This window comes from Puma concolor, chromosome E2 (assembly GCF_028749965.1).
Source record: "Puma concolor isolate L17-30 chromosome E2, mPumCon1.1.hap2, whole genome shotgun sequence".
Classification (NCBI taxonomy): Eukaryota; Metazoa; Chordata; class Mammalia; order Carnivora; family Felidae; genus Puma; species Puma concolor.
In genome coordinates, this window is record NC_141681.1 from 29,494,967 (window position 1) to 29,720,602 (window position 225,636).

General features: G+C 48.0%; 3 protein-coding genes and 1 long non-coding RNA gene across 8 annotated transcripts; 3 read left to right on the forward strand and 1 right to left on the reverse strand.

Moving 5' to 3' along the window:
• Positions 1-55,388: 55,388 nt before the first annotated feature.
• CES5A (carboxylesterase 5A) lies at positions 55,389-85,006 on the forward strand. The gene is made up of 13 exons (XM_025920513.2): positions 55,389-55,628; positions 56,755-56,959; positions 59,008-59,146; positions 60,497-60,630; positions 61,100-61,253; positions 63,003-63,110; positions 64,882-64,986; positions 66,049-66,189; positions 69,192-69,257; positions 71,852-71,999; positions 81,927-82,076; positions 84,389-84,461; positions 84,552-85,006. The coding sequence occupies exons 1-13, from the start codon at positions 55,526-55,528 to the stop codon at positions 84,688-84,690; spliced, it is 1,665 nt and encodes a 554-aa protein (XP_025776298.2). The 5' UTR covers positions 55,389-55,525; the 3' UTR covers positions 84,691-85,006.
• Positions 85,007-97,338: 12,332 nt separating this feature from the next.
• CES1 (carboxylesterase 1) lies at positions 97,339-128,610 on the forward strand. 2 transcript variants are annotated; one of them, XM_025920511.2, is made up of 14 exons: positions 97,339-97,497; positions 100,585-100,792; positions 104,415-104,559; positions 107,386-107,519; positions 109,907-110,060; positions 111,807-111,911; positions 112,890-112,994; positions 115,584-115,622; positions 119,808-119,948; positions 121,535-121,615; positions 121,861-122,008; positions 126,562-126,693; positions 127,910-127,982; positions 128,246-128,610. In XM_025920511.2, exons 1-14 carry the CDS (start codon positions 97,443-97,445, stop codon positions 128,427-128,429), a joined length of 1,704 nt encoding a protein of 567 aa, XP_025776296.1. In that variant the 5' UTR covers positions 97,339-97,442; the 3' UTR covers positions 128,430-128,610. The 2 variants fall into 2 exon arrangements, with proteins under 2 accessions (XP_025776296.1, XP_025776297.2); XM_025920512.2 differs by having other exon boundaries at positions 97,340-97,497; positions 100,588-100,792.
• Positions 128,611-133,283: 4,673 nt separating this feature from the next.
• Positions 133,284-142,435, forward strand: LOC147573450 (uncharacterized). The gene is made up of 3 exons (XR_015244789.1): positions 133,284-133,584; positions 134,306-134,436; positions 138,875-142,435. It is a non-coding gene; the product is annotated as an uncharacterized LOC147573450 (long non-coding RNA).
• Positions 138,256-192,154, reverse strand: SLC6A2 (solute carrier family 6 member 2). Of its 4 annotated transcripts, XM_086689406.1 has the most exons (16): positions 192,086-192,154; positions 189,617-189,619; positions 187,370-187,694; positions 174,664-174,795; positions 172,503-172,740; positions 160,694-160,832; positions 152,852-152,986; positions 151,061-151,164; positions 149,150-149,274; positions 148,288-148,400; positions 147,038-147,166; positions 146,445-146,544; positions 144,775-144,875; positions 144,160-144,327; positions 142,666-142,737; positions 138,256-142,067 (listed from the first exon to the last, which is right to left on the reverse strand). In XM_086689406.1, the coding sequence occupies exons 1-16, from the start codon at positions 192,152-192,154 to the stop codon at positions 142,044-142,046; spliced, it is 1,977 nt and encodes a 658-aa protein (XP_086545532.1). In that variant the 3' UTR covers positions 138,256-142,043. The 4 variants fall into 4 exon arrangements, with proteins under 4 accessions (XP_086545532.1, XP_086545529.1, XP_086545531.1 ...); XM_086689403.1 differs by lacking the exons at positions 189,617-189,619; positions 192,086-192,154 and adding an exon at positions 188,110-188,378; XM_086689405.1 differs by lacking the exons at positions 138,256-142,067; positions 189,617-189,619; positions 192,086-192,154 and adding an exon at positions 188,110-188,476 and having other exon boundaries at positions 142,667-144,327.
• Positions 192,155-225,636: the final 33,482 nt, after the last annotated feature.

The window sequence follows — 225,636 nt, forward strand, 5'->3', positions numbered from 1 at the left end:
TCATGGCACTTACTGCCATATGATTAATTCACTTGTTTACTTATTTATCATCTAACCCTTTCCTCAATAGAATGGAAACTTCATGAGGGGTGTTTGTTCACTTCTTTATCCCCAACATCTACAACAGTGCTTGGCATGGAGTAAATGCTTAATAAGTACTTGTTGAATAAATGAAATCTTAATTACCTGGCTGTTTGGAGATGTCTCTAGTGGGAAAACTGCATAAGCACGGGTTATATTCCTTGTTCTGCTGCTTACTTGTCTAATGACCTTCCCCAAGCCCCTTTTCCTCTCTGAAAGCTGAGGAGGCAGGATAAGAGGGTCATCCAGAATCCCTTCCCAAGTCTGATCTTTTTTAAAGCTGTGATTTTTTTTTTAAAGCAAACAACCAGCTGTGGCAAAGAAGAGATCAGAATCCTCTCATGTGGTTTTTCTCACTTGGAGATGGGGAGAGGGAGCATTGAGAAAGTTGGGGTTCAGGCCGTGGTGTGCTGTGTAGTTGGAGATAGTTATGTTTTTTTTTTTTTTTTTTCTGATTTACACTTTCTCCTTCCCTATAACCCTCCTCCCCAAGGAGATATTGTTGCAGCTATGCTTCTGTTGCTTGAGTGATTTCCACATGAAGCCTGGCTCCAGGATCCCTCTCTGTGACATCCTACCTGAAGGAGTAGCTCCAAGGTGCTTGACTCCTTTTTTTCATCTTAAACTTTCTGCCCCTCATGTGTGTTCTGTGACTTGTTTTGGCCTCATGTCAGGCGGAGTGAGTGTCCTTGCCTTTTGATCTGGTCAATGGGATGTGAGCAGGTGTGGCACCATCAGTGGCTTGAAATAAGCTTGGACTATGGACTTGTCTTTGTGAGCTTCTTCCACCAACATAAGAGAAACACACCCTGGCTAGCCCAGCGGTCCAGGAAGAATGGAGGGATACCCAGAGCAGACCTGAACCAAACCCAAGGCTGAGACCAAACTCAGCTGAGCCGACCAACCCACACATGCGTGAGTGAGCATAAATTATTGTTGTAAACCACTGAGTAGTGGGGTGGTTTCTTACATGGCATTATTGTGGTAATAGCTGACTGATACCAGTCTTAACAAAACCCAGCCCAGGGTACTCACTCTTCCAGAAAATATTCCCTTAACGCAGATTTGGCCAACAGTAAGAATTTCAGGTGTGTTTCAAGTCAGTGGGGTCACTCGTTTGTGGGGAATGAGAGAGGGACTGTAGCAGAAAGAAGGGAATGGGAGCAGCCAATATTGCTCAGTTGTACCATCTGATGAGTCTGAAAACAGGAAGAGCAAGGATGGAAAGGATTTATAGAGAAGCTGGTATGATGAGGCTGGTATTGGCGTTGTGTCTTGGGGCTTCTTCCTCAAGGCCTCCCTCCAGGTCATGGGGCTATTAACCCTGTCCATGGCCTGAAAGGTAGTCTGACCTAGGGCTCCTGGGTATTTCACACTGGAGCAGCAGGGCACTGCTATTCTGGCAGCGGAGATTATGCCTTCCACGTGGACACTGTGGACATTTAGAATCAAGTCTTGTTAAAATATCCTGATTTGCATATTAAGAAAGTCAATGGAGAAGCTACTTTTTTTTTTTCTTCTTATCCATTGAAAAGATGAGCCTTAAGGAGACTTTACTGCAACTACATTTTTAGGGCTTAAGTGAATTCCAAATGCTACTGTAAATTGCATTTATTATTTATACAGCTTCAGCTCCCTTGCGAAGCTGAGTGCCTTACAGGAAGGAAGGAGAGATCAAATCCATGTGGAATGGAGAGGTCTTAGGGGGTCAGACTGTGTGGCAAAGGGACAGGACAGGGTCTGTGGTGTTGATGGAGGTGTCTGTAGGGAGATGGGTCAGGAACCTGGTTGAGTAGCAGTGGGATCAAGATGGACAGAGCTAGGAGAGTCTCTAAGATCATCTGGGCCTAGGATGTTTTGCTAACTTTTCTGGTCCTGAGAATCATGAGTTACTTTTTAAAAATACAGATGTCCAGATCCTTCCCTTGGAGATTCCATTTTAGCAGTTCAGAAGTAGGGTCCAAACATACATACTCTTAAGAAGGAGACCGGGTGATTTTGACAACTAAGCACGTGTGGAAAATAGCGATCTATCAAGATGCCTGTTTCATAAATGAGTAAGTTGAGGCTCAAGTAGGGGTCTTGCTCCAGATCCCAAAGGCCCAGTGAATGCTAGAGTTGATGTAGGACAAGGTCTCTGAGACTTGAATGGCATGGTTTAGTATGGCCAATTTACAGCCAGTCTGAGACTGACAGTATAGTCTGCAGGTTTGCTAATCTTTTGATTCTCTGACTTTTGCTGCTCATTTTCTCTTTAAGAGTAGCTGAAGGCAGGAGTCATGGAGCCAGAACCCAGTTCAAATCCTATCTTTACTTCTAACTGCTGTGCCACCTTGGGCACATTGTTTAACTTCTCTGAGCCACTGGTATGATCATTAAATAAGATAATGTACCTATGCATAGCAGATGCTCAATAAATATTATTGCCTACAGAGTGCCAGGCCCTATTCCAAGCACCATAATAACCAGCATAACTCATTTAATAATTTTTTTAAATTTTTTTTAACACTTTATTTATTTTTGAGACAGGGAGAGACAGAGCATGAACAGGGGAGGGTCAGAGAGAGGGAGACACACAATCTGAAACAGGCTCCAGGCTCTGAGCTGGCGGCACAGAGCCCGACGCGGGGCTCAAACTCACGGACCGTGAGATCATGACCTGAGCCGAAGTCGGCCGCTTAACCGACTGAGCCACCCAGGCGCCCCTAATAATTTTTTTATTAATCCCATTATAAAATTAAGTGATGAACACAGAATGAGACTGGCTTGTTTAAAATCATGCATATAGCAGGTGAGGGGCAGGAGAAGATTCGAACTCAAGCAGTCTGTAGTTGTCCTTTCCTCTGAGGGCTGGCCCAAGTCACTCTTACTCAGTATGCCCCTGGTGTAAATAGACAGAAGTGCCTGATGAACTCATTTGAGATTTAAAAGGCAGGACAAGAAATGCACTTCAAATGTGCTTGAGGGTGGGGCAGTTGGAGAGGGACGTCCAGAGGCCTTGGGGGAGAAAGGCCTGTACTCCCAGAAGGTTGGGCAGGGGCTCCAGAACCAATTCCTGGGTGATAAAGACTGATCTCAGGCCAAGTAATTAGTATTGAAATGCGCAGAAGCCAGGAAGTTTCCTCGCATTGTCGTCCGCAATAGAGAAAAATCCAGACTGAACTGGCTGCTTCCATTAGAAGTGATGTAACGAGCCGGCTTTGGCCTAGTTTTCTTAAAGCAGGCGGCCCCCTGGCTCTCCCACACCCTTCTTTCTGGATCTGCAAGTGACAGCTACCGTCATCTAGCGGTGTAAGGGGCACTGCACAGGCACCAGGAAAGAACGGTTGGTTCTGGATCGCAAGGATTTAAGATGCCTCTGGCCTGACTTAAAGATAAGAGCCCCTGATCTTGGTAGGGAGCTTTATTCTGCTCAGAGCACGTTGGTGATTTTTACTTCGTTAAGTCTTCTCAACAATCCAGGGAAGTAGGCAGGGACCATTGACTCCATTTTATGGACGAGGCAGCAAGTCCCTACAGGGGAGGGGTCTTTCTTAACAGCTGCATTGCCAGCTATTAATGGAACTAGGACTGGGACCCACGTCTTCACGACTCCAGTTTATTGGATGAGAAGTGACACATAGAGGCTGTCAGGTCCCTTGAAGTCACTTTGGACAGGGGAACAGAAGATGATTCTTCCTGGAGGTCTCAGGTACTTCTCAACATGGAGGGGGGGGGGCGGGAGGCAGGGGGATCCTCTTCATCTCAGTGACTTATGAGAATTTTCTCTGGAATGAACATTAAGGTGGATATCTGGGCTGATAGTTTTCACACGGGAGGTTTTGAGAAGAGATGAAAACTACCTTTCCAGCTCTAGACCCTAGTGCAAGACCCCTGGATCTTATCTAGTCCGGGGCCCTTGTAGTAAAGATGGGGAAACCAACGCACTGAGAGGGGGAGTGACTAGGCTGACATCACACAGTGGCAACACCGTGATTAAGGACTTCCTCTCCAGCTGTTCTTTCGGGTTTACCTTCTCTGATGTAACAGCTGGAAATGCACCATTCCAGGCAGATATAACTGTTTTAGCCCAGAGTGAAAATCAGATTCCAGCGTCTTGCATGTCCTGCCACAGAGGGTGCAAAGGAAGAGAGGAGCCCCTGGACGTTTATGTTTGTTTCATCATCTGTAACGTCAGCAGTTCTCAGACTTTTCATATTAAAGCATAGGCAGGACTTGAGTAGGTGGAGGGCTTAAAAGTGGAGAGAGTGGTGGAAGCAGACAATCACCCTGCCCCAGGCAGCTCTGCAATGCCCAGGGGTACAGGAGAACACAGGTTGAGAGTCGAGGAAGGAATGTGTAAGGAGCACTGTGGAGTCCCAACACCTGGGCTCTGGTCCTTGCTCTGACACAGGCTGTGTGGTCTTGGGAGTCCCTTTCTCACTCTGCTCCTCTGCCGGTTTCCTCATTCATAAAATAGTCCAATCTTCCCACTTCCCAGGAGTGCTGAGAAGATCGAATGGAGGGAACAGGGGAATGGGTGTGAAATGTTTTATAGAAAGTCAAGTGCTATATTCATCAAGGATTTCTTTTCTTTGTACTAAATTGAGGTAAAAAGTGTATACAATAGAAATGCACAGGTCTTAAAATGTTCAGTTCTATGAGCTTGGACAGTTGTAATCAGCTGCGAAAACATTACCCAAAACAAGATAGAAAACATTTACACCAACCCAGAAAGTTCCCTTGGGCCCGTTTCCAGACAACCTTTCCCTCAGGCAAGTACTGTTGTGATTTCTATCATCTTAGCTCAGTTGTGCCTGTTCTAGAACTTGGCATGGATGAAATCACACAGGATGTAATCTTTTATGCCTGACTTCTTTTCCCCACCATAATGTTTTTCAGTTTCATCCAAGTCGTTCTTTCCTTCAGTGCTAAATAGTATTCCTTCTGTATGGATGTACCTTTGTTTTTCTCTTTTCCCGTGGAAAACATTTGAGTTACTTCTAGCTTGGGGGTATTATGATTACACCCACAATGAGCAGTCTCGTACATATCTTAAGTGCACATATGTATGCATTTCTGTTGAAATGGGAGTGGAATGTTGGAGCATATTATAAATGTTTAACTTTATTAGAAATTGCCACACAGATATCTAAGGTAGTGGCACCATTTCACATTCCCAACAGCAGCACTTGAGACTTCCAGTTAGTTCATAAACTCCACCTTGGTATTGTCAGTCTTTTTGACGATAACCATTCCGATGGGCATCCATACCTGTTCCCAATCTAAGCGGAAAGCATGCAGTCCTTCACCATAAAGTATAATGTCAGCTGTAGGTTTTTTATAGCTACCTTTTTTTTTTTTTTCAACGTTTATTTATTTTTGGGACAGAGAGAGACAGAGCATGAACGGGGGAGGGGCAGAGAGAGAGGGAGACACAGAATCGGAAACAGGCTCCAGGCTCTGAGCCATCAGCCCAGAGCCTGACGCGGGGCTCGAACTCACGGACCGCGAGATCGTGACCTGGCTGAAGTCGGACGCTTAACCGACTGCGCCACCCAGGCGCCCCTATAGCTACCTTTTATTACATTGAAGAAGATTCCTTCTATTCCAGTTTCACTGAGACTTCATTATGAATTGGTTTTGAATTTTATCAAATACTTTTCCTGCATTAATTGATATACTCATGTGGAGTTTTTTTTCCCATTTTAAAGTTTGACTATGGGAATTAACTACATTGATGGATTTTTCTAATATTTAACCAGCCTTGTATTTCTGCCTTGAATGTAACTTGGTTGTGTTTTTTCTTCTTTTATGTATTGCTGGATTTGGTGGCTATCATTTTGTCAAGAAATTTTGCTTCTATGTCCATGAAAGATACTAGTCTGTAGTTTTCTTTCTGTCACTATCTTTGTAAGTTCTTGGTCCCACGGTATTGCTGGCTTCATAAAATGCGTGGGGGATATGTTCCCTTCACTTCATTTTTTCTGGAAGAGATTGTGTAGAATTAGTGTTATTTCTTTTTTATTTTGTAGAATTTGTCAGTGAAACCACGGAGCCTGGAAATTTTTTTCTTGAAAGATTTTAAACTACAAATTCAATTTCTCTAATATTTGTAGGGCAATTTAGGTTGTCTTTTTCACCTTGAGTGATTTTGTTTTTTTGTGCTTTTCTAGGAAATGTTTGATTTAATCTAAGTTATGGAATGTACATGTATTGGTGTGTTTGTGGTATTTCCTTATTTTTCTTTTTAATGACTACAGGATCTGTGATGATATTCCCTTTTTCATTTTTGATGATAATTTGTGTCTTTTTTTGTGATTCTTGCTACACACATTTCTATTTTATTGATTATTTAAGAAAAGAACAACTTTTGGCTTGATTTATTTTCTCTGTTATCTTTCTGTTTTCAATTTTCTTCACTCTGTATTAACTTTATTGTTTTCTTTCTTCTGGTTGCTTTGGTTTTATTTTGTTCTTCTTTTAATAGTTTCTTGTGGAAGTTTAAACTACTGATTTGAGACCTTTCTTCTTTACTAATGTAAGAACTCAATAGAGATCTTCCTTGACTTACAATGGGGTTATGTCCCAGTAAACCCATTGTAAGTTGAAAATATCATGTCAAAAATTCATTCAATACATCTAACTTACCAAACATCATAGTTTAGCCCAGTCTACCTTAAATGTGAACAGAGCATTTACATTAGCCTATAGTTGGGAAAGATTATCTCATCCAAAACCTATTTTATAACAAAGTTTTGAATATTTAATGTAATTTATTGAATAACATACTAAAAATTAAAAGCAGAATGGCCATATGGATACAGAATGGTTGTAAGCATATCGGTTGATCACCCTCATGATCATGTGGCTGACTGGGAGCTGTGGCTTACAAGAGAGTGTTGCCAGCCCTGGCAAAGATCAAAATTCAAAACTGAAAGTAAAGTTTTTGTTGAATGCATATCTCTTTTCCACCATTGTAAAGCTGAAAAATCATAAGTCAAACCATTATAAGCTGGGGACTGTATGTACTATAAATTTCCCTCTAAGCACTGCTTTAGATGCGTCCCACACATTTTGATATGTTGTATTTTCATTTTCATTTGGTTCAAATATTTTCTAATTTCCTCTGAGACTTCCTTTTGGACCCATGAGTTACATAGAAGCATGTTGTTTAATATGCTAGTGTTTGAGATTTTTCTCTTCTCTTTCTCTCATTCATTTCCAGCTTAATTCCATTATTGTTTGAGGGCACACTTTGTATGACTTCGATTATTTTAAATTTGTTAAAGTTTATTATTTTAAATGTTCATTTGTTTTTGAGAAAGAGGGGGGAGGGGCAGAGAGAGAGGGAGACAGAGAATCCAAAACAGGCTCTGTGCTGTCAGCACAAAGCCCAGCATGGGGCTCGAACCTACAAACCGTGAGATCATAACCTGAGCTGAAGTTGGACACTCAACTGACTGAGCCATCCAGGCACCTCAAAGTTTATTTTATGGTCCGGGATATGGTCTATCTTGGTAAATATTTAATGTGCACTTGAAAAAGATGCGTATGATGCTTCTCTTTGAAAAGACAAGAAATCTGTAAATGTCAGTAAGATCTAATTTGTTGGTGGTGGTGTTCAATTCATCTGTATTTCCTTCTCATTCCCTGAGCCAGAACCCAAGAGTCTCTCCTAGAGCTCTGTAGGAGCTAATGCCTACTTCAGGGTTTGGCTGTGTTACGTTCATCAGGTCCAGGGATACGAGAGTGGGGAAAGGTGTCAGTGGTACTTTGAATCCTTGTCTTATTCCCCTTTCCACCTGTTATTACTTATTTCACAGAGTCCTCAGAATGCTCCATGCATTCTGTCTAGGTTTTAAAACGGACTTTTAGTGGGGGGATCTGAACTACCCCTGTACACTCTCAGTTCATCAGGCAAGAATGGGGGGCCCTCATTCTCAGTTCCATGTGCCCTACTCTAGCCAGTTAATGTATTCTACCCTAAGGCTACAACAATTAGTTGAGGAATGGCCATGTGACTCAAATTATGCAACAAGAGTTATTTCTGAGACTTTCGTTGAAACCAGTGGGAACCAGAATCTCTTTCCACTGGAGTTAACTGCTAGGAGAGAATCTTGTCAAGCTTGGGCAAAGTTTGCCTGAGAGTGAAAGAGCACATAGAGAGGGAGAGAGACAAATCCCCAATGAGCTTACTTAAGTACCTAGATTCAGCCATTCCTGAAGCTAGTTGGGATCCCCATGTTCTGGACTTTTCAGGTATATGAGCCACAAGAAAAAGTTACCTTCTCTGTATTAATCTATATTAGTGTTCCTATCACTTAATACTAAAAGAATCTCAATACATATGTTAAGTTTCCTTTCAAACCACTTAAGTTCCTTAATCAAGATTCTAGGGACTCATTGTCCCCTTCAGCCCTCGGGTAGCATTCCCTTCCTTGAGCAAGCAAATAGCTGATTTCATAGTTGTCCAAACAGAAATGGTTGTCCTTAGAGAATCTCAGCATGAAAACTGGCCAGAGAAGCTGGGTCTCAGCACGGAGCCAGAGAGTGTGTGTGCATCTGTTGGCAAGATTAATGTGCAAGGCAGGCTGTGGGCCAGGGTTTATTTTTAATAATCAGAAGCCCTTCTTTCTTTTGCAAAATGCTACAGCTTCCTGTGACGAAAGGGAAAAGATCATTCACCCCTCCTTCTCTTTCACTCCCATGGAATCTAAATTTCTGAACATTTGGAGATGGCATAACTTATTCACCCCTGAGACTCAATATTTAAAAAGGAAAAAAAAAATGTGTGAGGGTGGAAAAAGACAGACGTTTTAAAGATGGGAAAAGGAATATTTGTTTCTCTATAGTGGTTTGCTGCATTTGCTAAGATACATCAGACACCCAAGTAATGGGGTAGGTAACATTTTTGGCATGTCGGTGAGCCAGGCTTGGCTGACAGGATCATACAACTTTAGAACCACAGAGACCATGAACTTATAGCCCAAGATTTTCCTGGTGGAGGAAAAGAGAACCATTGAGGGAAAAGGATGTGCCCAAAATCACGTGGAAAATTAACAGTAGAATTGGCATTATGTGCCCGTGTGGATTCCTCCGTGTGTCCCCAAACCTTCCCTTTGTAGCCTGCACAACACAGACCTCACTTACAACTTTCCCACATTACTGGAAGTGTCCCTTGTCGGGGGATTCCCAAGATGTGAATACGCTGAATTGGCTTGGTTACCTTCTGCCTGTCTGTCACTGATCCATCTAGCAGTCCCCATAGGGGTCTGTCTGACATAGCTGAGTTTTATCAGGCAAGGTCTGAGGTGTGAAAAGTGCAACCAGAAGCATGTAACTTGCTTTGGGCAATGGAATGTGAGTAGAAGTGACGTGCGTCACTTCAGGATGGAGGCCTTCAAGTAAGCCTGACTTACTGCTGTGTCATTCAGCCAGGGGTTATTGAGGACCTAGTGTGTGCCATGCTCTGTGCTGGGAAGGCCCTGGGTGCACTGTCTGCCTCTGCTCTCCAGGAGCTCACAGCCCAGTGAGGGGGGGGGCAGGCACGGAAGCCGTTGTTACACTGGGTGATCAGGCTGGGTCAGTGCTATGCCCCAGTCAAGTGGGTCAGCAAAGAGAGCGGCCATTTCTGCTGGGAGGTGGGGGTCACAGAGGCTTTTCCAGAAAACGCAGACCCTGAGTTGGATCTTGAAGGATGCGTACGATTCTTGAGGTAGGCAAGGCAGGTAAGGGAATTGCAGAGAGGGACCTAGCCTCTCCACTTTCCTCTTTTGTGGCATATATGTTACTCTGTCCTTGATATCACCTGTGTGTAGGCCTGGTGACCATTTGCTGCTGTACTTAACATCTTTGTGCCTCAGTTTCTTCATCTGTAAAGTGAGTGTAATAACAAATGCTCCTGATTAGAGTTGTTTTGATGATTAAATTGTTTAATATGTATGGATATGTATGAAGCATACTGGGGGAGTACCCTATGCACAGGAAGCACTCGGTAAAAGTTAAAGCACCATACTTTATATATAATATATGCTCAAAAGATATTTTCTTCCTTAAAGTTTACTTAACTTCCATAATACCTCATCTAAACTAAAAACCTGACTCTGGCTGTTGGGACCTTCGGTAGCCTCATGCCTATCCTCAAAGGGCATGCCTTCCTTGAATGAGCTAATTCTCTGATCTGAATTTGTGTCACTCAGTGGTCAGCCAGGACTGAAGTAATATCTACTTCTAAAAGTCAAGGAGACACAAAGGAAAAATTCTCCAGCCTGGCTCTAAGACTTAAGGGCCAGCTGGAGAAACACAACATATAGGTGGACCCGACCGCAAAAAGATACCATAGAACCAGCCGGATTTCCAGCTTGTACATACTTTCACATCAGTGCATTATCACCAGGAAGGTGGGCATGGGGAGTTATCAGATTGGGCAGAGAGATCCCAGTGGATTCTCAAATGGATTCTTCAGCGAGCACTCTGAACAGACCCACTAAGAAAGGGAAGACATTGGCCTATGGAGCTGCAAAGACGGCATTGTGAAGAGTAAATACCAGGTCTCTCTTTTCTTGTTCTCTCCCATTAATTCTTTGAGGCATGGGAAATAGATTTCCAAATATGACAGGAAGTCAGGAGTGCTGCTGAGGATGATCCAGAAACAACAGCACAGTTACTGGGGTCCTGGGTGGACTGGAGATGGCAAAGGCCTTGCGGAGATAGGAGAGTTGAGATGCCGCCTCAGGGAATGCCGAACTGAAGTCCTGAGAACATGGGCTCTCCTTTTTGGTGACAGTGAAGGACCCATCTACAGATTGGAATTTTGGCAGCAAAGGCAATTTCAGCTTTTGTGTGTCATTTCTCTGACTCAGTGTTTTTATATGTTGCTTCCTGTTTATTAAATTCTATTCCTGATAATTTTTGATGAGAGTGTTGGCAAGCACGCCTGTCTCATAGTTTATGTGGTCCCAGGAGGACTGGGTGGAATGTGTGTGGAAGTGAGGATACGCCAAAAAAGGCATTAATCATTGAAAAAGATCACCAGGAGAGTTGATGGAAAGGTACACTGACAGAGCAGTTACACGCAAATATCTACCAAGAGAGAACCTGAGGTTGCCTGAGTTTACCGCCCCCCCCAAAAAAAAGATGTAGAGTTTAGAGCTGGGAGAGAATAAGCTGGATGGTTCTGACTGGGCCTTGAAGGATGGGTGGAATTAGGTCATTTGAAGGAGAAGGGATGATATTCTAAGATGGGGAACAGAATTTGTGAAGCAAAGTTGTCCTAAACGAATGCTTACTGAGACTGTAATATGGCTCAAGCGCTGTGCTTGTCATTTTCTGTGATCTCATTTCACCCCTAGGCTCATGTTGTGGGAAACATTTCAAAATCTGGCCTGTGGATCAATCTTGTACCAGTATTTATTGAGCATCTACTATCGGCAAGAGTTTTCTCCATCCCACCCGGTGGGAATTTCACATATTTGTTTATTTGATCAACAATTATTTACTTAGTGTCCACTAAGTGCTTGTAATGCATCAGAGGACAAAATAATGGTTCCTGTCCTCTTGACGTTTACAGTTGAGCTGGGAGAGACAGAACGATCAACAACAGATACAGCAAATAAGTTGACTAGATAGTATGTGAGAAGGTGACAAATGCCATAAAAATGCTGAGTATAGTAAAGGATTAAACATATTGAGGTAGGGTTACAATTTTAAATAGGTTAGTCAGTGAGGCCTTACTATGAAGGTAAAATTTGAGCAAAGAAGGGAGAAGGAGGTGAGGGAGTGAGCCATGCAGATGTCTGGGGGACCACAGACCAGGCTGAAGGAACAGCAAGTGCAAAGGTCCTAAGATGAGAACATGTCTGGTACATTTGGGGAATGGTAAGGAGACTGGTGTGACTGGCCAAGAGTTTGTGAGGAGGACCCAGAGTAGGAGGTCAGGCCAAAGGTGAAAAAGGAGAGGTCAGAGTGTGTAGGGCTTTGTGCTCCATTGTAAGGAATGTGATTGTAACGCTGAGACAGGAGCCCTTGGAGGGTTTTTAGCAGAAAGATGACTTAATCTGCTTTACATCGTAACAGAATCACTCTGACCCCCATGTGGTCATGGTCCAGGGGAAAGATGGTGGGGAGATGGGCCAAAGTAGCAGCAGTGGAGGTAAAGGAAGTGATCAGATTCTGGATATGTCTGTCTTTCTGTCTATCTACCTACCTACCTACCTACCTACCTACCTACCTACAGCTTTATTGTGATATAGCATACCATATAATTCACCCACTTAAAGTGTACATATTCAAGAAAGATGCCAAGGTATTTGAGCTGGGCAACCAGAAGCACGAACTTGCCAACAACTAAGATGGAAGAAGAAATTAGGTTCATGGTAGGGGAAGAGCAGTTTCTTTTTGGATGTGTTAGCTCTATACCCGGTTGCCAAGTCCAGAAACTTGGGAATTATCCCTGACTCTTCCCATTGCCTCCCCACCACCACCTCCCACCCCCACACCTGGTCCATCACGTCAGATCACCTCTGTCTCCAATAATAAATACATTTCTGTGGTCCACAAAGTGCTCATTGGATAGCTCACATCCCCATTTGCCATTTTGCAGATGGAGTCATGTGACTGGTTCTGGCCAATGAATTATGAGCAGAGGTGACACAAGGCACTTCTTGGGCAAGGCAGTAAAGAACGGTGTGCCTCCTTTGCCTCTCTCTTTCCCTGACACAATACATTGGAGGCCACATGTTCCAGGCTCCAAGATGAAGGGCTGCCCTACCCACATTGATCTTTTGTGTGGGCAAGAAATAAACTATATGTACATGTGCTGAGTGTTAATTAACCACTGAGATTTCAGATCTTTCCCTAATACAATTTTACTTCTCTACTTCTACCTGAACATCCACCATTGTTACTGCATTTAGTGGAATGGCCACCTAGTGTCCCTACTTCTGCACTTACATCCCTGAAATCCATTTCTCACATAGCAGCCAGAGGGATTAGAAGTCAGAGCTCTTCAGTGGCATCCCATTACAGTTGTGTTTGCCCTCCAGTCAATATGTGATCCTGATCACAAAGGCTTTGCCCTCATCATTTCCTTTGCCTGGCTCACTCACAGCTGGCTTCTCACCCTTCAGGTCTCACCTAAGATGCCGCTTCCTCAGAGAGGCCTCCTTGATGACTCTATCTACAGCTGCCCACCTATTCTCTATTTATTTGAAACACTAATAACAATCCATCCTTTAATGAACTAATTAAAACATCTACTCTGTCTCTCCCATTTGAAGTAAACTCTACAAGAACAGGGACATCTATTCATCACTATACTGCCTGGGTCTGATACGTATTTCACAAGTAGTAGATACTCCGTTGCTATCCTATGATTCAGCATCAGAGATCAGAGGTGCCCAGGGCAAGGTCTCTGTCCTCCAGAAGCCCATGGCGGAGTAAGGAAGCAGGCCATTAAGGGCTCTGAGTGAGAGGCCAGGGCACCTCCCAATCTAAGGGGAAGTTGGAAGGGTTTCCTGGAGGAAGGAATGCCTGAGGCAGGCCCTGAAGGACTGGGGACTACTGTCCTGATGAAAATTAAGAAAAGGGCATTTTAGAGGATAGGGGTGGAATGCATGAGGTGGAATATGGTGGGCTCAGTCCAGAAATGGCCGTGATGTGGAATATGAGTTGGAGCAATAGGGAATGAAGGGAGAGAGAGAGAGCAAGGACTGGTATGTCATACTAAGGAGCTGGGACTTGACCTAGAAGCAGTGAGCAGTTATCGACTGACCCAAGTGTCTTGTAGTCTTGGGCTAGCTCATTTTGGGCATCACGGTGAGGTAAAAGACCTCTGATTGAAGACTTTGTGTTTGCTACCCATTAGCATCCTGGGCTTTTCTTCCCCCATGGCTCTCTGATCTTTTCTTTATGGGGTATCCACATTGGTGATCATGGCCTTGCCCCCTCTCCAGGGCTAAGGGAATTTATAGATAGGATAAGAACACAGCGAGTGTTCCCCTTAAATATTGCCAAATTATCCCTTCAAAAAATTTTTTACATCACTTTTACTCCCCAACAGAGTACTTGTTTCACTACATCCTTATTTGCCAATGCTGAGTAGTCACAATTTTTTACATTTTTGGTGACTGAGTTACAATGATCTCATTGTTATTTTAATTATATTCCTTGAGTTCTGGCAAAATTAAACAACTTTACTTGTGTTTATTGACCGTCTTTATTTCCTCTTCTGTGTATTGCCCATTCATATGCTTTGCCCATTTTTTGAGGGGGGGGGGGTTCTTTGTCATGTCATTGATTGATAGGAGCTCTTTACATATTATGGTGTTATCTGTCATTTCTTGCAAACACTTTCTCCCAGTTTTCCAATATGGCATTGTATTTTGCTCAGGAAGCCTTTTCCCAGCCCAGATTTTTAAAAACTTCCTAAATGTACTTGCAAAAGCTTTTAGGGTCAGTTTTTGTTTAGGTGTATATTTAAGTCTTTACTTTGGCTGGAATGCATGTTTGTGTGTAGTGTGAGGAGGGCACTGTAATTTGAATAATTGTCCCCACTAGGTTTATTAAACATGGCATAGGATGAGGCCAGACAGGTGGCTATTGAGAATATTGCTTGGGCAAGATCTGGAGGTCCTAAGTTGGTCAGGCATTGATCCTTTGGTTGCTGGATTGTGGGAGGTTCTGACAGGATCCTGTGAGAGGAGCTAGGATGACAGGGGACCCTTGGAGTGAGGTGCTGGTGCTTCGGATTAGGAAGTATTCCAATATTTTAACAACCCCTATGGCCATATGGGTGTGTTCCAGCTGGCTACCAGTGGTTAGGATGGAACAGTGGGCAGAGATCCAATCATGAGGACCTAGAAGAGTTTTGTTTGTATCTTGACAATATTGGGAAGGCACTGCTAAGACTGAGGAGAGTGAGTGACCACATTTGGGTTTGTAGGACCAGGACCAAGATGAGGAAGGTGAGGTGCTTGCCTTGGATGAAGAATTTAAGGGGCATCTGGGTGGTGCAATCATTTGAGCATCTGACTCTTGATTTCGGCTCAGTTCATGATCCCAGGGTCATGGGATCAAGCCCTGTGTTGGGCTCTGCACTGAGTGTGGAGTCTGCTTAAGATTTTCTCTCTCTTTCCTCTGCCCCTTTCCCTCACTCACATGCTGTCTCTCAAAAAAAAAAAAAAAAGAATTTAAATGGGGGCCAAAAATCAGTAATTAGAATAAATATTTTAATGCAGTATTTAAAATTTTTTTAATAATGCAAAAAAATCCATTATGGACGAAATACCAAAAATTTTTTAATGAAGGCATCTACCCCTGTACTTGTAGGATGAGGCCTTAATTTGCCTTAACCCAAACCCCACCTGTCCAAAACTGTCTTTTGTATAAATTTTTGATATTTGCTTATCATGCATATTTTTTGCATTAATTTTGATTTTAAAAAATATTGCGTGAAAATATTACTTATCTTGTTTGCTGAGTAATTTTGGCACCTACCTAAATTTTGTGCCTCGCCCACCTCACCCTAGTCCCAGCCCTGATTTTGAGGTGGTAACTGAGGCTAGTTGGGGCTGGGGACCTGCAGGGCCAGCGTGGTCGGGAGAGATCAGTGGGGGGGGGGGGGTTCACGTGAGAGATGCTACCAGATTGTGTGAATGTGGTGTGGAAGGAGATGGTGCGGGCAGGCCTGCGGCTCACTCCCCCTTTGGAGTTGTCTGAGGAGGGGGCAAGAGGGGGATGCTGTCAGCAGCCCATCTGCGCTGCATCCCTGCCAACCAGGCCTGTGAGCCAAGCGCCCACTTCCCTCAGCAAGGCTGCTGGAGAACCATTTTCTCTGAAAGTAGGAAGCGCCTTACAGTTGGACTTGGCCTTGCATTGGGGTTGATCCCAGGTGGTCCTCAGGAGCAGATGGGTCCCTCTCTGCTCCTTTCCAATGTCCACTCTGACCCACTCTCCTCCCCAGTACAGCACATGTGAGCCCTGTTCCTGGCTATGACTTCTCTCATGTGGTCTGTGTGAAACCCTCCAGCCACAGGCCCTGAGACCCCATGGGCAGGTGGACCTGCTTGTATCACTGAGATCTGAGATTGTACCCAGACCTTGAACATAACCTACTTCTGTGGTCCTGCAGGCTGTGGCTGGAAAGCAGAGCTTGGACATCCACAGAGGGCCTTGAGTGCATGGGCCTTCAAAAGTCATTCCCTGATGCAAGGCCAGAGTCACGTGGGACCTCTGAGTCTTGAGGTCATGCTTGTCAGGACAGTGCAGGTCACAAGAATGTTTTCCGAGGCTCTGAATAAAGAAATAAGAGGGGCAGGGGGGATAGGGGAAAGGCACTGGCTCAGAAGTCAGCAGGCTATTCTACTTCTGCCTGCTGGCCTACCTACTCAGTGTGATCTTAAACAAAGCTCTTGTTTCTCTGAGCTTCAGTTTCCCGATCTGTCATATTGAGAAATTAGAATGGAGGAGTCTTGTTGTTTTTCTACCTGAGTGGACACGAGGTACTGCTTGGGGAGCTCAAAAGGAAAAGAATTTATTGTCCCATTTTTGAGGGTGAATTATTAAGCTGGTGTATTAGCTACTGCCACCGTGATGCTGTGTGACAAAACAACCCCAACTCAGTCTCAGTGACTTGACACAGCAATCATTTATTCTCTTGCTCACAGTCTTGCAGATCAGCTGCCTCTCAGCTGGGCTAGGCTGGGCCCTAGGCTCTAGGCTGCAGATTGGGTACAGGCTCATTCCACATGTCTCGTCTTCCATAGGCCAGCAGCCACTGGGGACACGCTCAGGATGTGTGCTCTACTCCATGGCCACCGTGGCACAAGACAGTAAGCCAAACTAGGCAAGCAGGTTTCCAGCCTCTGCAGGTTTCACCCCACCCACTATGGAGCTATGGCAAAGATGTAGATATATAACATTGCTGCAGGGGAATGAAGAATTGGGACCAAATTGCCACAGTTAAGGAAGAATAGAATAACCCAGGGAATTTGAAAATGTACTACAACACATCAGGGTGTGGTCACTTCATCTCTATTCGCTCCTTAGCAAATCCGCCTGGTGGCATTGGCATCACGAGCCCGCTCAGACTTTAAGGACACCCAGGTCGGGCGTGGGGTGATGAGACACTTGGAGCCTGCCATGTAGGAGAAAGTTCCAGCTTGTCAGGACCATCCCACCGTGTCTTCATTCCTCTGGCAGCCTTCGTATCACTATGTAGAGCCTGGGAATGAAGCCAACACGAAGTGCAAACTGAGCAGTTTTGAAAAACCGGGTCCTCATACATCATCAGAGCATCTAGATACAGCCTTGCCTGAAGCCAGGACTTCCAGCTACATTAACCAATAAATTCCTTTTTTGTCTTAAACCAATGTTTGAATTGGGTTTTCAGTTACTTGCAATGGCAAGGGTGGTCTGTGCTCAATACAAGAACTTACCTACCCAGGAGGATCTGACGTCAGTGAGTGGGTGGCAGGTACTTTCCAGATGCAGCGTGGTATAGAACCTCACCACACTCAGTGTTAGCATTGCTTGGGGGCTTGTTAGAGATGCAGAATCTTGGGCCCTTCCCAGACCTACAGAATCAAAATCTTCATTTTAATACATTTTAGCTAGACCCCCAGGTGATTTCCATGCATATTAAAATTTAAGAAGTATTTGTATGAAAGAGCAGGACGAGTCTCTTCACCTCCCTGGGTCTTCCTTTGTGACTGGGTGTGACTGAGCAATTGACTGGAGTTGGTGACCAGGGTTCAAATTCTGGCTTTGCTACTTAATATGTTGAGGGGCAATGAATAGGGGTGTTTTAAAATATCTCTGAGCCTCAGTTTTCTCTTCCGGAGAATGAGGATAATAGCAATAGCTACCTCCCAGGACTTTTGAAAGAAGTCAGTGTATTCAACTCACAGAAAGCATTTGGCACACCTCTAGGCAAAAAGGAAGAGCTCAAAATTTGCCAGGTATGGTTATTTCCACAACTCTACAGTGGAGCTGCTTTATGTTCAGCCCACCTAATATCTTTTGATCAATCAACAGCAGATGGGAAAACATTTTTGGAAAGTATAAATTGATTAAAAAGTAGTGATTTTTCTAAATCTTAAAAGAAGATAATTCATGGGGCACCTGGGTGGCTCAGTTGGTTAAGTGTCCAACTTCAGTTCAGGTCATGATCTCACGGTTCATGAGTTCGAGCTCTGCCATTGGGCTGTGTACTGACAAATCGGAGCCTGGAGCCTGCTTCAGATTCCGTATCTCCCCCTCTCTCTGCCCCTCCCCTGCTTGTGCTCTCTCTCTGTCTCAAAAATAAACATTAAAAAATTAAAAAAAAAAAGAAGATAATGCACAAATGTTGCTTAACCGTTATGTGGTTAATGGTTGTTTTTGACCTGTACCTCTGGGCAAGGGTATGAGGCAGTAAAGGGGTAAGGAGAGGTCACCAGGAAGGGGGACAGTGCTCTGAGCTGAGTCAAAGGGGCAAAAGGGCCCATGTCTTCCAGGGAGAGGGAGGATCAGAGCATTTGTACAGTGAGTCCTGGCTGAAGACAGACCTCAGAGAGCTCTGACAGTAGGCGAGGATGTTGGGCTTTACCCAGCAGGCGCTGGAGATGAAACTAATCATAGTGACACTGGCTTCTCTGTGGTCCTTTGACTTGCTGGATTACAAGTCTGTTTCTCCGACTGCATAGCTTCTGAGTTGCATAAACCTCAGAAGAGTTCCAAATGACGCTCCTTGAAGGCCTGACGCAGCCCAGCCCTACTGCAGGCGAACACAAGATATAGTTGCCTGCAAGCAGGTGAGGGCCATGAAGAGGGGAGGCCTGCTGCCTGGGAGTCGCCTGGCCTCTGTGATAAACACGGCCCAGCTGCAGGTTTGGTCTGTGGCCTGGTGCCTTGTGTTGTTGATTTTGTGTGGGGTTGAGAGATGGGCCACCAGCCCACCGGAGACTGTGAGCTGAGAGAGGAGTGGGGTAGAAAGAGGCCCCGGCAGGGCACTGCTCAGGGTCCAGAATGAAATCTGCCACCTAGTCTTGGAGAGGACACATGGATCCTCGGCTCAAAAGAATCCTGAGCATCCTCGATTCTACTCCAGATCCTCCCCAGGGGAGATGGCTCTTGAGATCTGTTGGGGCAGGCACGTCACAGTACTGAGTAAACGCTCAGTGCTCACAACCAGTGTGAGGTACTAGTGATAAAGACACTGAGCCAGATGTAGAGAAGCTCTCCCAATGCCAGCTTCAGGCACAGGGAGGTGTTATATGTGATGAAGAGAATGGAGTAGAAGTCAGGCAGCACTGGGTTCTGATCCCCCTTTTACCATCTGTTTCATAGCTTACTCTGTGGGATCACGGGAAGATCACATCACCTCTTTGTGCTTTCCTTTCCCCGTCAAAAAAGTAGGTATAAATATGCCCTTTTTGCGGGAGTATCCATGGCAGCACAATTACACAATATTGTGCAGATGAGACATAGTAAAGTGGTAAGGTTGGCTAATAATGATCTCATTCAGAATCTGATGGTCTGAGAAATTAGAACATGGACAGGGTGGTGAATTTAGGAAAGGCCTGTCTGAGGAGGTGACACTTCAACTGAGAGCAAAAGGAGACAGCAGTATGGGATAAAGCATTCATTATAAGAATTCATTGTCTTATAACGGGAGATCCTGGGGCAGTGAAGTTTGGAAGGGGAAGGGTGAATTGAAGGGTCAGAGAAAGAGCCAACAACAGTCCTGAAGCCCCTGTGTAGGTGAATACATTGGAGCAGTGGGACATCCAAGAACTCAAGCATATCCAGCTAGCAAGATGAGGCCATGAGGAGACTCATGGAGAGGGCTCTGGGGTGCTGTTGCCTCTGGGAATCTACCACCTCCCTGGGGCCACAGCCACACATCTAGACGTGGGCCTGGAGTAGCTGTTGGTCAGTTGTTGGCCAGCAGTTAGGAAGATAAGCTGGACACAAAGCAGAGGAGATATGGACAAACTGCAAGGCTCCAGGTACCTCTGTCTGCTCAGCAGTATATGTGACTTACACGATCTTTCAATAATAATGACTGATGCTTCACTTCCTTCCTCCAAATCCTGTGCTGGTTCCCTCTTTGGCCAACTCTATCCCAGAACCATGCACTAAGGAGATTCTGGGAGATGTAGTTCCAGCTTATCCAAATTGATAGTACACTCCATTCCGATGCTAGTGCACTAGTTACTAAGATAGAGAAAATACGGAGAGGAGCAAGTTTGGGGTGGGAAATGTTAGGAGTTCTTTCATGGGCACGTTTAATTAGAGATGCCTATTTAAGATGGCCATCAGTGATCCTGCTCTTCATGCCCTGTGTGATCTTCTCCCCTTGGGGTGGGCTGGATTTAGTGACTCACTTCCAACAAACAGAATTGGGCAAAGAGGATGGAATGTCACCCCTGTGATCAGGTTACAAAAAGACCCTGGCTTCTGTCTTGGGTACTCCTCCTTCTCCTCTTGCTCACTTTCTCTGAAACAAGGCAGCTGCCATGTTGTGAGTTTATGGGGAGACTCCCATGGAACAGCCATGTGAGTGAACTTGGAAGCAGAACCTCCTGCATCACACCTTCTGATGAGACTGCAGCCCCCACTGGCAGCTTGAGAACATCAGCCAGAAGCACCCAGGTAAGTGGCATCCAGATTCCTGACTCACAGAAACTTGAGATAACACGTTTATTTTTTCAAACAGTTACATTTGGGGGTAGTTTGTTACGCAGCAATACATAGCTATAGACACCAAAGTGGATATTTATGCTTGAAGCTTAAGGGGAAGGTCAAGGATGGATGTGTTTGTTTAGGAACCATTAGTGTTTGATGGCATTTAAAGCCACGGAACGGAATAATGTTAAGTAGAAACAGTAGTCAGAGAAGAGCAGAGGTCTGAGGAGTGAGCCTTGGGGATTCCCACCATTCCGTGGTCAGACAAATGCGGGAGATTCAGCAAAGCAAGTGGACACCAAGTGGCTAACGTGGAAGGAGGAAAAACAGAAGGGTGTGGTATCAGGAATCAAGAGAAGGTCATGCATCAAGGAAGTGGGGGAGCTCAATGCTGCTACAGGTCAGTCAAGGTGAAGGCAGAGAAGTGCTTGTTGGCTTTGACCACATGGATTTGGTTAGCAACCTGGACAAGGCCATTTGAGTGGAGCAGGAGCTCACGTGGACAGGACTGAGGAAGGTGGGGGTGTTCCGTGCTTAGCTGTGTAGCATGAGGCATGCCCAAACAAATGGGGACTCCCCCTTTCGGTTCTACTATCGCTGTGTTTGCTTCCCTCTCTGGTTCTTGGCTTTGGGAGATGATGACAGAAGATGACAGGGGTTGGGCAGAATGGATGGTGACTTTGAGGAACAGGAGCAAGTTTGGTAGCACAGCTGGGGAGCTCCAGTGGACATGTTCGTTCGCTAAGATCATTTCTTTGTTTGGCCTGAGCTAGAAATTTGAGTGAAAATCAGTCATTTGACAGACCCTTACTGTGTGCAGAGTCTGCCAGGCAGGAGTGATCTGTCATCGAGTGAGACATTACCCCGAAAGGAGCGGATTCAAGGTCCAGGGGGAGGCACATGTTTAAATAAACATTATAGGACCTTATTATTAGTCATGCATGACAGAGGTACATCCTGTGCTGTGGGAGAGTAAGAGAAGGAGGGCCTGAGCTTGCTACAGGGGGTTGGGAGTGGGTGGGTAAAGAATGAAGGCTTTCTGGAGGAGGTGGCCCTGGGGCAGAGGCTTAGAGAGTGCCCACTGAGTTTTTAAACTTAAAGTCTGGGAAGATTATTCCAGGTCCCTTCTCTCATCTCCCCTCCAACCCACCCGCTTGCCCTCCTTTTCCAACTCATACCCCTCCCTGCCCCTCTCTCCCTCCTTCTCCTCTTCTCCTTCTCTCCCTCCTCCTTCCCTGGCCCATGATGAAAGGCTTTAGTGGCCTCCCAGTTAATGAATTATGCATGCCCTTCAGCGGGTGTGCCTGGCATCCAATTAGGGCCTTGGCCAGGTTGATAACATAGATTAAAATGTAATTCATTGAGGTTGACATTTAAGCCCCAGTGTGAGTGGCAGGAAAGAGAAGCAATGCTTCCCCAGAACCTGGTGTTTTGGGTGGGGGATGGGGAGGCTCTCAGCTACCAGCATTTGCTTAACTAATGCTGGTTTAGAGTCCAGCCAGCCTGTGGGCTGGGCCTTCTGATGCACCTTTGTGCCGGGGAAAGGTGCAAGGCAGGCTTTGAGTCAAAATAAGCTTTTTTAAAAAAATTTTTTATTTAGAAATAATTTGAGGGGCACCTGGGTGGCGCAGTCGGTTAAGCGTCCGACTTCAGCCAGGTCACGATCTCGCGGTCCGTGAGTTCGAGCCCCGCGTCGGGCTCTGGGCTGATGGCTCAGAGCCTGGAGCCTGCTTCCGATTCTGTGTCTCCATCTCTCTCTGCCCCTCCCCCGTTCATGCTCTGTCTCTCTCTGTCTCAAAAATAAATAAAAATGTTAAAAAAAAAAAAAGAAAGAATTTGAGATTTACACAAGAGTTGTGATGACAGTACAGAGAGTTCCCATATACCCTTCACTGAGTTTTCCCTCATGTTAACATCTTATGTTACTATGGTACAGTGATCAAAACCAAGAAATTAACATGGGTACAATACCCATTAACTAAACTACTAATGTTTCTTCAGATTTCACCCAGTTTCCCACTAATGTCCCTTTTCAGTTCCAGGACCCAGGATTGCCAGGACCCCATATGTCAGTGCAGGCTTTGGTGACTGCGTCTCAGCATGGACAGCAGTCCGTCTCCACGTGCCAAGCCAGGGGTTCTCAAACTCTTGAGTTCAGGGAGTTTCTGGGGATTTTGTTGAAAGGCACATTCTTCCCTAGACATTCTGATTCATTAAATCTTGCAGAGAGCCCTGACATCTATATTTTTAACAAGCACCCCAGGCAATGGAGAACTGTTGACCCTGACCAGCACTCCAAGCAAAGTTGGTTTGATTCCTAGTTCCTTTGGCAACCCAGTTGTCAACCTGCAGATTTCCCTCATCCCCCAACTGAGCCTTTGGGCCTCGCAGGGTTATCCTCACCCAGACCCTGGGGGGAGGACGACTAACACGCTGGGCAGGGCAAAATCCCAGGTAAGTCTTATGAGAGAGAAGAAGGAAGAATATTTATCTGCCAGTCATTAATATACAAGTTTTCTCGTTTAATCCACACAACAACCCCTATGAGTAGATACTACTTTCCCCATTTTATAGATGAGGAAACCAAACAATCATGATATTAAGTGTGAGGTTGCCAGATTTAACAAATAAAAAAATCGGAGGTCCAGTTAAACTTGAACCTGAGATAAGGCAACGTTGGGGTTATACTTATAATTTTGAAAACATTGTAGTCCATCTGACATGCAAATTTAACTGGGCCTCCTGTATTTTATCTTGCGGCCCTACTAATATCCTTTGGTTGCAGAGCTCACTAGTAGGCTTCAACCAGATCTGGCTTCAATGTGTGTAGCATGGGGCACCCTGTGCTTACCTGTTTAGTGCCCATCTCACCTGTTGGACCACAAGCAACAGGAAGTGGGGACCATATGTAATTATCCCCTGCTGTATCTTCAAAGCTTGGCGGTGTGGCAGTAGGTGCCTAGTAAATATTTATTGAATAAATGAATGGCTAAATGCATGCACGAGTAGAATCTCTACTTCCTTTGTACCATCATGGTGGTTGACAGAGAGCTAAGCTGGTTAGGTGTCATGTGATCAACTTGCTGATAGAGATGTGGGAGGAGTTAGAGGGTCCCAGGTGCCATGCCCACATCTGGAACCCTAGCCCTTGCACCCTGAACAAGGACAAAGTGCCAGCTCTTCTCATCTCATCCTCTCAGGGCCTCTGCTCTCCCAACTGGGAAATGAGATTGGGTCCCTTCCAGCTCTAGGTTTCTGCCATTCTGTGATTCCTAACCCCACCCTCCCATGGAGATAAAAAAAATATGGCCAAATAAGAGGATGTGCTGCCGACTATATTTACTTCCCAGCTCATTCTTATCTCTCCTCTTCTTCCTCTCCTCCCTCCTCCTCCATAATGATTTTCTCCACACCCTGTGGTGCCTGGCTTTGGGTTCCTTTCCTCGAATGCTCCCTTCCGCCCTGTCAGACGAAATCAGAACCCCAGAGAGACCCGGCACAGCACAGTTCTTCACATTCAAGGGAGACATTGGGAGCGCATTGTATCTTTTAAAATAGACCCGTTGTCGTCGGAATGTATTTTTAGCTGTGGGAGAGATTGGCATGCTCTCCGTGCCACCATCTGCCAAAGGCAGTTGCTAGGCAACTGACACTGACGACAGCAAGGGGATGACTTCATGGAGGATCTGGGGACCCTGATGGCCCCATCCCTCTCCACTGTCTAACTCCTGCATGCGAACAGCCAGGCCCAAGGGAATAAGCACTCCTTGCTTTCTGGGAGAGGCCAGGGAGCTGGTTCAAGGCCTGTGGGCAAAGTACGGGAGATGCTATACAGGTAACAAGAGACAACGGGCCATCACTGCCACCCTGACTGGTGGATTTTCTATTTAGAAATTTAGATGCTATTGTGATTTAGGGCTGGGATCTGGACTCAGTGAATCCAAAGGATACATATCCTTCTTCTCAGCAGCCCCACAGGCACTGGTCTGAGTCACAGCAGGAGCTGTTTGGAGGTCATCAGCCCAGAGCAGGATTCATGGATGAAGTAGCCAACTGGTGGCCAGAACCCCTAGGTTTTTGCTCTCTGAGTGATTTGGGGTGAGTCTCTGCCCTTCTGTGTCCCCCAGTTTTGTTATCTTCAAAGTAAGGATATTGAGCCAGATTATAATTCACGGATAGGGATAAAAAGCAGAAGAACCACAGAGTAGAAAAACCCACGAGCCAGACGTCGGTTTGGAGCGCAACTTTGCCCCTTAAAGCTCATGTGTGACTTAGGTGAGATGCTGAACTTGTCAGTACAGTCTCAATCTGAGAACGACGGCAGTAATGGGCTCATTTTGTGTTGTGGGCATTCAGCAAAGCAGAGCAGGGAAGGTACGCAGCAGGACGCCTTCACTTTGGGGCCCGGTAAATGGGCAGGTAGATTCCATTTCTGCAGCAGAGCCTGTAAAGCATCTGCTGCAATTATTTCCCTTCATGCATATTAACACTTCATGCTGGGCACATTTCCAGCCTCCCTTGCAGCTAAGTTCTCAACAAGGACACGTGAAAGGAAGGGACAGCTGCAATTTCTACCTCCCTCACTTAGAAGAAATTGCTTCCCTGGATGTCCTTTCTCCTTTCCTTTCTGGAATCCAGGGCATGGATAGGCCCGTGACACCACTTTGACCCTGCGGAGCAGGACGATCTGCTTGGGGTAGGGGAGCAAGGAGAGCAACAAGATGAAAGGACCCTGGGTCTGCTGTTCTAAGAAGAGGACTGAGCACGTGTGGTTTGTTTGCTTGGGGGAGGGCAAGAGCACTGGCAGGTGAGTGGGGAGGCGACAAAAGGAAGAGAAGGTAGCCAATAAAGGCCAGCCACCTCAGCAGCTGACAAGAGCTTAATTCCCTGGGGAAGCTCTGCAAAACAGAGTCGGCCAGGAGCTTCAGAGATAACCGAGGGTGAAGGAACTGGGCCATGTTGCCCCCCACCCCCTTGATCCCTGGACCACTCCTCCAGTCTCCTGTGTGCCCGTGGGCAGAGTGAACGCCTCCAGCCCGAGGGCAGCCCTTTGCCATCAGAAGCCAGGCTGGTGGGCATGGCAATGATAAGGGGATCTGAGCGGATGTGGCACAGCAAGAGAGCAGCAGCTGAAAGAGAAATAAACTTCTGTGTTCTTCAGGCCACGTAGTGAGGATTGTTTTTTTGCAGCTCGACTTTTACCCTAGCCAATTCAATTTCCAAATGCTATGCATATTAGGAAGTCTCAGTTTTATGTAATCCCTCTAAGCTCCTAGACTCCATGCGACATTCGTGGAGGTTACGTCACGGTCGGGAAAGCAAGGTTAATGCTAAGGAGCACAAGTATCTCAACGGAGCGTGCGTCACATGGCACCGCTGGGATTTGGGGAGAAAATGACGTAGGTCCTCAGAGAAGGGCAGATGAGTATAGACCAGCACAGTCACAGGAGTCTTCTTGGCGGAGGTGAACTGAAGCTGAGCACTGTCGGCTGGGGTGGAGGGCACCCTGGCTGAGCCCTGGGTAGCTCTTCCGTGAGGTATGGGGCAAGCAGGTACCTGGCTCACAGCACCGCTGTGTGGTCTCCACCAGTGGACGTTGGGTTAAGCTGCACTGTGCGTGTAAGGAGTGGGCTGCTTGGTGCCTGTTAGCTGGGAGTTCTTCCTGGTGTCTGACTGCAGTCCGTCCTGCTTTACTTCAGGTTTTATTTTAACCTCTAAGCATGGGTTGGATTTGACGATGACTGCGAGGAGTGTGTTAAAATTAGCATGCCCATGTCACCCCCATTCTCTGTGGGAAAGGGGGTGTAGAGAAGAGTCCAGCCCTCCCCCCCTACCCCCATGGATTGGGGACAAATAGGAAAGAATGAGGCAGTCCACCCAGGCTCCCAGAGCCCCAGTCATCCCCAAGGCTGGGAGAAAGAGCAGAGGGCAGCGTCTCTTAGGCGAGTGGACTGTACGGCCTTGATCCAAATGCAGGTAACTCAAACTCACCCTTGCCTGCTTGTTGCCAATGCCACCACCAACTCATGTCTGTGAACATGGGGCATTTCCACCCCATTCTAGGTTTTCCTGGCATTTTATTCTCTTTGAGAAAATAAGAGCAGCTTTCTTTGTTCTCTTTGGGAAATATGTGTGGAATGGGGAGAAAAGAAGTGGTGCAGCCTTTAGAACTGAGGGCAAAAGGAGGATCTCTCTGTAGCTAGTACTAATTCCCTGTGCCCAGGGAAGATGGGGACATAGGAGGCTCCGTGAAGCATCCTGTCTCTGGAGAGTAAGAGCCACAGGCCAGGGTACTTATGGCCAATACAAGACATAAGATGGACTAAACTGCGGGGCTTGGGGCCCTTCTGAATATACCAGAAGCAAGAAAGGAAAGATCGGGGACACCTGGGTGGCTCAGTGGGTTAAGCGTCTGACTTCGGCTCAGGTCATGATCTCACGGTTTGTGAGCCCCACATCGGGCTCTCTGCTGTCGGCACGGAGCCTGCTTCAGATCCTCTGTCCCCATCTCTCTCTGCCCCTCCCCCACTGGTTCTGTCTGTCTGTCTGTCTGTCTCAAAAATAAATTATTTTTTTTTTTAAAAAAAGAAAGGAAAAATCAGTGTGGACTATAATAGAGAGGGCACTATGAACAAGAAATGTTCATGGGATGCTGACCCAGAGGATTTGGGCAGGAACAAGACGCTGGAGTGTTTAGGGGGAGCAGTGAACACAGCAGAGGCCCCCTGCTCTGAAGGAGTAGGAATGGAGCAGGAGAGTTAAGCTAATTCCGGGGGTGAATGCAGGGTGCTGAGGGAGGAGGAAAATTGGCAAGGAACCAGGCAGGGAAGGGAAGGGAGGGGACGGTTACCCAATGCCCAGGCCAGACAGGAGGCCATTCGGTCAACACTTCATGGGCTGGGAGTATCCATATTCACGTCCCAGGAGCTTTGGGGAGTGAGTGCGGATGGAGAAGCCCAGTGAGTGGGGCATAAAGAAGAGATACGGACTGTCCCTGGTGGATTACCACGTGCCTCAAATCCCAGGAGGCCTGGAGATGTCTTCGCAAGTCCCACACAGCATGCACATGACGGACAGTGACAGGGGCTGGATGGCAGGGAGGTCTCCTCCTGCCAGGTTGAGCTCATGTCTCTCCACCCTGCTCCAAGAATCCCTGCAGTGAGTGAGCTGGCCTTGCCATGTCTCAGAGCAATACCTTCACCAAGGCTGTGTGTGTGTGTGTGGGGGGGGGGGGCTTACCTGAAAGTAATAGGCGTGGAATCACTGTGCTGAGTCTAAAACTCTTCTGTCTGCTGCAGTGTCATTCTGGAGCTGGAGAATGGAATTGTCCATTCTTTCCCATACATAGCATTTGAAGCTGTCAATAACTTGGATCTCACCTCATTTTTCATTACTGTCTTCCATCGTCATCGTCATCATCACCATCATCATCATCATCATCATGTTAATAACAAAATTAAAATTAACTAGCTTTTGTTGAGTATCTGTATGTGCCAGGAACTCTTTTAAGCATTACACATATAATAGCATTTAATCTTTGTGGCAACCCTATGGGTAGGAACTATTTTTTCTCCCCATCTCACAAGAGGCAACTGAGGCACAAAGAAAAGAACCGGCCTAAGGTCTGTACACCAGCATGTGACAGGACGGTGGATGTATCAGATGCCAGAAATTATTGCATATGGCGCACATTCGTGCCCCCAGCCTTTCTGCAGGCTGCCCACCATGCCTGGACCGCCTCCCCACTTCTCAGCTTCTCATTCACCTGATGGACAACCATGCAAACCCTAGCCAGCAAGACCTAGCTTAAAAGTCACCTCTTCTAGAAAGTCTTCCCTACCTCCTGGGGAGCAACTTTCTTTAAGCTCCCCCAGCACACCCTGATTATGGTGTCAGTCACATCACGTTGCTGGGTTTTGTTCGTGTGCTTGTTATTTCCCACAAAGGAAGAAACCACTCTTTTTTTTTTTTTTTTTAATTTTTGCATTTTGTAAGTAAACAATTGATATATAAAGAAGCTGCATTTTTGTTCAAGTTCATGCTTTCCCTCTCCCTTCCCCACCCAGGTCTGGTGTAGAGCAAGGCTGCAATAAATATTCATTGAATGGAGATGTCTTTCTGCCCCCAGTCAGCTCCTTTCCTGACCACCCTGTTCCCAACTCTTTGCTGTGTGGGAGAATCCAGACATCTTGTACAGCTGCAGCTCAGTGTGGCCCATTTTGGCTGGGATTCAAGGAGTAATTGCAGACAAATAAGTATTATTACAACCCGCATCAATCAACATCCCTCTCCTCAAATGCTCTTGCCAGGAAACGGGGGATCTCAGTAAGAATCTTTCTTGTTTAAGCTTAAGCATCTTTCTGGTGCCCATGGAGTATGTGATACTCAGAGGGTCACCAGCACTGACCATCTGCAGCCGAGTTTGTAAAACATCCTGCCCATATTATTTGAGATTCCAGGCCCCTAGAGGCAGACATACTTGGATTCAAATCCTGTCAGTCACTGTATCTCTCTGTGAACTTCACAAGGGGCTTGCCTTTTCTGGGTTTCAGTGTTCTCACAGGTAACATGGAATCACTAATACTTCCTGGGTATATGTTGCAATGATTAAATGAGATAGCATGTTTGAAGCATCAGGAGATTTTCTGGGCAATTAATAATTAAAAAATTTCTTTTTCTCTCACTTCTTAGTTAATAATTTCATTCTTTGTACTTTATTGGAGGTAGGGCTTTGTGTCAGCAGCTAAAACGTTAAGTTCCAACCCTATCTACATTCCAGAACTTGCAGAGCCCAGAGTAACCAGTGTAGAGAAGCTGTCCTGGAGAAATAGGGGCTTGATCTGGGCATGGGAGGAAGAATCATGTTTAAAATAAAATTTATAGGGGCACCTGGGGGCTTAGTTGGTTAAGTGTATGACTCTTGATTTCGGCCCAGGTGATGATATCACAGTTTCATAGATTCGAGGCCCATATCGGGCTCTGCACTCAGCACAGAGCCTGCTTGGGATTCTCTCTCCCTCTCTCTCTGCCCCTCCCTCACTCATGCTGTCTCTGTCTCTCTCAAACTAAATTAATAAACTTAAAAAAGGTTTGAAAAATAAATAAAATTTATAGATCTTTTGTGGGGTGCTAGAGTATTCTGGAGACAAGGAAAACAGGGAATTAGAAGACCCCAACCACAAAACTCCCCTCCCTTGACAACACCTTCAGAACCATCCATGATATTTCTGCAGAGGAAGTTGCCTGTATGATGAGGCCTGGAAAGTGGGTCTGGGGGCACTGTGGATGTCCAGGGCAACACTCTGAAGCTAAAGGAGAAAGAGCTTTCCCAGGGTCACTGGCTCATCTAGCAACCTGTTTTGCAAAATAAGGTTTTAAAACTTAACATTCAAGTGGCCAAGTGGCTCTGTTTGCATGGATGGTGCTTGTGTGTGGTAGAATTTGGCTTCTTTTTGCCAGTCGTTGAATAACCACCATTTTGCTCTATGCCTTTTATGGGTTTGACTTTTTTAGACGCCAAAATAAGTGGTATCATACAGCACTTGTCTTTTTCTGTCTGACTTATCTCACTTAGCATAATGTCTCAAGGTCCATCCATGTTATTGCAAATGGCAAGATATCCTTCTTTCTCATGGCTGAATATTCCATTGTATTACATATGCAAACATATATGTCACTAACATTTTTTAATGACCTCTGACTTTTAATAAGTGAGTTTAAGCCATTTACATCTATTGTGATTACCATTATATTTGGTTTTATTTTTGCAATCTTGTATTTACCTCACCTGCTTTCCTTTTTTCTTCTTTTACTTCCTTTTGTTTGTTAATGTTTTCTTTGTTTTCTCCTTTTTCCTTCCTCTGCTAGTATAAATTCTCTTGTTTCTTGCCTACCTTTTCATGATATTGTTTTGTGAGTTCACATTTGTTGGTGAGAGTTTTTGTTTTCTTTTTTTCTTTCTGTGCTCATCACTGTCTGGTGTGTGTGTGTGTGTGTGTGTGTGTGTGTGTGTGTGTGTGTGTGCATACGTGTGTGTGTGTTGCTTCCATTCAGCTCTCTTGGCCTTTAGATTCAGGCCTTATATAATCAGTTATGTGTGTAGGTGTCTTATTCTATATGAATATTACAAACTAAGTGACTGAGCCAGCAAATCACTTAGATAAGTCCATGTTGCCAGGGTTTCTATGCCTGTCCAGCCCCATTTCAGTCAAATAGCTTAGAATGGGGCATAGCCCTAGGCAGGAAGAATACCTTTCCCTAGCTCAGATATAGGTCTGAGAGCCTGGCTTTGGCCTCCCAGACTTCATTGCCCCTCTTAGGCTTCAGTAGTTGAACTTTTTGCTTATTTCAGGTCTGGGAGTACAGCAGGTCTGCAACTTCTCTTCATACCTTTATTCTCTCTCTCTCTCTCTCTCTCTCTCTCTCTCTCTCTCTCTCTCCCCGCAAACCTTTAAAACAGGTCCAGCTTAGGGATCTATATCCAAAGGAGTCTCAATTAAGACTGATGAGTAGAAGGAGTAAAATGACCTTCCCCAGGCTGACCTTTTGTCAGAATTGTGAAAGAAGCAGTTATTCTTTGTTACCTCCTGTTTCTTATATCTTTATTTCATCTTTCCTCTCTCAATTCCCTTCTTTCACTACTTCTATATTGACCTGGATTCTTCTGGTCTGAAAAACTCATCCCCCTCATCTGGGGGCTTTGAGCTTCACCACCACTCATTCTCCCCCAAGGTATTTGTGTTGTAAAGAAATGACCAATGGTAACATTTGAAGTAACAGGTGGAGATGGAAATTTGGATGATACTCTCCATGTTTTATTATAAATGCAGGGGCATGAGGTTGTATCTGGTGGGGACTACTCTTTTGTATCCTTTGAGTCCCCTTCAAAGGCACTGGGCTAAGGACTCTGACAGCTGTGGATGATGCCTCTGATAACCCTATATATTGTGACTATCTTCTTGGGAATGTCTGAATAGACAATGATTTCACAGAATGTTGGTCAGGACTGAGAGAAGAAACCAAAGTGATCTCTTCTTTCATTTGCTTCATGTCTTCTATTGAGCAGGTCTCTAGGAGGCCAGTCCGTGTCTTCTGTGGGCAGGTTTCTAGGAGGTCAGTCCTAATGGTCAGTGAAGAAGTTGTGCCATCTCATTCTGCCTGAGGGTGGAGGACAGCCCTCCTGCTTAACCAAACTGGACATAAGGCAGCATGTAAGAAAATTTCTACTGTCCATTCCAGGCCCCATTGATCATAGCCTCCCCAAATGTCCAGTCACTGTTAGAAAGTAGATGTTCATGTTTCTCATTCCCTACCACTGGCTGTCCTGACCTGCCAGGTGGCAAAGTTTCTGTTTCATTCTAAATGGAGCAGAGGATGTGGAAAATCTTTGGTGGCTTCTGGCAGGCAAAGGATCAAAGCAGTGTTTAGCAGCCAAAGGCACAATCAGAAAGGCCAAGATCAAAGGGGAAGGGCTTCATTTGAGAGTAAACTCTTCTGTTCCTCATTACAGTCCTTGCCAAGGCTTCTATCATTCTGTGTTGAAAGGAACAAGGATGAGGAATTTGGGCTGCGGCTGGCTGCTGAAGCCACGTGCTGACAGACAGTCCTGGAACAGCTACAATTTAATTGTAAACCTTAAAATTAAAATAAAATCCACTGACTTATAAGAGGGAAAGAGGGTCACCACTAGTGGGGTCAGAAAAACCATTTTCAAGAGCCCTTGGGTTGGCCTAAATTCTATATATAAAATGGAAGGTGAAAGTGTTTGCCATGGAAACCATCAGAAGGAAGATGAGGGAATTCAGGTCTTGGTAAGTGATTCCAGTTTTTGTTGTGGGCACTCAGTGCACCAGGGGAAATAATTGAGGCCTTGATAAATAGGAAATCTGGAGAGGCTATACCTGAGGCTCAATGCATTTTGTAAGGGGAAGGATTCCTCACTAAGGATGGGGAATCTGCTTCCCAAACTCTGTGGTGGGTAGCTTAGGATATTTTGTGTTTGTAGGGGTTTATTTTAACTTTATAGGGTAGCTCTCTCTCTTTTTTTTTTTACAACTATGACCAAAAACACTTTGAATAGGATGCCCACAGGTATCTGCCTGCTGGCTTTTTTTCCTTTCCTGTCTGAGAAAGGACCCTAGCTTGGGTAGGGGTGAGGTGAGAAGCTCTTCTCCTGACTCAGGCAAACCTCTCCCCTCTTTGTGCCTCAGTTTCCCTATCATCCAATGGGGATGTGAGATGAGATGAGTGCTTCCTGGATGCACTTTTTAGAAAAGTGAACAAAACTTGGGCATGGCAGTGGGTGGATGGGGTTTAAGTGTCAAAGTACTAAAACGAGGATGTGCAGGTTAAGTTGGCACACAAAATGCCACAGAGCTCCCCAGCTTTTGGTTGCAGGGTGAGGGAAAGCTTGACTCTTGTTCCTCATCCCAAATCTGCTTCACGCAGACCATCTCCCAGGTTCTTCCCAGCTCTGGAAAGCAAAGCTCTTTGACAGGCTGTGTGTCCTCAGCCTCTGGAAGTGGCTGTGGCATCACAATTGCATTTTTCCTGGAGGACAACTTCCCCTGCACTCCTGCAGGCCCCTGCACAGGCCTTATTATGGGATGGCACCGAGCTCATTCTTTCAGAGTGAAAGGTTCCCTGTCCATCTGAAGCAAAGCTATTATTCCTTGATAGGAAAGCCTTGTCATTCTCAATGTGCTTCTCATATGCCTTTTCTCTCTTCATCAATGTGAGCGGGTATTAATCTCACTTAATTCCCTGCAGCTGGCCTCACTTTGCATGGCTGTTTGGGAATAAGGTTCTTTTGTCCCCTCTTCTTTTTTCTTAGGCAAACAGATTTTCTTTTGAGTTCTGGATGAATGTCACTCCAAGTTTTTGGTGGGAAGCAGCCCTCTCAGAAACAACTTCTCCTGGGGCAGAGCATTAGAGCAGCAAATAGGGAAGAAGCATTTCCTGTGGTTGTCCTGCAGTGGAGGCCAGGCTTCTGTGGTGACAGAAAGGGTTAACAGAGGTGAAGGGGGCCCATGTTCAGGTCTGGATCCATGCTTGTTTGCTGTGTGACCTTGGGAAATCCCCTTATTCCCTCTGAGCTACATTCTGACTGTCTTGCAACAGAGATTTGGATTTAATCATTGGCAATGTTTAAGACTACTTTAGAACCCTCTTTTAATGAAAGCTATAGAAAGCCAATATGAATCATGTGAAATCACTGCTTTTGTAAGTCAAAAATGTCAAGTGTATCATATGGTTTATCCCAGGGTTTCTTAACCTCAGCGCTATTGACTATGGGGGTGGATAATTGTGGAAGTCTGTTCTAAGTAGAGTGGTCAGTAGCATCCTTGGCCCCTACTCACTGGATGCCAGTAGCACTCCCCAAGTTTTAATAATAAAAAATGTCGTTAGACATTGCCAAATGTTTCCTGCAATGGGGAGGGGTACAAAATCACTCCTGGTTGAGATCCATTTTTTTGTTTTGTTTTGTTTTTGTTTTGAGAGAGAGAGAAGGAGGAGGAGGAGGAAGGGCAGAGAGAGAGGGGGACAGAAGATCTGAAGTGGGCTCTGTGCTGACAGCAGCGAGCCCGATGTGGGGTTCGAACTCACAAACCACGAGATCATGATCTGAGCTGAAGTCAGATGCTCCACCGACTGAGCCACCCACGTGCCCCAAGACCCACTGTTTGATCTAATAAAATAAAATAAAATCTAATAATTGAGAGGTGAGAGTGTCCTTGGAAGTCGGGGTGGGAAGGAGCATTACCTCGATCGGTTCTCTGTGGCTCCAGAGGCTGTTCTGATATACCAGTGTTTTAGAAGACACAGTTTAAAAACTGATAGACTCAAAGCCCAGAGTGTCTCTCAGCTCAAAACTGCCAGATGAATCCGGGGTCCTCTTTCCAAGTTAGAAATTTAATGTGAAAGGCAGGGGAGGTAGCTCCTGAGGGATAGCCGGCAGCATCCTTAGTGCTCCCAGCTTCCATTTTGGAAGGATGTATAACAGTATAAGCTGCTTTTTCTAGGCATCCTCACTTGGACACCTTCTCCAGGAAGCCTTCCATCATAACAATGAGAGAACGTGCTCTTGACTTCTGTATCTGTTCTGAAAGGGACCTGTCCATTCTGTTCCACCAAACCAAGCCTTCTCTTCCTGCAGGCCCAACCACTGAGGCTCTTTGGGACCTAGGGCAGGTACTTGAGCATGAGGATCTCTAGAAAGGCAGGTCAGGCACTTGGTGTGCTTGCCCAGGCTTGGGGCTTGGCAGGAAACAAATCCATGGTTGTATTTGGATCCATGCTGAGTCATAGGCAGTGCCTCTAAAGCCCTTACGGCAGGACCTCTGTCCCAGCCTCCACCTCATTTTGCCAGACCAGCTGTGGGACCTTGGATGAACCTTGCTTCCTCATCTGCAAAATGCAGCCATCAAGATTTCTTTTACATGACGATTGAGAAGAGTAAATTTAGATTACCTACTTAAATACCTACACAGTGCCAGGCACGCAGCAGTCTCTTTGAAAACAATCACGAGTGTGATGATTCCTCTGAAGATTTTGGTGTTGGCAGCCCAGCCCGGGCACCTGGGTCAGGTTATCATCCCAGGAAGCCCCTATCCCCCCTCTCATGGTGAGAGAGAGCTGGCCAGACTAGGACAGAGATTCCTGGGCTCTGGGTGCCCCCCAGGGACACATCCCTTCATGAAGACTAACCTTTTCTTCCATAATTGGAGATGAGGTTTCAATTCTTACTTGTACTCACTGGATCTCAATTTCCTGGTTTAATGAAACAACCTTATGGGGTCAAACATCTATTCTACAGGTAATTACAGAGTGTCCATGATATAGCACTATACTTTACTTGGAGCCTTCCTCCTTTGTTCTTAAGGATTATTTGCTCTATGTTGCCTTAATTCTCTCATTCCTCAAATAAAAATAGCCATTTTTTCTGATTATAAAAATAGTACATGCTCATAATAAATACAGTTGCAAACAATACAGAAAAGTATGAAAAAAGTAAAAAAAAAATCACTCCAATTTTTGTCTCAAGATTTTCTCTCTCTTGATATCTTGTGGTGGGCCTTTTAGAGTTTCTGGAAGCACCTACACATGATTTCACATGCACACACTCAAGGAATATTCACTATTTGCTTTTATGTTTTAATTTAAGTATAATGTGTAACATGCATATAGAAAAGTGCACAGATACTTAGTGTACAAATCAAATCGTCACAAAATTTTGCTCATGCAACCATACCACCACATCAAAATACAGAGCATTTCCCAGAACCCCCGAAGTCTTGCAGTCATTACCCATGTCCCCACTATTCTGACTTCTGTCACCATAGGTTAGCCTGACTAATTTTGAACTTTACACTATGGGAATTATGCAGTATATACTCTTTTGTGTCTGGCTTTTTAACTTTGACATTGGGAGATTCATTCAATCCATGGCCTATAGTAGCACTTTGTTCTTTTTCTTCGCTGTAAACTATTCCACATATATTGTGGATATACCACATTTATTCATCCTACTCATACACTTATTTTTTCTACTAATGCTGGACTTTTGAGTTGATTCCAGTTTTTGACGATTAGCAAATAATGCTGCTATGCCTGGTAAGTTAATTGTCTAAACCCTGATGGTAAAGACACCTTGTCATCTCTGAGTACCTCTTAAGCAAAAAGGAAATGTGGAAATACCTGCCCTATGCAGGATCTTGGCTTCTCTGTGGTACATTTAGAATCTTACAGGATCTTCCATCAGGAACATGAGGGGTTTAGGGATTGCATCTTTATATTCAGACACATGCTTGATCCTGCTCTACTCGAAGGTAGGTGTATTATTAGTCAGGGTTCTCCAGAAGAACAAACTCAATAGTATATATGGAGATATGGAGATCTATATCTATATCTGTATCTATATCTATATCTATCTATGGAGAATGATTGCAGGTCAGTAGTTGTAGAGGTGAAGAAGGCCCATGATCTGCTGTCTGCAAGCCGGAGAACCAGGAAAGCCAGTGGTGTAATTCAGTATGGGTCTGAAGGCCTGAGAGCTGGGGTGGCTAATGGCTTAAGTCCCAGTCGGAGTCCAAAGGCTAGGAGGTCAGGAAAAGCTGCGTGTCTCAGCTCAAGCAAAAAGCAAAGTGCCCATCCTCCATTTTCTTTGTTCTATTCAGGCCCTCAACAGATTGGATGATGCCCACCCACATTGGTGAGGGCAATCTTTTTACACAGTCTACTCATTAAAATGCTAATCTCTTTCAGAAACACCCTCACAGACACTCAGAAATAATGTCTTACTAGCTATCTGGGCACCCTTTCATCCCTTCAAGTTGACATATAAAATTAACCATTGCAGCAGGCTTCCTTAGGACCTGCCCCTTCTATTTGGGTATTGACCGACATCTTCTAAGTGAAACAAAGTAACTCTTTATCTTGCCCCCCACTCTAACCCTGGGTCACTTAAAGGGTCCCAGCACCATTTCTTCCCCTTGCAGAAAACCTCTGCCCCTGGCCCCCAGCCCTGGAGGTGCCTTGGCCTTTTGGCCAGAGGAATGAATAGATCATGACCCCTATCCCCCTCCTCCCCGTTGTGTGCTGGTTCTCCCCTCCCCCCTCCAAGTGCTTTGTTTCCCATTGAGGATAGCAGGCAGTGCTCCCTGGCAGTTAGATGCTCTTGGCATGGGCCTGGGCAAGCAGAACACTTAGCAGTCCCCTGGAGACACAAGCTGGAGAAGAGCTTTTTGCACACAAGTGAGCAGGAGGGCCTTAGGCAGGCCCCTGAGGTGGGGCCTGGAGAGGTGGGGGCTACTGTAGGCATGTGAGAAAGCTCCTGGGGCCCCAACTAATAGAAAATCTTCCCTTGCGAATTCATTCCCTGGGATGATTGCCACTCCCCAGGCAGGCAGAGTAGGAGTTAAAAAAACAGGCTTCCCTAATAGAGTGTTACTTTCTTTTTTTTTTTTTTTTTTCAACGTATTTATTTATTTTTGGGACAGAGAGAGACAGAGCATGAGCGGGGGAGGGGCAGAGAGAGAGAGAGAGACACAGAATCGGAAACAGGCTCCAGGCTCCGAGCCATCAGCCCAGAGCCTGACGCGGGGCTCGAACTCACGGACCGCGAGATCGTGACCTGGCTGAAGTCGGACGCTTAACCGACTGCGCCACCCAGGCGCCCCTAGAGTGTTACTTTCAAATGCTGACTCTGCCATTCAGCATCCAGGACCTTGGGCAAGACAATAACTTTTTGAAACCAGTTTTGTCATATTTAAAATATCTCCCAGTGTTGTCATCAGGATGAAATGAGACAGTGCATACCACCCTTTTGCTCCACGGTGCTTGCACATTGTAAGGTCAGCACCGTCAGGGAGGAAAGTGAGAACCCTCTGTGTAGAGAAGAGTGGTCAGGAGTCAGGAGCCATGGTCCTGGTGTGAGCCCTGACCCCTCTAACCCTCAGCGTCCACATCATTCTGATGAGGAGGCTGGCTTTGGTCATCTCTGAATCCCTCCTAACTGTAACTTTCTTGACATCTGTGTAGCCATGATTGCTGCTTCTAAAGACAAATTTGCAACATAGGGGAATGGGTTAAACAGACTTAGAAGTCTGGGAACTAAATACTTAGTTCCCCTAAGCCTTAATTCTCTCATCTATAAAATGGAGTAGTAATACCCACTTCATACAGTTGTAGGAAGATTAAATAAAGTAACTTATGTAAAGCACTTAGCACTGCAGAAGTCATGATAATAATAATGAAACAGTCAATATTACATAATAATTATATAATATTAATATAACCCATAAATAATTTAAATATTTCCTCCAGTCGCAAGGAGTTGAACTTTTAAAGCTTGACTCCCATGGCCATCATTGAGAGCAAAGGAGTGTGTTGTAATGTAACTACCCCAAAGTAAGTCCAAAAGTATAATGTTTATAATTATAGTTCATAATTCATAATTATTCTTTATAATGCTGTTAGGATGTAGAGCTCTCACTCCACACAAGTGGTGGGAAAGCTTAGCCTGACCTTTTTCTGGATTCCCTAGCCCCCTCCCTAGTTCTGCAGATTGGGTCCTAATCCCTGGACCATCAGCCCACGCCATGGCATGGTTTAGGGGCAAGAGGTTTGTAGGACCACCTACTTCTCAATCATTGGTCCACAAAGGGTCCACCATCCATCATCCAGAAGACCTATGCCTTTTGTGAGTTACATTTGGGGCAGGGGACTTGGCCATTTGTGTGATGGCTTCTAAGATCTTGTGCCTGGGTACATGTTACCATTCTGGCTTGGGGTCCAGGACTCATCTCCTCTCTAGCCAGGAAGCATGACGCAGATCAAGTTTCTCCTTCTCTCCACTCTCCTCCACCGTTCTCTGTTCCTTCTCGCGCATGACCTTTTGGAAACAACAGTGTGGAACTGAAATGTTTGCCAGACATTGATTCTTTTTCCGCCTTGCTACATGCTTTTTATCTTATCGTAAGCAGCTAAGAGCACACTAAAGATACAACATTCTGTCTCAGGAGTTTTAGGGAGTTTTTTTAGGCAGCATCTAACATCTACATACCAACTTCTGTCTCAGTTATATATTGCTGTGCAACAAACCAACCCAGAACATAGTGGCTTTAAAAAAATAACCATTTATTCAGCTCAAGTTTCTGTGGGTCTGGGCACAGCAATTTGGTCTGGGCTTACTCAAGAAGTTCTGTTGGTTTTAGCTAACCTCACTCATGCATCAGGTCTGCTGTCAGTCAGCTAGGAGACCCCACGATCAGCTGGAGCGATGGGGACACTGGTGCCCTGACTTCCATCATCCAGTAGGCTAGCCAGACTGGTTCACACATGGTAATTGCAGGGTTCTGAAGGGCCGAAAGAGAAGCCAAACCCATATAAGCACTTTTCAATTCTTTGCTTGTATGATATTTGCTGTTGTTTCACTGTCCAAAGCAAGTCACATGATGAAGCTCAGCGTCAATGTAGAAGAAGAGTCAATGCCAAGAGTGTAGATATAGATAGGTGTGGACAAATTTGAGCCTTTCCTGCAATAATCTTCCAGAACACCTTCCCACTCCTTACCCGCTCCTTAAAAAAAAAATTTTTTTTAACTGTTCATTTATTTTTGAGAAGCAGAGAGAGACAGAGCACGAGCAGGGGAAGGGCAGAGAGAGAGGGAAACACAGAGTCTGAAGCAGGCTCCAGGCTCTGAGCTGTCAGCACAGAGCCCGATGCGTGACCCGAACTCACAAACTGCAAGATCATGACCTGAGCCGAAGTCAGACGCTTAACTGACTGAGCCACCCAGGCGCCCCACGCCCTCTTTTTGGTAAGTGTTGAAACACTATTTCTTCCTTGACACAGCCCCACAATCTTCTGGGGTTAGGTATCACAGTTTTAAGGTCAAAGAGGAAGGATACTGTATGAGCTACCCTCAAAGCTGTGGAGAGGACTAGGCTAGGAGCAGGGAGCTCCCTGATGAGGAGCCCTGAAGCCATTGGTCAACAGCTCTAGGTGCAAGGGTGAAAAATAACTGGGTGTCTGCCGTGTTGCCTCGGATTAATCATCTTCCTTCTTTGCACACCATCTCGGTCCAAAATGCAGTTGGGGCAATTACCACATTCTGTCTTCTGTTAGAGTTACCTACATTCACACAGTAACTCCCTCTAAGGTGAAATTTATGCCTTATTTTCCTCCTGCCCTTGTGCCCTCCTGCCCATAGACTCTTGCACATATTAGTTTCTCAGCGAAGTTCACAGGAGGTCCCAACACTCTCCAAGGATGTGTGGAGGGATAATATTTTGAAGTGTCACATTCTCCTGCATTCCTTGTACCTATTTGGCCCTTTCCCCATTCAGTTCGTGAGGCCATTCTGCATTCTTCTCCTCAAGGAAGGATGGCATGGCATAAGGCAGCCCAATGGGAATCAGTTCTGAACTTCTGAGGTTCAAAAGCCTTAGCCTTCAGTAGCTGGAGAAGGCGTGTGCTCATGAACATTATTAAGTTTGAAATTTCTGGGTCAGCATATGCTGGGAATTTGTTTGTGCCTCGACATCCTCCTCTGGTCCAAATCCACTGCAATAACAGACAACACAGAAAGGGAACCTTGGGAAGGTGGAGCTCTGCTCAAACTCCAGACCAGAAAAGGAGCAGAAACAAAGAGCAGTGAGCCAGGAGGGAGCTGCCGGCTTGCATCTGAAAACAGCAATAGTGGCAGGTGACTCCACTCTACAGGGTGGTGACGGGCACGCAGTATAGAAATTCAGTTCACTTGGAGAAAAATAGAGTCTCATTTATTGTGCTGCCAAGTTTGGAGAGTGGGATTCACACACACACACACACACACACACACACACACACACACACCTACATGCAGACGGTATAGTACACCTGGACACTTACTGATTCTTTCCTAGTGGAAATCAGAGACCTCACCTGCACTGGTGAATGGGCTTGTGCTGTTGACAGAGAGCTGAGCCATTCCAGGAAGTGCCCGGTGTGTTTTCAGGGCTGTGGCCTGAGCTCAGGGTTTAGCCACAGGATGTGAGGATGAAAAACTGACTAAATCCAGGGGTTGGCTTTTAGAGCACGTCCAGGGCGGAGGGCAGATGTGGAAGTCAGCAAAGTATCCTGTCTAGCTGGGGTACCAGCATACAAGCTATAATAACAGTGACCCAGGCTTGACAGTGAGTGAATCTAGAAATGGCCTTGACTTCTGACCCTCAGCAAAATCCTTAGAAATGAGACCTTGCTGATTTATCTTTCAGCCAGTTGTTGAAATATAATTTACCTAGAGACAAAGCGTCAGTGTTCAGCTTCATACATCTTTACGTAGGTTGACACCCATGTGATCACCAGATTAAGACACAAAACATTTGCATAACCCCCCAAAGTTCCCGTGCCCCTTTCTGCTCAATTCTCCCCACTGGCATGACCACCATTCTGACTTCTGTTACCAGAGGTTAGTTTTGCCTGTTGGTGTCTGGCGTCTTTCAATCAAAAGAATATTTCTGAGATTCACTCATATTGTACATTTCAGGAGTTTTGTTTATTTTATGGCTGAGTGGAAGTATTCAGTTGTATGAACACACCACAGTTTATCCATTCTCTTGTCGATGAACATTGGTCTCTAGTTTGGGGCTATTATGAATAAAGCTTCTGTAAACATTCTTGCACAAGTCTTTTTGTGGACACATACATTTATTTCTCTTTGGAGTGTAAGTGCTCAGTCACAGGGTTGGTGAATGTTTACCTTATTAGAAACTGACGTACAGTTTTACAAAGTGGTTTTTACCATTTTAACCTTTCTCTCCTAGCAATGGACTCTGCATCCTTGCCAATACATGATATAGTTAGTTTTTTTATTTTTTATTTTTTATTGTTATCCCTTTTAGTGATGTATAATGGTACTCACTGTGTTTTTAATCACATTACCTTGATGGCTAATGATATGGAATACCCGTTCATTTGCTTATTAACTGTTAGGCTAAGTTCTTTTGTACAATGCTTGCTCAAGTCTTTTGCCCAATTTTTAAAATTGAAGTATGATTAACATAGAGCATTATACTAGTTTTAGGTGTACAATAGAGTGATTCAGTTTGTACACAGTGTGAAACGATCATCGCAGTAAGTTGAGATACCATCCGTCACTGCCCATAGTTATAAAAATTTTTTTCTTGTGATGAGAACTTTTCAGATTTACTCTGTTAGCATCTTTCAAATATGCAGTACATATGGTTAACTATAGTCACCATGATGTACATTAAATTCTTAGGACTTATTTATCTGATAACTGGAAGTTTGTATCTTTTGACCTTCTTCATCCATTTTGCCCAGCCCTCCCCCACTGTTTTTGCCCATTTTTAATTAGGTTATTTGTGGGAAATCTTACCTATTCCAGGTATGATTCCTTTGTCAAGTATATGTATTGTGAATGTTTTCACTCAATCTGTGTCTCATCTTTTCACATTCTTAATGATGTCTCTTGACGAGCAGAAGTTTTAAATTTTAATAAAATACAATTTATAAATGTTTTTCTTTTCTGATTAATGCCTTTTGTTTCTCTCAGAAACCTTTGCCTATTGTAATATTATAAAAATGTTCTCCTATGTTTTCACATTTAGGTTTTGGTATGTCTAAATTAATTTCAGTGTATGATGAGGTAAGGGTCAAGTTACTTTTATAGTAAGTCTTGATGCCTGGTAGTGTAAGTCCTCCAAAATTTTTTAAGGTTTTACATTTTAGAATCAGTTTTTCAATTTATTTTTGAAAAAAAAGAAAGGCCTGCTGGAGTTTTTATTTGGGTTGAATTCATTCTATAGATCAATTTGGTTGAAATGACATCTTAATAATACTGAGTCCTTGAATCCATGAACATGGTTTATCTTCCCCATTTACTTATTCATTTATTCCTCTTAGCATTGTTTTGTAGTTTTGAGTCAGAGGTCTTTCAAATCTTCCATTAAATGTATCACTGAGCATTTGATGTTTATCATACCATTATAATTTCATTTTCTAGTTTTTTTAAGTAGAAAAAATAGATTTTTCATATTGAAAATAAGCATGTTCTCTCAAATTTAATAACAAATGGATTGTTCTATAGCTATGGTAGCAAGTAGCCACCAGAATTGGTTTTAAACTTGTTCAATTGATCAATGACAACTGGCTTCAGTGAACATGCTATTGAAAATCACAAATCATCATTATTTGCTTGCTTTTGAAAATCAGCCATCAGGGACACACTCACTTCAGTAAACACACTTCTGAGGGGCAATCAGTCAACAATAGTCTCACCTGAGTAAGGATGCTTCCAAAGATGATGTCAGTCCACTTATGGTATCTGAAAGTCCTCCAGTCCCTGAACTCCAGTGTCTAATTTACTTTGTTATGTGACGGCGTGTTGCTTAATTTACAAGCGTTTGGAATTTTCTAATTATCTTTTGTTATCAACTTTGGCATTGTGCATATATCAGAGAATATACTTAATTTAATTTTAATTACTTTAATACTTTGCAATTTATTAAAACTTGATTTAGGGCCCAGAATATGGTTCCTGTTAGTAAATGTTCTATGTGCCCCTGAAAAGAAAGTGTAATCTGCAGTTGTTAGTCTAGCATATATCAGTTAGATCAAATTGATTATTAATACGTTGTTCAAGTCTCTCTCTTAACTGAAATTTTCCTGCTTATTCTACTAATTGTATGGAGAGAGCTGTATTAAAATTTCTAACTATGATTGTAATATTTTCCATTTCTTCGTATACTTCAATTTTTTTCTTCATTTCTTTTGGCTCATTGTTAGGTGCATCACAATTAGGATTATTTTATTTTGGGGCGCCTGGGTGATTCAGTCGGTTGAGCATCCGACTTCAGCTCAGGTGATGATCTCATGGTTTGTGAGTTTGAGCTCCGCGTTGGGCTATATTCGGACAGCTCAGAGCCTGGAGCCTGCTTCAGATTCTGTGTCTCTGTCTCTCTCTGCCCCTCCCCCGCTCATGCTCTGTCTCTTCTCTCTCTCTGTCTCAAAAATAAATAAACATTAAAAAAAAAGGATTGTTTTATTTTTCTGGTCGCTGTATTTTCTTTTTGTCACTAAAAAAAATGCTTCTGTTTGTCTTTGATAAGATTTCTTATCTTGAAATCTCCTATATTGAATGCACTGAAAAACCACAGTCTTAACTTGTAGTGTTTAATCCGTTTTTATTAAAAGTGTTTACTAAAGTGGGTAGGCTGAAGTCTATCACTTGGCTGTTATTTCTTTCCACCAGTTCTTTTGTAGTTTCCCTTATTCCTCTTTTCCTATTTTCTTTTAGATTAATAGAGTACTTTCTGTGATTCTTCCTTTGGTCTCTGCTGTTGAATTTTTTAGCTACATAATATAAGGAATTTAATATAATATTATCCCTTTTACCCCCTCCTCTCATGCTTTGTTTTGTCATACATATTACTTCTGTGTGTCTTAGAGCTCCGTCATACATTTGCATTCTATTTGATTTATCATTTCCTTTCAGCCTGAAAAACATCCCATAAGATTGGTAGTAATGTTCCCACTTTCATTACTGACCTTAGTATTTTGAATCTTTTCTCTTTGTGTTTTGGTCTATCTAGGAAAAAGTGTTGTTGTTATATTCCCCCAATTTTGTTAATCTTCCCAAAGAACCAGTTTTTGTTTCATTGATTCTTATTTTTCTACTCTTTTATCTGCACTCTAACATTTGTTGCTTCTTTCCTTCCACTTGCTTTGGAATTAGTCTGCTCTTCTGTATCTAGTCCCTTAAAGTGGAAGTTTAGATTAGTTTTTTAACATTTATTTATTTATTTTGAGAGAGAGAGAGAGAGAGAGAGAGAGAGAGAGAGAGAACGTGAGTGGAGGAGGGGCAGAGAGAGAGAAGGCCGGGTGGGGGGTGGGGGAGAATCCCAACAGCCCCATGCAGGGCTTGGCCTCATAACCATGAGCTGATGAGCTGAGCCGAAATCAAGAGTCAGTTGCTCAACTGGCTGAGCCACCCAGGTGCTCCAGAAGTTTAGATTATTTATTCCAGATCTTCTTCTTTTTTCAACGTAGGCATTTAGAGCACTGCTTTCACAGCACCTCATAAGTTGTGCTGTGATGTGCCTCTATCTCATTCATCTCAAAGTATTATTTTTTAAGTCACAAGTGTATACTTTCAGAGAACATCTCAAAGTATTTTTTAATTCCCTGGTGATTTTTTCTTTGACCTGTTGGTTGTTTGAGTGTCTTTCTTAGATTTCACATATTTGTGAATTGTCTGAATTTTCTGTTGTCATTGATTTCTGTTTTAATTCCATTGTGGTAGAAGATACTTTGTATGATTTAAAACTTTTAAAAATTTATTGAGACTTGTTTTGTGGTCTAACATATGGTATACTTTGGAGAATGTTCTATGTGCACTGGAGCAGAATGTGTATTCTGCTGTTGTTGGATATAGCATGCTATGCGTGTCTGTTAGGTCTAGTTGGTGTTGGTTTGCAAACTGGCTCCTGTACATGGAAGGCAAGGAAAAGACCAAACAAAGAGGCAGAGCACTCCAGATTGGTGGCAGGTTTCATAAGCAAGGGAACTTACTTTTCAGTCTTGTCTTGGGTGGCAACAACATGAGTAGATCTTGGCATCCCCTCACCAGAATCTTACAAGTTTATATGTAGGTCTTAACTGGATTCAGTCATGTATACCATCCAGATGGTCTCCACAATGTCTTACTCTGTCAAGGTTCTGTCCTTCAAAATGGCACCCACTGTGGGAACGGTGGGCAGAGTGTATATTTCAAGGACAGGGGAGGGGGTGACGAGCCTCCAATTGCCCAAGTCCAGTTCCAGGGTTAACTGGTGGTCACATCCTCTCAATGACCTCCTCTAGTATTCCATACCTTGGGACAGGCTCTTACACTCTTACACACCCCCCACTTCCTCAGTGTGCCTTGAGATGTCAACAAAGGATTTCACTTGCATGTAGGCTGTTGGTTTGGTGGCTATCTGGCTATATGGGAGGCAGATACCACAACAACAATAGAGGCATATGCAAGAGAAAACACAAATCAAGATAATTACCAAAATAAGTACCTTTTTTTTTTTTTCTCCAAGAGCCCAACCACTGATTTATTTAAGTCCCCTAGACTGGGGGTTGATCACTCAGGGCATTTCACTTGTGTCTTCGTGTGATTTAATAAAGATGATACATTAGCAGCCTCATCAGGTATGGACACACAACATTCTATTTGGATAACAGTACAGGTGCCTCCTTGGAAGACAATAATAAGGTCCAAGGCCATCCTATCTTGGAGGACAGCTTTTCTTATTATAGACATTTCAGTGTTCAGTAAAGAAATATTTAGTTGGCTATCATTTAAGGCTTGTTGGATGAATTTAGTAAGGGCTTTTACGTGTGTTATAATGTCTTCCAGGCCAATGGAGAAAAAAAGATGGTGGCCAAATGATCGTGCCAGTGGAAAACAGAACTTGCCTACCTGGCCTTGAGGAGTGTGGAGTTGACAGCTTTGGGAACTTAGCCTGGCTGTATATACCATACATGTTGACTGAGAGAGACAGCACTGTCAGGCATGAAGAGATGGACTGGGGTCAGGATATGCCAGATCAGGACTACCACCCTCTCCCCTTTCAATGGTGCATGTTCTATTGCAGGCCTAGTACTTTTCAACAGATCTGGCTTGCATCAGGAGAATAGGATCCCAGTGGAGACTGAGTAGTTCCCCTTCACCTAGGGGGTGAAGTAACTTGTCCATCCCAATGGGACGTCTTATTGCAAGTTCTAGTGATGATACCTTTCTCTGGCGTGGTGGGACTTGGTGTTCTTAGCAGCATATAGCACATTGATCCATGGTGAGAGCCAAGGCAATGGCTGCCCCCATAGCTTCCATACCTTTACAGTGTTGGGTGTCTGAGCAGGAGTCCCTAGTGTGGCGTATGGGGCAACAAGCCCTACTGGTTGATCACTTAAATGTATTAAAGCCTGGGACAGTACTTTAGTCCATCTGACCAATGTGTTTTACCTGTTAGTAATTTAACTTGCATCTTTAATGTTCCATTCTTTCTATCAACCCTGCTGCTTGCAGGTGATAGGGGGGAATGAAACCTCCATTCAATGGCATATTCTTTTGTCCAGTCTTATATATCACGACCTTTGAAATGTGACCCCCAATCACTGTCTAGTTGACAAGGGTATTTGTATATGGTATTCAGCTGGCCCAAGTCCTGAGTGACATGAAAGGGTGCCAGCTTTGAGTGGGGTCTGGAGAGGAAGTGGCACCATGGACCAATCATCCCAGCTATTAAATGATAGGACCTGGCAGGCCTTAGGATATTGGAGATGTTGGAGATGGGAAAAGATGCAGTGTAGAGTTTATGGAAAACTCCAGTGGGAGACTCATGATATAGGTCCCTGGAATTCTGGAGTAAGTCCTTGCTAACTGCAGCAGAGAATTATATGCCCTTTGAGAAGCATCTATTGGAGTCTTACTGACTGGGTCCTGGTTGAGAAGAAAGACTAGATCATGGGCATCAAATGACCATGCATCTGGAATTTCCCATGATGAGGTGGGTCCTGGCTACAAATTCCTTTAGAGAAGGATTGAGGGAATTAATATATATATATATATATATATATATATATATATATATATATATACATTTGTAGTGGCATTACACAGTTTTTCTTTAAGAAGACCCAGAATCCTTTAATCAATGGATTCAGTAAGTTTGAGAGGTGGTTTATTTATTTACATTTTTTCTCAACGTTTATTTTTAAAAAATTTTTTTAAATGTTTATTTGTTTTTGAGAGAGGGAAAGAGACAGAATGTGAGCAAGGGAGGGGCAGAGAGATAGAGGGAGACACAGAATCTGAAGCAGGCTCCAGGCTCCGAGCTGTCAGCACAGAGCCCAATGCGGGGCTCGAACTCAACGAACTGTGAGATCATGACCTGAGTGGAAGTCGGATGCTTAACCAACTGAGCCACCCAGGCGCCCCAACGTTTATTTATTTTTGAGAGAGAGAGAGAGGGAGCAAGAGAGCATGCGCAAGCAGGGGAGGGGCAGAAAGAGAAGGAGACACAGAATCCGAAGCAGGCTCCAGGCTCCGAGCTGTCAGCAAAGAGCCTGACACAGGGCTCAAACTCATGAACCCTGAGATCATGACCTGAGCTAGTTAGATGCTTAGCTGAGCCACCCAGAGAAGTGGTTTAGATCTGGAAACATCTGGTAAGGCATTGTGATCTTTCACTGTTATGGCTGGCATGCAATTTCTGCTCACCAGCTCTTGGCTTTTTCTGGTTTTACAACTGAAGCAACATTCAAGTTGGCTGCCTACTTATTTCTAGGAATACCATGGTCTATTAATCACTGTCATAGATCTCAGTGGGACAAGGCACCCTGGTTGCCACTGCCTTTGCTGTCCATTGAGGTAGCTATTTCCACGTTATCTCTGGTGGTTAAGTAGCACTACCTGGCTTCTGCTATTCCAGATTCACTCACATTGACTGAATCGGAACGAAGCCTATTTTCATGGTAGCATTGCCTACTGTCAACCTTTACTTACCAAGAACTGTCACCATTGGGCTTCTCAAAGATATAGGTGCCCTCTACACTGGTACATTCCTCACTACCCTAGTGAAGAGAGTCCCTGGGCACTCCTAGTAAATATCACCAGGTGGTGAGTTCCCTCATTCTAGGAAATAAATTTATTCTAATAGACCCATATTCCAAACCTTCTGATCACTTTATCAATACTTGGCCATGGCAATTCTAGCATTTCCATCTCATTTTTTTGTAGGCTGTCATCGTGTTCAAGCTTCAAGAAGCCATTCCTGAAGCATATTAGACCAGCTCGAGACATTCTTTCAGGACAATAAATCCTGAGTCCTGAGAATGTGCTCTTGTGTTAAATTCTCTCCTATCCAGTCTTATCTTCTGCTCCACCCTTCAGGTCCACCACCCTCAGGATTCACTCCCACACGTGTTTTTCTCAGTTTTTACCAGGACATATTGGCCATGTTACGCAATTAATTCAGTGAGAAAGCCATTTCCTCCCAGAGAAGGGGCTACATTCCCTTGTTCAAGCTCTGCTGAAACCTGGCTTTCATGACTGGCCAGGGGCAATGCATGAAATCGGGTGATCTTGAAGTAGAAAAGCATTTTCATGTGAGACACACATCACAAATCAAGTCTGTCCTCCTCTAGTAAGAAGGAGAGGTTGGTTTCTACTCGTTTGGAGAGTTTAGGAGAACCTGGATGTTCATGGTTCTCAAACACATCCATCCACATGTCTCCACCCCAGGTCTTGGGGTCCTAATCATCTTACCTGGGCCCTGGCTTTAGTATAAGAGATCTTCCACAGCTACGCATTGAACCTTCTTTGCAGCTCTCTCACTCTTATGTTGAAATCTTGGGCCTCACAGCATGGCCTGTGGGTCAAGGAGATAAGGTTATCTTTAAAAGCTGCCAGGAAGCCTAACAATTTTCACTCTGTATTGATAGCAGATTGACCAGAGCCTGTATTTTTTTTTTTCAGGGTTTCCAAGGCAGTTAATGAAATCCAGCCAACACCACAACCCTTGTAATTAGCATCACCTCTATACCTTAGAGATGCTAGGGTTAAGGCATACATCAATGGTCCCCTCCAGCTGGACCGCATCCCAACCCATCCCTGAGAGTCTTTATGACATGATGCTGTCTGAATGGTGAGGGATCCACTCACATATTCCCACTGATAATCTACTTCATAGGTCTCCTTCTGGTGCCCACTGACTTAGTTTTGTTCCCTGAGAGCAGAGCTTGGGTCTGGGAGAAGAGAGAGAAAAGACAAGAAAGGATGTGTTACTGAGACTGCTGCTGTGAGCAATGAGAACTCAATTTTTCTGGAACCCTCTGCCTCCTGAGCAGCACACAGAATGCCTTCAGAGGCTGGAGTGTGTATCTCCCAGGCCTCGTTCTCCCTTCCTTGAGAGTGTTACTCCTGGGTTATTCTAGTTTCAATCTCACTTAGACAAAGTCAGAGGGGATATTTGTGACAAGGGAGAAGGCCCTGGGGCAGAAAATAGAAAGTCACATGGCCCACCCGTGCTTCAAGTGGTGTGCAGTCAGTGCAAGGTGAGACTGAGCCTGCACAGAACTGTCCACTGCAGCTGTGACTTAAAGCAGAGTGGCCTGAGGTTATGTGACCAGGAGACAAGTGATATCGGCATCATCATCCTCAGCCTCATCATCATTTGTGGCTAAACAGCCACAGAACGAGGACGGAGCATTGTAAATCATATAATAGAAACATTGACAAAGCACACAGGAGGAAAGGAGAAAACGGTTGTAGCACTTGAGAATAAGGGGCTCTGCGTGGAGGAGATGGTGTTGCTGTGGGAGCTTGAAAGACAAATAGGATTTTGCCAGGTGAAGAAGTCAAGGCAAAACATTCCAGGAGAGGAAAATGTAATTAACAAAGGATGGTTGCCAATGGGGTGCAGTGATGGGACCCACAGTGATGGGAATAAATGATGGTAGTATGATGATGAGGTTGTAGGGATGGGGTGAGGTGATGGGGGTGCAGGGATGGGGTAAAGTGATGAGGCTATAGGGATGGGGGTGAGGTGATGGAAGCACAGTTATGGGGGTGCAGCAATGGGGTGCAGTGAGGCATCCATCTGGAATGGCAGGATGAAGCCAGATGGGAAAGGATTTGAACATCCTGTTGAAGCATTTGCATTGAGCAGCAATGTGAAGTGGGATTGAAGAAAGGCTGTGGGAAGGAAGCCCCAGGGTACCCAGCTCTGGGCCCATGTTGGGTGACAGGGGGATTGCCCCCTGTGACCCGAGTCCATCCCAGAGCACCCTCCCTTTGTTTTGTCCACCTGCAGTCCAGTCTGCACCCGAGGCCATTGGTAGCAGGGTCGATTAGCATATGTTTTAAGCCAAAGCTGAGCCTCACACTGAGGTCCTCTCTCATTCCGGTTTCTCCCACAGGGTTTCAGCAGAGCAGTCTGGGAGGACAGAGAGAGCCCATCAAAGGTCTGTGTCTCAGGGGCCATCCAGGCCACTGGTCTGTACTACTGATGGGAACATCAAGGTCCAAGGAGGTGACGTCAGGGGGTTACTCAGCTTCCTAGAAGATTAAATGATTTTTAACAGCCCAAGAACTGCAGGAGTCAGTCATGCTCCCTGACCTTCATTCCTCCTCCTTTCTCTTCTCTAAATGGCTAAGCCTGCAGTTTGGAAGCAGGAAGTCTGAGATCAAGTCCCAGCTGTGCTGGTTTGTCAGCCTTGTGATATTTCGCAATTCCTTCTACCTTGCAGAGCCTCAGTTTTCTCATCTGCAAAGTGGGAATAATGGCATTAAATAAGGTAAGGGTTGCAAAACGTTTAGCCCAGGTTCTGATAGCCTAGAAAGCATTCCGTAAATGAAAACTAGTATCATTATTACCGGCCGTATTAGTTTCCCAGAGTGCAGGCCCTGTCCATTAGCGGGCGCCTGAGATAATCAGAGGTGGCACCTTGACAGAAGAGCAAATATAAGATACGTAGTTAGGAAGTCATGCCCTCCACAGTTCTCTTTCAGCGCTGGGTTTGTAGAAAAGATAGCATCAGTTTGCCCACAGTGTGTTTCTTTTTTTAATCTTTTTTTCAGTTTATGTATTTATTTTGAGAGACAGAACGTGAGCCGGGGAGGGAACAGAGAGAGGGAGAGAGAATCCCAAGCAGGCTCCACACTGACAGATGGAGCCCAATGCGGGGCTTGATCTCACTAACCATGAGATCATGATCTGAGCCACTAGTTTTTCTTTCTAACAAAGAGAGAACACCTCATCCCTCGTGGTTAATGGTACATATTTACATTGAACTCTCTCTGGTAAATTCAGTCCTATTCAATAATTTAAACAATCTCTTTAAGTAACATAAGCTTTTTCAAATAAATGCATGACCTCAGATTTGCTTCCCATCCTCCCCGCTCCTCTCCAAGATGGCATCTGGATGCATGAATTGGGGGAAGCTTATGTGACCACACAAATAGAAGCGTGGAGGGAGCCTGGCCCTACTTGCAATAGTCCTAGAATTATTGGGCTGTCCACAGCAACTTCCCTGTGCACCAAATTCCTGGGAAGATAATTCTAACATGGCGAGCTTGTGGTCTATCCTGTTGTCTTGGTCAAAGCCCATGGATCCTCAATGACTCAGTGCCCCACCTCAGCTCTGACCAGCACTCAGCACTGTGCTCCACCTAAGTCAGGCTGTGGTTCACTTTGTCCTCAAGCCCAGGAAGCACCTCTGTGGGTCCCCTGATCTCCTTCCTATCCAGCTCCCAACCATATTCCAAGTACCTCTGAGTTCCCTTCAAGGCCATGTTTGGGGCCCTTCCAAGGACTAACTGATCCAGGATAAGCAGGAGCATCACCTGAGGTCTCTCTTTGCCCATCCTCTTCTACTCGGTTTTGGCTGCCACAGTCTGGCTTAAGGATTTGGGGCGCCTCTGTGGCAGTCTTCTCCTGGAGAAACAAGTCTGCCTTCAACTTCCCTGTCTAGCACATCTCCCACTTTTGGACTTAAGTCTAAGAGGGGCTCAGGGCACCTGGTATCACTCCTTGTTTTCCCTACCATTGTTCCATTCTCTTTCCCAAGATCCATGGTGCAGGAGGGGCAGAGTCTCCACTCTGTCTTTTTGGGGTCCTCTACACGATACCCTACAGCTTTACTATAATGGTTACCAGAGGTGGGGGGATGATTTTTCAGTATAGAAATGCAAAATATACTGATTTACTCCTTTCAAAACACTATTTCCATTGCATTAGCTATATACAAATTTCTTGATAATAAATCATTTTTTAAGTCAATTTAAAGAAAACTTCTGAGTGAATCGATAGTCAAGTTAGTAGTGGGAATGGTACCAACTGTGAAGTTACAAGGCCAATGGCTAAGTTGAGGGAAACACCAGGACCCACGGAAGAAGCTGTGATGGATACATAAATGGAAAAGACCTTTTGTCTAGGAGGAAGGCAATCCTATTCGCAGGTAATTAGGAAGCAAGAGGGACCAGAAAAGCAAAGTTCTAAGGAGTTCAGGAGAATCTAAGAAAGGTTCTTGAAAGAGGTGGGTGTTGAATTGAGCTTTATTTTTTTTTTTTTTAATTTTCTTTTTTTTTTTTAACGTTTATTTATTTTTGGGACAGAGAGAGACAGAGCATGAACGGGGGAGGGGCAGAGAGAGAGGGAGACACAGAATCGGAAACAGGCTCCAGGCTCTGAGCCATCAGCCCAGAGCCTGACGCGGGGCTCGAACTCCCGGACCGCGAGATCGTGACCTGGCTGAAGTCGGACGCTTAACCGACTGCGCCACCCAGGCGCCCCTGAATTGAGCTTTAAAGGGTAAGAAGCTAGAGAAGAAAGGCATCAGCGTGTGTGTGTGTGTGTGTGTGTGTGTGTGTGTGTGTGTGTCTTAATAAGCTAGGGTTAGATTCCAGTCTAGCAAATACCACTGACGACCTACTCTATGGCCCGGACCCAAGCTAAGGGCTTTGATGCCTAAAACACTGTAAGTACCTGAACCTAGCAGCAACCAGCATGTCTATACATAGGATTTTGGTATGCTTAATCTTGAGCCTAAACCAGTAAACTCTGCAAGGCACATCAGAAACATTTTAGAAATTCCCACCCCATCCCCCATTTATCTCCCAGGATTTGTGATCACTTCAAAGGTGGGCAGTTTGAATATCCAGACGTCTGGTATAGGCAGTCTCTTTCTTCCTTACTCCTCAACAGCATATGTAGGGCCTGTTCACTGGATTTCAGGGGCAATTTGAGGGATTTTCAAGATTTATTTGAACCATAAGTGATTTTTGCTGAATTAAGAATCAAACCTTCAGAAAGGACTGCGCTCAAGTCCTGTTTCTGTAATTCCTGGTGCTGTCATAGGCGTATCAGAAATGGAGCTGGAATTGAGGTGAAAGATATTATTTGCTGGAAGGCTTCTATTCTGCAGAGGTTTACAGAGCACCTCCCTTTAGCCAAATGCATCAGGCAGCCCCTTGCTCTGAGCTCGAGGAAGCCTTTCCTTGCCTATTATGCAGAGTTCTGTAGCCAGCAGACTCCTAATATGTGCTTGTGACAATCCAGCGTTTCTAGGAGGTGACCACTCTGGGAAACCTGTGCATTAGGTTGATGCTTCCCAAACCCACTATGGATACTGTCCTGCCCCCATATCTCCAGGGGGAGTGGAGCAGAAGGACACAATATCAACAAGTACCCCAGATAATTCTGATTCTACCCATCCAGCCCCAAGCATTTGGAAAACCCCATCCTAGGCCCTTTACCCTGAGGGCAGCGTGGACCCTGTTGGGAGCAGGATGGTGATGCTCCTGGGTCCTGAGCCGGATCTTCTATGACCCACCAGCAGCGCAGCGAGAACCCAGAATGCTAAGGACATGCTCCAGCAGAACCACGTATGGTAACTTCACCTCTTTGGGCTTGTCTCCTCATATTTACACAGGGGTGCCGGGTCTAGATCAGAATTGTAGCCAGTAGAAATACTGCATTGTGTTCATATCAGGACTTTTAAAAAGTGAGGCTGCATATAAAAATTGAGAGAGATCATAGACTTCTGGTTTGGTGTACCTACATTGTCATAAGCCAAATGTTTACTGGCGTTGAGAAGCCATTGCCCCTTTAAGACAGGGCATGTGCTATCCAGTTTTCCACAGTCCCCACTGCTTCCAATTGATCTCTCTTGGCCAGCTTCATTCACTGCTTGTTTGCTGCTTTCCTGACCTTTGCAGGCATCAGAGCTGAGGTCTTTGACTTACCTGATCCCAAATGTCTTTTCTTTTTTTTTTTAAATTTTTTTTTCAACGTTTATTTATTTTTGGGACAGAGAGAGACAGAGCATGAACGGGGGAGGGGCAGAGAGAGAGGGAGACACAGAATCGGAAACAGGCTCCAGGCTCTGAGCCGTCAGCCCAGAGCCCGACGCGGGGCTCGAACTCACGGACCGCGAGATCGTGACCTGGCTGAAGTCGGACGCTTAACCGACTGCGCCACCCAGGCGCCCCTCAAATGTCTTTTCTATTTGTGTCATCCCATGAGCCCAGAACCTACCACATTATCCTTCACCAGCTCACTAGTTAATCATCAGCTTCTCTTTATATAAACCAGAACAGGAAAGTCTTGCTTGGCCAATTCCTCTGCAGATCTTGGTCTGATGCCTTTCTCCACCAACCCTGCATCCTGTGTCTGCCTGCTCAACATTTGTTGAGCCCTTTCTTTCTTTGACTGAAGCTCTCTGAGACCAGCGGAGGCCGCGGATGTGCAAGGAGTTCAGGCGGTTCAGCCGGATGAGTGGGATGTGGGTGCACCCAGGCCAGACCCTGATCTGGGCTCTTTGGGTCCTTGCAGCTGTCATTAAGGGTGAGACACCCAGTGGGAGAGGAGGGCCCTCAGAAGATAGGGTAGGGGGATTTCCTTATCTTGGATGTTTTTTTCTACTAGTGCAAACAAACTTATTTCTCAGAGGTCTCATGGTGCATGGAAAGCCATGTAGTAACCTCAGGGCACCTGACCAATGTCCTGGTGTCACTGAAAGCCCCCCAACAGAGTGTCCTTTGTGGGTGTGGGTATTGCACAGAAGATCCAGGTCCTATCCTTGGGTGCTCATACCTTGTCGAGGCTTGCAGAGCCCTCTGTCCTGGGTACTGGGGAGGGGCAAAGGATAGAGCCCATGCTTTGTGGTACTGGCTCTGCCCGGATAGGACTTTCACTGTCACAGTGACGTTAGAGCAGGTAGCACCAAGACACCTGAGTCCTGCCAAGCAAGTAGCTGGGCAGTGAACTTCTCAATGCTCTATATTCTATGTGGAAACCAAGAAGCTTGCACTCTTGGTTTTCCAAAATGTCCTCCTCATATCCTGGAGGTGGATGAGCTGATGTCAGGTGGCATCTGTATGAGAACTTTTTATTTTCATTGACATCTACTTATTTTCATGCGTATTCAAAAGCGTATACTTAACTCATCAGAAGCACAGTTCCGTAGACGTTAATGCTTAGGAATCCTCTAGGTAAGATTTTTTAAGTTTATTAAAATTTAATTTTAAGAAAAATTAAAAAGCTAGTAGTCAGACAGGGGATGCACAGACATGCCAGCAAATGTGATGGTGAGTATGAAAATGACCCGCATGTGGGGACTCTGGGTTAGATGACTTTGTGGGATCCTAGGATCTGCAGCCCTGGCATGTATCAGTTCCAGAGTAAGAGAAATCTGTGCTGCAGAAGGGAGAGGCTACTTGTGCCCTAAGGTGACCTGAAACTTTTGTGGGTCGGTGCTATACTCCTAGTAGAAACTAAGTCGGTGTTCTTATGCAGGTGGCAATCTTGAAGGAAGCAGTGGACCTGGGTTCATTGCCGGGGAGTCTAGATACTTCCTGTTGCACCGCGTCTGGGCCAACAAAGAGTGCCCCCACCGAGGGGAGCTCCTAGTTGAGCTTATTCTGGTTCTCTACCCGGCCAGCATCTGATTCCTCCCTGTGTGTCCCCTCAGGGCCAGCTGCTGATGCACCAGTGAGGAGCACCAGGCTGGGATGGGTCCGGGGGAAGCAAACCACTGTACTGGGAAGCACCGTGCCTGTGAACATGTTCCTCGGGATCCCCTATGCTGCACCTCCTCTAGGGCCCCTGCGATTTAAGCAACCAAAGCCTGCTCTGCCCTGGAATGACTTCCGAAATGCCACATCCTACCCTAAATTGTAAGAGCAGGCTCGGTCCCATGGGTGGAATGTGAACTGGGAGTGGGGACAGAGCACTGAGGGGGAATAAAGGTCATGCAGCCCCCCTGGGAAAGGTGGGGAACAAGGAGGAGGAGGAGGGGACAGAGGAGGACGAGGAAGACGAGGAGGAGGGTGGGTACGGGAGTAGACAAGACCTTCGGTAATCTCATGGCTCCCCAGCTGGCTGACCAGCAGAATCAGTGGTGGTGGTGTTCAGAGCATGCAGATTTCTTGGGCTCCCTTCTTGAACTTCCTAAATTGGAATCTCCAGAGCTGGGCCCAAAAAACTAGAGTCACTGAAAGCTCTCTAGGGATTTGTGGACCAATCAGGTTTGGGAACCACGACGACGGACTTACCGAGTCTTTGTCCGCGTGATTCCATGTCACCTCTCACCCAGGCTGAGGGCTTTAGGGTGAAGAACCACCTTGCAAGAGATTTCAGCTCTAGCACTCTGTGCCCAGCGCAGGGAAATCCATAGACACCTATGGAGTACGTGAGTGTGTTCTGGGCCGGGAGCTCCCAGTCACTGCAAATTTTCAAGCTGAGTGAGGTGGGTGAATCCTTAGAACTTGAGCATAGGTTGAGATGGGAGACCTGAAAATCCTCAAGAATCTTCTGACACTCAGATTTTGTGAAGTCCTCACATTGGGCCACGCTGGTTCCTTGCCTTGGCAGTCCCAGGCAGAAGGAGTACCCTGGTTTTAGGAAGTGCCCTAAGCCACAAAAGAGACCCCATGTGGCCCAGGGACTGAGGACACTAAGCTGAAACTCATCTGTTCATTCATTCAGTTATTCATTCAACTAATATCCATTAAGAGCCAGCTCAGTAACTTCCTCTCCATTAAGCTCTGGCAGATACCACAGTGGGCTGGTCACAGCTTCCCTGAAGGAACCTGGGGGCTGGTGGGGGTGGCAGGGGTGGAAATAACAGCAATAATTAAAATATAGAGTGTCAAGGGCAACCTTAGGGGATCAGAAAAGGGTGCTGAGAAGGAACCACCTAGCCTCACCTTGTGGGGAGGTCAGGGATGGCTGTGTTGAAAGCAGCGAGGGCTTGATTTCTGATAAACAACATACGAAAGGGCAAAAAGGCATAAGCACTTGTCTGGGGGTAAATTTGCAGCGATGGTTTCCCACCGCCTAATCTGTACACTGTTTTATTAAAAAAACAATTAACATTCATGGAGCACTGAAGTATAGTAGAAATCACATATGTAGACTCCTTCAATCTTATTGCATAGCAAGCAGGCTCAGTGCTAGGGGCTATGAAGTACTGAGGTGACCAAAACAGAGTCCTAAGCTGTAAGCTGCTCCCGTTTGAGTGGGAAAGCTGGTAACACCCATGTACAAGCCCAGGAGAACTTCTAGGAAAGAACGCAACATGTACAGCGGTCTCTAAAGAAGAGCTGTGGTCTAACTGGAGAAATCTCAGAAGGCTTCTTGAAGGAGGTGGCACTTGCACTGAATCTGAAAGAAAGGAAAGAACACGAGCAAACAAACATGAGGAGAGAACAGTCTGGGCATAGGGACCAGCTTGAGCAAAGGTTTGAATGCAGGAATCTCCTTGTACATATACCTCTATTGGTCCCTGGTAGAAAAGCCTAGAGATGTCCTTTTGTTCCTCTGGGTGCAGAAAAGGGAGCTACTATAGCAATACCTTTGATTTGCAACCCAGGGTCTTGCCCTCTAGTTTGGGGAATTGTTGAGTCATCTTGAATCTCTATGTGTGTGTCTGGGGTTATGGTAGTGGGTGTAGGCATGGGTGGGTACTGGAGGTTAATGGCACAATTATTCTGCACAACATACTTTCCTACCCCTAAACCAGATCAAAGAGAATCATAGTTTGTTTCTTTGTCTGTGCCACTATGGCGGGGGCCAGGGAGACGATTAGACTCTGTACCAATAGCTCCCATATGCCTCTTCTGCTCAGACATAGGACACCAGGCCTCCCTGCCATCACGGGACCTGGCCCCTCCCAGGCAAGTGTGACAGCAACTCTGAGGAGTTTTCCTTTTTTTCCTCCAAGATGCTTCCAGGACTTAGAGTGGCTGGTCTCCTATCAACACGTTCTCAAAGTGCATTACCCCAAATTGGAAGTGTCCGAAGACTGCCTGTACCTTAACATCTATGCGCCAGCCCATGCGGACAATGGCTCCAATCTCCCTGTAAGGCTGCCTGCCATGCGGGGGGCTCCAGCTAGCAGGTTCTCAGCCAGGGACCCAGGAGGAGTGGCTGGGTGTCTAGAATCCAACCTACCCCCTGTTGGGTAAAAGAGAAATGTAATCACTTGCACATCAATAATTTTCTTAAAAAGTCATTTAATGACAGATTCCCTCTATCTTCCTTTCTGATTGCTTCTTTATTGGCAGCAACTTGACCTTCAATTTTTATTTTGTTTTGTTTTTCCCCTCTGTTGAGTATTTAATGGTCTGTAAACATTTAGAAAGACTGCTTACAAGGACTCTGTTTGGGAAATCCTTTAAAGAGGATATACACCTTCCAATTTTTCTGTTTGCAACAAGGACAGGTAATAATACTAAGTATTTCATTTAGGATGTAAAATATCTCTGTATTAGTGAGTAGGAAAGCCATCATCTCTCCCCCATGCCACTGCAATGAGAGACTCACTCTATTGGATCATAACAACAACATATATTGAGCAGTTGACTGTGTGCCAGGCACAGTACATTATCTCATTTAACCCCCACAGTAATCATGGGTAAAGATTACTGGACCCATAGTACAGATTAAGAAGATGAGGCACATGGATGGCATAAATGCCTTGTACACACAACGAGTAGAAATTCCTGTGTCAAAGCCAGTGCTTTGTCTGGTTCTCCCTTATCCCCCATGGCTGGCCCAAGACTTGTAGTCCCTAATATGACCTTAAAAAAAGAATGAAAAAGATATATTTGTAAGTATATGAATCATGATAGTACCATGTGAATGTTTTATGTTGCCCAGTCCCAATTTTTCTAATTGATATAGTAAAGTTTTCACACTTCTCTTCCCTTTTTTTTTTTCTCTCCTCGCTTCGCTTCTCTCTGTAGGTAGTGGAAAGAGTAAAGTTAAAACAGTTTAAGTGGATTTTGCTCTCCACAGGGCTTATGATGATTTCTGTCTTCGTGTGGGTCACAAGTTCAGTGATATTTGGTTAATACTTTCTGAGCACTTGAAATTGTTCTAAGAACTTAAATGCAGAATCTTGTTGAAATCTCATGATAGCCCATAAAATGAGATACTTTCATTCTTCACATCTTATAGATGAGAAAAATGAGCCTCAGAGCGGTTAAGTAATCTGCCCAGCATCACACAGTTTGTCAGTGGCAGAGCTGGGAATCAAACTCAGGCCTCCATGCTCACCCCTTGGCCTTCTTCAAAAGACATAATCTCTCATGCTTTTAGAAAGGAAAGTGAGACACCTATATTTCCCTAAAGAAGGAAGGTCCCAAATGTATAGGGAGGGGGTGTGAATGCCTGGCAGGCCAACTGGAGAGCTCCTCTCCCTTCTACAGGTCATGGTGTGGTTCCCCGGGGGTGCCTTCAAGATTGGCTCAGCCTCCTCCTTCGATGGGTCCGCCTTGGCTGCCTACGAGGACGTGCTGATCGTGACTACCCAGTACCGGCTAGGAATATTTGGTTTTTTCAAGTAAGTGTCCCTGAGAGCTTGACACCCCAGGTCCCTGAGGCACAGCTGTATGGCAGCCACAGGGGATTCAGTGCCCAGCTGCGTAAGGAAGAATGAGCCTTCAGTGACACTGAATAACTGTGACCCGAATTAGTGAGGTAATCTTTGCAGCTATAACAGATAAACTCCCAAGTCTTGGTGGCTTAAAACAATAAAAATCTCTTTCTCACTCAAGTAAGGTCCAACTGAGTGATCCTGACTGACAGACATCTTTTCACATGGCCAGTCAAGGACCTGGCTCCTTCCCGTCTTGTGACTCTGCCCTCCTTTCCGGGCCTAGACCCTCTGCGTCTGGCCAGCAGATGGACGAACAGCAGGGAAGATCCTGCAAAGGAGTGGCCACCCACCCACAGCCTCCACCTTGAACTCCTTGAGCGGCAGGAAGCAGATTGCAGCCCACTGAGTATCCTCACCCCACTTCTTGCCCCAGCACAGGGGATGAGCATGCCCGGGGGAACTGGGCCTTCCTGGACCAGGTGGCTGCCCTAACCTGGGTCCAGGACAACATCAAGTTCTTCGGTGGTGACCCACGCTCCGTGACCATCTTCGGAGAGTCAGCGGGAGCCATCAGTGTTTCCAGCCTCGTGAGTTCTTCTCTTTGGGATTTGAACAGACCTTGGTGGGGGAGGTTACAGAAATGAGGACCATGAATCACTTATAGCTGACCGGTGCTTTCCTGTGAAACAAACACTTTTATACACATTGTCTCCCTCAAACCTCACAGAGAGAGTTAGGGGCTCTCTGTCATTTTGTGGACAAGAGCTGTCATCAGGAAAAGTTTACATGAATTACCCAAGATCACATCCTGAGTAATAGTTTGAAGAAAAATCCCTTATATTTATAGGGTGGAAGCCCTGGTGTCCAGGACTGGTAATTACTTGTTTAATAGAAAAGTTCAGCTAAAACTTAAAAAAAAAAGGATGCATATAACATTTAATTTTTTTTTTAACATTTTTTATTTATTTTTGAGACAGAGAGAGACAGAGCATGAACGGGGGAGGGGGGGGCAGAGAGAGAGGGAGACACAGAATCAGAAGCAGTCTCCAGGCTCTGAGCCATCAGCCCAGAGCCCGACGCGGGGCTCGAACTCACGGACCGCGAGATCATGACCTGAGCTGAAGTCAGACGCTTAACTGACTGAGCCACCCAGGCGCCCCTATAACATTTTATTTTAACTTCAAAGAGAAAGTGTACATTTCTCTATCAGTGGTTTGGTATATAGTGTGGTATCTTTTCAAGGTTGGTCTGCTGGCTAGAGGTCCAACGTGGTTCTCTGGCATAAACCACCCATTGGAATCATGGTCTTCTAATTACAGTTTCAGCTTCTTTACAGTGAGCATGAATTTTAAAAGATGCGTGCTTTGTTGTCTGTGAATGAGGTGCATTTATGGAATTTTCCGCTCCCCCCCCCCCGCCCCTGCCGCACCCAACGTATTTTACTCTTATCTTTTTCACACCTAATTTGCCGGCAGTATTTTTCAGCTACTTGTCTTTATCACAGGTTTCTTTCCCCCAAACGTAGTTTTGTTTTCTTTTCTTACACACATACTTCACTGGTTCCCACAGTATTTCATTGATTATGTAATTTCAGTAGCAAGTATAACTGACCAAACAAGTGAGGAAGCAAACACACCTGCCTCTTGGCCAGAAACTTGTGGGAATAGAAACCTGTGGTGGTGCTAGAAAATAGCCCACTGGCTCTGAGTGCTTGGCATCTCCAGGGTCACATGTTCATCACAAAAGTCTGTTACATAGAAGTGGGTTAAGAGAGCTTCCATGGTGTAGCACTTGACAATACACAAGATATTTTTGTATCTTCAAAATAATTCAGTAAGGTGAATTATAATAACTCAACTTTGCATATATGATGACAACCCCCATTTCGTGGGTGCATGCTGTCTGACCAGGCGTTGTGCAAAGCCTTCTATATTTGTTACTTCTGCTCTATGCCACAATTCTGTGATATGTGCTCCATTTTTCCTTCCAGTTTTGGACGAATTAAATTGATGCTCGGAAATATGAAACAATTTGCCTGAGATTCCCCCAGCTAGGAAATGAAGGAGCTAGCAAGCAATCACACACCAGGATGTTTGACCTCAAAGTTCCTGAGGCACCTGGGGCTCAGACAGGTTAAATAATTTGTCCATATATCCATGGCTAGTCCTTGAGTCCCCAAACCAGGGCTTTTTTTTTTTTTTTTTTTTTTTTCTGTAAGCACAAAGCTTTTAAGGAGGCTTCCTGGGAAGGTTTCTTTAAGGAAAGGTGGATGGTGTATGTGCTGGATGGAGAGTCCCCTGCATAACTTTTCCTGGTCTCCTGTGTTCTCTCTCCAGATTCTGTCCCCCATGGCCAATGGCTTATTCCACAAAGCCATCATGGAGAGTGGGGTGGCCATCCTGCCTTTACTGATGAGATCCCTTGGTGATGGGAGGAAGAAGGATGTAGGTATCTCGGTAACATCTCTCCTCTACTTGGTCAGGGGAGAATGTGGTCAGGTGTCGATAGACCATGTGCTTGGCGGTCCTACTGACCATGGTCAAAAGAATCTGATGCTGGCCGAAGTGAACCTTATTGCTCTATGGGAGGCCTGGTTTGACAGAAGATAGGTCCCCAGTGAAATACTGTTGGTGTGTGTGAATGTGTGTGTGTGTGTGTGTGTGTGTGTACATGAGTGTCTATGTAATTGTTCTGACATCTTATTCATTAGTCTTCACTTAGGATATATAACTCAGTCCCCTGTGTTATATACGGCTCATCTCCTATATTGACTCCACTGTATCTAGAGTACTCTGTTAAGAAAGATTCTTAGGCTGTTTCCAATTCAGTGGGAAATAACACTGTGACTGATTCTTGTTGCCTGGCATGAGATTGTGAGGGGGCGGTGAGGCATATGCCCCAGACTTTTGTCATCTGTCATCTTGGTTAGTGCTCTAGCAGACAGTGAGGACCTGGAGACCAAGGTCTCTGTATCTTTCATGTCCCGGCATGATTCCTGGTGCATATTAGGTGACTATTGCTGTTTGCTGAATGAATGAGTTAACAAATGAGCTTATTCGGTCAATGAAGATTAAGCACGGGGCTGTGGAGCCACCTCCTGGGGACTATGCATTTTCGTGGTGCATTTGCTTGAACACGTGATAGAAAATGACAGTGCACACCACAAGCAGAGACATGGAGTCATAATATTGTAAAAATACTCTCAATGCATCGGGAATATTGATTTGGGGAACATGACATACCAACTTTCAGTTTGTGCCTCTGTTTGTTCATTTAGCACACGTATGCTGAGTGTCCATAGTCCTCCCAGCTCTATGCTAGGACCTGTGGGTTTGTAAATGGGAAGGGCTACACTGACTTCAGAAGACCATAATCATTTTATGACAAAGGTTTTTAACCTGAAATCCATGGGTAGTTGGGAGATGGTCCTTGCGCTCCTACAGTTGTACGTTGTGTGTAGATTCTATATGTTTGTGCATTTTCCCAGGGAGCGGGTTTGTAGCTTTCGTTGGATTCTCAGAGCATTCATGACTCCCAGACACTTGGGGGGGGGCCACCACTTTCAAGGGATGAGCTCCCATGGAAAGTTCGACGACTGCGCAAGGCAGTGTTTGTGAAAAGGCTAGGTAGAGAAGGTGGGAATCCTTGAGGTAACAGGAAATCAGAGGAGGAAGGGGTTCATGGGAGCTGCAGTGGTCTGAAAGGTCATCTCGGAGGAGCTAGGGATGAGTGGAATTGATGCGAGACAGGAAAAGCTGTTCAGGGTATTCTAGGCTGTGGTGGCGGTGAGGCTTAACAGAGCTGACAAGCTGACACTGAGCCAGAGTCATGCCTCAACTGACCGTTAAGTCATGCTTGCAAAGCTGCTCCTCACGCTTGGGGCTCCTGGCTCCACTCAGCATCCCAGAGTTGGGCGTCTGGACTGAGGCCTACTGCCAATGGAGCCAACACCATCGGACTGGTCTCTCCATGGCCAGGAATCTTGACTCTGTTCCACAGCCACAGGCTGACATACCACCTCCCCCTACTCCAGCGGTTGCTAAAGATGACAAGGAGAGTCAGGCAAGAGAACAAAGAGGTACAGTGCCCGCCTGTCCTCAGGGGGTGGGGAGGGGCAGCAGGCTTCATGTATGAAGGATCTAGGACTCTTTTCACTTTGCATTTTCTTGGCGACTTTCCATGCTGTGCTCTGACCTGGTCCTTCTCTGGCAACAGTTGCAGGTGCTTGCGCATATCTGTGGTTGCCAGGCGTCTGACTCTGCTGCCCTGCTGCAGTGCCTGAGGGCAAAACCCTCCGAGGAGTTGTTGGACATCAGCAAGGTGAAGAGGGGCGGGAGGGTTTGGGGGCAGGGTTGTGCTTGGAATGGAATGGCAGACAAACCCCACCACTCTCTTACTTACTTTGATGTGGGATTTGGAAAGACGGAGGTTGGGATTCATAGTAATGGCTGTAGAATGTACAGAACCATGATAGGTAATTTAAAGAACTTGATGGGCCAGGGATGCTGCTTAGCCAGGAGAAGATCCAGGAAAACACAAATGTTGTCTTTAAGTCACTGGGAAGAGGGACTTCCCCTGTTCCACATGCTGCCAGAAGCTAAAATCAGTGTCAAGAGTGTGAGTTCTGTTAGGAAGCCATTTTGGCTTGGTATAACCAGGAAATTTCTAAAAACTCTGAAAAAGGGCCAGCACCTTTAGAAGATAGTGAGACACCCACCTCTGTAGGTATGCAAGCAGAGTCTAGATGACCACTGACAAATTTCAGTCACTGGACTGAATGAGCTCTTTGTGCCCCTTCCACTCGTGAGAGCTTCCGATGGTCCTTGGAAGAGCAAGGCCATTATCTGTCAGATTCTAACAATTGTGAAATACTTTGTTGGCATGGATGAAGAGTCCTCTGTGAGTTGTGCTGGAGTCTGGGAGCTGGATAACAAGTCCTTGACCCGATGGAGTGTGAAAGGTCTTCTGTGTGCTCCCCGCCATCCCCACTCCCAGAGACCCCCCAAAAACGTGGATAAAGCCAGGTGTTTCCTCCTGAGACCCAAGACTCAGCCAGATCAAAGGCACAGTGCTGAGGAGGACTTCTCGGGAAGATGCGCATACTAATCCCCACTACTGTGGCCACTCCCCTGTCCCCTGCTCACCACTCTGCCTGCTGCATTTGGTCAGTGGTTCTCAAAGAATTTGAGCCCCTTTGCCTAAGCAAGTGCAGGGCCGGCCAAGCAGAACTGATACATCAGGATGGGCCAACTGTGGCTTTTTCCTTTCTTAATGTAGTTTGACCACTGCTCGGCGGGTTGGGTCTCCTTGGCTGGGGGCTTGGGGACAGCAGATTTTGTGAACAGAAGCAGATGCTGATTTTTCTCTTCTTCCTTATTCCAGAAAATCACGTTTTCCATTCCAGTCGTTGATGAGTTTCTCCTTCCTGATGAGCCTCTAGCCCTATTGACTCAAAAAGCATTTAATTCAGTTCCTTCTATCATCGGAGTCAATAACCACGAGTGTGCCTTCCTGCTGTCCACGGTAAGGATCCCAGCTGTCCTTCCTGTCGCTTCCTCAGCGGTGTGGCAGCTGTATATGCTTCCACAGCTCAGCACTGCCAGCAAGGACGCCAAGTGTTATGCAGGAGCCTGGAAGCCAAGGACACGGTGATGCCCCTTCCCCTCTCTGAAGGAGGGTAGCTGAGGACTGAGGGCAGCCAGAGTCAGCATCTGCCCGGCTCCTTATACAAGGTTCATGGAGAAAGAAACAACTCTATGAAAAAAGTAAGAGAGGATGGATCCATTTGAGCTTTGTTCAAAACATCACAAATGATTGTTTCAAATGAGCACAGTTACTACTTCAAAGATGAATTTCATGCAGGTTTGGAAAATGTTCAGGCCTTTACATTTCGTGTGCGGTTATGAAATTTTGACTTCCAAGAATGCTCTCTGGGTTTGTACGAGTTGCGAAATCACTGAATTGTCTTATTCATTCAACAAGTATGAAGGGAACATTTACTTTACGCTCTACACCCTGGTAAAAAGCAAGCATTCAACAGTGAACAAGTCACGCAGTCCCAGCTTTCTGTAGGCTCACATCCTACTGGGGAGGCCCAGATGAAATGGACAGTTGGAAAGATAGTTTCCGAAAGTGTAAGTGCTAGGAAGGACATAAACTGGTGGGAGAAGATCTTTAGGGAGGAGAAGGGGTGGTCAAGAAAGGCTTCTCCAAGGAGGGATTATTTGTGCTCAGGCTGAGTCCTGAGAAGGAGCCATGATTTCTTGACCCTGCCATTTAAAGAAGACCTTCTTGATTTGAAATAAATTTTTCATCTGTCCTCAGAAGGGTAGGAATGCTCAAACCCATAACATCATCACAGCGTAATCATGGAGACCAACCTTCTCCTTTTAAGCTGAGGGAAATGTGGTTATGAAATCCAGAGGCTTGTCAAGGTTCAAGGCTAGTTGGTGGCTGGTTAGAACCAGAACCCTGAGTTCATCAGGCTATTAAAGCCCTGTTCTACCATTATTAATGTGACTTACAGAGCAATGTTTTGGAGTAAGTGGGAGTGAGGATCTTTCTGTTCGTGTTGCAGATGAGGCATCTGAGTCACAGACTGTGGCTTCAGCAAGGCCTTTCGATGCTACCAGGTTTGTGCTAGAAAGAAAAAGGCAGGCGCTACCGATGACACCACCACCATAACCACTGCAGCCAGTCCCGAGTTCTTCCACGTGCCCAGTGTGTACCATCTGTCCAACAACTTGCAAATGGGCATTGTTATTCCTGTTTTTCAGTTAAAGAAACTTAGTCTCAGAAAGGCTAAAATTCCTTCCCCAAAGTCTCCCAGCTGGGAGAGGAGACAGTGTTGTGTAATTTCTTCATGCATTTAGGCTCTGCCATTAAATGTTGGGTTCTCTGGTAACCTGCTGTGTGACCTTAAGTGAACTGCCCAACCTCTCTGAACCTTCGTTCCTTAATCCGTGGTATAGGATGATCTTAACTACCTGCTTCACAAGCACACGTCAGTAAATGTTAGCTATTGGAATTATTCAAGTGGCAGGATGGGAATTGGTGCCTGGGTCTGCATAGCTCAAGAGCCTGCATCAGTGTGGATAGTTCATGTGACCTCGCAGTGACATCCACTGCTGACCATTGGAGACCATAGGAAATCCTCCAAAATTCCCTCCAAATCCTTCAGCTGCTGAACATATAGAGAGGTTCTTAGTGGTTGAAATACACGTGTAGATAAATTGAATGATTCAGGAGTTTCCCTCAGATTCCAGGAGACAGAGATGTTTAAATATTTACCCTCGTGATTTATTATCTCAAGATTTTCAGCAGAAAATGTCAAAGCGAAATTCATTTGACAAGTGGAGAGTATTTCTACCCTCTCATGTTTTTAAGCTGTAATACTGGCCAGGGAGGGGTCTTTTAACAAGTAATTACTCCTAGCCCTTACTATGTACCAAGCATAGCATATGTTCTTTTTAAAAAATATTTATTTATTTATTTACTTAGAGCACGCGTGCACGACCAGGGGAGGGGCAGAGAGAGAGGGAGAGAGAGACTGGGCCCAAGCAGCCTCAGCACTGTTAGTTAGCAAAGAGCACGACGTGGGACTCGATCTCACGAGCTGGGAGATCATGACCTGAGCTGAAATCAAAAGTCAGACGCTTAACCGACTGAGCCAGCCAGGCACCCAAGCAAAGCCTCTGCTCTTCACCACCAGTCTTGCCACCTCACTGGCTCTCTGCAAACTGCTGGCATCTCAGAGGCCCTAATTGTAAAGATCTCTAGAAAGAGAACAATAAACCACTAGTTTGAGATTTTTCTGGCCTCTCTTTGAATGTGGTGTCAAAGCCAAGCTGTAGCCTGTATTAGTTTGCCCGGGCTGCCACAGCAAAGCACCACAGACCAGGTGGCTTAAACAACAGAAACTTATTTTCTCACAATCCCAGGGGCTGGAGGTCCAAGATCAAAGTGTCAGCAGGCTTAATTTCTTGTGGGGCCTCCCTCCTTGGCTTGCACGAAGCCATCTTCTCCCTGTGTCCCCATATGGTCTTTCTTCTGTATGCACACGCCCCTGGTGTCTCTGTGTGTCAGAATTTCCTCTTCCTATAAGGACACCAGTCAGGTTGGATTAGGGCCCAACTAAAGTCCTCCCTTTCATTTCATCACTTCTTGAAAAACGTGGTCTCCACTCCATCACATTCTGGAGTACTGGGGGTTAGGTCTTCAACGTGGGAATGGGGGTTGGGGGGCACATTTCAGCTCGTAACACGGTCTTTCCACAGGGCAGCCACTCGGGCCCCACAAGGCCACAGGTATGGCAGGGAATGGCTGCCTTTTAGCAAGTGTGAGAAGAGACTGTCATTGCTCCGACCCACTGAGGCCACTCCTGCATGTCGCCCCTTGGGGACTAAATGGGTTCCTGCTCTTCCCAGCCTCCCCTCTAAAAGGCAGGCCCCTCAGCCCTCAGCAAGACCACTTTCCCTTCTGGTGTCTTGAGGTGCTCACGGAGGATGCCCTACTTCTCTCCACAGGAGCTTCCTGAGATCCTCGGGGGCTCCAACAGGTCTCTGGCCCTCTACTTCGTACACACGTTCCTGGTAAGTGAGCCTGGGCAACTGTGACTCGTCAGAGATTCACCTATTTAACAGACCTCCTTGGGGCACACTCAGCAGTACGGGCTGGGGCTGCAGTCGTTCCTCATTCACTCATTCAGTGAATCTTTGCCAAATACAGTACCACAGTCCCTTATTCACAATCTCAAAATCCAAGGAGCTCTGAAAAACAGCCTGTAGGACAACAGAACCTTCCTTAGCTGATAGGTGGCCCTCGGTATTTATTGTTCTCATCCACTTCATTCATCCCCCTATTCATGTGCTTCTCTGATGACATAAGTAGTGTGGGGGTTGGGGCAGCCGCCCCCAGAGCACGTGACATGACACACAGCCTATATACTGAATTATTTATGCACAGTCAGCAAAGTTCTGAATTCTGAAACACACCCGGAACTAAGGACCTGTATTCACTCCACGCCAGCCGGGCACTGTATTAGGTTCCAGCGAGGCCCAGGATCCTGACTCAACTGTTTATTCATTCACTCCCTGAACAGATGTGTCAGTATCAGGTCTTAAGCCAGACACTAGATGTAGGAATGGATTCCTTTCTCTTCTTCCCTCCTTCTTGCCGTAAACATCCGGTGTGAACTCTGTACCAGGTTCCCTTCGTGCACTTATTCATTGACTGGCTGCTTCTTGAGAGCCCAGCGCTTCCCTAGGCACTGAGGTACAGTGATGAGCAGGCACTCCTTCTACACTTGCGGAACCTGGAGAGCGTGTGGTGGATGAAGTGAAGGAGGCACTTCAGTAGTGTCTGCAAACCAGAGCAGAGGAATGTTCGAGGCCCCGTGTGGCCCACAGGAGGAAGCAGGTGGCTGCCTCAAGGAGAAGAGCCTTGAAGGATGAGTTAGGTTTGTCTGGCTGGTAGAGGAACAGGGGCCAGGGGAGCTGAAGGTCCAGGCCGGAGGACCCAAGATTAGAAGCAGAGGAGTGTGATGAGGTCAGCTGCAGGGTAGGCTGCAGTAGAGGAGGGTGCTTGCAGCTGTTATACGCTCTGAAAGGAAGGTGAAGTTCATCCCAGGGGCTGGGAACAGAGGAAGAGTGGCATGATTTGATTTCCATTTTGGAAAGAGCCTTCTGGCCACAGAGTGAGCCAGACCAGAGGCAGCGGATCCTTCGGGCCCCAAGGCCCAGAGGTAATGTTTGATGAGTCTTGGCTATCTAGTGGTCCAAACTGGGATTGGGGTTTGAGAGATACTTAAAATATATATACACCAGACAGTGAGACCTCGCAGGCTGGATTGGAGATGGCCTCATGGAGGAGGCCATCTGGTTTAGGAAAGGGAAACATTTGAGCAGAGGGCATTTCAAGAGGAGTAGGTATGTTGAACCAGGTCCTAGGAGTGGGAAGTGGGCTTTGTGGGGAGATGCAGGAGGACTGGAAGGGCACACAGTCTCTCCTAGGTGGCAGAGCAAGTACTTTTCAAATGGTTAAGTTGTTCTCTGATGCAGATGGCATAGCCTTGCTCTGGAACCCCAGGGGTCTGCACTATGAGTATCCCACTGGGGCTCACCAGAGGGTCCACAGAGCATCCGGACCCTCCTTGGGTACCGTGAGCACCTAGGGGTCTGCTGCTCACATGGTCCAAGTCAGAGGCACTTGCACCAGAGCCTGGACTTGCTCTGGGCCTGATTAAAAACACTCAGCCTTCAGAGGACCTGATGAACAAGTCTGAGTGTGCTGTATACTGCCTCCAAATTCCAGAGAAACATCTGCAGGACCATGCTTGTTTTCATGTTGGGGGGTGGGGATGGTGGTTGAGGTGCCATAACTTATCCCAGCATTCCCTAGACCCCCCAGATCCCCAAGAACATCATTGATGTGGCAGACCCTGAATCTTCATGAAGTTTACGTTGCATCCTCTGGCATTTGCGCTGGGGGCAAGTTGAGGGATCGAAGACTGGGAGGCAGCCCAGTGTCGGGTCAAGAAGTCACGGAATGCCCCGTTAAGGGTTTTGGCAATAGGTCTTGAGGGAAACCAATAGAGCAGAAGACCTGCTCTGTGCCAGACAGCATGTTTCTTTCTTCATATCTCATGTGATTCCCAGCACAGCCTGTTTTTTATAGATGAGGGAACTCCAAGAGAGCAACTAGCTCGAACCAGCAAAGGACTGGAGGCAGTGCTACTACCTGAAGCCGGCCTCCTGGGTGTGGGACCTGTGTTGGCACAAAGGTCTACACTCAGAAGAGTTCTACACTTGACTGAATGCTATGTTGTCACCATCTTGAAATTGGTATCATTTTTGAACAACGTTGCCCTGCAAACCATGTTGCCAGTTCTGGCCAGGGGTGGCCGTTTCTGGAGCATCTCAGAGGCATGTGCACGGTGATTAGTAGCATGAAATTTGGCTGCAAGTGAAAGAATGGTTGTACCAGTTTGGACAACCCCTTAACCTCTCTAAACTTCAGTGCCCTCATCTGTGAAATGGGGCTAATTTTGATATTTACATCATGGGAACACTGTGTGCATTAAATGAGGCGATGCATGTAAAGACCTCAGAATCATGTCTGCCCAGGCAAACGCTTGGCGTGTTGGATGTTGCTGACCTGGATCTTCTGTGGCCATGATTTCTTACAGAATATTCCCACCCAGTATTTGCACCTTGTGGCTGATCATTACTTCTACAACAAGCACTCCCCGGTTGAAATACGAGATAGTTTTCTGGACTTGCTTGGAGATGCGCTCTTTGTGGTCCCTGGGGTGGTCACAGCTCGATATCATAGAGGTGAGTCTCTCAGCACTACCCCCGCTCCCGACACAGCAGGGTCACAGCTCAGCAAGGCCAGTGGCCGCAGGAATTCTTGTTGCCTGATGACTGGCCCTGCTCCACCCTTCTGTTCCCTCAGTTAGAGGGAGTTCCCAAGGATGTCTGGGATACAACCCTGCAGGCTGACCTTTGCAATTGCCGTGCCTTTCAGAGTTCAGGGATGTTGATCAGTTTTTGTTGTTTCTGTTTCTCCTCCTTTGTCAGGACCATCCAGAAAATTCCCACCTCCCCATAATTTTATTTCCCACATTCCTTTCTCTGAAAGTGTCTTCCCAAACATTTTAAGTATCAGCAGTAGTGGAGCAATCAGAAAGGGAGTATAACTTGTGGCGACACAAACCTTGTTTCCCTCCTTCCCCTGCCCTGCCCTTATTCTCTCTCTCTCTCTCTTCCATTCCCCTTTCCTTCTGTTTCCACAATTTTTTATCAAGAGCCTACTATGTTCCTGACAGTATTCTGGGCCCTGAGGACACATCAGTGAACAAAACAAAGACACCATGTAACTCACATTCTAGTTGGGGAGACTAACAAACAAGTCAAGATAGAATATATATGTGTTAGATGGTAATATAAGTAAAAAAAACACAGGGCAGGGGATAGCAGTGGCAGGGCACTATAAGATTCTGTATCAAAAGGTCTGCAAAGGTGACAAGGGAATGAGGACCAAGAACGGACTCTTGAATTTGGGAACACAGAGGTCACTGGTGACCTTGACAGGAACTACTGTGATAGGATGATGGGAGTAAAAGCCTGGTTAAAACGGATTCAAGAGAAAATGAGCAAACTGATCTCCAGAGAATACAATCCCAATCTCAAACTTTCACCAGTGGTTTTGATTCTGATGAACTGATTCAAAAAATTTACATGGAAATGCAAGGGTAGCCAAAACAATCTTGAACAAGAACACCAAAGTTAGTGGACTTACAAGTTATCTGATTTCAAGTGTTATTTTTGAGTACAGTCATTAAGAAAGTCTGTTACTGGCTGAAGAATAGACACATTGAACAGAGTGGAGAGTCCAGAAAATCGACAGTTAACCAGTTTTTGACAGAGGTGCCAAGATAATTCAATGGAGAAAGGAAATTCTGTTCAAAAAACAGAGCTGAAATGACTGGATATCTATGTAGAAAAAGTGAGCCTCAACCCTCTTACTCACACTATACACAAAAATCAACGTGAGTTGAGCTGTAGACCCAAATGCAAAAGCTTAACTTGTACTTAAGCAAAATAAACTTTTTTCTCATCAAAAAACACTATTAACAATGTTAGCAAAAGTGGTGGAGGCGGAAACTCCAAAATCTGTCCCACCACAAAAGCAGTGAATAAATTGGCAAGTACTGTCAGAATCAATTTTACCAGAACTCTGGAAATAAGTCAAGGGTGTATAGCAAGCAAATGAGCATTTCATCAAAATATAGACCCTGGAGTCTCAGTGAGAGTGTTTGTGGCATGTTAACTTACTCTGCACCATTTCCTGCCACCAGCTAGGCAATGGCCTTAAAGACAGCAGCCCATATTTATAGTCTAGGCTGCTAGTACTGGAGGGAGAAAAAAGAACCTATTCTCAAAGACTTGTGGTTGTTTGCTTTGACCTATCTGGTGGCTCCCTAAACAACTAAGCTAAAAGGGCTTGCTTTTATTTCCCCTAACATAGAGCTTTCTCAGGGATTAGACACCTACCTGGAGGGCATTTTTCATAAACATTTAAAGGTAAATGCATTTGCTGATACCACTAGGGGCAAGGGATAACAGTTGGAATAAATAAGAGACAACACTTAGGAGGAAAAGCTGGGCAATGAGCTGCTCTGGGAATAAAGGATTGAGAAGCTCTCCATATACCTGGGAATTTAGAAGGCCTTGTGCATATTCAGAGTAGGGAGCATGCTCATAAAAGCCCTGAGATGGCCCTAAGCTGTTATATCTGGCTGACCTGGAGGCTATCCTCAAACAGAAAGTGAAAACTAAGTAAGAGTTGTAAACTGTCTGGCTGAGTGTTGAGGGATGTTCCAACACACACACAATGCCCATCTTCAAAGACTGGGAGATTTTGTTTGTTTGTTTTAGGCTTTTATGAAAACCTCAGCTGACCCATAAGATTATTAGTTGACCACTAAGAAAACAGGAGAAAGACTTTGGTGGCTACACATGACCAAGAAACATTTATCTTTTTAATTTTTGTAATGTTTTATTTTATTTTTGAGAGAGAGAGAGAGAGAGAGCAGGGGAGAGGCAGAGAGAGAGGGAGACACAGAATCCAAAGCAGGCTCCAGGCTCTGAGCTGTCAGCACGGAGCCCAACGCAGGGCTCAAACCCACAAACTGTGAGATCATGACCTGAGCTGAAGTCGGACGCTTAACCGACTGAGCCACCCAGGCATCCCAGTACAGAAACATTTCTAAACAAACAAACGACCACAACCACAACAAGCAGTAACAACAAACCATGGAAAGGAGGTAGAATCTGATGTTCAGAGTTGCCACATTATAATATTCAAAATCTCCAGTTTTCAACAAAATATTACAAGGCATGCAAAGAAATGGGAAAGTATGGCCCACGGACAGGAAAATAATTAATAGAAACTGTCCCTGAAGAACCCCAGACATTAGATTTACTGAAGGCTTTAAACCAACTATTAAACATGCTCAAATAGCTGAAGGAAACCACATATAAAAAATTAAAGGAAACCATGAGAATGATGTTTCACCACATACAGAAGCAATAAAGAGAGAATTTATAAAATTATAAAAAGGACCAAATAGATATTCTGGCATTGAAAAATACAACTGGAATGGAAAATTCACTAGAGGGTCTCCACAGCAGATTTGAACATAGAGAAGAAAGAAACAGAGAACTTGGACACAAATCCATTGATCTTACCCAATGTGAGGATCAGAAAGAAAAAGGAATGAAGGAAAGTGAACAGAGCTCAAGAGGCCTGTGGAACACCATTAAACATCTCAACATATGCATGATAGGACTTCCAGAAGGAGAGGAGAGAAAAAGAGGTAAAAATAATATTAAAAAAGTAATTATCAAAATGTCTCAAATTTGATGAAAGATGTAAATATTCATGTACATGAATTTCAGTGACTCCCAAGTAGGAGGAAACTCAAAGAGATGTATATAGAGACATATTACAATCAATCAAAAACCAAAACCAGAAATTCCTGAAAAAGGTAAGAGAGAATAGACTGATCATGTACAAAGTAGTTTCAATAAGATTAACAGCTGATTTCTCAACAGAAACCACAGAGGCCAGAATGGTATATTCAAAGTGCTGAACTAATAATAATAATAATAATAATAATAATAATAAAGTGCCTGCCAACCAAGATTTCCATATGTCAAAACTATCTTGAAAAATGAAGGAGTAATGAAGACATTGCCAGATAAACAAAACCTGAGAGATTTTGTCACTAGTAAACCTGCCTGATAAGAAATGATAAAGGGAGTCCCTAAGGCTGAAATGAAAGGACACTAGACAGTATCTCAAACCCACAAGAAGAAAAAAGAGCACCACTAAAGGTACTCACATTACTTATGTTTACTTGTAGAAGTCAGTATTAATTCATTTTTGGTTCTCTAATGTCTCTTTTCTTCCTATATGATTTATTATTTTTTTTCAACGTTTTTATTTATTTTTGGGACAGAGAGAGACAGAGCATGAATGGGGGAGGGGCAGAGAGAGAGGGAGACACAGAATCGGAAACAGGCTCCAGGCTCTGAGCCATCAGCCCAGAGCCTGACGCGGGGCTCGAACTCACGGACCGCGAGATCGTGACCTGGCTGAAGTCGGACGCCCAACCGACTGCGCCACCCAGGCGCCCCGGTCTTCCTATATGATTTAAAAGACAAGTGTAAAGAACAATAATTTTAAATCTATGTTTTGACATACAGTGCATCAAGGTGCAATTTGTGACAACAACAACATAAAGGCACAGAGCTACAAAGGGGGAAAGTTTTTGTATACCATTGAGACAAAGTTGGTATTCATTGGAAATACATTATTTTAAATTAGGATGTTAATTATAATCCTCAGAACAACCACTTAGAAAATAACTACAAATATGTAGAGTAAAAGAAACGAGGGGAATCAAACTGGTACACTAGAAAATATTATCTAACACAAAAGAAAGTAGTAATGGAAGAATTGAAGAATAAAAAATATATGACATATTGAGGAGCAAATAGTAAAATGGCAGAAATAAACCCTTCCTAATCAGTAATTACACTAAATATAAATGGATTCTCTCAAAAGGCAGAGATTGCAGAATGAATGGATTATAAAAACAGAGTCCAACTGTATGCTGTTCTAAAAGAGACTCACTTTAGAAATAAAGATACAAATAGCTTGGAAGTAACAATGGATTCTTGGATATAATGCCAAAAGCGTAATGAAAAGAGAAAAAATAGATAAATTGGACTTCATAAAAATTAAAAATTATTGTGCATCAAAGCACAATATAAAGGAAGTGAAAAGACAACCCACAGAATGGGAGAAGATATTTACAAATCATATACAGTAAAACCTTGGATTGAGAGCAACTTGTTCTGTGAGTGTTCCACAAGACAAGCAAACATTTCTAATAAAATTTAGCTTGATAAATGAGCAATGTCTTGCAATACAAATAGTACATGACACCAAACATCACATGATCACAGCTGAGCCATTGATTCTTCTCTCTCTCTCTCTTGCTGTGGGATTGTGGGTGATCGTCTCCCATGCTCAGATGCTCAGTCTCAGGCCAGAGTGTTTGGCAGAAATCAGTGATTTTTCAAAACATTGGAAGGTGCCTACAACTGGCACTAGTATATTTTTTGTCACTTCAAAGCACCTATGGATAGTCCTTTGCTTTTCCATACAAGAGTAAGCTTAGGAATGCTTTGCTTCATTCTAGGTCAGGCTGCCTGAGATATAGACCCTTTCCTCTGCTGCCTTGCCAGTTACATTAAATACAGTATATGACAAGAGTTTATTAATATTGTGCTGTAGTCAACATCTGTGTGAACATAGACAATGGTCCCCATGCAGAAAAATGTTGAAAGGGAAGGCAGTAAGAAGGAGATGATTATGGTGGAAGTTAAGGAAATCATTGAGAGGTCAGAATGAGGTATGTGGGTGGCCAAAATTGCAAGGTTTTATAGGAAATCTACATTGAGCATTTGCACAATATTAAAGCAGAAACAAGAAATAAGGGGGCTAGATGCAGCAAAAGGAGTCAGGAGAATATCAAAGCAATGGCCACATGTTCTGGAAGATGTAGAAAAGTTGCTTCTGGTTTGGATAAATGGGAAGCAACTAGCAGGTGATACTGTGACCAAGAACTTTATCTATGAGATGGCAAATGCCTTGTACGCTGACCTCATAAGTAAACTGCCAGGTACATCAACAGAAAATGAAAAAGTCTTCAAGGCAGGCAGGGGTTGGTTTGATAACTTTAAGAGGACAAGTGGCATCCATAGTGTTGTGAGGCATGGAGAGACTTTGAGTTCGGATGCTAAAGCAGCTGACGCGTTCACTACCAAGTTCAAGAAGCTCATGGTTTCCGAGTGTTACCTGCCGGAGTAAGTTTTTAACTGTGATGAGATGGGGCTGTTTTGGAAAAAGATGCCAAAGAGGACCTACATTACAGAAGAAGGGAATGCAATGCACAGTCACAAGCCGGTGAAAGACCATCTCCCCCTCTTGTTTTGTAATAATGCAGGCGAGAGTTTTAAAGTCAAACACCTGCTTGTGTATCATTCCACGAGTTCACAAACCTTCAAGAAATGCAAGGTGCAGACACGCCAGTTAAACGTTGTATGGAGGTCCAACAGCAAGGCTTGGGTCACTCATAGCTTGTTCATTGAGTAGCTCAACGAGGGCTTCAGTCCTGCAGTGAAGAAATACCTTTTTAAAATAATCTGCCACTCGAAGCTTTGCTGATTATGGATAACACTCCTGCTCATCCTCCAGGCTTTGAGGATGACTTACTGGAGGAATTCGAGTTCCTTAAGGTCAAGTTCCTTCCTCCCAACACCACTCCAATCCTCCAGCTCATGGATCAGCAGGGCATTTCAAACTTTGAAAGGCTTTACACCAAAGCACTATTTCAGCAATGCTTTGAGGTAACCGAAGGAACAAACCTTACCCTCTGAGCATTTTGGAAAAATCATTTCCACATCGTGAGCTGCCTCAAGATCATCGATAAAGCCTGGGATGGGGTCACCAAGAGAACCCTCAGTTCTGCTTGGAGAAAACTGTGGCCTAACTGCATTCTTGGACATGACTTGGAGGGGCTTGCTCGTGAACAGGAGCCGTCAGTTGGCCATGTTTGTGGGGAAGTCCATGGGACTGGAGGTGAATGAGGACAATATTCAAGAGCTGGTGGAGACACATGGCCAGGAGCTGACCACCGACGAACTGAAGGATCTGCATCACGAGCAACAGCAAGAGGTTATGGAGGGGATCTCGTTGGCAGAGGAGGAGAAAAAGGCAGAGGGATCCCTCACTTCCAATGAGATTAGGGAGACATGTAAAATGTGGGAAACAGTGAAACATTTTGTAGAAAAGCACCATCCAAATAAGGCTGCAGCGGTGCGAGTGATGGATCTATTTAATGACAATGCAATGTCATATTTCTGTGAAGTCCTCAAAAGGAGGCAAAAGCAAGTGTCATTGGATGGGTTCCTTATTGAAGCTGCATGAAAAGAAAACGATTCCACTGAGCCAATGGATAGCAGTGATTCTAATAGCGATAGTGAAATTCTTCCTACACAATAACCCTCCTCTAGTCTCCCTCACATCAGCCGTGAAGGTTTTCAAAGGTAAGTGCAGGTTACTTTGCTTATTTTTCTATTTCGTATTTTCTTTATTATTTTGTATTATATTATAGTATTGTAATCATTTTTATGTGAGTATTTTTGGGTTGTGGAATGAATCATCTGAGTTTCCATTATTTTTTATGGGGAAATTTACTTTGATATACAAGTGCTTTGGATTACAAGCATGTTCCAGGACAAATTATGCTCACCAACCAAGGTTTTACTGTATATGATAAGGGTCTGTTATTCGGAATATATGAAGGACTCAACAAAAAGCCAAATAACTCAATTCAAAAATGGGCAAAGAACTGAATGGACATCTCTCTAAAATAGATATACAAATGACTAATGAGCACATGAAAGGGTGATCAACATTATTAGCCATCAGGGAAGGCAAATCAGATCAAGTCACAGTAACATACCACTTCATAACCACCAGAGTTGCTGCAATAAAAGAACAAATAAACAAACAAAACCCAGAAAACCACAATGTTATTGAGAATGTGGAGAAACTGGAACTCTCATATACAGCTGGTGGGAACGGTAAATGGTACATGCAAATGTGGAAAGAGGGTTTGGCTGGTCCTCAAAAACTTAAACATAAAATTACCTTATAACTCAGCAATTCCACTCTAGGGATATACCCAAGATAACTGAAAACAATAGTTTGACATGAATGTTCACAGCAGCCTTCTTTAGAGAGATCAAACAGTGGTAACAAAGCCAAAGGTCCATCAGCCCATGAAAGGATAAACAAAATGTGGTGTCTATATACAATGGATTATTATGTGGCCATAGTGAGCAATGAAATGCTGATACATGCTACAACATTGTTGAATTATGAAAACATGCTAAGTGAAAGAAGCCAGACACAAAAGGCCACATGTGTGATTCCATTTATATAAAATGTCCATAATTGGCAAATCCATAGAGACAGAAAGTAGTCTCCGAACGAAGGGCAAATGGGGAGTGACTGCATAAAGGCTTCTGTTTGGGGTGCTGAAAATGTTCTGGACCTAGATAGTGGTGATGGTTGCACAACATTCCGAACCTACTAAAAGCCACTGATTTGCACACTTAGAAATGGTTACAGTGGTGAATTTTACATTACGTGTATTTTACATTAAAAGAAAAAACAAACAAACAAACAAACAAAAAAAAACCAGAGCGCTGTTACAAAAATGAAGAGGCAAGCCACAGACTGGACCAAAATATTCACAACATAATTGTCTGACAAAAAATTCGTATCCAGAATGTGAGAACTCTTACAATTCAATAACGAAGAGACAAACAATCCAATTACAAATGGATAAAAGGCTTGAAGGGATACTTCACAAAACAAGATATCTGAACACTGAAAAGGTGCTCAACGTTATTAGTCATCAGGAAAATGCAAAATAAACTTCAAATGAGGAAACCATTTACACATCTGGAACGGCTAATATTAAAAACACAGAGGCGCCTGGGTGGCTCAGTCGGTTTAGCCTCTGACTCTTGGTTTTGGCTCAGGTCATGATCTCACAGTTTGTGAGTTTGAGCCCCACATTGGGCTTGCACTAACAGTGTGGAGCCTGCTTGGGATTTTCTTTCTCTCTCTTTCTCTGCCCCTCTGTGCTCTCTCTCTCTCTTAAAATAAAATTTTTAAAAACTGAAAAAAAAAAAAACCTACAAACTATATACCCAGAAGTATTCCACATCCAAGGATGTGGAATATTCAGAAGTGTCATATACTTCTGGAGAGAATGTAAAATGATATAACCATTCTGGAAAGCTGTCAAGTTTCTTACACAGTTTAATGTACACCTACCCTGTTACTCAACCATTGTACTCTTAGATATTCACCGAAGAAAAGTGAAAGCATATGTCCTTACAAAAGACTTGTATATGGATATCCCTAGCGGCTTTAATCATAATACCACCAAACTAGAAAGAACCTAAAAGTCTATCAGACAAATGGATAAATACATTGTGATATATTAATGCAGTAGCATACTACTTGGTGATGAAAAAACAATCAACTACTGATGCATGGAATAACATGCATGAATCTCAAAAACATTACACTGAAGAAAAGAAGCCAGACACAAAAAAGTCTATATAATTCCATTTACACGGAGGTCAAGCACAGGCGAAATTAATCTGTGGTGGCAGGAATAAAAACATTGCTTGTTTCTTGGTAGAGTGACTACAAAGACACCAAAGGGAATTTTCCAGGCTGATAGAAACGGTCTGTATACCTGGGCATGGTGATGTCATGTCGTGAATGTCAGTGCATTTGTAAAATCTCATCAAACTGTACAATTAAAATCTGCGTTTTTTATTGCCCCTAAATGATACTTCAGTTAATGGAGAGAAAGAGAGAGACAATGAGAGGAGAGGAAGCAGAGATGATGAGTAATGTCAGGTCTTGCTAGAAGGGATTTAGAGAGATAAGGCAGTAACCAGAGGGGAAACGGAGACCAAGAGTACGTATGTTTGTGTGTGCCTGTGTGTGTGCATGTGTATGTGTGCGCATGTGTGTGTCGGTGCGTGTGTACGTTGCACATGTGTGTATGCATGTTAACGAGAGACTCTGGAAGCCTGTTGGCTACTGATGGCAGTGGTCCAGTAGAGAAAAATTGATGATGCAGGGAAGGAAGGGGAGATTACAAAGCAAAGGCCTTCAGCTGAAGAGAGATGAAACAATGTTGAAAGCAGGGAGTAACTTTGTTCGCTTTGTCTCCAGACAGCCGAACCAGAGTTAGTGACAAGAAGTCACAGGGAGGTAGGTCTTGGCTCAGTAAGAAAGGCTTTTAGAGAAGTAAAAAACTATTGCCCTCTCAGACTGCCCCGAGGGGTGCTGAGCTCTTGCCACCAGGGGCGTAGGGGCTGCTGTGGCAGGAAGTGCTGGCCTCCGACAAAGAAGAAGGAAATTAGCATGGTTCGAGTCACCTGTCTTCTCCCAGACATCCCACCCGTGGGTCTGTGGAGCCAGGACCAGCCCGGGTGGGGACCCAGGACCAGCCCAGGTGGGGACGCAGGGCCGCCCCTGCTCCGCTGCGCATGCGCACCGGCCGCAGGCCCTTTCCTGCCTCTCCACAGATGCTGGCGCACCTGTCTACTTCTATGAGTTTCAACACCGGCCCCAGTGTTTAAACGACACAAGGCCAGCTTTCGTGAAAGCCGATCACTCTGATGAAATCCGCTTCATCTTTGGAGGTGCCTTCCTGAAAGGCGACATTGTCATGTTCGGTAAGAAACGGCTTCGGGGGCTTCTCCTCTCGCAGGGACTGGAGCTTGGGATGAGCTGGGGAGAAGGCACTGTTAGCACGAAGTCCCTCAACCGCCCAATACTATGCAAGAGTCCAGAAGACTGGTGGGTTAGGATTTAATCTATGGTTTACAGACATAGCCATTCCCTGGAAAATGCCCCCCTCTTATTTTTAGGAAAAGGAGTTGCCAGCGTTTGCTTGATAAGTGTTTCTCTTCATACTAAAGCCTAAAGGCGTGGGCCCTTGAGGGCACTCATGCAATCTAATTTTTTTGTTTTTAGTTAGAACCTCTTTCTTCCTTCTCTCTGACCACTAGTCTCAACCCTCCTTGCCCTTTCTAGAATCACTGATGCTACCCAGGGCTTTAAAAGGAAAACAAACAAACAAACAAACAAACAAACATGTTTTTCATAATTCCAGCCCAAAGTAGTGGGACCCAGGTGATCTAATGTAGATGCTTGCAAACTGTTGCTAGCAAGTTTCGCTCATTCATTCCTGAATTTATGACCTGTGCAGTGCCTAAAATAAGAAGCCAGTCATATGAGGTTATCAATAGAGAAAATATAGGGACTACACACTATAGATATCACTAAAATATTTTGTTTAAGAAATTACACAATACAGGCTCTTAAGCAGTTCGCGCTGGCTTCTTGACAATGAGGACAGAGCCTCCGCCTAAATATGCGCTCTGTTTATTCATTATGTGATTTATTCATTCCCATCCTCGTAATACAGGTAATGACACAACTACCTCCTACGTTGTCTTAAGGATTAAATGAAACAATTCTCATAAGGTATACAGTGAGTGCTTAATAAATGTCCCTGTTACTATTACTCAGCAGCCATCACTGAGCATATAACTGTGTGATGGGCACAGGAATCTCCAAATGGGAAAAAATGAACCGCATGTGTATCAAAGGCTAAATTCTTTAATATCTAAGGAGCTCTTGGGGCGCCTGGGTGGCTCAGTTAACCGTCCGACTCTTGATCTCAGCTCAGGTCTTGATCTCAGGGTCATGAGTTCAGGCCTCTCATTGGGCTCCACACTGGGCATGAAGCCTACTTAAAAAATATAGATAGATAGAGATAGAGAGATATATGGTATGTATATCTATAAATATATATGGTACATAATATATATAAAGAACTCCTAAAATCAATGGGAAAATAACAACCCAGTCAAACACTGGGCAATATATAAATAGTTTATGGAAGAAGAAACATGTGACTTTTAAGCATGAAAATCCACTCGACCTCACCCATATCAAGAGGATTGAACATTAACCTTGACTGAGGAATTCTCTCTCAACTATCAAGGTTGGGGAGAGCAATACTTTTTACATAATATATTTCAGCAGGTGTGGGGAGACCGACAACCTCATATATTAATGGAAAATTTAAAATGCAGATAGTCTTTACCCTAGCAGTTCAACTTCTAGAATTTTTTGCACAATTATATATAGGCGAAGGTTTAGGCACACACTGAAGCATTGCTTCCACCAGCAAAAGACTGGAAACGATGCTAAGATCCACCAAGAGAATATTGGATGCCTGAATTATATATTCATAGATAACTGAATATATACATACTTATGTGTTATACATTTATAGAACAATAAATGGCAATGAATGGAAGGTTTATAGACAACAGTGTGGGCCTATCTCCTGGATACAGTTTTAGTACAAAGAGAAAGACGCAGGATATATGTTCGTATTACACCGAGTATGTAAAAAGGCATCTGCCAAAAACCCTTGCACGAGGCTAGCCTGCCTTCGGAGGACACTCAAGAAGCCGGTAGCTATGGTTGCCTCTGAGGCTGGTAACTAACTGGGTGTCTGGAGGGAAGAGACAGGAGGGAAACTTACTTTCGTTAGATACCCTGCCTGCATTTTGGATTTGTCCTTTGAGCAAGTATTACTTTCTCAAATAGAGAAATGCCATAATTAATTAATTGTTTGAGGGGGAGTGGTAGAAGGAGAGAGAGAGAGGTGGCCTCTGACCCGAGGAAACCTGCAGCCTCATGGGAATTTCTGGAAGAGCACTGGTTAGACAGGGAAGCTGTGTGATCCGCCTCCTCCATTTGGAAGCCAGGATCCCTCGGGCGAACCCTGGTGGCTCTAGGCCTCAGTATGTGCAGACACAAAATGAGCCCAACGATTGAGGATTGAGCGGTGGGCCAGTGAGAGGATCCCGGTGGGAAGGGAGGTGTGAACGAGATTCAGCAGGCCCGAAGCACCTTGGGCTTCTGGCAAATCCGTGTGAGAGCCGGATTTTGTGATTGTCTCCTTCAGAAGGAGCCACCGAGGAGGAGAAATTGCTGAGCAGGAAGATGATGAGGTACTGGGCCAACTTTGCTCGGACCGGGTAAGTGAGCACTGCCTTGGTGCGGGCTTTCCCCACAGCCGGGTGTCTGGGGGGTAGCAATCTCACCCCCACCTCTGCCCTCACTTCCAGGGACCCTAACGGGGAAGGTGTGCCTCTGTGGCCAGCCTACACCCAGAGCGAGCAGTACCTGAAGCTGGATCTGAATGTGAGCGTGGGACAGAAACTGAAGGAGCAAGAGGTGGAGTTTTGGATGAATACCATCCCCTGATACCCTCCACTTCCACAGCCCTCCCCAGTCCTCCTTCTCCCTTACTCTCCCTTTCTCTGCTCCTGTCTGGCTTCTTCTCTTCTGCTCCATGGGAAGTTCTCTCTGTGTGATTTGGTTTTCCTTCTTCCACAATTTCACCCGCGATCCTTAGCTCCGTTTCTGTGTTTAGCTACTTCGTGGAATCAGCTGCTTTCACCGATGTTTTATGGTCTTGAGGGTGATTCTTAGGGGAATTCTTTTCAACATCAAACAATGCTACCGGCCTTGGAAGGCTACCAGATTTCTTCAATAAATCACCGTGATGGCTGGCATATTACTTGGTATCATAATGACCTTGTTAGTCAGATGAAACACAATCAGAATGTAAAATATGTACAAGGAACAGAATTTAATTCTGTGTTCAGAACATTCTCACAACCCCCAGCATTCAAGATGATGTGGACTTCCTATGAGAGAAGGTGTCTGTGTGTGTTAAGTGAAACGTGAGTGCTTCAGCTCTGATCCACGCGAGTTTCAGCCACAAGCCAAACATGGATGTCCTGAACACCGATGGTCTGAACCGGATCTTTCCTCCAGCTCAGGAGATATGTGGGGGAGGGGTGGGGGAGGCCGGAGAGCCTCCTTCTCAGCAATGGAAACCAGACATCCTCCAAGGTCAGGGGCCCAGAAGTCAGATGCCAGGCAGTAAGGTGAGGTCAGGGAGATACTGAGGAGAAAAGATGTTTGATGGGACTGAGACTAATCCATCCTTCCATAAACCTATAATGGGTGCCTGATGTGTACCAGACATATCCCCACTGGAGCTACAGTGGCAAGCAAGACACGTTCGCCACCAGTGGTAAGCAAACAAACAGTAAGCAAACATTCACACAGACGAATATCTGATGATAGAAATTTGATAAGTTCACCTAGGGAGAGTAAGGTGTTTTATTAAAGTGTAACGGGGGACCTAATTTAGATGGAAGTCTTAGGAGGTTCCCTCTGGAGAAATAATATTTATCTTAAGAAAGGGTGAATTAGAGTTAGCCAGTTGATAGGTAGAGATGCACTTGTACCCTTGATATCCATATAATTCATATTAAAACCACATAATCCCTATTCTATTCATGTCATTTACCAGGGTAGTTAGTTTTTCCTTGTGATTGCTCCAAGAGTACGTATGTGCATAGAATAGGAGGGTTCCCGAAATGTCAGTAATGTAGAGTTCCTCTGGGTCAGAGATCTCCTAATCCTAGCCTGAGTTTGGCCCCAAGAAATGCTTTGTTTAGTCCACACATGTCAAAAACATTTTGGAATTAATTTCCAGTTAATATGAAGTTAGGGGAATTTCACTTTGGAAGCCATGTGTCCAGCTTCTCCAGAGTAGAAGAAGAAGGTAAAAAAAAAAAAAAAAAAAAAGGAGGTGGAGGTGGAAGAGGAGGAGCAAGAAGAAGAAATCTGGCATCAGCGGAGCTGAATTCCCACCTGGTAACCAGGGTTTCTGACAGCCCACACATCACCTTTGAGCCAATTAGAAGACACTCTTTCTTCAAAACCCTCCACAGACAGACTTCCTCCAGGAAATCATCATTGATAAATAACTATGTCTATGATGTGAAAAATATCTCCTCTGAAGTAGTGCCCCTGTGCAGTGCACAACCTGCACAACTGTTCTCAATGACCCTGATAGAATAAATCTTCAGAACTGAGTAGAGTCTACCCCTTTACCAAGGCATGAGCTCTCAACTTTCTACAGTCCTCACCATTCCCCTTTGTCTTATGCCTGGTCCATTTCACTCATTGATATTACCTGGCCCCAGAAGGTGTTTAAGCCTGGGCCCCTGGCCTCTCATTTTACAGAAATCTATGGAGAAGTAAAGGAATTCATCCAAGATCATTCAGTGAATTAGCAGCAAGTAAAAACCAGGCCTTGAGTCTCTTGTCTTTCCAGATCAGGACACTCTGCCATGCTGCCTGCCTCCCTCAGCATATGGTTCAAATCTGTTGGATTGTTTCTTGCCTAGGTGGTTGTGGAAGGGGTAGATCAACAATCCTTGGGGCATTTTATGGTTCTAGGAAGAGGAACCAAGCCACACACAAGCAAGCTGGAAATTCAATTGCCTGTGCAGCTGCAGAAGGCTAATTTCTACATTGATATTTGGCTTAACTAACAGCTAGAAAACACCACTCAACTCATTTTTTAAAATACTATCATATTAAATGACATTACACTTATTTATATACTGCACACAGTCCCAGTATCCTCAAATATGATTCTAATTTTGGTAGGTGTCTTGCAAGAGGGAGCATATTTCCAACTCATCCAGATACAGGGCCCTCTTTCCTCCTTATTCCTGTCCACATGTGATCAGATGTTGTATTGAGTTAAAGTTGAAATATGAGTGTCAGTTGGCATCCTGCTTTTTTCATTTAATTCAGGATTTTCTATCAGAAGTGTAAGTAGAAGAATCACCCAGGGAGCTCTTCCAAAATTCCAGTGCCCAACCTACTCCCCAGTCCAACCAAACCAGAAACCTGTATTTTCATTTGTTGGGCATTTGACGCACACCCCTGGTTAAGAGCTGCTGAGTTCTCACAGTGTGGTGGATGAATTCCAGGTTGCTAGAGGATCTTCAAAAACTCAGCTTACATATCTGCCTAATGTGGCTACATCACAATCTCTAGCTGTTAGTCTGCTCCTGGACATTTATGGATATAATTTGATAAGGAACTGTGGGAAGGAGTGCTTTTCCTTTTTTTTTTTTTTTAATTTATTTTGAGAGAGAGAGAGAGAGAGAGAGAGAGAGCAAGCAGGGGAGGGGCACAGAGAGAGGAAGACAGAAATCCAAGCAGGCTCCACACTGTCAGTTCAGAACCCCATGTGGGGCTCGAATCCATGAACCGTAAGGTCATGACCTGGGCCTAAATCAAGAGTCAGATGCTTAACTGACCAAGCCACCCAGGCACCCCCGAGTACTTTTGCTTTTTAAAGTTATGTCTGGCATCTGGATTTGCAGCAGATGGACCCGGGAAAAGGCCCTGTCCTTTTTCAATTGCTCTTATGGTCTACAAATGCACTTCCCCCAAAGGGTCCTTTCACTTCCTCCTCATCAACAGCACAGATACATGTATTTTGCAATCACCTCTGCTTTTCCATCAACATAAAAACAGAAAATTTAATTACTTATTGTAAATTAAACAACTTACTTTTTTACAGAAAATATATACTTTTTTCGAACAATCTTGGATCTGAATCACTAAATCAAATCAAATCAAATCGAACAAAACTCTGGAGACAAACCAAATATTTGCCTGTGAATTTCCTAATGTGCAGCAGAGGGCAGCATTATAAAAAGGGAAAAAAAGTGCTTTCCTCCTCTGAGGCTCCTGGGGTGCTAGTGAGGTGATATTGCAGAACTTGGAAGAAAAAGAAAACCAAACGAAATAGTTAAGTTATAAACCAATACCATTTATCATTGTCCCTTTCCTCTGTAACACTTGGAAAGGGGAAAATTCCAACCCATTGCCTCAAAAGTCTAATTTCAATGACTGCACTCACAGGCAGAGCAGAGATTGGGGCCAGCAGGGTTTCTTCTTTCCTAAGTTTTATACTTTCCCATCAAGACCCCAGGAGCCTGCCTTAGATGGGCAGAAAGGTGTCCCTTTCCTAGTGTCTCCCTGTCCCTGCTCCTCTTCCCTCAAAGACCCTTTAGATTCCAGACCTTTCTGCCCAACCCCAAGGCCCAACTCTCAGCCCTGTGGCCCTGGCTACAGGTCACAAACAGGCAGAGGTGGGAGGGGGGGTGTGTTCTCATATCATGTATGACATTTATCCACATAGCATATGATTATAGTTTTTTATCACTGCTGTAGAGTCATTATTTGTGTGAATATGCCATAATTTACCCATTCTGCTAGTGATGGACATTTGGATAATTCCTAGTTTCAGGTTATTATGAAAAGAGTTGCCATAAATACTTCAGGACACGCCTTTTAGTAACTACACCCATGCATTGCCCTTGGATATTTACCTAATAATGGCTTTGCTGGGTCACCAGGGTTGCATATGTCAACTTTAGTAGATACTCCTGTCATAAACCCTAAGTCTAACATTCTCTTTAGGACATCAAAGAGCAGGACGTGGGATGAAAAGCGAGAGATGGCTAATATCCAGGAAAAGACAAGAGCCCTGAATAAGGGTCCTTGCCCCATATTTATTAAGATTAGAAGGCTTACAAATGTGATGGGCGTGCACAAAGAGACAAAGAAACTGGGAACATTAACTTGGGGACGTGAGGGAAAAGGGGGGTTTTGAAGATATACGGTGTTTGGGGTTTGGGTCCATATAAAACAAAATCTTGGTGCCAGCAGATGAGCAGATGTTTGTTTATGGCAGACAGGAGTCGCCATGTCTGTTTATCTTAGCTAGACTAGGGGATAAGACAGATAGGGCAAATTACCTCAGGGTTAACAAGGCACCTTTTCTTATGTGAACCATCTATACTCTAGGCTGCTTCCCCTGCAGTGCAGCGGTCCATAGTCCAATTCACCTGTTTACTTAACTTTGCCCTTTCCTCCTGTGAAAGCAGCTTTTCTGTTATAGTACTAAATTGGGGGGCATTTTTGCCCTGCATGCCTAATTTTGTTTACCTCATATACCTTTGTATTGGGAGCCTTTGCGCCCATTCCTATTTTGGGGCCTTTGCCCCTCCCTCTCTATTCTGGGAGCTTTGCACCCCTCTCTATTCTGGGGTGCCTTTGCACCTCCCTATTTTGGGGGTGCCAATCTTGTTTATCCAAACTTGGGTGTGAGCATTCTATGGCTTTGTATTTCTTTATGCCTTGTTAACCCATTGGTGTAAGCCCGGGAGATTCCTAAACTTATTCCCCACAACTCCAAAAAGCTTTCCAGAGTGGGTGTGCCCTCATACCAGCAGAGTAAAAAATTTCTAGCTGCTCCATATTGTCAATACTTGGTATTTTCTCAAGGATTCTTTCACTTTTATTCTTATTCATTACTGTATTTCCTTGCTTAGCTTTGCTGTAATGCAACAATTGATTTACAAAATTGCATTCCTGAAAATAAGTTACTCAATGGGAAAAGTGGACCACTGATGGTCAGTTAGTAATATAAAGGAAAGGACAACTTTGTCCACTACCATGGCCACTAGTTAGGTGACCAGGCATTGACTTCATCAAGGGTCGTTTTTACTGCAGCCATTACCTTGAAACCTCGGGGAATGTCTTTTGACACTCAGATCTCTGGATGGAAACCACACTATGTTGATGTTGCCAAGGCTCTTTTGATTCTGTCTTATAAGCAAGTGATTGGATTCCCCAGATTCAACCCATTCTGGAACTGGCAGAGGCAGAGCACAGTAGGAACTTTGGTCTGGAGGTGGATCTCAGAGGGGACAGCCGCACCTCTATGTGTGTGTGTGTGTGGGGGGGGGGGGGGTGTATCTGCATTTCCGCTCTCACAGATACACAGTAGCTCTAAATCCAGAGGGTTTATCTACTGCTACATTTTAAATGTGTTTGTCCAGCTGGGGGGAGGGTTCCTCCTCATGCATCGGTTTTCCCTTTCTCTTCTCTAAAAGCAGTCGTCACTCCTCTGTCTACCTTTCTACTTCTAAAATGCTGACTGATGTCATTGTCTCTCCTCTTCCATTCTGTTTGTACACATGCTTGTGGACGTTATTTTTTGACCTTTTAGAAGAATGTGGGGAGGGAGTGGAAATAAATGCAGCCACTGATCCTTCTTTAATAGGAAGTGGCAAAATGCTTTAAAAATTTTTTTTTAATGTTTTTATTTATTTTTGAGAGACAGAGAGACAGACAGAACATGAGTGGGAAAGAGGCAGAGAGAGAGGAGACAGAGAATCTGAAGCAGGCTCCAGGCTCTGAGCTGTCAGCACAGATCCTGACATGGGACTTGAACCTAGAACCATGAGATCGTGACCTGAGCAGAAGTCGGATGCTTAACAGACTGAGCCACCCAGGCACCCTGGCAAGATGCTTTTTTATTAAACAATTAAAAATAGATATGTTTCTACATTTTTGACAGCCACACAGCATCCCATAATAGGAATACTTGATAAATTATTTAACCACTCACTATAATTGGTCATTCAAGTTATTTCACAGGTTTTACTACTGTTAGTATTACAGAGGTGAACAATTTAATGCATTCTCCTTTGGGCTCATTCATAATTATTCCTTGTTAGAGAATAACAAGAACGTGGAGATGCCCCTTTGAAGTGTTTGGATGGATTTTTCCAAATTGCCCCGAATAAAGCTTGTACTAGTTTATCACTCATAACAATGGTTCCTGCTTTTCCACACTTTTGTCAATATTTGGCACAAGCACTAACATAGTAGTGGTAGAAATCCTTGCCAGTTTGATAGTGGCAATTTGAGTGTCTGCTTTTAATTTGCATGTCTTTTTTTAAGTTTATTTATTTATTTGGAGCAAGACAGAGACAGTGCAAGTGGGGGAGGAGCAGAGAGAGAAGGATAGAGAGAATCCCAAGCAGGCTCCATGCTGCCAGTGCAGAACCCGACAGGGGTGTTGAACTCATGAAACTGCGAGATCATGACCTGAGCTGAAACTGAGAGCTGGACACTCAACCGACTGAGCCACCCAGGTGCCAATTTTCATGTCTTGATGTTTGTGTTTATTGGTATGTTGAAATGACATTTTATAGGTGTATAGCTTCAAAGGCCTTTGGAATGTAGGTGATAGGATGAAGGGGGTTGACTCACTCATCCTTCCCTCCACCACAACCTTATGTTCACACCTGATGTGCTCCTGACCTGCTTCCACACAAAAACAAGTAGGCACAGAGCAGACAATGATTTGGGGATGGGGTTACATCTCCCCACCCCCAGCTGCCAACCAGCCCATTGGGCATTCTAAAGATTTCATGGCTCCCTGGACCTTCTAAAGTGAGTGCTGAAGGCCAGCCTTGGTAGATCCTGAGATTTGGGCAAACCATTGTGCAGTCCAGCATTTTGAAGAAGCTTATGTCACTCTTCTTGCTGAGGCCTGTGGGAGCCCAAAGGCCAAGCTTTCTCAAGCATGCAGAGAACTTAGCCTTCTCTGGAGAGCAGAACTCGCCTCCAGCCCCTCCAGTGAATATTTAGGAGGAACCCTCTTGACCTCTCCAGTGGTTTGCCTGCTTCTGCCAGATTCTACTTTCAGAAACACCTTTTATTTCTTGTCACTCCCAGAATTAAAGACTTTTGGTGGCTTCCTGTCATTCAAGGTGAAACCCAGTTCTCCTTAGCTTGCCATTCAAGCCCTCTGACCTCCATTCACCCTTCTGGCCCAAATGTTCTCCTCAAGAGGCCCCCAAATCTACCTTGCACCAGTGACCACGTGCTCTCTTCTCTGATACAACAAATCCTGTTCACCTCTTAATGCCCTCTACAATCAGAAAATCGTGGATGGCTTGGGCATTAATATATATAAACTCTAACAGAGCTCAGAGTAAGAAAACACACAAAACCCTTCTCTCATTCAAGGTCACTGTATCACCCCGATGTCTATTAATACAATCTATAATAATTTGAGTTTGCTGTGCCCTTTCCAGAAGAACTTAATTCAATCTTAACTTTCTGGGGCCTCAATTTTTATGTCTTTCTGATTCACCCTTTTTCCTTTTTTACTCTTAGAAGGCTGAAGGAAACCTTTATAGCATAGCCCTAGCAAGCAAGGACTAGGTTTGCAATCTTTTATTTAGAATTTGAATAAAAGAAATACACAAGCTCCTTGTTTACCAAAGTATAGTACACTTATTCCTGGAGTTATGCAAGATTACTTCAGATGGTGCACAAACTTCAAAGCATTATCAAAATTCTTTTAATGTTTATTCATTTTTGAGAGACAGAGAGACAGAGTGCAAGTGGGGGTTGGGCAGAGAGAGAGGGAGACACAGAGTCTGAAGCAGGTTCCAGGCTGTGAGCTGTCAGCACAGAGACCAACGTGGGGCTTGAACTCACAAACCGTGAGCTCATGACCTGAACTGAAGTTGGACGCTTAACCGACTGAGCCACCCAGACATCCCCAAAGCATTATATAATGGTTATGTATCTATTTTGCTATATATTAGAAAAAAGCTCTAATATCAAATCTGTGGTTTAATGGATATTAGTATCTGGCAGGAACTACCATTAAAATCTGTCTGACCTTCTTTGGCACACAACCAGACCATATTTCCTAGACTTCCTTGCAATTAGTTTGGCTGTGTGGCTAAATTATTTCCGGTGGGATGTGAGTGACAGTGAGGTATGCCACATTCAGGCCTGGCCTACCCACCCTGTTCACTCCTCTGTGCTTGCTGTCCTTCCAGCTGCCTAGAATTGGCACCCATAACAACATTAGAAACTATGAATTAAAGGTGGTAAAGCTGCCATGTTCTAGGTCAGGAGTTAGCAAGCTGCCCATGGGCCAAATCTAGCTGGCTACCTGTTTTTTCAATAAAGTTTTATTAAAACCCAACCATGCCCATTTGCCTAGGTATTATCTATGGCTGCTTTGGCTACAATGGCAGATTGGACAGTTGCCACAGAGACCACATGACCCTCAATGACAAAAGTATTTACTATCTGACCCTTTACAGAGAAACTTTGCCGACCCCCCTGGTTAGATCACTGGAGGGCAGCCACCTTGTTGACCTAAACAGCACCACATTTCTTCACATAAACATTAAATAAGCCACTGAAGTTCTAGGACGGTCTGCTACCATAGTTTACCCTGCTCTCAGTATATTCTTACAACCGCCAAGCTAGGCAGTCCCATGAGATTGCCTGATGGAGACAGCATGAATGTCAGTTGCTTGTGCCTTGTGGGATGACCATTTATGTCCGTGGTGAGTGAAGCACTCCCCTCCAGACCCCACCCCCAGGCCAAAACTTCCCACAGGTGCTCTGCCTCAGTCTACCCTAGGACATCGCTCATATTTCTTCTGGTGTTTGTTCTAGTAGGTGCTCTCCATATGTCTGTTGAGTAATTTGATGGAGAGAATGAGGGGGGGATAATGTGGAGGCCTCAGAGTTGTCTTCCCTCCTAAGACCTGCCTAAATGCTTGAGAGTTAAGGCCAGTTTCTAGGACTTTACTCTTTAGACCATCTCGCTCAACAAGAGAAACCTTAGGGAGTTTCCCACAGGAAAAGCAATAATCCCAGTCAAATGCCAATGAAACAAGAAGAACTGTATTATTTACAGGCTAATGTGGTGCAAGGAGAGCGTAAACATTAAGCAAAATTGAGTTCTGGCATGAGGCTTTGTGAACTCCAGCCTCACTTGTGCAGAATCATCATGAGCCAGAAATGGGCTTCCAGACTGCAGCCAGACATGGCAAGGTCTGGGAATGGCTTTCTCTGTTTGTAGAATTGGCCAGTGTCACAAGCAGGCATGTGATTAAGTGGGACTGGGAGAATAATTCATCCCCACCTTTTGTATTTTGCTAAGACAGCATCCTAGAATTTTTTTATGCTAAAAACCAGGGCTGTGTTCCAGGCTGCAAAGACCAGCTGGCCAGGTCAAAAGGCATAATGACTATGCCTTAACTGGTGTGTGTGTGTGTGTACGTGTGTGTGTGTGTGTGTGTGTGTGTGTGTGTTCTGCTGATTAGAAAGAGGCTTATTGTCTGCTTAGGAAGACAACCCAGATTGTCCCATGTGGATAGAGATGGGGTCCTCTTTCTTAGGGTGGTCTTTAGGACTCAGGTTTCTTTCCTGGATGAAAGGGAGGAACCCCAGCCCAGGTCAGTCTTCAGAGAAGCAATCACCTCTGGGGACTGACTCTATTGCTGTCACAATATTCTCACCCCTATCACAGAGCTCCCCACACTGTCCTGCCACGGTGACTAGAATGAGTGAAAATTAACATCCTTTTTTGAATTTGAGTCTCCTGAAACTTCATTTCAGCTATAACCTGTGGCCTTGGCCAAGAACACATGAGCTTCCCTGAGTGTCATGTGCTTTATGGCTGCTGGTTGCCCAATTTTCTCAGATGTCAATACTGGTCTGGCCTGGACAAGGGCAGCCTTGCCAGATGACACCAGGAAAATAGTGTCAGCGTAGAGAAGGCACGGCTGCCTGTTCAAGGCACCAGCTGGAAGACAACTGTCCGCCACATCTGTTTCCTGTCCATTGACATCTCATGTCTCCAGTTCAATGCAGGGGGATCGGGACATGCGATTTCTGGCTGGACAGCGACTTCTCAACAGCAAGTCAGAGCCAGCAGCAAACGCCTCCGCTGCCGGGCTACCTGTCCCAAGAGCCTGTTTCCACCTGTTTCAACCTGCCATCCCTCCAGGCAGCCTAAGGGCCCAGGAGGTGTCAGTAGGGAGTCATGGGTGCTTTGAAGGGTGGAGGTAGAGATGGTTCCAGGAGAGAGAAGCTACCGGAGCTTACCCACAGGCGAGTCAAGCATGTGCTTAGGGCACCAACACAGTCAGTCTGTCAACAAGGTTTTGACACCACAGCAGAATGGTTAAGAATAGGGGTTGTAACAGGGGCGCCTGGGTGGCTCAGTCCGCTGGGCATCCAACTTCAGCTCAGGTCATGATCTCATGGTTCGTGGGGTCGAGCCCTGCGTAGGGTTCTGTGCTGACAGCTCAGAGCCTGGAGCCTGCTTCAGATTCTGTGTCTCCCTCTCTGTCTGCCCTCCCCTACTCGTGCTCTGTCTCTCTCTGTCTCAAGAATAAATAAATGTTTTAAAAAAAATTTTTTTAAATGAATATGGGCTGTAACATTATGCAGCTTTTGTTCAACCCTCAGCTCTTCCTGTACTTGATGTTCCTTGCCCTGCTGAGCCCTGGGATATCGTAGAATCAATTCACGGGGTTAATTTTGAGAACTAAGTGAGGCACAGAATACAAAACGCTCAGCACCTCGTTTGCCACACAGAGAGCTCTCAATAAATCTCTGTCGAATGAAGTCCTGAAAGAATAGAAGTGGAAAATATGAAGTAAAAACACGATACTGCAGCCAGGAAAATGGCTGTGGTAATACAAATTAGATGTATAACCTTCCAGAACTTTTCCCACGCAAAGATCTGTTTTTACTAAAATGGGATATTAGTATGGAAATAGAATTCATAGACCATACAATTCACCTTTTCCAAAGTGTGCAGTTCAGTGTTCTTTTAGTATATTCACACAGTTGTGTAACGATCCCCATCGCCCCCCCCCCCATCTAAACCCAGAACATTTCGTCACTCCACAAAAAAGCCTCCTACCCATTCTGAGTCAGTCCTTATGCCCTCCCTCCTCTGCCCCTAGCACCCTCTAATCTACCTTTTGTCTCAATGGATTTACTTATTCTGGACTTTTCCTATAAATAGAATTCTATAATATGTGGCCTACTGCTGTCCAGTTCTTATTGTCAGCAAGAATCGTGGTTCCTTTCTTTTCATGGCTGAATAATATTCCATTGTATGGAGAGATCAGACTTGGTTTATCCATTCATCAGTTGAATGGTCACTTGGGTTGTTCCCGCTTTGGGGTATTACAAATAATGCTTTTCTTTGTGTCTCATTTTGTATGGATATGTTTTCAATGATCTTGGGTATACCTAGGAGTGGAATCGCTGGGGGTATGGTAACTCTACGTTCGATTTCTGAGGAACTACTCAGTTATATCCTAAAGCAGCCGCAGCTATTTCATAACCTGATTTTGCCCCTTTTGCAATAGATCATGACTGTCTGTCCTTGCCAATACAAGGGGTGTGCCTCCCTAGTTTGAGTGAATGCATGCATAATATTTCCTTAGCCAGCTGTACCAGACTGTATTTAACGAATTCCCTTTTGTTGAACATTTAATAATCTTGTGAAAGAGGCATTGAGCATCTAACCTGTGTCCCCAGCAGATACATGACACCTTCCCAGGTATATTCAGGGCACTTTGTATCCCCCTGTTGTAGTGCTTTCACAATGTGCAGTAATCCACTCTTCCCAACACCACGGTGTCTTATCTACTCCATGGTGAGGTCCTTGAGAAGGAACATCCCTTGAATTCATCTCTGTATCCGTATCACCTGGCATAGCACCAGGCTTTTGGTAAATGGAGAAAAAATGAATAGATGGAATAATGACTAAATGGAAGGAAGGATGAATGCATGATTAGAGCCAGGGACTAGGGAGAGAAAGAGTTCACTTGTGGTAAGAGCTGTCTGCCCAAAGATCCCCCCTGGAGATGTAGTGAGTTCCCTGACCCTGGAGGTATGTGATAGGAAGCTGAGTCACTTGGAGAGAATATTGTAAAGTCAATTTAGACATCAGAAGGGAAACCGGATGAAGTTAAGGTAGGTGCTTCCAAACTTGACAGCATAGAACTCCATAGAAAAGAAGCCCAGGCAGCTAAGAGATTTGTCGCGAGTTCCTTAGCTGAGCGGCTGTGAGGCTGGCAGTTGCTCTAGAAGTTTTCAAGTTTGTTCTGAGGACTTTGGACTAAAGCCTCTCCCTCTCTAAAGGCATCCAACTGTTCATGCCTGCTTGTGAAACCCAGAGTACGCTGAGGTTAGAGTCCTGCAAGGCAGAAACCCTTATATAACAGGCTGCTGGACGAGTCCGTGGCTATCTGTAATCGGAGAGGCAGTCCTGGCAGTTTGGATGAAGAGGGTAAACTGAGCGGGTGTGGCTTAGAGGCCCTGCCACTTGTGGAGCCACAGAGCGGTGGGGGGTGGGAGTGGGACCAAGGGGTGGGACCCGCACAGCCTCTATAAGCGTCGTGGACAACTTGAGGCTCTGCAGCTGCAGTCCTTCCATGATGTGGCTCTTAGCTCTGGTCTTGACCTCCCTCACCACTTCCATGACTTGGGGTGAGTCCTTCTGAAACAAAATAGCGAGGGGCGTTTGGAAATTCTTGTCCAGGCACGAGGTGGGGGAGATGCATGAGGGCAAGGGTGTGTGTGGCAGGACTGGTTCCGCAGCAGCGCATGCCCTCCAGACTTGGCACGCTTGGGACCCAGCGGGTCCCCGCCGACCCGAGACGCAGGGGAGCATGAGCACCCTGAGACTGCAGCTGTGTGCACAGGAGGGCACCCAGCTAACCTCATGCCTCATGGATGAGGGTTTCAGAGACTCCGTTTATTTTCCGCTTGATCATTTGCCTGAGTATGGCTGAATCATAGAGGGTGGCTTGGAAGAGTAGTAAGAGTACCCCTGGCTTTCTGCAAGTTGCATTAAGCCACTTTGCTTTTAGGAAAGACCTATATTGGTACCTGTTATCGTAACCCAGAGAAATCCGAAGAGGCTCTTCACTGTTCTGTTACTGTACTCACATAGGTCTTTTCTAAAAAGAAAGAGGCCTAATGCAACTTGCAGAAAAAGAGGGGGGCGGGGGGCGGGGCGGGGGGTTGCTCTTCACTTCATGCCATTTCGACTTCGGAAAGATTTCATAGGAATGCTCTACCCTTGGCCGGCACACAGAGAGCCTGGATGGACTGTATATCCAGAGTGCATGGGTTTGAATTACTAGCTGGGTGTCCTTAGACGCCCTGCTTTAGTTTTCTGTGGCTCGGTTTCCCCCTCTCTAAAATGGGAATGACAGTACCTACCTCATTATGCTGTTGTGAAAGGTAAAACAGGTTGTTTCTAAAAAGTGCCTGCTATGGAGAGTGCAAATAAAGGATTCCTAAATAAAGAAGTAGTTTTCAAATGTAGTGCGGTTGTAGAAAACTTGAGGTATGTTAAGGCCAACAGATCAGGAAACAGGCGCAATAGCTCGCTACTCACAGTTCCCAGGAGGGGGAGGCATGCCACCAGCATGTCGCAGGGCAAGGTGATGCTCAGGGGGGGTGGGAGGAAGAGGGAGGAGGCAGGAATTTCGGGAATTACCTGTAGTTGCCAGGGGAAGGAAGAGGTAAGACAGGATAAGCAAGTTTAGGATTGGGAAACTAACCAATTTCAGGGAGTTCTCAGGCACAAGAGCGGCTGGCTGTTGTTGGGTACCTGGCCCTGGAGTGATTAGGGCAGGACGGTAGTGGCTTGGCCTGGGAGAGCCCCATAAGAAGGTGGTAGGGATACGGGTTCTGCTTGCCCAAAGGGAAGTTGACTCCTGTCTCTAGAATTGGCTCCCTCTGAGAGGGGCAGTGCCTCCGGGGTCAGCAAGGCCCCAGATGTCAAGCATCAGCATACACAAAATAAAACACGAGATAACACAAGAGTGTAGCACGGGACCCCGAATGCATCTGTGCCCGTTTACAGGCAGAGAAACAGACTCGAGAGAGGGAAACGTATTTGCTCCAGGTCAACTGGAAAATCACGCTCTGGAATCTGCCTGTGGTTCATGAACGGAGAGCCAGGGCTGTGACCATCAGAACTGTGAGGGTCCAGACCTCATCTGCATTTTATCTTCGTTCTGATGGGGACACGGTGAGAAACCTGGAACTGCATATAAGGGCAGAGTAAGAACCTAATTAGGAATGGGTCTATCCCCTCCTGCTGGTTACCCGCTGGCAAGGCCATCCCATTTCCATCCTCAGAAAGTCCATACTGGCTGCTCCCATTTCCTCAGCTTCCTCATCTGTAAAATGGGCATATTGTAAAGATAAATGGGAAATGGACCGGAATGCACATGTGGCACATAGTGAGCGCTCAGCATACAAACATTACATCTATGCTTACGTCGTACATCGAGTGCGCACTGCTCCTGTTACCATAACCCTTATGCCTCTCGCCCCATCCACCCGCTTTTTCACCCTCGCCGATTGGCTTCTGTCCACTTCATCTGTCTTGAGGATTATCACTGGATATTCTCCTATAAGACCAAACCTGGATTCTCCTTTTCTGTTCTGCCCTCACATTTTGAGGGAGAAGTTGGCCTTTTGTCTATGCCTAAAAGGGAGCAATTGGAAGGATGCCAGGCTAGAAATGGTTTCAGATGAGAAATTTACACACACAGGCTGCTTGGGGGATGGGCCGTGATCAAGAGTCTGAGCAGCCACTTGCACATGCAAATCCAGAAAGAAACCAGGACTGGGGTGGAAGCTTCAGGGAGACGGGTGCAGCTGGGTGGGGAAGAACTGCCTGCCCAACAAGGGTGGAACAGGTAGGAATCGGACCCCCAGTCTCCCCTCTGGACGACCCTGTGCAGAGCCACCAGAAGAACCCCCTTCAAGCTGATTGGGTCACTCTGGCATACTCCTGGACTGTTCACTGCCTCTCATTTACCCACTAAATAAAGGCCCAACTGTTAGGCTGGCGCTGAGGCCCTCCCAGGACTGAACCTGACTCATTACAGGCTGCCACCCGCTCCCCAGCGACTCCCTTCGCTCTTCCTCAGGCTGGCCTTGCATTTTGCTCTCAGAGCCTCACCTAGGCACGTTCTCTTCTCTGCTTTATACCTTTATCCCCACTCTCTCCTCTGCTGCTTGTTGGGTCCCCCTCTCCCACTGCCAGTCTCAGCTCCAAGTTCACTGTCCCCATGATGCCACCGATCAGAAGGTCCCCCTGCCTCTTCTGACTCCTGTAGGGCCTCACTGGGACCTCTCTCAGGACACCAACCCCCTTGCTTCCCTCTGAGTGGAGTCAGGTGTGTTTATGACTCATTCTCCCTACAAGGTTCAGAGACACTGAGAGGAGGGAGTGCCTCTTGTTCATCCTCTCGGCCAGCATGCAGCTCAGCGCCTGGGTCCTAATGGATACCTGTTTCTAGAGTCTTCTAAGGGTGGAATCAAAAGGCTTGATCCTCTCAGCAGCTCTTTTTCTTGCATTTCCTTTTTACTTGATGGTATCATACCTCCAATACCAATACCAATCCAGATAGCCCCGAGTAAGGGGCTGTTTACAAAGAAGAAACCGAGGCCCAGAGGGTTTCAGTGACTCATTCAAGGTCACACGCTGAAAGCGGAAAACCCACCTGCAGTCCAGGTCAAACTTTTCCTCTCTTTCCTCTGGATGTCCAGCAGGGCACCCGTCCTCACCTCCTGTGGTGGACACCTCTCAAGGCAAAGTCCTGGGCAAGCACGTCAGCGTAGAAGGATTTGCACAGCCTGTGGCCGTCTTCCTGGGAATCCCTTTTGCCAGGCCTCCTCTTGGATCCCTGAGGTTTGCTCCACCACAGCCTGCAGAGCCATGGAACTTCGTGAAGAATACCACCTCCTACCCTCCTATGTAAGCTGGCATCTTTTCAATGGGAATGTTTGTCTCAAAGTGATACAGGAAGGAGCCAAGGCAACACCCTGAGTGGCTTTGCTCTGAAATCTCTGAGCTGTTGTAGATCCTTAAAAACCTTGCAGAACTCACAGCATTCTAGAGCCCTTTATTCAACAAACGTTTATTGAGCATGTTCTGGGTTCCTAAGATCCATGCATGAAAATTATCCCTATGTTCGTGGTGCTTGCATTCGAGCAGGGAGAGTTAGATAACAAACAAAAAATATGCAAATTAATAAATTATGTACTATGTTAGAATATGATAAATGTCTTGGGAAAGAATTAGAAGTTGAGTCAGTGAGGGAGATCAGCTGTAATGATTCTGTTTATTCTCTTATCTTGAACTTTGCTAAAATGGGGGAGCAGGGTGGGTGAAGGAGGTTTGTGGGTGGGGAGTCCTGAGGGGAGTTGACTGGGAAAGTTCTCAACTCCCAGGTGTGTCTAAGTACCTAGTCATGAGCAGAGCAGTGGTTGGTATGTCCCAATCACCCTGACCAAAGGGGCGCCTGGGTGGCTCAGTCGGTTGAGCATCTGACTTTGGCTCAGGTCATGATCTCGAGGTTCATGAATTCAAGTCCGGCGTCGGGCTCTGTGCTAACAGCTCAGAGCCTGGAGCCTGCTTTGGATTCTGTATCTCCATGTCTCTCTGCCCCTTCCCTGCTCATGTTCTCTCTCTCTCTCTCTCTCTCAAAGATAAATAAGCATTAAAGTATTTTTAAAATGTATGTATGTTTATTTCCTGATTGCAAAGGTAATAACATACTTAGTACAGAAAATGGAGGAAGCACAGGTAAGTAAAGGTAAGACAATGAAAATCATACACAATTCCCCCATAGAGAGAACTGCTGTTCACATTCTAGATTCTGCTTTTCTGGTCTTTTATCTATTGCATATTTTCTCCATTAAAAATAGAATCCATAAGATTCTGCACTGAATTCCAATGAGTGGGTTTCTTTTCCCCCACATCAAGAAACAATTCTCTGACACCAGCTGTGTGTCCTACAATTCAACTCATTCTTACACTGTTCTGCCCGGAGATAGTGTCAGATCCCACAGGTTAAAGACTCAACCCCACAAGACTGCTGTCTGCTTCTGATGCCAATCACAAGTAGTCCAAGCTGTCAACTGTGCTTGTGACCTTGGCTCTAAATCACAGGTTCCCATGACCCCCTTCTTGGGTTCTATTAATTTGCTAGAGTGGTCACAGATCTCGGGAAACTGGTTTATTCACTAGATTACCAGTTTATTACAAGGTTTTTAAAGAGTATGTATCAACAGTTAAACGAAGAGATCTGTGGGGTGAGGTCCCGAACAAAGGAGATTCTGTGTCCTTCTAGAGTTTGGGTTCTGGCACAGTGGCCCTAAAACATTCTGATTCAACAACTTGGGAACTCTCTGAACCCTGTCCTGTGGGTATTTTGGGGAAGGCTTTGTTACATAGGCATGATTGATGAAACCAGTGGCCACTGGCCAGGATTCCACCTCCAGCCTTCCTGCCTCCCCAGAGGCCAGGGGGCAGGACTGAAAGTTCCAGGTCTTTAATAAGTGTTTCATTTACCTGACAACCAGCTCCCATCTGAAGTGTGATCAAAAGTCACCTTATTAACACAACAAAAATATCTTTGCTGTTTTCTTCACAGAGGAAATGCCAGAGGTTTTAGGGAGTCTGTTCCAGAATTAGGATGGAGGCCAGATAGATATTTCTTATGATAAAAAACAATATCACCTCACACGATAAAGGTAGTTTAGATGCCTGCTTTGCTCATTTATAAATATATCCTGAACATTGTTCTATGTCATTAAATATCATAGACTGACATAGAATCATTAAGTTGTTTTTGATAGTATAAATAACACTCTGATGAATATCCTGCAGCTAAATCTTTATGCCCACCAATGAATATTTTTGGATAAGTTCGAAGAAATGACATTTCTGAGTAAAAGAGTATGCACCTCCTGTTAAATTCCTTTCCAGAAATGTTCCAACCACACTCTTCCTATTAATATATGAACACCTCCATTCACCAGAACTTTGGCAATGCGTGGGGTTATTAAAAAATACCTTTGGGCTGTTGGATAGGCAAAATAATAATAATTATTATTATCATTATAGTTATACATAATTTTGCTATTTATTCCCCATTAATTTGAACACTAGTGACGTTGAACTCTTTTCTCTCTTTTGACGTTTGATTTTCTTCTTTTATGACTATTAAGCTCCTTGTTCTGGTGATCAGGAGAAAGTTCCCTTACGGTGGAAATTAAGAAGTCACCGTTGGGGGCCCTGATTCTGCCACTTGATAGCTATGTCATCCAAGTGCCTCACGTACCTAATTTACATACGGGGGGCAGTGATACCTGCCTTCTGGTACCTTGAGATCGAGAAGCGTTGCTTATTATGTCCTTAGAAATATAATGCACTACATAGTATAGATCTTTCCGGCTGCGTGACCTTGGGTAGTTCTCTAACCTCTCTGTGCTTCAGGTTTCTCAACTGTAAAATGGGGATAGTAATAGAATCTATGTTATAGGCTTGTCATGGGAGGATTAAAGGGGTTAGTACATAAGGAGTACTTAAAACAGCACCTGGCATGCTGGGAGGGCCATGAATATTACCAGTTTTAATCTATGTTGGAGCTTTAAGATCTGTTATTAGGGAAACCAATAGTGCTTGTCTGGGTTGGATAGATTCTTAGCATGTCAGGGCTGCAAGACCTTTTTTTTTTCTTTTTTTTTTTTTAATGTGTATTTTACTTATTTTGAGAGACAGACAGCACAAGCAGGGGAGGGGCAGAGAGAGAGGGAGAGAGGGAATCCCAAGCAGGCTCCGTGCTGTCAGTGCAGAGCCTTAACGCGGGGCTCCAACTCACGAAGAGCGAGATCGTGACCTGATCTGAAATCAAGAGTCAGACAAGCTTAACCGACTGAACCCCCCAGGCGCCCCTGCAAGGCCCTTATAGAAATCCCTTCCCTCACAGAGACCTGGCAGAGTCAAGCCAAAGCAGGCAAGGGATTCACCCTGGGTCTCCCAGAAAATTAGTGAGGGAGGCAGGACCAGAATACAGTTCTCCTGATATGGCCCCACACACATTTCACCCCTGACCTGTTGTGGTCCTTAAACGCCTGCCATGTGAGTGACTTTGCAGGGATTATGGAAGTCTACCATGAACTAGAACATGCTCACCTGGTGGAGGACACGTTTACCTGGAACACGGAGAGCTGGGATGCTTCAGGGACTGTTTCCTCTGGCATTGAAACAGTCCTCTCCCAGGCAGTCAGCATACTGGCAGCCTCCTCTCCTTGACCCAGGGCCCCTCAAAGCCTCCAGGAAGGGGAGAGGTGCTTCTCACCGTACCTGGTCCCAGGAGACCTTAGTGAGTGAGCCTCAGGCCCCCTACCCAGACTCTCCCTCACCGCCTCTCCTGAGAGAGTCTCTGAACCATTCCAATGTCTCCAGCCTAGTAAGAACAGCTTTACTTACCAGCCTAAACCCACCAGCCCAAGGCCTGGCCTGACCGCAGAAGGCATTTGTTCAGCTCCGAGTGAACCTCAAAAGCTCCTCTTTCTTGTCCCCTCCCTAGGTGCTCCCAGGATGCAGTGGGAGGGCAGGTGCTCTCCGACCTCCTTACCAACAGGAAGGAAAGCATTCCTCTCAAGTTTTCCGAAGACTGCCTGTACCTAAATATTTACACTCCTGCTGACTTGAGGAAGAAGAACAGGCTGCCGGTAAGCAGAAGCTTCCAGCACTGCGGGTCTTCTGGTGTAGACCAGAAGAGCGAGAAGGCAGCTTGAGTGGGGGCTGTTTCAGGGACCCCCTGCTTCCCTTACTTCCCACGGTCAGACCCCATGACCCCAAGAAACACAAGCTCTCCACACCTCAGTCTCCCTTAGTGACAGACACAGGGCCTTTGGGCAAGTTTGCTGTGCCTCTGTCATGCACATTGTGATTTTTGACAAATTGTTTCTTGCTGATAGAAGGACAAGAATGATTACTCTTAGAGTTAAGCCACCAGTCCAATCCTTCCTTTACAAGTAGAGAAACTGAGGTCCGGAATGGGGGAGGGGAGATCACGCTGTGGGATTGGCAGGATGAGAGCATAGGCCTTCTGAGTCTCAAACCAGTGCTCAGACTGAGAAAGTGAGCCTGTGGGTGGCCTTTCCTCAGCACTTAAGATGCTCCTCTGTCAACTTCCGGGGTCCCCTGAGAGATGTTAGGGGAAGAGCCTGGGGCAACCCATGAAGCTCTTTCTTTTGCCTCTGGCCAAATTTCTGGGATTTTATTGTAGCTAATCTCCTTCCTTGATTGTCTTTGACACCGACCTATGACCCCATGAGTCAGCATTTCCACAATAAAAGAGGCCTAGAGGTGGGGCAGCTTCCAAACTCAAGCTGAAGCTTGGAGGAAGGTCTCCTGGAAAAGGAGGTATTCTCTGGGGTGGAGAGGCGTGGGGATGTTAGCACCCAGCCATCTCCCAGAAGCACACCTGGCATGATGCCCTGGAGTGGGGGGAGGGCATCTGTGGACTTGTGAGCAGAAACTAGCACTGTATATGCTCAGCTCAGTGAGATGGGACAACGTTTCACTCACTCATTCATTCATCCATTCTTCTGTTACGTGCCCTCCCATGCATAGCTACACCTGGGGGTTAGGACATAGGAGGGACAAAAAAGCCATCACCAGACAGCCATTACTGTGGAGGATGGCTCCATCTGCAATGCTCAAACATTGACCAGCTTCTTCAGTGAATCACTGCTGACCAGCCCTTGCCTCAGCCATCAGGCAGATGACTGCAAACTCAGTCCCTCTCCGCAGAGGCGGGCAGGGATCAGAGGTGTGGGAGGAACAGAGGGAGGACCCCTACTTACGGACACAGGACTACAGGGTCTGGTCTTAGGCCTTGGTTCTGCCTTTTACTAGCAGAGAGACCTGGCTCTGTTTCCTTAGAATAGCTTTAGTCACACATTCGATGACGCATGTCAAGCTTTGTCTCAGTGGCTGGTGAGTGTGCAAGGCAAGTACTCCTGAAGCATTAGTTAGAGTTGAAGGGAAGATCTTACTCCTGTCCTAACGGCCAGCCCACTGCACCAGGCTGGGGGCCACACTGCGCTGGGTGGCTCAACGGATGGACTCCAGAGCCAGACTGGGTGGGTCAAGTCCTGCTTCTGCTGCTTATGAGTTGTGTGACTTCAGGCGGGTTAAATGCCTCAGTTTTCCTGTCTGTTAACGGGACAGCATTAGTCCCTACTTCATGGAATGGTACTTGGCACTTAGTATTACAAATTCTTTTTTTTTTTTTAAGTTTATTATTTTTGGGGACACCTGGGTGGCTTGGTCGGTTAAGCGTCCGACTTTGGCTCAGGCCATGATCTCCCAGTCCGTGGGTTCGAGCCCCACGTCGGGCTCCGTGCTGACAGCTCAGAGCCTGGAGCCTGCTTCGGATTCCGTGTCTCCCTCTCTCTCTGACCCTCCCCCACTCATACTTTGTCTGTCTCTCTCTCTCAAAAATAAATAATCATTAAAAAAATTTTAAGCTTATTATTTATTTTAAGAAAGACAGAGAGAGAGAGAGACAGTGGGGGAGGGGCAGAGAGAGAGAGAGAGAGAGAGAGAGAGAGAGAGACAGTGGGGGAGGGGCAGAGAGAGAGACAGAGAGGGAGAGAGAGAATCCCAAGCAGGCTCTGTGCTGCCAGTGCAGAGCCCAATGCGAGCCTCCATCTCACCAACTGTGAGATCATGACCTGAGCTGAAGTTGGATGCTTGACTGACTGAGCCACCCAGGTGCCCACCCCCAATTTTTTTTATTAATAAAACTATTGCAATATTATTTTTCAAGCACTCTTATTCCCTGGCTGTATGAGCGCCTACATGCCAGAGCCGAGCATTATGAAGTGCCGTGTCTACCCTCATCCGCAAGGCTTATCGTGGTCCCTGGCACATAGTAGGTTCTCACATCATATCGGTCCAATGAATGACGACTTACTGGAGGAGGTGGCTTTTAGGCTGGGCTTTGGAAGACGGGTGGGATTTGGGGTTGCAGAGGAGGCAGAAGGAAGGTGTATTTGAAAGAAACCCCACTGGGGGCACGTGTGCTTCTCGAGACAGTCATTCATGTGCCAGAGCCGTTTAATTCACCGCACACGAGGTAAGATGAGGCTGAAATACAGGGCTGCGGCAGGCAGGGCGTGCAGGGCTGTGGGAACAGTCCGAGCACGAGGACAATGGGAGTGTTGGGTGTTGGGGAGAACGTGGTACTCTCAACCTCGGCTGCTCCCATGATGAAGTTGTCAGCATGAAGAGCCTGGTGACATTGGAGCTGGGGACCCAGGAAGGGACAGCCAGGGTGTACCGAGTAGGGTGGTGGCCCAGGCCCTGGTTGGGAGCACAGAGGAAAGGAGCACCTGCCTGCTCCCACTTTGCTGGGGACTAGTGGACTTCAGGGATCGGCCCCCTTGGGTCACGGTCAAGAGGGAGGCGACCAAACCAGATAACCTGTTGAGGCCCTTCCCGGCTTTGCTTCCTCTAACCAGGACGGTTGCTTCCCTCCTGTCCAGGTGATGGTGTGGATCCACGGAGGGGGTCTGATGGTGGGCGGAGCATCAACCTATAGTGGACTGGTCCTCTCTGCCCATGAAAATGTGGTGGTGGTGACCATTCAGTACCGCCTGGGCATCTGGGGATACTTCAGGTAAGATACATTGGCCCCCAAAGCAAGGATGCAAGGATTCAGCTCTGATCATGTCAGCCCTCAAGGGGATCTTGGCCAGGTTCCCTAGTGAAGCATCCAAGTCCCTTCATATTTGGGCTCTACCTATCTTCTCCTTCCCCAGCCACACGGGTCCACTTGCTTCTGAGCTTTTTGTAGGTGTATCCTCTCTACCTAGAATGCCCGTTCTACCTGATGGACTTCTTCCTTTTTTTTTTTTTAATGTTTGTTTATTTTTGGGGGGGAGGGGCAGAAAGACGGGGACAGAGGATCTGAAGCAGGCTCTGTGCTGACAGCAGAGCCTGACGTGGGGCTCGAACTCACGAACCGTGAGATCATGACCTGACCCGAAGTTGGACACCTCAACTGACTGAGCCACCCAGGCGCCGGTACCTGATGAACTTCTATTCATCCTGCAAGGCCCAACCCAAATGTTACACCCTCTGAAATACTCTTCTCTTTCTCACTTGTGCTGTCCCAGCACATTGCACACATCTATCGAGACAGCATGCAGCAGGGCACTTAGAGGCTACCACATGAGAAAAGAAGGAAGGAACGTGGTCCGGGCAGGAACGTGGTCCGGGCATCCTTGTGGGTGAAGGAAAAGGAACGGGTGTCTGGAGCTGAAGGTTGTCGGTGCATCTGACTCCAGTGGACAGCCCCCCTGGGAGGAATGTCAGACCCACTCCTCCCGTTTCCTTTTTTGGAATTTGGCCCAAATGAGTGAAGGCAAGTGTCTTCCCGATTGAGTCTCCATGGGGCAGGGACCAGTTTCCCTGCAGGACACAGTTACCTCTGTGTTACACAGTCCCGCTGACCCTGAGATGGCTGAAGGGTGGGCCGGGGGTGGGCTGCTCCCAAGAAAGACCCCCAGGGCTGGAGGAGGGCTACCCCAGGTGAGTGCTGCCTCGGGATGAATCGCCACCATTGAGACTCCTCTCCTCTCTCAGCCGTGGCCCGTCTCTCTGCTCCCCGTTACAGTCAAACTGCTATATTAGCTATTTCTGCTGCTGCTGCCCCTCCCGGTCCACCCCACCCCAGTCAGGGTTCCTCTCCAAACACACCACTGCGTTCTGGCCGAGGTCACCAGTGACCCAACAGCTCTTGGGCCAACCTCGGCAGCATCCGCACACGACTCTTCACACGAGACCCTCTGACCTCCATGTGTATCTCTCTCTCCGTCTCCACTGGCCCCCTGGGTGACCTCAGGGGCCGCATTCAAAGCTCCCCGTTTCAGTCCCTGCCTCTCCTTGGAAATCCAGATGTGTAAGGCATTAACTGGTACCTGCACCTGCTGCCATCTCCACTGGACGCCTGAAGGGCCCCACACTCCACGGGACAAACTTAACCCTTGACCCCCACCGCTCCTCGCTCCGCACTTTCCTACTCTCCTGACAGTGCCTCCTGTTGGCTCCTGGAAGCCCCTCCTTCCACCTGCTCCAGATAGAAGACTAGCGGGCACCCTTGACTTGTCTTCTTCTTACTCCTCACATCCAGTCGGGTCAGCAAATCCTCTCGGTTCCACCTTCAGAATATATTCAGGATCCAACCACTTCTCGCCTCCGCCCTTATGGCCCCTAACCAGCCCTCTGTGTCTCTCTCTTAGATGATTGTAATAACCACCTACTTTTATAACCCTGCTGCTTGGATGCTTACGTCTAATCCAGACAGTAGCCAGGGCGATCATTGAAGACATAAATGGAACCTCGTTGTTGCCCTGAAATGGATTCCCACATTGCTAACAATGACATCAAAGGTCTTACCAAGGCCCACAGAGCCCTCTAGCTGCATGTCCGACACTCCTACTTTTGTCCACTGGGCCCCAGGGCCTTTGCACTGTCTGTTTTTTCAGCCTGGCATTCCCTTCTTTCGATATGTGCAAGGCTCACGCGCTCATCCATTCAAGTCTCTACTCAAACGCTACCACCTCAAAGAGGCCTTTCTTGGTCATGTGATCTGAGATAGGACCCAGCTGCTCCACTCCTGCCTTTTCCCTCACCCTGTTTTATTTTTCCTGAGAATACTTTTATTATCTGACATCATATTCTGTATTTATCTGTTTGTGTGTGATCTGTAGTGTGAGCTCTGTATATCAGAGATTTTGCCTGCTTCGTTGTCAGATGTGCTCCTAGCTCTTAGAACAGTGTTTTGTATAAAGTAGACACTCAGTAAATAGATCCCAGTTGAATGACTATAGAGCCCTACAACAGAACAAGGCTACAGAAATGAAGACGGAAGACGACCCTTGTGTCAGGTTGTGGAAGCCCAGTCTTTTACTAGAAGACTCACCTAGGGCCCCCAGCCCCATTCATGGTCCTGAGAGCCCTGCCATGAAGTCTGTGCTCCCGCCTCCACCCTGTTCTTAACAGCACAGGGGACGAACACAGCCGGGGAAACTGGGGTCAGTTGGACCAGGTGGCCGCACTTCGCTGGGTCCAGGAGAACATTGCCAACTTTGGAGGAAACCCGGGTTCTGTCACTATCTTCGGGGAGTCAGCAGGAGGTATCAGCGTCTCTATTCTTGTAAGTGTTCCTGGCCTTGGTACGGCTACTGATGAGACTCCTTGGAGCCTTTTGCCCTGTTGGCACCTTTTCCTACGAGATCTGGATCTAGGGCTGCCCCTACTCTGCACGGCATTAGATGGGGGGGAGGGCTAATGGTCAAACTCTCCTTGGCCCCCGGGAGGCTCAGAGCCCAGGCTAGTGTCCTGGGTCCTCGAGAGTCTCCAGCCCCAGCCACAGCGGCGACATTCCTCCTCTTCTAACGTGGCTGAGCTCCAGCTCTCTCTCTCCTTCCTACTCATCTTAACATTAGGATTCACTGCATTTCTCCTGGAAGGTAGGGGTGAGCATGGATTATGAATAAGAGTTGGACAGCGTCACTGTTCGGCCTGAAGCCAGGTCTGCCTGTCGGGGGATGTGAGCGCTCAGAGCAGGGCAGAGGTGGAGCTAGGATGGGGGGAGTGTGTGACCAGGGGAGGGTGGTGGAAGTGGGGTCGGGAAGGGATGGGGGAGCCGTGTGGGCTCCTGGGGCCCCTGGGGACCAGGTGTGGGGAATGAGGCTGGGGAGCCGCTGAGAGAAGCAGGGATGGAAACCAGCTGACAAAGTGCTGGGAGCCATAGAACACCCTCCAGCCCCTTCACTGTTGAGGGTCAGCACCATTACTGTATTTTGAATGTATGTATTGGTTTCCTTGTGGAACACTCAGAAGGAAATGTTTTTATATCTTATTAAGTGGAGAAATAGGAAAAGTACAGACAAACCCAAAGAAAAAGAAGTCATCCATAGCCCCATTACCCAGGGAAGCTCACCATGGACATTTTGACACTTTTCTAGTTTTTTCCTCCATGATTCGCTTACCCTGTTTCTCTCTCTCTCTCTCTCTCTCTCTCTCTCTCATCTATCTATCTATTTATCTATCATCTATCTCTGATTGATCTATCATTTATCTACCTAAGATTTTTTAAACAAAACCCTTCCTTAGCATATCTTATAATGGAAACATTTCCCTGAACATTAAACACTCTTCCACTAATATCATTTTGTTGTAGATTCCATGGTATTCCATGGTATAGTATTCCACGGTAAGAACGGAAAATGGTTTATTCACTCAACTGCATGATTTTGGAAGCTTAGGTTATTCCCAATTATATTATAAACGTTATGATCACTTTTCTTAGGATAAATCCTGAGTAATGGAAATGGGGAATCGGAACTGTGTCTTTAAAGTGTGGCCAGGAGGGGCGCCTGGGTGGCGCAGTCGGTTAAGCGTCCGACTTCAGCCAGGTCACGATCTCGCGGTCCGTGAGTTCGAGCCCCGCGTCGGGCTCTGGTCTGATGGCTCAGAGCCTGGAGCCTGCTGCCGATTCTGTGTCTCCCTCTCTCTCTGCCCCTCCCCCGTTCATGCTCTGTCTCTCTCTCTGTCTCAGAAATAAATAAATGTTAAAAAAAAAAATTAAAAAAAAAATAAAGTGTGGCCAGGAGTTGCCACACTGTGTTTAGATAGTTCTGATTGTTAGGATCAGTGCGATCATAACACTTCCTCTTCTCCCCTCTTTCTGTGCTGCTGCCTCTCTCCAGCTAAGGTTCTCTTGGAGAAACCAGTCCCAGGATCGGCCTGGGACCAGGCCAGGCCAGGCAAGGACCTGCTGTGTCTACTGAGTCCAGGGTCTTCAGGGGAATGGGCCAGGGTAGAGCTGTGGATGGGATAGCTCTTGAAAAGCCCTCCACACCAGCAGAAACTCTCTTTCCGTCCACTCTCCTGCCAGGTGTTATCTCCACTGGCCAAGAACCTCTTCCACCGGGCCATCTCCGAGAGTGGCGTGGCCCTCACTACCGCCCTGGTCAAGAAAGACATGAAGGATGCAGCTCAGGTGGGTCACACTGGGTCACCTGACACCCTTTGCTCCGCTCCCCTGGAGTCTTCAGGGGACTTTCCTGCCAGGGCATCCAGAGTCATGAAACTGGAAGGGCAAGGAGACGTGGCAGCCAGCCTCCCAGTTTTACCACTGAGCAAACTGGGCGGACAGTGGAAGCAGCTTGCCAGGGACCACGAGGGATCAGGGCAGAGCTGGGATTCGAGCACGTGGCTCTGGACCGCCAGCATGGTGCTCTGTCCACCGAACACTCTTCCCAAAGTGTGCCAAGGCGGACTGCCAGGCCACACAGTGGGCAGCGGACTGTCCCCACATCTCGTCTCTCAGGGTCTCAGTTCTGGTGAACCCACTAGCAGGATGTGGGCCTGGAGTGGCTCCTCCTTAAGTGCCTCATGGCTGGGGGGGTGGGTTCCTGGAGAATTCATTCATTCACTCGTTCATTCATTCAACACATAATTTGGGGATAGCCAGACATCTAACAGCCTCGTGAATTTTGCATTGTAATGGAGGAGGCAGATTAATGATTACATAATCACACAGATTATAAAGTCTCAGCTGATAAGAGCAATAAAACAGAGGTGTCTGATGTCATAACGTAATCCAAAAGAAGCACCTAAGCTAGTGTGTAGGGTGTAAGGCTTCCTGAAAAGACATCTGAAACCAGGCAGTGTGGTTCTGGATTCCATGCTCTTACAGCACCCCCCCCCCCACCCGCCCCGATCCCCCGCCCTGCGCTCCCTCCCTCTAGACGCTCAGCTTGGAGATCGTTACACCCATTTTAACAGAGACAGGGGAATAAGGACAAAGCTTGTCTAATTGGCACGACGGGACCCAGGACCCCCACCTGCTGGTCTCGAGTATTCTCTGCTCCCCCACCGCTGTCTTTAAAAACGAAGGTCGGGGTAGAACAGCTCTTTATTGATGGAGGGAAAGGACATGGCTCTTGAATTCTGCTGTTGCTTGTGATCTCTGCAGCAAATTGCCCTCTTTGCTGGGTGTAAAACCACCACCTCGGCTGTCACTGTTCGCTGCCTGCGCCAGAAGACAGAAGAGGAGCTCTTGGAGATATCGCGGAAGATGGTAGGTGTACCCACTCTCGTGGCCACGCGAGCACCCCACCCAGGCTTCATTATTTCAGCAGTCCCCTTGACCTAGAAACCTGCCTGGGACAGTGTCTCTCCCCTGGGGAACAGTGTCAGCCTCTGGATCTGAATGGGAATTTCTTTCTTTTTTTTTTTTCTTTATTTAATTTGAGAGACAGAGAGAGAGAGGGAGCATGCAAGCTGGGGAGAGGGGCAGAGGCAGAGAGAGAGAATCTTAAGCAGACCCCATGCTCATGCCGAGCCCAACTTGGGCTTGATCCCATGACCCTGGGATCATAACCTGAGCCAAAATCTAGAGTCAGATGCTCCCCGGCTGAGCCACCCAGGCGCCCCTCTTTTTTTCTTTTTTATTGTAAAATATCTCAAACATTTGTAAAGTTGAAAAACAGCGTAACGAACAAATTGTATCATAATCTCTCACCTCTATCAAAACTTACTGTTTTCCCATTCTTGTTTCCAAATGTATTTTTAAGAAATGAAGCATTACATACTCCCAGAGATAACTACTGTTCTGAATTTTGAGGATGGGATAGTAAGAACAAAGATTTTAAGGAAGGTTGTCACAATTTATCTTGCTTAATTTAGAAACTACCTCAATTATATCCCAGTGGTGGCCCAATTTTCTGGCTTTTCTGAGACTCTGCCTCCATCGTGATTCTGGAACAACCATCCATCCATCAATTCATTCATCATCGTATTTGTCTACTCATCCACCAGTCTGCCCAACTCATCAATGTTCTTTTATCAGTTTAATATCAATCCATCCCTAACTTTCGTTCATTTCAGTCATCTCTACATTATCCAACCACCATGTATCTTCACTTACCATTCACTTGTCATCCAAAATCAGTGATCCATCCCTCACCTAGTTATTGTTGATCTGTCTACCAATCCGTCCGATTCACCCTTACGCCATTTTATTGACCAACTCTTTCCATCATCTACATCCATCCATCCATCTATCTGTCCATCCATCCGTCCCTCCCTCCGTCCATCCTAGGTGTATGGAGAAGGGTAACTGGGTGGGTGATGCAGACATTAATCAGATACAGTCCTTGCTTATGAGGATCTGTCCAAGGAGAAACACACTCATATACTTCATGGGTTAAGGGTGGTGGGGGTAAACAGAGAGGAAACATTCATAATAGTCAGTAGGGATGCTTCACAGAGGAGGGACATTTGAGGACTGATGGATGGCTATGACAGTGTCATCACAAGGACGCCCAGAAAATACAACTTGTAAGCCCAATGGGAACTATTCCCTCTGTGGGAGAAGGGTATGAATGTGAGCTAAGGTGTAGCCTAAGCCCCTGGACTCTCAGCTGAACCCTCAGCCTCTAAGGATATTCCCGGACCCTCTAAGGCTAGGCCTCTGGCCCTGGACTCTGTTTTATTTCCTGGCTTAACTCCAACGTCCAAAGCCTTGGGGCTTGGATCTTGGTTTCTCAGTCTCAAATAAGGTGATCAGTGCGTTCAAAGAATAAAAACACAATTATTTCTGATTCCTGGAAAGAGGTAGGTTTATTTCAGCAATTCTCCATTGACTTAAGAAGACTCAGTTTATAAGGAGAGACTTGGTGATTTTGAGAAAACCCAGAGAAATTAACAGCCCATGTTATGTTTCTGAGTTGATATAGAGTGTCTCCCCAAAACACACCCACACACTCCTCCCCCCCCCCCCCACACAGGCACACAGACATACAACTCACTGACTGGTAGGGCTACAGCCCTAATAAAGAATACCTTACTTGTCACTTGCTACATTCTAGTGAGACCTGTTAGCTACAGTGTAACAAATATACAGCAAAAAGGAGCATGGGTTGGGGTGAATTTCAGTGAGTTTTCTTAAGTCAGGACTTTCTTATACAAGAGGAGACTCCTCTCAAAATTCCTTGAGTGGAAAAAGAAATGTGTTGTAACAAAATCTTCATGAAACTAACCGAAAACTAAACCACAGTTGAGGAATACATGGCTTCAGGCATGGCTGGATCCAGATGCACATATGATATTATTAAGAATATACCTGCCCTATCTTTCAGCTTTTTTTTTTTTCTCTCAGGCAAGTTTGTTCCCTGGGGAGGTTAAAGATAGCAACAGCATCTAGACTTACATTCCTATCCATTTAGAAACTTTCACAATAATTCCAGCAAAAACTTGAGGGGTAAAGCCTATTGGAGTAACATGGGCCTGTGCCCATACCTGAACTAATCTCTATGGTCAGGGAGATGGGGCACCCCAGGTCACATACAGATGCCTGGATTTATGGAGTGAGAGTGGGGAAGAGGGAGGTCCCCCAAAGGAATGCTGGGGTCATGTTGCCTGGGGAAACAAGTAGGGGAAATGGATGGAGGGCAGGCACAAACAACAGACATTTTCTCCAGCGCCTCCCTCCCCCATCCCACGCCTACACCTGTGCCCCTGCCCAGGGGAGCCAGTGTCCTGCCCACTTCCTCTCAGTCCAGCCAGGGTGGCACCAGGAGGGAGAACCTGACACCTTTGGCTCACCTCTCATGGCTTTTGTCCCTGGAAGCCTTCTCACCCACACCCTCTGCCTTTGTCTTCACAGAAATTTTTCACTATTGATTTATATGGAGACCCCAGAGAGGTAAGGACTTTTGGTTTCTTGATTACAGGTTTCTTGACACCTTTAAGCTCTAGTCAAATAGGAATGAATGAACCCTCCCTTGTGGGCTCTTGGTAACTCCTTGTGTTTACGTTGCCGAGGCTCAGAGAGGGGCAGTGACCTGCCTGGATAACGCAGCCAGGTGGACTAGTCATGGGACTGGAACAGGTTTCCCTGATTCCCAATCCAGTTACCAACTCTGTGTCCCTTGGCCCCAGCCTACCGCCCACTTCTTGTTTACATTTCCTGCTCCCAGAAATTCCCCTCAGGAGAGGGCTGGGACTAGAAACTTCCACCATGGGGTCGTGGAGCTAGCTGGATGAAGCGTTTCTTAAGGAGCCTTCACTGAGGAGCTCACGCCTTTCCCAGGAGGCTGCTGGGTTGATTAGCTGTCCAAGCTACACTGTTGGAGGGGCCGTCCGGAAGGGGCTGAGAATCTCAGTCCTGAGGATATACCACCTTCCTCCCAGCCACACCAGAACCCCATAGCAGCCTCCCCATCTCCTTCCTCCTCCCCTCTTACTTTCCAGCACGTTGACAGGTTCTGAGACATTATCTCGGCAACATTTACAGTCCTGTGCTCTCTGCTCTCTCTTGGGGATGGACACCAGCACCTGCCTTCAAAGGTGTTGTGAGCATTCAGGGAGATTCATTCATTCATTCAGCAAAGATTTAAGTAGCACTTACTGTGTGAAAGGACCTGATTTAGGAGCTGGGGAAACAGCAATAAAACAGGCAAAGCAGATACAATGCCCTTGGAGTGAGGGAAGCGTACAGTAACAGAAAAGGGTCCTTGTTATGGGGGGAAAGAAAGTGAGAAATGGGTGTAGAGTTTGCTGTGGTTTGAATCTGCATAGCAGAGTTAGGGAAGTCTCAAGAAGAAGGTGACATCTGGGCCAAGTTCTGGAGGCAGAGAGGAAGGCAGCTGTCAGGTAAACTGGAGGAAGAGTATCCTAGGCAGAGAGAACAGCAGCTGCAAAGGTCCTGAGGCAGGAGGCCTGTGTGGCTGGTGTGGAGGGGGTCAGAGGAGAGAACAGGCTTGAAGCTAGAAAGGAAAGGGAGGTGGGGGCGGTCCCTTTAAAGGAATTGGATTTTGATTTCAAGTGAGATGAGGAAGTGTTGGGAGTGGTTTGAACAGAGGAGTGAGTTGACCTTGGGTTTTACAAAAGGGCTCTTTGATTGCTGCATTGAAATTGAAGGTAGGGAAGGGTAGGCAGCCCCGGGAGACCATCTGGAAGGCCCCTGAGCTGCAGTAGTCAAGGCCAGAGGTCATGGCAGCCTGGGCTGAGCCCGTAGCAGAGGGGGTGGTGAGACAGTGGGGTGGCATCTGGGTATTTTTGAAGTCGTGGCTGGTGGGATTTGCTAATGGACAGGATATGGGGCAGAAGAGAAAGAGGGTGGTGAAGCAAGCCCCTGGGATTTTGACCCCAGCCTGGGAATGCCCGAGGCCCACACAAGGCAGCCACTGGGAAGCGATCGTGTTGTTCTTGGTGTCACTTGTCAGCCTCCGTGGGACGCCACCTCGGTCAGATCATGGCCCTCTGTCCCTCTTCTGGACTTTGATTATCTTCCACGTTTACTTCCCCCCACCCTCGTCCCCCGGTGCCGCAGACTGACCCTTGTAAACACAGGTCAGGGCATGTCACTTCCTTCTTAAAAGGCTGACCTTTCTTACAAGACAAACGCCCTCGCCCCCATGGAGTTATCCCTTCAGGACACGTCCATGTGACTGCTGTGTGCCAGGCATTGTGCAAAAAGTATGCCGCAACATCCGACCCTCCCAGGCCGTGCCTGTTCTGGATTAGGCTTTGGGCGCCGGTCCCGCTGAGCCCCTTCTGTGGCTGCCAGAAATGGCCTGTCATCTCTTCATTGGCCCTTGCAGGGCAGATGCAGTTTCCTGGAGCCACAGGGGGCTGTCCAACGCCGCCTGCCATCCGGTGGGGGGGATCAGGCGCATGGCGTGTGGAGCTGGAAATACGGCTCATGGAGCTGGCGAGGGCTCCGGAGCACTGCCAGCGAGTTTTAGGAGTGATCTCTAACGTGTATCGAGCTGCCTCCGGGACCAGGTACTGTGCCGAGCATTCTGCACCGGTTCGGTCACTTAATCCCTATTTCAACCCGTCTCACAGATGACACAACTAAAGCACAAACAGATGAAATAACTTTCCCAAGTTACCAGCCAGTAGGTGGCAGAGCCAGAATTCAAGTCCAGATAATCTGGCTCCAAAACCCACATTCTTAATAACGACTGTGGCCAAATATGCGTTATAACCATGCCCAGAGCCGGCTCCCCGGATGGTGACATGGGGGTCAGGTGCTGCTGAATCTGTGCCCACGTAACTGATCTTCATCAAAGGTAAAACCTCAAATGGAGACATTTTTTTCAATACAATGCGAGCCCATCCCTGATGATTTTATTCATGCTTTTTCTCTCTAAGAAGGAATCGGGTCTCTGTTTAGGCACCTTAAGTGATGGGGGGCTCACTACCTCCTCGAAGCGAACTGTTTATCAATAGCAGCTTGTGTTTAATTAAATATAGACCAATAAGCACAATTGGTTCTGATTAATTGTGAATTCTGTGTTTGTGAATTCATCTACTCTCTAAAATTAATGTGTGACCCCAAAACTGATACTCCTGACACTGCTTTTTTTAATGTTTATTTATTTTTGAGAGAGAGAGAGACAGAGCATGAACAGGGGAGGGGCAGAGAGAGAGGGAGACACAGAATCTGAAGCAGGCTCCAGACTCTGAGCTGTCAGCACAGAGCCTGACGTAGGGCTTGAACCCACGAACTGTGAGGTCATGACCCGAGCCAAAGTTGGACGCTTAACCAACGGAGCCACCCAGGCGCCCTGATACTCCTGACACTTTTTACTGTCATTCGTGGACATGGAGTGGCGAGAAGGCTGAGAGACCGTGTGTAGGCTCCCGTTCGAGATGCAGCAAAGCCTGTGGCTTCTTGTCTCATGTCTCATACTCTTAACACGTGTCCTTTCCACTGTCTACTCAGTGCCACGTTTTCCGCATTTTTGTGCTTTCTGTTGATGGTTTCACTGTGGCAAGTGGCCCCTCAGGCACTGTCCCGTGCCCCGGAGGGAGGGCTTGTTCCAGGCTGTGATGGGCCTTTGTGTGTTAGTTAGATCAGCTTCTTCCAGGGCGGCTGACTGTGCTGTGGGCTGTGAGTTCAGCAGCAAGGGATCAATAAGGCAGCCCATCCAGGAACAGGAAGGGGCAACTTGCCGATCTGTCTTTGAGGCGGCTTGGGAAAGCGCTAAAATACCATCTAGTATGTGATGAAAGCTGTGGGAAATCGGGCACATTCGTGGTTTTGTGAGATGACCATGGATACGAAAGCATAACAACCCTGCCGTGAGGCTGAAGGCGAGGAAGTTCCAGGCATGTTCCCGAGGGCCCAGGAAGATGGTGAGGCCTCAGCTGGTGTTTTATTATAAATAAATACTACATATAATTAGTTATTTGTAGGCAACGCATATTCCATCAAGGTGTCGTTAAGCACACGGAAAACGGAGTTGATGAAAATGTGACCAGATAGTTGCAGGAACCTGACGTCGTATTTCCCCATGAGCAGTGGCCCCGCATTTGCTAATTCAGAGCCCACGGTGCCTTTAGAGAACCGAACAGCCACGGATAACAGAATTGACTCTAGAGACCCACATAGGCAAATGTAAACTGCAAATCGAGACATATAAATTTTTACATATACGTGCGGTATATATATATGTGTGTGTGTGTATATATATACGTATATATTTTATGTATTTATATAAAGTTATATAAAATGTATATGTTTATAGATTTTAATACTAAAATATATTTGCATATTTATATATTTATATATTTAATATATTTATATTTAATAAATTTAATGTATGCTTATATGTACATAAATGTATGGAAATATGTAGAGATATGTATACATGTATTTCAGTTTGAGTGAGTTTTGCCCCCCTCAGACTTCCCACTGCTAGTTCTGCCTCTGGGGTCACATGCACTTGGCCCTGTTTGGAAGAGCCTGAGTTCTGTGGCCACCGCCTGTGGCCGTGCAGGTGTGGGGTGCTGGCCCCCTGCCCTGACAGGTGGAGAGGGGGATATGCGTGTGGCCTTGAGAGCAGAAGCCCAGACACCATGATGCCCTCCTTCCCAGAGCCATCCCTTCCTGCCCATCGTGGTGGATGGAGTACTGTTACCAAAGATGCCTGAAGAGATTCTGGCAGAAAAGAAATTCAACTTTGTTCCCTATATCATCGGAATCAACAAGCATGAGTTTGGTTGGCTTCTTCCAAAGGTGAGAATGTGGGGTCCCCTTAGGCTCCCCTCCCCCACCCATCACATCACGCCTCCCATCTCTGCTCACAGAGGCTCCTCCTTCTCGAGGCCCCCCTCTGAATCCAGGGCAGCTGTCCCCTTCACATTTCCATGAGGAGGGGCATTGACATTTCCGTGGGGAAACTTCTCCAGGATGGCCCCACTGCCACCTGGGGACCCCTCTCCCCAAGCACTCTGACTGTCTTCCAATCTAAGAATCCCACAACGTGGGTGCCGGGGGAGTCTGTAAGGATAATCACTGGGCAGATGGGCAGACCGAGACTGGGAGAGGGACGGACTCCCAGTTAAGGAGTGACGCCTGAGCCCCTGCGGCCCGTCCACCTGGGCTGGTGCTCTCCCTGTCCCTCCATAAATCCCGCACCTGCTCTTTCTTGGTCATCTAACTGGGGGAGTCAGAGGAGCTTTCTCCCTCTGGGGTGAAAGTTCGAAAAGTCAGAAGTGCTCTCCCTCTGTCAGAAATAAACACAGCCAATGCCAGGTAAAGCGGTGAGGACAGTCTTATTTAGTTCTACCCCCACAGCAGGGAGGAGAGACCAGTGTGAGCTGAACTCAGGTCCCTGCAACAAAAGGCTGGAGCCTGGTTAAAGGCCTGAATGTGCCAAGGAAAGACACTGTGGGGGTGTGACAGGGGCACGGAGGGCGGGGGAGTCTGTCCGCGGGACTAGTCCACCTCGATTTGTTAAGTGCTGTTTTTCCAGAAACAAATTTCTGTCTCTTTGTCCAGAGGCAGTGGTGTGCAGGTGGCAGCAGGGTGCCCACCAGAGTCACAGGGACTGAGAGGGAGAAAGGAGACTTAGGGGCTGAATGTCTGCATTTCAAAAGGTGGCCCTAAGGTCCTGGAGGAAACAGTTTTGGGTGGTAGATTTACATCTCAAAGGGCAGAGAAAGAATTGTAATTGCAAGCTTTCTAAAGTAGCTGCTCTAAAGGGGGTTCAGGGACCTATCAACCTATCACCAGGTTTGGGCCAGAATAAATAATACATTCCCTTGGTGTCCGGGAGCTCGTTAAGGGGAACTGGGATAATCTTAGGGACAAAATCTTAAGCTCTGGCAGTCAAGCTAGAGTTTGGTCAAGTTCTACAGTGCAGAGGTTTGGATGGAGCACAGAAATTTCAGAGGTCACTGACGGACCAAAGCCACAATGGCAGGATTTGATGCTTCCTTGGTCATCTGAGACAGTGGGGGTATTTGTGAGGTCGGTGTTCTTTGTCTCAGAGCCCTCTACTTCAACACTAGCCAGGCATAAATCTCTCCTGTGTGTCTCCATGTCCAGGGTGGGGATTCTTGCCTATGATTCATACACACACACACACACACACACACACACACACACAGTGCAAGGCCCTGGGGCAGCTTCTCTTCACATTTACTTTATCCTTTTGCACCTGCTTGGATATAATAAGCTTGTTTGTCTCACTGATTTTACCCAACTCATCAGGAACCCATGTCTGTCAAGTCATGACAAAGTGACCTTTGGTTGGTTGGTAAGTGTGGTTCTTTGTGCTAATTCTTGATGATTCACACTTGTGTCACTTGTTTTAACAGCTAATGGGTTACCCGCTCTCTGAAGGCAAGCTGGACCAGAAGACAGCCATGTCACTCCTGTGGAAGTCTTACCCGCTTATTGTAAGAGTCTGGGGAACCATGGGAACTGGCTGAGACCCAAGGAGGGGCAGAGGCTTGCCCCAAATAGCTGAACAATTCGATGGCAGAATGCAGACTGGGGCCGGAGCGTTCTGCCCCCACTTTTCTGCCTTTCCCACCTCACCACGCAGGGCAGTGCTGGAGAGATTTACCACTAATGCAAGCCATTCTCTATGTCATTCACTGGGGTGGGGGCCGGGGCCACTTTTACTTGTGCTCCATTTCAGGGCATCCCTGAGGAATTGATTCCACTGGCTGCTGAGAAGTATTTAGAAGGGACAGATGACCCTGTCAAAAAGAAAGACCTGTTCTTGGAAGCACTTGGAGATGTGATGTTTGGTGTCCCATCTGTGACTGTGGCCCGTTACCACAGAGGTGAGTCCCACAGGTTGGGCAGGAGAGGGACACTGAACCCACCAGCTTCACTGTCGGTCCTACTCACTTCTCAGCATAGACAGATATGTGGAAACCACCAATGGTCAAGCCTCCAAGGCCAATTCCATATGGCCAGGGGTGGAACACTGTCTAACTTTGGGTCTGCCAGAAGCCAACTCTGAGAAAAGAATCTGAATGCAAGTAGCTTATTTGGGAGGTGACCCCAGAAAACACCAGCAGAAGAATGGAGACGTGCCCCGAAAGGAGAAGGAAACCAATCAGACTTCCCTGGACACCTGGAGCTATCGTGTCTCCAGTCGCGTCTCGGGGCTATTCCGTGTGAGTGGCACGGGGCAAAGGTATTTATTCTTTCACTCTCATGAGCCATGAGTTGAAGGCTGTTCCCAAGGGGCTGGTAATTCCCTGGAGCTCTCACCTGCCTCACATACGGGCAGTGTGGTCTCTTGGTGGCCAAAGGGACGCCGGAGGTGGAAGTCAGGCTGGCACGTCCAGAAGTTGGATATGTGGTGAGGCACCAGCAGCACCTGCCACAGGGACCCCTCCCCTGAAGTTACAGTGGTCTGTGGGGCCAGATGGCAGGTCTTAGAAGATATGCCTTGGCAGGTGTCCAAGGTCAGAGCTAGCTGCAAACTGGTTTGTTAACTGGTAAAGCTGGGGGTAAGACTGAAGCCAAGCATATAATCAGGAAACAAACAAACAAACAAAAACAAACAAAGCAAAACCAAAAACCAAAAACCAAACAAACCCAAAACAACAACAACAACAACAACAACAACAACAACACAAAAGAAAACCAAACCAAAATAAAACAAAAGAAATGAGCAGTGGGAGGCGTGGGGGCAGGTGTTCCAGAGACTGTCCAGGTACACAGCTGGCTTCTGTCCATCCCGATGTGTGCTGACTCTACCACAGGACCTTCCTGCACTGATTCAAGGCTGTGAGGTGGATCCAGGGTTGGATAAGCTCATCTAGAAAGGATGCATCCCTTCTGGGCGTCTTTACGAGGTCCTCACAGGACCCTTCCTTCACCTAGTCTGCAAGCCAGGAAATGGTTCTCTATCTAACCATGCCAGAGGGGTTTTAAAATTCAGGACTTTCTGGGGCGCCTGGGTGGCGCAGTCGGTTAAGCGTCCGACTTCAGCCAGGTCACGATCTCGCGGTCCGTGAGTTCGAGCCCCGCGTCGGGCTCTGGGCTGATGGCTCAGAGCCTGGAGCCTGTTTCCGATTCTGTGTCTCCCTCTCTCTCTGCCCCTCCCCCGTTCATGCTCTGTCTCTCTGTCCCACAAATAAATAAACGTTGAAAAAAAAATTTTTTTTTAAAATTCAGGACTTTCTGTGCATGATAAAAAAGCAGCTAGAGCTGACCTACCCTGTCCCCAAGCCCTCCGTATAGTGATGTGCAGGAGCCAGTTACTGTCTCTTCCTCCCGGGGGTCCTGATGAAACGCTTCAGCCAGGAGCCGCCTGGGGTCAAATTTGCCCTTTCATAACCTTGGTCTTGCCTCTGGATACATGCCTGGCTTGTGGCATCTTCTTCTGCTTTGTCTGCTGGTCCCAGCTATACTGGACTTGTGTTTTTTTATCTGGTATCTTATGACTTTGAATTCGGGGTCTTCTTGCCAGGACCACACAGATTTTTGTCAATGTTATTCTTTCATTTTGTATTTGCCTCGATCTCTTTTTGATAAACAGAAAGTTTTCCGAATATAAAATTAATATCCTACATGTGTGGAAAATTTTTAAGATATGGAAACACATGAAGAAGGAAATTAGATATCACTCTAAATTCCTCCACCTAGAAACATCTGCTATACGTTCTCTTTTAAATTTTTTTTTAACATTTATTTTTATTTTGAGACAGAGAGAGACAGAGCAGAGCAGGGAGGGGCAGAGAGAGGGAGACACAGAATCTGAAGCAGGCTCCAGGCTCTGAGCTACTAGCACAGAGCCCGACACAGGGCTCGAACTCACAGACCTCGAGATCATGACCTGAGCCAACGTCGGACACCCAACTGACTGAGCCACCTAGGCTCCCCTGCTATACATTTTTGATATATCTTCTTTGAATAATCTTTCCATGTCTTACATATAATTTAGAAATTAATTTGATATCGTATGTCATATTTTTGTTCATAGAACACTATTTTGTGTTCAAAAACAACCACTATTTCATGGAATGATGCATCAAAATTTACTTTAGTATCCCTGTCCCATTGGATATTTAGTCTGGCTGCTTATATTTCGATGCAAGAAAAATATATTATGCTCAGCCTTTAAAGTCAGACTTTAACCAAGTCTCTAATAATTTTCTTAGGATTGGTTATTAGAAGTGAAGTTGCAAGTGGGGCCGTTAGAGCATTTTAAAGTTCTTGATACATGGTGTGAAATTGCCTTCCAGTGCATGCCTGGGATTTCTTAATTCTCTCACTTGCAAAACTCAGATTAAAAAATAAAGACAATGCTGCCAATTTCACAAGCTCTTCCTTAAAAAAAAAGGGGGGGGCCATCCCCATGCTTTAATGGCAAACTTAGATAACAAAGTCTGTCCTTTCTGCTTCTCCTATTCTTCTTCTGCTATTGCCCTATTATCCTAATCTGTGCCCTACTTTCCTTTGAAAACATGTGTTGTGCTTGTAGGAATTTTATACCTCCTCTTGGTTTTAGGCAGAAAGTTAAGAGAGAGAGAGAGAGAGAGAGAGAGAGAGAGAATTCTCTTTTGTGCCGCATGCTGGCTGCCCCAAAGGAGTTCTCTCATTCACAGAAGGTCTTCCCTCTGTGGCAAAGAGCTCCTTTCTAAAACTCCCGAGTGGTGGAGGGACGTTACAGCCCCTTCCGTCAGTGAGTTCTGCTTGACCTTGAAGCAGCTGTTTAACATGTGGATTTATTTTTTTTTTTCAACGTTTATTTATTTTTTTAATTTTTGGGACAGAGAGAGACAGAGCATGAACGGGGGAGGGGCAGAGAGAGAGGGAGACACAGAATCGGAAACAGGCTCCAGGCTCTGAGCCATCAGCCCAGAGCCCGACGCGGGGCTCGAACTCACGGACCGCGAGATCGTGACCTGGCTGAAGTCGGACGCTTAACCGACTGCGCCACCCAGGCGCCCCAACATGTGGATTTAAAAACCACAGAAGGGTTGCTTCTTCCAGACAGCACCTCTGGCTAAATCAAGGGTGCACTGTTGGGGGGTCGGGGAGGCATTCCAATAAATTATTCTACCTCCTCATGTGGGGATGGCATATAACGTTAAATCATTTGGGGACAAATATTTAATATGGAGAAATGATTTTAGTATATTACAAAATGACATATACACTATCATCCCATTTGTATATGCATAGAAAGATATATGCTAAAATATTAACAGAGGTGTCTTCAAGTGGTGCTAGGATTATAAGTGATCTTTTTGGTCATTTGCCTTTTTTCTGCACTTTCCAAGTTTGTTATGGCACCCAAAGGGGAAAAAAGCTGTATCATTTCTCCTCCAGCCAGACTAGGGACCCAACCCTTCCCCATCAGCCATTCTGCTGTGGGCATTGGGGTCCATGCAAAGTGCCAGTTCCATGTACCACCCTAGACTGGTGGCCCCCAACTTGGCGCTGAAGGGGCAGGCAGAGTGGACAGCTCTGGATAAAGCTATCTGAGGAAAAATCGACACCTTCTGGGGGCTTGGAGAGGGGGTGCTGAGAGTGGGGGCTGGGAAAGCAGGAGAAAGGCACCGTTGTCCTCCCTCAGAGCCCTCTTTCTCTCTTCTGTCACCACCCCAGGCCCAGCAGGAAGCAAGATATGAGGTGACAAGGTGATGGAGCAATAGAAAATGCTGAGTTTTCGGCTTCCCCAGATACAAGAGACAGATTATGCCCTTCCCCCATGTTTGTATAAATATCTGAGCTGTCAAGCCAGCAACTAGGATTTCGTCCCTCTTCCCTAGGAATTAGCTGACAAGCACACTGGAAACTCTCCAAAATGGGTAGAATAAAAGGCACCTGTTGGGCTGCAGATAGTCTCCAAAGGAATCAAAACGAGCCCGTTTTTCAATGAAATACAGTAGCGTAAACAGTGTGTATAGAGATGTTCTTGGGTGTGAACCCATCAGTAGGCAACAGGATCTGTGTGTAATTGGCCCAAGGCCCCTATATTGATACTATTTTGAATGGATTTACTCAGAATTTCAACATTTCATTCATTCAATCTTCATTCATTGATTCATTCAACAAATATCTGACGTAAAGCCAGTTGATCACTGGTTTATCATCAGTTTATCACCGCCAATATCACCTCCTCCAACTGTGCATCTTTAAGCAAATCGCAGAGCTTTCCCAAAGCTTTGTTTCTGTGTTATGCTGGTAACCAAGGGTTTTCTGTAGGGCCACACAATGTCTAGTACACAGTTGGCTCTCACGATGGGCAGCTATTAATGTTGCTGCTGTTGTGTACCTAGGACCTAGGTGTGCCACCAATTCCCGGAGCGTTCAGGGCCCCCTTGGTGCGCATCTGGGGAAATGAACTGTGCATGAATCCATGTCTTTACAGATGCCGGAGCCCCCACGTACATGTATGAGTTCCAGTATCATCCAAGCTTCTCATCAGACATGAAACCCAAGACGTTGATAGGGGACCATGGCGATGAGCTGTTCTCAGTCTTCGGGGCACCATTTTTAAAAGGTGATGGCCCTTCGGTGACGACAAATTTGGAGTTAGAAGATATGGGTTTAAGTCTCAGTTTGGTGGCCATGGGTCAAGTTCCCCCTTCTCTCTTGACCTTACTTACCCAAATACATCGGAGCAGGGCTGAATTATGAAAATTTCCAACCTTTCTCCTACCCCGACACATCTGGTGGAGAAGGTATATCCAAGTGCCCCCGTTCATACTCTAAGAATTCAGGCCTGGGTATCAATAAGCCACATGGCAGGTCACCTGCTCAAGCGCTAGAGGGCCCTGCTCTAGCCCTCACCATGCAGGGCCCTGCTCAAGCGCTAGAATGTCACCACTCACTTCCCACTGTGAGTGAGGGTAAGGTTAGAATTGGTGTTGACCTTGAATCGGGGCTAATGTGCACGTGTGTGTCTGTCTGTCCAACCATCTACCCACCTAAAATTCCTAACTTTCTCAACTTAATATATTTAATAATATATATAATACTTTATTATTTTTTAATGTTTATTTTTCAGAGAGAGAGAGAGAGAGAGAGAGAGAGAGAGCGCAAGTGAGTGAGGGAGGGGCAGACAGAGAGGGAGACACAGAATTCGAAGCAGGCTCCAGGCTCTGAGCTGTCAGCACAGACAAGCTGAGAGATCATGACCCGAGCCACAGTTGGACGCTTAACCGACTGAGCTCCCCAGGCACCTAGATAATATAATACTTTAAAGAAGACCTTTCACAAATATCTCCAATGCCTTCACTATCACCAGTTACAGATGACTTGCGTGTGACCCACCTCAGGCTGTTTGTGGCCGACACAGCAGTGCCTCTGGGCATTTCCTGCTTGGCTGACGCATTAGGGCCACTGCACATCAATGATATTTCAGGTTTTATGAGAACATGGGTGGGTGAAAGAGAGCGCGCAAAGGCCCAGACGGGAGCAATCCCAAGGTGGGGTCTCTGTAGTGAACATTCTGGGTGTAGCCCTGGAGACCTTGATAGGTGCGGGGAGGCGTGGCTGTCTAGGCACTGAGGAGACTGCAGCCACCCCCGAGTCCCCCATCAGCAATGCCCAAGCTTAGAGTGCACACAAATTACCCAGATCTTCTTGACATGCAGATTTTGACACAGTCGGTCTGGAGCAAGGGCTCAAATTCTGAGTTTCTAACAAGCAGTCCCGTGCTGCTGGCCATAAACCACACTTTGAGTAGCAAAGGCTTTTTTTCTTCTTCCCCACAGGAGGTGCTTCAGAAGAGGAGATCAGACTCAGCAAGATGATGATGAAATTTTGGGCCAATTTTGCTCGGAGTGGGTGAGGCTGGTGACAGAGATGGAGCAGGGTTGGGACAGGTGGGGGTGTTTACTGGGAAAGGTAGTTCCCAGCCCTGTAACACTGACAAGGAGCCGCAAGAGTTCTCTAAAAGTGGACAGGCTGCCTAGGATTCGGTGAGCTCCCTGCCTCTGGAGGTGAAGGAGCCTCCTGGGGGAAATGAAACCAAGAAGTCCTGCAAATCTCAAAGTGTTGTTGGGTCCCCACAGTCACTTTGGGCAATTCTCGTTTGATTCTGTTCCTAGGAACCCCAATGGGGAAGGACTGCCCTCTTGGCCGGCATATGACCAGAAGGAAGCGTATCTGCAGATTGGAGCCACCACTCAGCCAGCCCAGAAGCTGAAAGACAAGGAAGTGGCTTTCTGGACCGAGCTCCTGGCCAAGGGGGCAGCAAAAAAGCCACCCCACAAAGAGCACGTTGAGCTGTGAATGGGTGGCCTGGCTGGCCATGGGCCCTGGGGGAGCCCAGACTGGGGTAGTCTATGAAGGTGTTTATGAGCCAAAGAGGGATCTTATGGAGGAGGCTGGGAATATGTCTGGTGGGGGAGGGCAGAGGCCGGGGAAGAGGAATTGTGGCCAATTTAGGGAATAAATGTTCTCTCGGAGACCATGTCAGTGTCTGTGTCTTGGGCTCAGGGAGAGGAGATGAATAGGATGGGCATGATTGTCTGGAAGGTGCCTCCGGTGGGGATGGCTTGGCCCCAGGAGCTGCCAAGGATAATTGTGCATCCGCCCCATGTCTCTGGGCCCTCAACAACTTCCAGCAACAGGATGTGGGGTGGCCAGAATGTAATGTCTCTCTTGTCCATGTGGAGCTACCAGTCTACATATGTACCTGCAGTGGTGGAGAAAGGAGGTGTCGTGACCCTGTGGCACCATCATGTGGCCCTTACTGACCCTTCCAGAGATCCGCAGTTTTTCTCCAATGTACACAGCATCCTCCCGGGCCCTTCCCTGAGGTCATCTCATCCAGCAACTTGTCTGAACCCCTCCTATAGCCTGGATCACTTCAGGATTTATCGTTAGCATATCTGTGCTGGCTGCCCATTAGAATCACCTGAACAACTTTTTAAAAAATGCCGTTGCCCAGGCCCCATCCTGATTCTAATTCCTTTGTCCGGGGGAGGGTCCTGGACAACAGGATTTTTTTTTTTTTTTAACTCCCTATGTTTAGCTGGTGTGTGGCTAGAGTTGAGAACCACTGACCTGGTCCATGAGTTCTTCAAGGCAGGACTCTTTGTACGAGTCTCTATGTCTCCTGGGCCCTGCACAGTGTGTGTGCTGAATATGTGCATGGATGGATGGTTGAATGCATAAGCCAGCGAATAAAGGAGAGTTCCCAGGTTCCTGAAGATTGCGAAATAAATAAATAAATTATATATATATATAGATGGCGGTCAGATGGAACTTTACAAGGTGAAGGTGGGCATCAGCCTTCAGGTATCCGATGATTATACCTTTGAATCCTATAATAATAACAGTAACTAGAAGTTATTGGATATTTATTATGTGCCTTCATAATAAAGTAGTTTTTATATTAATTCAGATAATCTTCACAGACACCCTTTGAGGTGAATGCTTGCTATCAACCCCATGGAAGTTAACACAAGGCCCAAGAAAACTCAACTAGTAAGCGACAGACAAAACCACGTACATAATTTGCTGTGCAATTTTATTAACAATAAAAATAACTATTTATTTAAAAATTGTTAAGAATTTCAAGATGGCGACTGCAGAGTTTTAAAGCCACCGTGAGCCTAGAGTCCTGAGTGAACGCACAGGTCTCGCACCTATGAAGCCCATCCTGGTGACGCAGCTGGAATGTGGCCCTTAGCAGTCTGGCTCTAGAGCTGGAGCCCGTAAGTGTGAAGCAATCCTTCCTTTGTAAGCAGGACACTTCAAAACTCCTATTCTGGGCTTGTCCTGACCTCTCCAGTTCATCGGATTCGGCCAAAGGCACCCATTTGACTGGCGGTTCTTTGCTGCCCTCTAGTGGGAAGCGTCCAGATAGCCACAGTTGCTTCCGGGAGGGATCCAGGACTGTAAGGGGGCTGAGACTCCCAACTCTGTCCCCACCGCGGTGACTACTCCTGAGCTGACACGGTCAGGGGCAGCATTCAGATTGGTCTCTTGGCGCCTCCAGAGTCCTAACCACGCAGGGGCAGCTTGGGTAGGAGCTCCTCAAGTCTTATTCCTACTTCAAACTGAGATGAAATGTTTCCTGGCCCTGGTGGTCTCCCCAGCCTCCAACAGAACGAATCCAGTTCCGGGCACCTCAGAAGTGCTCGGAAAACTGCACTCGCACAGCACTTCTCTGCAAAGCGTCTGTCCTTTGCCTCTCATCCGGGCTGATGAAAGTCCTAACTAGCCTCCCTGCCATTTTTTCTCTGTGCTATAGCGCCAGGGTGATCCATGTGAACGGCCACCCTGGTTTTCCCTTGCTATGCACATCCTTTGCCGTCTGATTTTGCAGCTCCACTCATAAAGAGTCTGGGTTGGCCTCTTCACTGGCTTTGACAATAAAATATGGCAGAAGTGATGCTGTGCCTCAAGAGGTCTTGCACGTGTTCACACACTGTCTTGAACCCGCATGACTGCCGTGTGAACGAGCCCAGGCCAGCCTGCCAGGAATGAGGCAGCACACAGAGGGGAGGCATCCCAGGAGAGGCTATCCAAGACCAGTCGGCCTCCAGCCGACCCACAGCTTCAGACGCTTGGGTGAGCCCAGTCAGGATCAGCTGAGGCCGGCCAGATCCGCAGACCTTCCTGGGTGGTCCACAGACCCCTCGGCCGAATACACGGCTGTTGTTTTAAGCTTTGGGCCAGTTTGTTCCACAGCAGTCACTTCCTGATACACTATGTGACACCCAAGTATGGACATCTGCTCCACTCCTATCGAAAACTTATTAATGACTCCTCATTGCCCTCTGGAAAAAAGTTCCATCTCCCTATTGCAAGTTGGGAAGGCTCTCATCTTCTAGATCTTACTTGCCTCTGCAGCCCTTCTATTTGGAAATTTCCACTGCAAATTTCTTCAGATCCTTGTGTCCCCTGTAGTCCTGCGTGCATCTGTGCTGTCACTTTTGCTATTCTCATGACCTGGAATTTTCCTCCTGACTCAGATCAAGTATCACCTGTTGCAGGGCACTCTATGATCTCCCCAGGTGGGGTTCTGTGCACGATTTCTCTGCCAGGTTTTGAGATGGCCTTGTCTCCCTCATCTCTGTAAACCCCACCATCTACTGAGGGCCCACCATGTGCCAGATACTCGTCTCGACACTGGAGAGATAAATATCGGTGGTTGCTGTCTTCTGTCCCCAAAGTTGCTGGCCCCCTGAAAATTCATTTCAACAAATTGTGGTAAATTTGGTGAGAGGGGTGGGTTAGGAAAGGCTTTCTAGGGGCGATACCATGAGGGACAGGTAAGAGTTGGCCAGTTTCAGAGAGATGGGGAAAGGCCCCGGGATGAGGCCCAGGGGGACAGGGTGTCCTTGGGTACACATCTGCAGCTAGTGTAGGGTGACCAGAATAGAGAGGGGGAATGAAATGAGGATAGTCTGGGTTTACTTTGAAGGCACTGGGGAGACACCAGCGGGCTACAAATAAGCATGCAGTAGGTGCTTAATATACGTTTCCTGATCAGCACACCATCTGCCTCCTCTATCAGACTGAGAGTTTCTCAGTGACAGGGTTATTCCTTCTTTCTATAGTCCAGTTCCTCCCTGGTATGCACTAGGACCAGGTAGGGTTTTCATCAGTGAATAAGTGAATGAAAGAGTAAATAAATCCACCCGAGAGATAACAATACAAAACCAAATGGATCTTTTCATCCAGACAAAAACTACTCTCTGCTCCCCTGGTTCAGGGAAGTGTGGAAGGTTCGGATGGGCTCTGAGGGGGGTCTAGAGAACAAAGACCCCCATCCTCCTGGCTTCTCTCAGCCTCTGCTCTGCAGGAGGAATGTGCATTGGCGCCATCTGGCGGCCACAGCGCCCATATTCTATTTTAATCCGCTTCCTCTGTTGCTAAGGTGTGGTCAGGCCAGAGAAGGTAAGCGGGAACCTGGGATGGGCAGAAACCTTCTGTCAGCAGACACACATCCCCACCTGCTCAGCCAGCCCCAGGTCTGCCTGTCTTCGCCCTGCAAGACCTGAGCCCTGAGTCCAAGAGAGTAATTGATTTCAGCCCATGGGACAGAGAAGCCCTTATCTACGGCCACTCAGACCCTGGTGCTTTCCACAAGGGCCCCCACAGTTCTCAGCAGATGATGGATTCCAGGGGTGAAGAAGCCATGGGAAAGGAGGCAATGACCAGTGTTTTCCCAATATCCTTCGTGTCTTCTTCCTGAGAGAACCCTGATTTTGTCCAGAGCAGCAATGTACCCAGTTACAAATTCCAGACACCCTGATAGCTAGAAATTGCCGTGATGCATGGATCTGGCCCATGAGATACAGGCAGACATCCAGGTAGGGTTCTAGGAGACCCACCCTTCTGAGTAAAGAATCACAGACACAGCTGGCCTCTGCCTTTTGCCCCTTCTCTTTATTTCCCCTCCTCCTGCCTGAAAGGTGGGCAAGATGTCTGCAGGTGAATTTGCCTGCCCCCCTCCCCCACCAACCATGAGCATGAGGACCACATGCTATGGATGTGGATGGTGAAATGGAAAGCTACAAATAGTCCACATCCTTGACGACTTTTCTTAAGTGTCTCCACAGTCATCCCAGGCTACTGGGCACGTCTGGGCAGAGACCCTCACTAAAGTTCTTCTCCGAGAGCAGACACTTCTCTTCTTCCTCCTGAAGAACATGTCTCTCCCTGACCCATTGCCTATCTGTCACAAGAGCATGAGAAAAATCTCATTTGTTAAGGGACCATACGTAGATTCCTGTTATATTGTCATCCTAACATATAGAGGATAAGGATAGGGATCCCAAGTGGAACCTGTATTCGACATAAAGAGCCAGACAGCATGGGATTAGGGTGTGTTCAGAGAAAGCATAGGTATTTTCTCCAGGAGCCAGGAAATATTTGTTCAAGATGAACTCTCTTGGGGCGCCTGGGTGGTGCAGTCGGTTAAGCGTCCGACTTCAGCCAGGTCACGATCTCGCAGTCCGTGAGTTCGAGCCCCGCGTCGGGCTCTGGGCTGATGGCTCAGAGCCTGGAGCCTGTTTCCGATTCTGTGTCTCCCTCTCTCTCTGCTCCTCCCCCGTTCATGCTCTGTCTCTCTCTGTCCCAAAAATAAATAAACGTTGAAAAAAAAATTAAAAAAAAAAAAAGAGATGAACTCTCTTACTGTAGTGACTTTGGGCAAGTCTTTTGCTTCCTAGCACACTGGAGGCACTTAAATGCATACATATTTAAATATGTTTGTGTGTATATATACATATATAATGTGTGTATATAAATTACATATGTGTGTACAGATTACAGATTGTTTGTAATGAAGAGTGTGTTGGAACTCGTTGAGGACCATGCCCCTACCGGCTGAATCATGTTATGCCTGTATGGCCAGGGCCCAGAGACAATGACATACCGGGGTGATTAAGAACACAAGACTCCCAGGGTGCCTGAGTGGCCCAGTCAGGTAAGCGTCTGACTTCAGCTCAGGTCATGATCTCACGGTTCGTGGGTTTGAGCCCCACATCGGGCTCTGTGCTGACAGCTCAGAGCCTGGAGCCTCCTTAGGATTCTGTGTCTCCCTCTCTCTCTGTCCCTGCCCCTCCTTGTGCTCTGTCCCTCAAAATAAATAAACATTAAAAAAAATTAAAAAAAAAAAAACAAACACAAGACTCCCTGGGTTCAAACCCCAGTTTCACCAACTGGTAAGTTATTTCATCTCTTTGTGTCTCAGTTTCCCCCATTTGCAAATGGAGATAATCATACTACCTCCTGGCCTCATCAGGAGAATTCAATGAGATGAAATTTGCAAAGCACCTGGAACAGTAACTGGCACTGGATAAGCCAATGTTTGGCTAATTAAATGTCAACTCGGTGCATTGGCCTTGTCCAAGGTGCTGATGTTCCTAAGGTCACAGCACCTCAGGGGATCCATGGCTGTGAGACCAGGAGGGCTCCATTCTCTCTTTAACAAACCCAGGGACTCCTTGTGCCCTGTTTCCCTTCTAATTCCATAACTTCAGTGGGGCCGCTCCAAATGTAACTGTCTAATTAACAATTCTAATCTTCGCTGTGATGCTCCCTGATCTGACTCTGCGGCTCATTTGAAATGTCGGAGTTGCCTTGCCCTTCCTGACCTGTGAGCATGCCTCAGATACCACCCACCACCCACTCTTCTCTCCTGATAGGGTGTCATTACTGTCATGTGACTGCAGATGGCGGATCAGGGCTTAATGGCAACTACCGGGGAGCCTGAGGGGCTGTGACGCAAGAAAAGAAGTTTAGCACGGACCTGGGAATATGCTCGGGTGGACAGCAGGTAGGTGCCCCAATGTTGGGCTGGCCATGGCCTTCAAGTCTGCACCAGGCTTCCTGTGGCCAGGGGCTGGGCGTGTGTCAGGCCTCTCCTCTTCTGATTCTGAGTCTGCCCATTCTCAGCTGGTACTCTGGACTGGGGCCCGAAGCTGCAGGGTGTGTGGGGTCATTCTTGGCTACAGAAACGATCCATTTGTGGCCCCTGGGTATGTCCAGGCAATGGACTTTGCTTGGGCCTTCTCAGGGGACAGAGATGGTCTTCCTTGATTTCCTGCAGCCCACCCCCTTACCTCCATGCCCTGCTGGTCTGGCCCAGCTCAGCCCCTCCCAGGCCTGAGGCCGACAGAGCCAGGAGCTGAGAAGCAGGACGCCAGAAGTCACTTAGTTGCCAGCTCTTCCAGGAGTCTCTGGTCACCACACCTCTGTCTGCTCCTCCTCTGGGCTGGAGTTGAGGTCAAGGCTGCCCGAGCTGATGCCCGGCTGGGGGAGCCTCTCCCGTGCTATCAGTCTAATGGAGGCTGACAGCAGAGGGCTTGTGGGGCAGGCGGGTCCTGCAGAAGGCTGGCTGTTGGACGCTGGCATTTCCCGAAGCTTGAACTTCCTGCCGGGGGGGGTCACATGCACCGGGGCCCAGGGAGAGAGACTTGGGTTTGGCTACCCAGACCCAGTTCAAACCTCAGAGGCAGCATCTGAAGGAGGGGACAAAGGAACAGAGACCCTGTTTTGGCTGCAGAAAAACCCAACAGTAACTGGGCTGCCTTTGAAATGGGCAGAGGTGGGGGAGGGGGAGGAGATAGACGCTCATCATGGAGCTGATCTGCCCTGAACACAAGCTATGGAGCAGACACTATCCTGAACATAATACTAACGTCTAGTCCTCCCCACGGCCCCACCAAGTGGCCACTCAGGCAGAAATCACAAACCGAAGCAGAGGAGGCTAAGGAGACTCACTCTAGCTTTTGCCCTATTGAGTGATGGGACCAGGGTTTGGATCCAGCCACTGCGGCTCCCGGGATGTCACTCCTAAGTGCACACTGTCTTGTCTGATCCTCCCGGCATAGCTCTCTTATGCACACTTATTCCTGCCCTTCAGGTACAAGAAAGCCTCACATATCTTATTTAACTTTCTGCAGGATTCCACGGCAGGAAGTAGTAGAGATGGGATTCAAACCCAGGTCCAGTTTGCTAAAGAAACCTTTTGTTCTTTCCACCAGACCCAAGCAGACTATAAACTGCAGGCCAAATCCAACCCCCCAGATGTTTCATCAATAAAGCTACTGTTATGCTATAATAGCAATTCAATAGTTGTGACACAGACTTTTGCAGAAAATGTTTGCTGACCCCTGCACTAAATCTGTAGGGTGAATGAAAGGCAGCAGCAAACACCTCTGTTTATTAGTGTGTGCCTAGAAAGGTAGTCATTCACATCTTAGTGTGAATTAGTCCATAGGCCCTGTGACAGCTTATGGAGATATCTCATAGAGTCAAAAACAGAAAGGACCTCAAAGTATCACCTAACCCAACCCTTTCTCTCTATTGATGGGGAAACCAATGCTTAATGTTGACTTTTCTAATGTGACTCGGTCCTAACAACAGAGTAGCTGGTTGGTCCCAAGTGGGCTCTGAAACTTTTCCATAGCCTTGACTCCTGACAATACTGACCCATCCAGACACACCTTGACTACCCTACTAGAGACTGTGTGACAAAAAATCCTCTTCAGTCCCCTGCAACGTATCCTCAACCTGAATTTCAAGTCCTCATAGTCCCACTGTCTTTTCCCACAGCTCAAGGCACCTGTTGGAACTGATCCCCCCCCACCTCAATTTCAGAGGACACCCCATAATGCAGAGAGCAAACACTCACCCTTCAGTGGCTGTGTGTCCCTGGGTGGGTCACTTCTCAACCCGAGCCCTCAGTTTCCTCATCTGTCCAGTGGGTACATTGTTCTTTTTGCCCCTTACCTCACCTCACAGGGTCATTGTCAGGAAAACAAATGACATGTTGGATGGTGGGATGGATTATGTCATGTTCGCTTGGTTGGGGGTGGTGACCAGAGACCAACGCCGTGTATCATCAGAAGAGGGAGGCCCCCAAAGCTTATATGCACATATACCCATGAGTCTCAAACATCCGAGACTCTGAAGGACACGTGCATTCTGTCTCCCAGAAGAGTAGACACAAACTCATCAAAGACAAAATTTGCGTTTCATTTCAAAAGGTTCTGACATTTTTCAAGTCCATCCATAAACAGTTTTAATAACTCCTGACCCATTATACAGATGGACAAATTGAGTCCCTGAGAGAGAGATGACACATATCAGTGCTTTTGGAAAGAGATAAAAATGAAGCTACGTCCCTCCAAAAGGCTGTGATTAAATTGGGGAAAATTTAAAAGACTAGCAGTTGCCCAAAGTGAGGCTCACCGGTGAGTCTTCTCCTACCACATTTGCCAGCCTAGGGCACAGGGTGGCAGCCAGGGTCGCCAGGTGCCCCACCGTCCCCAGAAGAGCTGCCCTTTCAGCTTCTGACCCAACCTCCCTCCGCTCCACCCGCAGGGCTGCAGACACTCGTTAAATGTCAGCATGCACAAAGGGAAGGCTGGAAGCATGCCTGCCTTTTGTTTGATTCACTATAATAAACCCCAACTCTGATTTTGGAGTCAAAACCAAATGGTCAGAATCATAAAACCCTCCCTGGGATGTCCGCCCAGCTGCAATTCAACAGGGCAAACCAGTCCTCACCTCAAGACCCTTGGTATGTGTGTTTACCTGTCCTACCGCCGCTGCGTGAGGTTGGGCTCGTGATTCTCCTAAAAGAAGCTCCACGGAGGGGCCTTTAGAGTTTGTGCACCCTCTCTCCCCCGCCCCTATGTGACACCGAGTCCCCTCCATAACCTACCCAAGAGACATTGCCTGCTTGCATGTCTCCAGTGATGGGGAGCTCACCACTTCCAGCAACAGCCCATTCTCCGTTCTGGTCTAATCTTCTTGTAAGTTGTTTACCACCCATCCCTGACTGCCTTTTACATATTTAAAGACATAGACTGGATTTTTTTTTTTTTTTGTCAATACCTCATTTATATTGATGTCACTGTGTCTGCTTGTTGACTTGCATTGAAAATCATAATGTGAGCTCACACCTTCCCCAATAATGACAGTACTTAGCAATGAGGACCTACGCGTTAATGTATCCTTCTCCCCAGGAAAGTGTAATAATAGATTGTGCATTGAATTCAATCGAATTCAGCCCTAGAAATGGAATGCAAAACTAGGTAACTCTGTGTCACTTGGACACAGAGTTATTCATTAAAAATATGTCTTAAGAAATAAAACCAATGGAGGCTCCTGGGTGGCTCATTTGGTTAAGTGTTCAACTTTGGCTCAGGCCATGATCTCATGGTTCATGACTTTGAGCCCCTCATTGGGCTTCCTGCTGTCAGCCTGTCAGCACAGAGCCCGCTTTGGATCTCCTGTCCCTCACTCTCTCTGCCCCCCCCAACTCTCATGTGCTCTATCTCTCTCTCCAAAATAAATAAACATTAAAAAAAAAATAAAAACAATGTAACTACGTTAGTGGCTTGAATTTCAATCAATCAAAAAAAATAAACACACGTGTCAATCTCAGAGCTGGGATTACATATTTAACCCCCTCCAGTCTCCTGTTCCATGGGTTATAAAAAGAGTTATTTGGGTGAAAAGTGGACCACTCTGACCAGAAGCTCTTCCTTACTAGCTGGAGGCTGATCGCAGACACTCCCATCTGCCTTACATAATTCATAGCATTTTACCTTCGTGACCGAGAGAACCCACCACTAGACACACGGCACAGGAAATCTCCTTTATTATTCTGTACACTGATTTTTCCATGAAGAGAACAGCTTTTAAAATAAATCCACACCAGACACAGACACCTGCATGACATGGGAACAGTCCGTGACACAGGGAGGGCACCACTGGGACAATCCTTATTTACACAGAAGTGGAGAAACAGAGGGCTGAGGGCGGGTACCCCAAAAGCAACTTCACGTTCACCAGTGTTTTGGTGGTTTCTGACGTGGCGGCAATAAATATGCTGATACCCACACAGCTATGGATCCTGGGACTCACCGGGGCCTCACATGTTACCCTCAAGATCTTGAGCACAAATGGGTTGGATTTATTTATTTATTTTTAAATACCAAGTGTTTCTGGCACCAGTGGAAGAAATACTGGAGAAGGAGGAACTACTGAATGTCCAGAAAAATCAAAGTTCTGGAGGCCAGAAACCTGACATTTCTCTACTCAGTAGGTTATTGGCCACCAGATCATTCTGGAAGGACTCACAGCCAGCGAGGTGCTTCCCTCGTTGTAAATTTAGCACAAGTACGTTGTCGTGGAGACCGGAACATTTTTTTTAACTGGATGGGACCTTTGATGATCTGATCTGACCCTTGCTTTTACAGACAAAGAAGCCGAAGCCCAGAGAGATGAAGAGACCCCTCCTCCCTAGGAACCCCGCTGGGCAGCGGTAGACCCAGATCCCTGCAGACTCTGAAAACTGTGCTGTTTCTACGCGCTTCCTCTCTGTTCTCCATCCCATGGCTTTCAAAGGAAGTATACATACGAAATGAGCTCCGTGGGCTTCTTTGCTAGGAAATGACGTCTTTGGTAAGAGTGCTTCGGTCTCACATCACCAGGGCCGCCATATGGATCATACGGCCAGAGACAGCCTCCCCCCCACCGGGCAGGGGCGCCCTCTGAGAATTAAGGCAGCTTTGGGGACCTTTACTCGGCAGGATATTGGCAAGAGTTGGCGGCTCCTTTCTCCTTTGTCTCATCTGCATCTAGAATGACGATCCACTGACGGGTGGTCGCGAAACGACTAGACATCCAGTAGATGTGAAGGCGATGGTCTTAAACGGAGAGTTTACGTTTCATGGAAAATAATAATTCTTTAAAAACCCGGTAAAATAGCAAAAGTGTCATATACAGTACACAGGAACACCCTTATCTCGGGTAACCTCTGCTATCAAAAAAAGGCCACAAAAAAGAAGTCAAACGTTACTCAGGATAAAGCACATACTCCTCCTCCGTTAAGTGTGGGTGGAAGGTGAGCCCAGAAGGCCTGCCAGCACCTCCATGAGAACTTCCAAGGGCTTCCTGGGGCCCCCATCCCCCCCCCCGGGGGGCTCGGGCTCGGGGCCGGACCCCCCTCACCCCAAGCTCAGGAGCCGACTCCCAAAACAAGGCAGCACCATGGCGTTGGTTTGGTGTTGGGTCAGCTAGCACCGCATCTCTGATTCACCCTCGGGACAGATGTCTGGAGGCAGAAGGGCCACATGCAGATGGAAAGAGAAAACTGCAGGTTCGTGCCCCGCTGTTCCCCAGCGTGACTGAGTCCATCAAAAAGGGGACAGCTGTAAACAAGTGACGCTCTCTCCCCTCTTCCCTTCTTCCAATACATTGCTCTTTTGCTAAGAAACACTCCCTGGCCACTTGACTGGGTTTTGTTTATTTTTTAACGACGGCCCTGGGTGGGGTAAACCACAGTGTGCTGGGGATTTCAAAGTGCTCTGGGCTAAGAGGCACGGGATCCGACTTGAGGGTCTGACTGGATCCCTTACGAGCTGAGAAAACTTGAACAAGAGCGGCCGAAATACTGAGCCTTGGTGTTCCCACCTGGGAACTGGGACAGAAACCAGCCCTGCAATCCTTGCTGGGAAGATGGGAGGTGACGGGGATGAAGGGACTTTGTGTAAAACGACTAGAACACCTAGGGAGGAGTTACTCTTCACGGGAGGATTTGAAGTCGCTTATGGGACCAGATCCTACCTGTGATGGGTCGCCCTTCCCTCATCTCCCTCGCCCCCACCTTATTGTTCAGCTCCGTTGGATGCCCTCAGGCCCCGCCTTCCACAGCAGTCCAAGACACCTGCCACTTGGGCTTAGCCTTTGAACTGGCCTTTTTACATAAAAATATCAGAAGTCTTCTGATTCTCCCACTTTTCTCCAAAAAGTGACCCAAGGACACTGACTTAGCAGGGAAATCTCAGGACCTTCAGAGAGAAGACCACCTCCCTGCCCCACCACTCCCCCCGCCCCCAACACAACCCTCTTCCACAAACTGCATGATTGATTGATCGGGCTCAGGGACACCCCAGTCTTATGCAAAGTACCTTCTGGATGTGAGTCTTCCTACACTCCCAGTATGAGCAGCCTCTTTATTTATTTATTTATTTATTTATGGCCCAAGATTCCTCAATAGGGGCTTCCTCAGTCACAACAAGAACCTCTGAATCTAGATTTCCAAGGAAGGCATAAGAGACTCAAACCATAAACATAAACCCCAAATAGATGCCACCAACTTCCCAAACTACAAATCTGTTCTCTGAATGAGCTGAAACGCACCACCATCACCACCACCAGAGGGCGCCACTTGCAAATGTGTATCAGAAGTCAACCTGCAAATTCTCTAAAACCATCATCCTGCTCCATCAGCTCAGAATATTTTCCCCTCGACTTGAATGACCAGGTTGCTATCTGCTTGGCTCCACCATGCCCTCAGATGCCAAGTTAAGACCATCAGGAGAGACAAAGGGAGTTTTCAGGGCCAACTCCCCACCACTTGAGAGCCCTGGTCCTTGCTGGGTGGGATTCCCAGGGAAGACCTTTGCAGGTGTCTGCGGACAACAGATAAACAGCCTATCAGGATGCCCTTGGGCATCCACCTGTCCCTGTGAGGACGGCAGAGAATTCTGTAGTACAGACACACTTCTGGCCTCGCTGGGTTCCTGTCCCAAGTCCCCCAGAAAGATCTCAGAAGCCACAGATGGGTTTCTGGGCCCCATGTGCCCGACAGACCAAGCCCTGCACGTGGCCTCTATGAGCTCCTCTGGTACTTCTGCAAAACCTCCTCACTGCGGCTCATCTACATTTTGCCTCGTGACATCCATGGCTCTGGACCCTCTGACCACCAGAAGCTGGAAGAATGTTCCAGAACACGCACAAATCAGATTCAGCTTAGCCAGAGTGAAAACTAACCATGAAGGATTCTTCTCACAAGCCTCCAAAGCATCTATCCAGACTGATGACCGGAACAAACCAAGCCACGCTCCCTGATCAAGGTTCAGACACCAGAATGCTGACTGGGTGGCAAGAGAGAGAGAGGATCCCCTGCCCCAGACGCAGCCGGCCTTTTTGTTTGTGTTCGGTTTTATGGTATCTGGCCAAAAGCGACATCCTCTCTCTGATTTGGCGGGCGGGATTTCTCCTGTGGCCCCAAAGCACAGCAAAGGTAGTGGTGAATTCTGCCCGAGCCGTGGATGGAGCTCAGCTTGGGCCAGATCCCAGGGTGGGTGAGGCTTTCCCAAAGCAAAAGGGGCTCGATGGAAGTCACTTTTCCTGTTCCCTCCCCTCCTCCTCCCCCTCCAGACTTTCCAATCCAAGCTCAAAGCCTCCGGGCCAGATGAACAGAAGGTGAATAAAAACGAGGTCACTAAATCATTTGTAACTGGGGAAAGAGGGGTAGGGATGGAGAGAACATCTTTTGGGAGAGGAGTCCCAAGACTGTGTCCGGGGTGGCAGCAAAGCCTTGGACCTGGGCGTCGGCACGGCAGGGTCCCTCCTTGGGGCTCAGATGGCCAGCCAGTGCTGCAGCTGCAGAGGAAGATGGCAGGGTCGTGATGCCAAGGCCAGAGGCGGGTGGGGACAAGAGGACCCGGGGCCCAGAAGGACAGCGGAAGCACGGGGAGGCAGAGAACACAGCCCCTCCCTCCAAAGACCCCAGAGAACGTGCAGGCTGACTCCCTAACCGTCACTTGGGCCCAGAAAGGGCGAGGAAGCCTCGCAAAGTGGCACAGCAAGTCTGAAGCAGGGGGCTCACCAGGACCCTCCCCCAGCCCCCAACCCCCAGGGTTTTAAAGTTAAAGGACTTAGGTCATCCTGTGGCTCATCCTGCGAGGTAAGAGATCCCCAGCCTAGGGTGACAACTTACAGAGAGGAAATTAAGCTTCGGAAAGACTGGACGTGTGGTTTCCCAGGACCAAGGAGCGGAGGGGCAGCTGGAAGCTAGTAGAAGCAGGGGACAGGCCCCTCTCCGCCATTCCTGACACCACACCCCCGGGACGATAGCCCCACAGCTGCTCAGGGTTTTGTAGCATGTGGTATGTGCAGCCAGCATACAGTGGGGGGCAGCTAGGGCCCCCCGCCCGGAACGGTCCGGCCTCCCGCCCAGAGCGGTCCGGCCTGCACCTACTTGGAACTGCCTGACATCCCTCTGGGCCACCAGGTGATGCTCGTTTTCCGGGGTGATGCCATAGGCCAGCCTCTGTGAGAAGACGGGGAGGGGAGGAGGCCTCAGCCGGGCCCAGGGGCACCTCCCGGCAGCCCAGACACAGGCCACCTGCTATCTGGCCCTGAAGTCCCACAAGGACAGCGTGTGAGGTCCACACAAGACACGCTGTCTTTGTTTGTGGCCCGGGTCGGTTCACGCGGACTCATTGGTCTAGTCTGTGTTTATGGGGTCAACTACTGTGGTCAGACACGAGGTGAGGCCCTGCGGCTGCAGAGCTCAAGGAGACGCACACGGTGTGTGCTTTGGGGAACACACACGCACAGGGGCAATTTTGAAACCACAGCTGAAGTGTTGCAGAGGACAGGCTCGGAGCACAACGAGGGCCCAGAAGATGGAGTAGTGTTGCTGGGGATCAGGGCAGGCCCTCCCTGGGGTGCAGACACAGGGCGGGGACTCGGGAAGGCATCTGGATCAATGACTGATCCCTGCAAGGTGGGACGCCCTCCCTGCTCCCACAGTGTGACAAATAAAAAGCGCAAAGCAGATCGTGGTTCTCAGGCCCAGGATGCGCTGACCGAGCACAGACCCTCCCGGTGACCCGGAGGCTCCTGGATGTGGGATTTCAAGGACAGGAAACATGTCACAAGGAGCCGGGGGAGGGGACAGACAAGCCCGGCCTGGGACCCTCTTCCCCCAGCCCTTGTGTGGCCCGCTTCCTGATGCCCTCATTTGTCTGTCTGTCCCCCTCATTAGAATGTGAGCTCTGGGGAGTTTCATCTGGTGCCCAGCGGACTGCTGGGGCCTTGTAGACTCACACCAAATAGCTGGAAAGTCAGGGCATGAAGGGATGAAGGAATGAAACTTCATCTTCCGAAGTAAGGACATTAGGAAAAGACCGTCACCATTATTTATGAAAGAAAAGGCCTATCAACAAAATAGGACAGACATAATTTCAGAGTGAGGGCACCGTTCCCTCAACCTTTCTCCGTGCACATGCACACACAACGCGTACAAGTAAGAGAGGAAGGTGTCGGGTTCAGGAAGGAGGCAGGTAAAAGCTTCGATGACCAGATCACAGTGAGCTCAGACTGGGAGAGTGGGGGCATCTGGGACACGACAGACCTGAGTGTCACCTCCTCACATAAACATCGGTAGGGACTGACTGCAGTCAGAGCACGTGTGCACCCGACACAGACAGAACAGTCGGCAGCAAGCCTTGAACGTGTCCTCTGTGCCCGGCACTGTGCTGAGCGCTTCCTCTGTCTTCTCAAGATCCATAGCACTATCCCCAGGGTACCAGTGTGGAAACTGGGGGCGGGGGGCGGAAAACGACCTGGCCATGGTGGCGGCTCTGGGGTCCGTGTCCTCGTGTCCGTCCTCTCCCGTCGCATCGGGGATGACCGGGGACATCCCTCCCGTCCTGTCCCCCGCACCGCCTGGCGGCCCCAAGCTTACCTCCCGAAGGGAGCCCCGCGTGCTGAAGAACTTGTAGATGCTGTAGGCAGGCACCAGGACCATGGAGGACAGCGCGATGCCCCATCCAACCCAGTTGGCCCAGAGCGGGAAGATGTAGTCATCGTAGGTGAGTGGCTTGAAGTTGACGACACTCATCACCACCACAAACTGCGGGACACCGGGCAGTGGGAAGGGACAAGAGGAGGGATGTGAAGACAGAGCAGGACGGAGAGCCACGGGGAGAGGACAGAGGAAGCGGGTGGGAGAGAGGCAGTGGAAGATCCGTGGGAAGTGAGGGGCCAGGGGACGGAGACAAGAAAGAAAGAGAAAAAGAGAAAGGAGGTAGAGAAGGAGGAAGAATTCATTCAGCAAGCAAATGATGACCAAAGGGGACAAAGGGAGCCAGAAACAGAGAAAAGGAGTGGCAAGGTGACCCTGGAGCTGGGCCGAGTGGTGGTGCCACGGCGGGGCTGAAGTGTCCTGATTGTCCCGTCTGCATAACCTGGGCTCTGCTCCCCAGAACCTCCACCCGCAAAGCAAAGATCCCCGCGCCCCACCCCCCCAGCCCAGACACAGCCCCCTCTCCCCAGGAAGGCCGGGCCACACGGTACGCACCAGGAGGAAGGCGGGGCTCACGAACTTCCAGCACAGTCTCCAGTACAGGCCTGGCTTGAACCCCATCATCTGCTGGATGTCGTTGCTGAACCTGTCCACACCTGTGCACACACAGGGCAGGCTGTTACACCGGTCCCTGGGGAGCGCTGGGCCGCCCCCTGCTGCCCTCCCCTGAGAGTCAGGCTGCCCAGGGGGCAGCGGGGCAAGGCTCGGACACGCTGGCACTTAGGAGCCCTGGGCGCCGGCAGTGGCTGGCGAAGAACAGGGAAGAAGAGACACCCAGCAAGTGCCATTTGTGACAACACGGACGGACCTAGAGGTCACCATGTCCGTCACAGAGACACAAAGGCCATATGACTTCACTTCTATGTGGAATCTAAAACACAAACCAAAGGAACAAAGTAAAAAAGAAACAAAGAAAAAAACACACACACTCTCGAATACACTGGTGGTTGCTGGAGGGGAGCCAGGCGGGAAAGGGATACAAGACACAGACAGAAGGGATTAAGAGGTTCAAACTTCCAGTTAGAAAATAAGTCAGTCATGAACGCAGGGAAGATAATGAACAGTACTGTAGTGCCATTGTTTGGTGACAGATGGTGACTGTACTTCTCCTGGGGAGCACTGAGTAATGGACAGGGGTGTCCAATCACGATGCCTTGCACCTGAAACTAATGTAACACTCTGTGTTGACTGTATTGCAGTTAAAAAGTTAAGAAAAACAGTATCACCTTTTATGTGCCATTCTGATTTGTTTTTCAGGGGGAACACAGTGCTCCGGGAGCAGAGGGGACTTGCTCCAGGTAACACAGCCAGGGCGGCCTGGCTCCCAAGCCTGCCACTTTGCTCTGTTCCCTGTCTTTTAGAACAGTGATGATGGGGGCGCCTGGGTGGCTCTGTCGGTTAAGCTTCCAACTTCGGCTCAGGTCATGATCTCACGGTTCGAGCCCCGCGTCGGGCTCCATGCTGACAGCTGGGAGCCTGGAACCTGCTTCGGATTCTGTGTCTTCCTCTCTCTCTTCCCCTCCCCCGTCCACACTCTGTCTGTCTCTCTCTCTCTCTCTCTCTCAAAAGTAAACATTAAAAAAAAAAAAAAAAACAGTGATGAAAGAGTCCAGACTCACGTGAATTAACTCTTTGATGCGACACGTGGGAAAAAAAGAAAACAGAACACATTTGACAGTTTGTAACGCTTTCTCCCCATTCAGCTCCAGAATAAGGTCATCAGAGAAACAGTAAGACACTCGGTTATATCTGAATTTCAGAAAGATAACGGAAGAGATTTTGGTTTAACTCCATCCCATGCAATATTTGGGACATACTTAACAGTAAATCAATTACCAATTACTCATTGCTTATCTGAAATTCAAGTTTAACTGGGCGTCTTGTATTCTGTTCGCTAAACGCGGCGATCTCACTCTAGAACGAATTGCACGGCTTGGGGATCAGCAGCTCCCTGAGTCCCTTGCTAAAAGCTGGCACTGGGTGCCCCTGGGGGGCTTTCCTTTCCGTTAAAAGGAATTCATGCAAAGATGAGCTGGGGGCTGGCAGACCTATTCCCTGACAAGCTACTTGCTCGACTCTGGAATCAGGCCGTGGCCGTGCTGGAAAAGCAGAGCCCCTTTGCCTCTGCGGGTGGGGGTGAGGCTTTTCCAGGGCCCTGCTCATACCATAAAACCAGGAGACTCCGATGGCTTCCATGAGCACGGCAAACAGAATGGAGGTCCCCGCCGCAAAGGTGTCCAGCAGGGTCAGCACGTATATCCCGCCCTGGGCACGGAGAGACAAAGCCTGAGGCCATCCCGGCCAGAAATGGCCCACTGACCGTCGCATCCACCCCAACTCACCTGCCCCCTGCCCCGCTGGCTCAGAACCCTGTTTGAGGAGGCAGGTGACAGGGTTGTTTGTGGTTCTACTGTCTCCATGTTGCCTATTTGCTTTCTACTGAAGGTCTTCTGTAGTCCCTGGGCCTGAGGGTGGGTATTTCAGCCAGCAAATGTGACAGGGCTTTCACAGGGACTTTGGCTGCCCCTCACACAAACAAGCAGTTGAAAGAGTCGCCTGGAATTCTTCAGGCTCAGAGGCGGGAGGACACTGGGGGGTTAGCCCCAGGGGATCGGGCTGAAGGGCTGAGGTCCCGCCTCCCTTCCCCACTGAGCTCACCCTGGCCCTCCCCACCCCAGCTCCAAGGCTGGGGATGCCCGACTGGATTGAAATGCAGCCGCCCGAGCTCCAAGTGACCCAGGGCCCAGCCCCTCCTCACCTTGGTTATGCAGAACAGGGCCAGAAGGAAGGTTCCAAAGGTGACACCAAATGTGAAGAGTTTCCGGTGTCTCTTCAGGACCTGGAAGTCGTCCGCCAGGCCTGTGATGACGGCCTCCATGCCTCCCATCTGCACAGAGCCAGGCAGGGCGAGGAGCACGGATGAGAGACTGCCCGCACCTGGGTCCTAGGCCCCAGCTCCCTCGGACCTCCCGAAGCCCAGGGGACACGGGCACCCTGGTGGCGGCCTTGCCTTCCTCCTCATCCTCCCCCCACTCTGCCCTGTCCTCAACCAAACTCAGAACTCCCAAACTATGTGGGGGAGGCTGGAAAGTTAACTCCTGTGTCCCTCTGATCACAGGTACCTGTCTCCGGTCCCACGCGGTTGGCCTGAGCTGGTACTGATTAGCCCAGGAAGAGGGCAGGGGGTAAAATGCCAAACTGCTCATGCATGGAATCTACCTGCATATAAGCAGAGGGCTTTCTGGAAACAACCACCAAAAGAGCGTTTCCGGTGGCTGGAACTTGAGGCAGCGGTTTCTGACAAGGATTTTTCACGCCAGACTCTCAGAGTCGGAAAGGGTCTCATATGAGTAATAATCATGTGCTCACTCCAGTGATCCCCCAAGCCTGGGATGGCAGATAAGAGGTGCACACGCTGTCACTCTCTACCTATACGTGTCCCCTGTCCTCTCGGCAGACGGTGTTAATCAAAATCACTATTCCTTCCTACAAGCCTGGAAGCAGCCTCAGAATCCTTCTCAACACACTTCCCTACGCAGAGACTTCTTGCAAATTTCCAGGCGTGACGTACGGAAGGTGGACACAGACATAAAGAGGTCCGTAAATCTAATCTTGCATATGGGTTAACAAAAAAGAAACTAATGAGACTCAAAGTGTTCTGTCGGCCATTGGTGATGAAATATAATGGGAAGGGTGCTTGGTTAGAGAAGAAAAGTTCCATCCGGGCCCCCTCTGAATTCAGCTCCCGTAGGTGTGAGAGGAGGGTGCCCGGCTGGCTCCGAGGAGGTCTCTTCCGATGTGAATTCTGTGATGCCACCACGTTTCTACTGGGTCTTAACTTTGGCCTAAGTCTTGCCCTTTTTTTTGAGTGAGGGCTTGTCTGCATTTAATTAGGGCTTTCTGGAAACAACCGGTAACCAAGCAGGGACGTCAGGCTGAGTAGTTGGGGGATGGGGAGGGTCAGGCCCGGCGTGTGTGTGGTGGGGTACCCCGAGCAGGGTCACTCACCGAGCTGTCAATTCCCAGAGCCAGAAGCATGATGAAGAACACGACAGCCCAGAATGTGGATCCCGACAGGGTGGAAATGGCTTCTGGGTACAGGATGAAAACCAGGCCGGCTCCTGTGAGAAACACCGAGGACCTCGTCAGCGGCTGGGCCCGCTGGTCGGAGATGCCAATGGGACAAGGGTAGCTGAGGCCATCAGCCCAGCCAGCCCCGTGGAACTTGGCCAGTCACCTGAGGCAGAGCAACCAAGGGTCTGCGGGTGACAGGAGAAGCTGGATCCAGCTTGTAGTTTGTCACGGTCCCGGGGAGGTTGACCTCAAACAGCCAGGTCAGAGAGCAGCGCCTCGCCCGGGCAGCTCCAGGCTCCAGGCCGTGAGGCCCCTCCCAGCACACCCTCAGGGAGCCTCCTACCCTGAAAAGTTTGTGGTCCTCGGGGTCCATTAGAGTTCCCTCCCGGGCCTCAACCTCTTTGTGGCCATAAGACTATGAGAAACAGTAGGGAAGGCCAGTCTCCAGAGTCGGACAGCTCAGGGCTTGAACACTAGCACCACTGTTCACTAGCTGGGTGACCTTGGGCAGCTCACACAGCCTGAGTCTCAGTTTTCTCACCTGTAAAGTGGGCCGATTAACACTTTACCACCCACGGCGGTGTGAGAACTAATGAAGGGCTGTCAAGCGCTCAGCTCCAAAATCGATCCTGCCTAGCCCGACTCAGGGAAGGTTCCGTTACATAAGCAGGGGCCAGGACTGCCGGGAACTCCCAACTGACAGCCTCAGAGGCAGCTGGAAGATTTGGAAGCCTCCACGCCCAGCCCTCTCGTTCCCACAGCCCCCGCCCTTCGTGGGCTGCGTCTGCCCACCCACCTTCGGTGGCAACGTCCTCAATGTTGACCTTGTGTTCATGGGCCATGTAACCAAGGATGGAGAAGATGGCGAACCCAGAGATGAAGCTGGTGACACAGTTGATGGTGCTGGTGAGCAGGGCGTCCCTGGGGGAGAGAAGCACCGTTCATTCACGTCACCCGATGCCACACCTGCTCCCTGAGCCCCGCACTGGCTACGCAATGGCTGCTTCAAATGCCACCCCCCCCCCCCCCAGTTTCCCTGCCGCCACAGGGACCCCGGTGCCCCAGCGGGTCAGGACGTGCAGGTTCAGGAGACGGACTGACAGCTTTTAGATGAAACACGTTGGGACCAGGGGCTGGTAGCAAGCTCTTGTTGGGGAATCACATGCCCCGCCTTCCACTTCCACCAACTGTCTGTAGCTCCCCCGTGCTGCTCGACTTCAAGGCCTTCAAGAGCTTCATTAAGATGCCCCAACCTTGGGGCACCCGAGGTGGCTCAGTCGGTCAAGCGTCCGACTCTTGACTTCGGCTCAAGTCATGATCTTCGTGGTTTGTGGGTTCGAGCCCCACGTCGGGCTCTGCACTGACGCTATGGAGCCGGCTTAGGATTCTCTCTGTCCCCGCCCCCGCCCCTCCCCCTGCTTGTGCTCTCTCTCTCTCTCTCTCTCTCTCTCTCTACCAAAATAAATAAATAAGCTTCAAGAAAAAGTGACCCAACCTTCCAGCCTGCCTTCCTTTCCATGATGCAGTCTTAGGACAAAACATACCAGTCGACTTGCTGGCCCACGAACACAGCACCTCCCTGGCTTCGCTCAGGCGTCTCCCCACCACGCGTGCCCTCCACTCTGTGTCCCTCCATCACAATCCCCAGCCATCTTGCAAGGCTCACCTCACACTCCCCCCATGCTCTTGCCGACCACCCCACTTCCCTGGCCTGCCTACAGCCTGCCCACTGGCATGCATCCATCCCACTTTGTCACGCACCAGAGGATGGTGTGCTTCTGTCTTTTAGAAAAATGCTTACTTATTTATTTTTGAGAGAGAAAGAGCTCGAGCAGGGGAGGAGCAGAGAGAGAGGGGGAGAGAGGGAACCCCAAGCAGCCTGCACTGTCAGTGCAGAGCCCGACACGGGACTCAAACTCACGCACCATGAGATTACGACCTGAGCCGAGATTGAGAGTCGGACACTTAACTGACTGAGCCACACAGGCGTCTCTTTTATTTTTTTAATGTTTATTCATTTGAGGGGGAGAGTGAGTGTGCAGGGGAGGGGCAGAGAGAGAGGGAGAGAGAGAATCCCAAGCAGGCTCCACACTGTTGGTGATGTTTAACCGACTGAGCCACCCAGGTGCCCCAGCGTGATTCTGTCTTAAGCCTTCGCCGGGTGACGGGACCCAGCCCAATTTGTGCCCAAGTCCGAGACTGTCACGGCACTGGGCCCAGGGGAGGCAATGTTAACTGCTGACCTAGAACCGAGGTAGAACGTGGAACGTGGCCTTTTGACTCTGGGGTCCTACACAGAGTTCTCTGTCCACCCTGCAGCCTTACCTCTGACCCTGCCAGACCCGCACCTCCCATGTGACCAGTCCTTGCCTGTCTGGGTGTCCGGACGGTGTTGTCTGCTCTTGAAAGGCACACGGTGCTCCTCTGCCCCAACTACCCGTCCCCATGACCTCCCAGGTCTTGTGGCCTCACTTTTCCCAGCACCCACCTTGCCTGTTGAAGAGGTGTCCTGAATTAAAATGCATTCGTTAGGACCCCCTTAGGCCATGTCAGAGGTCACCCACTCTGCAGTTCGTGGAAGGTCCACTCTGCCTCATTTGACAGAGGAAGAAGAGTGGACTCGCCCCAGACCGGAACCCTCTTTCCCACCCCTGCAGGAGTCGGTCCCCAGGTCTAGAGTTTTCCAGAGCCCCACCAAGGATCTTACCTGTAACAGTTGTTGTCAAATTTGTTGTAACTGGCAAATGCAATCAGGACTCCAAATCCAGCCCCCAAGGAAAAAAATATCTGGGTCGCCGCATCGATCCACACCTGAAACAGGCAGACAAAAGCCATCACCCTCTGCTGCCTACAGAACAGCACCACCTCACTGCTCCGGGATGGCTGGCGGGCCCCAGGGATGCTCTGGAGACCTGAGGAAACGAGGTCGGAACCAGCGACGGGCAGCCACGCCACTCCCCCGAAACTTGCACAAAGCGACCTTGGAGAGAGGCCTGCGGTCCCTCTAGCAGCTCCGGCCTTCGGTGGCCACGAATGAGCTCACCCTGGAGGAACTCACTGGTTCAGTTTGATGTCCTGACTTCCAAAGAAAGTTTATAAACTCACAGTTCTAGGCTAGAATGTGGATGGAGTGAGGGCAAAGGGTATGAACATCTCAGGAGTTACAGAGACGGCATCTTCAGAAAAGAGACAGGGACTCCTACTGTCTCAAAACCAGCCCGCAGGCCGCGGTGACTTCCTCGGGGGGCCAGTGGAGTTACTTTTCCCATCTTTTGGGTGATGGAAGCACATGGCTGGAACCCCGGAGATCTGAGCCCCCCTCCAACTTCTAGCCCTGGTCATTTTCACCTCTTTATATACCAGTTTCCTCACCCGCACGGGGTCGGGGGCTGGTGGGGGGGGGAATTACACGCAGCTCACTCGGGCAGAGATCTGCATGCGGGTTGGACCTCCCTCACGTCTCCTAGGCTTCCCCTACTCTGCAAGCCGAAGGTGTAACAAGAGATGCAATCTGATGGAGGAGATCGGGTCTGCTCCCTGAGACAGCATATGGGCTCAGCGTCTACGCGTCACGAAGACAAGATATTTAAACGGGTGCAGAACAAACCGAACGCCGGCTTGCTTCACAATTTACAAGACTGGTTCGGGTCTTAAGCTCTGTCATCTTTCTGACACTTACTAAGGAAATAGGTTTCCCTCTTGGTTATTGGACCGTAACACTGTGGTGTGTTGGAGCGTCGTCACTATGGGAGGTGAGTCTAAGCTGCGTCCCTCCTAAGCCTATGTGGCTCCCACCTGCCAGGATCGCTGTGGGTTCAGACAGAGTGTGAAGAAGCCTTTGGGAAGAGTGAGGGGCAATGCTGAGCTGCTGTCCCTGAGGCCGGCCTCAGGGAGGAGGGGGAGATGATCTCAGCCGCGGCTGGAATGTGCTCAAGGCACCGGATACCTCCAACACTCTGATCCCAGCCTCGTTCCACTGCTGCGGACTCCACTCCGCGTTCACCCCATCTTCGCTTAGTCTGTGTCTCTGGGTAGGACAGTGAGCTGGAGGAGGCTGTGGCAGGGTGGGGGAGAGTCAGCGGGGTCCAGAGCGCCCTGTGGCTGCAGCTGCTGCTTCTGCTGACATCATGGGATGGCAGCAGAGGCAGGGCTGGGGGCTGGAGGCGGGAATTAAGGCTGGGGTGGCTGCGGTGGGCTAGGAGGCCAGAGCAGGTGTCAGGACCCGGGACAGAGCATTGCCTCCCTTTGGAAAGTTCTGCACAGAACACCACATGGAGCCACAGAATCCCGGGCCATCACAGCTAGGAGACCAGCAGGGGCGAATCAAATGGGCGTCGGTCAGACGGAGAAGCAGCAGCAGGGAGAGGGAAGGGTCTACCCTCCATCCCAGGCTATACCACAAGTTTATGGCAGACCTTGGACCAGGGTGCCTACGGCTGCCCACGCTGAGACCCCTCCCCAACCCTGACCCACGGGTGCGTGGTCCCTCGTCACTGACCGTGGCCTCTCTCAGGCGGTAGAAGTCGATGTGCAGGTAGGCGTTGATGCCGTTGGAGGCGCCAGGCAGCGTGATGCCATGGACCAGGAGCACAAACAGCACGAGGTAGGGCAGCGTGGCCGTGATCCACACCACCTGGCGGCGGACAAGCTTGCTGTGAGAGCCGGGCTCCGCCGCCACGCGGGCGCTGGGGGTGGGGTGGGGGTCAGGCTCTCGCCCAGGGGGCCGGCCATGCCCTCCCCACTCTTTCCTTCACGCGTGTCACAAGCCCCCTCTCTGGATGAGGCCACTCCCGCGGCTCAGGACCAAGTGGGAGAGTCCGCACACCGGGGTAGCACGGCCGTGGAGCGGGGGCAGCCGGGACGAAGACTAGGTTCTCACGGTACCCGGTGCTTCCTCTTTGATGAGCGGCCTCTACTGACCCCTTCAAGTTGCCCCAGGCAGATCTAAGCGCACCCACGTCCAATGCTCTCCACCCTTGCTCCCTCCTCCCTCCTTCCCTCCTCCCTTCCTCCCTCCCGCCTCTCTCCGGCTCCTCTTTCTTCATTCAAACATCTCCTCCCAACTCACTGCCCGAGAAGGGAGATGTGGCTGAGCAGAAAGAAGGCTCTCTGGCCGTTCTTTATCTCGGGACAGATTTAGGACGACGACAAACCTCACTGTCCCTTCTCACCCCTGACTACGCATCAGAATACTCTGGGGGGAAGTTATTGTTAAAAATGTCAAAGTTCAGATCCCATTCTTGGGGTTTCTGATTTAATTGGCTTGGAGTGTGGCCTGTACTTTAGTATGTTTTATAAGTTCCCCCTCTCCCCCCGCGTGATGTCAATGTGCAGTCAAGGTTTAAAAATCACTGCTATAGGCAGGTGCAGCCATGGAGAGCCTTAGAGAAAGAAGACTGTGAAATGTGCTCAGGGCTGGGTTAGGCAGGACCCAAGAAGACCCAGCTGAAACAAAAGAGGCCACATGACGTAAGAACCAGAGAGCCCCTCCTCCCCAAGCCCTGGCACTATGCAGTCCCCAGAGTCTTCACACACTCCTGGGGAGAATATGGAAGCCCTGAAACATGACCACAGGTTAAGTTCTTTGCTGGCCTAGAAAGATAATGGGCTCAACCCAAAAACTGAGATATGCAAAACAAAATTCTGTTTTCCATACCGACATTGAAGGACCGGGATTTATCTTCTCTGTCTGTCTTTCCTGGTAGACCAGGAGCTCCTTGGAAGCAAAATCCCTATATTTTTCAAGTTTGTACCCCCAGCACATGGCATACATGAATGCTTAAAAAAACATTTGTTGGATTGATGGATGGATGACTGGACAGTGGTACGGATGAATGATGGAATGGGTGGATGGATGGATGGATGGATGGATGATCGGGCAGTTGTATAGATGAATTATTGGATGGTTGGATGGTTGGATATATAGTTGGGTAGACGTGTGGTTAGGTAAGTGAATTATTCAGCATATGGGTGAGTAGATGGATGAGTGAGTCAGTGATGATTCTGAGGGTCAGTGGATGACCGAGTTAGTCAAAGAACAAATGAAAGAAGGAGCAAGTGAATGAATGAGCAACTGAGCAGGGAATAACTAAACGCATCAGTGGTTGGTCATGTCTTCTGAGGGAACCAGAAGAGGAATCAGCATCTTGTTTCATGTTATCCAGCCGTTCCTCCATTGTTCCCTGATTCTATGGGGGGGGGGGGGTGGTCTTTGTGGATATAGGATTTAGGTCTCCATTCTCTTTCAAAAGTGCAGGAACGGGAGGACAAATTGCCAAAAACAAATAAGGAGGGAGACATGCCTTGGAAAGTGAAACCATTCCATCTGGGTGGCTCCGCATTAATCCTGGATTTATTCCCCTAAACTGGAACAAATGGGTCTAACTCCTTGGTGACAGGCACAGGAGGAGCCCTCACACATCCTTGCGTTGGTCCTAACTGCTGTGTTCCCCTACACTTCACGTCCACAGCTGCAGGCCAGGTGAGACCATACTCCACGCATCAAAAAACATCCTTGGTGTGACTCCAAGGCACCTCCCAGGGGATGTGCAGGCAGCACTCATTAGTCTGAGTGCTCCAACATGGATTTAATTTGGAACCTATCAGGACACAAGGACCATGGGGACATGACTGAGCTGTAACCCTGACTGCAGTCAAGCATCAAGAAAGGGGAACTTCTCTTGTCCATGCATATGTATTCAAAGTGAAACCATCTGAATTTTATTGAAAGTTCTCAGAATGGAAGGTGGTAGTGAGTTCAGCTGCCTAAAATCTTGTGTGAAAAGATCCTTGGCCAACTGCGAGCTCATTCTATCATGTGCCCAGTCTGTACCCTGAGCTCTGTCATCTCTGCTCTCCAAATTTTAACTGGCAGTGCATCTCTGGCCACAAGAAGCCAGACTTGGTCCATCTGGGACCAGGAGATGAAAAGACAGACAAGCAGCCCATTGTTTGGGCGAAGTGTCCTCAGTCCCCAAGGGAAGCCGCTGCTTTCCACTGCCTCAAATCCAGCTTCTCACCCACCTTGTGCTTCTACGCATAGGGGCTAGAATTTGTCTGGCTCCAGGCTGCCAAACTCAAACCAATGGTTGATAATCACAATGAAGATCTTTGCTCTATAAAAGGAAGAACTTTCTAATGACTGGATCTCTCTAAAGAGAGAATGAGCTTCCCAGGGAGACGGCACGGTCCCTGTTATTGAAGGTGTGCAAATCTTGCCAGAGAGCCAGGCATGGGGCAAAGGATTGCCTACATCAAGGTGAGGCCCATGAACCACAGACATCAGCATTGCCTGGGAACTTGTCATAAATGCAAACTCCCACCCCACCCTCAAGGAGTCAGACTCCCAAGGAGACACCCAGAAATCTGGGTTTTGACAAGCCCACCCTGTGATTCTTATGGGCACTAAAGGTTGAGAAGCACTGCTCGGGGTCACCACTGAAGTCTACTCTAACACAGAGATGAGAAATGTCCGTGCTTTGTCACACAACACTGCACTGATTTAGCCTCTACTGATTCCGAATGTGTGACCCTCCGAACTGGGCTTTAGGGACAGTTGCACTAATAATGAAGACCTACAAGGTTCATGAGGTGAGGAGTATGTACTGATGTTACATGAGAAAACACCAGGGTATAAAAACTGTAGCACATTCATTGCTCCTATGCAAATGATATTCTCCATTATACTGGGTCCAGTCGAGTCACTAAAGCAAGTGAGGAACAGCTTGTATTGAACCATTAGTGTGAAGACTTGGCTGAATAATGACCAGGGGGGCAGGTGCCTGGGTAGCTCAGTTGGTTAAGCGTCCAGCTCTTGGTTTTAGCTCAGGTCGTGATCCCACGGTTTGGGGGGTTTGAGCCCCGCATTGGTCTCCTCACTGGCAGCACGGAGCCTGCTTGGGATTCTCTCTCTGCCCCTCCCTAGCTCTTGCTTTCTCTCTCTCTCCCTCTCTCTCAAAATAAATAAGTAAACTTAAAAAAGTTATGACTTGAAACTTCCAAGTAACAAAATGACCTTTCTACTTAAAAATTCTAAAACTCAGGGTGCCTGGGTGGCTCAGTTGGTTAAGCATCCAACTTCAGCTCAGGTTATGATCTCGTGATTCGTGAGTTCGAGCCCGGAGTCAGGCTCTGTGCTGACGGCTCAGAGCTTACCGCCTGCTTTGGATTCTGTGTGTCTCTCTCTCCCTACCCCTCTCCTCTCCCCCTGCCCCTCTCTTTCTCTCAAAAAGAAATATTAAAAATTTAAAAATTCCTAAAAATAAAAATTCTAAAACTCGGGTGGCTTTTTATTAATCGGTCCAGTTTTCTCCCCAACCCCACCACACTCTGCCAGAATTTGAGGGGTGTTCTGTCTCTTTCCGTCCGCCCAAACAGCCCATAGCCTGGCAGTCCAGTGGGCAGAGCATGGTGGCCACGCCCAGCCAGTTCTGTTGTCTTGATTTATCTCCAGGCCTAGGGGAGCCCAAGATGTCTGAACACTTAGTACAATATGTAAACAGAGCAGGTGGGAGCCTGAGCCCGCGCCTCCCTCCAATGCACACAGAGTCTACAGAGCCTTTAGTCCTCTGAGGCGGGTAAAGAGCACTGGAAGGGGTGCTGGGGAAGGAGACAAAGGCAGGATGGAGATCATTTATTGATCGATTTCCATCTGCCAGCGTGGTACCAAGGACCTCTCCTCCATCCTCCCAGTGGCCCTGGAGGTTGGCACAAATATATCAGTAGAGAGCGGCATTAATTCCGGGGTCACCCAGCAGGAAATGATGGCGCCCGGACTCCAACCCAGGTGGTCTGGCCAAAAAGCCATGTTGTCGATCACTCACTCCAGTGTATACATGGGACCCAGGATCAAGTCTTAGCCACGCGAGAGACTGCGGTGAAATCCTGTCCCCCTCCAGGCCTCAGCTTCCCCGTGTGTCCAAGCAGGTTGGAGTAGATGGCCTGAAGGTGCCTTCTGGTCTGACATTTAGGGGGCTCGGTGACTGGGCTTATGGTTTAAGAGCCAGTTCAACTGAGGACTCATGAGATGGGGGGGCGGGAGGGCAGGCAGGACTCCAGGATTGCCAACAACAGTGCCCGTGCTTCCAGAGTGACTCCCTGGGGGCCAACTCCCCACTCAAGCCTCTGCCCTCTACCCCGAGGTGGTCAATGGGCCAAGGTCAGTGTGTGTGTGATCTGGGGCAGCCCCTCTCCCTGATTCAGACCGTGCCCTGCCCCCCCACCACCATAGCTGTCCCATGGAGTCACAACTCCTCCCAGACACAGAGCCTTCACTTGCCAAGACAGGAAGTGTGAACATTTGCAACTCATTTTGGGCCGTCTCTGTGGCTGTGGAAGCCTGCTAAGAACAGCTCCGTCCCGTTCCAGATGTAGTCTGGGCAGATACACGCAACGCTCTTGATTTTCTCATGAGCTAGTTTATAAAAGCAATTCAAGACGGGGCACAGGAACGTCCTGAGTGAAGCTTCCCATTCTGGAACGCTCCCTCCCCACGGAATGCCAGGGGCCTTTTCCCTTTCAGCCACCAGAAGCCAGAACGCTGGGGGGGATTTACGCAAAATGTGGGGTGGAGGGTTTCCCTAGGGCAATATCCCCCCCTCCCCGCCCAACTCATTACACTCTGAAGGGGAGGGCCTACCTCCTTAAAGGAGGTGCGGAGGAACTGAGCGGGCTCAGCTGTGCTCTTTCTTATCATCCGGCTCCCTGCAGACAACTCACACTCTGCTCCCAGCAAGTGCTACCCTAGGTGGGGCCAGCTGTACCAACTTCAGCGATGGCTGTCGGGCACTTAACCTTGGGATGCAATGTTAGAGGCTGTGGTGGCCTCAGGCTCAGGCCAGAAGCAGTGGGAAAGATCATGCATCTCGCAATTCTGCCACCCGCAGAGGCCGGGAGAGCCCTTCTCCTGATACCCAGGAAAGGTGCAGAGAGGCTGGACAAGGCTGGCCCAGGCTTCCGCGCCTCTGTGGCTTTACTCAGGCAGTTCCTTCCACTGAAAACCCCTTCCCTCTGTCCCATCCCTACCTGCTCCTGTCCTTAGAGACCTGGGCCAAATGTCCCTTTCTCGTGGTCTTTACGGCCCCTGTCAGGTTCCAAGAGCTCATTCTGATGCAGCATCTCTCACTTTTTTGACCACTCACGGTAAGAAAAAATCTTGAACACCGAGACGCAATCCACACCAACGTGTGGCTCGCTAGGGCTGAAATCCAAATTCTGCAAGCCAGCCAGCTCTTCCTTTACTACGTGCAATGCATTCTGTTACGATCTAGGCCATTTTCTTGTTAAAAAACTGTGGTGACCTGCTAAATCGATATAAGGACAGCTGAAAAATCCAGTTTGTATTTCAACTAAAATGCATCTTGACTCCCGGATGTGAAGGTATCTCCACGGTACAGTAAAAAAGACAAAAAGCAAAAGCAAGCAAACAAACATAAAACCAGGACATAGAATAGTGTGCACAGTTTGTGACCGTCACTGTTTATTTAGAGGGGACACACACATGTCTCGGGATGAAGACTCAAGAAACTAGTGGCACTGGTTGACCTATGTCTGTCCGTAACACACATAAGACCATAAGCACCTGGAGAAGGAATCTGTCTGGTCTATTCTTGCATCACTAGCATCAAGCCTGGCACATAGTAGGTGTTCATAAATGCTTAGTAAGTTGTACTGAATTCGAAAGAACACTTAATGAGGTTCCCCAACTTATTTATCCACCCATCCTTCTCTCTTTCTGCCTACTTAACCTCCTTTGCTCATGAATCCTTCAATTAGTATTTATTGAAGACCTACTATGTGCCGGGTGTCAGGATGGTAGTGGTCCTAGCCTGGTTTTGCCCTACCTCGGAATTGCTCCCAGCTCCGGTCTGCATTTTATTTGGGTTCCTCCTTGGGGCAGACACTGGGTCTCCAACATGCTGATAGAAAGCTCCACGTCAAGCCTTTCTTGACAGATTTCATCCCTACTGGCTGCTGGACCCCTGCCATTATCTCTGCTCTCAATGGCATTACCAAGGACTCTAGGAATACCAGGGATACCAAGGACTCTAGGATACCAAGGCCTCAGGAATACCCTGATGCACGCCACTTTCCACATCACTCGCCTAACGAAGCTTCTCACAAATCCCCACCTGCCTGATTATGGTAGATTGCTGCCTCGTGACCCCCAGTGAACCCACACCGGTGTCAGTCCCCTCCGTTACCGACGCTGGGCTTTCCCACAACACTTATCTTGGCTACCGGGCCAATGGCAAGCATGATGCAAGCAGAGGCCGGAAGAGCTACTTGCACATTGGGGCTTGTCTGCTTGGAACTTGCTCTTGGAACTCGGTGCCATGCTGTGAGGAGCCCAGACCGCTTGGAGAGGCTACGTGGAAACAGCCCAAGATGCTCTGGTTGACGGCTCCAGCTGGGCTCCCAGCCAGTACCAGCTGCCGTCCATGAGCACGCACCGTCTTGGACGCTCCAGCTCAGCCGAACCCCCAGATATGCAGCCAGGCAGTATCACGTGGGGCAGCAGACCCACCGAACTGATCTCAGTCAACCCACAGGGTCATGAGACATAACAAAATGGTTACTGTACATCACGGCATCTTGGGGTGTGTTGTTACACAGCAATTGCCAATCAAAACGTGGGAAAGAGGGTTTTTCAACTACAGCCTCTTTGGTACAGTGAAGTTCCACGTGGACCCCACGGGGCCCAAACGGGGTTGTTGTTCTCATGATGCTCCCCAGGCTCAGAATCAACATGGATCATGAAGCGGATACACTCCACCCCGAGGAACTGAATACAGGGGACAGGAGGAAGGGTCACCCAGGACAAAAGGCCAACTCCCGTGGCCCTCCTACGTCATTTTACCCTGTGCCCCTCTCCCCAGGAAACCTAGACCCCTGTGGGCACTCAGCACTGTGCCAGACTACACACACCGATTTTTACAGTGAAGGAAATGGTTATGTTCCAGAGAAGGATGCAAGTTTGCATCAAGTTTGGGGCCAGAATTCATGATTTATCAATCACACGTCAATAGGTTGCTTTAGGCCTTTTCTGAGCCCCTTGTGGTGTCCCATTCCCTGGTCTCTGCTATCGGGGAGCTTTGGCTTGAATGTGGGAGCCCTGATGCACGCCCCCCCCACCCTACTGCTGGGGAGCCTTGGGCTTGGGGAAGGGGAGGGACTTGTCTGGGGTCTCCCGGTTAGCCAGCGGCAGAGCTGGGGTGGGGGCAGACCCAGGCTCTGTCCTTCTACGTCCGCCTTTTCTTTTCACCAACCAGCTAATCATAGCTAGAAAATAATTGTTGTTTTCCGGCCAACCTCCGAACTGAAAGAGAAAGAAAGGTATTACCTTTCCTGATGTCTTCACTCCTTTCCAGAGGCTAAAAAACAGGATGACAACGACGACCATCAGACACAGCAAGAGCTGCCACTGCGGCAGGCCGATGTCGTGGATCCCGCCGCTCTCGTGAAGGTGCAGGACGCCACGCCTGCCCAGAGGAGGAGAGGGGACCGGGGAAGACGGTGTCGTCACACAGGGTGACCGAGGCCTTGCCCACAGGCCAGCCCCCCGAAAGCGCACGTTGACGGAAGCCGGCCTTGGGCCGCCCCACCCCTGGCCCCTGCCCTGCATCGTTTGGGCCTGCTCGACACCATCCTGCCCTGGGCCAGGAAACCATCGGGGAGGTCTTCCCACTCCAGGCTGTCTTTTTAAAGCAATAACAAAAATTTTCAGTGTGACAAAAATCTCTTGAGTGCCACCTGCATGCCTGGTCCTAGAGAGAAGATGGAAATAACAGGAAAAGTCCGGAGGCTGTGTTACTGGCATCTGGAGGACAGCAGCCAGGGACATCCTACAACGCACGGGACAGCCTTCACGTCCTTTCACGGGCAGGACGGCCTCCGACAGCAAAGAATTGTCCAGTCCAAAACTCTCATGTTGCTGAGCTTACGAATCCCTTGGTCCAGAAACTGAGATGACAATAAACGTTTCTCATCTAAAAGCTAAAGGCGTGCATATCCCGCGCCCTAGCAAGTCCACTCCTGGGTATTTACTCAGTAGACATGTGTACGTATGTTCACCAAAACGCATGTTCTAGAATGTTCCCAGCAGCATTAATCACAATAATCTCAAATTGGAGAACACTCATATATCCATCAATAGTAGCATGGATCGATCATGATACGTTCATAAAATGGAATATTACAAAACCACCAGCTGTCTGTGGATGGACCCCTCACGTACAATCTTATGAGAAGGAAGTGAACACCGAACCTGAGGAAGTCAGGACTTTCTGTCTGATTCCGCTCGCACAAACTATAACGGGCCAAAGTAACCTAAGGTGTTAGAAGTCAGGAAGGGTGCAGCCAGGGTGGGGATGCGGGTACTGAACGGGAGGGGACACAGTAGGAGTTTCTGGGACGCCGGTCAGTTATGTTTCTGGGTGCTTGGGAACATGGCTGTGTTCAGTTTGTGACATTCTGGAACCGTCCCTTACTGACATGCACTCCCCTACAATACGGCATATCCTATTTTAGAGTAAGGAAAACAAATAAAATACAAATGAGGTTTGAGAATAGCGGGGTTAGAGTAAGGAAAACAAATAAAACACAGATGAGGTTTGAGAAGAGCGGGGTCTCTCACACAATCTACGGTGAAGAAACAGTAAACAGAATCACACGCAAAATGACCGGCTGCTCATGGCTAATCAACGTCATTAGGGTCTAACCAAACGTCAAGGAAGACCAACCGATGAAACCGCAGACCGGGGAAGACAAAGAAAGCAGAATTGTTTCTGAGGAAGAGGGAACAGCTTGGTAAGGCAGAGCCGTCTGCACCCCGATCATTCATTCCTTAGTGAGTGCCTGCTGTAAACAGCCTCATCCCGGGCCTCAGCAGCACAGTGCGGACTCCTTGCACGTGGTGCCTTGTGTGGGGGGCTTATAGTGTAGCAACTGAGGCAGCATTGAATGCACAGTCCCAATAAAGTGTGACAAGTATCGGGAGCGGAGGGAGCTTCGAGGGCACCCAGAACTGGTCCCTGCCTGCCCTCCACAGCACTCCACACTCAGAGGCTGCAAACTGTCAACACCCTTCAAGGCCCAGCTCCAATGTCACCTCTTCTGGGAGGCCTCCGTGATCACCCCCGGCACGGGCCTTTCAACCCTCCCAGTTCCTGCGGCTCCTGGCTCATTCCCCAGGCCATGCCTGCCCCTGAGGCCTGGCACTCAGGCCTGGTTAGCTCAGAGCAGACTGTTGGATCAGGGACACGTGCTCACCACCTCACTTGCTAAATTCAAGAATCCACCTTCTAAAGCAAGAGGACCCAGGAAGGACAGAGGGTCAGCCTCCCCCGCGCCCTCACTCCACCTCTCAGCAGCTCCTCCTCCGACCTGGGGGAGTCCTCACCCTTTGACACCGTCCAGGGCAACCAGCCACTTTCCACGCGGGAACCTAGCTTCCCTTTGTCTCGTCCTGCAGGGCCTTTTGCTCTCGGCCAGCGGTCCTTTCAGAAAGTGGCTGATTGATACGCGCACACCAGCGATACAGGCCAGAGGCAGCTTCGCCATCCGTCCTTCCCCACAGTAGTTCACGCAAAAGAAGGTCACGCTAAAGGCAAAAGTTCACACGCCCACAGTGGATAGACCGGCGGTAGTCGACCATCTCTCTGCCTGTCTGTATCTCTGTCTCTCTCTCTCCCACCCCTCCCCGCCCCTCTTCCGTTCCCTCCTTTTTCTCTTCACTCCCTCCCTCCAGAAGAGAAATACGAGGTACAGAGAATGTAACCTGCAGGCCCATCAACAAAACAGGGTTCTCAACCTGCTCATGAGAATCACGCAGAGGGGCCCCTGGGGGGCTCGGTCGGTTAAGCGTCCAGACCCTTGATTTTGGCTCAGGTCGTGTTCTCACAGTTTGTGAGTTCCAGTCCCACTTGGAATTCTGTCTCTCCTCTCTCTGCCCCTCACCCACTCGTGAACTCCCTCTCTTTCTCTTGCTCTCTCTCTCTCTCTGAAAATAAATAAATAAACCTTTAAAAAAATCACACAGAGAAGCTTTGTGACAATTACTGACGTCTGGGCCCCCCTCCCAACCAACTGAATTAGATGCTGGGCACCAGCATCTTTTAAATTCTCCAGGTGATTCTACTGGGCAGCCAAAGCTGAGACCCCTTGAACAACAGGCCTCCTCAACAAACCTGAGTTACAGGTTTTCCTTAGAGGAAACGTGAGTCTTCCAGAAACTGTCTTTACTTTCCTGGCAAAATAAAATTGGCTTTCTGTGCCTAAGGGGAAGAAAAGGCTCCAGAGCAGCTTAAAAAATGCGGGCTTCGAATAGTTTGGACGCCTGGGTCTCAGAGGAGCCCACAGAATCAGAGGCAGATAGATGGCCGCACTCACTCGCTGGGAGCAGAGGCACTGGAAGATGCTACCCTGGTGGGGAAACCCGTACCCTGAGTCTGGAAACTTGGTTAGCTTATCCTTGGGCAGGAGTTTAAATTTGTGGAGGCCACCACCATTTAAATTTGTGGAGGCGTGTTTCATTCACTCATTTGATCATTTACTCATCCATTCAAGACCGATGTTTATTATTTGCAAGAACGTGAAAGCAAATAGAAGAACCTGGAACAGAACTGGGATCAGACAGACCTAGGATCCCACCCTGGCCCTGCCACCAGTGATGGGGTGGCCCGAACCCTCTCACTGATTCCGCAAACTCATTCTGCACATCTTCTGTGAGCCGGAGAGGGTTGGGGGCCCGTGACACGGCTGCAGACAAGCCACGTGGAGCTCCTGCGGGGTAGCGGGCGACAAAACCTGGTGCCAACCTTCCCCCTGTTGAGCCTTGTTCCTTTTCAGCAAAATGCTCTCGTGCGGATTAAATTCCAGAATGTAGACAATGCCTAGAACTCAGGAAATGGTTCAACAAATGGTAACTCTAATGATCATGATCCAGTCCCAGCCTTCCAGGAGCAGGAGTGCCCCCAAAGGAGCTAAGGAGTGCCCCCAAAATGACCGGGGAGTTAGGTTAGTCCGCGGGAGTCAGCTGGCGGGTTCACTGAGGGGTGGCCGGTGCCTTCTCTGAGAGTGCGGGAGGACAGCTGAGCTGAGAGGAGGTGCACAGGTGTGGCAGAAGGACAGATGGACAGAGGGGGTGTGGGCGGGCACATGCATCTATCTGCAAGTGAGCAAGTGTGAACGAATGGGCAGAGCTGTGTGGTCCACAAAGGCCCATATGTCCCCTCCCCAGATGGCCCCTATCCCTGCGGCCCCCAGGCCAGATGTCATGGCTTTAAAGGACTCACCTAGCATCAGCACCGCCCCCCCCCCCCCCATGCAATCGGTTTCAGTGTCTGGCCCGTCCTAATCCCGCCTCCTGGTCTGCTACCACCCCCCACCCTTGCTGCCCTGCCCCAGGCCAGACCCACATTCTCTCCCCTGCTGCTATAGAAGTCTCCCCATCTCCCCATGCCACGGCCCCTTAAATCCATCTGTCTGATCTGCCCTTCTGTCAGTCTCCCGCCCCTAAGTCTTCCAGGGCTCCTTATCACCTGGAACAGTGGCTCCCACCGCCTCCCCAGGGCTGTTTGGCAATGTCTGGGTTCTCGTATCTGGAGTGGAGGAGACGCTGCCCGTATCTCATGGGCAGAGGCCAGAGATGTCATCGAACATCCCAGATGCACAGGACAGCCCTGCCCCAATGTAGAATTGCCCAGCCCGTAATGCTAAAAGTGCGGAGGTTAGGAAATCCTGGTCTAAAGGATAAAAACATAAACGTTTCAGAACCTGAGACTTTTCATAACTGTCCCCTGCCCAGCGTATCCCCTGTCTCACCATACCCTGCCTTGGGCTTCTGGCCCCAGTGAGCCACTGTCACTTCTCAAGCATATGAGGCTCTGGTTGCTCTGGCCCTTACAACTTCCTGTTCCTTTCCACCTAGAACACACTTCCCGGCCCAATTTGTCTGCCTGGCAAACTTCTCCCCTTGCTGGTCTCAACTCAAAATCATGTCCTGACTTAGTTTTCTCTCTTATGTCCTGAGAGAGAGACAGGGAGGAGGAGAGAGGGGGAGGGGAGGGAGAGGGAGGGAAGGAGGAGGGGAGGTAGGGGTGGGGAGAGGAGAAACAGCTCAAGGGAAGGGAAAGGAAAGAAAGCAGGTGGGTGCATCCAAAAATTGACAGAGAACTAAAATCAGGTCCTGAACCCACCTGACTCTTAATTCTCCTTCCTCATTGTTTCATGGGCCAAATATTGAATGGTGTCAATAACCCTTTGGCCAATTTGACTATTAAAAGCATGAGAAAAAGGCACCGGACCAGCTGTACTTGTCCTGAAAGTTGTTAAAATGACGTGAGTGCGTGTTCAACCGGATGGCTGAAATGCCCCCACGCGCGTGTGAAATCCATGGTCAGCCTCGCAGGCTTTGTCTAGAGAGTTCGCCAGTGTAAAGGCCAGACTCCTGAGCTGATTCCCAGGAAAAGAAATGTGACCCCAGCCTCTCCCCAGCAGGCCCCGAGCCTCAGGGGTTTAGTACAAGTAACTTGGGTTTGTTGGACTCTTCCAGCAGTTTAATGAAAATGAATCATCGTGAAGTATCTGGTCCAGGCTTTCCAAAGTCTGCGGGCCAAACGGGCTCAGTTTCTTACTTGACATTTGAGCACAGAGGGTTGGTGCCGGGGAGGAGGGAGCTTCTCTGTCCCACCAGGAACAGGCAGGGGGTAGAAGTTTTCTGTCTCCGGAGCATGCTCACCAAGGGTGCCCTTTGGAAAGTTCCAGAGAGCGTCAGGGTTTCTTTTAGCTGCGGGTTGTATGGCTTCAGGCCCAGAGCCTGGGGAGAATAGTGGTTTTGTTCCCTTGGATGGTTTTTCCAATCCATCAGCCTAAATGAGTACAAGATGGCAACGACACTGGCCAGCGGGCTCTGAGGGAAGAGAAGAAACGACCTAGCCTTCCTCAGGGCTGGCACCGGGGGTCCTACTTGCTGGCTCCCCAGACTGAGATGGGGGTGACTCTCTTAAAGCAGAAACATCTAGATACCAGGGCCATGCGCCATTAAGAAAAATCCACTTATTGGGGCGCCTGGGTGGCTCAGTTGGTTGAGCGTCCTACTTCAGCTCAGGTCACGATCTCGAGGTCCGTGAGTTCGAGCCCCGCGTCGGGCTCTGGGCTGACGGCTCAGAGCCTGGAGCCTGCTTCCGATTCTGTGTCTCCCTCTCTCTCTCTGCCCCTCCCCCATTCATGCTCTGTCTCTCTCTGTCCCCAAAATAAATAAACATTAAAAAAAATTAAAAAAAAAAATCCACTTGCAGTTCATGACTTACGGACTGCAAAGCACACGACAGCAAGCTCAGGGTGAGAAAGAGGTGTGCGAAATGGGCTGCCGTCTACCTGCAGAGACGCCTGCACTCGGGTCCCCGGCACACGGCCCCAAGACTCTGTCAGGCAGGAGGAGGAAGACCGGAGAAGCCTGGGTGTGGGGTGAGAGCCCTGATCCAGACGACCTGGCTTCGGATCCCAGCCCTGCCACTTGCCGAAAACCCGACCCGCCACCTTCTTATCTGTGAGAGAGGAGTCATTTCCAACCCCGCCACCTCCGAAAACTAAACGGGTCTTGGGTGGAAAGAGATCTGGGGTGCCCAGCTCATGGTGCTGTGAGGCTTGTGGGGGGTGGGGGAGGCGGCGAGCCCTGCGGAGCACAGGGCTGCTGAAATATGCCCCGGATGCCGCTCCCCGCCGCGTGCCCCAAGTCCCCAGGTCCCGCACGGAAGACCGGTGTCTTTGTCCACCACATTCTGCTCACATCTGAGCCCGGAGGGAGTTTAGGGCTGTAACTGAAGTGACCCGGGTCTCAAGACCCAACTGGCCTCTCTCTCTCCTGCCGGGGCAGACCTGCCGGCCGTTAGGACGTCAGAAGAGGAACCAAATAATGACTAGACTAGAGACGACCAACGCTATTGTTTTCCGTTTTAATTTACAAGGACAAGGGTTGCCCAGAGCAGAAAGAAAAGTCATGGTTTTTTCCTCTAGCACAAGATGATGAAGGGGAGCGCTTGGAAGCAATTAAACGTATCGGCAGCACCCTCTGTCCCGGCTCCTTTGCCGCCTCCTGGTCCAAAACCACACTCATAAAGTCAGGAGGCCTAAAACTTCCATCCGCAAGCTCCCCAAAGGTTCTGGGGTTTTCTGAGGCCCCGCTCCTCAGAAGCAGAGTGAAGGAGGGGCGCCTGGGTGGCTCAGGCGGTTGGGCGTCTGATTTTGGCCCAGGTCATGATCTCGTGGTTCACGAGTTTGAGCCCCGCGTCGGGCTCTGTGCAGACGGCTCGGAGCCTGGAGCCTGCTTCGGATTCTGTGTCTCCCTCTCTCTCTCTCTCTCTCTGCCCCTCCCCTGCTCACGCTCTGTCTCTCTCACAAAAATAAATAAAACATAAAAAAATTAAAAAATAAATAAATAAATAAAAGTGAAGGCGGCCCTAGATTTCCCACAACAGGACACTGTTGGGATGTCAGCCTGAAGCGGGAAAAATCTTGCTCTGTCTGAGACCGAAGAGCACAGTGGTCAAGACAGTGGCTGTCATAGTAGAATCACCAGAGGAACTGTCAATAAAACCCCCCATGTTCTGGCTGCACCCAGACCGATGAAATCGGCGTCTCTGGGTGCAGGGTCCAGGCATCTGTATGTTTCTGGGTGGTTCTGAATCACTGGGCTGGGAAACTGGCTTTTCCACCCAGACTTCCTGGGTTCAAACCCATTTCAAATGTCACTTCTAAACTACATGACCCTGGACAAGTCGTTTCCTGCTTGCCCCTGTTTCCTCGTTCGTGACACGATGATAGTTCTAGACTGGCCACGGTGGTCAGGGTGAAAAGGCACTGTGCATAGTGACTGGGACATAATCTAGGCCGGACAAATGTTAGCTGTGACTGTGGCAATGTTTCTGAGTAGTCATGGCCATTTATAATGGCTCGAATCCAATACGACCCAGAGGTTAGGACTGCAGGCTCTGAATGTCACTGCCTGGCGAGGCAGGGGCTGGGGTGGGGAGAGGGAGGGTCCCAGGGGCAAAGCAGAGGCAGGTGTTCACTCACGGCCTATAGCACAAGCTGCCTGGGCCCATTGTCCTATAAGCACAAACTGCCTGGGCCCAAATCTTGGCTCTGTGCAGTACTGGCCGTGGGGCCCTGGGGCCCTGGGGCAGTGCTTATATTCACAGCCTCCTCGTGCGTGCACTTGGGGAGGCGGGGGGTAGTTACAGAAACCTCGTGGGGTTGGGGTGAGGCTTAAATTGAAATAACACAAGCAAAGAAGTCAGCAGAAAGCTGGACACACGTGCGTGATGGGGAGGGAGACAGGGATAACACTGTTAACGTAAACGGATGTTTGCTTTAAGCAACGGCAACGCCTCAGTCCTCGAGGGGTTTCAGATGTGCTTCAATCTGCATTTGATGACAACTTTGGACCCTCTCCCCTCCAAGTCCCACACCTATGTCATTTCGCACATGCCTGCTGGAAACTCACAGGAAACACAGACGGTGGAGGGGACATGCAGGTCAGGGACCGGCAAGTTCTCGGCACTGGCTCGTTGAGGGCAGCTCCTAGGCCCTGAGCGCCTAATTTCCCAAGCCCCAGGAGGCACAAGGCTCTCCAGAGGCCACTTTTAACCAAACTGTATCTCTTTGGCCCTACTGCCCTGAGATGGAAGGGATGGAAACTGGCCTAGGATAAGCCCAGTCTCCAGACAATCAGGATGCATCCCCAGGGCCTTGGTGTAGAGAATCCATAGCACTGAAGGAAGCTGGTCCTCGCGTTTTGTCTTTTATGAATCTGTCTTTTCTCATCCTCTGGACCAGAACTATCCAACGTGGTAGCCACAGGCCACATGTGGCTCTTTAAAGGTAAATTGATGAAGATTAAATAAAATTTAAAAATTTAACTCTTCAGTCACACTGGCCATGTTTCAATGGCTCCACTGGCCACATGTGGCCCCCTCTTGAGCTGCACAGATAGAGAACATTCCTATCACCGCAGGGCAGCACTGCTCTAGACCAGGAGTCGGCGAGCCGTGGCCCCCAAGCCAAGTCCAGCCTGTGAGCTAAGAATGGTCTTTCTCTTTGGAAAGGATAAAATGAAACAAAGCAGAATATGCGAGAGACATATATGGTCCTCAAGGCCTCAAATATTTGCTATCTGGTTTTTACAGAGCAGATTGTCACAGCCTACTCCAGACCCCGTACGCCTCACGAGTGAGGTCCCGGTGAGATTTCCCTGTCCCACCCCACAGCTTGTAACGGGACTTCCTGCTTATCTGTGAACACTTGTGTCTCGATTGCTAAAACGGGGCTTGTCCCCGCCCGAGGGAAAAAGACAACACAAGCTGCATTCTGAAGAGCCCGACGTGCAAACATTTGCACATTAGGTGACCAAAACCAAGTTGACCTCAAGACATAAAAGGATGGAGTTGAGGATGACAGGGGAACCACAAATAAATACTGACGGTTCTGGATGAAAACCACAGAATGAAACAACTCTCCGCGAGCCCGTACAGATGTCAATGAATGACGGAGGAGATGCAAATCAAAGCCACCATGAGATATCAGAACCTCACACCTGTTAGAATGACCACCATCAAAAAAAAAACAAGAGGTAACAAGAGCTGGTGAGGATGTGGAGAAAGGGAACCCTCGTGCACCGTTGGCGGGAATGCAAACGGGTGCAGCCGCTGTGGGAAAGGGTATGGAGGCTCCTCAGAGAGTTACGAATAGAACTGCCAGCTGATCCAGCAATTTCACGGCTGGGTATTTATCCGGAGGAAGTGGAAACACTAACTCAAAAAGATGTCTGCACCCCTGTGTTCACAGCATTATTTATAATAGCCAAGACATGGAAACAAGATATCCATGGATGTATGAATGTATAAAAATGATGGAGTGTGTGTGTGTGTGTGTGTGTACGGAGAGACAACGTGTGATATACACATATGTATACACACACACGTACACACACACACACATACAAACTATGGTGTATTGTATATATGTATTGTGTAGATACGTATATATGTATTAGGCATATATATATACACACAATACAAAATATATATGTAATATACAATATTTTATACTTACAAAAAATTTATGTAAGTGTATATAAAATATAAAATTTATCTATATACATAAAATATTCACGTGAAAAAAATGGATAGCCTTCCATTTGTGACGACATGGACAGCCCCGGAGGGCGTTATGCAAAGCGAAATAAGTCAGACAGAGAAAGACAAATACCATAGGATCCCACTTATACGTGGAAACTAAAACATTTTTTACAAAGATAAAGAAAACGAACTGGTAGTTGCCAGAGGCAGGGGGCGGGAATGGTCAAACTGGGTGAAGGTGGTAAAAAGGTACAAACTTCCAGAAGCTATAAAATAAAGAAATCATGGGGATGTAATGTACAACGTGGTGGGTCCAGTTAACAATACTACTGTATATTTGAAAGTTGCTAAGAGGGCAGATCTTGAAAGTTCTCATCACAAGGAAAAAAAATTTGTAACTGTGGGTAGTGATGAATGCTAACTAAACTTATTGTAGGAATCATTTTGCAATATATACATGTGTCAAATCATTGTACACGTGAAACTAGTATGAAGTTATACGTCAATTATATCTCAATAAAAAAATGCATCAGTAAATGATAGAATGAAGGCATAAATAGGGGGAAAGGGACAACTCTTCCTTACAAAAGAATCCCAATCAATTAATCTAGAGGGAATGATGGGAACGGAGAATCACAATTAGCAAACGCTATGATAATAATCTTTGCTGGCAAGCATCATTGAAGGATGCTGAGGATTTGGGGTAAGGATGATGAGAAACAAGATATTTACATAACCTCGAGAGGTTCCCCCAGAAGACACTTGTTAATTACAAAGGGAATAATGGTCTCTCCACACAGAAGGAAGCTGGCAGGTACCGTCTTAGCCAAGCGATCAAGGTTACCATCCCCAGTAATAAGAGGCATCGTGTCCCTCCTGATATGATGCACTGAGAAGGACACAGCATCATCTCTATGGTATTCTTATCAAAAATGCCTAGCCTCAGTTTAATCGGGAGAAAATAGCAAACCAACCCACACTGACGCCTAATTCACAGAATAACTCACCAGTACTCTTCAAAAGTGTCAAGGTCATGACACTCAAGGAAAGACCAGAGAACTCTCACAGACTGGGGACTAAGGGGAAGGGACAGCTAAATGCCACGTGGCATTCTGGGCTGGATCCTGGACCGGAAAAGAACATTAGTGGGAAAACTGACGAATTCGACAGAAGGCCTTTAGCAGGTTAGTTAACAGTATAGGAACGCTAATTTTCAGATTTCAATCACTGCACTAGGGTTATATAAGGTGTCGACAGACGAAACTGAATGCAGGGTGTACAAGAGCTCTACATGTTACTTACCCAACTTTTCTGTATCTACAATGATTTCAACATAAAACGTGTCTTTTTAAAAAAGATAATCTGTCTTCTACCACCAGTCAGTGCCTCTCAGGCACACATGGTCCACATACTTCCCCCGAGCCGCACATAGCTGGCCTGCTTCCCGCTTTCTGAATTTCACCGACAACCTTCAACCTGGAAGCCCCAGAGGGACAGCAGCACAGGGGGGCCACATGGCAGCTTCAGGACCAGTTCCATTTGGGTTCAAGCTCCAGTTCCATCAGCTGCTGGCTGAGCCCCTAGATGTTCCCTTGGCTGGCTTCATCAGTGTTCATGTCACCTCCTCAGACAAGCCCTCCCTGGCCACCCGAGCTAATGGTCCTTTCCCCCTCATATACCTGGTTTTCGTTCTTTAAGAGCACCTACACTCCCTAAAATGTGTTTTATTTCCTGAAGGGCACGTCGACTCTCTAGAGAAACGTTCTTGCTTCCTTACATGTTTACTAGGGTATTTCCCCGCACCCCCACTCTCCCGGGCCGGAACACAGTGTCCTCCACTGCCCTGGCCAGGGCTGTATCCTCAGCTCCCAGCCCAGGGTCCGGCCTGTGGTGGCTTCTCAGTGCCCCCTACAAATGCCGACCGGGGTGGTTTTCCTTGGTGGTCGGCCCAGGTCCTGCCCCGCACAGGTCTCGGTGCGCCCGAGTGAATAGGACAAGGGGTCGATGACTTACTCGTAGAACTCTGCTGCCGGCGTGAACTTGTACTTGGAGTACTTGGTGTGGTTGCCCAGCACAGAGCTGTTGAGGAGCTTGGGGTCGGTGCAGTTGGGGCTGTTCCAGGCATGGCCGCAGTCGGTCCAAGGCAGCTTGAGGGTGAAGGAGGAGAAGAGGTAGTAGAGAGACCAGGCGATGATGACGTTGTAGTAGAAGCCAACGTAGATGGCGATGAGGATCACGGCGTAGCCAACTCCTGGGCGGGGGCAGAGAGGGATCAGGCGTGGGCTTGCCCGGGCCCAGCCCCAGAGCCACCTCTCTCGGGGAGCCAGCTCCAACCATGGCGCGACCCAACCCCTATGCCCCTCCTTCTCTGCAGCAGGTTGTCAGAGCCTCACCTCCATGCCCTGGGAGCCCACGACCCCTTCGCCTGAGTGCGCTCTCTTGCCTCTCTTGCCCACTCCTCAGGCGGGCCAGAAGTGTCAGGACCCTAATGTCCCCAGGGAGCAGCCAGAGCGTATGTACCGGGGCGTATGGAGGCACCAGAGGGTGAGTATCCCAGACCCCTCACCCCCTGGGCCGAGTAAGCGTGAGGCATGCTAACAGTCTCTCCCAGTGGGAGGGGCCCCTGCTCCATGGTGGAACAGGCTTGATTGACACACCTTTTATTGGCTGACACCCTCCCTCTGTCCCTCACAGTCTTTCCTAGAATCGACTCCCCAAATAACTCCCTCCACAAATCCTTGTCTCAGGACGTGCTTCTGGGAAACCCCAAACAAGCAGTCCCTGATTAGCACTTCAGTCCTGGGTGTTCTCTGGGCCCTCCTTTCAACCATCTGCTCCATGCGTGGGCCAATCTCATCTTCCTGAATATGCTGGAAGCTCTTCGTGGGCTAGCCAGTTCTAGGGCTTTTGCCTACAGTAGACATTTTTTTTTTTTTTTTTTTGGCCTGTGCAATATTGATTAAGGGAGTAGCCTTAAGTGTTCTTAGCATGTGAGGTTTGGGTGAGGCTAATCCCTCACTTCCTTGATCTGGCTGTAGACACACGACTCAGGCCTGGCCAACCAGAGTTCTGCTTCCCCACAGCCATAGGGATTGGTTGATAGGTAAACATACGACTCAAGTTAAGCCAATGAGAGTCTTCTCTGGGATCTTTACTGATGATAAAAAGGTGTTTTCGATTTATTCTGTCACTGGTAAACTTGGTAGGATTTAATCTTGTTGTTAATGGCCGGTTTTGCTAGCACCTGAGAAGAATATGCCTGAGACGGATGCTAACACCAACTTCAGACGGAGAGAGGTGGAGAGAGATTCCAGATAATACTGTTCAAGGACCTGGATCAAGCTGTACCCGAAGCTAGCAGAAACTCTTGGACTGAACCATATCATAAGCCAAAAATTCTTTTTACATTAAAGCCACTTTGAGTGGGATTTCTGGAAGTTAAACTAAAAAATCCTAACTAATACATACGTCTTATAAGTCTCTTACCAGCCTGTGTCTACTACACAACTGAGTACATAGAAGGCAGTCGGGAGACAGGTGCCAGCTGAGAAGAGGCTCATAAGAATCATATTGGCCCTCAGTGCCACCTGGGCCCAGTTCACTAAGCAGTGCTTGGGAGACACAAATTCTGATTCCATACCCTTCTCATAGACATATGGCGGCCAAGAAATGGCAGTTGCTATGGCTATTTTTCCCAGATGTGCTCCAAGTCCCAAATGCAAGCAGGCTTCATCACCTGTCCCAGATGTGATCGATTAGTCGTGGCTGCTGTATTCAGGACTGTGACACAATTTCCTAGCTGAGCCCAGAAAGGCCTACGATCTATTTATCATGTCTGCCATGGGGGCAAGAGGGGAGAGTAGAGGCATATGTGTTGAGTACTTCTAGCACTTCTGTAAATATTTCCTATACAGGAAACAGACACCCTCTGGTCAGTCAGCAGCGGAGGCTGGACTGGTACCCAGGCTCCCAGACTTTCTAGGCTAAGCTGGCCTTGACACACCAAGGGCTCTCCGTGTAGCTTGCAATGGTGGATGCTTTTGACCTTGCCAATATCTACGAATCCCACAAGAGAGCTGGTCTACCCCTCGGATCCCACCTTTGGAGCAGTTTCTCCAGGGGCACCAAGGAAATCTTTTGGACACTGCTTGACTCCCCTGCACCCATCCTTTACCTTTGAAAAACGGGCAGATCTTCCACACTGTGGCTGCCCCTTCTCGGTTGTACTGGCCCAGAGCCAACTCCATGTAGAACAGGGGCATCCCAGCAATGATAAGGAACAGGGTGTACGGGATCAGAAAGGCACCTGGAGGACACAGAGGCAGAGCGTGACTCCCTGGACCCCTGGCCAGTCTTGCGTCTGCCCCCTGCACCTGCTTGGATCAATATCTACCAGAGCCTAAGTGTCCTCATTTATCTGCTCCCCGGCCACTTCCCAAGGGGTGTTTTGTGGTAGGGAAATAGATTTAACACAGAGCACTCAAGACAAATAATCGTAACAGCAACAGTAACAGTAATTGTTGTGGGACCAGGAAAAACCATCACTAGGATAATGAGGTTGTGTGGTCAAATCAGTAAAATCTGGGTTAATCAAAGCTGAACGAGCTTGTTCCCGGCAGGATTCTTCTGGCCTTGGATACACATAGGCACACACTATGAAGCACCATGAAGACGCTTAGAGGTATAGTCTTAACCAAATTCATTTAAATGCAGAACCTTTTCTTTCATGGATCACCACTCTGGGGAATGCCAGTTGCCCCAAACCCTCCTTTTAAAGGTCAGAAAATTGACATCAGTGAGGGAGAGACAGTGCCCAAAGCCGCACACGATTGAGTTTCTAACTTTGCTTATATTTGCCTCATTTTCGGGTCACATGGGGCTTTCCCAAACACAATCTCACTGGATTATTAGTTTCACAGCTGCTCAGAGACATGATCAGACAGGGTCATTATGTCCCCCACCTCCAGGGGAAACTGAGGGCAGAGAAGGGAGTTGAATCAGGCCTGTTCTTGCTACTGGTAAGGGACAGAAGCAGGATTCACATTCAGGTCTTCGAACGCATCAGGCTCCCCCTGCTACAGGCGACTGAAGGCAAATAATCCCTAGAGCGAGCGTCTGACCAGGGAAGAAACCCACCCAGAGCATCGCAGAAACCAGTGAGAGCCCCTGGCCATGGGCAGCAACTCATCCCCAAGAGAATTCCTGCTGGGATGAGACGTGTGTGAGTCTCAGAGATGATGCTCAGCGTGTCCGGCAGCCTGGGGCGAGCTTACCGGGCTCTGACGCCGTTAGGTGACTCACTGGGATACGTGCCATGTCAGCCCAGGCTGCCAGCGTGACCGAAGCAAAATGCCAGCTCCTTTTCCTGACGCAGCTGGAGGTGGCCAGGCCAGATCCACACTCGTCCCCGCCTCTGGCCTTTGGTGGAGATGCAGTAACCTTGGAAACCAAACACTCTCTGGCCCGCCCACACCAGGAAAGTGCAGAAGCCGGGAAATATTTAATGACAGTAGCAGGAGGAATATAACATCCTGTGCTGTGTTCCAGGTGCTTTCCATGCAAGGTCTCATTCGACCTTCACAGTGACCCTAAGATGCAGTGATGATTGCTACCTCCATTTTCCAGACGTGGAAACTGAGGCTCCAAGCTAGCGGAGAATTATGCCAAAGTCACGCGGCACCCCAGGTTCAAACTCACCCAGTCTCACTTACTCAGACTGAACCCCCACTTTCTTCCCAGGGCTGCTCCTCGGGAAGCCCAGGGATCTTAAGGACAAAGCGTGAAGTGTCGGCCCCAGTGCTCTGGGATCCAGTCCCTTCCGAAGCAAGAGAAGGATCAGCACTGTGGGCACAGGAAAGACACTAGCAGGAAGTGAGTCCCTCCTACGTATCATGTAGGCACTGGGCCCTGGATATCCGCGATCCCATCGATCCTAAGTCTGAGGTAGCAGCTGCTATGCCCATTTCTCGGAGGGGGAAACTGAGGCTTGGAGAAATCCAGTGACTTGACCAAGGTCACCCAGCCAGTAAGTGATGGATCTGGGGTTTGGCCCTAGGTCTGCCTGCCTCCAGAGTTCCAGAGCCATTCCCAACATAATTTGTAGACGCCAGAATATTCCAGCTTCAGTGAGGGACATGAGGCTGAACAGGGTCTCAGAGGGGAGGTTGTCCTGGAACTGGGGATCTGGGGCCAGCTTAGCCATCTTGTCAGTTGGTCATATATACTGGTCCAATACCCCATCCCCTGCTACCTGCTGGACTTCTTCGAATGCCCACGTGGGACCCTCTCTTGTCCCCTCCTCATTTCTTGCTTTCAGACTCCACCTTGTCCTTCTCCCTCTCCCACATGCAGAGAGGGCCGACCTGGTACCTGAGCTCTCGTCTGTCCACGGTGCTGGCAGTAATGGTGGTGGTGATGGAACTGACGCTGGTAATGTGACAGAGGTAGTTGGTGGTGGTGATGGTGACATTGGTGAACATCTGTTATATGACGAGCCACACACTGAGCTTTTATGTAATTCTTCATTTGAAATCATCCCTGAGACATAATTACCGCTATTTCCACTCAACAGATGAGGAAACTGAGGCTAAGAAAGGTTAAGTTGCTTGTCCAGACTAGAATAATCTGGACATCCCTTTGAGCCCCACTCTGTCTCCCACCGCCTTGCTACTGCCCTCGGGAGACGGCAGCCAGAGAGTAGGGGAAACAGACGCATCTGACTGTTGAATAGGTCTGAAGACTGAGGTCGGTGGCCCGGGGGACGGCGGGGAAGGAAAGAGCGGGGCTCACGGCTCAGATGTTGGCACTGGCGTTCTTTTCCACAGCGAAGGGAAAGAGCAACGTCAGCCAACTAACCAGGCATCTCACTCGGGCCAATGTCCCCCACTCCAAACCTCCGGGTGGCCGGAGGTTTACAACAGGTTTACAACAGGTAGGTAAATTGCCCAGTTGGACATTCGTCTCCTCTTGTGCTCGGCTGGGAGTGCCAGCAGAGGAGATTAGGAGGGAGGATGACAGGTCTGCACAAGCCCGAGGCTCTTCTCTGTGAGCGCCTGTGATGTGAGCCCAGCCACTGCTTCAGGAGGAAACAGCCCAAGAACACTCCAGAATGATGGAGCAGCTGAGTGTGAATAAAAACCAGAAAGCTGCCCAGGGGCCAGTGCCTTATTCCGAAAGAAGACACTGACCAGCTGGCTGGTCCAAGCCCCCTTGCAGAAAGATCTGGAGGAAGCTGGGGCAGAGCTGGAGAACCAGAAAGGGGTTTCAGGGATGCCTGAGGTCAGCCGAGGAGGCCTCACTTAGAAACAGCCCCGCAGCAGCTCCTGGGAAACTGAGGCTGGACTGCAAACTTTCCAGAAGCTACTGCCCTGCAAGGCCCATAACCACCACATCCCCAAGGCCCTGCTACATCTTCACGCCTGACAGTACCAGCTGCAAACCGGCCTTGCACAGGGTCTGAGAGCTGAGAACCTCAGACGCCACAGCCCACAATCCTGTCTTGATTCTGGAATGCTCTGGTTACGCAGGTCCTGGTGTACAGACCCGGAGAAGCACCCACAGGGCATATCTCCTGAGGCTCTCAGCTCCTGGCAGTCTTCGCACAAATGCACGCACACAGATGCACACCCGTGCACACTCGTGACCCTTCTGCACAGTGACACACACGAACACCCGCGGAAAGACCTGTGGGCCGTAAAAGAGACTCTGACAAATGGCCTTCGGATGAATTTAGTAAGGAAAGCGTCCGTCCCATCACCGCTAGCCCAGGGCACACTGCCTGCCACCTCACCATTAGAGAGGCACCGCACTGGTCAGAGAGGGGTTCTGGAATCTTCTGTACAAATGCCAAGCCCTCAGGAAGTGAAGCCCAGGGGCACCAAGTTCCGAGTGGGATACGCTGGGGCAGATGAGGAGGGCAAATGAGAGGAGTTCAGGAAAGGGGAGGGAATGTCTGCAGGGCCCTCAGCAGGAGGCAGAAGGGCGGAGGCCCACTGGGAATCCGGGGTGAGCTGGAGAGAGTGTGACCAGGGAAGGGCTGCAGGAAGGAGAGCTGGGTCCCTCAGGGAACCCACTTCCCAGTCCGCTGAGGGCCAGATTCCTCCAACTGTGCCTTCTGGCCACGGCCTGATATATCAAGAAGTGAAGACTCGTGGGACTGTTCCCTCGGCGCCCGTGGCTCAGCTGTGGATGGGCAGCGGCTGCGGCTTTCGCCAGAGTTCCAAGAAAACCTCGGTCAATGCCGAGAGTAGCCAGATTTGTGCCCTCGCCCTGAACACCCTGAAGGCATAGGAGACATAAGGGCGCAAGAGAGGGTGACATCTGCATGAGAGCCGGTGCTGCTCGCGGCAGGCACGCGGGTGGGGCCGGGGGGCAAGGGTGGCCCTGGCATTGGACACCGCACATGGCCACGGTTTTCCACATGACCAATCAGGCTGCACCTTTTAAATCAAACATGCTCTATCTTCGTGCCTCGACAAGTGCACGTTCATAACGGTTCTATCATAAGGTTCCGTTTTGGAGCCCTCGCCTCTGAGAGCCCTGTGCCACAATGGGGCGGCCAAGGGGGGGGGGCCACCTCAGCTCTGTCCAGAGACACGCAAGGCCTTTTGCACGTATGTATGGACTCTTGCACATACATGTCTAAGCTCTGTCCACACCCCTGCAGGCCACAGGCCTCTGGCCTCCCCTGGGGCCTGCGGCCTGTGCACATTACAGAAGGAATGAAGCGAGAGGCCCGTTCAGACCCAGAAGGAGGTTGGGGCGTTTGCACAGGGAATGACTGGGAACCGGTTTCTGGAGTGGTGGCGGGGGTGGGGGGAGGGGGGGCAGTGTTCTCGGTGGGCAGGCCTCGGTGAGAAGGGAAAGAGGGCGGAGCAGGGCTGTCTAAAGCACAGGGCCTGGGGAAGACCCCCCTGTGACACAGTATGGAATACGGATACAGTAAAACCTTGGTTTGCAAGCATAATTCATTCCAGAAACATGTGTCCAAATCCAAAGCACTTGTATGTCAGCGCGAATTTCCCCATAAGAAATAAGGGAAACTCAGATGATTCATTCCACAGCCCCAAAATATTCATATAAAAATGATTACAATATGGTAATAGGACGCAAAATAAGAAAGAAAATTCAAAACATAAAGAAAAATGAACAAATTAACCTGCGCTTACCTTGGAAAACCTTCGCGGCTGGTGTAAGAGAGACGAGAGAGAGGAGGGTTACTGTGTAGGACGACTTTCACTATCCCTAACAGAATCACTGCTATCTATCGGCTCAATGGAATCTTTTTCTTCGCGCACAGCTTTAACAAGGAGCTTATCCAATGACCTAGAAGGAAGCCAAGCATTCCTAAGCTTACTCTTGTATAGAAAAGCAAAGGACTGTCCATTGGTGCTTTGAAGGGACAAAAATACACTACTGCCAGTCATGGGCACCTTCCAACGTTCTGAAAAATCACTGATTTCTGCCAAACACCGCGGCCTGAGACGGAGCACCCGAGCCTAGGAGACGATTACCTATAATCCCGCAGTGAGAGAGAGAGAGAGAGAGAAGAACCACTGGCTCCGAATCATTGGCTCCGTTGTGATCATGTGACATTCAACATCACGTACTACTCGTATTGCAAGACATCATTCCTTTATCAAGTTAAAATTTTTTAGAAATGTTTGCCTCGTCTTGCGGAAACACTCGAAAAACAAGTTAACTCGCCATCCAAGGTTTTACTATATTTGGTCTCTGCTCTGGGTTTCTGAGACAGAGCTCTTAAAAACCCCTTGTAATTGTCTTCTTCTCTTTTAATGTGTATTCATTTATTCTGAGAGAGAGAGAGAGAGAGAGAGAGAGACAGAGACAGAGAGGGAGAGAGAACACGAACACATGAACAGGGGAGGAGCAGAGAGAAAATCCCACACAGGCTCCATGCCTCTGTCAGCGCACAGCCCCACACTGGGCTCCATCTCACCAAGTGTGAGACCATGATCTGAGCCCAAATCACGAGTCACATGCCCAACCGACTGAGCAACCCAGGTGCCCCAAACCCTTGTAATTTTCTGAGTGGGGGTGATAGGAATGTCTTACACAGGGCTCCTAAGTCCCTTGGAATTTTCTGGGTGATACGAGTATCTTTCATTCTAATGAGACATTCTCGGTGAGCTCCTGGACGGGGGCTGGTCACCAGAAGAGCCAAGCCCTGATTAGAAGCTTGGAACTTTCAGCCCCAGGTTCCAACCTCCAGGAAAGAAAGAAGGGCTGGAGATAAATAAAGCTAATATCGGGGCGCCTGGGTGGCGCAGTCGGTTAAGCATCCGACTTCAGCCAGGTCATGATCTCGCGGTCCGTGAGTTCGAGCCCCGCGTCGGGCTCTGGGCTGACAGCTCAGAGCCTGGAGCCTGTTTCCGATTCTGTGTCTCCCTCTCTCTCTGCCCCTCCCCCGTTCATGCTCTGTCTCTCTCTGTCCCAAAAATAAATAAACGTTGGAAAAAAAAAAAAGTTTAAATAAAGCTAATATCGATTACGCCTGCGTGATGAAGCTTCCATAAAAATCTCTGAACTACGGAACCTGGAAAACCTCCAGGCTGGTGAACATCAGCACACGCCAGGAGGGTGGCACAGCCCAACTCCATGAGGACAGAAGCTCCCGCACTCAAGACTCGTCCAGGACTTGCCCCACACACCTCCTCATTGGTATCCTTTACCATACCCTTTATAACAAATTGGAAAATGTAAGTTAATGCTTCCCTGAGTTCTATGAGCTGCTGTGGCACATTACTGACCTGAAGAGAGGATCATGGAAACCCCTGAGTTATAGCCAGGTGGTCAGAAGCACAGGTGACAGCTTGAGACCCATGGGTGGCCTCTGAAGTGGGGGCAGTCTTGCGGGCCTGAGTCCTTAACCTGAGGGGTCTGCCAACTCCCGGTCGCCAGTGTCAGGACTGAATTGTAGGACACCCCGCTGGGGTCTGGAGAGCCGGAGAATTGGCCAGTGCATCTCTGGTTTGCTGTGATAATTGGAGACGATGGAGAAGTAAGTACCTGGCGCTTAGCGGGTGCTCTGTAAACGGGAATCACATCCCACCGTCACACTGCAGAGCGCGCACAGTGCAACTTTGTAAACTGGAAATCGCCAAGTTGACAAGTGCCTGTGCAGGGGACGGTGGCCGGGTCCTGCACGGAGCACAGCGCCGAATGCCTGCTGGAGGCTCACCAGCACAGGGGGACTTGGAGGCAGTCCCCCGGACCCTTCACGTCCCTATCCCGAGTGAGGCCGGTCACTCCCCCTGTGGCCGTCCCCCTTTCAGAGGTGCCCACGGCCAGCTGAGGCTCTGCTGAACCTGGCAGCCGACCTCTCCCTCTGGCCGGCACTGCTTTTTCGCCTTCCCCAAATCCCTCCCCCGCAGCCTTCACTTTCCACCTTCTTTTTGTCCTTCGCACCATGGAGAACGGAACAGATCAGTCTTGTCCAAAGCAATGCTGTGCACGCTGGGTGTCGGGCATAGGGCCACTCGCCACCCCCACCCCCAAGTCTCTGCCAGTTAAACAGCTGGCTTCACACGGCCATTTCTTTAGAGAAACACTCCGCTTCTTACAATAAACGAAGCCCAGATCATTCATGTTTGTCAACACAGACTCTGCCCAGGGTAGGATATTGGAACCATGCGGTGACCACTCATGTTTCCTCCTCCCCGAGACTCATCTGCCCCTGCCCACTGGCCCCAGGATCCCTTTAACCTCAGCCCAAGTGGAGCCTCGCAGCTCTTGAGTCCTCCTGACTTTTACTGAGATTGGCCAGGAGCACGGGCGCACACCTCTGCAGAAATGCCTGCTGCTCCGGGAGGAAGTTCCACACAAAAGGAGCAGCACGGTCACTTTAGGGGCTTCCCGCTGACCTCCGGGCCTTCGATCTGAGACCGGGGAACATCCCCAGCAAGGAGAAACGCCCACTTCCTGACGGATTAACACCCCTGCTCCCTTAAGGAGGGCAAAGGGGGTTAAAAGCAGGGAGACTAGCATTGGGGCTCCCCTCCGCATGGGGCGATTCTCTCTCTGCTGTCAACTTTGCAGGGTCTGACCTGATATTTATTAAGAATTCTGGGGCTTTCCATATAGCTCCTTGAAGGTTCTGGTTTCCTATCTCCATTCTGGTCTCTTTAAAATGAACAAATAAGAGGGCGTTTGGGATGCTCAGAACTGTATTTTGGAAGGCAACACAACTCACAAAGCTCAGTAGAACTTCATCCCCCTCATCTGGGGTATAATACTTCCAATCACAGAGCCCCAAATGACGTTAGCTTTTAGGATGTTTACAATAGACTAAGAGCTCTCTCAAGATGGGGATTGCCTTTTGCTCATCTCCACGTTCCTGGCATATGATGAGCACATCGGAAATGTCTCCTGGTTAAATAAATGGTTCCCAGAAGGGAGTCACAGGGAGGATGCAGCTAATGAAATCCCCAGGGCCTTCCTCTACTTGCATGGTGACCTAATCCTTAGTTAGGCAGCTGGGTCTGGGACCACAGGACAGGGTGTAGCATTTATCCCCACGAAATCCCATCTTGTTGGAAACAGCTTCTCTAGATCTTTTACGGCCAGCTCAGAGCAATGAGCCCCCTCCTGCTGATGACCCCGGATTAAAGTCTCAGCTCTAGCCCCCGATGAGCACCTCATTCCTGCAAACTCGTCAGCGGAGGGCCACGCCAGCTGGCCGGCTCACGTGTACCTGAGCCGAACCGTCAGTGTCAGGGTCAGGCTTGGCAAGCTCAGGGTGTAGACGGCCTCCTACAGCCAGGCCGGAGGTGAGGGCATTGAGTCTGCAAACCTCTGACCTCTGTACCAGCCACGCTTCACACCCAGCCTCCAGAAGCCCAGATATTTTGGCCGAGAGGGTTGCCCCCCACGGGCTGTGCATACCTGAGATGCTCAGCTTACTCGGGAAAGGAGGAGAACCCTATCCGGGACCAGAACCACATCTCACGGGACCTGGTGCGGGACTGTTAATCCCCCTTTTCCAGGTGAGGAAAGTGCAGTGGGGCGAGGCTGGACTGCCAGGACCTGGAACAAACCCTAGGTCTTGCCTCTTGCTTTCCCGTGACCCAGATGTGCCTAATTTCCAGCCTTATTCCCCTTCCTCAGTTCTTCCTTAGAATTAGTTCTGCTCCCTCCGAAACCAGGACGCCACTGGGTCTAGCCTGCGGTTAAAAATCACCCAATGATAACAATAATAGGCGCGGGTCCATTTATTGAACCCCCACTATGTTGCACACGTCATCACCCTGCTGATGAGAAAGTATACTCTTTCCCCTTCTCTGCATAAGAAAACTGAGGCCCAGAGAGGAGGACTCCAAGACTACATTTCCAGGAAGTGCCAGGCTCAGATGCAAACGTGGGTCTGTCTGAACCCAGAGACCATGTGCCTGACGGCACAGGACTTGTCTCAAACTGAAGCGGCCGTTGCCGAGACCCCTTCCCCGGCAGGGAGGCAGACATGGGGACCCGGTCGATCTGCCTATGCCTCCCCGGACATCAGTGCGGCCAGGCCCAAGACCACCACCGGTGCAGGGGGAGTATCTAGCACCCTGAAAATAGCCCCACGGCCCGGCGCTCCGTTTGAGAAGGTTCCGAACTGTGGAAATTTCAAGGCATTCCCCATCGGCAGCTTCCCGTATTTGTGCGTCCCAGCAGCTGGCCTACGGGAAGATGTTCAGGCAGGCTCATCTTTCCCAGGAATTAACTCACAAAGTATTAGCCGGGGGCCTAAACTCCTGGCACTTTTACCGTTTCAAAACACCCTCCAGTATGGGCCAGCGCGAGCAGCCAGGTGCGGAGGTTACTTTGGTAAAACTGGCACCAGAGGAGAACACAGGCCATGAAATAAACAGGGCGGGTGAGTCCGGGCTTAAGTGCAGAGCCGAGCCAGGTCATTGGAGAGGGACAGATCTTGGGGGTCACCTACGCTCACCTCCAGCTGTAGCGGGGAACTCGGGCGTAGAGACGGGCTGGGCTGTGCCCACAGAAACAGAGCTGGGGTTCAAACTTCGGTCTTTTGGCTGCTTGCCAACCTGCTTGCCCATCTCAGGGGCTGACGTTAGAATTACATTTAAGAATTGATCCCCAAGGAGCAGCCAGGGGGTCTCCGCAGAGATCAAGCTCAGAAGGGGCCAGATGAGCTCCCCCAGAGGGGTGAGGAGAAAAGGATCTGCCTTCGAGTCTGCGAAGGAAATGGGAGGCTGCCTCGCTCCCCTGTGTCATCCATGGCCACCCCAGCCAGAAATGGAAATCCACTGGGACAACTTCTCCACCCCTTAGCCTGGCATTCAAGGTCTCCGGGGCCGGGCCCCAACTTGTCTCTCCGCCCTTATCGCTGATGGCGTGCCCTCCCGCCAGCCCGCACTCCTAGTCTCTGCGATGATCGCACGTGCATTCTCGAATAAAATGCCTCCTATCTTCTTCTCAAGGCTTGTCCATGCACCTCCCTTCCCTTCCTTGGGGCGGTGCTCCAAGCACAGTCCACCTCCGAATCTCTCCCAAGCAGCCCCTCTTCGGGCCTTTAGAGCGCCTGTCACCTCTCCCACCCATGTCACACGTCATCAAAATGTGGTTAAGGAAAAGCAGCAGCTACCTTTACTAAGGCCATGCTCTCTGCCTGGCTCTCCACCGGCATTATCACATCATCACGTCCTTACCTTCTGAGCTGAAAGCCATTCTTTCCATTTGACAGATGAGGACACTGAGGCTTCAGAGGCTGCCCCAAATCACACTGCCAGAAGTTGGAACCCAGGACTCCACCACCAAGGCCCCTAACTTCTAGACTGCTGGCCCCACCCCTCCCAGCGCATGGTGCCTCTCTGGGTTAGTTAGTGTTTCTGGATAGGCATTAGGTCTCTGAGGACTTGGACCATTTTCATTCATTTATTCACTCCACAGAAGTTTGTTGGGTACCTTCTATCGCATTCCTAGGATCTAGTCTTTACTTTGGGCATTAGAAATGGAGGAAGAAGTGACAGTCTATGCCCTCAATGTGCCCCAGTCTGTGTGGGTGACAGATACACAGAGCAATAAATGACCGAACAACGCAGGTGGGTGATATACAGGGCTAGCAGACCCAAGAGAGGGAGCTTCTGGCCAAGTTTACCTACAAATTGGAACCTGTGACAAATCGGCTATGTTTGTGCCCTGAGCCCCTGGTATATCACCTTGCAGGCAGCAGGTGGTCACAATTGGTGGCAATGACCAAGTGAGCACACGGTGTCAGCGGGGCCCCAGAATATCCATCTAGCTGATGTGTGCGGCTGGCCATCCGGGATCCTTGGAGTTTCACCCAACGCTTATAACAGTGGCAGTGGCGTGGGGATGGCATATGACACTTCAGGTGACTGAAGCTCCTGGCAGGCAGGTGTGGTGATGAATCTATCTAGGTGACCCCTGCAGAGCCCAGCACTGTGCCTCACATCAGGGAGGAACTTGTAAATATTGCTGATTATTGATAGAGGCTCCTGCTGTCTGGGGACACACGGTCTCAGATGGTCACTGAGGTCATGCTGGATGGCACATCTCAGGGTCTCTCAGTCTGTCTTCCATTCATCACCTCCCCACCTGCTAAAAATACATGCAATCTGCATTTCCTCCCTTCCTGGGTCCAAAGGGCCAGAATTCTTAAACCTGACCAGAGACTCTTGAGAGGCCACAGCAGCCGAACACGGAAGAGTGTCACCTCTGGGTCACGTTTCCCATTTCTCCACCAAAGCAAGTGTCCAGAGCAAACACTGAAGCAAACAGCTGGGTCCCAGACCCTATGGGGCAGATCACAAGCTTTCCCTTTACCTGGTTCCAGGTAAGGAAACATCTGCCCTGCCTCCCTCTGAGCCCCTGGAGTCCTGAGCTACAGTTACTGCCAGGCGGGCTGGCCCAGGGAATAGAGAGAAGTTTCCAGAGCTGAGCCCCCGTGTGCCAACTTCTTCCTTCCCGTCATTTTTCCAGGCTCTCTGCAGGGCACCCCTGAACTCTAGCAAATGAGCGCAGGACTGGTGTGGTTTAGGCACCCAGGAGCAAAGGCCCTCAAGAAGGAGCTAGGGTCTTAGGACCTTGTGTCCTGTCCCCCCAGGCTGCTTCTTCCAGGGCTCTGCCATTTGGTTGGGCTATAGTTGGTCTCTAGACTTGCATCCCAGGCAAGTGGGTATCGTGTCACCCTGCACGGGAAAGGGGAGAGAGCCTCGCTGCTTCCACTGGAGTTTTCTCCAGGCCCCTCTCCTACTCCACCCTGCATCGGAGCCAAGGACCCCAGGCGGCAGCAGGGGGCAAAGGCTTCACCTGCCTCAAGCATCGGGCCAGTTCTTGGTCCCTAATGACCCATTCCTACCTAGACTGTGCACTCCGGCCCCTCCATCAAAACAAGCACCAACATGACAGTGGAGCTCTCTGACATTAGCTTCTCTTTGTGGGTCTCAGTTCCAGAGTCTCTGTCCCCAAGAGTGCAAGGCCTCCCAAGTGCCTTCAGGGAACCCACATCCTCTCTCCCCTTCTGGCCCAGAGGTCCCTGCCCCAAGACTCAAAGTGCTGGAGTTAGGATCACCGTGTGCCTGGCTGTCACATCCTGTGCACTTCTGGCACCCCTTCCAGAGCTCTCCAAATCTTCTTGCGAACCATCAAAAGATCACCTACATTCCTCATGCACCTATCACTGTCCAGGGGCAAGCCTCCACTTCCCTTTTCCACTGAGGATTCCAATTCTGTTTCCGTGAGCCCCGTCCAGACCCTTCTGCGCTCCAGACTCGCTCGCGTGCTTCCTCTTCTCCCGCGCATCCCAGCTCCTCCATCCCGGCCCCGGTCCTGGCCACTGCTGCGGTCAGGTAGCCTCCCAAGTCCAAACCCCAGCCCATCAGGGGGCTCACCGCCACCATTCTTGTAGCAGAGGTAGGGGAAGCGCCACACGTTGGCCAGGTCCACCGCGAAGCCGATCACTGACAGCAGGAAGTCGATCTTCTTGCCCCAGGTCTCCCGGGGCTGCTCGTCGCCATCGCGGGACGCCAGGAGACACTGGACGCCGTTGCGCTCTTTCACCACCAACAGCTCCGCGGCTTTGCGCCCTTGCACCGGCTGCTCCGGCCCCGGGTCCGCCCCGCCGTTCTCGGGCTGCACCTGCGGCTTCATCCGCGCCAGAAGCATGGGTGCGGTTGGCGAGGGGAACGTCAGCCGTACTGGGAGCGCGCCGAGGCTCTGCCTGGATAAAAGGAAAAGATGTGGTCACTAGGCCATCCCGCCCTCCATGCGCCTCCCGAGACCTCCCGGGAGCGCGGGGATAGAGCGGCCAGCGCGCGCACCGAGCGGACGCGGGGTTCCCCCAGACCCGCGCGCGTCTGTTGGTAAAATTTGGAAACAGCGGGAGTGGCGCGGAACTGAGACGGAACTTAGAGTTGGAGACCAACCCTGCCGGCCCTGTGGGTCTGGTCCCGGACCCCACAGCGCTTCCCTCATTCGCCCGCTCCCTCTCGCCCCCAAATGGCTGGGTTGGGACACGCGGAGGCGGAGGTTTCCCAGGGCGGTGACCCTGCCCGTGCCGTTGGCTGCCCCCTGTCCCCCAGCTCGGGGTCTGTGCCACCTCCGGCAGCCCCAGGAGCCTCCCGACACTTACCCCTCCGCACTTCAAAGTCGCTACCGCTCTCGCTCTGCGCACGCAGCCGGGGTCTCCGGCACACCTCGGCCGGGCGGCGCGCAGGGCGCACTCACGTGTCCGGCAGCGCCGCGGTCCCGGGTGCCCCGCCTGGCCGCGACGGGCTGTGGGGCGCCGGCCGGGGCTGGGCTCCGCCGCGTGGCGCTCGGGCGCGGCCCGAGGAGCGCGGGAGGCGCGGGGCGGCCGGCGGGGCGCGCGCTGGCTGCTTCTGGCCGCGCCGGGCGGGGGCCGGGCTGGTAATGTAGCCTGCGCCCCAGGTAACGCGCCGATTGCATTAAGCCCGCGCCGGGCCCGCTCCGTCTGGAGCCTGTTAGCGCTAATGGAGACTGACAGCGTGGCCGGGGCCGGGCAGGGGCGGGGGCGCGGCGCGGGCTCGGGGGGCGACTCGGGGACCCGGGTGCCCACTCCCTTTGCAGCACGCACCGGCGCGCCAGGCGCAGCTCCCGGGGGCCACCGGGCTCTGACTTCCCACCGCGGGAAGAGAGCGAGACGCCCAGAACTGGGGGGTCAGAGTCGCGTCTGAGAGGGGGCCGGGAGAGCAAACGACCCGAGTCAGCACCACCTCTGTCATCCGCCGCAGGCCATTTAAACTTACCCTGCCAGAGTTTCTCCGTCAACGAAGTGGGAATGTTCTGTTCAGCGCATTGCCGTGGTCGGCAAACAGGCAAACACGATGGCCGGCCAGTTGGCCGGCTCCGGGTTGAAAGGTCACGCCCCAACCCTTACTCCTGCATCTCTGTTAAGGGCAGGCTAGCCCAGATGTGCAGTTCTGACCCTCGTTCTATGAGGCTTCATTCATTTCTGCACGCATTCATTTACCCCTAACTCATTTGTTCCTATCTGTGCCTGCTATGTGCCAGGCACTGTTCTAGGCCTGCACAACTTAACTCAAAAATCCCTGCCCGGGGGGCGTGGATATTCTGCCAGGGAGAGACAGGGGAATCAAGAAGCAAAATAAATGCACACATTCTATGGTATGTGAGGTGATATTTGCACAGGGAAAAACAGCATGGTAGGGGATGCGCAGTGCTGTGTGCGGGGAGGGTGGGGAGGCTGTTGGGTCAGGGAATCTGAGAAGGCGACGTTTAAGCAAGTAAATGGACCTGGTATTCACGGATGCATTCCCTTGTTTGTCTATTGGTTAATGGACCCATTCTTCCAACGATCACCTGCTACATGCCTGATCAGTGCTGGTTAATGGAGCTAGTTCCTGCCATCAAGGAGCTAACAGTCCAGTGTGTAAAGAGTCCATCACGACCCAGATTGGTCAGGGCCGGTTGTAACCACAGGGGTATGGAAACTGGTTGGAGCCGAGTCGGCAAGTAAGGGGTGAGGTGGTAATCCAAGACGGCGTCACAAAAGTGACAACACTTAAGTGGGATGGACAGGAATTTGGATAAACCCAGGCGTGCTGACCTCTCTGTCCTTTAAACATTCCAAGCTCAGACCCACCCCAGGACCTTTACACTTGCTGTTTCCTTTGCCTGAGTTGTTCAGATCTCAGTTCAGTGGTCCCTTCCTGTCCAGTCAAACCTGAAATGCACCCCCACTCTCTATCATGTTGCCCTGTTTTATTCCCTTCATTACATCAGTACACAAATTTATTTGTTCATTTCTTGTATGTCTTCTCTTGGGTAGCATATGACTCCATGAGGGGAGGAACCTTGGCTGTCCTATACACCACTCTGTTCCTAATACCTGGAACATACTAGGGCACCAATTAGTATGGAAACTGAATGGATTAATGGTAGTGCATGGAGGTGCTTAGAGCATTTTCGCCAGGGGAACCATCAGGACAAATATCCTCTGTGAAGGATGTGGAGAGAAGGGGACAGGAAATGAAGGACGGTGAGCCTGCCCTGGCCTTCTGGGGGCTGATGATGGGTAGAGGCAGAAGGTCAGGGAAAGGACTGAGCAAAGGTTTCAGGAGTGCCCGGCACCACGGCTTCCCATCCACCAAGGATGTTAATCTTCTTTGGCCCATGGACAGTCTTGACAAGCCTGTGAGGAAAGCAGGGAAGAAAACACCTTTCCATTTCTCAGGTCAGGAAACTGTGGCTCTGAGGATCCCAGGGACCTGCCTGAGGTCCCACAGGTTGGAAATGACAAAGTTGAAATGAGAACCCAGGCCTCCTGGCTCCCAGCCCCTGTCCCCTCCACCAGTTTATGGAGGGAGACACTCAGAATGTCTCTAGTGGTCACGTTTCCCTCCTCTCCTTTTATCCCATACCCCACCCAGCTGGCCCTGAACACCCACCTCTGAACACCTCAGCCTTCCCCCCCGCCGTAGCACCCCCATGGAGGATCCCCATCGCCTCACTGCAAAAGCCTCCCGGCTGGCCACCTCACATCCAGTATCTGTCTGATCACCTCCCTCTTCCATCTCCTCTTCTGTCTCCTCCGAGAGACGACACACAAAATGTGATTTTAATTAACCGCGGATTGAAGGTCATTTTATTTTCTTCTTTATACTTGTCTTTGTGTGCCAACTTGTCTACAATGAGCATCTGATACTCGTGCAATCAGAAGAAGATAAGCCACAGTTTCTCGAAATCCTCCAATCTTTTCGAGATAATATCGAAACACCTTTAGCAGGATGGACAAGACTCTGCCCATCCGTTCAGGTACCCTGGATACCTTGTGCCTCTGGATTTTTAACTATGCCGTTCCTTTCTTCATCTACCCGGAGAACTCCTATTCATCCTTCAAAACCTCAGAAGTCATGCCCACTGTAAAGCCTTTCCTGGTAACCACCTCCTTCTTTTTTTTTTTTTAATTTTTTTTTCAACATTTTTATTTTATTTTTGGGACAGAGAGAGACAGAGCATGAACGGGGGAGGGGCAGAGAGAGAGGGAGACACAGAATCGGAAACAGGCTCCAGGCTCCGAGCCATCAGCCCAGAGCCCGACGCGGGGCTCGAACCCACGGACTGCGAGATCGTGACCTGGCTGAAGTCGGACGCTTAACCGACTGCGCCACCCAGGCGCCCCACCACCTCCTTCTTTATACTGCTTTGTGTATTTGTCTAGTACAGTTATCGGTGTGATTTCCCTACTAGGGGTAAGGAAAGTGCCCAATATTTCCTGTTACACAGCTTGTGCTATGGAGATGTGTACAAAACAGAACTAGAAGAGATCTCAATCATCGGTTGGGTTTGGGTTATTGGTCGTTTATGTTGGATTCCTCCAGAAGCCTAACCTGAAACAAAGATTTGAGTTCAAGTAGTTTACTTAGGAGGCAGTTCCTGGAAGCACTGGTATAGGAGTGGGGAGGAGAGGCGAGAAAGGAAAAGGAACCAAGAGAGGGGACGTTAAGGGGCAGTTACAGCTGTGGGCAGCTGGTGTTTAACCCTGCTAGGGATCTCCGGGAGGCTGCGTAGAGCAGGCCTCTGTCGTCCCACTCCTGGGCAAGGAAGTTGGAGTATTTACCCATTAAGGCTGTTCCCAGGGTGCTAACTTGCCAGCATTTCCAGCCTGCCTGGCGTGTGGGCTGAACATGTTCCAGCTGCCAGGAAGAGGCTTCTAGCAGAGTCCGGGTACCGGCGGTGAGGAGCTGGTGGTGGGGTCTGCGTTGGCAGGCACGGCGTGGGCGGGGCGCTGCAAGTGAGCCACGGGGCTGGAGGGAGGCATTCCCCCACTCATGCACACCATCAGAGGGCCGGTCAGCAAGCCCAGAGGGTTCCACCTGGTGGTTTCAGAGACTTCTGGGGGACAGCAGTGGAAACACCAGGCTGGGACTGGGCCGAAGGGGAAGGCGTCTCTCTCCATTTCTGACCCAGACTCCCTGCGTATCTCTCCAAGAGCCACGGGGCCATGTGGCTTCTCTCCATACCCTGCATTCTGCCCTGCCAGGTGGCCTGAGGGCAAGTGGGCAGGCAGACGGCTGGAGCATTATCAGAGCTAACTTGATCTCGGGGGAGGCGTCACTTCCACTTACCATGGCACTTGGTGACACAGGCCATGGGCACAAGGCGATGGCTGGTGCTGTCAGTCCAGCTCTGGACATCTCCCGGCAGACGCCAAGACCCTGACATGCAAAGGATAGGCTGGAGGACATTTGGAAGCCAAGGGTCTGGGTACTGGGTGTGTCTTGAGAACACTGTCAGAACTTGGACCTTCATTGCACGGATGGGGGAACTAAGGCCAGAGAAGAGAGGTTTGCCTGCAAATTTTCTGCCTTCCTTCCTTCCTTCCTTCCTTCCTTCCTTCCTTCCTTCCTTCCTTCCTTCCTTTTTCCCTCTTCCTCCCTCCCTCTCTTCTCTTCTTCCTCCCTCTGTGCCCCCCACTTCCTTCCTTCCTTCCTTCCTTCCTTCCTTCCTTCCTTCCTTCCTTCCTTCCTTTTTCTTTGCCTGTTTGTTTTGTTTTGTCTTTTAACCAGGGGCATTAGATCTATGTCCTTGCACATGACCTGCCCTGGGGCCATTGGTCACCGGCATAACTTACATTGTATTTACAAATAGCATAAAAGTCCCCTTAATAAAAGACCCAGAGAAGCTGAAATCATTCTCCTCCAGAACACCTCCCACTAAAGCCCCTCAGTCCTTGAGGCTTCTAACTCACCCACAGGCGGCTCAGACCTTAGAGTCTCCTCTGTTGAGCACCTACCCCAACTGGCCACATCGGGCCCTGGCATGAAAGAGCATCCATCCGTCACTGACGTCCACGTTTACATCCTCCGCCTGAATCCAACCACAGACTGCACGTCTCTACGTGGGTGATAAAAGGCACCTGGAATTCACCGTGTCCGAAATAGAATTCTTAAGCTCCCCTTCCTGACTTTCCCACAAACATGCTCTTCCTCCTTCTCCCTCATCTCAGGTGATGACATCTTCTTCCTTCTAGGTCCTCAAGCCAAAAAACCTTGGAGTTGGCCCCGACTCCTCTTTTTCATTCTTCCACATCCAATGCTATTGCAAACTCTTTGCGTCCAAGTGGCCTCACCCCTCCCCACCTCCACGGGGACCGGGCTGCTCCAGGCCATGCCGTCTCTCACCTGGATTACTGTGCAGTCTCCGAGTGGCCTCCCTCACTCTCCCCTTTGCCCTGAAGTTTAAGCCCTACCCCGTTGCCAGACCTTTTGGAGACAAGCTCAGATCCTGTCCCTCTATCTCCATGCTCTCATCTTATTCGGGGGAAAACCAAAGTCCCTCCAAGGGTGGTATGGATGAACAAGTAAACACATCCTTTTGCGGACTCGCCAATGCAAGCCCAGCTAAGCCCTGTGGCCCCCGAGGCGTGGGAACCAGGCAAGGAGACAGGCCCTGGGCAAGAAGAGAACAGGACGGGCAGGTGGTATGGCAGAAAGAACCCCCGGGGCTGGGAGTCAGCACCCAGGGTCCCGACTCCTGCTCGGCTTGATTTCAGGCTTTGGGGTAATGGCCAAGTGCAATGACAACATGGGGATGAACCACAGGAAGAAGAAAAACAGAAAAAAGGGAGGTCAGGAGAGGAGCTGGGGAGGGAGAAAAGGAAAGGAGGGGTTCAAGGCAAAGGGACTCCTTCCCTTGGGAAGAAAGGTGGTCCTCCCTCCTCTGCAAGAGCCCCTTAAGACATCCCTTGGCTTTAAGGTAGTCATGAGTTATGGTGACATGGCGCTCACACCTAGTTTGCACCCATCTCCACGGCAGAGGGGATTTGTGCTCAGCTGAGCAGAATGAGCCATACATAGCCAGGTTGGCACAAGGACCTTGCACCCCTGGGGAATACCAGAGCAATGGGGGACCCCCCCAGGAACCTTCATGCCCAGGTACCCTCCGTTAGAAGACCAGAAATGCCTCAGGTAATCTGATGAAATGTGGATTCTCCCAGAAATGTGCACATACACACAGCATTTCTAACTTGGTGTGAAATGTATCATACGTGAGCAAAAGTATATAGAACAGGTATGAACAGTTTACAGCTTAAATAATATTAATGATATGAACATAGAAGAACCCACCTCCATGGGTTAAGAAATAGAGCATTTCCATAGTCAGTTAAGCGTCTGACTTCGGCTCAGGTCATGATCTCACGGCTTGTGAGTTCGAGCCCCGTATCGGGTTCTGTGCTAATAGCTCAGAGCCTGGAGCCTGCTTGGGATTCTGTGTCTCCTTCTCTCTCTCTGCCGCTGCCCCGCTCACGCCCTGTCTCTCTCACACGCACAAAAAGAAATAAACATTAAAAAAAAAAAAAAGGAAAAAGAGCGTTTCCAGTTCCCCATCAGCCCCTGTGTGCCCCTCCTCAACAGCCCCCTTCACTGCTCTCCCCCACTCCAAGGCAACCACCACCCCTTGCTTAGCAAGTAATCATTTCTTTGTCTTTCTTTACCACCTACCGATATCTCCCCAACAATACATAGTTTCCTTTTGTCCTTCTTTGAACTTTGTATACAGAGAATCACACTACAGACATTTCTGTGACTTCTTTGGCTGAATATAACATTTTTGAGATTCATCCGTAATGGAGTGAGCTGTAGTTCACTCATTCTTATTGTTGGATATATTTGTTGTATCGGAGGAAGAGTAACTAATTCATTTATTCATTCAACTGTTGAAGGACATTTGGATTATTTCCATGTGTTTAATATTTGAACAATGCTGCCCATAAACTTCGGTACAGACTACTTCTGTGCATGTGTGCATGGGTTTCTAGAGTTTCTATACTTAGCAAATCGCTGGTTTGTAGTGTATGTGTCTGTTCCGTTTTATCAAGGAATGCCAAACTATTTTCTTTTTTTTAAAATTTTTTTTTTCAACGTTTATTTATTTTTGGGACAGAGAGAGACAGAGCATGAACGGGGGAGGGTCAGAGAGAGAGGGAGACACAGAATCGGAAACAGGCTCCAGGCTCTGAGCCATCAGCCCAGAGCCTGACGCGGGGCTCGAACCCACGGACCGCGAGATCGTGACCTGGCTGAAGTCGGACGCTTAACCGACTGCGCCACCCAGGCGCCCCGTCAAACTATTTTCTAAGATGGTTGTACCAAATACAACTCTCTCCAGCAGAGTTATTTCTTCACTTCCAGTTTCTCACATCCTCCCCAAAGCTGGGTATTATCTACACTTTGAATTTTTGCTAGTCTTTTATTATTTTTTAAAAATTTTTTAACGTTTATTCATTTTTGAGGGACAGAGAGAGACAGAGTGCGAATGGGGGAGGGGCAGAGAGAGAGGGAGACACAGAATCTGAAGCAGGCTCCAGGCGTTAGCTGTCAGCACAGAGCCTGATCCAGGGCTCGAACCCATGAACCGTGAGATCATGACCTGAGCTCAAGTCAGGTGCTTAACCGACTGAGCCACCCAATCGCCCCTGAATTTTTGCCAGTCTTTTATTTTTTTTAATTAAAAAAAAAATTTTTTTTTTTAATGTTTATTTATTTCTGAGACAGAGAGAGACAGAGCATGAGTAGGGGAGGGGCAGAAAGAGAGGGAGACACAGAATCAGAAGCAGGCTCCAGGCTCCAAGCTGTCAGCACATAGCCTGACACGGGGCTCGAACTCACAGACCGCGAGATCACGACCTGGGCTGAAGTCGGATGCTTAACGGACTGAGCCACCCAGGCGCCCCTTTGCCAGTCTTTTAGATGTAGCTTTAACCTGCATCTTTCTGACTTCTAATGACATGCAGTATCCTTTCACATGCGTATTGTCCATGTGTGTTTCTTTTTGTCCTGTAAAATGATGACGTGGTTGGTGCAATTTGCTTGTTTGTTTGTTATTTTCTATTGGCTTGTTCGTCTTTTCTTCATGATTCATAGTAGTTCATAGTATTCTGGGTACAAATATTTGTCAGTTTTATTGCAAACATCTTTTCTTGGTTGCATTATAAGTCTTTTTTCCCTACGTGGTAGGGAAAACCTTTATTTTCACATAAATAAGGGTTATTAATGTTAATGTAATGTTCATTTAACTTAACTTTTCTTTTGGTTTAAGTATTTATGTTTCAGTTAAGAAATCCTTCTACCTAGGGGGCACCTGGGTGGCTCAGTCGGTTAAACGTCCGACTTCGGCTCAGGTCATGATCTCACAGTCCATGATTTCGAGCCCCGAGTCAGGCTGTGTGCTGACAGCTCAGAGCCTGGAGCCTGCTTCCAATTCTGTGTCTCCTCTCCCTCTGACCGTCCCCCGCTTGCACTCTGTCTCTCTCTCAAAATAAAATAAAAACATAAAAAATTAAAAAAAAAAATCCTTCCCTACCTGATATTTTCCTAAATTACAATTTAAAATTTGCCAGGTTTTCCCTTTATACTCCCCTTCAATAGCTTAACTAACGTTACTGCCTCGGTACAGACTTTCACTTGTAAGGTGAGTGCTGGGGCCTAACGTAAAGCATGGTGACCATAGGTAACAACAGCATGTTACGTATCTGAAATTTGCTAATACGGTAGAGCTAATGTGTTGTGACCATACCCCAAAAAAGAGAACTCTGTGTGAGGTGATGGATATGTTAATTAACTTAATTATGGCAACCGTATCACAATGTGTATGTATATCAGATGATCACATCGTACACTTTAAATACATACAATTCTATCTGTCAATTGTACCTCAATAAAGCCAGGAAAACAAACAGACGAACAGCATTGCTTTGTAATATGGTTTTGCTACCTGATGGGGCAAGATGCCTCAGTTCTCCTTCAGGAGTGTCGTGGCCGTGCTATTCCTCACGAATTTCAGAATCAGCTTGCCGAGCTCCTTGAAAAATCCCACTGGAGGTTCCACCGCGATTACACTGATTGTAGAGATCGATATGGGGAGACCTGACATTTCTACAGGATTCGGTCTTTCTTTTCTTTTTTTTTTTAATTTTTTTTTTCAACGTTTATTTATTTTTTGGGACAGAGAGAGACAGAGCATGAACGGGGGAGGGGCAGAGAGAGAGGGAGACACAGAATAGGAAGCAGGCTCCAGGCTCTGAGCCATCAGCCCAGAGCCCGACACAGGGCTCGAACCCACGGACCGCGAGATCGTGACCTGGCTGAAGTCGGACGCTTAACCGACTGCGCCACCCAGGCGCCCCAGGATTCGGTCTTTCTATCCAAGAGCACAGCGCATACCTCTGTGTATCTGTCATCTTTAATGTACAAAGCATTTTAAACAGAGGTTAGGGGATCTTCAGAGTCCCACATGCAACCCATCTCAGAATCCCTTGACATTGCCTCCTGCTAGCCTCCAGGCTCTCTTTTCTCCGTGTCATACACGTGAACCCATTCTTACAGCCACCTCTCACCCCCTCCCGGTTCATCCTTCGGGTATCCATTCCGAAGAAACTGACCAGCCTCAGCTTCTTCTGCAGCTTGGAGATACAAGACGGTGAACTGGCTGAAAGCGTGGTTTTAGGAGCCACGATGCATGAGCTCTAATCCTCGTTCCGCCCCGCGCTGTCTGGGAAATCTTGGCCAAGTTCCCCTACTTCTTTTGTGCGTCTCAGTTTCTTCATCTATAAAATGGGTGAGATGGGGATGGCAACCGTACCCATCCACAGCATTGTCGAGAGGATTAAATGAATAAATACATGTAAAGCACTTGGAGCCATATACCAGCACAGCGTAACGTGTTACTTCTGTTGTTTCAAAACCTTTATTTCTTATGTCTGTGGGAGATAGGCGTCTTCCCCAGAATTTTAAATTAGGTTTATCGGACGTCACCATTCAGGCCTGGGATGGAATCACAAATATACGTTGGTATGGCAATGATGAGTGTGGAATTGGAATTTTTTTTAGAGAAATTTGGGATGGTTCAAAGCCTGGATTCACCACTTGTGCGCTGGGTGCCTTTGGTTTCTGAGCCTCGGGTTTCCCACTTTTTTTTAACTTTTAATTTTTTTTTCAAGAGAGAGCGAGCGCATGAGCGGGGGTTGGGGAGTGGACAGGGAGAGACAGAGAGAGGGAGAGAGAGAGTCTTAAACAGGCTCCACGCTCAGCATGGAGCCCAACGCGGGGCTTGATCCCACAACCCCGGGATCATGACCTGAGCCCAATCCAAGAGTCAGACGCTCAACTCACTGAGCCACCCAGGTGCCCCTCAGTTTTCCTGCTTGTAAAATGGGGGTAACATGGGGTGTAACATGGGGGTAACTCAGTCTGTTAGGCGTCTGACTCGGGCTCAGGTCATGATCTCACGGTTCGTGGGTTTGAGCCCTTCGTCGGGCTCTGTGCTGACAGTTCAGAGCCTGGAGCCTGCTTCAGGTTCTGTGTCTCCCTCTCTCTCTGCCCCTTCCCTGCTCACACACACTCTCAAAAACAAATAAACATTTTATTAAAAAAAATTGTTTTTAATGATTTTATTTATTTTTGAGACAGAGAGAGACAGAACATGAGCAGGGGAGGGGCAGAGAGAGAGAGAGACACAGAATCTGAAGCAGGCTCCAGGCTCCGAGCTGTCAGCACAGAGTCTGACATGGGTCTTGAACTCACAGACTGTGAGATCACAACCTGAAATGAAGTTGGACGCTCAACCGACTGAGCCACCCAGGCGCCCCAAAAACAAATAAACATTTTAAAAAAATGTTCAAATGGGGGTAACATACCTGTTCGATAAGATAACCAATGGGAAGGACTTTGATATCATTATTGGAAGAGACCCATTTCTCAAGATTCCACGATGCCAGCTGCCGCCGTGTCCCCAGGGGTCACTGCTTCTTCCTAGAGGCCTTTCCCTCTCTGCCACTCTCCCAGATCCCAGATCACACTAGGCTAGCAGGCAGTGCAAAGGTGCAGATTCCTTGGTCCCATCCCAGAGATTTGGATTCAGTGGATCTGCAGCAGGGGCCTGGAATCTGCATGTTTACAGTGTGTTTAATTCCTGTTTAAAAAAATGTAATTCCGGTGTTAGTGACACGTTTCATAAACATAGTCCCAGGCGGAGAGTGGCTGTAGCAATTTCCACCTGCTTTGCCTGACCCGAGCTCCTTCTTTCTCTCACACTGGTGCACTTTTCTTCCTTTTGCCGTGGCCGCTTAGCGAAGAGCACACAGCCACTTCCTGGCTGAGCTGTGTTTTTCCTGGGAGGGGTGAACGGGTGCCCTCTAGGGCATGCAAGTGAGAAGAGCTGCTCCGTGCTCATTGTCTGGGCCACAGTCACGGCCATAAAACACGCAGAGCAGATGCGTCGGATGGGTGAGGGGACAGAGGTGGGAACTGCACCCTCATCAAGGTGATCGTCGAGAGGCCTCAGCACGGGGTTGTTCACAATGAAGCCAAGGGCTGGGGATGTCGCCTCCGGTCTGGGCTGGTCCTGCTCTGCCTTTGTGCCCAGGAACCCGAAGGCAGTTATTGATGGCAGTGCAGGCGGTGGTCCACACTGTGTAGACCACACACAGAGAACACCTGCCCGAGGCATGTCCTTATATGAAGCCTGCCATCTCCTCCTCCCTCAAGGCGAAAGCTGAGTGGTCTTAGGGCAAGGGCAGGGGAGCTAGTGAGTTGGGCTCAGGGGGTGGTTTTCCGCCCCTCTTCATGGTAAATACCATCACCATCCCCTTCCACTTTTTTAGGAGACCACAGACACCCTGGTGGCCGTAGTGTGATAAGCCAGCACGGTGACACTCGACTTTCACACTGAGTGGGGCTTCAAATCCTGGCTCTGTCACCTGGTAGCTGTGTCACCTTGGGCTGATGTGTGCCTGTTTCCTCTTCTACGCAGTGGGGTCCATCATCATAGTTATCTCGCAGCGTAGTTGGAAGGCGCGGAAGCATGATGACTCTGAAATGCCCCCGACGTGTGCGGCATAGACGAAATACACGTGGGCATTTGCTACATGTCTGGCAGTCATTGATGGAGCATTTATTGGTCGTAAGGACCACATATGATTGCGTATACTACTCACCGTGGTTATCCCCATTTTACAGATGAGTTAATGCGGGCAGAGGTCAAATGGCTTGTCCCTGGCCGCGTGGGTAGGATGGGACAGGAAGTGGGATTTGAACCCGGATCTGGGCTGGCTCCAGGGCACGTGCTCTTAATCACTCCTCTTTCTGGTGGCTCAGCGTCTGCTTCCTGGGTCCCGGCCGTCTTCATCCTCCCCACCTCCTCACGGCCCCCTCCCCATCTCAGGAGGACCCTTCTCCCTTTGTGGCTGGGAACCTGGAGGCTGTGGCTGATGCAGTTCTGAACCTCAGCGCCGTCAGGAGCCACAGTCTTCTCCTGTCCTTTCCCCTCTGAACCAGAGTCCTTCCTCCCCAAGGCTCCCCTCCTCCCACCCTGATCCCTGACGCACCCACCCTCCCCACCACCTCTGGGACCTGCCTCGACACCACCCTGCCCCTCTCCTGCTTTCCCTCTCCTGTCTCCTCCCCTCCATCCTACCCATCTATCCGGGTCTCCCCTCTTTACGGCTGTGTCCCGCTCACTCCATTTCCCCCCGTGGCTCAAGGAAGAGCCCGTGCTGCGTCGGTGGCCTTTCCCCCAGTCACTCAGGTTAGTGGCAGGACGAGCACCCAGGCCCTGGCTCCTGTCACATGGTCCAAGGCTCTTCCCACAGCCCACATCCTCTCCGTGGAGCGGTTATCAGACTGGGCACACCCTGAGGGCACAGGACATGGGACAGGGAAACAGAGGAGGCTGGGAAGGAGGGTCCAGACTGGCCCTGGTGCTCGCAGGGTCCAAGAGAGGCCATTCCTTTCTTTTTTTGTTGTTTTTTTTTTTTTAAGTTTTTTAAATAAATTTTTTTAAGTTAATTTATGTTTTTGAGAGAGAGAGGGTGCGAGCAAGGGAGGGGCAGAGAGACAAAGAGAAAGAATACAAGCAGGCTCCGAGCTGTCAGCACAGAGCCCAACGCAGGGCTCGAACCCATGAGCTATGAGATCCTGACCTGAGCTGAAGTCAGACGCTTAACTGATTAAGCCGCCCAGGCTCCCCTAGGCCATTCCTTTCCTGTTCCAAGGGACACAGACACACACCCATCAGCCCTACAAGGCACCGCTTTCCTGGTGAGGAGACAAGGTTGCGGGTTCTCACCGTGCATGGATAGCTGTGGGCTGTTGAGTTCCATTCAGCCCAGGTGCCGCCCCCCACCCCGTCCAACAGTCCAACAGAACCCACTTCTGGGTGCGTGTGAGCGGGGGGTGAGCAGAGGTGGTGGGGAGGGGACTCGTGAGGGGCAGACCCACTGGCCTCAAGGGAGGGTGTGCTGTCAGAAAGGGGAGGCCTGTACTCATATTCTAGGTGGCTCAAGGGCAGGGCCGGAGCCCAAAGCGTTTGCTGTGGGGCCTCAGAGCCCGGCTCCTGGGAGCACAGGAAGGAGTTTAGCGGGCAATGTCAGGAATGGAAGAGGCCGCCTTCCGAGGCCTGAGTGACCCCTGGTTTGTGGTAAGAAATCACAGTGTGGGGCTTGTTCGCCTGACAGTTTTCCAGGCCTCCGTGAAGCTGGGGAAGGGGCTACGGGAGGGGAGGACAGATTCCGCCAATCATTGCTAATCAGTTTGCTGGGAATAGCCCCTCTGGTGGCTGGGGTGGGGGACAGGGCCATCCTCCAGCCCAAGTGACGTCCAAGTACAGTTGAACGACAGCATTTTCTTCTCTGTGCGTTCACTTTTACATTTACCATCTATTTATGACCTTGAAATGGGTTTTCGATTTCTGATGGTGATATAGAGTCTCTCTCATGATTTGTGAGTTCTAACTTTATGATCTTAAAATCATGAAATATCGCAGACTTACATAAAAAGATACCCATCGTATAACAAAGAGCGAGCTAGCTTAAAAAACAAAAACATTAGCCATATGACCGATGGTCCTGTGTTCTACTCCCCAGGTGTGCCCCTGTCCTCCCTCCTACGTGGCCAACCAGGTTGATTATTCTCAGGCATGAAAGTCATGAATCTATCAATGCTTTCTCTAGGTGGATGGATGGATGGATAGATAGATAGATAGATAGATAGATAGATAGATAGATAGATAGAGGTAGGTAGGTAGATAGAGGTACAGATATAAAGAGATTGATAAATATAAGGATATATATGGATACATACATAGGAGATGTATAAATCCCTAAAATTATAAATGTGTATTTCTAAAATTATCATATACTAACAATTGGCCCTTGACTAATACAGGTTTGTCCACACACGTCCACTAATATGCAGATGTTTTACCATACCATTCAGTAAATATATTTTCTCTTCCTTAGGATTTTCTTAATAACCTTTTCTTTCTCTATGTTTACTTTATTGTCAGAATATGGTATATAATACACGTAACATACAAACTATGTGTTAATCAACTGTTTACATTATTAGTAACACTTCTGGCCAATAGTAGGCTATTAGTAGTTAAGTTTTGAGGGAGTCACATTTACACATGGATTTTCGACGGAGTGGAAGGGTCAATGTCCCTAACCCCTGCATAGTTCCAGGGTCAACTGTCTTTTTTTTTCCCCCTTTGGGTCAACCGCCTTCATGTGCGTGTGTCTATGAGGCTTAACATACAGAAAAGTGCACTAATCCTAAAGGTACGTTTTACATGGTAAATACATCCACAAAATCACCATTCGGACCATTAAAAAGTATGACCAGCACCCCAGAGACTCTCCTTGTAACCCCTCCTAGTGAACATCTACCTACTCCAGCCCCCACAAAGGTAACCACTCTCTTGACCTCTAACAGCGTGGATTAGTTTTGCTCGTCTAAACAATAGGAAGTATCGTTTTGTACATGTTTAAAGTTGACACGAATGGCATCATTCTGCATGAATCTTTCTGCAAATGTTCTTGAGATTTTTCCATGTTGATACTTGAACTTCCTTTTAAAAACAAATGTATTTAATTAAGAAGAGTGAGTTGATTTTAAGGAAAACACCGAGGGCATACTAGGACAAGTTGAGCAGAGGGTGCCAGAACTTAGGAAACGTTGGATCTAACTCCGCTATCTTCCCCTTTTACAGGTGTGAAAACTGAGGCCAGAGAAGTAAGAGCCATACGCCCCGAGCCACTCTGCAAGTTCATGTACTGCTGGGACAAGGGCCCCAGCCCCAAATGCCTGAGGCCAGAGATCTTTTCCACTACGTCACGTTGGCAAGGAACACCTCCCTCCACCCAACCCCATGGCGACAGAGAGCAACTCTATTTCCTAGCCAAGGTTACTTCTTAACCTTGAACTGCAGAAACTAAGCTGTTCTCATTGAATTGTTTTAGAATGAAGCCTGGGGTGGGGGCAAGTCAGCTGTCCAGCTTTCAAAGTTATGACAAGTCTTCCACTCGGCAGCCCACCTCGGTGACCTATATTTTAATATGTGCTATTAGATTATTGCTAATGAGACATTTTAGGGCTAAAAGAATTATGCTCGCTGCCCGGGCTGCGGTAAAAGTACAATCGAATTAAGGGCTGAAATCGTTTAGGACTCTGCTAGACAACCTGTCCCCCAGGCTGGGCCTGAATGGAGAGATTAAGCTTTAGAAATTACACAGGAAAAATAAGTATAATTGATCTAAGGTAACTTCACTCGTCTAAATTAAATAATGTGATTGTTACAGGCAGAAAGGATCAGGATGAGGAGCCGGACGGAAAAGGCTCGCTATCTGCAAACAAAGTTATAAGTAAAAGCCCTAGGGAATTGACTTTTTCCTGACGAGCTGGACACCCTCCTTGCTGATGGCTTTGAGAGTCCGCTGGGGCATGAGCCGGAAGTGGACCCAGTCTGAGCTCAGAGAATCTGAGCTTTGGGACCCCCGAGCACCATCCTCACATCCCCTGCCTAATACCTGGGCCCTTCCAGCTCTTCCCAGCCCCCCAAATGGGGGAGCTGATGCCACCCTATCCCCTTAGGCAGGTTGTCCAATGTCTTCACTCTTGGGTGCGAGAGATTTCTCTGCGGGTGGCTGGCCAGCTGCTTTCGTGTGGCCGGTGCCCACCCGCGTGAGTCCTGCCCCCCTGGAGCACCAAAGATCGGGTCCATGCCAACCTCCCTGGAACAAGATCTCCCCCCACCTCCCGTGCCACCATTTATCATGGCACAGTGCCAGCCTGAGACCAGTTCTCGAACGGGGCTGCGGCGTTTGCACGATGGCAGAGGACCTGGTGTTCAGGGAGCTGACTGGCTGAAGGAGAGAAGTGATAGCTCCTCTCCGGCTTAAGTGTTTGCATCCCACCAACACTTCCCTTGGTTCTACGTCATTGGGGAAGCGGGGGCGGGGTGGGCAATGTCAGTCCTGGTGCAGTTCATTCAATGGCAGATGCTGTCGGCAGGAGCCTCCCTGCTAACCTGTGAGGGCAGAGACTTCTCACCTCATCCATCTATCTCATCTGCTCAGCCCCCTTTGCCTCCCAGATCTCCTGTGTGTCCTACTCCTAGGTGAAGAGTGGGCGGCCCTGGAAGGGGAGATTTGGGGGCTCCCAAACTCCCCCCAAATATTGCTGCATCTAATGCCTTCAAGCCCATAGTTAACCCTATTTAAAAAAAAATTCCAGGGCACCTGGGTGGCTCAGTCGGTTGAGCATCCGACTCTTGGTTTCAGCTCAGGTCATGATCTCACGGTTTGCGGGTTCGAGCCCCACATCAGGCTCCGTGCTGTCCGCACGGAGATTGGGATTCTCTCTTTCTCTCTCTCTCATTCTCTCTGCCCCTCCCCTGATCCCTCTTTCTGTCTCTCTCTCAAAATAAACAAATAAACTTCAAAAAAAAAAAAAATTCCAGGGTGCCTGGATGGCTCGGTGGGTGGAGCGACCGACTCTTGATTTCGGCTGGGGTGGGATCAAGCCCCAAGTCAGGCTCCGTGCTGAGTGTGGGAATCTTGCTTAAGATTCTCTCTCCTCTGCCCTCCTCCCCCATTCACACTCTCTAAATTAATTAATTAATTAAAATCTTTTGAAAAATTCCAGTTAGTTAACATACAGTGTTGTACTAGCTTCAGGTGTACAATATAGTGATTCATCACTTCCATACAATACTCAGCGCTCATCATGATACGTGTCCTCTTAATCCCCTTCCTACCAGTTTCACTATCCTCCCACCTACCTCCCCTCTGATAACCACCAGTTTGTTCTCTGCATTTAAGAGTCTGGGTTTGTTGGTTTGTTTGTTCGTTTGTTTTTGTCTCTTCTTTCTTTGTTCACTTGTTCCGTTTCCTTTTCTTTAAGCAATTTTTTTAATGTTTATTTTTGAGACAGACAGAGAGCGAGCAGGGGAGGGACAGAGAGAGGGAGACACAGAATCCGAGGCAGGCTCCAGGCTCTGGGCTGTCAGCACAGAGCCCAGCTCGGGGCTTGAACTCACATACCGCGAGATCATGACCTGAGCCGAAGTCGAACACTGAACCGACTGAGCCACCCAGGCGCCCCCATTTGTTTTGTTTCTTAAGTTCCACATATGAGTGAGATCATATGGTATTTGTCTTTTTCTGGCTGATTTCTGGCTAATTTCTGTGAGCATTATACTCTGTAGATCCATCCAAGTTGTTGCAAATGGCAAGAACTCACTCTGTTTTTACAGCTAAGTAACATTCCATTATGTTATACACCACATCTTCTTTATCCATTCATCTATCAATGGACACTTGGGTTTCTTCATATCTGGGCTACTGTAAATAATGCTGCAAGAAACATAGGGATACATACATCTTTTCAAATCAGTGTTTTCATATTTGTGGTTTAAATAGCCAGTAGTAGAATTACTGGACCAGAGGGTAGGTCTCTTTTTAATTTATTGAGGAAGCTCCATACTGTTTCCCACAGTTGGCTGCCCCGGTTTTCATTCTTACCAATAGGGCACGAGGGCTCATTTTTCTTCACATCCTCACCAGCCCCTGTTGTTTCTCGTGTTTTTAATTTTAGCCATTCTGACAGGCGCGAGGTGATATCTCATTGTGGTTTGGATTTGCATTTCCCTGATGAGGAGTGACGTTGAGCATCTTTTCCTGTGTCTGTTGGCCATCTGGATGTCTGTTGGAAAAAATGCCTGTTCATGTCTCTGACCGTTTTTCATTGGATTATTTGCTTTCTTTGGTGCTGAATTGTATCAGTTCCTTATATATTCTGGATAGTAACTTCTTAATCAGATATGTCATTTGCAAATACTTTTCCCATTCCCTACGTTGCTTGTTGATACTGTTGACTGTTTCCTTTGTGTCACTCTCCAGGTTAAAAACGAACTAGAACGCGGGGGTGCCTGGGTGGCTCAGTTGGTTAAGTAGTTAAGCATCTGAGTTTAGCTCAGGTCATGATCTTGTGGTTTGTGGGTTTGAGCCCCACCTTGGGCTCTCTGCTGACAGTGCAGAGCCTAGAGCCTGCTCAGATTCTATGTCTCCTCTCTCTGCCCCTCCCCTGCTTGCACTCTGTCTCTCTCTCAAAAAATAAACATTAAAAAAATTAAAAAACAAACTAGAATATATAGATACAAAGGATTTCCTCCCTCTCACCATCCTTTCTTTTTTTCTTCTCCCCAGGTCAGGGTCCTGCCAGTCTTTCCAGGCACTGGTCTCCCCTCCTCTCTCCTCACACCCTTCACTCCCCGAAAGCTGGGCTTCCCCATTCTTCCTCCACGCACAGATCAGTCCCTCTGTCTGGAAACTCCCTCCTTTCCTCCTCTTTGCTCGGAGAATCCCACTTCCTTGGGACTTCATTCCAACTCAGACCCCACAGCCAGGTCAGACCCTCTTGGTCTGTGTTCCAGCTGTCCCCATACCTCAAGTGACAGGCCTTACCCCACATGCCAGTGATAACACCGGTGCCCCCTACCAGGGGACGAGCTTGTTGAGGACTGAGACGGGGTCTCGTTCACCGTACCCCCCACTCCACCTCCGGCTGCAGGCAATGCCATCCCCACCCTGTTTTGTTTTGTTTTGTTTTCTTCTCCTTTATTCCTTCCTTCCTTCCTTCCTTCCTTCCTTCCTTCCTTCCTTCCAACAGATATTTCCTGAGCAACTACTATGTGTCAGGGACAGTTCTATGACACAGGACTATAGTGGGAAACAAGATGGCTAAGGCCCCTGCTTCCACTCAAGGAGGGGGAAACATCGAAAATGAATAAACAAGCAAATAAATAAGATATCAAGACATACTGACAAGTGCTTGAAGACTACACTAGAGTGTGAGTTAATTCAGAAAGCTGGGGAGGGCCCCGGGCCAAGCAGGTACTCAGGGAAGCTTCTCCAGGGCCTCCCAAATTGAGAGATCAGAAGTTGAGATGGGCTGAGCCCTCCAGAGAGCAGGGAGGAGAGACTAAGGCAGAGAGTGCACAGGCAGGGGTTGGAGCAGACAGAACCAGCAGGAAGGGGAGGCTTCCAGAAGAGACGGTGGGAAAAGGAAGGAAGGGGTGGGCAATGGCCTGATTTTAAGGCACCTGTTGGCCACGGTGAGAAGGATGGTGTGTGTTCAGGAAGCCATTGGGAATGGCTGAATGGGAGAGCGCATGATCGAAGTTGTATTGAAAGGGTCTGTCCGGCCGGTGCGTGCAGAGTGGGGCAGGGACCTGGTCCAATAGCTCTGGAGTCACCAGGGGAGAAGAAGGGCTGTGAACAGCTGAGACCCCTCCCAGGCAGGAGGAAGAGGACTGGCAGGAAAGGACAGTCTGGGGACAGTTTCTGATCCTGAAAAACATAAAGAGACATAAAGAGTAAACAGACATGCTCTCTCCAGTTCTTTAGAGATACGACTGTCCTGGCCCAGAAAACTGCCCACCTTGGCCCGTCCTGCTGGGAACCATCTTGGAACCCGTCTGTGTCTTTCAAAGTGGGACAGACGGGATCAGCGTCAGGGGCCGCGGGCCTCTGAAACACCCGCTCTTTGAATGGGTCTGTGGACAGGGCAGAGCACAGATCTTGACTGCTTTTAAGTACATCTCCAAACCTCACTCTGTCAGCAAACAGGTGACTTTCAGTTTGTGGAACAGGAGAGATCTCTGTTCCTCAAAAGCCTGTGACCGAGTCCGAGAGACTCCCGTATTCATTCCTGTCTTTGAAAGCAGGGGCGCCTGGGTGGCGCAGTCGGTTAAGCGTCCGACTTCAGCCAGGTCACGATCTCGCGGTCCGTGAGTTCGAGCCCCGCGTCGGGCTCTGGGCTGATGGCTCAGAGCCTGGAGCCTGTTTCTGATTCTGTGTCTCCCTCTCTCTCTGCCCCTCCCCCGTTCATGCTCTGTCTCTCTCTGTCCCAAAAATAAATAAACGTTGAAAAAAAAAAATTAAAAAAGAAAGCAGAAGTGCAAGCTTGAACTTGGGCAGTATAAACCTCTTTCTCTCGTGAATTCAGGAGAGAACACGAATTGACTCTTGCACACCTCAGTCCTCCCCGTTGCACTTGGCGCAGGGTCTACTCTTTGGGCCTCAGCTTTCCTTTCTGTATAATGGGCGAGATGACTTCCAGTGTTCACTCCTGTCTGACATCTATGTCCTCCCTGAAAGGGAGGGATGAGGGGTAAACTTAGGGGCAGTATAACAGGGGGCAAAGTAGACAATTCTGGATAAATCGTGGGCCCTCTGCCCATCTCACTGTGTCCCGGGGTGGGGGGGGCTGCCACCGACCAGGCAAAAATCCGATGAGAGGGGAGGGCCAGGGGGAGGATGGGCTGGCTGCCACAAAGGACCCACATAGCAGCGTGTAATTACATTTTCCCGACTTCTCCTGTTGTTTTGGTCACCTGAGGGCTCTGCAAAGCTTTCGTCGTTCTTTTTCCATTGTCTGATTTTCTCTTCTCTTTTTCTTTTCATTTTTTTCCTGTTACCTTCAGACACTGATATTAGCTCAGTGACTCAGCCCTTTGGCTCCTTGTTAATTCCAGGCTCCTGTGTCCTATCTGCCCATTCTCCTTCCTGCTTCTCAGAAGCCCGGCTCGCGCTTTGGTTCTTCGTGGGCAGCGAATGCTGTCCACGATGCCCTGCTACCTTCCTCTCTGAAGTACCGCTGGTCTGTGGATTTCCTGTGCTGACAGCTCCAAGTCCCATTGCTAGTGTAGACAGAAAATTCGCTGCATATTTTCTAAAACAACAAGACCCCCAAATAAAGCAGGGCAATGGAACATCACAAGGTAAGTCGCAAAATTTTTAGGACGGAGGAGACTCCAGAGTTCATCCAAAGCAGCGTGCCCTCTCCACTGTATCACCCCCTCAGCAGTGGCCATTTAACAGGTGCTTGCATGCCTCCCTTGACGGAGTGCTTACTTCTTGCAAAGGCAAACGACTGCACTTTTAGACTTCACTGACTGGTAGGGAGTCCTGTGGTCAAGCTGCCGGCCCTGGGTTCAGCCCTTGGAGCCACACGGAGGATGGTGACCCCCTCCTTCTGCACAACCACGGCAGATATTGGAGGACAGGGATAGCGAGTCTCCCTCCCCGACTCCAATGCCACTGCCATCCACCTCGGGTTCTCTCTTGTCTAGGCCAAGCATCCAGCCCCAATGCCTTTAAGCCTTACAAGAGACTTGATTCCAAATCACAACTCCTGGACTTGCCTTTGGAATTCAGCAGCTGCCAGGGACATCACAGCTAATTGCCTAAGAGGCCACGGGGACACATTTCTTCCCCTCCCCAGTCATTGACTTTCTCGGGTTTCGTTGATCCAGTTTGTATCGATCGCATCCCGGTGAAACGCAGACACTTGCACGGTTTCACCGCCCCTGAGAGACCTGCCTGTCATCCCGAACCGGGGCCAGACTAAAACCATTCGTGATCACTCGGGAAGGTGCCCGAGGGCCACTAAAGCAGCTGTGGCATCAGCCAGCCAGTCCGGGTGAATGGCGGAAGGAGTTACCTGGGACAGGGAGCCACCAACCAGCACCTTGTGGGCCACCTGGAGGCCGTGGAGTTGTGGTTGATGCACCTGCTACTTCGCAAATCAGGAACTCTCACACGAAACTCAGAGTCTCTGGTTTCTTCTAAAGCATCGGGAGCTCTGTCCGGCCACTCTGAGTTTGGGGGAAGGCACGATCTCTCCAGCTGAACCCAGACTCCTTACTTCTCCTCGGTCCACTCACTCCCCTTTCTGCCCACTTTTGTGCTGTGGAGAGTTTGCAGCCCCTGCCCCGGGGCACTTCTGCCTCTCCTGCCCCAGAATTTCCACCTCTTTGGCACCAGGATGGTGAAAGTAAGTACAGGACAGACGCCCAGAGAATGGAGTCTTGGTTGGGGACAAAAGGTAAGGCAGGAAAGGGCACCCTTGTTCTTCCCGATGGAGACCTTGGCCTAGAGGACAGAGGCCACAGCTGTTGGTCTGACCCTGGAGGACTCATCAGCCAGTCGGCCACTAGGCTCTTTCAGGTCAGGGTCCTGCCAGTCTTTCCAGGCACTGCTCTCCCCTCCTCTCTCCTCACACCCTTCACTCCCCGAAAGCTGGGCCTCCCCATTCTTCCTCCACGCACAGGTCGGTCCCTCTGTCCGGAAACTCCCTCCTTTCCTCCTCTTTGCTTGGAGAATCCCACTTCCTTGGGACTTCATTCCAACTCAGACCCCACAGCCAGGTCAGACCCCCTTGGTCTGTGTTCCAGCTGTCCCCATACCTCGAGTGACAGGCCTTACCCCACACGCCAGTGATAACACCGGTGCCCCCTACCAGGGGACGAGCTTGTTGAGGACTGAGACGGGGTCTCGTTCACCGTACCCCCCTCCACCTCCGGCTGCAGGCAATGCCATCCCCACCCTGTTTTGTTGACCGTCTGACACGGCTTTTGGGCCTGACCAGATGTTGTGCTGAACAGGAGGGAGCAGGAAGGATCCTGGGGGTGACCAGTCCCATCTGCGTGTTACCTGGTTGCCCTGAAAAGGTGTGGTCACCCGCTTCTCCCGCAAAAGACGGAGGGTCTGGAGGGCTGTTGCCAAAGCTTGTTCAGCGCCATCTTTGGAAACCATCGGTTTACAAAAAAGTACCGTATTAGTTTCCTACGGCTGCCGCAGGCAACCACAGACTTTTGTTGTCTCGCTGTTCTGGAGGCTGGGTGTCTCAAATTAAGGTGTGGGCAGGCTCTGGCTCCTTGTGAGGGCTCTGGGAGAGAACGCTTCCTTGCCTTTTCCAGCTTCTGGAGTTTGAAGGCAGTCCCTGACATTCCTCTGCCTGGAGCTGCGTGGCTCCAATCTCTGCCACTGTCTTCATGTGGTGTCCTCTTTCTGTGGTTGTCTGCATCCCACTGTTTTCTTTTCTCCTAAGGACACCAGTCAGATTGGATCAGAACCCATCCTCGTATTAACTAACTGCGTGTGTCAAGACCCTATTTCCAAATAAGGTGACATTCTGCGTACCTTCTGACATTCTGAGTTAAGGCTTCAGCATGTATTTTGGGGGGGGGGGCACATTTCAATCCGTAACAAGTACCAGAATCTCCGTCACTCCTAGCCTTTGCCGTCTCCCAGCCGATGGCAGAAGGATGACCTCAGTGACAAAGTCAATCGAGGTATTGCCGCGAATGACCCAAGACTAACAGGGCTCCGCAGCCAACTCTGGTCCTCCCAGAGATCCACGAAGGGGCAAACCTGGATGCTGTCTGGGTGTTTCCTCATTCCACACAGGCCGTAAGCCACGGCTGTAGCCAGGATGTCTGAGCAAGCCTGGTGCTCGAAACCAGCTGATCTGGGCAGGACATGGCTGCGTGCCAGCACTGAGGACCCTGAGAGCAGCCATTTACTTTTGGTTCCCTAAAGAAGAGTAAATGTTGTGAGTTGTTCCGGAAGTAGGCTGGAAGCTCTCTGGTGGCCTTTCCTGATCGAGCTCAGATTCAGAACCGCAGATCTCCGGTGGTATCCTAATCGGGAGTATTATTTTTTCCTTGGCAAGACATAACCTCAGCCTTGGACTAAACCCACTCAGTTCAAATGATGTATTGACATTTGGATTTTTTTCCCCCGTATACGAGTTATGGAAAAAACCGAAAACGTTGATTTCTACTGGAATGGATTTATTAGTAGGTGTTGGGGATGAGCAAGAAGTCATACGTGAGCTTTCCTTTAAGGGGAAAAAAAATTACTGGTTTGGCTCAAGCTTTAGAAAATGAGTTTGATGCCCCCCCACCCCCACCCCCACCCCATAGTTTGGAATTCTGGCGTGTCACATACTATTTGACAAGATTGAAAACATGCTTGTTCTGAGCAAAGCAATCTAGACTCTTTTAAAGTTGTCAGTAGGGGGGCACCTGGGTGGCTCTGTCAAGCGTCCAACTTCGGCTCAGGTCATGATCTCGCGGTCCGTGAGTTCGAGCCCCGCGTCGGGCTCTGTGCTGACCGCTCAGAACCTGGAGCCTGTTTCAGATTCTGTGTCTCCCTCTCTCTCTGACCCTCCCCCGTTCATGCTCTGCCTCTCTCTGTCTCAAAAATAAATAAACGTTAAAAAAAAAATTTAAAGTTGTCAGTAGGGCGTTGAGTACCCAGCACCTCGCATGTGGAATACACCCACCCCCCCTCCACCACCCACTCAATGGCACTGAGAGCCATCGCTTGACCAAATCAGGGCTCCGTCAAAGTGCCCCTTCATTCTGTTTCTCCTTGGCTGCCATTTGGAGGTGGTGAGAAGAACGAGCACCTGTCTCTCTAGGTCTCCTTGGTCTTACCTCTGCTTTTCTCGATACATCTGTAAAATGGGCGTCCCAGGGTATCAGAAGGATAGCCCTAGGTGTGAGCTCTGAGATCCTTGGGAGAAAAATGTCAGATTATATCCACCTGAGTCTCCTGATTCTCCAAAGCTCAGACGGTAATGTCAGCTTTCAAGGTAATACTTTCCACCCGATGTTACACTTCGAAAGATTTTCTCTCTCATTCTCTCAGTCCCTGCCTCTGTCTCTCTCTTTCACATGCGTACACACACACAGACACACACACACACACACACACACACACACACACACACGTTTGGTCTGAACTGACTCCCTAAAGCTCCGTGACGGTATGTAGATGAAGTACTATCCCATTTTACAGAGGAGGAAACTGAGTCCTAGCAGGCTAAGGGATGTGACAGTAAGTCAGTGAATGAACACAGCAACTGGAACTTAAGTGCCCTGAGCCTGGCATTCTTTTCTCTGCACTACAGGCCCACCCAGAAAATGGTGAGCACAAGCAAACATGCACGGAGGGTGGGATGGGAAAGGCCCGAGCCCCCAGGTGCCTCCCGGATTCCCTCCCATGCCGTCACCCTCTGTAGCCTCTTCTGGCAACGAGCAGGTCTCCCCTCCCTCAGACGCGCACGGAAGCCCTGGCCCCAGCTTGGCCATCAAGCTCTCTGGGAACAAACAAGGCCTTTCCTCCAACCCCAGAACACTCGATCTCTCCTCTTGTGCCGGCCCCACCCTGGGGAGCCATGCGTCATTGCTGTCAACACACTGGGGCTGGGTGACCGCCACAGGAATTCATCCATAAACGCAGACAATGGCTGAGGAAGTGCGGGCCTTTCATGTGGCTTGAGGGCCACATGTGGGGGATCAGAGCCAAGGGGGCCTCCATTCCAGGTCATATTACCACTTGTACCCTTTATGTGTGGCCTCTCATGAGCCCTCTGGTCTCATTGGCTCTCTCCAAGGGTCCTATGCGGTAGACAAAGCCACAGTTATGATTTCCTCTTAGAGATGCAGAAACTGAGGTGCAGAGAGATTGCAGTGGCTTCGGGGTGCTGCATGAGACTCAGAGCTGACCTGGGGTTAGGGGACTAGGCCAGCTTTGCCCCCAGAGCACGACCTAGCAGTGACTTCACTTTCCAGGGTCTAGCTTCCTCCTTTGCAAAAAGGGGACTATTGCTTCGTTTGAGACACTTCTTGGGTCCAAAGAGGTAGCTTCTTTTTGACAACACTTTGAGAATTATTATGTTTTCTTAAATCACACAGGGACGCCTGGGTGGCTCGGTTGGTTAAGGGTCCGACTCTTGATTTTGGCTCAGGCCGTGATCTCACAGTGCATGAGATTGAGCTCCACATCAGGCTCTGCATTGGCCTCTCTCCCTCTCTGCTCCTCCCCACCCACCCCCCAAAGTAAATAAATAAATAAGCTTAAAAAAATCATACAGGGGCACCCGAGTGGGTGGCTCAGTTGGTTAAGCTCAGGTCACGATCTCACGGTTCGTGGGTTTGAGCCCCGCGTCGGGAACTGTGAGATCGTGACCTGAGCTGAAGTCGGACGCTTAACCAACTGAGCCACCCAGGCGCTCCGAAATAACTATTTTTTAAAAACTAAAAAAAAAAAAAAATCATACATAACTTTCTGGTCCCATTATTCAAATGACCTACTGAATCAGTGAATGAATGGAGGCAAAACTAAGGTATATTTGTGGCTGTTCTGAGTGAATGAGCTCCAGCTAACAGCAAAATCATTCTCCTAAAATATCCTCTGAGGATCAGAGAGCCATAGAACATTCCACAAGACCTATTATCTGGTTCCTTCTCTTGTGAACCATTTGTGGATTATATTTAAACGTTCCCACAACTCTTCTCCATTTGCCAAAGTTGTTAGTAATGTTCATGACGCAGGCCTTGCAGGGTGATGGTGGGGAAAGAGGCCGTCTGCGCAGGTTTCAAGGCAGGTTGGGTTCCTGTTTACTTACAATTTAAACTAAGAGCCAGGCTGTCGCTGGGGAAGGTGACAGCACTTCTCTCTTGGGATTTCTATGTTTTGGTTTTTCACTACGAAACTCTCGGGTTGAGAGTATTCGGTTACTAATTAGTATCTAATATCACGGCCGAATGGAGGAGGGAGCATTAGGCCTACGTGTGTGGTAATAGTTGGACGAAAAGAAAACGTGGCACCACGAGACAAAGCCCAGACGGAAGGAGAGGGCTCAGGGTTTAGTGAACAAGGGCTGCATCCTGTTGCAGGTCGGCCCGATTTTCTGGGTTCAAATAAATTAGCTGTATCAGAAGGCCCTTTTGTCTTTCCAAGCTTTTCCCTGTCCGTTTTATTGGAGCTTTGACAAGTCATGTGTCAGCCTACCTGTCTGAAAGTAACCCTGAAGGGAGTGTAAAGGGACTTCGGCGGCCCCGTCAACGCCCCTCTCGGTCGGGCCTGTGTTTACCATTCAAAGGAAATGGCTTTTTCCTGACGACTGTGTGGAGTACAGAGATTTTGCTTCCATTATTCCAGTTTAATTTGGAGCTCCTTCTAACTTAAAACCCTGACAAGCAGAGGACTGAACCCAAGAAATCTGGGAAACTGTGCAAGTTTATATTGTGAATGTTTGTCACCGAAGAAAACTCTGTGTGTGTGTGTGTGTGTGTGTGTGCATGTGCGTGTGTGTGTGTGTGTGTGTGTGTAATAAATTTAGGGGAGGGGCTCCTGGCTGGCTCCGTGGGTGCAGTGTGTGACTCTTGATCTCCAGGTCATGAGTTCGAGCACTACATAATCCATCATTAGAAAAGGAAATATTTAAGGGGCACCTATGTGGTTCAGTTGGTTGAGCGTCCGACTCTTGATTGTGGCTCAGGTCATGATCCCAGGGTCGTGGGATCAGCCCTTGCGTTGGGCTCCACGCTCAGCGTGGAGGTGGGTGTGGTGCCTACTTAAAAAAATTAATAAAAATAAATAAAGAAAATAAATGTAGGGGAAACTTCAGGCCACTCAAGTGTCTGTCAGCAGAAGCATGGATAAGAAAATTGAGGCAAGCCTTACACTAGAACCCTACTGTGTAATAGTGTTCACCAATATAGATGAATCACAGTTACTATCTGCAAAAGAAATGGGACACCTGGAAGAGTACACGCTTCATGTACTTAAAGCATGTACCTTACAATTTCATTTATACGGATTTTTAGGACGGACAGGCTAATCTGTAGTGATAGAAATCAAACTAGTAGTCATCTCTGTGGTGATGGCGATTATTGAATGTCAAGAGATTCATAGGAATTTTTTGAGACAAGGGTATGGTTTATATGAGTGTATCCAGTTAATCTGTGCATTTCATCGTGTCTGTATTTTATTTAAAATAACTATAAAAATAATAATAAAATACATGAACAAGATTCCTTAAAGATTCAGATATCATATAATATACTTATTTCTCTTTGCATTTCTATGTTACGTGATAACGAATGTTCAAAAGCCTATTATTAATCATCTACCACAATTCTCTTAATCTTTATGTGTGTTTTATTTTTTTTTTTAATTTTTTTTTTTCCAAACGTTTATTTATTTTTGGGACAGAGAGAGACAGAGCATGAACGGGGGAGGGGCAGAGAGAGAGGGAGACACAGAATCGGAAACAGGCTCCAGGCTCTGAGCCATCAGCCCAGAGCCTGACGCGGGGCTCGAACTCACGGACCGCGAGATCGTGACCTGGCTGAAGTCGGACGCTTAACCGACTGCGCCACCCAGGCGCCCCTTTATGTGTGTTTTAGATCTTCTACTTTGAATGTAGGGAATTGAATGTATCATAAATTCTTACTACTATCAAATACAAAGGAAATTAACATCGAGCTCATCGGAAATGCATGTTAATAAGATGGGTAGGTTTTCTCTCTACCTCATGGTTCCTCATCAGTATTATTCCCATTTTTATTTTTATGGACGTAAGCCCCGAAGAGTTTACTTACCTGTGTAAAAGGTAGTAATGGAAGAATTTGTTATAGAAAATTATTTAGGGGCGCCTTGGTGGCTCAGTCAGTTACGTGTCCGACTTCGGCTCAGGTCATGACCTTGCCGTCTGTGCGTTCGAGCCCCACATCAGGCTCTGTGCCGACAGCTCAGAGCCTGGAGCCTGCTTCAGATTCTGTGTCTCCTTCTCTCTCCGCCCCTCCCCCACTCATGTTCTGTCTCTCTCTGTCTCTCAAAAATGAATACATGTTAAAAAAACATTCTTTAAAGAAAATTAGATTATTTTCAAGTCATTTGCCAAAAATCACATAGTATCTACTATTAAAGATTATTTGTAATGATCCACCAGCTAACAAACCGGTTGGTCCTCCTTCAATTTTATTGCAAGCAATTAATTAAAGCCATTACCATTAAATACATACGTAAATTAGTCAAATAACATGGTTAAGTCTTTCTTATCCAATTATTTCCCCACTCTCCTTCTTAATACTCTGTCAGTATTTGAAATCGTCCCTTTGTCCCATGCTCAGAGTATTCTTATACCCCCAGAGTAAGGTGTGATCTTAAGACTTAGAATAGGTGCAAGGCACACTTTTTTTTCCTGTAAAGTACAGGAAATGTAAATGTGGAAGACGTCTCTTTGAAAGACTTGCAATGAATTTTAAAGAGGCCAGTCACCCTGGTATCTTTCTACCGCAACCAGACTAGATTTCTGTTAATTCCATGAAAAGCCTTCTTTTCTCCTGTACGTTTTGTTGTTTCCGGAAGAAACACTCCCTCCTTCACTCTTTAACTTCTAGTCATCTTTCCTGGCACGGAGGGCTTCCTCCATCAATGTTAGTTATCGCTGCCCTTTGTCACTTTCCCAAAGTACCTGTTGTTGCCTGTTTTGTAACTTCATCACGCGTAGTGTTACTACCGTTTTAGTGATTTGTCTTCACAAGGCTGTGTATCCCATGAGGATGAGGACTGTTTGTTTTGTTCACCATTGTATCCTGGGATCTATACCAGGACCTGGCACTAGTTATGTGCTTAATACGTATTTATGAAATGAATCTAAATGAGTGAAGAAGGTAAGAAAAGTACAGTGGAGATCTTTCACCCGTGGTCGACCTTATACTCGCACAATCTCTCTTGGTATCACTACAGCTTTACAATACGGTTGTATACCTGAGGTGGCAATTCTTCCGTCTCAAACACATGCAATTTGGGGGTTTTTATCTTCAGAACTTCTTGCTATGTGTAACTCTTTGTACTTCTAAATACATTTTACAGTAAGCTTTTTAGAATCAGCTTGTCTGGTATACACACACACACCCCATGTCACGGAGGGATCTTGACTGCAATTGCTCAAATTTATAGAACTATTGATGGAAATTTTACATGTTTATCATATCAAGTCAGCCTATAAATGTAATTATTCTTCCCACTTAGCCTTTATTTAACATAGTTTTAATCAAATTTCATAATTTTATCCAAGTTCTTGCAAATGTATTTTAGATTTGTTTTCAGATATCTTTCTATTATTTCCTTTCATTTTTAAATTTATTTTATTTATATATATATATATATATATATTTTTTTTTTTTTTTTTTTGAGAGAGAATTGTGTGATGTGAGAACAGCTCTGTCTTTGGTAGCTTTGAAGATGGAGATGGGCTACAAGCCAAAGAATGTCGGTGGCCTCAGATGGCATTAAAAAAAAAAAAAAATTCTCCTCTCACGTCTCCAGAAGGAAGGAATACAGCCTTACTGACACCTGGCTTTTAGCCCAATGAGACCCGGTGACCTCCAGAATAAGATAAAAAATTTGTATCATTTATGCCACTGAACTTGTGGTAATTTTATAGATGCAATAAGAAACTGATATAGTATGAATGTAATTTACTTAAAAAATTTTTTTTTCAACGTTTATTTATTTTTGGGACAGAGAGAGACAGAGCATGAACGGGGGAGGGGCAGAGAGAGAGGGAGACACAGAGTCGGAAGCAGGCTCCAGGCTCTGAGCCATCAGCCCAGAGCCTGATGCGGGGCTCGAACTCACGGACCGCGAGATCGTGACCTGGCTGAAGTCGGACGCTTAACCGACTGCGCCACCCAGGCGCCCCAAATGTAATTTACTTAAAAATATTTTCTGATATTAAACCATCCTTGCATTCCTAGAATAAATCCAACTCGATCATGAATTATTTGATACATTGTTGGATTGGACTTAATAAGAGAATCTATATTCATACATAAAGCAGAAGAGGTACTGATCGTTCCCTTATTGCCCTCATATCAATGTTATTTTTCTCTGTTAAAGGATGTATAATATTGGGATTATCTGTTTCTTAAAGATTTAAAACTTGTCTGGAGCACCATCTAAGGGTTCCTTGGGCGGGGTTGATTTTAAGCTACTTATTAAATTTCTATAACGATTATAGAGCTAGTCAGGATTTCTCTTTAGTCAATGTCTTGATTTGGCTTTCATCCTTAATGGAATGAAATTTTGTAAAGCAAAGACTGATCAGCTGGATATGATCCAAGTCACTCTTTTCTCTGTGAAAGACCCTGGTAAGAAGATCAAAACACAAGCTACACGTTGGGGAAAAAATATTTGCATATCACATATCTAACAAAGAAGTATCTAGAATATATAAAGACCTCCCCAAATCCAAGAGTAAAAACAAAATAAAATAATCCAATTAAAATATGGGCACAAGGGGCGCCTGGGTGGCTCAGTTGGTTAAGCGTCCGACTTCGGCTCAGGTCATGATCTCACAGTCTGTGAGTTCGAGCCCTGCGTCAGGCTCTGTGCTGACAGCTCAGAGCGTGGAGCCTGTTTCAGATTCTGTCTCCCTCTCTCTCTGCCCCTCCCCTGTTCACGCTCTGTCTCTCTCTGTCTCAAAAATAAATAAACGTTAAAAATAATAATAATAATAATTTAAAAAAATAGAATAAAATAAAATATGGGCACAAGAGGGGCACCTGGGTGGCTCAGTCGGTTAAGCATTTAACTTCAACTCAGGTCATGATCTTGCAGTTCGTGGGTTCTAGTCCCTCTGGGCTGACGGCTCAGAGCCTGGGGCCTGCTTCAGATTCTGTGTCTCCCTCTCTCTCTGCCCCTCCCCCACTTGTGTTCTGTCTCTCTCTGTCTCTCAAAAATGAATAAATGTAAAAAGAAATTAAAAAAAAAAAGAAAAAGAAGAGTGACCACACCAAATATTACAAGGATGTGGAGAAACTAGACCACATCGCTGGTGTGAATGTAAAATGGTACAGCTATGGTAAATAGTTTGGCAGTTTCAAAAAAAAAAAAAAAAAACCAAAAAACCAAAAACAACAACAACAAAAAACAACACTCTGTGCAACACTCTGTTCCTCAGCAATTGCACTTTCAGGCATTTATCCCAGAGAAATGAAAGCTTATGTTCACACAAAGCCTGCCCATAAAAGTTTATAGCCGTTTTACTCAGAAAATGATAATAAACAGGAAACAACCCAGATGTCCACCAGTGGGTGAAAGGTGAAATGAGCTGTGGTACATCCATGTCACGGAATAGAAAGGAACACGTTCCTGATAGAATCAGCAGCCCAAAGTTACATACTGTGTGATTCCATTGATGTAACCTTCTTGAAACCACAAAGATACAGACATGGGGGAAATATGCGTGGTTGCCCGAGGCTAAGGGGGGATGGGAATGGGGGGTGGGGGGAAAGGGCCAGGTGGCTGTAAAGAGCCAAATGAGGAATTCTTATAGTGGGTGGAATATTCTGTGTCTTGACTGTATTAATGTCATTACCCTGGCTGTGATATTCTACAGTAGTTTTTCAAGATGTTACCATTGAGGGAAATCATACTAAAGTTTCTCAACACTAGTAATAAAGAAAAAATGTAAAAAAAAAAAAAAAAGTAGCCCAGTGATAAAAATACATTATATACAAGAGAACCACGAAAAGAATTCCTTTTGACTTCTCACCAGACACAATGAAAGGAAGAGGTCAATGGAATCTTTACAGAACTGGAAGGAAAAAGGAAGTCAACACAGAATTCCGTATCTGGCAAAAATAAGTCTTTAATGAAGGCAAAATCAAGACATATTTAGACAAAAGAAAGCAGAGAGAATTTATTGTCAGGCATCTTGCCCTCTAAGAATTGCTCAAGGACATTCTTCAGGCTGGGGAAAAACGATGGAAAGGTAGAATCATACCAAGAAATTGAAATAGAGAGTGCCGGAAATAGTAAATATGTAGACAGACCTTTTTTCCTCAAGTTTTTACTTGACCGTTTTGAACAGAAATTATAAATGTGTCTTGTGGTGTTGAAAACACATAGAAGATACATGACAAGGGTCCAAATGGCAGGACAGAATGAAATGAAAGCACACCGAGCTTCCTACATGATAAGGGAAATAACATACTTGTATTTGAAAGTAGACAATATTAAGCGAAAAGTATATATTATAAGCTCTGGAGCAACCACTATTTACTTACTAGAAGTAAGTAAGTATAGCTAATGAGCCAAAAGAAAATATAAAATGACAAGATACTAAAAAAAAAAAAAAAAAAAAAAAAAAAAAATTAGCCCAAAATAAGTCAGAAAGAAAAAGATCAAAGAAAAAATGGAATAGAAAACAAAAAGCAAGATGATATAGACTCAAATCCAATCACATCAATAATTCTATTAAATGGAAGGAGACTAAATGTTCCAATGAAAGGACAGAAATTGCCAGACAAGATAGATAAAAAGTAAGATCCAAATGGACCACAAAATACTCATTTTTTTAAAGCTTATTTAGTTTGAGAGAAAGAGAGTGAGCGAGTGGGGCAGGGGCAGAGAGCAAGGGAGAGAGAGTGACCTCAGCCAGCTCCTGACTGTTCAGTGCAGAGCTTGTAACGCGGGGCTCGAACTCATGAACCTTGAGATCATGACCCGAGCTGAAGTTGGACACTTAACTGACTGAGCCACCCAGGCACCCACACAAACTATTTATTTAAGAGATGCATATTCAGTATAAAGACACAGATGGGTTAAAAGGAAAAGGAAGGAAAAAGATAAACCAGGCAAACACTAGTCCTAAGAAAGCTGGCATGGTTAAGCAGTTACTTACTGACAACATAAGTGGTATTATTGGAATTACAGAGAAATATTCATAACGATAAAAGGGTCAGTTCATCAAGATGACATAACAATCAAAAATGGTCATGAACTTAATGGCAGAGCTTCAGACAAACTGACAGTTGATAAAAGTCAGAGTTTTCAACATCCTTCTTTCAGTAACTGCTAGAATCGACAATCAGCAAGGTGGAGAGGACATCTCGAGTTATCAAGTCACTGGACCTAACTTACATTTAGAGAACATTACCCCCAACACTTGTCGAATCCTCATTCTTTACAGGTACACATGGGACAGTCGCCAAGATGTACCGTAGGCTGAACCATAAAATGAGTCTTAAAACATTGAAAGGGACAGACATGAAAAAAATAAGAAGAAGAAAGACCGGAGGAAAGTTTTCACCCCTAGCCTAGAACCCAAGCCAAGACAGAAAAACTCCCTCATTAGTCTTCCTTTCCCAGAAGTTGCATTTTTCTGGTTTATTCTTCTCCTGAGAGTATAGCCCTTCAGGCATCTGTGTGTCTCCCCTGAGACCTTGGTCCCAGATCCTCACCTCATTTAAAAACCTTGTCTTTTGCCTCGTAGGGCAGCAAAATACTAAGCCCCTTGTTACTGAGACTGACAAATGTCCGCCTGTGACCTGGAACTTTTATGCCTTCACATAGTTCTGGTTTCCAATTCTCTTTCCATTCTTGGCCGGCAAGGGTTTCCCTTCCTATTCTACATGCTCAGCTAGCATTTTGAACATGTTTGTGACATTTTGCTCAGCATTCTATGGGTTTTGTGGCCAGAGGGTTCTCAGATTATCTAGTTTCCATGTTTCTGGAAACTGAAACCGGCCACATAATTCTCTAGTTATTTTATGCACTCAAGTTACCTTGGCCCAATCAAAAGTCCCCTCTTTTAAAGCCAGACAGGCTTGGGTTTGAATTCCAGCCCGGGTACTCGCCGGTTATGTAACTCTTGACCAAGTGATAGAACCTCTCTGCATGAGTCTAGGGATCTCATAATGCCAGGTTTTCAGGTTTATTGTGAAGATAATCTCTGTTCTCATACAATGCGAGGCACATGAAATGAAACCTAATGTTATTGTTGTTCATTCACAAAATAGTGTTTGCTCTGTGTAAGGCACACCTGTTAAGCGGTAGGAGTAAGAGACAGTAAATATGCAAACAATGTCACAGAAGTTTAAATTCAAGGGCAGCAGGATTCAGAATGCCTGTAGAGGTGGAGTGGGCTTTTTTGATGGGCAGTGGGGGATTCCTATTTGATGACCTGATGTTCGATTTACAATCTAAATAAACTCAGGGTGTCTGGATGGCTCAGTCGGTTAAGCATCTGGCTTTGGCTCAGGTCATGATCTCACTGTTCTTGAGTTTGAGCCCCGCGTCAGGCTTTGTGCAATAGCTCAGAGCCTGGAGCCTGCTTCCGTGTGTCTCCCTCTCTCTCTGCCCCTCCCCCACTCATGCTCTGTCTCTCTTTCTCTCTCTCTCAAAGATAAACATTAAAAAAATAAATAAAATGTAAATAAACCCAAACATTCTAAAAATTACATGTGATAGTTGCACAACTCTGAACATTCTAAAAAAAGCACTGAGTTGTACACTTTAAATGGGTAAATTGTATGATATATGCAAATCATGATCTCAATGAAGCCTTTGTTTCTTTTTTTTTTTTAATCTGAATGAAGAAAAGCAAACCAGGTAAAGAGACAGAAGATGGTTAACGGTTGACGTCTACACCTCCAGGGGGGCCAGACCATGTGGGGCCTTGTGGGCCATGTGGAATATCTGGGATTGTATCCAAACTGCAATGGGGAGCATTAGAAAGAATTTAACTGGAGAAGTGATAACTGGTTTGTGCTTTGTAACAGTCGTTGTTCTCTCTGCCCGGCAAGGCAATTTATAGGAGGCCGAAGGTGTAGGCGAGAACAGCAAAGGGGGTGCTCCACAACAGTGCGAATGAAGGTCCTAGATACTACAGTTGCGAGTTACTGCCCAGTTCCCTACACTCGACCTTGATGATCATATGACATTATTCTGCGAGCAGAGATGTACTGTGTCCCACAGCAGAGGGACCCAGAAGAAGCAGGGGATTTATGCTCCTTCACTACCCACAAAGGAAAAAGATTACTGTAGCATCCTGAAGTTGACCCTGCCATTGATTGACAGTCCCTTCGATTATTCATATGGGAACGTTTCTGGATTTTCAGCCCGCCTATCCTGGGCCTCAGTTCACCCATCTTTTCCCATCCCAACCACCTCTGTCTTTCTTTCATTTATGAACTCAGTCAAAATTTGGTATCTAGACCCCACATATGGCAGACATTACTCTATCAATTCTAGAAATCAGGCAACGGTGATGCTATATGTAAATAATTAAGAAGCCTGGCCTTTGGAGTCAGACAGAACCCAAAACGAAAACCCAACTCACATGTTCAGTATGGAAGAATGATCACACGTGTCATCTTAGTGCTATCTGAAGAAACATTAGGTACACCGAAAAATTCACATTCGCAGGAAAATCGAATGACCTTGGAAAATGTCATATTCCAAGTGAAACAGTAGAGTGTAGAATACCATGCACACTCTTATCTTGAGAATGTAAGAATATTTAGAAAAAAAAAGTGAAATAAAACATGTCAAAACATTCGTAATTGCAGATTTGGGGTGGTGGAAGCAACCGTGATTTTTCTGTTTGTTCTCTTCTCTCTCTTTTTTTGTTTTTATTTTTTCTAATGTACAGAGACTCTTTCAGAGGAATGATAAGAAAACAATAAGGTCCATGTTAGAAAAAGTAGTGAGCTGATATCCCAGTGTCGGGGAGACAGCTGGTTAGAGCCCCTTACACACACACCCGACAAGGTGACGGGTGACCTAGACACAAGTGCTACGTTGAAAGGGCTAAAAGGGACATGAGCTCCTCAGGCCATTACCCTGTTTACTCAGGTTTGTGACGTGTGTATTGGCAACATAGCAAGAACTTCGCGAGGGCCTTCACCTCTGTCAAACCACAAGCAGTGCTGATTTAATACTCTGGTATAACAACAACCACAAAAATTGAAGTCTCTTCAGGAGAACAGGAAGAAGAGGGGAAAGATGGTAAGTAGGTCTGCTTCCCTGCGGAGTGGTTTCTCACTGGTGGCTTCTTATCCACTTTGGTGATTGGTATATACAAACAAACACACAAAGGGTTTGGGGGTAGGGAGCCCACCTGTCCACCTCGCCCGGTGGGCCGATTCCCCATCTTGCATTTGCGGTAGCGTGAAGGGGAGGGTCCCCGAGTCTGGGAATCAGATTTCTGTACTGTTTGTGCTTCACGCGGACCGCAGACCGTACGTCTTCTAAAAGGGAGGCGGTCTCTTTGAAATATCCGTGATGGGTACCACTACTAACAGTCATGGCCAGCCCTCCGAAACTCGAGAAGCAGTGGCAGAGGGGTATCAAATACGCATAATGCCAGCAATTTGGTCTACAAGCATTCAGCACATCATTGTTCTTCAACAGAACTGTTCTGATCGAAACCTTTCAAGTTTTTTGGATTTTTAATTTTTTTTCAGTTGCATTTGTTTATTTATTTTTGGGAGAGGGAGAGAGAGAGCTGGAGGGCAGAGAGAAAAGGAGAGAGAGAGAGAGAGAGAGAGAGAGAGAGAGAATCCTAAGCAGGCTCCACACTGCCAGTGAGGAACCCAATGTGCGACTCAAACTCATGAAACCACGAGACCGTGACCTGAGCTGAAATCAAGAGTTGGATGCTTAACCAACCGACCGAGCCACCCAGGCGCCCCTGTAGTTTTTAGGTCTTAGGATCTAGTATTTCCCCTTTCAAAAAATAACTTTTTTTTTCAAGCTATTATAGGAAACCACAGTGCATTTAACTGATTTAATGAAATTTAATTCCTTACTTCAAGTTCTAAGAGGAGAAAAGGCTCTTTGAAGGCAATCTTTGCTATGATGGCTTCAAGAAGAACCTAGACTGTAGGGATACTGATGATCATG

Bases quoted from the DNA above. Each gene is read 5' to 3' on its own strand.
- CES5A (XM_025920513.2), top strand. From the start codon at position 55,526: ATGTGCAAGGAGTTCAGGCGGTTCAGCCGGATGAGTGGGATGTGGGTG. The intron at 59,147-60,496 runs GTAAGGCTGCCT...TCCCTTCTACAG, and splicing joins ACAATGGCTCCAATCTCCCT to GTCATGGTGTGGTTCCCCGG. The intron at 64,987-66,048 runs GTGAAGAGGGGC...TCCTTATTCCAG, and splicing joins AGTTGTTGGACATCAGCAAG to AAAATCACGTTTTCCATTCC.
- CES1 (XM_025920511.2), top strand. From the start codon at position 97,443: ATGATGTGGCTCTTAGCTCTGGTCTTGACCTCCCTCACCACTTCCATG. The intron at 97,498-100,584 runs GTGAGTCCTTCT...CTGGATGTCCAG, and splicing joins CACCACTTCCATGACTTGGG to CAGGGCACCCGTCCTCACCT. The intron at 111,912-112,889 runs GTGGGTCACACT...TGATCTCTGCAG, and splicing joins ACATGAAGGATGCAGCTCAG to CAAATTGCCCTCTTTGCTGG.
- SLC6A2 (XM_086689405.1), bottom strand. From the start codon at position 187,643: ATGCTTCTGGCGCGGATGAAGCCGCAGGTGCAGCCCGAGAACGGCGGG. The intron at 172,741-174,663 runs GTAAAGGATGGG...GCCCCCGCCCAG, and splicing joins GATCTGCCCGTTTTTCAAAG to GAGTTGGCTACGCCGTGATC. The intron at 160,833-172,502 runs GTAAGTCATCGA...TCCTCTGGGCAG, and splicing joins CCGGCAGCAGAGTTCTACGA to GCGTGGCGTCCTGCACCTTC.